Source organism: Platichthys flesus, chromosome 2 (assembly GCF_949316205.1).
Source record: "Platichthys flesus chromosome 2, fPlaFle2.1, whole genome shotgun sequence".
In the NCBI taxonomy this organism is placed as follows: Eukaryota; Metazoa; Chordata; class Actinopteri; order Pleuronectiformes; family Pleuronectidae; genus Platichthys; species Platichthys flesus.
Window position 1 is genome coordinate 6,334,844 of NC_084946.1, and position 271,766 is coordinate 6,606,609.

A 271,766-nucleotide genomic window follows, 5' to 3' on the forward strand; every position below is an offset into this window, starting at 1 on the left:
AATATATTCAGTCTGTCCAGAAACAAAAATGTTATCCCCTCAATTTTGAAAAAGGGAAAACAGAATCATTTCAGAAGCGAGTGGATATGAACTTTTCCATTTGTTCATTTGCACCAGGAGGTGGATTTATACCGAGCCAACATTCAAGACAAGCTTGGCCTGACCATCTGTTACAGGACTGATGACGAGGACGAGGCTGGGATCTACATCAGTGAGGTACGTGATGCACCATAACTCCCAAATGAAGATGTTAACAGTGAAGCTCAAATAAAGCTATTATCCCCAAAAGGTCTGAGTGGACAGATAGATGGAGATTAATCTTGTTCTCTTATCACTTCATTCTCTGTTTTCTAGATTGATCCAAACAGCATTGCTGCAAAGGATGGCAGAATAAGAGAAGGGGACAAAATCATCCAGGTGAGATTTTTGTAATCCTGTTTTTTAAATGACCAACCTGCCAATTACTATTCCACTTCGATTTCTAATTACTGTTTTTGCATTTATCAAGTTTAAGCCGATTAGAGTATAATTCAATGATAATGTTATCTCACTCTTGTGGAGGGTTGATGGCAGGGATGTCGCACCTTGTTGCACTCTCTGAGGCAAACTGTGATTTGTGAATATGGTTTATTTCTGTACCGATGAATGCACAACCAGCCAGGTTTAAAATTAAATAAAGAAAGGCTTTTAAATCATTCTGTATGTGTCCATCAAGATCAATGGAATTGAGATCCAGAACCGGGAGGATGCTGTAGTTCTGCTGACCAGTGAGGGGAACCAGAACATCTCCCTGCTAGTGGCCAGACCAGAGCTGCAGGTAATTAGGATCTCATCACGGGTTTAATCTCTGAATTATTTGCTTTGTTAATAATTAAAGAGATTTGAGATTTTATGTTTGCATTTCAATTGTTTTGTTTGGTCTTTAAATACATAAACTTATATATAGAGGTCAGTAAAGGTTAATGATAACAAGGCAATACATGCCTCACATGCTGGATTTCTGAAGAAAACTGGTGAGTGGTATGTTTTGATGGGAACAAACAGGAGTAGGACTGTTCCACTGTTTGAGCACAACTCTGCATTTGAATGTTTGCACCTAATGAGGCTCCTCTTCTTCATGCTGTGTCACAGCTGGATGAGGGCTGGATGGATGATGACAGGAACGACTTCCTGGATGACCTCCACATGGACATGCTGGAGCAGCAGCACCATCAGGCCATGCAGTTCACAGCAAGCATGCTTCAGCAGGTAAACTCACTTTCTCTCTGTCACACTAGCACACTTTCGGGAAGCAAACTCGCATAATCAATCTGCATTACTACATAGGCATCAGTATGTTGATCTAGAGATTATTTTGGCAGAGGCGGATCTGTAGAACAGCTGCTCAGTTGCTATTAGCAAAAAATGTCTTATTTACACAAAATAGAGCCTGTGACATTTTGATATAATTTCGCAGATAAACTCAGCAGGAAGCCTGTTCCTCTGATCATTTGTCAAAAAAGGAAAAAAAGTCTTCCTTTTTAACAAGAAAAAGAACACAGCAGGAGATTCTCCAGTCAGACACATTGACAACAACACCGAAATCTCTGGAGATTCGAGGCGATGGTTTGCTCAGCAGTCAGAGGCAGGACGTAGTGTATAAATATTGCCGTTGGCCCAGATCACCAAAAGCTTTCAAATATTTTTGTCTTTCCAAATTAACATCTTCATCTGTGCGTTCTACATGTGTGGCTCTTCATTTTGAGATATTTGTATTCTTTTTGGGTGGGGGGGGGGGGGGTTCCGTTTTGTTTCTGGTGAATATAACAAAACGGCATCAATGCACCTGGGAATCGTCTGGGAAATCTCTTACCATTTTCTCACGTTAACATATCTTTTTTTAACAAGGGGGTGGCAGAAGAATGTTCACAGAATTTCGGCTGTGACTGACTCAGACATTTGCATTCTCACATACAGCCCCTCCAAATAAGTTCAGTGCATGTCTGAAAGCTGCTTTCGATGCACCACTGTCTTTGAGCTATATGTGTTCTGTGTTTCTAGAAGAAGCTCGAGGAGGACGGAGGCACCACCGACACAGCCACGCTGCTGTCCAACCACCATGAGAAGGACAGTGGGGTTGGGCGCACAGATGAGAGCACGCGGAATGACGAGAGCTCAGAGCAGGAAAACCTAGGCGACGACCAGACCACGGCCTCCAACACGCTGGGCAGCTGCAGAAAGCTGACCTACAGCCAGGACACGCTGGGCAGCACCGACCTGCCCTTCAGCAGCGAGTCGTTCATCTCCACTGACTACACCGACACCGACTTCCTGGGCATCCCGGCTGACGAGTGCGAGCGCTTCAGGGAACTCCTGGAGCTGAAGTGCCAGATGAGGAGCAGCGGAGCTCAGGGCCTGTACTGCCAGGGCGGCGGGGCAGGAGGTCAAGACCCCGAGTGTGTGGACAAGGAGCTGGAGCTACTCAATGAGGAGCTGCGCACCATCGAGCTGGAGTGCCTGAACATCGTCCGTGCGCACAAGATGCAGCAACTGAAGGAGCAGTGCCGTGAGTCCTGGATACTGCACGACAGTGGTTTCCGCAACTACAATACTAGCATAGATGCTGGTCGCCATGAGCTCTCAGACATCACAGAGCTGCCAGAGAAATCAGACAAGGACAGCTCCAGTGCCTACAACACTGGGGAGAGCTGCCGCAGCACGCCTCTCACACTGGAGCTGTCTCCAGATAACTCACTCCGCAGAGGAGAAGATAATCCGGCCGGGGCATCTGGCTCTACCAGTAGGTTGCTCAAACCAGTCCTGTCTCCCGTCCAGGAAGTTTCTGGCCCAAGCCACAGCAGAGGGTCCTCCAAAGATCAAGACGGAGCCCTGCAGGCGGAGGGCAAGGAGAGGAAGCTAGGAGAGTCCAGCAAGTCTGGACGGAGCTTTCCACATTCGCCTTACAAGCACGCTCACATCCCCGCCCATGCCCAGCACTACCAGAGCTACATGCAGCTGATCCAGCAGAAATCGGCTGTGGAGTACGCCCAGAGCCAGATGAGTCTTGTCAGTTTGTGCCGAGACCCAATCACAACTAGTGACATGGATCGTAAGATGGAGTGGAAGGTGAAGATCCGCAGCGATGGCACGCGTTACATCACCAAGCGCCCCATCCGGGATAAGCTGCTGAGGGAGCGTGCCCTCCGCATTCACGAGGAACGCAGCGGCATGACCACAGACGACGACGCCATAAGCGAGCTGAAGATGGGCCGCTACTGGAGCAAGGAGGAGAGGAAGCAGCACGCCAGTCGGGCCAAGGAGCAGAGGCAGCGCCGAGAGTTTATGAAGCAGAGCCGAGTTGATAGCCTGAAGGAGCAGACCTACCTGGAGGACAAAAAGGAGCCCAACATCATCGAACTCAGCCACAAAAAGATGATGAAAAAGAGGAGTAAGAAAATATTCGACAACTGGATGACGATCCAGGAAATGCTGACTCATGGTACCAAGTCACCAGACGGCACCAGGGTTTATAACTCACTCCTGTCTGTGACCACAGTCTAAGTCCTGCTTTGAGTCCAGTGTCAGGCCAGCTAGAGGAGGACGGACTGGAGTGTATTGGACTGTACATAGAACACTACCAGTTAGGGTAGAGATTCCTGCCTCGTTCAATGTGGCAACATTTTGTAAATAGGAAATAAGGAAAGCCTTTTCTGGACAGACATTTTCCACCCATGCGGTGAAGAGGAGCTCCTGTAGATGAGGGTTGGACTTGGACATGAACTCGACATGGCTATGAAGATGATTTTGGAAACATTTTTCAGATTCTTTCAATAACATTTTCTACCTTATTTCTTGCTCTTTTGAATAATTTTGGAAACGAAAAAAAGATATTTTACTTTTTGGAAGGTTTTCAGAAATGTGTAAAGACCGTGTGCCATACAGAAAACAGCCAGCATTTACACTATTATACATTATTTTGTTTGTACTATATATCTCTTATCAGTATTTGACTGTTATGAATACTTAATGCTTTTATGGAAACAATGCTTTTTCCCTGCAAGGTAGAACACATAATCCTTTTCAAAAGGACTTTTGTAAATTAAAAAATAAAATTTTTTAACAAATCCACTTTTTTTAGTTTTAATTTCTTTCTATGGGTGCTGATCTACCAAAGTTGATACCACCAGCTATATATATCATCTGTTACATAATGCAGAGAAAAACATAACATGATATCATTGTGTCTGTACGTATGTTTAGAAGAAAGAAAGATGTTTCTCACATTGTTGATACTGAGATGTCTGTTTGTTGAAACACACATTGTAGTCGCTTTTGCTTTCTTAGGGTTTACATGTATTGAGCAGAATAACAGCATTACAAATCCTTAGTTAGCCACACAATTTGATGTCTTGTAAAATGAGAGAAATAATAAATTATTGTTTTATATATGATGAGCTTTGAAACATTGTTGGGATTTGTCATTTTTAAAAGGATGAGTGGAATGGTTGGATGGAGGGATGTTTAATGGATCACAGAGTCAGAATCATGTACATTTGCCAACTTGTAGTGATGGAAGTAGCAGGAGTCAGCTTACTGTGATTCAAGTTAGATCAAGAGCAAGGTATCAGTCAGTCAGTCTGGCTGGCGTCAACATAAAACAGTCCAATCAGCAGAGAATCCTGCTGTCCACACATAGAAGGCTGACAACAAAGCTGTATCTTTTCTTTCCTCCTGTCGACATGGCTGCTATCCCTTCACATGGATAGAACAGTGGTGGCTTGGGCTCATCATGGCCTACTGTTCTTCTCAGCAAGAAAAGAGGCCCATCAGTGTTAAACCAAGATCTGACAGCACACTGTGTGGTATATGTTAATGAAAGTTATTAGTGAACATGGCATGAGGCCCCCATTCACATGGCAACGTCTCCTTGCTGAGCTAACGGTTTTGTTTATCTGACTCCAGTCTCCGACCATCTGTTAGAGGGACCTCATACCCTCAGTCCCATATGATCCTCCAATTATCAGTTTAGTGCATCGTTACTGAGGACAAAGGCAGCTCCATGTCTCTTGTGATCTAAACAACTTCAGTCATCAAACATCTTTTGTATCTAATGAGGCAACTTTAATTAGGGCAGCATTCAAAGATATTTGGGGTATTGTATTCATACTCAAGTACTACTACAAACTCAGGAACATGACATGCGTAGTAAAACAACTATTCTACGGATAATTTTAACATCTTTCATGGCCCACAACTTCTGTTTAGGGTTTCTCTATTCACTGCAAACTGTCTGTAGCAAAACACAGCACAAAGAAAAACATAGCATGAGAATATAGCATTTAGCTGCTTACAATAAATCTCTCTCAGGAGTTTGAAGAGACTATATATAATATATAAGGATGGACATGTGTGTTCTAAAATGAGGCCCAAGCGTTTCAAGTGGCACTTGGTGGCTGGCTGCTGTTGCCCCTCCATGTTGATGGAGGGAGCATAGATACAATAAAAAAGTACAAATCAAAAATATTTTTCTCAAAGAAGGTTTCTGTCATTTATGGTTGTTCTTGTCACATTAATGCAGTGTATGTCCAAGTACTCTTTTGTTCTTATACGTTTGCTTTAAGTAGCTATTTGATGCTATACAAACGGGGGGGAAATTTCATGGTTGACACCTGAGACTGACTCATGATTGGTCGAGCACTGAGTCAGTTGGGCCTCGCTACTGCATAGACTGGCTCCACATGTACAAGATGCAGCGTTGGTATCCTAAGTGTTTTGGTCAAATTTTGGGAGAGAGGAAGGAAGTGTAGACGTGTCATCCATCTTTAAATACAGTTTCTGTTAGAGACCAAAACAGAGCAAAAAGAGATTGAATAAAGGACTAACCTACAAACCTAACACCTCCAAATACATGCTAATTTTACTCTACCACTGCTAGATGTGTAAGTATGCTGTTCTTAGCTAGCATGTTGGCCACTATCAGCTTCTTACATCACTGTTGAGTTTGCTGCTTGTTCTGTTTTTCCCCCAATGACCCGAAAATAAAATTTGTATAGTTTTCTGGGGACAATATTTACCTGGACACTTTTGATTAGATGAGCTGCAAGTCATAGAGAAATAAAAGAATAGTAAAAACTAAAGCAGTTTAGGCCAAGTTTTATATTCCTTTTATCTGTTTAATGCCAAAGGCCTGTAATTGTTTAATATATACCAACATACATTCAGCTTGTTTTAGTTTTTCAGGTAGTTCATGATTTCATCCCTTGTCACATAAAGTTTGCATCAGTTAAGGGGGATGATTATGGTAATGAAAGCAGCTTGGAGTGCAAATTCAGCTTTTTCCTCCATGTCTTGTCAGATTTTAATTGATTACTCCTCCTTTAGTTTGACTGAACCCCAGCCCCATGATTAATGTCTGGCTACTCTATACATAGTCTTTTAATGGGAGATAACAATATGGCATGCAATGCAAACAAAAGGCTCCCATAATCAACACTGGGACGTCCACTTGTCACCACAGACCGCCAGGAGATTAGTCTATCACATATTTGGCTTTGCTATCCTCATGTATTTTTATTATCTTTGGGATAAAGGTGGACCTCCCCCCACTGGTCTGGCTGTCCTGTGTTTGAGCCGGAGAGCAGAACTCATCGGTTTAAATGTCAGAGCGTGGAACAGGCCGACATTCCTGTGTACTCATCCATTAACTGATAAGGAGGCGTCTCTGCTGCCTGCGAGTACTGCTGATTCTGATGCTGTTTCACAACGGAGACTAGATGCACAAAAGGTCTCGTAACTGCTTAACAAGCCTGGACAACATTTACTGCATTGCTTTATTTACCATCATAATCACGACTCATTTTGACAGGTGACATCGGGAAATATTTGTGGCCCAGGTTGTTGTGCCTGACTTTTTGCATGACCTACATCAAAATAAGAGAAAACCTTGGAGGCACCACAATGCTCCAGCAAGTTCAGCAGGTGTGAAGACTGTGTTAGCATATCTCACATCTCAGAGAGAGAACAAGCTGCTGGATACACAGAAAGAAGTGCTGAACCACATATTCATGTTCTCTGATCAGTCAAAGAGGTTACTCTTAGATGTGGAGGCATGTCCTCAGAGCATTTACGTCTATGAACTTGACAATAACCTCAGAGCTGCATCTAAAGAAATACTGCTGATGGGAAAAATGGAAAATTAAAATGTTGCAAAATGTTACTTTACATGAGACAATGCATTTCTAGCACTCATTACTAAACCTCATTCATAAGCTGATATTTGTTTCAGAACAGTCATTCTGACCTTGATTAGCATGACTATTCCATGTTTAAATCTAATAGTATTAAGATTACTGTGATAACCCTGATATTTAAAACAATGGATTTATTGGCTGGTGAAGGAAAATGAAGACAATAATAAACTGTTCTTTAAATTATCATAAATTCAATTATGGTTCAAAGACCTCCCTACAATTATGTGAGATGAAAACTTAAAAAAGATTATACTGAATGAGCTTCCGACTGTGAAATTGCAAAGCCCATGTGCTTATGAACAGCTCTTTGAAAACTGTAAAAAAAAAAATACACACGTCTGATCAGCTGACAGGTTTTAAGTGACAATTGCGTTTCTATTTTTGCAGCGTTTTATCACTCTGATTTCAATCCAGAACAATGGTTTTGCGAGTAACTCGTACGCAATGGCCAAGATAAATGAGTCTCCAGAGGTAACTAAATATATCTTGTATGTAAAATGCATAATAAAACCCATGAGCTTTTCTGATTTATCACAAGTACAAGATGGAACAACACAGATACATTACCGTGATTGATGGCAGGATAGGAACTTTTTTTTTTACCTACGAAAGACGTAATAAAAATGTGCAAAGGCCTGCACAACATGCACAAATCCATTCTAACAGTAATTTATATATATAGATTTATCAGAGGTAAAGAATTGATTATTTCCATTAACATATATTCTGCCTCTTGTCAAGCCAAACCATCATATTTTACATGTGAACTGATTCATCTGTCTGTGAAAATATGATAGGGTAAGTTTCAGTATATGTATGTGTGTGCCATGTGTGTGATAACTGAGTCTTGTCAATCTTCGACCATTCGGAATACAAAGTATTTCATAAAGAAGTACTAGTTGTAGGTTATTGTTTCAGCAAAGCGAGGTTAGTGATATTAATGATTGAAACTAAGGAAAAGACAAGGCATAGTTCTATTGTCTTTGGATTATTTGTCATTTGAATGGAACTAAAATACAAGAAAATGTGTCTTCAACTATGCTAGGATGTTGGTGCTTTGAAATAGTGCAATTTCAAAACGCTAACAAGCTTACAGGGCTAACATGTGGATGTTTAGCTATAATATATTCGCCATCTTTGTCTATTGTGATAACAAGAACTAAACACAAATACAAATCTCATCAAGTTTGTGAGTTTTTGGTCATAAGATAAAATATAAAAACTCTAAACAGAGCCCGAGCCAGGTCTGTAGATGAAACAGAAAGTGATGATTGAAAGAGAGAGATGAAAAACAGAGTCCGACGTGAAGGCAAGAAAGAAAGTATGACTTGAAAGTTCAAAATCCCCATTAACGTTAAGAGACCTTCTGTTACAAGCATACGGTGGCACCATGATTATCTGTAGCCAGGCCTGTATGTAAGCTGTCAATGCTTCTGTCTTTGAGGCATCTCGCTGCACTTTGAGTTAAAGGTCAGCACAGGCAATAAGACAGCACGTATCCTGTCAGCTAGAGCAGCGGGTACGTCACCTTCAACATAACCACACAGGGATAACCATAAAAAATGAAATGACATAAAACTGTGGTCACGAAGGAAGCCAGAAATTGAATTCCTCTCTCAACAAAAAGTAAGCAGGATATATGTTTGTAATAAACACTGTATTCATGCCATATTTAAAAAATATAATTTTGTTGGTTGACTTTAGCTTTTTCTGAATTTCTCTCACACGTTTTTGTCTCAGCTGCTTACATTTTTTCCATCGGATGTAAAATGCAAGCCAAACTCTTTGAATGCCAAAGACATAAATGTCTCTAACTACGTATTTGACCCTTGCGTGGTCTTGTTAGCTTCAAAGGCCCCATTGCTTGTGTTTTGTTTATGGCTCATCGGAGCCATAACTCACAGCGGTCCGTCCTCCCACAGCTCGTTCCTCCCTGCTCAACTTTTCTCACAGCGCAGTTTCCTGGGTCAAATCGCATAAACCTCGGTGGCTCCCTTTCTGCAGATTTATTGGTTGACAGCTAATTTATCCATTATATACATTCCGATTTAAAAGCTTCGGTCAGCAGGGTGGGGGCAACAGAACGTGCAAAAGGAGAAAAGGAGAAAAGGAGAATGAGAGTGGAAAACATGCCGTTCTTCCTCTTTACCCCCGCATCTCCCACTAGATCCAAAGAATTTATCTCGCCCCTTTGCCAACTGCATGAGCGCTCATGTTCAAAGAGTGAGAGTGAGGATAACACCTCCATCCTGAAGTGTTAGGTAAAGCACTGTCACAACAGTCTGACTGCATGAGTTCAGAAAAAAATGAAGGCAGACTGGAGTTTCAGACACAGACACACGGTGCGAGCCTAAAATACACCTTGGAGCCAGCGGGGGTGTACATTTTGGATCATCGCAAAATACTTGATTACCTCTGTTCAAATGTTGAAGCAACTTTTTGGTACATACTGCGCCAAATGCGCAAAAAGCTTATTAGCGTAGGCCACCAAGACATGGTAACAACATGTAACTAAGTGTAGACATGTAGAAATCACAACTTGTTATGTCAGAGGTCTCTTTATGGATGAGGTAAATAAAAGGAGATACAGCATGTTAGTTATTCCAAATAATACATTGGCATTCAACTGCGAGTCTGCGTATCTGAAAGTCCTACAAGCAACAATGTAATGTGGCGCATTAAATGCATGTGGAATGGTCCTTATTTTCAAAGAATCCCCCCACTGGAGAGAGGAATTAGAATCTCAGCACGACAAGCTGTAATTGAAAGACTTCACAGGCATCACTTTCAGAGGCAGAAAGAAAAACATGCTCAAACTACCGTCTAATTATAATAAAGGTCTTTCACTGGTATAAAATGAACACAATATTCATTTAGTATATCAGCACTATCTCCCTCTTACAGGACAGAAATGTGCTCATGTACGGCATACGGCTACATCCACGTTTTTGTCCGAAAAGATATCAACTCTGCCTCAGATACAACTCGAATACATGCTACGGTACAGAAAGTTCGGAAACTGCTGACCCTGCTTCAGTTTGAAAACTCTGGGGCTGCATTTTAGTCTGGATGGACTGAACCCGACACGTTTGGAAACAATGACTCAGACACTGGCAGCTGCTTCCTGATTGGGTCTTTTTGGTCATGGTGTAGCCTTCGCTGATTCATGAGGTCCCTATCACATGAGGACCAATTGACATTAGCCTCAAATAGCAGTGTGGAACGTAACATTTTGCTGACGCTTGCAGACACATACACACACACACACACACACACACACACACACACACAGGGGGGCTGAAGAGCCGAATTCGTTGTCGTTTCTTCTCTATTTGCTGCGCGTTTCTGTAATGTATTGTGTTGCGTTGTGAACTTGATGAAGATGTTTTGTTACTTTGCCTGTGTTTTGTCAACTTGCATGTGTTTTCTTAACTTGCATATGTTTTCTTAAGTTGCTGTTGGTTGAGCTCTTGCTGTAATGAACAATAGCAGATGGTTGCATAGATTTAATATGATAAATCAATCAATCAAATGTTATTTCCATAGCCCATTGTCACAAATCGGGTTGTCTCATGGATCTTAACAAGGTGCTTGTCATGATTCTGTCAGGCTCTATACTCTTGGCTAAGGTGTTTTCTGGGTTTTGTTGGACTGTTCTAAGTATGGACTCCTCTGGTTATTTGACTTTTACCTGTGTTTTCTTGTTTTCAGATTTTCTTTCATTCTATGTTTCATTCCGGGCTAAGATTTGTGTATCATTCTTTGTTTCCTGTTTTATTTTGAATAATCATTTACTTTCTGCCGTTGTGCTTTCCCTCCAGATTTATTTCCCCAATTTGTTTGTCCTCGGCCACCTGCCTCTATTTTGTCATCACTTCAGTTTGTATTTAAGTCAAGTCTTCAGTCCTGTCTGTGTCCAGTCTGTTTAGTTATGATCTTAGTCGCTGCCAGGTTTGTCTCCAGTGTTCACAGGTTGTTTCTTTCCTGCCTAGTTTTCTTTTCTTGGACAGTTGGAGTTTTTGCCCGTTGGTACTGCTTCCTGTTTTGTGCTTATTTTGAATAAATTGAATTGGATCTGCTTACTGCCTTGCTCCTACATTTTGGGTCCACCTTGCTCTCCACACAAACCTTGCCAGTGCTCCACCTTAACCCTCATAAAGAGTCAGAGAAAACATGTGTAAACCTCAGAGAGAGACACATGTTAGGGATCCCTCTCGCAGGACAGACCGAAGTACAATAGATGCCACTGCTACTCTAGACTGTCTCGGATGCTTGTTTGCATATTTCATATTTGTTCAACAGTATTTCTATGTCCCTGAGCAGGTGTGTTTCAATGGACATAGGGGGCCCCGGGCAAAATGGATCTGGGGCCCGACGTTGAACCATGCAGAACCCCCCTGACCACCGCCATCACCACCAACCAAAGAAACACGATACCGAACATCATAAATTCAATCCTCAACCATTATTTTATCATCAAAATTATACATACTGTGTAAAGAACAGACCCCTCTCCCTGGCATTTTTGACTTTTTAGAATTCACTACCTCTAAAATTGCCTTGTTATCGATGGTTTCAACCACAGTGTCGTTGCAGTCTCCTGTAAATAACAAATCATTGAGTTTAAGGAGGTTTCAATAAATTGTAATTGCTGTAAACAGCTGTACCCCCTCCCAGCTCAGGGCCCCAGGAAATTGCTTACCCTGCCTCCTTCCACACTGCTGTCATCCCCCCTGGCAGAGCTACAACCAGCATTTTATTGCCAAGCATAAATGTCACCACTTTATTTCATGTATGCTGTCTGGAATGAACTTCCTCTACGATGATGCCATTCTGTTTCTGCAATTCAATAGCGTCCACGTCCCGCTGAGAGTTCCGCCCCCTCACTGAGCTCCTCAAACATCAGAATAATCCAATATTTCTTCACTGACCATTTCAGAGCCTTACATAGTATTTCTCACTGTACCCACTTTGCTGAGCGGTTCTTGTGAAGCCTGTCTGGAGGCCTCCTGCGGTGGAGCCTCCCTGCATCCTCCGTTTTTAGGTGTGCTTGATGTTCTTGAAGTGGAGATAAATAAATGTCCCACCCTCCCAGACTTTTCTGGCTCAGAATGCTTCACCCTGCTGTGCCAGAAAAATGTAACTTGACATTGGCACCAGGCCCACACCTGATCCAGGACCTGGACATCAGTTTCTGACCTTGTTTATTTTCTTAACACAAATTTATTGCCTTAAAATCGCCATATTCTAGATCATTCCAATAAAAGACTTTATTTCTCCTGTGAGTTATGAGACACATGGGACTTGATCTGATGTCTGCGGTTTCTCAAGAGGTGTGTTGAATGTCTCACAGGTTAACTCCAGCAGCAGCATCAGACGCTAACATTCCCCCTGGCTTTTGGAGAGTAAAGAAAAAGATGGCTATGTCATCTTCAGGTCATTCCCTAGCGTTCACAGGCAGCGAGCTCTGACGTCCCCTCACACTAAGACAGGGAGACAATATAAGACAGGCATGGGTTCATCCTGCGGACAGAGCTGCACAGGGATGAAGGAGGACGGAGTGTCTGTGTGACTTTTTCAAGACAGCACATAAGGAGGCCCATGCGTGCGTCACAGCCTGCATGCATTCACTTGCAGGAGCATGATGACTCGGCCTGCAATCTGATTTCAGGGGCCACGTTTGGTCTGGCTTGGAAACTAAACAGTACCCTCTATTGGATGACAGGAAGACTGCGCATGGCCTTGCTTGACCCAATCAGAGAGGACATGACTGGGAGCTCTCAGTCCTGCTCAACCACATAATATTTTCAAATCCCAACTAAGAGAGAAACTTCTGTGTTATAATCACTTTCTTTAAGATTTCATGTATTCCGTCTTTTAATCCTGTCAAAGTCATCAAGGGGAGTGCTTCCACTTAACTTGATGACTCAAGACTATTAGTGTGATTTGTTATGCGCTGCATGCTGACCACACTTCCATTAAAAAGTTCTTCTCTGGAGGCGGCTGCTGATGCATGAAACCCGAGTGTAACGCCTCACAGCGGCCAAGAGGGATTTGAGGGGGGCCCAGAGAGCCCCAGGGGTCCGCTGTCGGGGGGCTCTGGGAGAGAGTTTAATTTCATAGTTATTTTACTGACTGGTCTGATCAAAGACTTCAGCTCACTCACTGCAGGTTTCACTCCAGCTGCTATAGAGACATTTATAATATCATACCTTCTGTTGTGATATGAAATTAATTCTATGAACTGTGGTTCTGTACTTTTAAGGCACTTTAAAAAAAATCATTGCAGATATAACAGGTGGCTGCTATGTTTGCCTCCAAAATGGTATCCCCTGCTAATACAGTCCTGATCCTCGGTGCTACATACAAAGAAGACATTTGATATTAGGACACAGGCAAATTCTTTAATTGCAGCAATGAGAAATGAAGTAAGAAGTTACTGTGATACTGTGTGAATTGCTTTTATAACAAGTTTGAGGAGTCAAGAGGACATCTCTGGTCACCTGATGCCTCTAACAAAAGTGTGTGAATCCTTTAAGTTCATGAAGCTGGGGTCAGATTAAAAAGAATTTGGTGTCGTGCAGCTTTTTAATATCCCTCCTGACCTGGCATTTGTTTCCCCAGAGACAAGTCTTCAAAGGCCACCATTTTAAAGCAGCGCTGCATGGATTAATGCAGCCAATCTCTTATTTCCTCTGAGAGCCTGGGCAAATTTCAGCAGTCAAACGATAGCAGGGGCCAATGCTTTTGTAAACTGACCAACAGGATCACGATTTTGAGCAGAGCTGTTCAAGGGGAGAGGAAAAGGCATTTTTATTTAAATGGACAATGGTTCGCCCCTTTAACTGTGACCAAAACCATGTAGCAGTCGCTGAGCTTTTACAAAAGCTGCCTTCTGAAAAATCTCCAAGTCAAATTGGCTGCCTTCATTAATTTTCATACATGGTTCCTCTGTCCTCTGTGTGTGACACATGGGAGGGATTTGACAACAGTCGTGCTGATGGGTTCTTTACTTCCATTAATAAGGAGCAACTACCCAGAGACGCTGAGAGAAAAGCCTTAAACAAACCTTTATTCTTTCAAATGCAAATAATATCTGTGAGTGCATGTAATTGTACTGCATATTATGTATGTAGGGAAGATCTGCTGGAGATCAAAGCTGATCCAGACAAATTATTCCAGGAGGTTTAATGTGGGAAATAACTTGTCAAAACAAGTGTAGTCTTGTCCCTTATTTTTGAATGCGTTAATAGAAGCTTTAATCACTTCCAGGTGAAGGTCAAACAGCTTATATATTTCCTAGTGTTAATATTGCATGTATACTTTTACTGATGTATTTTGATATCTCTGTCCCATATCATATATATATATATAGAGAGAGAGAGAGAGAGAAAGAAAGAGAGAGAAATTAATTCTGAGCAGCATGGTGGTGCTGGATGGTCCTTAATTGTTGACCCTAAATTAACCATAGGTCTGAGTGTGAATGTTTGTTAATGTATATTTTGGCCATGTGATGTGCTGGTGACTTGTTCAGGGTGTTCCCTGCCTCCAGCCCAATGTCAGCTGGGATTGGCTCCAGCTCCACACACAAAAGGATGAATGGTATAGAATCTAGATAAAGGATACATTTGTTAAGGGGTAGTGGTCCAGTTGGACATCCTCTGATTTACTTGTAGCATCATTATCTGGTACAGTAGTATGTTGTTGCAAAACAAAAATTGTTGGATGAAAAAAGACGTAAGAAATTCTGAAAATGTCTTTTCATGGCAGATATTCTGAAGCACAGGCTGTTCGAATGACCAATGAATCTGCTTTGTTATGAGTCCCAGCTGCTGTTCCAGTGAAACTGTATAAAGCATCAGTTCTCTGGAGCTTAGTTCCTCTATTACAATCACAATTTCAGTCATTAGTTACACATTTTTCGGCTAGGAGTCCAAATGTGTTTGACAACTGCTGAGACAGCTAGAGTATCCAGCTGTGTCAAGAATAATAAACAAAATAACACTAATACTGCACATAAATGAGATGCTGTGTGTAAGTAAGCAAGACCACCAGGCATAAAAATGTTAACATTTATTGCTGATTCTGAATACCGCATTGAAAGCAAAAGCATTCAGAGTATACACAGAAATTATACAATTATATATGGTTTCACAAAGGCAGTGAACACATACTGTATTACAATCTACAAAAATCTACTTTACAGAAATTTAAAATCCTAAATATCAAAAAGTACAGCTGCAGAAAACAGGTGTAGAACTGGAACCAGAAACTGCTCTGGATATCTGTCGGTGAAACAACATGGTGACATCACGATACAAAGAAAGCAGAGGTCATCTTTGTACTTACAGCTGGTTTTGGAAACTACAACTGGCAGACAGAAAAAAAGAAAAAAAAAAACATACTCCAAAAGAACTCATTGAATTGAAATGATTTTTTATAAATTATGGTGGTTTTATGCATCCAAAATATATAATTTTACAGAGGACATCTCTACAAGGTAGAATGTCATACTATTGTTCAGAGGGATTGGTAGTGTATCTTTGCAAAAATGTGGTTAAAATAATATAAGGACACAATGGAAAAAAAGGTCTCGCATCTCACATTGATGGAGGTAAATTTTAAAACAATCAACAGCCTGGTGGAGGCTTGGTGGAGTAACAACATAGTCGTGGTGGGTTGGGTGGGGGGTTAGGTTAAGGTCATTGCGTGACTAAAGAATATTTTACATGTGCTTCAGTCAGGAATTGAAATGGTGGCTGTAGCTCATAAGTGAATAATTTCATAAATAGTGAGGGCTGGTATGGCTCTGTTCTGATCCTGGTAGTGTGGTACACCGGGCTTAAAGGGTACAAGACCTACACCACCAATCGTGTCACAATATCCCAAATGGCTGGAGAGAGTGGCTTCAGAACCAGACCACCACAGCACTCAAACAAACCCATAGAGCGCAAGAAAGAACAAAGGAAAATCCAGCCGACTAACTCGAGGCTGCCGAAACAAACCCCTTTTAAGGGTAAATTAAAAATACAAGATAAGAAGATCAATAAAATATTCCAGTAAAAAAAAAACCTTCAAATGAAAATTTATTTCTATGCCCACATCAAATGCCAGGTAGCCATTTTGGAGGAGTGTCCAAAAGAGGGACGAGGCGTTCGTATTGTGTACGAGGTGCAGTTATCCTCAATTCCAGTGAGAGTCAAACTGGATTCAAGAACAAGCTGGTTTATGGTCAAACACGGCTGCAGGGGGGACTTGCAGTCTAGTCCTGCTCCATAGGCTCCTCGGTGGTCCCAGTGTTCAAGATGGCACTTTCCATGGCGCCCTCTGTGGGAGGTTCAGTTGTACTGCTGGAGGGAGCAAGAGCAACGTCTTCCCTGGTCGCTTCGGCACTATCCTCTATGCTACAGCTGCTACCACTGCTGCTACTGCTGCTGCTCACTGGGTCACTGTTGCTCTCCTCGCTGTCCCTGCTGGTCTCGGGGCTCTCCAGGACGCCTGCAGGTGCCTGCTGCTCTGTCTGATCCATGTCGCTGGCCTCGTCCTGGGAGCCACACGGTACCTCCCTCTCGGCCTGCCCCCCACCCTCAGCCGAGCCTGCACAAACCTCGGCATGCGTGCTGCTGGTAGGTTCTGTGTAGGAAAAGTGGAAAATCACAGTTGAGTATGGATAGTTTTAAGGCTATTTGTAATTTCTATCAACCTCAGAATAATTAACGGACTGGTTTGGTTGCCTTCTTATCAGGCAATAAAGTGAGAAGAAATTATAGATTATATCATTATATTCACGATTTACACACATTTCCCTTTATTACTGCACAGATGCCAGATTTAATAAAAAAAGTAATTAGGTCCAGAATATGACAAGGAAAATATTGAGTATTATGCCTCCTCATCTATGCCTCAGTACGAAGACAGCTATTCAACTGCAACCACATTAATGTAAATGCATCATGTTTAGTCCTAGAATCTACCGTCAGTCTGTGCATCTGACATAGATACTAAAATGAAGACAGTGGGGATTTAAAACATCTGTGCTGATCTTTAGGGTCTGAAGGACATTTTCCCACAACAGCAAGAAAGAAAAAACAGTCACAGTTGAACTTGTGCTTGTTTTTACAGCACATATAACACTGAACTACAACATACAGCTGCCTTTTATAACACTGATATCACTGGTTAGAGCGAGTCTTAACTATACTGCACATCAGAGACGAATTGTGACAGGTACATGTGAGACATGAACATCAGTCTAAAAATGTCATTAAGTCCAAACTTATCCCTGACTTTAGATCAAGGAGACTTGCCTGAAAACCCTAAAGTCCTAAAGTTTTCTTTTAGAGAGCATCTTTATTCTGCACCCAAGGTCTTAATGGGTTAAGCCAGTGGTTCCCAAATGGTGTGCCGTGGGATTTTGAGAGAAATGTAAAGTGCGAATCAAAATGTTCCTTTGTTGCACAATTGTGTATTCCTGTCCTACCTGTGGTTTATATTTATGCCAACATTCAAGCCAGTGCATTTGTTGCATTTCTGTTTTTCATTGAAGCCTCACATACCATTAACCGACAACCGGTAAAAGACATGTACGTAAGGGGGGGAAAACCTGCCTTGGTCTTCAGTAGCAGCGGCACTGCTAGAAGCTTCATTGTCCTTGCTGTACCCGACCTTCTCCTCCTCTTCCTCCTCCTCTTCCTCTTGGACCATGGCTTCTGCCTCTTTTGACAGGCAGGAGGCATGAGAAGGCCTCAGTGTGTCCACGTCCTGCTCTTCCTCTTCATCCTCCTCATCATCCTCATCATCATCATCCTTGCTGAACTTCAGTCTCTTCACCTCCTGCTGCTCAGCTTCCATGTCCTCCTCTGTGTCTGGGTGTTTGTTCTTCACCGAGCTCCCGGGGGAGGATTCAGATGCCGAAACCTCACTGACAAAAGAGAGGAGAAGCATGTGAAACACAGGTGATTTCAATGAGTTTATTTATGTTGAAGATGAATAATTCATTTTCTAGTTGTGTTTCGGCTCCTGACATACCTGGAGTCTTTGTCGTCTTCTGGCTCTGTGTCGAGGTCTTTGTTGTCTGTGCTGTCTGGCAGACCATTAGCTGCTAGTGAGTGTGCCAGAGACACCTTCGGTCGATTCAGCGGCCGGGGAGTTCCTGGACCGTTGACTTTCCTAATACACAGCAGACAGCGATTTGTTTTTATAAGAGTGGGAAAAGGCAATATAAATATCACGATTATCATCTAATAATACTTAAAAAGTACAAATGTTAAAATCAAGGACAAAATCTGTCAAACCTCTCTGTAAAAGCAGATGTGTTCCCAGGGAGCATCACACCATTCATTCTATTGATGGTACTGCATCCATTTTTTCTGCACGTTGGTAAACAAAACAGAATTCTCAACCCATCATTCCCAAACTACTACATTATAAGTTATTATTACATTTTACATTATCATGTCACTTACTCTGAGGTTGGATGTACACAGCTTACCACCATTACATTCTAGAGCAAAACAAGAACAGCCAAATGAGTGGCAGAAGGTGTCAGTGTTAATAATATGAGAATAAATTGTATTAACCACTGTTTAGACATACCTTCTCCACCCCCCGAAGAAACTTATCTATTCCTATGTAGTTCCTCTTGGGTTCTGTAAGCAGCTCACACAAGCGCTGGATCGTAAACGGGATTCTAAAAATAAAGTGCAAAGAATCAATACACAGCAAATACAAAATGTATCGTTCAGGTCGACATGTGAGGGATCCCTCACATGTGGCTCTCTCTGAGGTTTCTACATATTTTTACCCTGTTAAAAGGGTTTTTTGTAGTTTTTCCTTACTCTTGCTGAGGGTTAAGGACAGAGGATGTCACACTCTGTTAAAGCCCTATGAGATGAATTGTAATTTGTGAATATGGGCTATACAAATAAAATTTGATTGATTGATTGATTTCTACTCCCCCAATGTGTATGAAGGAGAGCTATCACAGGTCCATTATATCTGCTGCCATCAAGACTCAACAATCTACACCCCTGCAATACATTTCATTTTGTATTATTGTAGACAGATGGTGTAAGCCTCAGCAGTCGTAAACCAGAATATCCCCTTCCAGGATCAATAAAGTGTTACCTTATCTCACTGATCTTAGGCTGCTTTCAGACATGCACTGAACTCCAACACGGAGTTTCTGCAGACTTGTATAAAGTCAGCAGAAGCTGATGTGAGAACACAGCAGGAGATCCCCCGCTGGATTCACCACAAGCTAGTGGGGCAGGGGGGTGTTAAGTTATAAGTGACTGTAAAGTAGTGCGGCAAGATATTAGGGAATCATGCGATAATGTTGTTGATAATTGCGATGACTATATGACCGATAAATAAACGGTGTTAAAGGGATAGTTCAAAGAAATTAAAATTCACTCAACTAGGGTTGGCTGAATTGAGTCCACAAAACACTTATGCAGTTAAACTTCAGGGGTCTACTTTGTTGCAGCAGAATCCAATACAATTGTAGTCAGTGGAGTCCTCTTCTTCAACACTGGAAGTGGACTTTTAGGATTAAAATAGAGTGTAAAGTACCTTGTTTCAAGACGAATATGAATGTTGGGGCTTGCGGCCACTTTGATGACACCACACGAGCAGTATGGAAGCACATTATATTTTTTCCTGTTGTTTTATTACCTCTGAAAAAGAGGACACCATTCACTTCAATTTTATTGGATTCTGTTTTAACAAAGTTTACCCTTTAAAGTATTTTTCTTCTTTGGTTTCAATGCTAACGTAGACCCCATACAGTAAGTAGTCTATGCTGAAACAGGTGTGTTTCTATTTAATATTGTCATGTTTTATAATTCTATTATCTTTCCTGAGGTTCTGGGACTATCACAAATAAACTATATGCAATTCTTTTATATAATCAACTGCTCATAGTGATTCATTTAACCCTGGATAAACTTGATGACTAGAAGTTTCCCTTAAAGAATTAAATCAGGAGGAGGCGGCAGTGGCATGTGATTTGACAGAGCTGCCTGACAATTCTCTATTTTCTGTCTACTCTCCTTACGACAATGATTCATTAAAGAAAAAACCTGTCAATGATCTGTATATCTTTAATTTATTATCTAGGGCAGCAGGGCTCCATCTGATTGGCCAAATATATTGACAAGCAGAGTGTGAATGCATGGCACATGGAACACTACTTATCACAGTTCAAGCTGTCTTTTTTGTGATACGTACATGTCTTTATTGTGCGCGTAGGGCTGGGCGATGTAGAAAAAAAAAATTTGTATCACGATCATTTCTCATTCAATATAAATATATATCACAATATTTAATCGAATCACTATTTCTGTCATTTCAGCTTCCGATGGTAAAAAAGTGCAGTATTACCTGCTTTCGACACAATTTGCAGTGCACATTACTAAGCTTCTGTTGGACTTTAACTAGCCAAACTATCTCCACACAACCGAATTCCTCAGACCCTTCTTTTCAACAATGTCCTTGTCTTTTGAGGCTGTGTCTGTTGGTCTGTCTTCTAAGTAATGATGTCGCTCGAGCTTTTGTTAGCATTTTCTTTCTTCTTTTTTTATCTTGCTCGCACTCCTGAAGTACTGGTGCGAACGGCTGCAGTAGCTCAAACATTAGCACGTGTGTTGCTACTAGCTTCTACTCCTACGCTGAGTGCTGTGTGCATCAACATAAGCTGTCGTGTGGCATGTGGCTGTAACTTTTTACAGCCACATGATTGGTTCTGTGCGGCGCTATTTTCATTAGCTTTTTGTGTTGTCTGTAAAAACATGGATGGAATGAGTTCTATCAAAGTATTGACCATGTCTGATATTTCTATCATTATAATTATCTTTATCGTTTTATTGCCCTACGCTCATATTAATCTTGGCTGTAATAAAGAGTAGAAGCAGAGGTTGTGAACCCAGAAACAAAACAAGTTTATGGAAAACCAACAACAACAACAAAAAGGGAAGCAAAACTGGTAACCTTGGCCATACAAGGGAGAAACATAGAGAGAGGACTTCAAGTTATTCCTGTATTGGCCAAATTGTGACGGTTCCTACATGTGACATTGTTCCAGCCCATTTACTCAGAGCGAGAAAAGCAGCAGTCATAACACACAATTAACACTCTATATTGTAGACTACATATATGTGTAGCAAACAGGAAAGCTATACATGGAGTGTCTTTATCATGGGGAACCAAACGCATTAAGTGTGACTGCTCAATTCTTCAAGTTAGCTTAGTAAAAACTCTGTTATATTGAAATGCACTAATTTAACTCGGCACCTACCCATTATATCCCGTCACTATCTTCAGAATTCTCTCCTTCATATCTTCAAATGGAATTGACTCCACGTTCGGATTTGCAGGACCTCTTTGCTCAGGTGCTGAGGCTCTGAAGTCATCCATCACATTCTCCAATTTAAACAGGAAGTAGTTCTTGAATTGAGACCATTGCACCCTAAAGGACATGTGTAAACACAATGGGGCTTAACGCGTATGAAATACAAGAGTAGAAGACAGGACAAATTATAGAGCTAAAAAAACATGATAAATATCATCAAGAAATGACACTTGCATCATGACAGTCCACCACATTTAGAAATAATTAAGTTCTGTTAAGGAAATATGAAATTACTCCTGAACTGCTCATCTAAATAAGCTATACTTAAATTTATAATCAAATACAAAATCCTACCATATCTAAATAAACGTGTATTTGCGGGTGTGTGGCAGATATAGGGGTAGCAGATGTAGTAGTAAGGTTGGACAATTGCATCAGGCCTTCAATGTTCACTTACATGGTCTCTCCAGTCTTTGCTACATGACATAGAAACTGTTCCAGAAGAGGACATGCCTCCTTCTTTGCTTTCTTCTCGAAATCTGCTCAGAAAGAGAGGACCACAAACATACATGCACATAATGTTACAGTCAGACCAGAGGATAACAGATCATTTGACTTAGCTTATGCCCCAGTTTGGAGAAGTGTGCTGTAAAGCCCTGATGCCCTGAACACCTGCAGTGGTTTACTGCTGAAGCTAAACACTCGCGGCTCGTCCGCACGTCTATGGACACATTTGGGTTCAAGGCTATCATAATGTCTCGTTAGTTATTTACATAACGTAGTGGGCTACAGTTGCTAACAATCTTGCTAGGTCGCTTGCTAGCTAGCTAGAACTAGCCTCAGATTAGCACACTGGCTAGCACATTAAGTTAGCCGCAACAGCGTAGCCGGCAAACGGTCTCAGTAGCCGGTGACAGTGAGCAGCTACTTCCTCCCAGCCACCGCTATCAGCGAGAAAAATGTGGCAAATACAGAATAAATACACAATCGTTAGGTGGATGTAATAAAGAGAAGAGCTGCATATTTAGTGAGCTTTCATGGTTGGCCAACGTTACTAACAGACCGCTAACCGCTTCCGCCAAACCGCCTGTAATGTTAGCATAAGCTAAAGCTAGTTCTGAGAAGAAGCTAGCGACGTTAGCCTGCGAGCTCCATTCCGTTTATTTTTTCACTGTACAACATCTACGGAAGAACACGTGAGACACATGGTCGCGACGAACAGAAAACCTGTCGAAACAAAGTGAAGTGACCTCTGAGCGCCTCTTGAAGCGAGTCAATTTCCATCACGTCGTCGCCCTCTGTCAGTCTTGTGGATGTGAAAAGCAGACTGGCGGCTAGCTGCGGCTGCTAAGCTACGATCTCACAGGCGGAGAGGAGGGAGTATTTTAATATGGCGCCGTGAGGTCACTGCCTGTTCAGCTGCACACACAAGACACAGCAGCGCCAGCAGCACTCATCTCAGGACTCCGTGCAGCTGACGGGGGATACACACTAAATAATGGCAACAGCGCAAAGGGAGAAATACAACTACGAACTCACAAGTTTAAAAATGACACACTATAGAATATATAGAAACACACTTTTCCTTGTTTAACACATATAGTACAGATTACCCACATATCACATATACATATCAACATATCACACTCAATTTATCTGTCTTTATTTATAAATATGTGTGTGTATATATATATATATATACACACAATATATACATATATATTGTAGATATACATATATATAAATAAAGACAGATAAATTGAGTGTGATATGTTGATATGTATATGTGATGTGTATATGTTGTATATACTGTATATTGCATGGTATATATATGCAACAGTCTCTTCAGCTCTGGTCCGCTGATTTTATCTTACTGAGCACCGAACTGACTGCACTCTTCTGCACTGAGGCTTCAGATGTTGTACCTGGATGCTGCTGGAGCCCCTCTCCCACTTGGGGGCCACAGCCTCTAATGCTCCTGCAACTAAAGAGACCACTTAGGATTTCACACTCCACATCTGTTCCAGTTGTTCTTCTCAGTCTTCTTGTACTCCTACTTCCTGGTGCTGCTGTGAGCTGGGAATGCCACATTTATCCCCACAGCCCTCTTCTGCTCCTGGTTAACACCACTGTCTCTGGGTGGTTAGCCTGCAGCCGTTTGTTAGTCTGGAAGTTGAGGTCCCAGAGGATCTTATCTCTGTTCTTCTCAACTACTTTGGGCGGTATGTCTCGGCAGAGATGTCCCAGCCACTTGGTTATGTACCTCAGAGTTCACTGTCTCAGCCTGCATCTTACGTCCTGCCACTATCTGCTGGAGGGGCTTCTCTGCTCAGCCTGAACCTTGAGTCTTGTCTGCTCTGGAACCTGGGACTATGTTCACAGTCTCTGTGCTGTCCTTCAGGCTGGCTTTTTTTTAGATTAAGATTAAGATTAAGATGCATTTATTAGTCCCAAACACATGCACAGACATGCAAAGGCACAGTCATGCAGGTAGGGAAATTTAACCTCTGCTTTTGACCCAACTGGTGCAGGACACACAGAGCAGTGAGCGACCATGTACGGCGCTCAGGGAGCAGATGTTGGTGGAGTTAGGTGCCTTACTCAGGGGCATTAGACAGGGTAGGGAGACTCTTGGATTTTTGGACAGATCAATCCAGGTTCGTCTTTTGTTGTCTCTCCGTGGAGTCGAACCAGGCACGAACCAGAGACCTTCTCTGCCCATGGTCCAAGTTTCTGCCACTAGAACAGTAGCAGGATTTCTCCATGTCAGCCACTTCCTCTATCTGTCAGTGATACATCCCATGCATGAAGTTTTTCAATCTGATTTCGTAATCATCAATCATTTACTATGTTACTGTGCATTTCCAAAGGTCTTGATGGACCCAGGAACTGAAACTAGGCTTAAAGGACTAGATTTGTTTAATAAACCTGAAAGGACAGAATTGAGGGACTTTGTATATAGTGGTCAATTCAGTTTATAGCCAGTTTTAAAGCATTGGTAAAAAACTTGTCACACAAGCGTATGATACCGCATTTGATAAAAATGCAATGATTATCTTCATATTCAGTTTTTCCTAAAATACAGTTTTGAATTGCATTCCTATAAATTTGATATTTGTCTTAAAGAGGCAGAGGCAGACTCCGGACATTGCATTGTTTTATTTCAGAAACACACATAATGACTGTTCAGCCATTTTCAGTTTCCAGTTTGAATCATTTGATACCTATAGACAATTCAGCCACATTTAAAGTAATGCTGCTAAAACATATGACCCATGTGTTCACAACACAATATACTTTATTTGACAAATTAAGATACCCACTCAAACACACACGTGTATACCACTCATTGTCATATTATAGCAAACATGGCAGACATGAATATATAACACATAATCTGCTGTAGTATGTCACCTCCCAAACGATAGCACTTTTGGTATTAATTAACTCTGACAGTGCGTTTTGTACACACACGACATATGAGACGTCCTAATAGTCCTAATATCATTCTTGAAAGTGCATTTCAACATTTATTTGAGTAACATGAAAGTCCATTCTTGCTCTGTTGACCTGTATTCAATACTGTCAGTGGCATTTTGCTCCTGCAGAACCGAGCAGTAACACACAGCTCCTCTCATTCACTCAGGCTCATGGTTCAAGTTATTAGCTGGTAAAACATTCACAATTTTTTGAAGGAGTGGTTTATGAATTGACTACTCTTGGTAGTAAAGCGTTCCAAAGCCCAAAAGTTGACCTTGTTTTGGTGGATACTATGTTCATGAGGAAAAATAAGGAAGGCAGATATTTTTGTCAAACACTGGATTGACAAAAATATACTTTCATTTTCGCTTTGACACTTGAGATGATGACCTGATGCTCATAATAATAATTCTTGAAAAATAATCCATTGTCTTTTACGCAACTTTAACTTTCCAACATTCTCATTCACTTCATCACCACTCATATAAGTGGGATGTGAACATCATAAGACGGCAGTATGTGAAACTTATTCTACAGCATCACTGACCAGCACTGTATGCTTCTGTGTGCACAATAGGCTTATTCCCCACGCCATCACTAGAGGGTCATATTGCTCATAAGACCATTTTACCATGAAGTGTCATGTGTTGAACACACTGTAAACACTGAGATGCCAGTCCTGTTTGGGAGATGCTGGTTTGACACATAATGGACAGCAGGACGGTCCTTGGCATTGTCTGAAAAAAGGAGGAGTCCTCTCTCCTCATCGGTTATTTGTGCGGTCTGATGTGTTTGACCACTTTCTCCTCAAACATCTTCCTCATGGTCTTCTCTATCTGCTTAAGGAAAACTTGAGGGATTCTGCCGCACAGGGTGTTGACCGTGTCCAGGAACTTGCTCTGGATGGGGTAGAAGAGTGACTGAAACATGTTGTCCTCAAAGGGAAACTGTGAAAACAGAGACATCAAAGTTCTGTGTCAGTTCTGCCCCCAGCTACTTCATTTCATGATTGGTTTTAATTGAACATAACACATAGTTTATACAAATTACTTCAACAGGGATGGGGTAGGGTGGTTTCTCTAATAATCATAAATTACGACACAGCTCATCTATAAGAGGCTTATCTCCGCAGAGCAGGGGGGGAAATGACTCTACTCAAAGAGCAAACAAATTCTAAATTTAAAAACTGACCCAGATTGTTAAACGAAAGAAAGAGAGAAAATTCTCAAAGCTGTTCTTTTACTGAGCTCATGTCTTTAAAGGAGCCGATCAACATTAGCACATTTTTGGAAAATTTGCTTCTTGGCCTGACAAAAAATAACAGACAAATTCAAAGCCATTGGTATATGTGTCTTACTAAAATAACAATTTATTGTATATTCATGATAATCAGTTATATTAATCCTCCAATACATAACTTCATTACTCTTTAATACCTTATAGGGCCTAAATGTAGCCATCTTTTAATGGCTACCTCCAGCATGATGATGAACCAGGTTACAAAACAAAGGTTTCTTGGTTTTAATGAATATAAACATGACGTGAATCCAGTAGAACAGCATTGGGATGTGGTAGAACAGGAGCTAGGCAGCTTGAATGGGCATCTGATGAATCTGCAGAAGTGATGTGATGTTTTTGCAGTCTTTACATTCTTGTTTTTCACATTCTCACATCAATGTCGCAATAAAATCGTATTCTTCATTTCTGTGATTTCTGTGTGTGCCTACGGCTCTTGCAGTTTCAAACCCTTATATGGGCAGTGGACGGATGTTGACAAATGCTAATCAGGAATAACTGGGACTTGCTTTCAATTTACAAAGACACGCGTGTCTGCATTTTAAGAACACGTCATTTATGTGACGTAGAGTTTTTTTCAGAACAAATTAGAGAAAAAGTCATTAGAAGATACTGGTAAATGAGGTTCAGTGTTAGTTTGGTGTTCCTAATAAAGTGCTCAGTACACAACTACATCCACTTTGCACTGGGTTTGGGGTTTCAACAGAGGGCGCTATGCATCAGTACCACTTTGTGCCAGTGAAAACTGTCTATCTTCCTGGAATACTTACATCATGTATTGCATCATAGACTACTTTAAAGGCCGGCTGCTTGTCGTCATGGTAGACTCCGCGGTTGCCATGGAGGATGGACACACCCTCCTCTTCAGCCCCTTTACAGTTACTGCCGTACATACAGTGATCAGGCCTGTAGTTCCACTGGCAGGGGAAGATGAAGAGACACTCTGGAAGAAAAGAACACAACACACAAAAACACACAGTTACAGATCTGTTGAAACTTTCATTATAACTCAAGAAAATTCCCATGAGATTGCCAGGACGGCAAAGTGACTACACTGGCTTAGAAAGTTTAATTAAAGTGATTCCTCAGTTCACAAAGAATAATCTGTGTTGAAAGTTTGAACAACAGCAGACCACATATCTGTCCTCAGTAAACAGGGGTGACATTCAAAACGTTATATTTATACGTAACATAACCCTTTTCCTCATTTCACAAAGTACCAACATCAACCCGACTGCATTTGAATGAGTATAAGCCATTAAAACTGACTCAGGTGAAAGGTTCAAATGTCATCTCTGAGGAGCAGGAGCCATCCACAATTTTCCCACTGACATAATGTTACTCCCGAGGTCAAGATCTTTATGATGATGTCTTTACTTTTGTCCTACGACAAAGTTAAATTTGATCTTGCTCCAAGCACAGGCCATCTCAGGTGTACTTTCTCAGAGCCCTTTGAGGTCCAAACTGGATCAAATTGGTCTGTTGTAAGTGGTATTTAATGGTCAGATATGTTAAAAATATGTATGTTTGCTATATACACAATAATATGTTTGACTTTGGACCAAGTAAGAGACACCTCTGTTCATTAACAACCCAATTTAGCTAATGGAAATTACCTACACCATATTTTTTCTGTATTTAGTTTGACTTTTAGGAAAACAGACAATGCAGAAACAATGATACTGTGATGATGGTAGTTTTCTTGAAGCTGGTGTAAGGAGAACTCAGGCAGCAGCTGATGTCATATGCAGGAGATCTGAATTAAGACTTGATTCTAGAAATGTCTAAATCTTCTAGAGATGACCGCTCCCTCTGGGTCCAGAGGGAGCGGTCAGCTATGGAGACAGTTCTGGAACCCCAGGTTTGATGCTTGGTCTGATGAAGACAGGAGGTTCAGCGTCACGAGTGGAGGCTGCGGGAAGGAACCAGTGTGTGGATTCTCAGAGGACACCTCAGTTTACAGGATCATTCACCGGTGTGTCGGATAGTCTTGTTTTCTGATTGTCATTATAATAATATCTGTCCTTCAACCAGTGTGGCAAAGCTATGTGAGAAAGACCATCCACCCGTCTGTCTGTCTGTCTGTCGATCAGTTGCCCTATGCATCTTAAAAGTGCTTGTGTGTATTGATTGGTCTATCGATATATCAATCAATCATATCTCAGTAAGTAGTTTCAATGTTCCAACAGATTCATCTTTCAATCAGTCATTGGGAGAAGTTGGATTGAGCTCATCTGAACTTGAGACTTGAAGATATTTCACGTCGCTGTGTTATTCTAAATCTCCGCTGGTTATGTGTCACTAGGCTGAGACTCTTGTCTTTCATGTCTAGTTTGGACTTGATTGGACCAAATATGTCATAGATACAGAACCTCACGTTTTGATGGCATGTAATCAAACTTACAAGCCACAGTCACACGGTGTGACGAAAAGGTAGTTTTAAAGGTAGGTATATTCAAGGTAGTTTAGATCCCGATCTTGTTGTGATGACACTCACCTCAATTTGAAGTTGATCTGATGAAAGCTCCACGACAAGTTTGTCACAGTAAAAATGTGAAATATGGTCAAAAAGGCCACTAAATCCAACATGGCGGGCTTCCTGCTGCGGTTTTGGTGAAGATCGGTCGAGGGGAAGCCTAGGGGCTGTGTTCCAGGTGGCGCTGTTGAGCCATTTATTCACGCCCATTTCCAAATACTCCAGTATACTTAATTTTTCGTCACTTTCTAATTTACGGCTAAGTTTAGAATATTTGTGAGCATGTTGAAGCCCTCAAAAAGCCAAATCTCCAGTGAGATCCAGATCTCCAAGGAGATCCAAATCTCCAATTAGATCCAATCCCCAATTAGATCAGGGTCTCCAAGGAGATCCAAATCTCAATGAGATCCAGATCTCCAAGGAGATCCAAGTCTCCAATTAGATCCAATCCCCAATTAGATTAGGGTCTCCAAGGAGATACAAATCTCAATGAGATCCAGATCTCCAAGGAGATCCAAATCTCCAATTAGATCCAATCCCCAATTAGATCAGGGTCTCCAAGGAGATCCAAATCTCCAACGAGATCAGGGTCTCCAAGGAGATACAAATCTCCAACGAGATCAGGGTCTCCAAGGAGATACAAATCTCCAAGGAGATCCATTCAGCACCAGTGAGTTAAAGAGTAAAATCGAAAATTAGATAAGAGATAAGTTTTTGCTATCTGGCTCGTTGGTCATGACAGCAGACTCTGTTTTGCATGTTATAGCTTAGAACAATATTTTCTTGATTGACTTTTTCCGCGCAGGATATTTTGCAACAATGATGTTCTCATTTACACGTGGCATCTATTGCACTTCTGTCCATCCTGGGAGAGGGATCCCTCACATGTGGCTCTCTCTGAGGTTTCTACATATTTTGACCCTGTTAAAGGGGTTTTATCAGTTTTTCCTTACTCTTGCTGAGGGTTAAGTACAGAGGATGTCACACCAATGTTAAAGTCCTAATGGACGAATTGTGAATTGTGAATATGGGACATAACTTAATAAGAAAGACAAATAAGTACCTCTGGGTTATCAGTGTAATTCCTGGTACAATGCCAGCAGGGACTCAGATGACCATAACAAGGACCTAGCAACATAATAATTATAATGCTTGATCTCAGTCACACCAAGCTGAAATGTTAGCAACCAATATATACTCTGCTCCATTATTTGTTAATTATTAAAACAACGAATACAGCATATTAAGATATTATTCAATGCTTAAATCCTAATATTCATCATTGCTCGTTCGTTACCTGTCCGGGTGCATCAACTACTGAGGAGAGTCAGGTTACCCGCGATGACGACAATGCCCACCCCCTTCTCTGGTTCGGATTGGCCTGACCTAAAATCTGACCGATCACACTCCTTGTTCCTAATTGGTAGACAACTAGCCAATCAGGGGGAGAGAAGGGCGGATGCGGAAGTTGCGGGTGATGACTTCTTCATCCCGCACATTTCCCTCCTCCACCACCACCACCAGCGCCCCCTCCAGGAACCCCCCCACCCACTGTTATACATACTCTCTGGACTACTAATTCATTTTCTTACAACAATATTTATACTTGTGTCCACATATTATGTCCATATACCCGTATTGAGCATTAGATATTCTTAAAAATTCGAAACATTGTTAATGTTCTCATAATGTATGTAACATAGTGTATTCATTTCCTACTTTCACACCGGTATCAAGTGCGCCTGCGTAGACCTCTGCAGCGCTCTGATCAAGCAAGAGGGCGGAGATTCTGGTATTCTTGGTGCTAAACGCTATATTTTAGCAATGTTTCTTAATAAAAATAAATATTTTCATTCATGGTTAAAAAACCAACCGCTAATATGTTTTCTAAAACCTATTTTTCCAGACCTAATCTCAACCCGGAAGAACGATCCTGTACGTGTCTGTGTGTAGTTCTCATGTGTTTTCACTATTATGTGAGATTGCCACCGGGAACCATGCATTATTTTTTATGTTTATTGTGTGTGAGAAAAACACCTGTTTAGTCTGATTTAGTTTTTCTTAGTAATAAAACAGTAAAAAAAAAAATTTTCAAGGTTTTGGCTCTACTCAGTGGCGCCCCCCATAGGTTTGCATTGGGCTATGGTAGTGGAGATCAAGACCTTTCCAAAACAATTCATACCATGTCTGTTGCTTATTTAGTTTCCACCCTTTACTAGAGAATATAGGATTTGTAAAACAAACACAACTGTGTTGATTGTGAGGAGGAAACTAAATATGCAGCCGGAAAATAGTAGAATAAGTATACACTGCACAGCCAAGAGCATATGCTGTCCCTCAGTGGATCTATCAATATGGAAACACTGTTCCAGAGGATCATCCCATTCATTCTAATGAGAGTTTCTCTCACAGTGTGAAACACTTTTTCAGGTTTCTGCACCTTCTCTGGCTTCACCTGTCTGACTGGTCACACACATGTATAACACTAAAAACTATGTAATATGCTGAGTATAGCATCCTATTGGTTCAGTAGATACATTTACATGGACACCAATATTCTTATATTAACCTGATAAAGACATTATTCTGGATAAGACACGCCATGTAAAAAAAACTTTGATTATTATGTCGTAGTGGACCTAATAATGACATGAGTCATAATCAGACTATGCTCTGTGACATGTAAAGAAAATCTATTGGCAAACAACATATCATAATCAAAATGTCTATACAGCCCAGTGCAGTTACATGAGTCTTTGTCCATCACATCAACAGGGAAATCAATATAAATAAAACAGAACAGAGAACGGAATATGGACTGTTAGGAAAAACGGCATCATTCTCTTATTTATGGTCTCTCAGTCTGAATGTTTTCCCTCTAATCTCATTTAGTATTTACACTAAACAAAGATGGCAAAAAAGGCGGTGAAAACCTACTAATCTGTTTACACTGTGAGGTGCCTATAAGCAAGGTAATCAACTACCAACTGTTCCAGTGCAGCAGCTCATTGACTTAGGGTGATTACACTGCACCTGCTCAGAGGGAATGTGTATTTACTGTAAGTATGAACATAAAATCGGACTGACAGTATAGATGCTCATATGAAGTTACTCATTTGAGCCCATTATATTGATAAATCCTGATCAAATATGGGAGAAATTACCTGACCAGAAGTGTCAAAATCAACTTAATAAATATACAGTTGTTCTGTCTTACATTTAAAAAACGTCAAAAATAAAAATGCCAGCTCAATCTTATTCCCCCTTAATTCTGAGGAGGCTTTCATATGTTTCCCTGATGGTTGAACAAGCCAAAAACGGTTCAGGACATTGTTTATGAACTGATGTGTCTTCCTCTAGAGACAGCATTGAGCTCAGAGCTATACCATGTAAGACAAACACACTGTTGTTGAGCAAACACCAGCGATGCCAGCTCTGCCGATGGCTCTGATCACTTAATGCCCACATCTGGCTGCTGCAGCTGGAACTTGTTTTGCCACTGAAGCGTGCTGCCGCTTATGGCCACTGTTTACTGATCAGCATTCATAGTGTAGACTGGTATATTAAGAGTAAATAAGACTTAACTTATGTGAACACATTGACCTTTTGTGACACAAAGGTGTGTAGACTGGAATTTAACATATACAGCTTGATGTTTAGTTTGACTATAAATAGCATTCATTACGCTTTTGCATAAAGTGTTTCCAGTGTGCTCACAGTATATAACATGAACACACCTGGGTTGTCGTGGAAGATAATGTTGAGCAGGTCCTGGTCTCCCCACGTGATGTGGTTCTTGTACTTCTGGTAGAGTGGATGTAGAAGATCCTCCCACGACAGGCCACTGGGGATCATGCTGTTCTGAAAAACCAACAACAGTGTTCGCTTGAAAAACAGCTCGAGAGCAGCCTTCTCCTTTTTTTCTTCTTCAAAAAACACATCATCAAAGGAGGAGCACATTTATATTCCAGCTTCCATTTGCAATCTGCTGGCAGCAGTCGAAAACTGGAAAGCTGCTAAACTGAGTTCCGAGGGCACAAGTCTGCGATGGTAGCGTGGTAATCAGAAAGCTTCAATCACAGCCCACTCGGAGCACTCAGCCTGTGTGAGTTCACCTCAAAGACAAAAAAAAACCTCAGGATGTAAAAGAGACATCAAAGCTCACTTCAGCTACGAACCGATCACAGGGAGGAGAAATGCGACTTCTTACCTTGAACAGTGTGCTGCGGATCCTGGTGAGATTCATCAGCATGACACCGGAGTTCACCCCCGTGACGCCGTAGAAAGGGTGGCGTGCGAAGCGGCTGTACCAGCCAATCTTGGGGACCTCGTGCTCTGGAGCCATTGCTGCGAGCTGGCTGCTGTTAAAGGACTCCAGGAGGCTCCAGACGTCATCCATGGGCCGCAGGAAGAGGACATCTGTGTCCACATAGAGCAACGAGTCCACGTCCTTCAGGATGACCTACGAGCACAAGGACAGGCATCAGCTGAATATTTATGACAAGTCTCCCATCTAAAATAACCAGGATAGACAAGATTACATGATGTAACACCTGAAAATTAAGTTACATGAATAAAACTGCTGTTGGTACACACTCCCCGTCTGCACACAGCTTGCCAACAGCTTGCTTTCCCAGACAGTGACTCACATATTAATAAAGCATAACTATAAAATATGCAAAAGCATCATGAGGTTCAGTTTACCTCAGATCATCTAAATGTTTAAGTGCAGATGAAGTTAAAAAACCCAGCTTCAGTATTTCGGCAGAATTAAGAGTGGACAGCGCAGCTAGCATCTCTGTGAGCCTTGTCCTCAAAAGTTAACCAAACTCATCCTGAGGAGACCATGCATGTCTTTACACTACAAATGGTGGACAGTTATCAAGACCAAGCTGAAATGTCAGCCTCACGGTGACCTTAGATCAAGACAGAGGTGGTCTGTGGAAGACCAAAAAACCTTTAAGTTGTTGAGATAATAACTTCCATTATCAACTAATGAATTGAGCTATGACTTAAAGGCAGACAAAAAAAGTCTGGACGAGATACATTTTTATTTACTCCAACACTGCCAGGAAGCCAGTTTTCAGCGTGAAGACACTTTAAGAGTATAAAACAAGCAAAATAACTACCACTTTGGTATAATGACAGAGTGTTTTATGTTTATCTTCCTAGTTTAAGCACATACTGTCACACAGTGTTCCACTCACAATGTACCATTAAGAAAACGCAGCACAGACAGAGCTTCAGGCAGCCTCTGTGGCCGAGTTGGTACAATTGTAGCTCGGTCGATAAAGTCTGGTGTGCACAGTTCATACAGACAGAGCCACTGGGAGCCCTGAACTCAGAGATAGTATTTGTGCTCTAGCTGCTCACTGATGCTAAACGACACCATGTGGCTATGCTGTCGGCGGCTTGACCTTGTATTATGTTGCTTAAAGCAGCTATGAGCTGCTGCTACTAATCCCAACAAGTCCAAACACAGCAGCAGACCAATGTTTCAACAACCTAAATGTATGCCTGCATGTCCCCAGCTGTGTAATAACAGGTAATGAGGACTCTGTGTGAAGGAACACAGATTTCTCTCTCAGTATAAATTGTGCTTGGCAAATGGTGTGGTTGTACTAATGGATTGTGAAACCACAAAACAGACCGACATCCACATAATTAGCATCAAAGTTCCCTCTTAAAGCTCTTAACCTTTACACTAACTGTGGTGAAACGGACCACAGATAGAGCATGATCTTTATGGAATCAATCCCCACGGTTCAGAACATGTGTGTGCTGTGGATTAATTGCAAAGTTTACATACTATCGCCGTTTGCTGCGTAACATGAGTTAACCGTTAATACATCAATTCATTCTTAAACATGATTTGAGTCACATTAAGTAAACAAAATTTGACAATGAGGGTGAAAAAAACAGCTCCCATGATCCCACACTGCTTCACCATATCATATCCAGTCCACTCTTTACATAATCTAATATAGAGATAAAAAGACTAGATGTTTTTAATTAAGTGAATGGAGAATGTCCATATATCGCCTTGCAGCAAGGGGAAAAAACTATGGATTTGACCTGCAATATGTTCATTAAATGCATAGGAAGCTAAGTGCTATTTCAATGACCCTAGAAAATAAAAAGAAAATCAATAGCCAGGCACAACCTCCACTTGATGAAATTACTGGAATTCGGCCCTGGAGACGGCTTATTTGTCTCAAGTAAATGAAAAGGTGTGAAATTACCTCTCAACACACTGGTACTTAATTAGAACCATACGCCAGTAAAATAAAGGGTAGGAAAATGCTGTTTGAGTAGAAATGAAATAGATTAATGACTATTTTTTTCTGAACCCAAGCTAATCACGTTATGCATGGTGACAGAGGATGTGAGAGGAGATAAAAGCTGCAGCCTTACGGGGAGGAAGAGTCTCTGAGCAGCGCAGGGCTTAAAGAGCTTCTTCCACTCGTCGGCGTTCCCCACGGAGAAGGTGATTGGGTAGATGGTGTACTGGAACCTGGCTGAGATGGAGCGGGGCCACTGGTTCAGCTGGAAGATAAGCAGCATATCACACTTTATAAAGAGTCTAATGGAATTCTTACCACTGTAAACAATCATTATTCTGAAAGCTAAATCTCTCTCCTTTAACAGAACTATCAACATAAACTAGAGCATAAATCCGGCCATTTAAAAAAAATGAAGCCATGTCTCGTGGTGATTGGCTGTGTTGAGCCTGTGCAGCTGCCAGCTGTTGTTTTATTTAAAAACCACCAGTCTAAACAGGGGGAGACACCCTCTTAGGCTACATCCAAACTTAACTCCATTTGCCTCTGAAAATTCAACATCTCTGCTATGGATATGTCTGGTGTCCAAACTTCCTAAGAGTTTGAATAAAATGCTGGCTACATTTTAGTTTGAAACTCTAAAGCTGCGTTTTGGTTTGGATGGGCAGGAAATGAGATGCAGATGCGCACAACCACTTGCTGATTGGCTCTTTTGGGTCAGGACGTAGCTTTTGCTGATTCTTCAGGCTCCTATCACATGAGCCCCTTCCAGAAGACAACAACCAGCATTAGTTAAGTGTTGAAGGCATCGATAATCAATTACAAGCATTGCTGACCCTGTTGTCTTTACCAACAGCTGTTCTGCAATAAAACTCTAGCAATATGTGTAGATGGTGTAAGGACGGAGATTAAAACTGATTTGGAGCCAAATCACTCGTGTGGACAGAGATCATTTTAGCGTGAAAATGCTGCTTTCAAATGAGAAACAATGGTAGTATGGATGTATTCCTAATGTCAGCAGAGTATCACTAATAGATGCTGAATCCCTGTGAAATCAGCAGTTCACCCGTTTGGCCCTGAAAAGAGTGAGAGTGATGCGAGAGGTTGGTGAGGTTACTGCTGAAAAGGACGAGAGATCAAAAGAGATTGCGACCAACCTTTTCTAAAACACACATCACGTCTCTTCACACTGCCTCTCTACATTAGCTCCCTGCTGCACGTGCTCTGTGTCATCTGGGCCTTGACTACCACAAGTCCCGTTTTCCGTGGGGGGAGGATTTTTCCACACATGGAAATAATTCATGTGCGCTTGACAGTAAGTTCACAGGTTCAGGGTTTGGATTCAAAGCAGTTTAAGGTGCCGTTTGAGGTCCATTAATTGGAGTCACTTTAACACACTGTTAGTTACCGTATCAGTTGAACTAATCAAAAACATGCCAGGCACCTCTGTAAAGGTGACTTTGAAGTGCACAGAGAAATTGCGGGGTGTCTTGGTGATATATTACGCCCCAGCCTTGAGCTAAAAACATGATGTGGCTGTACTGGGAGGATTCGCGGAGGCAGAGTTAAAAGCGCTCTGATCCTGATGTCATGTATTGCAATGAGAGCGGAAGCGTTTTACATGTGCTGCTTTAAATCAAAAAACCAGAGCGTCCTCTACAGATGTGCACACTGGGAAGAAAGCCAGTGCTGCATTTAATCAAGGACTCTCGTTGATTTCGTTTTTTGTGAACATTTACACAAAATTGATTCAGGCTTTGGTCTCCTGAAGCCTTCTCACCCTTTCTTCAAACTGTGGGGCCAAGGGGTCCTCTGCAAAAATGTGAAACTTGATCTTCTTGAGGCTGAACAGGAGGGCTGATTTGACCATGGTCAGGGTCTCATCCAGACGATTCCCACAAGCCACCACAGCCAAGTGCATGAACTCCTCAGCCCGAGTGCGCCTCATCACAGGTCGGGCCACGGCACTCCGTTGCTTACTAGAAGAGACATAAGCAAATAGAGATGTAAAGTGCAGTTAAGTACAAAGGAAAGAAGGAAATGTACAGTGAGGTAATAAACTGTACACTTTTACATTGGTATGTCTTCTTTTCAACTCTTTGTAACGACAAGGGCAAAGGGATACAAAATAGGCTTCATTCATCGATGTGCAGGATGTGCAGTTTTCTCCACCCAAAAGTGCTGTCTGTTGTAAATGGGCCATGGCCATGTGTGTGGGGAGGCGGGGGCGGGGGAGGGGGGGGTTGGGGGTATGGCGGGGGATCGGATCTGCTGACAATCACTTATTCCACAAACCTTGTTTCCATCACTCATCGCTTGTAAATTGGCTGCGCAGCTTGTTAAGAGTAATTTGTACTTGGCACAGCGGATGTACTGGACTTTACAGGAGTCAAAACATACAGAATGAAAGTACTGAAAGATGAATGTAATCTGAAACCTACATGGATTTGTATGGGATTTATAATTTCATGTTAAGGCTTTGATATTTCTTGTTTGATTAAGACAGCAAATTCTGATATTTTATAGCAATATAAAACGCATTGCTTGTACTTTTTTATACAATATACCTAAAGCTGCACAGCAAGTCAGCATGTTCAATCCTAAACTGTCCTGACACAGTGGTGAAAAAGCCTATAAAACAGCACTTGAACACGATGGGATACTAAAACCCTTCATTGAAACTGCAGAAGGTTATTAACATCTTGCATGTCTTCGCTTTGAATCTTTAAACTTACAAAAACCTTTCATTTGTCTGCCTCATTGCAAAGATGTGTCATGCTTGTCACATTCAAACCCAAGAGACCATTTGTTCTGGATGCATGATTCAAGTGGAAAATAATTTGTCGTGCACCATTCATACTTAAACGACAATAATAATAATAATGATAAACTCTATTTGTATAGCACCTTTCATACAAGAAATGCAGCTCAAAGTGCTTAACATACAATACAGATATAAATACAAGTTTAGCCTACTAACAAGCTGACTACTGACTACTGACAATTTCAATAAAGTGTTTCAACAAAGAAAATCTGCTCCCCAACATGCATTTCCGTGGTAGAATTAGGAGTAGGCCTGAGCTATCCGGGCAATATTAACAATTTCTCATTTAAATTGATTTTACTCTTTTTTTCTTTTCTTTTTTTTAATACCTCAAATTATACAGTTGCTTTTTACCTCCAAATTAAACAATTTCAAGTTAAATGCGTGTTAATAGTTAGTAAAATCGAAAAAAGTACTACATGTAATATTCAATGAATGTCGGTTAAATAATGCAAGTGAGCAACAGCTCACTAGACACTTGTAAGTTGATAAAACTGAAGAAATCCCCACTTTTAACTCATCAAAAATGTTTTCAATACTGTAAGATAGCCTCTGCTGCTTGCACAATATATTCATAGCAGTCGTAATAAATATACAACAATAATGTAGCACTGATATGATGCCCGCTTAAGTTGGCTCTCCATAGATGCATCATTGAATGTATAAAAAGAAACCCTGTATTCATCCAAACTGAACACAGATTGGGGGATATAGCAAAATATACTTCCATCCATTGGCATCCAGTATCAGAGCATAGCAGCACACCTGCCAACATGTCACTGTTGTAGAGTAATGGCATGTCACTTCATGAGCATTTCAGCAGTGAAGACATTCATTTTGGACTTTATGAGACAAGGGACACATTCATGAACATAGCCCATTCCCACATTCATCCTGCTGTTAGATACTAGATCAGGTGCAAAGTCAAGGACCTCTCAGAAAGACCTGACAACTGAGCCTTTGCACATTGTTCAACACTATACATCCAAACTGCCACACACACAGAACCAATTCTTCTTCTATTCTACGTCACATCAGACTTTGCTCTTCCATGCTCAAAGGCAGAGCGGCCATTAATGTGATGTGAAAATGTGCTCTCTGTGCAGCGATAGTGCTGCTGTTGAGTTAAAATACACTCAGTGGTGCAGAATATCTCCCGCTAAGATAACACACATACAATAGTAGAGCCTTGAGCTAGGGCCAATATTATCTTATTGTCCTCCACACACGTACACACGCTACTTGAAGCTGGCTGTGAAAACATGTTCAACATAAATATTTTCATAGTCCTAGGGAGAGAAGACAAAAAAGAACAGAGAACCTTTTGTTTCAGCGTGTAACTTTTCTGGGAGAACAGCGGGAAGGCAAATGGTTTCACGTCTAAAGACCGGCCATTCCTAAAGAAAATTTCCTCTGAGCCTGGAGGAAGCAAGGAGTCAACCATAAAATGGATGGGAAGAAAGAAAAGTGAAATTTGACAGGTGGGTTGCAGGGCAGTCTCCAAGCATGACACTTCGTTTTCTGCTTGGCTAAGGGACAATGATGGACCGCAGATTAGGATGAATGAGAAGGTGCTGAGAAATCTGTCCGCCATGCTTCAAAGGCTGATGCGCTGTCAAGGTTTTTGAACGCACATTCCTTTTTTCCCCTTCACAGAAAATCCAATCCATATCTCCCACACAAATGTAATTATATTGCATTTAGTCATGCAAAATAAATCCCCTGGAAAAAATTTCGCCATAAAATTGGATGACAAAACAAAGAAAAGGGAGAAATTCCTTTGTTGCAAGAAGCATGGGCTGCACACATGATGTTCTGTGTCATGGCAGCGCTCCCCACATCTGGAAGCAGTCAGAAAAAGCAGTGTAAGCAAAAGAGAGGCCCACAAAGCACCAAGGGCGAGCCTTTCAAACGATAGCAGGGAAGAAAAAAGTACATGTACACGAGAAAAGAGCAAAAGAGTACATTGGAGGTTTCATATAACAGGTAACATATTAGTCATTTGGGGGACTTGTATCAAACTTGTACTGGTTGTAAAAAAAAAGGGATATCAAATAATAAGCTGCCATCGTGCCCTTCTTCTTTGGGTGAAGATTCTCTATTTCCTAACAAGCTGACAAACCTTCAGATATTTCTCCAGACTGATCCCAGATCTCACGTGATTGGTCATGAGCATTTGATGACGTGGCCACAACCAGATGAGAAACTGCAGACAATCTGTTTTTCATTTATGTTACCCTGCTCGTTGATTTGCAATCATCAGGATGTCCAGCTGAATCACCTCAACCAAAAATGCCCTATCAGTCCAATTCATAATTGGCCAAGACGGGCGGACGAAACCTGTTGAAATGTTGTTGGCAAGTTTTAAAAGAGTTACTTTGATTTGCCTGAAATGTAATCCAAATAAATCTGATCTAAGGTTCAATATCCAATTTCCTTTGGCTGATTACACCCCGTGAACCAAATAATTACAGTTAAATTAGGAAAATAAACTCAGACGGCCAATGCTGCATGGTTCTTGCACTTGCTCTTTACAAACGCGTGCAAACCTGCGCAGCTGTGTAGCATGTGGACACGGCACAAGCCTCCCAAATTCAAATCATGCGATCTGCCAAAACTGGCTGATCATTGTAAAAGATTGATTCATTGGTCAATTGTCAATTACTGATCAATTACTTCCTCTTCTTTGTCCTTCACAAACACAGATTATTAGACAACCAACATATTTATTCATACAAGACGAACAAGGACACAAGCAGAAAAAGTAAAAGTCTGAACCAAAATGGTCACGTTCTGCTTTTCCTGCTTTATTCTTCTACAGCAGCCTTCCCTTTCATGCAGTAAATCTATAAGTCAAATCCATAAGGGAAAGCTTTTGCAGTGGCACAGTTGTTTTCTGTTAGCTACACTCTGCTAGACGGCCCCTAGACGTATGGCTTATAGAATGAGTATTGTCAGTGTGGCAGCAGCAAATAAGAGTTTTCAAAGGACAAAACACACTGGTGTTGTCTCGACACCATCAAAGTGTAAATACACACCACCGTCACGTTTACTAGAGTCCACAGAAGTCAACAGGACACTAAAGATTTTTTCAAATTTGCTCAGAGTGGAAAATCCCAGCTACTGTATCATAAGTGACTCATTGTCTTTAGGGCAACTAAGGTGTAAGCTATGGTTGTCAAAACATACACTGAATGTTATGTGAAATAAATGTGTTACACTTAAGATCTATCATTTAGAAACTTTGTTTCTTTCCCAAATAAGATACTCATCAATAAACTAGCAGTGGAGTATCAGATGAAAACTGTGTTTCTACACCGTATAACCGAGTAGGATATGTCCCAAGAAACATGACCAATCGAGTGTGCTAGACCATTTGCAAGGTCGTCAACGAAACACATCCTCTACAAGGCCTGAGCCTCCCTTTAGTGTCCTTAATGCTTGAATTTGTGAGTCAGCTCAGAATAAACAAGAATAAGCTCCAAATGTCCAAACACTGACAACAGACTAAACTGCGAACTACAAAGCAACAGCACCACCACTTCTATGGTCTGTGACTTCTTAATAGCAATTAATCGCCTTTCAATGAATTTCTTTCATCTATACATGTCACAGATTGGTTACAAATCATCATCACTATCAATTGACTTTTCCTTGTTTTGTTCCAAACCCCAAAATAGGAAGTTTCCAAAATATCTTAACAGATAAACGCAAATACAAAGGCTAATGTTGGGCATTTTGCTAGTTAAATTAATAAGTGATCATACAAGTTGTAACTGAATTAGTTTCAGTGGATCAGCTCATCAAGCATTTGCTGGATATCTTACTGTTAACAGAAACTGTTATGTCCGTCCTTCCAGGGAAACACTTTGGCATGATTGGTCACTTTCTAAGCTTTGGCCTTCAAATCCTGCTTTACAGCCATGTTGGCTTTTACCCAAAGCAGACTCTCGGTCTTTCTAGACTCTCCTTCCACATTATTCATGACTCATCCACCACTAACTTAAAAATGAGTTAGCCAAGATAAGACATACAAGTGCTGCTGATTAGGCTCACACAAGCAGCCTCTCTGGCCAGGTTACACCGGCGAGCAGGGAGATTTCACGCAGCGCGCCAAGAGAGTGTTCAGTCATGTGCGATGACATTTTTACAGGTATGCATAATGCCACTGTGAGACACAGACTCTTTTACCGAGAGGAATAACTATATACGAAGTGACAGGCCCGGGGATTTGTTTCAACACAAAGTATCAACAGTCATCTAATCCTGCAGATGCATACTGTAATTCCAGGCAACAAAGCAGACAGAGGGCTTACGTCTGTATTACTCTGCATCTGATACATGCTGACTGTAATGAAGGGATCACAGTGAAGGAATGTGTATCCTGCACGCAAAGACTGCCGGATTGTAAACCACGGTTTTATATCACTTTCCACTGTATTTATCAGCAGTCAATATTACTAACATTTGACCAACATTGTCATTTAATATTTTGTTATTTTTGACCACAACTGATTCTTCGTTCAGGACAGGGCCTCGATTTATCTGTTGGCAGATACAAATTAGCTGATAAGAGCATTTCCTCTTCATGTTTGCTGATATGACAACAATGATAACAATGCAGAAAGGATAAGATAATATTTTATATTTAAAATTTGTTAATTCACGTTCTTTCAGGATTCGTAATTCCAAATCATGGTTTTAAAACATTTAAATTCTATCAGTAGTATTTAAAATCTGACAAATCTCACAATTTAGATTCTGAAACCTGAAAAGGTTGTGGCACAGTACTTGATAAATTACAATTAATAATATTAATAATACTTTAAATTGTTTCAGATGATTTGTGTTTGATTTGTTATTGATTAGTAGACTAATCCATTGTCTGGTAGCCGGAGCTCTTCCTTCTATTTTTGGACACAGGAAGTAGTGTGAAGTGTCAAGAGGAAATGATATGATTAGGAAAAGCAGGGATGTTTGTCCATTAAGCACGCCACACAGGAAATCTGTCCGGTGCCCTGATTTGCAGATGTCCACAGTGTGTGTCAACAGATATGAGAGACATAATTAAAATGCTTTCCCCAAAGTCACAGTTTAGCTCCCTATTCATATCCATTCCTGTGATGAATATTAGTATCAACCACTTTGCCAAGGCTTATACGTTTTCAACCTGAAAACAACATCCTATTGTTCAGATTCCTCTGTTTTTTATTCTCAGAAAATACAAAAAATTATCAGATTATCTCGGGCAGAAAGTTCTTGGAGGCTCTAGCCACATGCGTGCTTCCACTAATTGCAGCAGTCCGTCATGAGCGTTTTCCAAAGCGGTGAAGTGTTTTCTTTCTTTCCTTTTTTTTTATAGCTACAGCCACTGGTGACCCCTTCCACCCCATTCCTCTTATCAGCGCTTAGCACACACGGGGGATTGTGGTTTCTGAGAGGACGTAAAGGTCCTTCCTCAATGTAACGCCTTGATGGCCGTTATCTACCGAACAGTGTCTCCATCCTCCCCAGCCGGGCTCTGGAGCAGAATACATATTACCAGCTGCCGGCGGAGAAGGTATCTCCGGCAACCACACTGTGGCTGCTGTGGCATGGCTGGCATTCGACCCAGGAGGAAACGCAGAAGGGATGTGTGAGGCTGAAATTAGAAAAGCGGCGAGACACAACAGAATGCTTCCATCATTGGACAGAAATAGCACCTGACAGACTCTTGCCTTTGCTCGAACATTTGAGGAGCCTGTGACAAAACTGTGTCTTCATCAGATCATTCGTCACAGAGCAGCTTCACTTTTCAACCAAGGAAGGAGAATCACACCTGACACACTCCTCACTCCACCACAGACATGATTGGCAGACGTTGACGAGAGAGCAGTCAACAGGATGGGTTTCCTTTTTGTGTCACTTCCAATACATCACAGTTGCTAGAGTGAAACTATTCAGTGCATATTTGCATCTACTTTAAACATCCATTTACGTCTTTCAAGGTGACCTTTGCCCCTTTAGAAGACAAAGGGGGGGTCAGAAAATAAAATCCCTGAAACACCAAGGGCCAAATGATCCAGTTTTAGAGGTCAGGTGATGATTTATCGTTCTGCTGTGCTGCTGTGAGAATGGTGCCAACATTTCCACCTAATCACATTAGTCATGCTCCCTACTCACATCTCTGCCACATATTTAAGCAGCCCCCTGATTATAATGATTCACGGGGCATTAAACCAGAGGAGAGACAGTGGGTATAAAACGCAGTCGAGCAGATGCACGTATGCAGGATGTGAAGTCTATCTGTTGACAGGCGAGGCGTTTGTGTGGCCCGTGCACGGATGTGTGCAGTTTGATGGAGGGAGCATGAAACACTGACACTGACTAGAGGAAAGAAGCAAAGAGGGGAAGTAGATGTGTTGTGTTATTTGGCAGCGGCGTGTAGGAAAAGATCACGACAGACAGAGAGAGAGAAACTAACTCCGCTCACCTTTTCACATGCACGCTGCCGCCTCCGACCAGCGCCTTCGCCTCCTTCCGTAACCCGGGAGGATCCTCCGAGCGCACGGCGACTCCCGCGGCCGCTTTCCGGGCAAACTTCACGGAGACATCGCGTCGGAGCTGAGCGGGCGACGGGGAAGTCCTGCGGTCCTCCTCCTTCTCCTGCACAACTTCTTTCAGCAGCGGATCGACCGCGGCGTTGCCCCCCAAAAAGTACAAAAGTAAGAAAACTCCGAAGCACACGGCGATCACAACTACTTTGCAGTGGATACGCATGGTGAGAGCGACTTGTTGCGGGCCGAGGAGCCAGACGGGGGCCCGCTCATGTCTGCGGGAGAGGGGGAGCAGCCCGGGTTGACATTCTCTTCCCGTCCATCGCTCGCATTTTCCCGCAGATGATGGAGAGGAGCTGCTCACCGTCCATGGAGGATTACACAGGGGAGGCGTGGCCTATGCTGCTTCACCGTAATGACGGGACTGTTAACGCACGACCATATTGTAATAACTACAGGGATAGATTTTCTGCTCAATTACATTTTCCTTATATATTTTTACCTAATTCATTTTGGTCTATATCATACCTATACAATTAAAAGGACTGCCGTGATGTCTTCATTAAAATGATATCTTTATATAATACTTTACTCATCAGTTTCTCACAAGGAATCGTATTTATTCTGCCCTCAAGGCCATCATAAGTATATTATAGGCTGCTTTCAGACAAGCACAGAACTCCGGAGAATGTCTGGAGATTCTCTGGAGGTTCTGTAAGTGAGAACACAAATGTCCGAGTGAGAGGCTCCGCACTTTCTATGGAGTTTCTCCTGCCAGCTGCCTAGTAATAACTCCTGCTGCATGTGGGAATAGCAATCTCCGCAAAAAAAGTCTGTATAGAATTATGCGGACATCCTCCACAGGTCGCGTCTGAAAATGGAGATTATGTTCTAGCAAACAAATGGCATAGTGCATAGGAATGTTTGATGCAGCCAGTAGCTGGGTGTCAGCAGATATTAGTTATGAGTTCAAAGTAGTGAACAACAACCTCCAACTAGCCAGATACCTACTTGAACTAATTCCCTGAAAATGGTGATAAATTCGTAAATACTTCAACACATGATTTTGTCTACGGAGGGCTAAATCTGTTCACTGTTAACAGGTAATCTAGCGTTGTTGCATTATTTCTATGCACTGACTTTTGAGAAAGTTATTAACATAGTGACTTCTTTCAGTTGACCATTTATGGAGGACCATACATGACTTAAGTAAAAATAAATAAATACAGAAATAAATAAATAAATACAGAAATAAATAAATAAATACGTTAATACCAAAAGAAATGTCAAAAGAAATGTCTTAAAAATATTTGCACATTTATTTATTCCCTGATACATTTCCTTTTCATTTGCTACTGAGAAAGGCGGGCCTAACCTCAGTCTCGAGCAGGATTGGTCAACTGAGCTACACAGACACACAGCCCATAAGACATTTATTTTGACATTTCTTTTGGTATTAACATATTTATTTATTTATTTCAGTATTCATTTATTTATTTCCTTTTTTATTTTTTTATTTATTTATTTATTGCTGAATTTATTTATACATTTATTTATTTATTTATTTTTACTTATGTCATGTATGGTCCTCCATAACCATTCACTTAGCTTGAGTCGGTGTGAGCCTACTACATTCTTCTTCATGATGACTGATTTATTGCTTAATTGTACAATCTTATCTGTATGACACGTATCGACCTGGAAAACCATCATGTAGGAGAGGAGGATGTTTATGACATCGACTTTCAGGAGGTTCAATGAACTGTCATTTTCTCTCTCCATTCAGCTCACAAACCAATTCACCCCAACTTCTGTGGAGCTAATTTCTCATACAAAAGCAGGATGGATCTATGACTTACCGGAATCATCAGCGGTTCACACCTTTAATCAGGACCTGTCTACTTAACATATGTAGCCAGTTGTAATCAAATTCAATAGATTAGTTCCCTGATCTGGAATCGAACCCGGGCCACAGTGGTGAGAGCGCCGGATCCTAACCACTAGACCATCAGGGACATCTGTTTGAGCTCTTGAAGGCAGCTCTTCAAGAATTTCTGGCCTTTAAAAGGAGCAGGACTTGAAGTACCTCCAACTACTTCTAGCGGTGGTGGCAGTATGCAGAAACATTGCTTGTGTTTCTGTGAAACTATGAATGGAAGATCGGATGGGCTGTGTATGAGAACACAAGTATTCGAGGGAGAGGCTCAGTAATTTCCCTGGAGCTTCTCCTGCCAGCCCCAAGTAAAAACTTATGATAATGTCCGAATGAGCCAAGGTGAGAAAAAAGATATTCGCACCTTGACTCAGATGACTCCAACGACCTGCCCATTTAACATCAGTGACATGGATTGGGCATATTCTGCACTGCTTCATTTCACTTTCAAGATTCAAGATTCAAGATTTTTTTATTGCCAAATGCACAACAATAACATTAAGCAGTCGCTGGCAGTGAAATGCTTGAGTCTCAGGCTCTCTTCTAGCAATGCTCAAGTAATTACAACCTATGAAATAAAATAAAATATAAATAGTATAAAATGAAATAGAATATCAAAATTTAAAATAGAAAAAAATGTATATATATATATATATATATAAATATATATATAAATAGCTGAAGAGAAAATAAAACAACAATAGTGCAAATATGTAAGACCGGATGGGCTGTGACTGAGAACACAAGTATTCGAGGGAGAGGCTCAGGAATTTCCCTGGAGCTTCTCCTGCCAGCCCCAAGTAAAAACTTATGATAATATCCGAATGAGCCAAGGCGAGAAAAAAGCAATTCACACCTTGACTCAGGTGACTCCAACGACCTGCCCATTTAACATCACTGACATGATTGGGCATATTGTGCACTGAGACATTTCACTTTGTACAACGAGTTGTGTAAACATTGATGTTTTTGTGGTAGTAGTACATTCTGTAATCCCTTAGTGTTCACCTACTAAGGGACAGTCATCAGAACATTCTGTAATTCACTTACTACTTCCTACTCATCAGTCATTCACACCTTGACTCAGGACCTGTCAATTTAACATATGTAAGCAATTGTACTCAAGTATTCAATAGATTAGTTCCCTGACCGGGAATCGAACCCGGGCCACGGCGGTGAGAGCGCCGGATCCTAACCACTAGACCATCAGGGACATCTGTCGTGCTCTTGAAGGCAGCTGCACAAGAATTTCTGGCCTTTAAAATGAGCAGGACTTGAAGTACCTCCAACCACTTCTAGCGGTGGTGGCAGTATGCAGAAACATTGTTTGTGTTTCTGTGAAACTATGAATGGAAGATCGGATGGGCTGTGTATGAGAACACAAGTATTCGAGGGAGAGGCTCAGTAATTTCCCTGGAGCTTCTCCTGCCAGCCCCAAGTAAAAACTTATGATAATGTCCGAATGAGCCAAGGTGAGAAAAAGGCAATTCGCACCTTGACTCAGATGACTCCAACGACCTGCCCATTTAACATCAGTGACATGGATTGGGCATATTCTGCACTGCTTCATTTCACTTTCAAGATTCAAGATTCAAGATTTTTTTATTGCCAAATGCACAACAATAACATTAAGCAGTCGCTGGCAGTGAAATGCTTGAGTCTCAGGCTCTCTTCTAGCAATGCTCAAGTAATTACAACCTATGAAATAAAATAAATTATAAATAGTATAAAATGAAATAGAATATCAAAATTTAAAATAGAAAAAAATGTATATATATATATATATAAATAGCTGAAGAGAAAATAAAACAACAATAGTGCAAATATGTAAGACCGGATGGGCTTTGACTGAGAACACAAGTATTCGAGGGAGAGGCTCAGGAATTTCCCTGGAGCTTCTCCTGCCAGCCCCAAGTAAAAACTTATGATAATATCCGAATGAGCCAAGGTGAGAAAAAAGCAATTCACACCTTGACTCAGGTGACTCCAACGACCTGCCCATTTAACATCACTGACATTATTGGGCATATTGTGCACTGAGACATTTCACTTTGTACTACGAGTTGTGTAAACATTGATGTTTCTGTGGTAGTAGTACATTCTGTAATCCCTTAGTGTTCACCTACTAAGGGACAGTCATCAGAACATTCTGTAATTCACTTACTACTTCCTACTCATCAGTCATTCACACCTTGACTCAGGACCTGTCAATTTAACATATGTAAGCAATTGTACTCAAAGTATTCAATAGATTAGTTCCCTGACCGGGAATCAAACCCGGGCCACGGCGGTGAGAGCGCCGGATCCTAACCACTAGACCATCAGGGACATCTGTCGTGCTCTTGAAGGCAGCTGCTCAAGAATTTCTGGCCTTTAAAATGAGCAGGACTTGAAGTACCTCCAACCACTTCTAGCGGTGGTTGCAGTATGCAGAAACATTGTTTGTGTTTCTGTGAAACTATGAATGGAAGATCGGATGGGCTGTGTATGAGAACACAAGTATTCAAGGGAGAGGCTCAGGAATTTCCCTGGAGCTTCTCCTGCCAGCCCCAAGTAAAAACTTATGATAATGTCCGAATGAGCCAAGGTGAGAAAAAAGCAATTCGCACCTTGACTCAGATGACTCCAACGACCTGCCCATTTAACATCAGTGACATGGATTGGGCATATTCTGCACTGCTTCATTTCACTTTCAAGATTCAAGATTCAAGATTTTTTTATTGCCAAATGCACAACAATAACATTAAGCAGTCGCTGGCAGTGAAATGCTTGAGTCTCAGGCTCTCTTCTAGCAATGCTCAAGTAATTACAACCTATGAAATAAAATAAAATATAAATAGCATAAAATGAAATAGAATATCAAAATTTAAAATAGAAAAAAATGTATATATATATATATATATATATAAATAGCTGAAGAGAAAATAAAACAACAATAGTGCAAATATGTAAGACCGGATGGGCTGTGACTGAGAACACAAGTATTCGAGGGAGAGGCTCAGGAATTTCCCTGGAGCTTCTCCTGCCAGCCCCAAGTAAAAACTTATGATAATATCCGAATGAGCCAAGGTGAGAAAAAAGCAATTCACACCTTGACTCAGGTGACTCCAACGACCTGCCCATTTAACATCACTGACATGATTGGGCATATTGTGCACTGAGACATTTCACTTTGTACTACGAGTTGTGTAAACATTGATGTTTTTGTGGTAGTAGTACATTCTGTAATCCCTTAGTGTTCACCTACTAAGGGACAGTCATCAGAACATTCTGTAATTCACTTACTACTTCCTACTCATCAGTCATTCACACCTTGACTCAGGACCTGTCAATTTAACATATGTAAGCAATTGTACTCAAAGTATTCAATAGATTAGTTCCCTGACCGGGAATCGAACCCGGGCCCAACGGTGAGAGCGCCGGATCCTAACCACTAGACCATCAGGGACATCTGTCGTGCTCTTGAAGGCAGCTGCTCAAGAATTTCTGGCCTTTAAAATGAGCAGGACTTGAAGTACCTCCAACCACTTCTAGCGGTGGTGGCAGTATACAGAAACATTGCTTGTGTTTCTGTGAAACTATGAATGGAAGATCGGATGGGCTGTGTATGAGAACACAAGTATTCGAGGGAGAGGCTCAGGAATTTCCCTGGAGCTTCTCCTGCCAGCCCCAAGTAAAAACTTATGATAATGTCCGAATGAGCCAAGGTGAGAAAAAAGCAATTCGCACCTTGACTCAGATGACTCCAACGACCTGCCCATTTAACATCAGTGACATGGATTGGGCATATTCTGCACTGCTTCATTTCACTTTCAAGATTCAAGATTCAAGATTTTTTTATTGCCAAATGCACAACAATAACATTAAGCAGTCGCTGGCAGTGAAATGCTTGAGTCTCAGGCTCTCTTCTAGCAATGCTCAAGTAATTACAACCTATGAAATAAAATAAATTATAAATAGTATAAAATAAAATGAAATAGAATATCAAAATTTAAAATACATATATTTTAAATATATCTAGCCCCAGCCCCAAGTAAAAACTTATGATAATATCCGAATGAGCCAAGGTGAGAAAAAAGCAATTCACACCTTGACTCAGGTGACTCCAACGACCTGCCCATTTAACATCACTGACATGATTGGGCATATTGTGCACTGAGACATTTCACTTTGTACTACGAGTTGTGTAAACACTGATGTTTTTGTGGTAGTAGTACATTCTGTAATCCCTTAGTGTTCACCTACTAAGGGACAGTCATCAGAACATTCTGTAATTCACTTACTACTTCCTACTCATCAGTCATTCACACCTTGACTCAGGACCTGTCAATTTAACATATGTAAGCAATTGTACTCAAAGTATTCAATAGATTAGTTCCCTGACCGGGAATCGAACCCGGGCCACGGCGGTGAGAGCGCCGGATCCTAACCACTAGACCAGCTGGCCAAGAATTTCTGGCCTTTAAAAGGAGCAGGACTTGAAGTACCTCCAACTACTTCTAGCGGTGGTGGCAGTATGCAGAAACATTGCTTGTGTTTCTGTGAAACTATGAATGGAAGATCGGATGGGCTGTGTATGAGAACACAAGTATTCGAGGGAGAGGCTCAGTAATTTCCCTGGAGCTTCTCCTGCCAGCCCCAAGTAAAAACTTATGATAATGTCCGAATGAGCCAAGGTGAGAAAAAGGCAATTCGCACCTTGACTCAGATGACTCCAACGACCTGCCCATTTAACATCAGTGACATGGATTGGGCATATTCTGCACTGCTTCATTTCACTTTCAAGATTCAAGATTCAAGATTTTTTTATTGCCAAATGCACAACAATAACATTAAGCAGTCGCTGGCAGTGAAATGCTTGAGTCTCAGGCTCTCTTCTAGCAATGCTCAAGTAATTACAACCTATGAAATAAAATAAATTATAAATAGTATAAAATGAAATAGAATATCAAAATTTAAAATAGAAAAAAATGTATATATATATATATAAATAGCTGAAGAGAAAATAAAACAACAATAGTGCAAATATGTAAGACCGGATGGGCTGTGACTGAGAACACAAGTATTCGAGGGAGAGGCTCAGGAATTTCCCTGGAGCTTCTCCTGCCAGCCCCAAGTAAAAACTTATGATAATATCCGAATGAGCCAAGGTGAGAAAAAAGCAATTCACACCTTGACTCAGGTGACTCCAACGACCTGCCCATTTAACATCACTGACATGATTGGGCATATTGTGCACTGAGACATTTCACTTTGTACTACGAGTTGTGTAAACATTGATGTTTTTGTGGTAGTAGTACATTGTGTAATCCCTTAGTGTTCACCTACTAAGGGACAGTCATCAGAACATTCTGTAATTCACTTACTACTTCCTACTCATCGGTCATTCACACCTTGACTCAGGACCTGTCAATTTAACATATGTAAGCAATTGTACTCAAAGTATTCAATAGATTAGTTCCCTGACCGGGAATCGAACCCGGGCCACGGCGGTGAGAGCGCCGGATCCTAACCACTAGAACATCAGGGACATCTGTCGTGCTCTTGAAGGCAGCTGCTCAAGAATTTCTGGCCTTTAAAATGAGCAGGACTTGAAGTACCTCCAACCACTTGTAGTGGTGGTGGCAGTATGCAGAAACATTGCTTGTGTTTCTGTGAAACTATGAATGGAAGATCGGATGGGCTGTGTATGAGAACACAAGTATTCGAGGGAGAGGCTCAGGAATTTCCCTGGAGCTTCTCCTGCCAGCCCCAAGTAAAAACTTATGATAATGTCCGAATGAGCCAAGGTGAGAAAAAAGCAACTCGCACCTTGACTCAGATGACTCCAACGACCTGCCCATTTAACATCAGTGACATGGATTGGGCATATTCTGCACTGCTTCATTTCACTTTCAAGATTCAAGATTCAAGATTTTTTTATTGCCAAATGCACAACAATAACATTAAGCAGTCGCTGGCAGTGAAATGCTTGAGTCTCAGGCTCTCTTCTAGCAATGCTCAAGTAATTACAACCTATGAAATAAAATAAATTATAAACAGTATAAAATAAAATGAAATAGAATATCAAAATTTAAAATAGAAAAAAATGTATATATATATATATATATAAATATATATATAAATAGCTGAAGAGAAAATAAAACAACAATAGTGCAAATATGTAAGACCGGATGGGCTGTGACTGAGAACACAAGTATTCGAAGGAGAGGCTCAGGAATTTCCCTGGAGCTTCTCCTGCCAGCCCCAAGTAAAAACTTATGATAATATCCGAATGAGCCAAGGTGAGAAAAAAGCAATTCACACCCTGACTCAGGTGACTCCAACGATCTGCCCATTTAACATCACTGACGTGATTGGGCATATTGTGCACTGAGACATTTCACTTTGTACAACGAGTTGTGTAAACATTGATGTTTTTGTGGTAGTAGTACATTCTGTAATCCCTTAGTGTTCACCTACTAAGGGACAGTCATCAGAACATTCTGTAATTCACTTACTACTTCCTCAGTCATTCACACCTTGACTCAGGACCTGTCAATTTAACATATGTAAGCAATTGTACTCAAAGTATTCAATAGATTAGTTCCCTGACCGGGAATCGAACCCGGGCCACGGCGGTGAGAGCGCCGGATCCTAACCACTAGACCATCAGGGACATCTGTCGAGCTCTTGAAGGCAGCTGGCCAAGAATTTCTGGCCTTTAAAAGGAGCAGGACTTGAAGTACCTCCAACTACTTCTAGCGGTGGTGGCAGTATGCAGAAACATTGCTTGTGTTTTTGTGAAACTATGAATGGAAGATCGGATGGGCTGTGTTTGAGAACACAAGTATTCGAGGGAGAGGCTCAGTAATTTCCCTGGAGCTTCTCCTGCCAGCCCCAAGTAAAAACTTATGATAATGTCCGAATGAGCCAAGGTGAGAAAAAGGCAATTCGCACCTTGACTCAGATGACTCCAACGACCTGCCCATTTAACATCAGTGACATGGATTGGGCATATTCTGCACTGCTTCATTTCACTTTCAAGATTCAAGATTCAAGATTTTTTTATTGCCAAATGCACAACAATAACATTAAGCAGTCGCTGGCAGTGAAATGCTTGAGTCTCAGGCTCTCTTCTAGCAATGCTCAAGTAATTACAACCTATGAAATAAAATAAATTATAAATAGTATAAAATGAAATAGAATATCAAAATTTAAAATAGAAAAAAATGTATATATATATATATATAAATAGCTGAAGAGAAAATAAAACAACAATAGTGCAAATATGTAAGACCGGATGGGCTGTGACTGAGAACACAAGTATTCGAGGGAGAGGCTCAGGAATTTCCCTGGAGCTTCTCCTGCCAGCCCCAAGTAAAAACTTATGATAATATCCGAATGAGCCAAGGTGAGAAAAAAGCAATTCACACCTTGACTCAGGTGACTCCAACGACCTGCCCATTTAACATCACTGACATGATTGGGCATATTGTGCACTGAGACATTTCACTTTGTACTACGAGTTGTGTAAACATTGATGTTTTTGTGGTAGTAGTACATTCTGTAATCCCTTAGTGTTCACCTACTAAGGGACAGTCATCAGAACATTCTGTAATTCACTTACTACTTCCTTCTCATCAGTCATTCACACCTTGACTCAGGACCTGTCAATTTAACATATGTAAGCAATTGTACTCAAGTATTCAATAGATTAGTTCCCTGACCGGGAATCGAACCCGGGCCACGGCGGTGAGAGCGCCGGATCCTAACCACTAGACCATCAGGGACATCTGTCGTGCTCTTGAAGGCAGCTGCACAAGAATTTCTGGCCTTTAAAATGAGCAGGACTTGAAGTACCTCCAACCACTTCTAGCGGTGGTGGCAGTATGCAGAAACATTGTTTGTGTTTCTGTGAAACTATGAATGGAAGATCGGATGGGCTGTGTATGAGAACACAAGTATTCGAGGGAGAGGCTCAGTAATTTCCCTGGAGCTTCTCCTGCCAGCCCCAAGTAAAAACTTATGATAATGTCCGAATGAGCCAAGGTGAGAAAAAGGCAATTCGCACCTTGACTCAGATGACTCCAACGACCTGCCCATTTAACATCAGTGACATGGATTGGGCATATTCTGCACTGCTTCATTTCACTTTCAAGATTCAAGATTCAAGATTTTTTTATTGCCAAATGCACAACAATAACATTAAGCAGTCGCTGGCAGTGAAATGCTTGAGTCTCAGGCTCTCTTCTAGCAATGCTCAAGTAATTACAACCTATGAAATAAAATAAATCATAAATAGTATAAAATGAAATAGAATATCAAAATTTAAAATAGAAAAAAATGTATATATATATATATATAAATAGCTGAAGAGAAAATAAAACAACAATAGTGCAAATATGTAAGACCGGATGGGCTTTGACTGAGAACACAAGTATTCGAGGGAGAGGCTCAGGAATTTCCCTGGAGCTTCTCCTGCCAGCCCCAAGTAAAAACTTATGATAATATCCGAATGAGCCAAGGTGAGAAAAAAGCAATTCACACCTTGACTCAGGTGACTCCAACGACCTGCCCATTTAACATCACTGACATTATTGGGCATATTGTGCACTGAGACATTTCACTTTGTACTACGAGTTGTGTAAACATTGATGTTTCTGTGGTAGTAGTACATTCTGTAATCCCTTAGTGTTCACCTACTAAGGGACAGTCATCAGAACATTCTGTAATTCACTTACTACTTCCTACTCATCAGTCATTCACACCTTGACTCAGGACCTGTCAATTTAACATATGTAAGCAATTGTACTCAAAGTATTCAATAGATTAGTTCCCTGACCGGGAATCAAACCCGGGCCACGGCGGTGAGAGCGCCGGATCCTAACCACTAGACCATCAGGGACATCTGTCGTGCTCTTGAAGGCAGCTGCTCAAGAATTTCTGGCCTTTAAAATGAGCAGGACTTGAAGTACCTCCAACCACTTCTAGCGGTGGTTGCAGTATGCAGAAACATTGTTTGTGTTTCTGTGAAACTATGAATGGAAGATCGGATGGGCTGTGTATGAGAACACAAGTATTCAAGGGAGAGGCTCAGGAATTTCCCTGGAGCTTCTCCTGCCAGCCCCAAGTAAAAACTTATGATAATGTCCGAATGAGCCAAGGTGAGAAAAAAGCAATTCGCACCTTGACTCAGATGACTCCAACGACCTGCCCATTTAACATCAGTGACATGGATTGGGCATATTCTGCACTGCTTCATTTCACTTTCAAGATTCAAGATTCAAGATTTTTTTATTGCCAAATGCACAACAATAACATTAAGCAGTCGCTGGCAGTGAAATGCTTGAGTCTCAGGCTCTCTTCTAGCAATGCTCAAGTAATTACAACCTATGAAATAAAATAAAATATAAATAGCATAAAATGAAATAGAATATCAAAATTTAAAATAGAAAAAAATGTATATATATATATATATATATATAAATAGCTGAAGAGAAAATAAAACAACAATAGTGCAAATATGTAAGACCGGATGGGCTGTGACTGAGAACACAAGTATTCGAGGGAGAGGCTCAGGAATTTCCCTGGAGCTTCTCCTGCCAGCCCCAAGTAAAAACTTATGATAATATCCGAATGAGCCAAGGTGAGAAAAAAGCAATTCACACCTTGACTCAGGTGACTCCAACGACCTGCCCATTTAACATCACTGACATGATTGGGCATATTGTGCACTGAGACATTTCACTTTGTACTACGAGTTGTGTAAACATTGATGTTTTTGTGGTAGTAGTACATTCTGTAATCCCTTAGTGTTCACCTACTAAGGGACAGTCATCAGAACATTCTGTAATTCACTTACTACTTCCTACTCATCAGTCATTCACACCTTGACTCAGGACCTGTCAATTTAACATATGTAAGCAATTGTACTCAAAGTATTCAATAGATTAGTTCCCTGACCGGGAATCGAACCCGGGCCCAACGGTGAGAGCGCCGGATCCTAACCACTAGACCATCAGGGACATCTGTCGTGCTCTTGAAGGCAGCTGCTCAAGAATTTCTGGCCTTTAAAATGAGCAGGACTTGAAGTACCTCCAACCACTTCTAGCGGTGGTGGCAGTATACAGAAACATTGCTTGTGTTTCTGTGAAACTATGAATGGAAGATCGGATGGGCTGTGTATGAGAACACAAGTATTCGAGGGAGAGGCTCAGGAATTTCCCTGGAGCTTCTCCTGCCAGCCCCAAGTAAAAACTTATGATAATGTCCGAATGAGCCAAGGTGAGAAAAAAGCAATTCGCACCTTGACTCAGATGACTCCAACGACCTGCCCATTTAACATCAGTGACATGGATTGGGCATATTCTGCACTGCTTCATTTCACTTTCAAGATTCAAGATTCAAGATTTTTTTATTGCCAAATGCACAACAATAACATTAAGCAGTCGCTGGCAGTGAAATGCTTGAGTCTCAGGCTCTCTTCTAGCAATGCTCAAGTAATTACAACCTATGAAATAAAATAAATTATAAATAGTATAAAATAAAATGAAATAGAATATCAAAATTTAAAATACATATATTTTAAATATATCTAGCCCCAGCCCCAAGTAAAAACTTATGATAATATCCGAATGAGCCAAGGTGAGAAAAAAGCAATTCACACCTTGACTCAGGTGACTCCAACGACCTGCCCATTTAACATCACTGACATGATTGGGCATATTGTGCACTGAGACATTTCACTTTGTACTACGAGTTGTGTAAACACTGATGTTTTTGTGGTAGTAGTACATTCTGTAATCCCTTAGTGTTCACCTACTAAGGGACAGTCATCAGAACATTCTGTAATTCACTTACTACTTCCTACTCATCAGTCATTCACACCTTGACTCAGGACCTGTCAATTTAACATATGTAAGCAATTGTACTCAAAGTATTCAATAGATTAGTTCCCTGACCGGGAATCGAACCCGGGCCACGGCGGTGAGAGCGCCGGATCCTAACCACTAGACCAGCTGGCCAAGAATTTCTGGCCTTTAAAAGGAGCAGGACTTGAAGTACCTCCAACTACTTCTAGCGGTGGTGGCAGTATGCAGAAACATTGCTTGTGTTTCTGTGAAACTATGAATGGAAGATCGGATGGGCTGTGTATGAGAACACAAGTATTCGAGGGAGAGGCTCAGTAATTTCCCTGGAGCTTCTCCTGCCAGCCCCAAGTAAAAACTTATGATAATGTCCGAATGAGCCAAGGTGAGAAAAAGGCAATTCGCACCTTGACTCAGATGACTCCAACGACCTGCCCATTTAACATCAGTGACATGGATTGGGCATATTCTGCACTGCTTCATTTCACTTTCAAGATTCAAGATTCAAGATTTTTTTATTGCCAAATGCACAACAATAACATTAAGCAGTCGCTGGCAGTGAAATGCTTGAGTCTCAGGCTCTCTTCTAGCAATGCTCAAGTAATTACAACCTATGAAATAAAATAAATTATAAATAGTATAAAATGAAATAGAATATCAAAATTTAAAATAGAAAAAAATGTATATATATATATATAAATAGCTGAAGAGAAAATAAAACAACAATAGTGCAAATATGTAAGACCGGATGGGCTGTGACTGAGAACACAAGTATTCGAGGGAGAGGCTCAGGAATTTCCCTGGAGCTTCTCCTGCCAGCCCCAAGAAAAAACTTATGATAATATCCGAATGAGCCAAGGTGAGAAAAAAGCAATTCACACCTTGACTCAGGTGACTCCAACGACCTGCCCATTTAACATCACTGACATGATTGGGCATATTGTGCACTGAGACATTTCACTTTGTACTACGAGTTGTGTAAACATTGATGTTTTTGTGGTAGTAGTACATTGTGTAATCCCTTAGTGTTCACCTACTAAGGGACAGTCATCAGAACATTCTGTAATTCACTTACTACTTCCTACTCATCGGTCATTCACACCTTGACTCAGGACCTGTCAATTTAACATATGTAAGCAATTGTACTCAAAGTATTCAATAGATTAGTTCCCTGACCGGGAATCGAACCCGGGCCACGGCGGTGAGAGCGCCGGATCCTAACCACTAGAACATCAGGGACATCTGTCGTGCTCTTGAAGGCAGCTGCTCAAGAATTTCTGGCCTTTAAAATGAGCAGGACTTGAAGTACCTCCAACCACTTGTAGTGGTGGTGGCAGTATGCAGAAACATTGCTTGTGTTTCTGTGAAACTATGAATGGAAGATCGGATGGGCTGTGTATGAGAACACAAGTATTCGAGGGAGAGGCTCAGGAATTTCCCTGGAGCTTCTCCTGCCAGCCCCAAGTAAAAACTTATGATAATGTCCGAATGAGCCAAGGTGAGAAAAAAGCAACTCGCACCTTGACTCAGATGACTCCAACGACCTGCCCATTTAACATCAGTGACATGGATTGGGCATATTCTGCACTGCTTCATTTCACTTTCAAGATTCAAGATTCAAGATTTTTTTATTGCCAAATGCACAACAATAACATTAAGCAGTCGCTGGCAGTGAAATGCTTGAGTCTCAGGCTCTCTTCTAGCAATGCTCAAGTAATTACAACCTATGAAATAAAATAAATTATAAACAGTATAAAATAAAATGAAATAGAATATCAAAATTTAAAATAGAAAAAAATGTATATATATATATATATATAAATATATATATAAATAGCTGAAGAGAAAATAAAACAACAATAGTGCAAATATGTAAGACCGGATGGGCTGTGACTGAGAACACAAGTATTCGAAGGAGAGGCTCAGGAATTTCCCTGGAGCTTCTCCTGCCAGCCCCAAGTAAAAACTTATGATAATATCCGAATGAGCCAAGGTGAGAAAAAAGCAATTCACACCCTGACTCAGGTGACTCCAACGATCTGCCCATTTAACATCACTGACGTGATTGGGCATATTGTGCACTGAGACATTTCACTTTGTACAACGAGTTGTGTAAACATTGATGTTTTTGTGGTAGTAGTACATTCTGTAATCCCTTAGTGTTCACCTACTAAGGGACAGTCATCAGAACATTCTGTAATTCACTTACTACTTCCTCAGTCATTCACACCTTGACTCAGGACCTGTCAATTTAACATATGTAAGCAATTGTACTCAAAGTATTCAATAGATTAGTTCCCTGACCGGGAATCGAACCCGGGCCACGGCGGTGAGAGCGCCGGATCCTAACCACTAGACCAGCTGGCCAAGAATTTCTGGCCTTTAAAAGGAGCAGGACTTGAAGTACCTCCAACTACTTCTAGCGGTGGTGGCAGTATGCAGAAACATTGCTTGTGTTTCTGTGAAACTATGAATGGAAGATCGGATGGGCTGTGTATGAGAACACAAGTATTCGAGGGAGAGGCTCAGTAATTTCCCTGGAGCTTCTCCTGCCAGCCCCAAGTAAAAACTTATGATAATGTCCGAATGAGCCAAGGTGAGAAAAAGGCAATTCGCACCTTGACTCAGATGACTCCAACGACCTGCCCATTTAACATCAGTGACATGGATTGGGCATATTCTGCACTGCTTCATTTCACTTTCAAGATTCAAGATTCAAGATTTTTTTATTGCCAAATGCACAACAATAACATTAAGCAGTCGCTGGCAGTGAAATGCTTGAGTCTCAGGCTCTCTTCTAGCAATGCTCAAGTAATTACAACCTATGAAATAAAATAAATTATAAATAGTATAAAATGAAATAGAATATCAAAATTTAAAATAGAAAAAAATGTATATATATATATATATAAATAGCTGAAGAGAAAATAAAACAACAATAGTGCAAATATGTAAGACCGGATGGGCTGTGACTGAGAACACAAGTATTCGAGGGAGAGGCTCAGGAATTTCCCTGGAGCTTCTCCTGCCAGCCCCAAGTAAAAACTTATGATAATATCCGAATGAGCCAAGGTGAGAAAAAAGCAATTCACACCTTGACTCAGGTGACTCCAACGACCTGCCCATTTAACATCACTGACATGATTGGGCATATTGTGCACTGAGACATTTCACTTTGTACTACGAGTTGTGTAAACATTGATGTTTTTGTGGTAGTAGTACATTCTGTAATCCCTTAGTGTTCACCTACTAAGGGACAGTCATCAGAACATTCTGTAATTCACTTACTACTTCCTACTCATCGGTCATTCACACCTTGACTCAGGACCTGTCAATTTAACATATGTAAGCAATTGTACTCAAAGTATTCAATAGATTAGTTCCCTGACCGGGAATCGAACCCGGGCCACGGCGGTGAGAGCGCCGGATCCTAACCACTAGACCATCAGGGACATCTGTCGTGCTCTTGAAGGCAGCTGCTCAAGAATTTCTGGCCTTTAAAATGAGCAGGACTTGAAGTACCTCCAACTACTTCTAGCGGTGGTGGCAGTATGCAGAAACATTGCTTGTGTTTCTGTGAAACTATGAATGGAAGATCGGATGGGCTGTGTATGAGAACACAAGTATTCGAGGGAGAGGCTCAGGAATTTCCCTGGAGCTTCTCCTGCCAGCCCCAAGTAAAAACTTATGATAATGTCCGAATGAGCCAAGGTGAGAAAAAAGCAACTCGCACCTTGACTCAGATGACTCCAACGACCTGCCCATTTAACATCAGTGACATGGATTGGGCATATTCTGCACTGCTTCATTTCACTTTCAAGATTCAAGATTCAAGATTTTTTTATTGCCAAATGCACAACAATAACATTAAGCAGTCGCTGGCAGTGAAATGCTTGAGTCTCAGGCTCTCTTCTAGCAATGCTCAAGTAATTACAACCTATGAAATAAAATAAATTATAAATAGTATAAAATAAAATGAAATAGAATATCAAAATTTAAAATAGAAAAAAATGTATATATATATATATATATAAATATATATATAAATAGCTGAAGAGAAAATAAAACAACAATAGTGCAAATATGTAAGACCGGATGGGCTGTGACTGAGAACACAAGTATTCGAAGGAGAGGCTCAGGAATTTCCCTGGAGCTTCTCCTGCCAGCCCCAAGTAAAAACTTATGATAATATCCGAATGAGCCAAGGTGAGAAAAAAGCAATTCACACCCTGACTCAGGTGACTCCAACGATCTGCCCATTTAACATCACTGACGTGATTGGGCATATTGTGCACTGAGACATTTCACTTTGTACTACGAGTTGTGTAAACATTGATGTTTTTGTGGTAGTAGTACATTCTGTAATCCCTTAGTGTTCACCTACTAAGGGACAGTCATCAGAACATTCTGTAATTCACTTACTACTTCCTCAGTCATTCACACCTTGACTCAGGACCTGTCAATTTAACATATGTAAGCAATTGTACTCAAAGTATTCAATAGATTAGTTCCCTGACCGGGAATCGAACCCGGGCCACGGCGGTGAGAGCGCCGGATCCTAACCACTAGACCATCAGGGACATCTGTCGAGCTCTTGAAGGCAGCTGGCCAAGAATTTCTGGCCTTTAAAAGGAGCAGGACTTGAAGTACCTCCAACTACTTCTAGCGGTGGTGGCAGTATGCAGAAACATTGCTTGTGTTTTTGTGAAACTATGAATGGAAGATCGGATGGGCTGTGTTTGAGAACACAAGTATTCGAGGGAGAGGCTCAGTAATTTCCCTGGAGCTTCTCCTGCCAGCCCCAAGTAAAAACTTATGATAATGTCCGAATGAGCCAAGGTGAGAAAAAGGCAATTCGCACCTTGACTCAGATGACTCCAACGACCTGCCCATTTAACATCAGTGACATGGATTGGGCATATTCTGCACTGCTTCATTTCACTTTCAAGATTCAAGATTCAAGATTTTTTTATTGCCAAATGCACAACAATAACATTAAGCAGTCGCTGGCAGTGAAATGCTTGAGTCTCAGGCTCTCTTCTAGCAATGCTCAAGTAATTACAACCTATGAAATAAAATAAATTATAAATAGTATAAAATGAAATAGAATATCAAAATTTAAAATAGAAAAAAATGTATATATATATATATATAAATAGCTGAAGAGAAAATAAAACAACAATAGTGCAAATATGTAAGACCGGATGGGCTGTGACTGAGAACACAAGTATTCGAGGGAGAGGCTCAGGAATTTCCCTGGAGCTTCTCCTGCCAGCCCCAAGTAAAAACTTATGATAATATCCGAATGAGCCAAGGTGAGAAAAAAGCAATTCACACCTTGACTCAGGTGACTCCAACGACCTGCCCATTTAACATCACTGACATGATTGGGCATATTGTGCACTGAGACATTTCACTTTGTACTACGAGTTGTGTAAACATTGATGTTTTTGTGGTAGTAGTACATTCTGTAATCCCTTAGTGTTCACCTACTAAGGGACAGTCATCAGAACATTCTGTAATTCACTTACTACTTCCTTCTCATCAGTCATTCACACCTTGACTCAGGACGTGTCAATTTAACATATGTAAGCAATTGTACTCAAGTATTCAATAGATTAGTTCCCTGACCGGGAATCGAACCCGGGCCACGGCGGTGAGAGCGCCGGATCCTAACCACTAGACCATCAGGGACATCTGTGGTGCTCTTGAAGGCAGCTGCACAAGAATTTCTGGCCTTTAAAATGAGCAGGACTTGAAGTACCTCCAACCACTTCTAGCGGTGGTGGCAGTATGCAGAAACATTGTTTGTGTTTCTGTGAAACTATGAATGGAAGATCGGATGGGCTGTGTATGAGAACACAAGTATTCGAGGGAGAGGCTCAGGAATTTCCCTGGAGCTTCTCCTGCCAGCCCCAAGTAAAAACTTATGATAATGTCCGAATGAGCCAAGGTGAGAAAAAAGCAACTCGCACCTTGACTCAGATGACTCCAACGACCTGCCCATTTAACATCAGTGACATGGATTGGGCATATTCTGCACTGCTTCATTTCACTTTCAAGATTCAAGATTCAAGATTTTTTTATTGCCAAATGCACAACAATAACATTAAGCAGTCGCTGGCAGTGAAATGCTTGAGTCTCAGGCTCTCTTCTAGCAATGCTCAAGTAATTACAACCTATGAAATAAAATAAAATATAAATAGCATAAAATGAAATAGAATATCAAAATTTAAAATAGAAAAAAATGTATATATATATATATAAATAGCTGAAGAGAAAATAAAACAACAATAGTGCAAATATGTAAGACCGGATGGGCTGTGACTAAGAACACAAGTATTCGAGGGAGAGGCTCAGGAATTTCCCTGGAGCTTCTCCTGCCAGCCCCAAGTAAAAACTTATGATAATATCCGAATGAGCCAATGTGAGAAAAAAGCAATTCACACCTTGACTCAGGTGACTCCAACGACCTGCCCATTTAACATCACTGACATGATTGGGCATATTGTGCACTGAGACATTTCACTTTGTACTACGAGTTGTGTAAACATTGATGTTTTTGTGGTAGTAGTACATTCTGTAATCCCTTAGTGTTCACCTACTAAGGGACAGTCATCAGAACATTCTGTAATTCACTTACTACTTCCTACTCATCAGTCATTCACACCTTGACTCAGGACCTGTCAATTTAACATATGTAAGCAATTGTACTCAAAGTATTCAATAGATTAGTTCCCTGACCGTAATCGAACCCGGGCCACGGCGGTGAGAGCGCCGGATCCTAACAAACTAGACCATCAGGGACATCTGTCGTGCTCTTGAAGGCAGCTGCTCAAGAATTTCTGGCCTTTAAAATGAGCAGGACTTGAAGTACCTCCAACCACTTCTAGCGGTGGTGGCAGTATGCAGAAACATTGTTTGTGTTTCTGTGAAACTATGAATGGAAGATCGGATGGGCTGTGTATGAGAACACAAGTATTCGAGGGAGAGGCTCAGGAATTTCCCTGGAGCTTCTCCTGCCAGCCCCAAGTAAAAACTTATGATAATGTCCGAATGAGCCAAGGTGAGAAAAAAGCAATTCGCACCTTGACTCAGATGACTCCAACGACCTGCCCATTTAACATCAGTGACATGGATTGGGCATATTCTGCACTGCTTCATTTCACTTTCAAGATTCAAGATTCAAGATTTTTTTATTGCCAAATGCACAACAATAACATTAAGCAGTCGCTGGCAGTGAAATGCTTGAGTCTCAGGCTCTCTTCTAGCAATGCTCAAGTAATTACAACCTATGAAATAAAATAAATTATAAATAGTATAAAATAAAATGAAATAGAATATCAAAATTTAAAATAGAAAAAAATGTATATATATATATATAAATATATATATAAAAAGCTGAAGAGAAAATAAAACAACAATAGTGCAAATATGTAAGACCGGATGGGCTGTGACTGAGAACACAAGTATTCGAGGGAGAGGCTCAGGAATTTCCCTGGAGCTTCTCCTGCCAGCCCCAAGTAAAAACTTATGATAATATCCGAATGAGCCAAGGTGAGAAAAAAGCAATTCACCCCTTGACTCAGGTGACTCCAACGATCTGCCCATTTAACATCACTGACATGATTGGGCATATTGTGCACTGAGACATTTCACTTTGTACTACGAGTTGTGTAAACATTGATGTTTTTGTGGTAGTAGTACATTCTGTAATCCCTTAGTGTTCACCTACTAAGGGACAGTCATCAGAACATTCTGTAATTCACTTACTACTTCCTACTCATCAGTCATTCACACCTTGACTCAGGACCTGTCAATTTAACATATGTAAGCAATTGTACTCAAAGTATTCAATAGATTAGTTCCCTGACCTGGAATCGAACCCGGGCCACGGCGGTGAGAGCATCGATCCTAACCACTAGACCATCAGGGACATCTGTCAAGCTCTTGAAGGCAGCTGCTCAAGAATTTCTGGCCTTTAAAAGGAGCAGGACTTGAAGTACCTCCAACTACTTCTAGCGGTGGTGGCAGTATGCAGAAACATTGCTTGTGTTTCTGTGAAACTATGAATGGAAGATCGGATGGGCTGTGTATGAGAACACAAGTATTCGAGGGAGAGGCTCAGGAATTTCCCTGGAGCATCTCCTGCCAGCCCCAAGTAAAAACTTATGATAATGTCCGAATGAGCCAAGGTGAGAAAAAAGCAACTCGCACCTTGACTCAGATGACTCCAACGACCTGCCCATTTAACATCAGTGACATGGATTGGGCATATTCTGCACTGCTTCATTTCACTTTCAAGATTCAAGATTCAAGATTTTTTATTGCCAAATGCACAACAATAACATTAAGCAGTCGCTGGCAGTGAAATGCTTGAGTCTCAGGCTCTCTTCTAGCAATGCTCAAGTAATTACAACCTATGAAATAAAATAAAATATAAATAGCATAAAATGAAATAGAATATCAAAATTTAAAATAGAAAAAAATGTATATATATATATATATATATAAATAGCTGAAGAGAAAATAAAACAACAATAGTGCAAATATGTAAGACCGGATGGGCTGTGACTGAGAACACAAGTATTCGAGGGAGAGGCTCAGGAATTTCCCTGGAGCTTCTCCTGCCAGCCCCAAGTAAAAACTTATGATAATATCCGAATGAGCCAAGGTGAGAAAAAAGCAATTCACACCTTGACTCAGGTGACTCCAACGACCTGCCCATTTAACATCACTGACATGATTGGGCATATTGTGCACTGAGACATTTCACTTTGTACTACGAGTTGTGTAAACATTGATGTTTTTGTGGTAGTAGTACATTCTGTAATCCCTTAGTGTTCACCTACTAAGGGACAGTCATCAGAACATTCTGTAATTCACTTACTACTTCCTACTCATCAGTCATTCACACCTTGACTCAGGACCTGTCAATTTAACATATGTAAGCAATTGTACTCAAAGTATTCAATAGATTAGTTCCCTGACCGGGAATCGAACCCGGGCCACGGCGGTGAGAGCGCCGGATCCTAACCACTAGACCATCAGGGACATCTGTCGTGCTCTTGAAGGCAGCTGCTCAAGAATTTCTGGCCTTTAAAATGAGCAGGACTTGAAGTACCTCCAACCACTTCTAGCGGTGGTGGCAGTATACAGAAACATTGCTTGTGTTTCTGTGAAACTATGAATGGAAGATCGGATGGGCTGTGTATGAGAACACAAGTATTCGAGGGAGAGGCTCAGGAATTTCCCTGGAGCTTCTCCTGCCAGCCCCAAGTAAAAACTTATGATAATGTCCGAATGAGCCAAGGTGAGAAAAAAGCAATTCGCACCTTGACTCAGATGACTCCAACGACCTGCCCATTTAACATCAGTGACATGGATTGGGCATATTCTGCACTGCTTCATTTCACTTTCAAGATTCAAGATTCAAGATTTTTTTATTGCCAAATGCACAACAATAACATTAAGCAGTCGCTGGCAGTGAAATGCTTGAGTCTCAGGCTCTCTTCTAGCAATGCTCAAGTAATTACAACCTATGAAATAAAATAAATTATAAATAGTATAAAATAAAATGAAATAGAATATCAAAATTTAAAATACATATATTTTAAATATATCTAGCCCCAGCCCCAAGTAAAAACTTATGATAATATCCGAATGAGCCAATGTGAGAAAAAAGCAATTCACACCTTGACTCAGGTGACTCCAACGACCTGCCCATTTAACATCACTGACATGATTGGGCATATTGTGCACTGAGACATTTCACTTTGTACTACGAGTTGTGTAAACATTGATGTTTTTGTGGTAGTAGTACATTCTGTAATCCCTTAGTGTTCACCTACTAAGGGACAGTCATCAGAACATTCTGTAATTCACTTACTACTTCCTACTCATCAGTCATTCACACCTTGACTCAGGACCTGTCAATTTAACATATGTAAGCAATTGTACTCAAAGTATTCAATAGATTAGTTCCCTGACCGTAATCGAACCCGGGCCACGGCGGTGAGAGCGCCGGATCCTAACAAACTAGACCATCAGGGACATCTGTCGTGCTCTTGAAGGCAGCTGCTCAAGAATTTCTGGCCTTTAAAATGAGCAGGACTTGAAGTACCTCCAACCACTTCTAGCGGTGGTGGCAGTATGCAGAAACATTGTTTGTGTTTCTGTGAAACTATGAATGGAAGATCGGATGGGCTGTGTATGAGAACACAAGTATTCGAGGGAGAGGCTCAGGAATTTCCCTGGAGCTTCTCCTGCCAGCCCCAAGTAAAAACTTATGATAATGTCCGAATGAGCCAAGGTGAGAAAAAAGCAATTCGCACCTTGACTCAGATGACTCCAACGACCTGCCCATTTAACATCAGTGACATGGATTGGGCATATTCTGCACTGCTTCATTTCACTTTCAAGATTCAAGATTCAAGATTTTTTTATTGCCAAATGCACAACAATAACATTAAGCAGTCGCTGGCAGTGAAATGCTTGAGTCTCAGGCTCTCTTCTAGCAATGCTCAAGTAATTACAACCTATGAAATAAAATAAATTATAAATAGTATAAAATAAAATGAAATAGAATATCAAAATTTAAAATAGAAAAAAATGTATATATATATATATAAATATATATATAAAAAGCTGAAGAGAAAATAAAACAACAATAGTGCAAATATGTAAGACCGGATGGGCTGTGACTGAGAACACAAGTATTCGAGGGAGAGGCTCAGGAATTTCCCTGGAGCTTCTCCTGCCAGCCCCAAGTAAAAACTTATGATAATATCCGAATGAGCCAAGGTGAGAAAAAAGCAATTCACCCCTTGACTCAGGTGACTCCAACGATCTGCCCATTTAACATCACTGACATGATTGGGCATATTGTGCACTGAGACATTTCACTTTGTACTACGAGTTGTGTAAACATTGATGTTTTTGTGGTAGTAGTACATTCTGTAATCCCTTAGTGTTCACCTACTAAGGGACAGTCATCAGAACATTCTGTAATTCACTTACTACTTCCTACTCATCAGTCATTCACACCTTGACTCAGGACCTGTCAATTTAACATATGTAAGCAATTGTACTCAAAGTATTCAATAGATTAGTTCCCTGACCTGGAATCGAACCCGGGCCACGGCGGTGAGAGCATCGATCCTAACCACTAGACCATCAGGGACATCTGTCAAGCTCTTGAAGGCAGCTGCTCAAGAATTTCTGGCCTTTAAAAGGAGCAGGACTTGAAGTACCTCCAACTACTTCTAGCGGTGGTGGCAGTATGCAGAAACATTGCTTGTGTTTCTGTGAAACTATGAATGGAAGATCGGATGGGCTGTGTATGAGAACACAAGTATTCGAGGGAGAGGCTCAGGAATTTCCCTGGAGCATCTCCTGCCAGCCCCAAGTAAAAACTTATGATAATGTCCGAATGAGCCAAGGTGAGAAAAAAGCAACTCGCACCTTGACTCAGATGACTCCAACGACCTGCCCATTTAACATCAGTGACATGGATTGGGCATATTCTGCACTGCTTCATTTCACTTTCAAGATTCAAGATTCAAGATTTTTTATTGCCAAATGCACAACAATAACATTAAGCAGTCGCTGGCAGTGAAATGCTTGAGTCTCAGGCTCTCTTCTAGCAATGCTCAAGTAATTACAACCTATGAAATAAAATAAAATATAAATAGCATAAAATGAAATAGAATATCAAAATTTAAAATAGAAAAAAATGTATATATATATATATATATATAAATAGCTGAAGAGAAAATAAAACAACAATAGTGCAAATATGTAAGACCGGATGGGCTGTGACTGAGAACACAAGTATTCGAGGGAGAGGCTCAGGAATTTCCCTGGAGCTTCTCCTGCCAGCCCCAAGTAAAAACTTATGATAATATCCGAATGAGCCAAGGTGAGAAAAAAGCAATTCACACCTTGACTCAGGTGACTCCAACGACCTGCCCATTTAACATCACTGACATGATTGGGCATATTGTGCACTGAGACATTTCACTTTGTACTACGAGTTGTGTAAACATTGATGTTTTTGTGGTAGTAGTACATTCTGTAATCCCTTAGTGTTCACCTACTAAGGGACAGTCATCAGAACATTCTGTAATTCACTTACTACTTCCTACTCATCAGTCATTCACACCTTGACTCAGGACCTGTCAATTTAACATATGTAAGCAATTGTACTCAAAGTATTCAATAGATTAGTTCCCTGACCGGGAATCGAACCCGGGCCACGACGGTGAGAGCGCCGGATCCTAACCACTAGACCATCAGGGACATCTGTCGTGCTCTTGAAGGCAGCTGCTCAAGAATTTCTGGCCTTTAAAATGAGCAGGACTTGAAGTACCTCCAACCACTTCTAGCGGTGGTGGCAGTATACAGAAACATTGCTTGTGTTTCTGTGAAACTATGAATGGAAGATCGGATGGGCTGTGTATGAGAACACAAGTATTCGAGGGAGAGGCTCAGGAATTTCCCTGGAGCTTCTCCTGCCAGCCCCAAGTAAAAACTTATGATAATGTCCGAATGAGCCAAGGTGAGAAAAAAGCAATTCGCACCTTGACTCAGATGACTCCAACGACCTGCCCATTTAACATCAGTGACATGGATTGGGCATATTCTGCACTGCTTCATTTCACTTTCAAGATTCAAGATTCAAGATTTTTTTATTGCCAAATGCACAACAATAACATTAAGCAGTCGCTGGCAGTGAAATGCTTGAGTCTCAGGCTCTCTTCTAGCAATGCTCAAGTAATTACAACCTATGAAATAAAATAAATTATAAATAGTATAAAATAAAATGAAATAGAATATCAAAATTTAAAATACATATATTTTAAATATATCTAGCCCCAGCCCCAAGTAAAAACTTATGATAATATCCGAATGAGCCAAGGTGAGAAAAAAGCAATTCACACCTTGACTCAGGTGACTCCAACGACCTGCCCATTTAACATCACTGACATGATTGGGCATATTGTGCACTGAGACATTTCACTTTGTACTACGAGTTGTGTAAACACTGATGTTTTTGTGGTAGTAGTACATTCTGTAATCCCTTAGTGTTCACCTACTAAGGGACAGTCATCAGAACATTCTGTAATTCACTTACTACTTCCTACTCATCAGTCATTCACACCTTGACTCAGGACCTGTCAATTTAACATATGTAAGCAATTGTACTCAAAGTATTCAATAGATTAGTTCCCTGACCGGGAATCGAACCCGGGCCACGGCGGTGAGAGCGCCGGATCCTAACCACTAGACCAGCTGGCCAAGAATTTCTGGCCTTTAAAAGGAGCAGGACTTGAAGTACCTCCAACTACTTCTAGCGGTGGTGGCAGTATGCAGAAACATTGCTTGTGTTTCTGTGAAACTATGAATGGAAGATCGGATGGGCTGTGTATGAGAACACAAGTATTCGAGGGAGAGGCTCAGTAATTTCCCTGGAGCTTCTCCTGCCAGCCCCAAGTAAAAACTTATGATAATGTCCGAATGAGCCAAGGTGAGAAAAAGGCAATTCGCACCTTGACTCAGATGACTCCAACGACCTGCCCATTTAACATCAGTGACATGGATTGGGCATATTCTGCACTGCTTCATTTCACTTTCAAGATTCAAGATTCAAGATTTTTTTATTGCCAAATGCACAACAATAACATTAAGCAGTCGCTGGCAGTGAAATGCTTGAGTCTCAGGCTCTCTTCTAGCAATGCTCAAGTAATTACAACCTATGAAATAAAATAAATTATAAATAGTATAAAATAAAATGAAATAGAATATCAAAATTTAAAATAGAAAAAAATGTATATATATATATATATATATAAATATATATATAAATAGCTGAAGAGAAAATAAAACAACAATAGTGCAAATATGTAAGACCGGATGGGCTGTGACTGAGAACACAAGTATTCGAAGGAGAGGCTCAGGAATTTCCCTGGAGCTTCTCCTGCCAGCCCCAAGTAAAAACTTATGATAATATCCGAATGAGCCAAGGTGAGAAAAAAGCAATTCACACCCTGACTCAGGTGACTCCAACGATCTGCCCATTTAACATCACTGACGTGATTGGGCATATTGTGCACTGAGACATTTCACTTTGTACTACGAGTTGTGTAAACATTGATGTTTTTGTGGTAGTAGTACATTCTGTAATCCCTTAGTGTTCACCTACTAAGGGACAGTCATCAGAACATTCTGTAATTCATTTACTACTTCCTCAGTCATTCACACCTTGACTCAGGACCTGTCAATTTAACATATGTAAGCAATTGTACTCAAAGTATTCAATAGATTAGTTCCCTGACCGGGAATCGAACCCGGGCCACGGCGGTGAGAGCGCCGGATCCTAACCACTAGACCATCAGGGACATCTGTCAAGCTCTTGAAGGCAGCTGCTGAAGAATTTCTGGCCTTTAAAAGGAGCAGGACTTGAAGTACCTCCAACTACTTCTAGCGGTGGTGGCAGTATGCAGAAACATTGCTTGTGTTTCTGTGAAACTATGAATGGAAGATCGGATGGGCTGTGTATGAGAACACAAGTATTCGAGGGAGAGGCTCAGGAATTTCCCTGGAGCTTCTCCTGCCAGCCCCAAGTAAAAACTTATGATAATGTCCGAATGAGCCAAGGTGAGAAAAAAGCAACTCGCACCTTGACTCAGATGACTCCAACGACCTGCCCATTTAACATCAGTGACATGGATTGGGCATATTCTGCACTGCTTCATTTCACTTTCAAGATTCAAGATTCAAGATTTTTTTATTGCCAAATGCACAACAATAACATTAAGCAGTCGCTGGCAGTGAAATGCTTGAGTCTCAGGCTCTCTTCTAGCAATGCTCAAGTAATTACAACCTATGAAATAAAATAAATTATAAATAGTATAAAATAAAATGAAATAGAATATCAAAATTTAAAATAGAAAAAAATGTATATATATATATATATATAAATATATATATAAATAGCTGAAGAGAAAATAAAACAACAATAGTGCAAATATGTAAGACCGGATGGGCTGTGACTGAGAACACAAGTATTCGAAGGAGAGGCTCAGGAATTTCCCTGGAGCTTCTCCTGCCAGCCCCAAGTAAAAACTTATGATAATATCCGAATGAGCCAAGGTGAGAAAAAAGCAATTCACACCCTGACTCAGGTGACTCCAACGATCTGCCCATTTAACATCACTGACGTGATTGGGCATATTGTGCACTGAGACATTTCACTTTGTACTACGAGTTGTGTAAACATTGATGTTTTTGTGGTAGTAGTACATTCTGTAATCCCTTAGTGTTCACCTACTAAGGGACAGTCATCAGAACATTCTGTAATTCACTTACTACTTCCTCAGTCATTCACACCTTGACTCAGGACCTGTCAATTTAACATATGTAAGCAATTGTACTCAAAGTATTCAATAGATTAGTTCCCTGACCGGGAATCGAACCCAGGCCACGGCGGTGAGAGCGCCGGATCCTAACCACTAGACCATCAGGGACATCTGTCAAGCTCTTGAAGGCAGCTGCTAAAGAATTTCTGGCCTTTAAAAGGAGCAGGACTTGAAGTACCTCCAACTACTTCTAGCGGTGGTGGCAGTATGCAGAAACATTGCTTGTGTTTCTGTGAAACTATGAATGGAAGATCGGATGGGCTGTGTATGAGAACACAAGTATTCGAGGGAGAGGCTCAGGAATTTCCCTGGAGCTTCTCCTGCCAGCCCCAAGTAAAAACTTATGATAATATCCGAATGAGCCAAGGTGAGAAAAAAGCAACTCGCACCTTGACTCAGATGACTCCAACGACCTGCCCATTTAACATCAGTGACATGGATTGGGCATATTCTGCACTGCTTCATTTCACTTTCAAGATTCAAGATTCAAGATTTTTTTATTGCCAAATGCACAACAATAACATTAAGCAGTCGCTGGCAGTGAAATGCTTGAGTCTCAGGCTCTCTTCTAGCAATGCTCAAGTAATTACAACCTATGAAATAAAATAAATTATAAATAGTATAAAATGAAATAGAATATCAAAATTTAAAATAGAAAAAAATGTATATATATATATATAAATAGCTGAAGAGAAAATAAAACAACAATAGTGCAAATATGTAAGACCGGATGGGCTGTGACTGAGAACACAAGTATTCGAGTGAGAGGCTCAGGAATTTCCCTGGAGCTTCTCCTGCCAGCCCCAAGTAAAAACTTATGATAATATCCGAATGAGCCAAGGTGAGAAAAAAGCAATTCACACCTTGACTCAGGTGACTCCAACAACCTGCCCATTTAACATCACTGACATGATTGGGCATATTGTGCACTGAGACATTTCACTTTGTACTACGAGTTGTGTAAACATTGATGTTTTTGTGGTAGTAGTACATTCTGTAATCCCTTAGTGTTCACCTACTAAGGGACAGTCATCAGAACATTCTGTAATTCACTTACTACTTCCTACTCATCGGTCATTCACACCTTGACTCAGGACCTGTCAATTTAACATATGTAAGCAATTGTACTCAAAGTATTCAATAGATTAGTTCCCTGACCGGGAATCGAACCCGGGCCACGGCGGTGAGAGCGCCGGATCCTAACCACTAGACCATCAGGGACATCTGTCGTGCTCTTGAAGGCAGCTGCTCAAGAATTTCTGGCCTTTAAAATGAGCAGGACTTGAAGTACCTCCAACCACTTCTAGTGGTGGAGGCAGTATGCAGAAACATTGCTTGTGTTTCTGTGAAACTATGAATGGAAGATCGGATGGGCTGTGTATGAGAACACAAGTATTCGAGGGAGAGGCTCAGGAATTTCCCTGGAGCTTCTCCTGCCAGCCCCAAGTAAAAACTTATGATAATGTCCGAATGAGCCAAGGTGAGAAAAAAGCAACTCGCACCTTGACTCAGATGACTCCAATGACCTGCCCATTTAACATCAGTGACATGGATTGGGCATATTCTGCACTGCTTCATTTCACTTTCAAGATTCAAGATTCAAGATTTTTTTATTGCCAAATGCACAACAATAACATTAAGCAGTCGCTGGCAGTGAAATGCTTGAGTCTCAGGCTCTCTTCTAGCAATGCTCAAGTAATTACAACCTATGAAATAAAATAAATTATAAATAGTATAAAATAAAATGAAATAGAATATCAAAATTTAAAATAGAAAAAAATGTATATATATATATATATATAAATATATATATAAATAGCTGAAGAGAAAATAAAACAACAATAGTGCAAATATGTAAGACCGGATGGGCTGTGACTGAGAACACAAGTATTCGAAGGAGAGGCTCAGGAATTTCCCTGGAGCTTCTCCTGCCAGCCCCAAGTAAAAACTTATGATAATATCCGAATGAGCCAAGGTGAGAAAAAAGCAATTCACACCCTGACTCAGGTGACTCCAACGATCTGCCCATTTAACATCACTGACGTGATTGGGCATATTGTGCACTGAGACATTTCACTTTGTACTACGAGTTGTGTAAACATTGATGTTTTTGTGGTAGTAGTACATTCTGTAATCCCTTAGTGTTCACCTACTAAGGGACAGTCATCAGAACATTCTGTAATTCACTTACTACTTCCTCAGTCATTCACACCTTGACTCAGGACCTGTCAATTTAACATATGTAAGCAATTGTACTCAAAGTATTCAATAGATTAGTTCCCTGACCGAAATCGAACCCGGGCCACGGCGGTGAGAGCGCTGGATCCTAACCACTAGACCATCAGGGACATCTGTCAAGCTCTTGAAGGCAGCTGCTGAACAATTTCTGGCCTTTAAAAGGAGCAGGACTTGAAGTACCTCCAACTACTTCTAGCGGTGGTGGCAGTATGCAGAAACATTGCTTGTGTTTCTGTGAAACTATGAATGGAAGATCGGATGGGCTGTGTATGAGAACACAAGTATTCGAGGGAGAGGCTCAGGAATTTCCCTGGAGCTTCTCCTGCCAGCCCCAAGTAAAAACTTATGATAATATCCGAATGAGCCAAGGTGAGAAAAAAGCAACTCGCACCTTGACTCAGATGACTCCAACGACCTGCCCATTTAACATCAGTGACATGGATTGGGCATATTCTGCACTGCTTCATTTCACTTTCAAGATTCAAGATTCAAGATTTTTTTATTGCCAAATGCACAACAATAACATTAAGCAGTCGCTGGCAGTGAAATGCTTGAGTCTCAGGCTCTCTTCTAGCAATGCTCAAGTAATTACAACCTATGAAATAAAATAAAATATAAATAGCATAAAATGAAATAGAATATCAAAATTTAAAATAGAAAAAAATGTATATATATATATATAAATAGCTGAAGAGAAAATAAAACAACAATAGTGCAAATATGTAAGACCGGATGGGCTGTGACTGAGAACACAAGTATTCGAGGGAGAGGCTCAGGAATTTCCCTGGAGCTTCTCCTGCCAGCCCCAAGTAAAAACTTATGATAATATCCGAATGAGCCAAGGTGAGAAAAAAGCAATTCACACCTTGACTCAGGTGACTCCAACGACCTGCCCATTTAACATCACTGACATGATTGGGCATATTGTGCACTGAGACATTTCACTTTGTACTACGAGTTGTGTAAACATTGATGTTTTTGTGGTAGTAGTACATTCTGTAATCCCTTAGTGTTCACCTACTAAGGGACAGTCATCAGAACATTCTGTAATTCACTTACTACTTCCTACTCATCGGTCATTCACACCTTGACTCAGGACCTGTCAATTTAACATATGTAAGCAATTGTACTCAAAGTATTCAATAGATTAGTTCCCTGACCGGGAATCGAACCCGGGCCACGGCGGTGAGAGCGCCGGATCCTAACCACTAGACCATCAGGGACATCTGTCGTGCTCTTGAAGGCAGCTGCTCAAGAATTTCTGGCCTTTAAAATGAGCAGGACTTGAAGTACCTCCAACCACTTCTAGCGGTGGTGGCAGTATGCAGAAACATTGCTTGTGTTTCTGTGAAACTATGAATGGAAGATCGGATGGGCTGTGTATGAGAACACAAGTATTCGAGGGAGAGGCTCAGGAATTTCCCTGGAGCTTCTCCTGCCAGCCCCAAGTAAAAACTTATGATAATGTCCGAATGAGCCAAGGTGAGAAAAAAGCAACTCGCACCTTGACTCAGATGACTCCAACGACCTGCCCATTTAACATCAGTGACATGGATTGGGCATATTCTGCACTGCTTCATTTCACTTTCAAGATTCAAGATTTTTTTATTGCCAAATGCACAACAATAACATTAAGCAGTCGCTGGCAGTGAAATGCTTGAGTCTCAGGCTCTCTTCTAGCAATGCTCAAGTAATTACAACCTATGAAATAAAATAAATTATAAATAGTATAAAATAAAATGAAATAGAATATCAAAATTTAAAATAGAAAAAAATGTATATATATATATATATATAAATATATATATAAATAGCTGAAGAGAAAATAAAACAACAATAGTGCAAATATGTAAGACCGGATGGGCTGTGACTGAGAACACAAGTATTCGAAGGAGAGGCTCAGGAATTTCCCTGGAGCTTCTCCTGCCAGCCCCAAGTAAAAACTTATGATAATATCCGAATGAGCCAAGTGAGAAAAAAGCAATTCACACCTTGACTCAGGTGACTCCAACGATCTGCCCATTTAACATCACTGACGTGATTGGGCATATTGTGCACTGAGACATTTCACTTTGTACTACGAGTTGTGTAAACATTGATGTTTTGGTGGTAGTAGTACATTCTGTAATCCCTTAGTGTTCACCTACTAAGGGACAGTCATCAGAACATTCTGTAATTCACTTACTACTTCCTCAGTCATTCACACCTTGACTCAGGACCTGTCAATTTAACATATGTAAGCAATTGTACTCAAAGTATTCAATAGATTAGTTCCCTGACCTGGAATCGAACCCGGGCCACGGAGGTGAGAGCATCGATCCTAACCACTAGACCCTCAGGGACATCTGTCAAGCTCTTGAAGGCAGCTTCTCAAGAATTTCTGGCCTTTAAAAGGAGCAGGACTTGAAGTACCTCCAACTACTTCTAGCGGTGGTGGCAGTATGCAGAAACATTGCTTGTGTTTCTGTGAAACTATGAATGGAAGATCGGATGGGCTGTGTATGAGAACACAAGTATTCGAGGGAGAGGCTCAGGAATTTCCCTGGAGCTTCTCCTGCCAGCCCCAAGTAAAAACTTATGATAATATCCGAATGAGCCAAGGTGAGAAAAAAGCAACTCGCACCTTGACTCAGATGACTCCAACGACCTGCCCATTTAACATCAGTGACATGGATTGGGCATATTCTGCACTGCTTCATTTCACTTTCAAGATTCAAGATTCAAGATTTTTTTATTGCCAAATGCACAACAATAACATTAAGCAGTCGCTGGCAGTGAAATGCTTGAGTCTCAGGCTCTCTTCTAGCAATGCTCAAGTAATTACAACCTATGAAATAAAATAAAATATAAATAGCATAAAATGAAATAGAATATCAAAATTTAAAATAGAAAAAAATGTATATATATATATATAAATAGCTGAAGAGAAAATAAAACAACAATAGTGCAAATATGTAAGACCGGATGGGCTGTGACTGAGAACACAAGTATTCGAGGGAGAGGCTCAGGAATTTCCCTGGAGCTTCTCCTGCCAGCCCCAAGTAAAAACTTATGATAATATCCGAATGAGCCAAGGTGAGAAAAAAGCAATTCACACCTTGACTCAGGTGACTCCAACGACCTGCCCATTTAACATCACTGACATGATTGGGCATATTGTGCACTGAGACATTTCACTTTGTACTACGAGTTGTGTAAACATTGATGTTTTTGTGGTAGTAGTACATTCTGTAATCCCTTAGTGTTCACCCACTAAGGGACAGTCATCAGAACATTCTGTAATTCACTTACTACTTCCTACTCATCCTCTCCTTGAACCGTCACCTTATCGTGGTGGAGAGGTTTGCGTGTCCCTGTGAACCTGAGGGCTGTGTTGTCTGGAGCCTTGTGCTCCTGGTAGGGTCTCCCATGGCAGAGTGGTCTCAGGTGAGGGGCCAGACTAAGAATGGTTCAAAAACCCTCAATGAACATCGATAAAAGAGGAGATGGGACCCAGCCCGGAGGAAGCCCGGGGCCCCCGTCTGGAGCTAGGCCCAGACGGAGGGCTCGATGGCGAGCGTCTGGTGGCCGGGTTTGCCACGGAGCCCGGTCGGGCATAGCCCGAACAAACTACGTGGCACCCCCCCTCTCTTCATCTCATGGGCCCACCACCTGTGGGAAGACCCGTTGGGGTCGGGTGCGCAGCCACATGGGTGGCAGCGAAGGTAAGGGGTCTCGACGGACCAGACCCGGGCGGCAGAAGCTGGCTCTGGGGACGTGGAACGTCACCTCGCTGTGGGGAAAGGAACCGGAGCTTGTGAGGGAGGTGGAGCGCTATCAGTTAGATCTGGTGGGGCTTACCTCCACGCACAGTCTCAGCTCTGGTACCGTACTCCTGGATAAGGGTTGGACTTTATTCTTCTCCGGAGTTGCCAAGGGCGTGAGGCGTCGGGCGGGTGTGGGGATACTCATAAATCCCCGGCTGAGCGCCGCGGTGTTGGAGTTTACCCCGGTAGACGAGAGGGTCGCCTCCCTGCGCCTAAGGGTTGTAGGGGGGAAAACTCTGACTGTTGTTTGTGCGTATGCACCAAACAGCAGTTCAGAGTACTCGGCCTTCTTGGAGACCCTGAATGGAGTCCTGTATGGGGCTCCAGTAGGGGACTCCGTACTTCTGCTGGGTGACTTCAACGCCCACGTGGGCAACGATGGAGACACCTGGAGAGGCGTGGTGGGGAGGAACGGCCTCCCTGATCTGAACCCGAGCGGTCGTTTGTTATTGGACTTCTGTGCTAGCCATGGATTATCCATAACAAACACCATGTTCGAATATAAGGGTGTTCATAAGTGTACCTGGTACCAGAGTACCCTAGGCCGAAGATCAATGATCGATTTTGTGATCGTGTCATCTGATCTGAGGCCGCATGTTTTGGACACTCGGGTAAAGAGAGGGGCGGAACTGTCAACCGACCACCATCTGGTTGTGAGTTGGATCAGGGAGTGGGGGAAATTTCCGGATAGACCTGGTAAGCCCAAACGAGTAGTGCGGGTGAACTGGGAACGCCTGGAGGAGGCCCCCGTCCTAGGTATCTTCAACTCACACCTCCGGCGGAGTTTTTCTGGCATCCCTGTGGAGGTTGGGGGCATTGAGCCGGAGTGGGCGGTGTTCAAAGCCTCCATTGCTGAAGCTGCGGCGGCTAGCTGTGGCCTCAGGGCCTTAGGCTCCTCAAGGGGCGGTAACCCTCGGACACCGTGGTGGACACCGGTGGTCAGGGAAGCCGTCCGATTGAAGAAGGAGGCCTTCTGGGATATGATATCCTGGAGGACTCCTGACTCGGTTGCAGGGTACCGACAGGCCCGAAGGGCTGCAGCTGCTGCCGTGTCGGAGGCTAAGCAGCGGGTGTGGGAGAAGTTCGGAGAGGCCATGGAGAAGGACTTTCGGTCGGCACCAAAGTGTTTCTGGAAGACTATCCGGCACCTCAGGAGGGGGAAACGGGGAACCATCCAAGCTGTGTACAGTAAGGATGGGACTCTGTTGACCTCAACTGAGGAGGTTGTCGGACGTTGGAAGGAACACTTTGAGGAACTCCTGAATCCGAATAACACGCCCTCTATGTTGGAGGCAGAGCTCGAGGTTGATGGTGTTTCATCGTCAATTTCCCTGGTGGAGGTCACTGAGGTGGTCAAACATCTCCGCAGTGGCAAGGCCCCAGGGATTGATGAGATCCGGCCAGAAATGCTAAAGGCTCTGGGTGTTGAGGGGCTGTCATGGTTGACACGCCTATTCAACATCGCGTGGGAGTCGGGTACAGTACCAAAGGAGTGGCAAACTGGGGTGGTGGTTCCCCTGTTCAAAAAGGGGGACCAGAGAGTGTGTGCCAATTACCGGGGCATCACACTTCTCAGCCTCCCTGGTAAAGTCTACTCCAAGGTGCTGGAAAGGAGGGTTCGGCCGATCGTCGAACCTCAGATTGAAGAGGAACAATGCGGTTTTCGCCCCGGACGTGGAACTACGGACCAGCTCTTCACTCTCGCAAGGATCCTGGAGGGGGCCTGGGAGTATGCCCATCCGGTCTACATGTGTTTTGTGGATCTGGAGAAGGCGTATGACCGGGTCCCCCGGGAGAAACTGTGGGAGGTGCTGCGGGAGTATGGGGTAAGGGGGTCTATCCTCAGGGCCATCCAATCCCTGTACTCCCAAAGCGAGAGTTGTGTTCGCGTCCTCGGCAGCCAGTCAGTTTCGTTCTCAGTGGATGCTGGTCTCCGCCAGGGCTGCGCCTTGTCACCAATCCTGTTTGTGATATACATGGACAGGATATCGAGGCGTAGTCGGGGTGGGGAGGGGTTGCAGTTCGGTGGTCTGAGGATCTCGTCACTGCTTTTTGCAGATGACGTGGTCCTCATTGGATCATCGGCCTGTGACCTTCAGCACTCACTGGATCGGCTGGCGGCTGAGTATGAAGCGGCTGGGATGAGGATCAGCACCGCTAAATCTGAGGCCATGACTCTTAGCAGGAAACCGATGGATTGCTTACTCCGGGTAGGAAATGAGTCCTTAGCCCAAGTGAAGGAGTTCAAGTACCTTGGGGTCTTGTTCGCGAGTGAGGGTACTATGGAGCGTGAGATTGGCCGGAGAATCGGAGCAGCGGGGCGGTATTGCGTTCGCTTTACCGCACCGTTGTAACGAAAAGAGAGCTGAGCCGCAAGGCAAAGCTCTCGATCTACCGGTCGATCTTCGTTCCTATCCTCACCTATGGTCATGAGGGCTGGGTGATGACCGAAAGGACGAGATCACGGGTACAAGCGGCCGAGATGAGTTTTCTCAGAAGGGTGGCTGGCGTCTCCCTTAGGGATAGGGTGAGAAGCTCAGCCATCCGTGAGGAACTCGGATTAGAGCCGCTGCTCCTTTACTTAGAAAGGAGTCAGCTGAGGTGGTTCGGGCATCTGGTAAGGATGCCCACTGGGCGCCTTCCTTGGGAGGTGTTTCAGGCACGTCCAGTGGGGAGGAGACCTCGGGGAAGACCCAGGACTAGGTGGAGAGATTATATCTCAACACTGGCCTGGGAACGCCTCGGGATCCCCCCGTCAGAGTTGGTCAATGTGGCCCGGGAAAGGGACGTCTGGGGCCCCCTGCTTGAGCTGCTCCCCCCGCGACCCGACCCCGGATAAGCGGATGAAAATGAGATGATGAGATGAGACTTCCTACTCATCAGTCATTCACACCTTGACTCAGGACCTGTCAATTTAACATATGTAAGCAATTGTACTCAAAGTATTCAATAGATTATTTCCCTCACCGGGAATCGAACCCGGGCCACGGCGGTGAGAGCGCCGGATCCTAACCACTAGACCATCAGGGACATCTGTCGTGCTCTTGAAGGCAGCTGTTCAAGAATTTCTGGCCTTTAAAATGAGCAGGACTTGAAGTACCTCCAACCACTTCTAGCGGTGGTGGCAGTATGCAGAAACATTGTTTGTGTTTCTGTGAAACTATGAATGGAAGATCGGATGGGCTGTGTATGAGAACACAAGTATTCGAGGGAGAGGCTCAGGAATTTCCCTGGAGCTTCTCCTGCCAGCCCCAAGTAAAAACTTATGATAATGTCCGAATGAGCCAAGGTGAGAAAAAAGCAATTCGCACCTTGACTCAGATGACTCCAACGACCTGCCCATTTAACATCACTGACATGATTGGGCATATTGTGCACTGAGACATTTCACTTTGTACTACGAGTTGTGTAAACATTGATGTTTTTGTGGTAGTAGTACATTCTGTAATCCCTTAGTGTTCACCTACTAAGGGACAGTCATCAGAACATTCTGTAATTCACTTACTACTTCCTTCTCATCAGTCATTCACACCTTGACTCAGGACCTGTCAATTTAACATATGTAAGCAATTGTACTCAAGTATTCAATAGATTAGTTCCCTGACCGGGAATCGAACCCGGGCCACGGCGCTGAGACATTGTGCACTGAGACATTTCACTTTGTACTACGAGTTGTGTAAACACTGATGTTTTTGTGGTAGTAGTACATTCTGTAATCCCTTAGTGTTCACCTACTAAGGGACAGTCATCAGAACATTCTGTAATTCACTTACTACTTCCTACTCATCAGTCATTCACACCTTGACTCAGGACCTGTCAATTTAACATATGTAAGCAATTGTACTCAAAGTATTCAATAGATTAGTTCCCTGACCGGGAATCGAACCCTCAACTATGAATGGAAGATCGGATGGGCTGTGTTTGAGAACACAAGTATTCGAGGGAGAGGCTCAGTAATTTCCCTGGAGCTTCTCCTGCCAGCCCCAAGTAAAAACTTATGATAATGTCCGAATGAGCCAAGGTGAGAAAAAGGCAATTCGCACCTTGACTCAGATGACTCCAACGATCTGCCCATTTAACATCAGTGACATGGATTGGGCATATTCTGCACTGCTTCATTTCACTTTCAAGATTCAAGATTCAAGATTTTTTTATTGCCAAATGCACAACAATAACATTAAGCAGTCGCTGGCAGTGAAATGCTTGAGTCTCAGGCTCTCTTCTAGCAATGCTCAAGTAATTACAACCTATGAAATAAAATAAATTATAAATAGTATAAAATGAAATAGAATATCAAAATTTAAAATAGAAAAAAATGTATATATATATATATATAAATAGCTGAAGAGAAAATAAAACAACAATAGTGCAAATATGTAAGACCGGATGGGCTGTGACTGAGAACACAAGTATTCGAGGGAGAGGCTCAGGAATTTCCCTGGAGCTTCTCCTGCCAGCCCCAAGTAAAAACTTATGATAATATCCGAATGAGCCAAGGTGAGAAAAAAGCAATTCACACCTTGACTCAGGTGACTCCAACGACCTGCCCATTTAACATCACTGACATGATTGGGCATATTGTGCACTGAGACATTTCACTTTGTACTACGAGTTGTGTAAACATTGATGTTTTTGTGGTAGTAGTACATTCTGTAATCCCTTAGTGTTCACCTACTAAGGGACAGTCATCAGAACATTCTGTAATTCACTTACTACTTCCTTCTCATCAGTCATTCACACCTTGACTCAGGACCTGTCAATTTAACATATGTAAGCAATTGTACTCAAGTATTCAATAGATTAGTTCCCTGACCGGGAATCGAACCCAGGCCACGGCGGTGAGAGCGCCGGATCCTAACCACTAGACCATCAGGGACATCTGTCGTGCTCTTGAAGGCAGCTGCTCAAGAATTTCTGGCCTTTAAAATGAGCAGGACTTGAAGTACCTCCAACCACTTCTAGCGGTGGTGGCAGTATGCAGAAACATTGTTTGTGTTTCTGTGAAACTATGAATGGAAGATCGGATGGGCTGTGTATGAGAACACAAGTATTCGAGGGAGAGGCTCAGGAATTTCCCTGGAGCTTCTCCTGCCAGCCCCAAGTAAAAACTTATGATAATGTCCGAATGAGCCAAGGTGAGAAAAAAGCAATTCGCACCTTGACTCAGATGACTCCAACGACCTGCCCATTTAACATCAGTGACATGGATTGGGCATATTCTGCACTGCTTCATTTCACTTTCAAGATTCAAGATTCAAGATTTTTTTATTGCCAAATGCACAACAATAACATTAAGCAGTCGCTGGCAGTGAAATGCTTGAGTCTCAGGCTCTCTTCTAGCAATGCTCAAGTAATTACAACCTATGAAATAAAATAAATTATAAATAGTATAAAATAAAATGAAATAGAATATCAAAATTTAAAATAGATATATTTTAAATATATCTAGCCCCAGCCCCAAGTAAAAACTTATGATAATATCCGAATGAGCCAAGGTGAGAAAAAAGCAATTCACACCTTGACTCAGGTGACTCCAACGACCTGCCCATTTAACATCACTGACATGATTGGGCATATTGTGCACTGAGACATTTCACTTTGTACTACGAGTTGTGTAAACACTGATGTTTTTGTGGTAGTAGTACATTCTGTAATCCCTTAGTGTTCACCTACTAAGGGACAGTCATCAGAACATTCTGTAATTCACTTACTACTTCCTACTCATCAGTCATTCACACCTTGACTCAGGACCTGTCAATTTAACATATGTAAGCAATTGTACTCAAAGTATTCAATAGATTAGTTCCCTGACCGGGAATCGAACCCGGGCCACGGCGGTGAGAGCGCCGGATCCTAACCACTAGACCATCAGGGACATCTGTCGAGCTCTTGAAGGCAGCTGGCCAAGAATTTCTGGCCTTTAAAAGGAGCAGGACTTGAAGTACCTCCAACTACTTCTAGCGGTGGTGGCAGTATGCAGAAACATTGCTTGTGTTTTTGTGAAACTATGAATGGAAGATCGGATGGGCTGTGTTTGAGAACACAAGTATTCGAGGGAGAGGCTCAGTAATTTCCCTGGAGCTTCTCCTGCCAGCCCCAAGTAAAAACTTATGATAATGTCCGAATGAGCCAAGGTGAGAAAAAGGCAATTCGCACCTTGACTCAGATGACTCCAACGACCTGCCCATTTAACATCAGTGACATGGATTGGGCATATTCTGCACTGCTTCATTTCACTTTCAAGATTCAAGATTCAAGATTTTTTTATTGCCAAATGCACAACAATAACATTAAGCAGTCGCTGGCAGTGAAATGCTTGAGTCTCAGGCTCTCTTCTAGCAATGCTCAAGTAATTACAACCTATGAAATAAAATAAATTATAAATAGTATAAAATGAAATAGAATATCAAAATTTAAAATAGAAAAAAATGTATATATATATATATATATAAATAGCTGAAGAGAAAATAAAACAACAATAGTGCAAATATGTAAGACCGGATGGGCTGTGACTGAGAACACAAGTATTCGAGGGAGAGGCTCAGGAATTTCCCTGGAGCTTCTCCTGCCAGCCCCAAGTAAAAACTTATGATAATATCCGAATGAGCCAAGGTGAGAAAAAAGCAATTCACACCTTGACTCAGGTGACTCCAACGACCTGCCCATTTAACATCACTGACATGATTGGGCATATTGTGCACTGAGACATTTCACTTTGTACTACGAGTTGTGTAAACATTGATGTTTTTGTGGTAGTAGTACATTCTGTAATCCCTTAGTGTTCACCTACTAAGGGACAGTCATCAGAACATTCTGTAATTCACTTACTACTTCCTTCTCATCAGTCATTCACACCTTGACTCAGGACGTGTCAATTTAACATATGTAAGCAATTGTACTCAAGTATTCAATAGATTAGTTCCCTGACCGGGAATCGAACCCGGGCCACGGCGGTGAGAGCGCCGGATCCTAACCACTAGACCATCAGGGACATCTGTGGTGCTCTTGAAGGCAGCTGCACAAGAATTTCTGGCCTTTAAAATGAGCAGGACTTGAAGTACCTCCAACCACTTCTAGCGGTGGTGGCAGTATGCAGAAACATTGTTTGTGTTTCTGTGAAACTATGAATGGAAGATCGGATGGGCTGTGTATGAGAACACAAGTATTCGAGGGAGAGGCTCAGGAATTTCCCTGGAGCTTCTCCTGCCAGCCCCAAGTAAAAACTTATGATAATGTCCGAATGAGCCAAGGTGAGAAAAAAGCAACTCGCACCTTGACTCAGATGACTCCAACGACCTGCCCATTTAACATCAGTGACATGGATTGGGCATATTCTGCACTGCTTCATTTCACTTTCAAGATTCAAGATTCAAGATTTTTTTATTGCCAAATGCACAACAATAACATTAAGCAGTCGCTGGCAGTGAAATGCTTGAGTCTCAGGCTCTCTTCTAGCAATGCTCAAGTAATTACAACCTATGAAATAAAATAAAATATAAATAGCATAAAATGAAATAGAATATCAAAATTTAAAATAGAAAAAAATGTATATATATATATATAAATAGCTGAAGAGAAAATAAAACAACAATAGTGCAAATATGTAAGACCGGATGGGCTGTGACTGAGAACACAAGTATTCGAGGGAGAGGCTCAGGAATTTCCCTGGAGCTTCTCCTGCCAGCCCCAAGTAAAAACTTATGATAATATCCGAATGAGCCAATGTGAGAAAAAAGCAATTCACACCTTGACTCAGGTGACTCCAACGACCTGCCCATTTAACATCACTGACATGATTGGGCATATTGTGCACTGAGACATTTCACTTTGTACTACGAGTTGTGTAAACATTGATGTTTTTGTGGTAGTAGTACATTCTGTAATCCCTTAGTGTTCACCTACTAAGGGACAGTCATCAGAACATTCTGTAATTCACTTACTACTTCCTACTCATCAGTCATTCACACCTTGACTCAGGACCTGTCAATTTAACATATGTAAGCAATTGTACTCAAAGTATTCAATAGATTAGTTCCCTGACCGTAATCGAACCCGGGCCACGGCGGTGAGAGCGCCGGATCCTAACAAACTAGACCATCAGGGACATCTGTCGTGCTCTTGAAGGCAGCTGCTCAAGAATTTCTGGCCTTTAAAATGAGCAGGACTTGAAGTACCTCCAACCACTTCTAGCGGTGGTGGCAGTATGCAGAAACATTGTTTGTGTTTCTGTGAAACTATGAATGGAAGATCGGATGGGCTGTGTATGAGAACACAAGTATTCGAGGGAGAGGCTCAGGAATTTCCCTGGAGCTTCTCCTGCCAGCCCCAAGTAAAAACTTATGATAATGTCCGAATGAGCCAAGGTGAGAAAAAAGCAATTCGCACCTTGACTCAGATGACTCCAACGACCTGCCCATTTAACATCAGTGACATGGATTGGGCATATTCTGCACTGCTTCATTTCACTTTCAAGATTCAAGATTCAAGATTTTTTTATTGCCAAATGCACAACAATAACATTAAGCAGTCGCTGGCAGTGAAATGCTTGAGTCTCAGGCTCTCTTCTAGCAATGCTCAAGTAATTACAACCTATGAAATAAAATAAATTATAAATAGTATAAAATAAAATGAAATAGAATATCAAAATTTAAAATAGAAAAAAATGTATATATATATATATAAATATATATATAAAAAGCTGAAGAGAAAATAAAACAACAATAGTGCAAATATGTAAGACCGGATGGGCTGTGACTGAGAACACAAGTATTCGAGGGAGAGGCTCAGGAATTTCCCTGGAGCTTCTCCTGCCAGCCCCAAGTAAAAACTTATGATAATATCCGAATGAGCCAAGGTGAGAAAAAAGCAATTCACCCCTTGACTCAGGTGACTCCAAAGATCTGCCCATTTAACATCACTAACATGATTGGGCATATTGTGCACTGAGACATTTCACTTTGTACTACGAGTTGTGTAAACATTGATGTTTTTGTGGTAGTAGTACATTCTGTAATCCCTTAGTGTTCACCTACTAAGGGACAGTCATCAGAACATTCTGTAATTCACTTACTACTTCCTACTCATCAGTCATTCACACCTTGACTCAGGACCTGTCAATTTAACATATGTAAGCAATTGTACTCAAAGTATTCAATAGATTAGTTCCCTGACCTGGAATCGAACCCGGGCCACGGCGGTGAGAGCATCGATCCTAACCACTAGACCATCAGGGACATCTGTCAAGCTCTTGAAGGCAGCTGCTCAAGAATTTCTGGCCTTTAAAAGGAGCAGGACTTGAAGTACCTCCAACTACTTCTAGCGGTGGTGGCAGTATGCAGAAACATTGCTTGTGTTTCTGTGAAACTATGAATGGAAGATCGGATGGGCTGTGTATGAGAACACAAGTATTCGAGGGAGAGGCTCAGGAATTTCCCTGGAGCTTCTCCTGCCAGCCCCAAGTAAAAACTTATGATAATATCCGAATGAGCCAAGGTGAGAAAAAAGCAACTCGCACCTTGACTCAGATGACTCCAACGACCTGCCCATTTAACATCAGTGACATGGATTGGGCATATTCTGCACTGCTTCATTTCACTTTCAAGATTCAAGATTCAAGATTTTTTTTTTGCCAAATGCACAACAATAACATTAATCAGTCGCTGGCAGTGAAATGCTTGAGTCTCAGGCTCTCTTCTAGCAATGCTCAAGTAATTACAACCTATGAAATAAAATAAAATATAAATAGCATAAAATGAAATAGAATATCAAAATTTAAAATAGAAAAAAATGTATATATATATATATATAAATAGCTGAAGAGAAAATAAAACAACAATAGTGCAAATATGTAAGACCGGATGGGCTGTGACTGAGAACACAAGTATTCGAGGGAGAGGCTCAGGAATTTCCCTGGAGCTTCTCCTGCCAGCCCCAAGTAAAAACTTATGATAATATCCGAATGAGCCAAGGTGAGAAAAAAGCAATTCACACCTTGACTCAGGTGACTCCAACGACCTGCCCATTTAACATCACTGACATGATTGGGCATATTGTGCACTGAGACATTTCACTTTGTACTACGAGTTGTGTAAACATTGATGTTTTTGTGGTAGTAGTACATTCTGTAATCCCTTAGTGTTCACCTACTAAGGGACAGTCATCAGAACATTCTGTAATTCACTTACTACTTCCTACTCATCAGTCATTCACACCTTGACTCAGGACCTGTCAATTTAACATATGTAAGCAATTGTACTCAAAGTATTCAATAGATTAGTTCCCTGACCGGGAATCGAACCCGGGCCACGGCGGTGAGAGCGCCGGATCCTAACCACTAGACCATCAGGGACATCTGTCGTGCTCTTGAAGGCAGCTGCTCAAGAATTTCTGGCCTTTAAAATGAGCAGGACTTGAAGTACCTCCAACCACTTCTAGCGGTGGTGGCAGTATGCAGAAACATTGTTTGTGTTTCTGTGAAACTATGAATGGAAGATCGGATGGGCTGTGTATGAGAACACAAGTATTCGAGGGAGAGGCTCAGGAATTTCCCTGGAGCTTCTCCTGCCAGCCCCAAGTAAAAACTTATGATAATGTCCGAATGAGCCAAGGTGAGAAAAAAGCAATTCGCACCTTGACTCAGATGACTCCAACGACCTGCCCATTTAACATCAGTGACATGGATTGGGCATATTCTGCACTGCTTCATTTCACTTTCAAGATTCAAGATTCAAGATTTTTTTATTGCCAAATGCACAACAATAACATTAAGCAGTCGCTGGCAGTGAAATGCTTGAGTCTCAGGCTCTCTTCTAGCAATGCTCAAGTAATTACAACCTATGAAATAAAATAAATTATAAATAGTATAAAATAAAATGAAATAGAATATCAAAATTTAAAATAGAAAAAAATGTATATATATATATATAAATATATATATAAAAAGCTGAAGAGAAAATAAAACAACAATAGTGCAAATATGTAAGACCGGATGGGCTGTGACTGAGAACACAAGTATTCGAGGGAGAGGCTCAGGAATTTCCCTGGAGCTTCTCCTGCCAGCCCCAAGTAAAAACTTATGATAATATCCGAATGAGCCAAGGTGAGAAAAAAGCAATTCACCCCTTGACTCAGGTGACTCCAACGATCTGCCCATTTAACATCACTGACATGATTGGGCATATTGTGCACTGAGACATTTCACTTTGTACTACGAGTTGTGTAAACATTGATGTTTTTGTGGTAGTAGTACATTCTGTAATCCCTTAGTGTTCAACTACTAAGGGACAGTCATCAGAACATTCTGTAATTCACTTACTACTTCCTACTCATCAGTCATTCACACCTTGACTCAGGACCTGTCAATTTAACATATGTAAGCAATTGTACTCAAAGTATTCAATAGATTAGTTCCCTGACCTGGAATCGAACCCGGGCCACGGCGGTGAGAGCATCGATCCTAACCACTAGACCATCAGGGACATCTGTCAAGCTCTTGAAGGCAGCTGCTCAAGAATTTCTGGCCTTTAAAAGGAGCAGGACTTGAAGTACCTCCAACTACTTCTAGCGGTGGTGGCAGTATGCAGAAACATTGCTTGTGTTTCTGTGAAACTATGAATGGAAGATCGGATGGGCTGTGTATGAGAACACAAGTATTCGAGGGAGAGGCTCAGGAATTTCCCTGGAGCTTCTCCTGCCAGCCCCAAGTAAAAACTTATGATAATATCCGAATGAGCCAAGGTGAGAAAAAAGCAACTCGCACCTTGACTCAGATGACTCCAACGACCTGCCCATTTAACATCAGTGACATGGATTGGGCATATTCTGCACTGCTTCATTTCACTTTCAAGATTCAAGATTCAAGATTTTTTTTTTGCCAAATGCACAACAATAACATTAATCAGTCGCTGGCAGTGAAATGCTTGAGTCTCAGGCTCTCTTCTAGCAATGCTCAAGTAATTACAACCTATGAAATAAAATAAAATATAAATAGCATAAAATGAAATAGAATATCAAAATTTAAAATAGAAAAAAATGTATATATATATATATATAAATAGCTGAAGAGAAAATAAAACAACAATAGTGCAAATATGTAAGACCGGATGGGCTGTGACTGAGAACACAAGTATTCGAGGGAGAGGCTCAGGAATTTCCCTGGAGCTTCTCCTGCCAGCCCCAAGTAAAAACTTATGATAATATCCGAATGAGCCAAGGTGAGAAAAAAGCAATTCACACCTTGACTCAGGTGACTCCAACGACCTGCCCATTTAACATCACTGACATGATTGGGCATATTGTGCACTGAGACATTTCACTTTGTACTACGAGTTGTGTAAACATTGATGTTTTTGTGGTAGTAGTACATTCTGTAATCCCTTAGTGTTCACCTACTAAGGGACAGTCATCAGAACATTCTGTAATTCACTTACTACTTCCTACTCATCAGTCATTCACACCTTGACTCAGGACCTGTCAATTTAACATATGTAAGCAATTGTACTCAAAGTATTCAATAGATTAGTTCCCTGACCGGGAATCGAACCCGGGCCACGGCGGTGAGAGCGCCGGATCCTAACCACTAGACCATCAGGGACATCTGTCGTGCTCTTGAAGGCAGCTGCTCAAGAATTTCTGGCCTTTAAAATGAGCAGGACTTGAAGTACCTCCAACCACTTCTAGCGGTGGTGGCAGTATGCAGAAACATTGTTTGTGTTTCTGTGAAACTATGAATGGAAGATCGGATGGGCTGTGTATGAGAACACAAGTATTCGAGGGAGAGGCTCAGGAATTTCCCTGGAGCTTCTCCTGCCAGCCCCAAGTAAAAACTTATGATAATGTCCGAATGAGCCAAGGTGAGAAAAAAGCAATTCGCACCTTGACTCAGATGACTCCAACGACCTGCCCATTTAACATCAGTGACATGGATTGGGCATATTCTGCACTGCTTCATTTCACTTTCAAGATTCAAGATTCAAGATTTTTTTATTGCCAAATGCACAACAATAACATTAAGCAGTCGCTGGCAGTGAAATGCTTGAGTCTCAGGCTCTCTTCTAGCAATGCTCAAGTAATTACAACCTATGAAATAAAATAAAATATAAATAGCATAAAATTAAATAGAATATCAAAATTTAAAATAGAAAAAAATGTATATATATATATATAAATAGCTGAAGAGAAAATAAAACAACAATAGTGCAAATATGTAAGACCGGATGGGCTGTGACTGAGAACACAAGTATTCGAGGGAGAGGCTCAGGAATTTCCCTGGAGCTTCTCCTGCCAGCCCCAAGTAAAAACTTATGATAATATCCGAATGAGCCAAGGTGAGAAAAAAGCAATTCACCCCTTGACTCAGGTGACTCCAACGATCTGCCCATTTAACATCACTGACATGATTGGGCATATTGTGCACTGAGACATTTCACTTTGTACTACGAGTTGTGTAAACATTGATGTTTTTGTGGTAGTAGTACATTCTGTAATCCCTTAGTGTTCACCTACTAAGGGACAGTCATCAGAACATTCTGTAATTCACTTACTACTTCCTACTCATCAGTCATTCACACCTTGACTCAGGACCTGTCAATTTAACATATGTAAGCAATTGTACTCAAAGTATTCAATAGATTAGTTCCCTGACCTGGAATCGAACCCGGGCCACGGCGGTGAGAGCATCGATCCTAACCACTAGACCATCAGGGACATCTGTCAAGCTCTTGAAGGCAGCTGCTCAAGAATTTCTGGCCTTTAAAAGGAGCAGGACTTGAAGTACCTCCAACTACTTCTAGCGGTGGTGGCAGTATGCAGAAACATTGCTTGTGTTTCTGTGAAACTATGAATGGAAGATCGGATGGGCTGTGTATGAGAACACAAGTATTCGAGGGAGAGGCTCAGGAATTTCCCTGGAGCTTCTCCTGCCAGCCCCAAGTAAAAACTTATGATAATATCCGAATGAGCCAAGGTGAGAAAAAAGCAACTCGCACCTTGACTCAGATGACTCCAACGACCTGCCCATTTAACATCAGTGACATGGATTGGGCATATTCTGCACTGCTTCATTTCACTTTCAAGATTCAAGATTCAAGATTTTTTTTTTGCCAAATGCACAACAATAACATTAATCAGTCGCTGGCAGTGAAATGCTTGAGTCTCAGGCTCTCTTCTAGCAATGCTCAAGTAATTACAACCTATGAAATAAAATAAAATATAAATAGCATAAAATGAAATAGAATATCAAAATTTAAAATAGAAAAAAATGTATATATATATATATATAAATAGCTGAAGAGAAAATAAAACAACAATAGTGCAAATATGTAAGACCGGATGGGCTGTGACTGAGAACACAAGTATTCGAGGGAGAGGCTCAGGAATTTCCCTGGAGCTTCTCCTGCCAGCCCCAAGTAAAAACTTATGATAATATCCGAATGAGCCAATGTGAGAAAAAAGCAATTCACACCTTGACTCAGGTGACTCCAACGACCTGCCCATTTAACATCACTGACATGATTGGGCATATTGTGCACTGAGACATTTCACTTTGTACTACGAGTTGTGTAAACATTGATGTTTTTGTGGTAGTAGTACATTCTGTAATCCCTTAGTGTTCACCTACTAAGGGACAGTCATCAGAACATTCTGTAATTCACTTACTACTTCCTACTCATCAGTCATTCACACCTTGACTCAGGACCTGTCAATTTAACATATGTAAGCAATTGTACTCAAAGTATTCAATAGATTAGTTCCCTGACCGGGAATCGAACCCGGGCCACGGCGGTGAGAGCGCCGGATCCTAACCACTAGACCATCAGGGACATCTGTCGTGCTCTTGAAGGCAGCTGCTCAAGAATTTCTGGCCTTTAAAATGAGCAGGACTTGAAGTACCTCCAACCACTTCTAGCGGTGGTGGCAGTATGCAGAAACATTGTTTGTGTTTCTGTGAAACTATGAATGGAAGATCGGATGGGCTGTGTATGAGAACACAAGTATTCGAGGGAGAGGCTCAGGAATTTCCCTGGAGCTTCTCCTGCCAGCCCCAAGTAAAAACTTATGATAATATCCGAATGAGCCAAGGTGAGAAAAAAGCAACTCGCACCTTGACTCAGATGACTCCAACGACCTGCCCATTTAACATCAGTGACATGGATTGGGCATATTCTGCACTGCTTCATTTCACTTTCAAGATTCAAGATTCAAGATTTTTTTTTTGCCAAATGCACAACAATAACATTAATCAGTCGCTGGCAGTGAAATGCTTGAGTCTCAGGCTCTCTTCTAGCAATGCTCAAGTAATTACAACCTATGAAATAAAATAAAATATAAATAGCATAAAATGAAATAGAATATCAAAATTTAAAATAGAAAAAAATGTATATATATATATATATAAATAGCTGAAGAGAAAATAAAACAACAATAGTGCAAATATGTAAGACCGGATGGGCTGTGACTGAGAACACAAGTATTCGAGGGAGAGGCTCAGGAATTTCCCTGGAGCTTCTCCTGCCAGCCCCAAGTAAAAACTTATGATAATATCCGAATGAGCCAATGTGAGAAAAAAGCAATTCACACCTTGACTCAGGTGACTCCAACGACCTGCCCATTTAACATCACTGACATGATTGGGCATATTGTGCACTGAGACATTTCACTTTGTACTACGAGTTGTGTAAACATTGATGTTTTTGTGGTAGTAGTACATTCTGTAATCCCTTAGTGTTCACCTACTAAGGGACAGTCATCAGAACATTCTGTAATTCACTTACTACTTCCTACTCATCAGTCATTCACACCTTGACTCAGGACCTGTCAATTTAACATATGTAAGCAATTGTACTCAAAGTATTCAATAGATTAGTTCCCTGACCGGGAATCGAACCCGGGCCACGGCGGTGAGAGCGCCGGATCCTAACCACTAGACCATCAGGGACATCTGTCGTGCTCTTGAAGGCAGCTGCTCAAGAATTTCTGGCCTTTAAAATGAGCAGGACTTGAAGTACCTCCAACCACTTCTAGCGGTGGTGGCAGTATGCAGAAACATTGTTTGTGTTTCTGTGAAACTATGAATGGAAGATCGGATGGGCTGTGTATGAGAACACAAGTATTCGAGGGAGAGGCTCAGGAATTTCCCTGGAGCTTCTCCTGCCAGCCCCAAGTAAAAACTTATGATAATGTCCGAATGAGCCAAGGGGAGAAAAAAGCAATTCGCACCTTGACTCAGATGACTCCAACGACCTGCCCATTTAACATCAGTGACATGGATTGGGCATATTCTGCACTGCTTCATTTCACTTTCAAGATTCAAGATTCAAGATTTTTTTATTGCCAAATGCACAACAATAACATTAAGCAGTCGCTGGCAGTGAAATGCTTGAGTCTCAGGCTCTCTTCTAGCAATGCTCAAGTAATTACAACCTATGAAATAAAATAAAATATAAATAGCATAAAATGAAATAGAATATCAAAATTTAAAATAGAAAAAAATGTATATATATATATATAAATAGCTGAAGAGAAAATAAAACAACAATAGTGCAAATATGTAAGACCGGATGGGCTGTGACTGAGAACACAAGTATTCGAGGGAGAGGCTCAGGAATTTCCCTGGAGCTTCTCCTGCCAGCCCCAAGTAAAAACTTATGATAATATCCGAATGAGCCAAGGTGAGAAAAAAGCAATTCACCCCTTGACTCAGGTGACTCCAACGATCTGCCCATTTAACATCACTGACATGATTGGGCATATTGTGCACTGAGACATTTCACTTTGTACTACGAGTTGTGTAAACATTGATGTTTTTGTGGTAGTAGTACATTCTGTAATCCCTTAGTGTTCACCTACTAAGGGACAGTCATCAGAACATTCTGTAATTCACTTACTACTTCCTACTCATCAGTCATTCACACCTTGACTCAGGACCTGTCAATTTAACATATGTAAGCAATTGTACTCAAAGTATTCAATAGATTAGTTCCCTGACCTGGAATCGAACCCGGGCCACGGCGGTGAGAGCATCGATCCTAACCACTAGACCATCAGGGACATCTGTCAAGCTCTTGAAGGCAGCTGCTCAAGAATTTCTGGCCTTTAAAAGGAGCAGGACTTGAAGTACCTCCAACTACTTCTAGTGGTGGTGGCAGTATGCAGAAACATTGCTTGTGTTTCTGTGAAACTATGAATGGAAGATCGGATGGGCTGTGTATGAGAACACAAGTATTCGAGGGAGAGGCTCAGGAATTTCCCTGGAGCTTCTCCTGCCAGCCCCAAGTAAAAACTTATGATAATATCCGAATGAGCCAAGGTGAGAAAAAAGCAACTCGCACCTTGACTCAGATGACTCCAACGACCTGCCCATTTAACATCAGTGACATGGATTGGGCATATTCTGCACTGCTTCATTTCACTTTCAAGATTCAAGATTCAAGATTTTTTTTGCCAAATGCACAACAATAACATTAATCAGTCGCTGGCAGTGAAATGCTTGAGTCTCACGCTCTCTTCTAGCAATGCTCAAGTAATTACAACCTATGAAATAAAATAAATTATAAATAGTATAAAATGATATAGAATATCAAAATTTAAAATAGAAAAAAATGTATATATATATATATATATAAATAGCTGAAGAGAAAATAAAACAACAATAGTGCAAATATGTAAGACCGGATGGGCTGTGACTGAGAACACAAGTATTCGAGGGAGAGGCTCAGGAATTTCCCTGGAGCTTCTCCTGCCAGCCCCAAGTAAAAACTTATGATAATATCCGAATGAGCCAAGGTGAGAAAAAAGCAATTCACACCTTGACTCAGGTGACTCCAACGACCTGCCCATTTAACATCACTGACATGATTGGGCATATTGTGCACTGAGACATTTCACTTTGTACTACAAGTTGTGTAAACATTGATGTTTTTGTGGTAGTAGTACATTCTGTAATCCCTTAGTGTTCACCTACTAAGGGACAGTCATCAGAACATTCTGTAATTCACTTACTACTTCCTACTCATCAGTCATTCACACCTTGACTCAGGACCTGTCAATTTAACATATGTAAGCAATTGTACTCAAAGTATTCAATAGATTAGTTCCCTGACCGGGAATCGAACCCGGGCCACGCGAGTGAGAGCGCCGGATCCTAACCACTAGACCATCAGGGACATCTGTCGTGCTCTTGAAGGCAGCTGCTCAAGAATTTCTGGCCTTTAAAATGAGCAGGACTTGAAGTACCTCCAACCACTTCTAGCGGTGGTGGCAGTATACAGAAACATTGCTTGTGTTTCTGTGAAACTATGAATGGAAGATCGGATGGGCTGTGTATGAGAACACAAGTATTCGAGGGAGAGGCTCAGGAATTTCACTGGAGCTTCTCCTGCCAGCCCCAAGTAAAAACTTATGATAATGTCCGAATGAGCCAAGGTGAGAAAAAAGCAACTCGCACCTTGACTCAGATGACTCCAACGACCTGCCCATTTAACATCAGTGACATGGATTGGGCATATTCTGCACTGCTTCATTTCACTTTCAAGATTCAAGATTCAAGATTTTTTTATTGCCAAATGCACAACAATAACATTAAGCAGTCGCTGGCAGTGAAATGCTTGAGTCTCAGGCTCTCTTCTAGCAATGCTCAAGTAATTACAACCTATGAAATAAAATAAAATATAAATAGCATAAAATGAAATAGAATATCAAAATTTAAAATAGAAAAAAATGTATATATATATATATAAATAGCTGAAGAGAAAATAAAACAACAATAGTGCAAATATGTAAGACCGGATGGGCTGTGACTGAGAACACAAGTATTCGAGGGAGAGGCTCAGGAATTTCCCTGGAGCTTCTCCTGCCAGCCCCAAGTAAAAACTTATGATAATATCCGAATGAGCCAAGGTGAGAAAAAAGCAATTCACACCTTGACTCAGGTGACTCCAACGACCTGCCCATTTAACATCACTGACATGATTGGGCATATTGTGCACTGAGACATTTCACTTTGTACTACGAGTTGTGTAAACATTGATGTTTTTGTGGTAGTAGTACATTCTGTAATCCCTTAGTGTTCACCTACTAAGGGACAGTCATCAGAACATTCTGTAATTCACTTACTACTTCCTACTCATCAGTCATTCACACCTTGACTCAGGACCTGTCAATTTAACATATGTAAGCAATTGTACTCAAAGTATTCAATAGATTAGTTCCCTGACCGGGAATCGAACCCGGGCCACGGCGGTGAGAGCGCCGGATCCTAACCACTAGACCATCAGGGACATCTGTCGTGCTCTTGAAGGCAGCTGCTCAAGAATTTCTGGCCTTTAAAATGAGCAGGACTTGAAGTACCTCCAACCACTTCTAGCGGTGGTGGCAGTATACAGAAACATTGCTTGTGTTTCTGTGAAACTATGAATGGAAGATCGGATGGGCTGTGTATGAGAACACAAGTATTCGAGGGAGAGGCTCAGGAATTTCCCTGGAGCTTCTCCTGCCAGCCCCAAGTAAAAACTTATGATAATGTCCGAATGAGCCAAGGTGAGAAAAAAGCAATTCGCACCTTGACTCAGATGACTCCAACGACCTGCCCATTTAACATCAGTGACATGGATTGGGCATATTCTGCACTGCTTCATTTCACTTTCAAGATTCAAGATTCAAGATTTTTTTATTGCCAAATGCACAACAATAACATTAAGCAGTCGCTGGCAGTGAAATGCTTGAGTCTCAGGCTCTCTTCTAGCAATGCTCAAGTAATTACAACCTATGAAATAAAATAAAATATAAATAGCATAAAATGAAATAGAATATCAAAATTTAAAATAGAAAAAAATGTATATATATATATATAAATAGCTGAAGAGAAAATAAAACAACAATAGTGCAAATATGTAAGACCGGATGGGCTGTGACTGAGAACACAAGTATTCGAGGGAGAGGCTCAGGAATTTCCCTGGAGCTTCTCCTGCCAGCCTCAAGTAAAAACTTATGATAATATCCGAATGAGCCAAGGTGAGAAAAAAGCAACTCGCACCTTGACTCAGATGACTCCAACGACCTGCCCATTTAACATCAGTGACATGGATTGGGCATATTCTGCACTGCTTCATTTCACTTTCAAGATTCAAGATTCAAGATTTTTTTTTTGCCAAATGCACAACAATAACATTAATCAGTCGCTGGCAGTGAAATGCTTGAGTCTCAGGCTCTCTTCTAGCAATGCTCAAGTAATTACAACCTATGAAATAAAATAAATTATAAATAGTATAAAATGAAATAGAATATCAAAATTTAAAATAGAAAAAAATGTATATATATATATATATAAATAGCTGAAGAGAAAATAAAACAACAATAGTGCAAATATGTAAGACCGGATGGGCTGTGACTGAGAACACAAGTATTCGAGGGAGAGGCTCAGGAATTTCCCTGGAGCTTCTCCTGCCAGCCCCAAGTAAAAACTTATGATAATATCCGAATGAGCCAAGGTGAGAAAAAAGCAATTCACCCCTTGACTCAGGTGACTCCAACGATCTGCCCATTTAACATCACTGACATGATTGGGCATATTGTGCACTGAGACATTTCACTTTGTACTACGAGTTGTGTAAACATTGATGTTTTTGTGGTAGTAGTACATTCTGTAATCCCTTAGTGTTCACCTACTAAGGGACAGTCATCAGAACATTCTGTAATTCACTTACTACTTCCTACTCATCAGTCATTCACACCTTGACTCAGGACCTGTCAATTTAACATATGTAAGCAATTGTACTCAAAGTATTCAATAGATTAGTTCCCTGACCTGGAATCGAACCCGGGCCACGGCGGTAAGCATCGATCCTAACCACTAGACCATCAGGGACATCTGTCAAGCTCTTGAAGGCAGCTGCTCAAGAATTTCTGGCCTTTAAAAGGAGCAGGACTTGAAGTACCTCCAACTACTTCTAGCGGTGGTGGCAGTATGCAGAAACATTGATTGTGTTTCTGTGAAACTATGAATGGAAGATCGGATGGGCTGTGTATGAGAACACAAGTATTCGAGGGAGAGGCTCAGGAATTTCCCTGGAGCTTCTCCTGCCAGCCCCAAGTAAAAACTTATGATAATATCCGAATGAGCCAAGGTGAGAAAAAAGCAACTCGCACCTTGACTCAGATGACTCCAACGACCTGCCCATTTAACATCAGTGACATGGATTGGGCATATTCTGCACTGCTTCATTTCACTTTCAAGATTCAAGATTCAAGATTTTTTTTTTGCCAAATGCACAACAATAGCATTAATCAGTCGCTGGCAGTGAAATGCTTGAGTCTCAGGCTCTCTTCTAGCAATGCTCAAGTAATTACAACCTATGAAATAAAATAAATTATAAATAGTATAAAATGAAATAGAATATCAAAATTTAAAATAGAAAAAAATGTATATATATATATATATATATAAATATATATATAAATAGCTGAAGAGAAAATAAAACAACAATAGTGCAAATATGTAAGACCGGATGGGCTGTGACTGAGAACACAAGTATTCGAAGGAGAGGCTCAGGAATTTCCCTGGAGCTTCTCCTGCCAGCCCCAAGTAAAAACTTATGATAATATCCGAATGAGCCAAGGTGAGAAAAAAGCAATTCACACCTTGACTCAGGTGACTCCAACGACCTGCCCATTTAACATCACTGACATGATTGGGCATATTGTGCACCGAGACATTTCACTTTGTACTACGAGTTGTGTAAACATTGATGTTTTTGTGGTAGTAGTACATTCTGTAATCCCTTAGTGTTCACCTACTAAGGGACAGTCATCAGAACATTCTGTAATTCACTTACTACTTCCTACTCATCAGTCATTCACACCTTGACTCAGGACCTGTCAATTTAACATATGTAAGCAATTGTACTCAAAGTATTCAATAGATTAGTTCCCTGACCGGGAATCGAACCCGGGCCACGGCGGTGAGAGCGCCGGATCCTAACCACTAGACCATCAGGGACATCTGTCGTGCTCTTGAAGGCAGCTGCTCAAGAATTTCTGGCCTTTAAAATGAGCAGGACTTGAAGTACCTCCAACCACTTCTAGCGGTGGTGGCAGTATGCAGAAACATTGCTTGTGTTTCTGTGAAACTATGAATGGAAGATCGGATGGGCTGTGTATGAGAACACAAGTATTCGAGGGAGAGGCTCAGGAATTTCCCTGGAGCTTCTCCTGCCAGCCCCAAGTAAAAACTTATGATAATGTCCGAATGAGCCAAGGTGAGAAAAAAGCAACTCGCACCTTGACTCAGATGACTCCAACGACCTGCCCATTTAACATCAGTGACATGGATTGGGCATATTCTGCACTGCTTCATTTCACTTTCAAGATTCAAGATTCAAGATTTTTTTATTGCCAAACGCACAACAATAACATTAAGCAGTCGCTGGCAGTGAAATGCTTGAGTCTCAGGCTCTCTTCTAGCAATGCTCAAGTAATTACAACCTATGAAATAAAATAAATTATAAATAGTATAAAATAAAATGAAATAGAATATCAAAATTTAAAATAGATATATTTTAAATATATCTAGCCCAAGCCCCAAGTAAAAACTTATGATAATATCCGAATGAGCCAAGGTGAGAAAAAAGCAATTCACACCTTGACTCGGGTGACTCCAACGACCTGCCCATTTAACATCACTGACATGATTGGGCATATTGTGCACTGAGACATTTCACTTTGTACTACGAGTTGTGTAAACACTGATGTTTTTGTGGTAGTAGTACATTCTGTAATCCCTTAGTGTTCACCTACTAAGGGACAGTCATCAGAACATTCTGTAATTGACTTACTACTTCCTACTCATCAGTCATTCACACCTTGACTCAGGACCTGTCAATTTAACATATGTAAGCAATTGTACTCAAAGTATTCAATAGATTAGTTCCCTGACCGGGAATCGAACCCGGGCCACGGCGGTGAGAGCGCCGGATCCTAACCACTAGACCATCAGGGACATCTGTCGAGCTCTTGAAGGCAGCTGGACAAGAATTTCTGGCCTTTAAAAGGAGCAGGACTTGAAGTACCTCCAACCACTTCTAGCGGTGGTGGCAGTATGCAGAAACATTGCTTGTGTTTCTGTGAAACTATGAATGGAAGATCGGATGGGCTGTGTATGAGAACACAAGTATTCGAGGGAGAGGCTCAGGAATTTCCCTGGAGCTTCTCCTGCCAGCCCCAAGTAAAAACTTATGATAATGTCCGAATGAGCCAAGGTGAGAAAAAGGCAATTCGCACCTTGACTCAGATGACTCCAACGACCTGCCCATTTAACATCAGTGACATGGATTGGGCATATTCTGCACTGCTTCATTTCACTTTCAAGATTCAAGATTCAAGATTTTTTTATTGCCAAATGCACAACAATAACATTAAGCAGTCGCTGGCAGTGAAATGCTTGAGTCTCAGGCTCTCTTCTAGCAATGCTCAAGTAATTACAACCTATGAAATAAAATAAATTATAAATAGTATAAAATGAAATAGAATATCAAAATTTAAAATAGAAAAAAATGTATATATATATATATAAATAGCTGAAGAGAAAATAAAACAACAATAGTGCAAATATGTAAGACCGGATGGGCTGTGACTGAGAACACAAGTATTCGAGGGAGAGGCTCAGGAATTTCCCTGGAGCTTCTCCTGCCAGCCCCAAGTAAAAACTTATGATAATATCCGAATGAGCCAAGGTGAGAAAAAAGCAATTCACACCTTGACTCAGGTGACTCCAACGACCTGCCCATTTAACATCACTGACATGATTGGGCATATTGTGCACTGAGACATTTCACTTTGTACTACGAGTTGTGTAAACATTGATGTTTTTGTGGTAGTAGTACATTCTGTAATCCCTTAGTGTTCACCTACTAAGGGACAGTCATCAGAACATTCTGTAATTCACTTACTACTTCCTACTCATCGGTCATTCACACCTTGACTCAGGACCTGTCAATTTAACATATGTAAGCAATTGTACTCAAAGTATTCAATAGATTAGTTCCCTGACCGGGAATCGAACCCGGGCCACGGCGGTGAGAGCGCCGGATCCTAACCACTAGACCATCAGGGACATCTGTCGTGCTCTTGAAGGCAGCTGCTCAAGAATTTCTGGCCTTTAAAATGAGCAGGACTTGAAGTACCTCCAACCACTTCTAGCGGTGGTGGCAGTATGCAGAAACATTGCTTGTGTTTCTGTGAAACTATGAATGGAAGATCGGATGGGCTGTGTATGAGAACACAAGTATTCGAGGGAGAGGCTCAGGAATTTCCCTGGAGCTTCTCCTGCCAGCCCCAAGTAAAAACTTATGATAATGTCCGAATGAGCCAAGGTGAGAAAAAAGCAACTCGCACCTTGACTCAGATGACTCCAACGACCTGCCCATTTAACATCAGTGACATGGATTGGGCATATTCTGCACTGCTTCATTTCACTTTCAAGATTCAAGATTCAAGATTTTTTTATTTCAAAATGCACAACAATAACATTAAGCAGTCGCTGGCAGTGAAATGCTTGAGTCTCAGGCTCTCTTCTAGCAATGCTCAAGTAATTACAACCTATGAAATAAAATAAATTATAAATAGTATAAAATAAAATGAAATAGAATATCAAAATTTAAAATAGAAAAAAATGTATATATATATATATATATATAAATATATATATAAATAGCTGAAGAGAAAATAAAACAACAATAGTGCAAATATGTAAGACCGGATGGGCTGTGACTGAGAACACAAGTATTCGAAGGAGAGGCTCAGGAATTTCCCTGGAGCTTCTCCTGCCAGCCCCAAGTAAAAACTTATGATAATATCCGAATGAGCCAAGGTGAGAAAAAAGCAATTCACACCTTGACTCAGGTGACTCCAACGATCTGCCCATTTAACATCACTGACATGATTGGGCATATTGTGCACTGAGACATTTCACTTTGTACTACGAGTTGTGTAAACATTGATGTTTTTGTGGTAGTAGTACATTCTGTAATCCCTTAGTGTTCACCTACTAAGGGACAGTCATCAGAACATTCTGTAATTCACTTACTACTTCCTACTCATCAGTCATTCACACCTTGACTCAGGACCTGTCAATTTAACATATGTAAGCAATTGTACTCAAAGTATTCAATAGATTAGTTCCCTGACCTGGAATCGAACCCGGGCCACGGCGGTGAGAGCATCGATCCTAACCACTAGACCATCAGGGACATCTGTCAAGCTCTTGAAGGCAGCTGCTCAAGAATTTCTGGCCTTTAAAAGGAGCAGGACTTGAAGTACCTCCAACTACTTCTAGCGGTGGTGGCAGTATGCAGAAACATTGCTTGTGTTTCTGTGAAACTATGAATGGAAGATCGGATGGGCTGTGTATGAGAACACAAGTATTCGAGGGAGAGGCTCAGGAATTTCCCTGGAGCTTCTCCTGCCAGCCCCAAGTAAAAACTTATGATAATATCCGAATGAGCCAAGGTGAGAAAAAAGCAATTCACACCTTGACTCAGGTGACTCCAACGACCTGCCCATTTAACATCACTGACATGATTGGGCATATTGTGCACCGAGACATTTCACTTTGTACTACGAGTTGTGTAAACATTGATGTTTTTGTGGTAGTAGTACATTCTGTAATCCCTTAGTGTTCACCTACTAAGGGACAGTCATCAGAACATTCTGTAATTCACTTACTACTTCCTACTCATCAGTCATTCACACCTTGACTCAGGACCTGTCAATTTAACATATGTAAGCAATTGTACTCAAAGTATTCAATAGATTAGTTCCCTGACCGGGAATCGAACCCGGGCCACGGCGGTGAGAGCGCCGGATCCTAACCACTAGACCATCAGGGACATCTGTCGTGCTCTTGAAGGCAGCTGCTCAAGAATTTCTGGCCTTTAAAATGAGCAGGACTTGAAGTACCTCCAACCACTTCTAGCGGTGGTGGCAGTATGCAGAAACATTGCTTGTGTTTCTGTGAAACTATGAATGGAAGATCGGATGGGCTGTGTATGAGAACACAAGTATTCGAGGGAGAGGCTCAGGAATTTCCCTGGAGCTTCTCCTGCCAGCCCCAAGTAAAAACTTATGATAATGTCCGAATGAGCCAAGGTGAGAAAAAAGCAACTCGCACCTTGACTCAGATGACTCCAACGACCTGCCCATTTAACATCAGTGACATGGATTGGGCATATTCTGCACTGCTTCATTTCACTTTCAAGATTCAAGATTCAAGATTTTTTTATTGCCAAATGCACAACAATAACATTAAGCAGTCGCTGGCAGTGAAATGCTTGAGTCTCAGGCTCTCTTCTAGCAATGCTCAAGTAATTACAACCTATGAAATAAAATAAATTATAAATAGTATAAAATAAAATGAAATAGAATATCAAAATTTAAAATAGAAAAAAATGTATATATATATATATATATATAAATATATATATAAATAGCTGAAGAGAAAATAAAACAACAATAGTGCAAATATGTAAGACCGGATGGGCTGTGACTGAGAACACAAGTATTCGAAGGAGAGGCTCAGGAATTTCCCTGGAGCTTCTCCTGCCAGCCCCAAGTAAAAACTTATGATAATATCCGAATGAGCCAAGGTGAGAAAAAAGCAATTCACACCTTGACTCAGGTGACTCCAACGACCTGCCCATTTAACATCACTGACATGATTGGGCATATTGTGCACCGAGACATTTTACTTTGTACTACGAGTTGTGTAAACATTGATGTTTTTGTGGTAGTAGTACATTCTGTAATCCCTTAGTGTTCACCTACTAAGGGACAGTCATCAGAACATTCTGTAATTCACTTACTACTTCCTACTCATCAGTCATTCACACCTTGACTCAGGACCTGTCAATTTAACATATGTAAGCAATTGTACTCAAAGTATTCAATAGATTAGTTCCCTGACCGGGAATCGAACCCGGGCCACGGCGGTGAGAGCGCTGGATCCTAACCACTAGACCATCAGGGACATCTGTCGTGCTCTTGAAGGCAGCTGCTCAAGAATTTCTGGCCTTTAAAATGAGCAGGACTTGAAGTACCTCCAACCACTTCTAGCGGTGGTGGCAGTATGCAGAAACATTGCTTGTGTTTCTGTGAAACTATGAATGGAAGATCGGATGGGCTGTGTATGAGAACACAAGTATTCGAGGGAGAGGCTCAGGAATTTCCCTGGAGCTTCTCCTGCCAGCCCCAAGTAAAAACTTATGATAATGTCCGAATGAGCCAAGGTGAGAAAAAAGCAACTCGCACCTTGACTCAGATGACTCCAACGACCTGCCCATTTAACATCAGTGACATGGATTGGGCATATTCTGCACTGCTTCATTTCACTTTCAAGATTCAAGATTCAAGATTTTTTTATTGCCAAATGCACAACAATAACATTAAGCAGTCGCTGGCAGTGAAATGCTTGAGTCTCAGGCTCTCTTCTAGCAATGCTCAAGTAATTACAACCTATGAAATAAAATAAATTATAAATAGTATAAAATAAAATGAAATAGAATATCAAAATTTAAAATAGATATATTTTAAATATATCTAGCCCAAGCCCCAAGTAAAAACTTATGATAATATCCGAATGAGCCAAGGTGAGAAAAAAGCAATTCACACCTTGACTCGGGTGACTCCAACGACCTGCCCATTTAACATCACTGACATGATTGGGCATATTGTGCACTGAGACATTTCACTTTGTACTACGAGTTGTGTAAACACTGATGTTTTTGTGGTAGTAGTACATTCTGTAATCCCTTAGTGTTCACCTACTAAGGGACAGTCATCAGAACATTCTGTAATTGACTTACTACTTCCTACTCATCAGTCATTCACACCTTGACTCAGGACCTGTCAATTTAACATATGTAAGCAATTGTACTCAAAGTATTCAATAGATTAGTTCCCTGACGGGGAATCGAACCCGGGCCACGGCGGTGAGAGCGCCGGATCCTAACCACTAGACCATCAGGGACATCTCTCGAGCTCTCGAAGGCAGCTGGCCAAGAATTTCTGGCCTTTAAAAGGAGCAGGACTTGAAGTACCTCCAACCACTTCTAGCGGTGGTGGCAGTATGCAGAAACATTGCTTGTGTTTCTGTGAAACTATGAATGGAAGATCGGATGGGCTGTGTATGAGAACACAAGTATTCGAGGGAGAGGCTCAGGAATTTCCCTGGAGCTTCTCCTGCCAGCCCCAAGTAAAAACTTATGATAATGTCCGAATGAGCCAAGGTGAGAAAAAGGCAATTCGCACCTTGACTCAGATGACTCCAACGACCTGCCCATTTAACATCAGTGACATGGATTGGGCATATTCTGCACTGCTTCATTTCACTTTCAAGATTCAAGATTCAAGATTTTTTTATTGCCAAATGCACAACAATAACATTAAGCAGTCGCTGGCAGTGAAATGCTTGAGTCTCAGGCTCTCTTCTAGCAATGCTCAAGTAATTACAACCTATGAAATAAAATAAATTATAAATAGTATAAAATAAAATGAAATAGAATATCAAAATTTAAAATAGAAAAAAATGTATATATATATATATATATATAAATATATATATAAATAGCTGAAGAGAAAATAAAACAACAATAGTGCAAATATGTAAGACCGGATGGGCTGTGACTGAGAACACAAGTATTCGAAGGAGAGGCTCAGGAATTTCCCTGGAGCTTCTCCTGCCAGCCCCAAGTAAAAACTTATGATAATATCCGAATGAGCCAAGGTGAGAAAAAAGCAATTCACACCTTGACTCAGGTGACTCCAACGACCTGCCCATTTAACATCACTGACATGATTGGGCATATTGTGCACCGAGACATTTCACTTTGTACTACGAGTTGTGTAAACATTGATGTTTTTGTGGTAGTAGTACATTCTGTAATCCCTTAGTGTTCACCTACTAAGGGACAGTCATCAGAACATTCTGTAATTCACTTACTACTTCCTACTCATCAGTCATTCACACCTTGACTCAGGACCTGTCAATTTAACATATGTAAGCAATTGTACTCAAAGTATTCAATAGATTAGTTCCCTGACCGGGAATCGAACCCGGGCCACGGCGGTGAGAGCGCCGGATCCTAACCACTAGACCATCAGGGACATCTGTCGTGCTCTTGAAGGCAGCTGCTCAAGAATTTCTGGCCTTTAAAATGAGCAGGACTTGAAGTACCTCCAACCACTTCTAGCGGTGGTGGCAGTATGCAGAAACATTGCTTGTGTTTCTGTGAAACTATGAATGGAAGATCGGATGGGCTGTGTATGAGAACACAAGTATTCGAAGGAGAGGCTCAGGAATTTCCCTGGAGCTTCTCCTGCCAGCCCCAAGTAAAAACTTATGATAATATCCGAATGAGCCAAGGTGAGAAAAAAGCAATTCACACCTTGACTCAGGTGACTCCAACGACCTGCCCATTTAACATCACTGACATGATTGGGCATATTGTGCACCGAGACATTTCACTTTGTACTACGAGTTGTGTAAACATTGATGTTTTTGTGGTAGTAGTACATTCTGTAATCCCTTAGTGTTCACCTACTAAGGGACAGTCATCAGAACATTCTGTAATTCACTTACTACTTCCTACTCATCAGTCATTCACACCTTGACTCAGGACCTGTCAATTTAACATATGTAAGCAATTGTACTCAAAGTATTCAATAGATTAGTTCCCTGACCGGGAATCGAACCCGGGCCACGGCGGTGAGAGCGCCGGATCCTAACCACTAGACCATCAGGGACATCTGTCGTGCTCTTGAAGGCAGCTGCTCAAGAATTTCTGGCCTTTAAAATGAGCAGGACTTGAAGTACCTCCAACCACTTCTAGCGGTGGTGGCAGTATGCAGAAACATTGCTTGTGTTTCTGTGAAACTATGAATGGAAGATCGGATGGGCTGTGTATGAGAACACAAGTATTCGAGGGAGAGGCTCAGGAATTTCCCTGGAGCTTCTCCTGCCAGCCCCAAGTAAAAACTTATGATAATGACCGAATGAGCCAAGGTGAGAAAAAAGCAACTCGCACCTTGACTCAGATGACTCCAACGACCTGCCCATTTAACATCAGTGACATGGATTGGGCATATTCTGCACTGCTTCATTTCACTTTCAAGATTCAAGATTCAAGATTTTTTTATTGCCAAATGCACAACAATAACATTAAGCAGTCGCTGGCAGTGAAATGCTTGAGTCTCAGGCTCTCTTCTAGCAATGCTCAAGTAATTACAACCTATGAAATAAAATAAATTATAAATAGTATAAAATAAAATGAAATAGAATATCAAAATTTAAAATAGATATATTTTAAATATATCTAGCCCAAGCCCCAAGTAAAAACTTATGATAATATCCGAATGAGCCAAGGTGAGAAAAAAGCAATTCACACCTTGACTCGGGTGACTCCAACGACCTGCCCATTTAACATCACTGACATGATTGGGCATATTGTGCACTGAGACATTTCACTTTGTACTACGAGTTGTGTAAACACTGATGTTTTTGTGGTAGTAGTACATTCTGTAATCCCTTAGTGTTCACCTACTAAGGGACAGTCATCAGAACATTCTGTAATTGACTTACTACTTCCTACTCATCAGTCATTCACACCTTGACTCAGGACCTGTCAATTTAACATATGTAAGCAATTGTACTCAAAGTATTCAATAGATTAGTTCCCTGACCGGGAATCGAACCCGGGCCACGGCGGTGAGAGCGCCGGATCCTAACCACTAGACCATCAGGGACATCTGTCGAGCTCTTGAAGGCAGCTGGCCAAGAATTTCTGGCCTTTAAAAGGAGCAGGACTTGAAGTACCTCCAACCACTTCTAGCGGTGGTGGCAGTATGCAGAAACATTGCTTGTGTTTCTGTGAAACTATGAATGGAAGATCGGATGGGCTGTGTATGAGAACACAAGTATTCGAGGGAGAGGCTCAGGAATTTCCCTGGAGCTTCTCCTGCCAGCCCCAAGTAAAAACTTATGATAATGTCCGAATGAGCCAAGGTGAGAAAAAGGCAATTCGCACCTTGACTCAGATGACTCCAACGACCTGCCCATTTAACATCAGTGACATGGATTGGGCATATTCTGCACTGCTTCATTTCACTTTCAAGATTCAAGATTCAAGATTTTTTTATTGCCAAATGCACAACAATAACATTAAGCAGTCGCTGGCAGTGAAATGCTTGAGTCTCAGGCTCTCTTCTAGCAATGCTCAAGTAATTACAACCTATGAAATAAAATAAATTATAAATAGTATAAAATGAAATAGAATATCAAAATTTAAAATAGAAAAAAATGTATATATATATATATAAATAGCTGAAGAGAAAATAAAACAACAATAGTGCAAATATGTAAGACCGGATGGGCTGTGACTGAGAACACAAGTATTCGAGGGAGAGGCTCAGGAATTTCCCTGGAGCTTCTCCTGCCAGCCCCAAGTAAAAACTTATGATAATATCCGAATGAGCCAAGGTGAGAAAAAAGCAATTCACACCTTGACTCAGGTGACTCCAACGACCTGCCCATTTAACATCACTGACATGATTGGGCATATTGTGCACTGAGACATTTCACTTTGTACTACGAGTTGTGTAAACATTGATGTTTTTGTGGTAGTAGTACATTCTGTAATCCCTTAGTGTTCACCTACTAAGGGACAGTCATCAGAACATTCTGTAATTCACTTACTACTTCCTACTCATCGGTCATTCACACCTTGACTCAGGACCTGTCAATTTAACATATGTAAGCAATTGTACTCAAAGTATTCAATAGATTAGTTCCCTGACCGGGAATCGAACCCGGGCCACGGCGGTGAGAGCGCCGGATCCTAACCACTAGACCATCAGGGACATCTGTCGTGCTCTTGAAGGCAGCTGCTCAAGAATTTCTGGCCTTTAAAATGAGCAGGACTTGAAGTACCTCCAACCACTTCTAGCGGTGGTGGCAGTATGCAGAAACATTGCTTGTGTTTCTGTGAAACTATGAATGGAAGATCGGATGGGCTGTGTATGAGAACACAAGTATTCGAGGGAGAGGCTCAGGAATTTCCCTGGAGCTTCTCCTGCCAGCCCCAAGTAAAAACTTATGATAATGTCCGAATGAGCCAAGGTGAGAAAAAAGCAACTCGCACCTTGACTCAGATGACTCCAACGACCTGCCCATTTAACATCAGTGACATGGATTGGGCATATTCTGCACTGCTTCATTTCACTTTCAAGATTCAAGATTCAAGATTTTTTTATTTCCAAATGCACAACAATAACATTAAGCAGTCGCTGGCAGTGAAATGCTTGAGTCTCAGGCTCTCTTCTAGCAATGCTCAAGTAATTACAACCTATGAAATAAAATAAATTATAAATAGTATAAAATAAAATGAAATAGAATATCAAAATTTAAAATAGAAAAAAATGTATATATATATATATATATATAAATATATATATAAATAGCTGAAGAGAAAATAAAACAACAATAGTGCAAATATGTAAGACCGGATGGGCTGTGACTGAGAACACAAGTATTCGAAGGAGAGGCTCAGGAATTTCCCTGGAGCTTCTCCTGCCAGCCCCAAGTAAAAACTTATGATAATATCCGAATGAGCCAAGGTGAGAAAAAAGCAATTCACACCTTGACTCAGGTGACTCCAACGATCTGCCCATTTAACATCACTGACATGATTGGGCATATTGTGCACTGAGACATTTCACTTTGTACTACGAGTTGTGTAAACATTGATGTTTTTGTGGTAGTAGTACATTCTGTAATCCCTTAGTGTTCACCTACTAAGGGACAGTCATCAGAACATTCTGTAATTCACTTACTACTTCCTACTCATCAGTCATTCACACCTTGACTCAGGACCTGTCAATTTAACATATGTAAGCAATTGTACTCAAAGTATTCAATAGATTAGTTCCCTGACCTGGAATCGAACCCGGGCCACGGCGGTGAGAGCATCGAACCTAACCACTAGACCATCAGGGACATCTGTCAAGCTCTTGAAGGCAGCTGCTCAAGAATTTCTGGCCTTTAAAAGGAGCAGGACTTGAAGTACCTCCAACTACTTCTAGCGGTGGTGGCAGTATGCAGAAACATTGCTTGTGTTTCTGTGAAACTATGAATGGAAGATCGGATGGGCTGTGTATGAGAACACAAGTATTCGAGGGAGAGGCTCAGGAATTTCCCTGGAGCTTCTCCTGCCAGCCCCAAGTAAAAACTTATGATAATATCCGAATGAGCCAAGGTGAGAAAAAAGCAACTCGCACCTTGACTCAGATGACTCCAACGACCTGCCCATTTAACATCAGTGACATGGATTGGGCATATTCTGCACTGCTTCATTTCACTTTCAAGATTCAAGATTCAAGATTTTTTTATTGCCAAATGCACAACAATAACATTAAGCAGTCGCTGGCAGTGAAATGCTTGAGTCTCAGGCTCTCTTCTAGCAATGCTCAAGTAATTACAACCTATGAAATAAAATAAAATATAAATAGCATAAAATGAAATAGAATATCAAAATTTAAAATAGAAAAAAATGTATATATATATATATATAAATAGCTGAAGAGAAAATAAAACAACAATAGTGCAAATATGTAAGACCGGATGGGCTGTGACTGAGAACACAAGTATTCGAGGGAGAGGCTCAGGAATTTCCCTGGAGCTTCTCCTGCCAGCCCCAAGTAAAAACTTATGATAATATCCGAATGAGCCAAGGTGAGAAAAAAGCAATTCACACCTTGACTCAGGTGACTCCAACGACCTGCCCATTTAACATCACTGACATGATTGGGCATATTGTGCACTGAGACATTTCACTTTGTACTACGAGTTGTGTAAACATTGATGTTTTTGTGGTAGTAGTACATTCTGTAATCCCTTAGTGTTCACCTACTAAGGGACAGTCATCAGAACATTCTGTAATTCACTTACTACTTCCTACTCATCCTCTCCTTGAACCGTCACCTTATCGTGGTGGAGAGGTTTGCGTGTCCCTGTGAACCTGAGGGCTGTGTTGTCTGGAGCCTTGTGCTCCTGGTAGGGTCTCCCATGGCAGAGTGGTCTCAGGTGAGGGGCCAGACTAAGAATGGTTCAAAAACCCTCAATGAACATCGATAAAAGAGGAGATGGGACCCAGCCCGGAGGAAGCCCGGGGCCCCCGTCTGGAGCTAGGCCCAGACGGAGGGCTCGATGGCGAGCGTCTGGTGGCCGGGTTTGCCACGGAGCCCGGTCGGGCATAGCCCGAACAAACTACGTGGCACCCCCCCTCTCTTCATCTCATGGGCCCACCACCTGTGGGAAGACCCGTTGGGGTCGGGTGCGCAGCCACATGGGTGGCAGCGAAGGTAAGGGGTCTCGACGGACCAGACCAGGGCGGCAGAAGCTGGCTCTGGGGACGTGGAACGTCACCTCGCTGTGGGGAAAGGAACCGGAGCTTGTGAGGGAGGTGGAGCGCTATCAGTTAGATCTGGTGGGGCTTACCTCCACGCACAGTCTCAGCTCTGGTACCGTACTCCTGGATAAGGGTTGGACTTTATTCTTCTCCGGAGTTGCCAAGGGCGTGAGGCGTCGGGCGGGTGTGGGGATACTCATAAATCCCCGGCTGAGCGCCGCGGTGTTGGAGTTTACCCCGGTAGACGAGAGGGTCGCCTCCCTGCGCCTAAGGGTTGTAGGGGGGAAAACTCTGACTGTTGTTTGTGCGTATGCACCAAACAGCAGTTCAGAGTACTCGGCCTTCTTGGAGACCCTGAATGGAGTCCTGTATGGGGCTCCAGTAGGGGACTCCGTACTTCTGCTGGGTGACTTCAACGCCCACGTGGGCAACGATGGAGACACCTGGAGAGGCGTGGTGGGGAGGAACGGCCTCCCTGATCTGAACCCGAGCGGTCGTTTGTTATTGGACTTCTGTGCTAGCCATGGATTATCCATAACAAACACCATGTTCGAATATAAGGTTGTTCATAAGTGTACCTGGTACCAGAGTACCCTAGGCCGAAGATCAATGATCGATTTTGTGATCGTGTCATCTGATCTGAGGCCGCATGTTTTGGACACTCGGGTAAAGAGAGGGGCGGAACTGTCAACCGACCACCATCTGGTTGTGAGTTGGATCAGGGAGTGGGGGAAATTTCCGGATAGACCTGGTAAGCCCAAACGAGTAGTGCGGGTGAACTGGGAACGCCTGGAGGAGGCCCCCGTCCTAGGTATCTTCAACTCACACCTCCGGCGGAGTTTTTCTGGCATCCCTGTGGAGGTTGGGGGCATTGAGCCGGAGTGGGCGGTGTTCAAAGCCTCCATTGCTGAAGCTGCGGCGGCTAGCTGTGGCCTCAGGGTCTTAGGCTCCTCAAGGGGCGGTAACCCTCGGACACCGTGGTGGACACCGGTGGTCAGGGAAGCCGTCCGATTGAAGAAGGAGGCCTTCTGGGATATGATATCCTGGAGGACTCCTGACTCGGTTGCAGGGTACCGACAGGCCCGAAGGGCTGCAGCTGCTGCCGTGTCGGAGGCTAAGCAGCGGGTGTGGGAGAAGTTCGGAGAGGCCATGGAGAAGGACTTTCGGTCGGCACCAAAGTGTTTCTGGAAGACTATCCGGCACCTCAGGAGGGGGAAACGGGGAACCATCCAAGCTGTGTACAGTAAGGATGGGACTCTGTTGACCTCAACTGAGGAGGTTGTCGGACGTTGGAAGGAACACTTTGAGGAACTCCTGAATCCGAATAACACGCCCTCTATGTTGGAGGCAGAGCTCGAGGTTGATGGTGTTTCATCGTCAATTTCCCTGGTGGAGGTCACTGAGGTGGTCAAACATCTCCGCAGTGGCAAGGCCCCAGGGATTGATGAGATCCGGCCAGAAATGCTAAAGGCTCTGGGTGTTGAGGGGCTGTCATGGTTGACACGCCTATTCAACATCGCGTGGGAGTCGGGTACAGTACCAAAGGAGTGGCAAACTGGGGTGGTGGTTCCCCTGTTCAAAAAGGGGGACCAGAGAGTGTGTGCCAATTACCGGGGCATCACACTTCTCAGCCTCCCTGGTAAAGTCTACTCCAAGGTGCTGGAAAGGAGGGTTCGGCCGATCGTCGAACCTCAGATTGAAGAGGAACAATGCGGTTTTCGCCCCGGACGTGGAACTACGGACCAGCTCTTCACTCTCGCAAGGATCCTGGAGGGGGCCTGGGAGTATGCCCATCCGGTCTACATGTGTTTTGTGGATCTGGAGAAGGCGTATGACCGGGTCCCCCGGGAGAAACTGTGGGAGGTGCTGCGGGAGTATGGGGTAAGGGGGTCTATCCTCAGGGCCATCCAATCCCTGTACTCCCAAAGCGAGAGTTGTGTTCGCGTCCTCGGCAGCCAGTCAGTTTCGTTCTCAGTGGATGCTGGTCTCCGCCAGGGCTGCGCCTTGTCACCAATCCTGTTTGTGATATACATGGACAGGATATCGAGGCGTAGTCGGGGTGGGGAGGGGTTGCAGTTCGGTGGTCTGAGGATCTCGTCACTGCTTTTTGCAGATGACGTGGTCCTCATTGGATCATCGGCCTGTGACCTTCAGCACTCACTGGATCGGCTGGCGGCTGAGTGTGAAGCGGCTGGGATGAGGATCAGCACCGCTAAATCTGAGGCCATGACTCTTAGCAGGAAACCGATGGATTGCTTACTCCGGGTAGGAAATGAGTCCTTAGCCCAAGTGAAGGAGTTCAAGTACCTTGGGGTCTTGTTCGCGAGTGAGGGTACTATGGAGCGTGAGATTGGCCGGAGAATCGGAGCAGCGGGGGCGGTATTGCGTTCGCTTTACCGCACCGTTGTAACGAAAAGAGAGATGAGCCGCAAGGCAAAGCTCTCGATCTACCGGTCGATCTTCGTTCCTATCCTCACCTATGGTCATGAGGGCTGGGTGATGACCGAAAGGACGAGATCACAGGTACAAGCGGCCGAGATGAGTTTTCTCAGAAGGGTGGCTGGCGTCTCCCTTAGGGATAGGGTGAGAAGCTCAGCCATCCGTGAGGAACTCGGATTAGAGCCGCTGCTCCTTTACTTAGAAAGGAGTCAGCTGAGGTGGTTCGGGCATCTGGTAAGGATGCCCACTGGGCGCCTTCCTTGGGAGGTGTTTCAGGCACGTCCAGTGGGGAGGAGACCTCGGGGAAGACCCAGGACTAGGTGGAGAGATTATATCTCAACACTGGCCTGGGAACGCCTCGGGATCCCCCCGTCAGAGTTGGTCAATGTGGCCCGGGAAAGGGAAGTCTGGGGCCCCCTGCTTGAGCTGCTCCCCCCGCGACCCGACCCCGGATAAGCGGATGAAAATGAGATGATGAGATGAGACTTCCTACTCATCAGTCATTCACACCTTGACTCAGGACCTGTCAATTTAACATATGTAAGCAATTGTACTCAAAGTATTCAATAGATTAGTTCCCTGACCGGGAATCGAACCCGGGCCACGGCGGTGAGAGCGCCGGATCCTAACCACTAGACCATCAGGGACATCTGTCATGCTCTTGAAGGCAGCTGCTCAAGAATTTCTGGCCTTTAAAATGAGCAGGATTTGAAGTACCTCCAACCACTTCTATCGGTGGTGGCAGTATGCAGAAACATTGTTTGTGTTTCTGTGAAACTATGAATGGAAGATCGGATGGGCTGTGTATGAGAACACAAGTATTCGAGGGAGAGGCTCAGGAATTTCCCTGGAGCTTCTCCTGCCAGCCCCAAGTAAAAACTTATGATAATGTCCGAATGAGCCAAGGTGAGAAAAAAGCAATTCGCACCTTGACTCAGATGTCTCCAACGACCTGCCCATTTAACATCAGTGACATGGATTGGGCATATTCTGCACTGCTTCATTTCACTTTCAAGATTCAAGATTCAAGATTTTTTTATTGCCAAATGCACAACAATAACATTAAGCAGTCGCTGGCAGTGAAATGCTTGAGTCTCAGGCTCTCTTCTAGCAATGCTCAAGTAATTACAACCTATGAAATAAAATAAAATATAAATAGCATAAAATGAAATAGAATATCAAAATTTAAAATAGAAAAAAATGTATATATATATATATATAAATAGCTGAAGAGAAAATAAAACAACAATAGTGCAAATATGTAAGACCGGATGGGCTGTGACTGAGAACACAAGTATTCGAGGGAGAGGCTCAGGAATTTCCCTGGAGCTTCTCCTGCCAGCCCTAAGTAAAAACTTATGATAATATCCGAATGAGCCAAGGTGAGAAAAAAGCAATTCACACCTTGACTTAGGTGACTCCAACGACCTGCCCATTTAACATCACTGACATGATTGGGCATATTGTGCACTGAGACATTACACTTTGTACTACGAGTTGTGTAAACATTGATGTTTTTGTGGTAGTAGTACATTCTGTAATCCCTTAGTGTTCACCTACTAAGGGACAGTCATCAGAACATTCTTACTACTTCCTACTCATAAATCATTCACACCTTGACTCAGGACCTGTCAATTTAACATACGTAAGCAATTGCACTCAAAGTATTCAATAGATTAATTCCCTGACCGGGAATCGAACCCGGGCCACGGCGGTGAGAGCGCCGGATCCTAACCACTAGACCATCAGGGACATCTGTCGTGCTCTTGAAGGCAGCTGCTCAAGAATTTCTGGCCTTTAAAATGAGCAGGACTTGAAGTACCTCCAACCACTTCTAGCGGTGGTGGCAGTATGCAGAAACATTGCTTGTGTTTCTGTGAAACTATGAATGGAAGATCGGATGGGCTGTGTATGAGAACACAAGTATTCGAGGGAGAGGCTCAGGAATTTCCCTGGAGCTTCTCCTGCCAGCCCCAAGTAAAAACTTATGATAATGTCCGAATGAGCCAAGGTGAGAAAAAAGCAGGAAATCCTACACAGAATTCAACACAACATGCGACAGATGCAAAACTCATACACAATGTCCTGACTCCTGTTTGCTGCGCACCCGTCACCTGAACGCTCCTAAGATTTCTATGTGGGTCTGAATGCATCTGAGTTGAGAATCTCCTGCTGTGTAATTCATACGTGAGGGGCAAACTCCGAAAAGAGTTCAAGTCTCAAAGCAGCTTTAGAAGATAAACTGGCTTTAAAAGCACCATAATGGCCTCTCTTTTATATTTCCTATGTGACTTTTAGGCCTCTCTTTAGTTTTTTTTTACAGTTTCCTCGTACACTTTTTGCACCTAGAAATAATAACACATACGTCTCTTTCTGGATCTTGCTTCATCACCTTATTTTGCCCTTCTCTCTTTAATGTATTTAATTTTCAGTGCTCACAGGATGGACACTCTTTGCTGGGGTCAATATGGCTCAGAATAGGTACATTTTTCCCATATTTGTGGCATATAAGCTTAGAAGCAGAATTTTTTTTTAGTTAAATTGATTTAAATTCGATGCATTTAGGATCAGTTCAACTCCTTTATTGCAGCTGAAGAGAGTACAACAAATTAGTTGTTGCAGTGTTACAAAGCTGGTTGAGCTTCTCTATATAGAACAGTTAGAGTCACTTCTTATTTAGTTAAAATTTATTTCATGTCTTATCTACTAATAGAGCTGAAACCAGGTCTTTGATTAATTATTCTTCTCAGTGGAGATAAAAACACTGTAATTAATTGATTTCTTGATTGATCAATTAAGTCATTAGACAATTGGAGGAATCATATCAAATAATTCCATGTCATATGTCATGTCATATATCACATCATATATTTCATGTATCACATATCATATCATGTGATATAATATATCACACCATATCACATCACATTTGATATCGTGTCATGTTGTATATCTCAAATCATTTCATGCCCTTTCATATATAACCTATCAAATCATATATCACACATCAGAACATTAAAGTGCCTGTTTTCACTGTGTAGTCCGGTAAAACATGGCCGCCGCCACCACACTGTGGATCTGACTGTGGTTAGTGAGAAGAAATCTGTGTTATTTGAGGTGAGCGACTGTTTATGCCTGTGAACTGTGTTAACCCGTATTGGGCTGTTTTGTGCTGATTCCGCCGATGTGATTCAGACAGACAGGTTCTTCCGCCTGTGGAGAAGAGAGGATTGCTTCAGTAGCGCTATGTTAGCATCACTTAGCTAACACTGCTGCTGTGCTGCTAGCTGACACACACGAGGAGACCTGTCATGTGTTAGCTTAGGAGGCTAGTTTCGTGCTAGCCCTGAAACTTTATGGCTCCGTTAAGTTTGTGTGTGTTTTATCCTCAAGTGGGCACGGCTCACAGATCGCCTAATCATGTCGTGTGATTGTGAGTCTGTGGTTTAAACCTGGATCATTGTAAGACAATACACAAACCGGATTTCCACTGAATGTATCATTTGAGAGGTTATATATTCGCTAAGTCCCTACATGCATGGAAATAATCATACAAGCTTGCAGGAGATTGATGCTGCTTGAAGGAATTCATTTTCTCTTAAGATTCTGATTATGCCGAAGATAACTACAGGTCTTTATAATTATTAAAACGAGCTCCGTGAGGTATTGAGGGTTACACATTTTGTCAATGTGTGATAGCTTTGTAAATACCTCAGATTCCCACTTAAGTGTGGTATGAAACAATAAAGAAAGGCAGGACTGTTCCCAGCTGATTGAAACCTAAAATAAATACACACTTAGTAACTTGCTACAGTGGGAAACCTGTTGTTACGTGTGACACAGGGTTTGTTTACAGTTGTCACCATCTGTGTGGCACATGTCGGCTGCTGCTGCTTCTGGACACGTGATCACCTACAACAACATCTAATAGTCAGCCACCAGGTGGCGTGCTGTAGCCAGGTGGGTCATGATTCATGATCCAGCCTGGCTAACTGCTGTGAAATGTGATTCCAATTCAGACCAAGTGGATTTAAACATGATCCCCCTCATTGACTCCACAGGTCTGTTTGACATCCGCATTCACAATGATTACTCCTGCGTTTGACCTGAGCCAAGACCCTGAGTACTTGATCCTCAGCATCCGTGTGCCCTACACTAGAACATCGGAGTTTGACCTTTACATCGACGGATCAGACTTCAAGTTCTATGCCAAGCCTTACTTTCTAAGGTGAGTTACCCAATAAGCATACATTGATGTAGCTTTAGATCCGTCTTGAAGCTTAGGTTGGATGAAAGAGGAGCAGCACCAGCTGACTTTAATATACAGGCATTTACTCAATATCTGTAGTAAAATATAAAAGTGAATAGGAGGTTTGTCTTCGCTTTTATAAGTTATTCCCATATATGTATATATATTTTCTTTCCAGATTAACACTTCCTGGAAGAATTGTGGAGGATGGGAGAGAAAAGGCCAAGTTTGACATTGATAAAGGTAGGTCATGTTATTATATGATGACAATATGCACAATGGCTATAAAACCGCATGACTCATCACAGTAGTTTCAGGGGGATATTACAAAGCAAAATGTCAGTTGACATATTTCACTAAAGGTACTAAAAGCGGCTGGAGTAAAGGGAGACAGATGCTTGCAGTCTTGCAGCTCTCGTTTAACAATCGGAACATGTTCACAGTTTGGAAGGGCCAACGTTTACTTTTTACCCACAAATAAATGACATGATTTACCAGAGATTCTCTGAGGAGGAAAGTAAACAAATTAAGAGTTTTGTTGGAGGATGTAATACCTTCCAGCAGTTTGCTTATTTTGTATTAAACTATATAGTGACTAAGTGGTTTCCCGGTTAGACCTGTTCCTTCCCAAATCCTTTGACAGAATGTGCTGCGCTGTCCTTCAGCTGGGAAAAAAGTTCAGATTTTTAAGTTCTTTAGAAATGAAATGTCAATTTGAAAAGACGGTTACTCAGTGTGGATGGGGGAACCAGATATACCATATTTTACCAGTGTGTAATATTGAAGGTAAATTAAGGTTCAGATTTGTAAATCTACTCCATGTAGTTTAAACCATCAAGTGGAATTTTACTGAGACTCTTGACTCACATAGCAGGCTTAACGTTAGCCCTATTTGAAGACACTTCATTGAGGTAGTGGCTTGTTTGCCTAATACTAGCTGCACTTTACAAAATATAATTGAAATCTGACAACACTGACATGATTATACACTTGCAGGCTCTTTGCTGTGTGAAGGTTTGCTGTTGTTTTTTTTTTTTATCTGCTATCAAATTTATTTTCAGCAAGACAACACATCAACTAATGCTGAGTCTTCACAGTTGACAGGCTACTCATAAATAATTGATCACAGGTTCCAGTGTGTCTTTGCTCAACACTGATTTTTATGGCCAGAGGCATTATGTTTTCGGTTTATCTGTCTGTCTGTCACATTCCAGTGAACACAATATCTCAAGAATGCCTTGAGAGAATTGTACCAATTTTTGTACAAACATTCACTTGGATTCAAGGATGACCTGAATATAATTTTGTGGTCAAAGGTCATGGTCACAGTGGCCTCACAAAGCAGATTTTTGCGTTCTAAGGCTGATCTCTCCGGAACACCTTGAGGGAATTCTTTGACATTTGACACAAACATTCACTTGAACTTGGATTTCCTTCTGGTAGCCCAATGTCAAAGGTCAAGGTCACGTTGGCCTCATGAAGTATCTTTATGTATTTCTTGAACATGATATCTTGAGATCAGCTTGAGGAAATGTTTTCAAATTTGAAAAACCTCTTGAACACCTTGTGAATGTGATATCTCAGGAAAATCTCGAGGGAATTTTTTCAAAGTGCGCACACATGTTCTCTTGGACTCACTGATAAGATTTGAGTGTTTAAAGGTTGAGGTCATGATGGCCTCAAAAAAATGTTTGGCCTCTTGAATGTGATGTATAACACAGACTTAAGGGAATTTCTTCAATTTTCGATCAGTTGTCACTTGGACTCAAAGATGATGGGATTACATAGCAGTGGTCAAAGGTAACAGTAACCTTATATGAATCAAGAAACATGCACATGCAAACTGCACTGGTTGGTCGAGGCATAAAACTGTAGTGCGGTTATTCTAGTTCTGTTTCAGTTACTCAGTAACTGTGTTGGCACTGCTTGCTACTATCAACTTGTACTGTAGCTGATTACTTAGTTATATCGAGTGCTGTGAGTTTTTTAACAGGCACAATCTCAATAAAAGACTAAATAAGTCATGATGTTTCATAGTGTAAAGTTTTAGTCAAACAACACAGACAGCAGTTGGTACTGGCTACGTTTCATTAGCTGTGACTTCATCAAATAATTGAGCTGTTTGATTCTTCCTCAACACACTGTTTGGATGTGTTTGATCTATTGTTCCCATCCTTGCCAAATTAGTGAAAAGCTTCACTATTTAAGATGTCATTTGCATCAGGAAAGGATGGATAATAACAATGAGAACAACTTCAACTGTGTTATCATGATAACAATTATGACATCCCTTAAATGTACTGTATACTCCTCTTTTGTTATGTACAATATCAAAATTATCATCTGAAAAACTATTAGGAAAATATACAAGGGGCCTGTAAAACTCATCACACCATATCATTGTCAAGTAGGCCACTTAGGAAAAAAGGTTACGCTGGACAGGAATCTGCACTCAGGTTTCCCAAACTGGTGTCACCTGGCTGGGATTCCTGCATTATTCTATAAACGTTCAAAAGATGTGTAGACATTTTCAGTACATATTTTTTAAAGATGAACAGTGGTGAACAGCATCATAAACATGACGTTTCTTCTTGAGAGCTAGCAGCACAGACGTGATGAGGAGGTGCAGTGTTTCCCATTAAGGTCATTACACAAGCCGCCTGCACAGCTCTCCTGCTGAGGTGCGGGGGGGGGGGGGGGGGGGGGGCTCACACAGCCGGGGCAGGGACCCAGGGTACCTGGCCCAGCTACAGTGTGCACAGCCTGGCCACAGCACCAGCCAGACTGCCAGAAAGCACCCAGCTCTCCTGGCTCAGAGCGCAAGGGGCCACGGGCAGTGTTGGTTTCTAAGCAATATTCTGACGCCCAGGCCTCAACGCAGTGTCTCTGAGGCTTCTCAATCACCAATTCATCATTATGAATGATTATGACGATAATTGTAATTGTGGGCCCCCTCAGGCACTTGGTGCCCCACATACAGTGCATGATGCACGTGGTGGGAGCGGCGGCCCTGGGTATGAGTGAATTTGACCTGCCACTGGTATGTGTCAGACAGAGAGCAGGTGTGTGAGTTGCATGTGATATGTTACAAGTTGGTTAAAAAGCAATATCAGTTTAAAGCATTTAAAAACCAACCAACAGATTTGAAGTAGCCTGTACAGATATATTTGATGGAAATTATAATCCATACACATTGACGCAACACACCCCGTTTTAAAACCATGGCTGCTTTTGCTTTGCATGTTAATAGTGACCAGTCAAACAGTTCTGCAGGACCCAGAAGCATGGCTGTAATAGCTGTCAGTGATTGATCCCCGGGGAGTCTTTAGTTTGTACTTGAGTCAATCAGCCCGAGTAAATGAACCCACTGATCATGTTATTTCATCCCATTTAAGGAACTGCTGGAACCATCTGTAATGTCATAATGATTACCGCCTGCAGGCTGTCGCTACTATCTCTCTCTTCACTGTGACAATGACGGGCAGCTCACACAGAATTTTCTTCAAATATATAACAAGCAAATGAAACATGATAATGACTATGGGCACGATGTTTGCCATTGTCTTTACATTACTCTCTGTCACTTTGATCTGCCTTCGTCTTAATCAGTTGTAATGAAGTTGTCTTTATGGAGACGTCTGCCTTATGCTCTCTGACACCTCGTCGCCCGTCTGTCAGCATGGCCCCAGTTAACACGCTGTGTCTAAATAAGCCTTTAACATCTGCTAATAAAGCGCCGCTAATGAGTGTCCTTGTTTAGACTTATAATGAGCCATCATTAAGATCTGTCTTCCAGGCGCTCCATTCTGCAAGACCTGCAACTCAAGCACTTAGTCAGCTTCTATCGTAAAGTGCTTGTAAGCTTTAACACTTGGGTGCATTGAAATTTTATGAGGTCTTTAGGCGACTATCAGATTATCGCTGTGGCGCAGGCAAATCATTTTTATTTATCTCGTCAGTTTTAATAGGAAGGGCTTAATTTTTGTAGTATTGCACGTGCAGGTGGCTGATTTATCTGCTGCTGCTTGTAATAAAGAGCTTTATTTTCAAATTCAAATATGGGATACGTCAGAAAGTCCTCAATCAAATGCTTTCTTTATAGATTCAATAAGGAGTTTTGTAAAGTCGGTGATCAGTCAATGGCTTAATAGTCGGGTACTTAAATTCTCAAGTTCTCTTGTCTCACGTGAAAATCTTTGACAATTTCTTATCACACATCAGTTCATGAGTATTTAGTCTTTTTCTTTTGATTCAAACAATCTCAGTTTTGTGAAAATAAAAATCAGAAAGATTTGCAGGGTTTAAACCAGTACCTTTTTGGGCATATAATTATCTCTTTATTACAAATAGTATAAAACTAGATATCTAATCTTATCTTTCTTTGTTATCCTTTGTTTGCCTATTTTCTCATTGCCACTAAAAAAAGTACTATCATTTAATTTCACTTAAAAATTAATTTGAGAAAGTGCAAAGCATAAAAAAATGATGAATCGATTATCAAACAGGCTGACAGTCTAACATTTATTTGTTCCAACGCAATACGTGTATTATGAACATTGTATTTGCAGGTTTAAGGTCAAAGTTCAAAAAAATTAATAAAATAACAGTTTTTAAAATTGATTAAAAAGCATTTAATTTACTTAAATTATTTTCTCATCTCTGTTATGAAGTTGTGGTCTGTAGGGAGATGACACACTGCTATAAACGGATCATTGTACGTAGAGATTCAGTCAGCACCATCACATCTGTAGTAAACTCTGTCACCACTACAAGCTACAGTAACTTCACAGATCATTGTCTCTTACTGGCCAAATTTGTATTTTAGCTAAATCCTTATTTCATTCATCATTTTAATATTTTAATGTATCCATTTCATTGTTCACGTCCCATCTTTCTGCAGGTCTTGTCACTCTTCGGGTCCCGAAGGAAACATCCGGGGAGAACTTTGAAGGACTTCAGATGCTGACGAGTCTCCTCGCACCAAAGGGCTCCCGTTCAGCAAAACCGTTGGTGGAGGATTTAAGCTTAGGTAAGTCAATTTTATATACTGGTTTAACTTGTTCATTTACTGAAAATCATTCATTGCAATACATACACAAGGAAAAATATTAAGAACGAAGCAGTATTAATCTAGAGCCAACAATACCTTCTGAACATTTTTAAAGGATGCAGTGAAAGTGTCGGAGATGTTGAGGAGGAGGAGGATGATGAAGAGGAAGAATTTGACTGGCAGGTTGAGCAGGAGGCGTACACAGAGAGCTCTGAGGAGGAACTGAGAGCCCAGCAGAAATATGGCTTTGCCAACCAGAGGTCTGGAGTGTTTGCCAGATTACAGGTAACATCTATTTCTGAATGAGATTAGACAAACTAATAATGTTAACATGACACCACAAGGCCATTAATGCTGTGAACGTTCTGACAGGAGGAACTCAGCGATTTGATCGATATCAAGAACCCAGAGGGAACAACCGCAGCAGAGAGGAGGCAGGCGAGGCTGGAGGCAGAAGCATCTGCCTTTTCACCTGACCACTACCTGTGAGTTTATCCAAGAAAAAAAAGAAGCTTTGACTGCTGAAGATATGGAGCTGTGTTTTCTAAGATATTTTTACCGTCATCTATATGACTTGCAGTGCTGATTTATTTGAGGACGATGAAATAAAGGGCCTGCTGAAGTTCAAACCATGGTGGACAAAGCTGAGTCCTTCTACAGTGCAGGATGGAGAAGCTGGTGAGTGCAACTTATCCTATTTAATGTTTAAAAATGTAGTTAGTCCATTGTTTCATCTGAATTGTGCTGCTAGAATCAATCTCTGGGTTGGCTCCTTAACAAAGGTTACACAACTATGTATTTTATTAAATGTTTCCAGTGCACAGATATAAAATGAGCACAGAAAACAGGAGAAGGAAATTTGTAAAATTGCTAATTTATCAAAAACTAATAAATTTTGCAGTTAAGAATCAATATAATATAACTAAAAGTAAAAGTCCTGCTTTTGAAAATGTGCGGAAGTTTTGTCACCAAAATGTGCTCAAGGAGGCAGGGTAAGTTTTCCTTTAAGCAGAAAAATAGTCCCTGTGGCAATTATAATTTAATTTATAAATTATAACTAGGTTGTTATTACTGATGCATTCATTTAAAAGGGGCAGAATAATGTTGTAGTTGGTAGAGTAGCTATAACTTTAACAACTTCATATGAAGCTTAATAATTTTACTTCTTTTCCTCAAAGCCCCTCCAAAGAGTCGTTGGAGTAATCTGAGCAGTCACGACATAATTTATTTGATAGAATTATAGTTAAAAATATTGGATCTGCTAACAACTCAGACATCTGTGACACAGTGCCTCAACTGGACACTAACTTCTGTAATTTATCACAGAAACAACTAGTTTAATCTTTTACCATGAAATTATATTTCATGGTATTTTATGAATGAATATTATCCTTTGATGTGAAATCATGTGAAAGCAACAACTTAGTATGGCTATCATATAAATGTAGTAGAGTGAAAAGTATAATATATACGCCTGAGACCGATTGGAGCTGAATTTTAAAGTAGCATTGAATAGAAATATTCTAGTGAAATACTGAAGTCCACAGATCTAGAAAGACCTGAGCAATATAATCATTGGAGCAGAGTAAACATAGGTAGAACACATGGGAATATTCACTTTTAACCCTTATGCCCAATGATTTAAAAAATGGATCATTGGATTTTTTCAAGCAATTAAGTAAGCAGTGACTAAAGGCAGCCAGAAGGGGGCAGGAAGTTGCAAAAAATTTGAGCGCAGTCATGCATTGATTGTTTTTGATCAAATTGAAATACTGCTTGTTAAACATTTTATTATCTCCTTGTATACCATTTCAAATTTCCCAAACTCTTATGAATAGCAAAAAAACTGTATAATGAGAGATTTAAATGGTAACGTGTTGGCTAAGCTTGTTGTGTGTCAGGCCCTGACATTGTTCTCTGACAATCTATTAATCCCCAAAGGGCACATGAGTCTTTTTACTGCCCCGTAGCAGAGGAAGGTCAGAGCTCAGCTCGTCGGCTAAAGCTGCACGCCCCAGCAACCAGCCTCAGGACTCTCCCACCAGCAAAGACACTCCCATTATGAGAGATTGAACTTTGACCTTCCCTAATAGCTGCCTTTCTCTGGTGCTGTTTGACCAATTTAAAAAACCACAACTGATGAGTCAGAGGCAAATCAAAAGCATTTTGTATTTCTACCTTCTTGTACTTAGTATAATTTCCTTCAAAATTCTTGTTTTCTTCTTGCGAGTCATTTCCTGTCTATTTCAAACCCATGGCTCATTTACTTCGATTGAAATACGTTGCTTGTTGGCTTGAGCCTCCCAGTTTCATTTCTCCTTACAGCTTCTTGTCCGCGCTGCAAGAGTCTATTTAATTGTGCCATCCCGCTCTTCGAACAGCCCGCTGATTCCAGCACTTCCACTGTTTAAGCGAGCACAGGGCTCACAGCCACAGCTTATGTGCAGTGCATGGGTGCCGTACACTTGAGAGAGGATTTAGATTAAACAGATAGCATTATCGCAGAAGGGAGTGAAACCGGTTGCATTTCCACCGGCACCAGAGCCCTACCACTGAGGAGCAGCCATCATTCAGCAAAGCAAAGGCCATTAGCTGCACTCTTGGGTTTAGCCTCCAAAGAACATTGCGCTTCCCAGTAGCCCCGGCGGCTCCCTCGCCTCATTCCGCATTCTAAGACTGAGTGGCTCAGTCGGGAACCCGGGCGTAGATAAATGGGCCAAATTAAACTTAATGGCTTGATTGACAAGTGGAATAGCATTAGCCACAGATGAGTTTGAAGAATGGCTTCGGTCAGGAGATTTAAGCGGCTTCCCATCAAATCTTAAAGGCTGGCTTGTGAGTTTAACTATTTGTCATATATTTAAAATGGAGGACTAAAACTCCCCTCCTCCCATGTGGGTTTTTAGGCTTTTTCCCTGCCGTCCTTCGCTTCTGCTAAGTCTGATATATATGTCACCTGACAGATGGATGTGGTCACAAGTGCTAATGAAGTAGAAAGTGGCCCCTTTGTGCACTCCAGTGTACGGGGCCAGCACATTGACAGGCCACAGCTGCCCAGTGGAGGCCTGTGTTCACACACTGGTTCAGGCTAAATGCTCCTGACAGCTCCGTCTCTCTATCTGCTCCACTTTGTTTTGGCTGAGTTTTAGAAATCTGACCTTTGACCAAGATCGTCTTCTGTGAACATTCTACGCTACTACCACTTCACCCAAGTTTACACATTGAACAGATTGTATCATTAGTTGCTTTCATACATGCACTGGAATCTGCAGCTCCTCAGTATTTTCACCAGATGAAGTGCATGTGTGAAAGCAAATGTCAGAGTAAGACACTCCACATTTCCCAGGAGAAGTCGATGTGTGAACACATAAGGGGATTCACCATGAGCGATTGGTGGGGGGGCGTTGTAGACGCTTTTAACACACGACACGTAAAAATGAAAATGTGATACACGAATATATGACACCAATGAAGATGTTAAGAGAGTTTGTGGGGATAAGAACTGACGAAGGTGTCGGGGTGCTGTAAACAAAATCCTGTGATCTATGCAGCGGAGTTAAGCGTCCCTTCCTGCCTCTGTCTGCTGCTCTCACCTGAATACTGCAGAGGATTTGTTGCTGTTGTGAACGCGTCTGTGCAGAAAAACTCCTGCAAGTGTTAAAGGAAAACTCTGGGTAAACTATATAGCTTATTCTCTAGATTTCACCCGCAGGTGAAATGATCACAGCGTGTGCGTGCGCAAAATTAACCGTATCCGCCATCCAAGGTCATACGTTGCATTTGTGGAATTCTGGGAGCGTTTTCCAACCCTCAGCACTATTGTGAAGAATCATATTTGCTCCATGCTTTCAGGCCATCTGGACCTGTAGAGAGCATTGACAAGCCAGACTGCCCTGACTGGAGGAATTAGGTCAGAAATTAATTTGCAAGCAGGAGAAGTGCACATCCACTGTGCTAATGTCTGCTAGAATTGATTGGCTGCACAGAGGAAATGAATGAACGTGTTGTTGGGCACATCTGTCAGCTCTGCTCACCTCACCTCACCTCACTGCATTGGCTCTAGAGTTAATAGAAAATATATCAGCATCGCGTGGCTGCTGTGTCCAACTCGCAAGAGGGTGGGTACTCTGTTTCAATTTCGATTTTCCCTGTAGTTGTTGTTTTTAATTACTGAATCTGAGTGTGTTGTGCAACATAATTTCTCCAGCACAGATGGCACTTGTCCCGCTGAAATCTCTACTATCCTTTTAATGTGAACAAGGAGCCGTTTATACATTTTCTTTGTCAATATTTGTATTGTACATGAATCTTTTCTCCAATATTTTTTATCTTAAAGCACTTCGGCATCCTTGCATTTCTGTGTGTGTGATCCGGGTATCACTCATGTTGTGTTGACCTAAAACTGTTTACATTGCAGCTGTGTGTGTGTGTGTGCATATGTGTTTATGTGTGTGTGTGTGCCTGCGTGTGCCTGCGTGTGCGCTGAGAGACATCTGTGCACATTTTCTTGCTTATCTGAGGCTTGTGACTCTGCAAGTTCACGCATTACATCAGTGGATTTTTATGTTACGTTTTCATCCGCTCTCTCAATCTATGTGTTTTTGCATTGGTTTAAAGAACAATGGGTGCCGATGTGGGGATGTGTGCGTTTGTCTGTGTGTCAAACCGTGCTCTCCCGCTGCAGCGTTGAGAGACTCGGGAGGCACATGCAGGGAGCTAGCAACTGACGTAATGCAGTGGGAATCTCCTTCCCAACAGAGACAAGTTGCCGCTGCAGCCAGAGAGAGATCGTTTAAAGTGCTGTGTGTGGGATTGTGAGCCTGTGTATTTGTGTAACTGCTCCAGCCAACACACGTGTGTCTTGCTCACCGGGGTTTCAGTGCAGAGTCTCCTCTCCTCATGCAGGGAGACCAAATGCTTTCATTAGGTGCTGGGTGAAAGGATGAGAACAGCTGAGTTAAAGCATGTTCCTGCAGACATTCAGTGCACCTTTCAGCACTGAACGCTGCAGATAGCTTAAATGGGATTGAAGTCTGTTTGTGTTGCTCCATTAGGCTTGCCACAAATCCCCATTAAGCAGATGTCTCTTTCAAAAGGCAACAGTTAGTGACTTTGCAGTGAGCAGGAAAGCAGAGGTTTTGAGATATTTCATTTGATGGATGGACCTGTGTTTTCTTAACGCAGAGCTGTTCAGCTGTCAAACACGTAGATTGGATTGAATCTACTAATTTTGTGAATTTCATGTAGAACTATTTGGCATAAATTGCTTCTGCTTCTTATCAGGCTCAGTCAGGTGCCCTTTATCAAGGCTCTTTGCCCCCAATTGCTCCAGAATAACAGCTCATCAGCCAACAGCGGAAACAGCTTAACTATAGGAAAATGGCCATGTCTCCTTTCCTTTTCCTTTTATTCTGCCACACACACACACACAGTCACACACAAACACACACAGTCACACACACACACAGAGTCACACACACAGAAGTGTCTACATGACTTCAGAGGACAATTCATTGACTTGCATTAGCTGATTATAGACCTGCTCTGAAGAATCTCCATAAATTCTCCGGAGGGGCTGTATGTGAGAACACAAATTTCAGATTGAGAGGTTCTGCTGCGTTGTTTATATGTGAAAGGCAAACTCTTGATTTCTCTAGGAAATGTGGAAACAATTGTGTGGGGACACACACATACACACAACTGTACATCAGGGGAAACATCTGGTAAGGTCAAAAGCTCTATACTGGGACTCATAGATTCCTGCTGTGATTTTAAAACGAGGATGATGCACACTCACTCAGTGTGGCTGTAATTTTTAAGTAGGCCCTATATTAAGCTTCTTTTATTCTATCAGTATTATAATGCAACACTGCGCTGTTAATCTTCATACATGTTGGTTTCAGTCCTTAGTTTGTCTTTCTACCTCGTGAAGGAAATTTGAGTTTAAAGGATGAAGTGAAGTGATGGAGAAGGTCAGACAGTCCCTCTTTGCATTCTCACATACAGCTCCTCTTGTTTTTGAAAACGTCAAAGTCAGTTGCAGCAGAAATTCTCAGGCGTTTCCCTACCAGCACCTTGTGAAAGGTCCAAATAATGTCCAAGTGAGCCCTTTGAGAATACACAGGAGATTATACAGAGAATTCACAGTGCGCTTTTGGGCGCAAAACTGAAATAAACAAATAGAATACAATAATCTGAGGCTGAGGAAGTGGAGCCATAGAAATGCATGACACTGATCAACTTGGAAAGAAAACAAGATTCCAGAGTTCTTGTGCTGAAAAAGAAAAACGTGATCTCCTCAGCAGAATGAACACGTTATGTCCTGCTTCCTGTGCTCTACTCAGGCGCCACCCCTCATCTGATAGGAGAATCTCCTCCTGCTGCGTCATTCATGTCTGATAGACATCCAGATATTCTCTCTAGTTCATGTCTGAAAATGGCTTATGTGTTCAAACGAGTGTATGCGTTCCTTCCTTTGCAAACCACAGGCCAGTTCTGTGCTCTTTCAGAATATACCAGTAATACTTATGGTGACTTTAAACACCACATCTAACTGTAAAATCCTTGTCCTCATGCAGCTGTATCATTCACTGATGACGAGAAGGAGCAGCTGAGAAAGTTCACAAACCGCTCGTTCCTGCTGGACAAGACATCCCGTCACCAAGCGTGGCTCGGCCTCGCCGACGTCCTGCTGGCTTATTGCTATGACGTGCGCTGTACAGAGGGAGAGCACAATGTGAGTGTGTGTGGGTGTGTGTGTATGTGTGAAGAGGCAGCTCCTCATGAGCGGCACTTAGCCTTGGTTGACAAAGCCCTCAATCCTCAAATCCTTTAGACCCCCTTCCATTTCATTCAGAGCCTTAAGAGATTACCAGCAGATCCGAGGGCTCAGTTCAGACCTCATTGTGTCATTCCTCTGAGGTAGCTGACTCGGTAGGTGCAGAAAGACAAGGTGAGAGAGGCTGACTTCTTCGATAGAGATGCCTCGTAGCATGTGTGATTCATCTAGAGATATTTGATACAACATTGTCGAATTAAAGCCCAGCTGTGACAACAAAATCTATCAAGGGTGATCTTTTAAATTTCCATTTGGGATCTTATAATCTGGAGAGAGGCCAAAACAAGTCCCTCTTCTTATTTCAACTTGTATTCTGTTTTAGGTTTTGAACAGGCATCTGAGCAGCTGCTCTTCACACAGGATTTATTGTGCTGTATTTTCCATCTCTTGTTTCCTGTATGTTATTGTTGTAAAGACGAGTGGTTACCTCCTCCCTGCAGGTGGAGTCACCGTGGACAATCAGAAAACTCAGCGGAACTCTCTGCTGGCTGGAGGTGAGTTAGTTATTGCATGAGGAAATATGATGTGCTGCGGTAAATGATTCACTCTGTGTGTCAGGTTTCTTGTCATCTGCAGCTCCGGGTTGGTGAGATTGTTCTTTAAAACCTCTCACACATAACCATCAAGAGCAGAAAGTTCTCTCAGAGGATTTAGATTGAAACTGCAGATATAAACAAACTCAGCTGCAGTTTATCTGAACTGTATAAATAAGATCTGATGCCGAGCCATTTTGAGAATTGTCCGGTGATTAATAGACTGTCGATGAAAGAGTGAACCGATCCAAGAGAAGATACTTCTGAAACCGCATGTGTCAATTAATCTCATGAGAACAAGACTTCGTCTGAGGAAATCTGTATTAGCCGGATGTTGTCAGTTCAATTAAAAATACATTTAAAAATACAATTATCATAAACTTTGTCATTCTGTTGCCCCTCAGAACAATTTTTATATATATATATTTTGAATGCTCTTCATATGAATGCACTAAGGCTTATATTGTGAAAAAAACTAAGTATGTTCTTTGCTGCTTTTTGTTCCGATAAAGTTGTTTCACAATGCATCTTTTGATTTGCGTCCTCTCACTGTCTCTCCTGGTGAAACTCCCACTGCTGCAGATTTAAAACCTCCTTTAAACAGATGGAAAAGTTTTGGTGGTATATCAGCAGTAGTCAGAAGTAGTATTAGCGATAAATCAGGTGCTCCGGGTGTGCGTCTTAAATTTCTATTTTCTCCACCCATATTTTGGATGCTTTAAAATACATATTGCATCAGACCAAACTGTAGTTTCACCAGTGCTGGTTTTCTTCCAGACTCCAAACCTTGGTGCAGTAAAAATACTAACAAACTCAGTTTTACCATTAAGTAACTACAAAAATTCTCAAGTCAGTTCTTAACATTAAGTCATGCCTCCTTCTGGTTTGTAATGCAAGTGAATAGCAGACTTCAGTACTGTTGCTTTTTTCCGGACAGCCGCCCATTACCGGATGGGACTGGTTTCCATCAAGTAACAGAATTTAGAAAAGGCGCAGGTCTTCACACCACCCCGGTGAGATGCGCTGTTATTCCTGAGTACAAACTTAACTGCGATCGTCAATCATTTTGTGGTGGTCAGTTCATATTGTAGTGGTGGCAACAAACAAATCAACGAATGGGCACTGAAGTGGAAAAATATGTTTAAACTGTAGAAGGGTCCGAAGACGTCAGCTGAACAGCTGGTCCTTCATACTGGATGTGGCCTGGGACACATTTGCATTCAAAGCAAAAAGAATGTGGTCACGTGCGCTACAGACGCCTAAACATGTGGTTTGAGTGATCAGGTCTCAGGATGCATTTGAGTGTGTTCAGACCAGAACGTGGTGCTGTCCACTTGTGATCGGATCCCTCGGGACAAATGTTAATACCAGGTCTGAGCGCTGTCATAGAGACAGGTTATTAGAATTACACTAGGATACAGTATCTTGTGTTATGTATCTCCCATATGCCCTTTTGTAGAAGCAGCTATGAGATGTTTGGAGTCTTCTTGCAGTATAGTTTATACTAAAACTCTTGCTAGAGCTTTTAACTCTGAAGACTTTCCTCTTGACACCTTGACATTCTCACTGAGTCTTTTCGCTCTTGGACTAAGGTTTGTGTTGGCAAAGAAATGCTTGAGAAAAAAAGTTAATGTAACTATAGCTTTTGTTCTTTAACCAGAACTACAGGTATCATGTTGACAAACTTAGTAATAAATCAGAGTGCATTGAGGTGTGAGCCTTTTTAAAATGCCTGCAATGTGAACATGACAAACAATATCATAAGATGTAGTAGCTCAGCTCCTCTTTTATTATCCTCTTGTAAGTATATGACTTGTGAATGAGCAGCTGCCACCGTACACACTTGCTTTGACTGGCTCCTGTGATTGATGTGTTATAGTTTGGATGTGTTCTGAGAGGATTTAGCGAGGTGCTTGAAGAGAACTTCAGTTTCACACATGTAAATATGTTGACAGTTGTCGTAATGTTTTAAGACACATCAGAGACTGCTCTGAAATAAACAGCCCAGGTCTGTGCGCTGAGACGAGCCTGTAATGCGACCTGCGGGGGAGTTGTCAGTTGTTGGACTTGGCACGTAACCTGTATAATAGCACTAACAGGTGTTCCCAATTCAAAGAGTAAATGAGAGGTGCTGTGTGCAGCCCGTCTGCTCACAAACTGCCATATCACAATAGTGTGATTTTGTGGGTGTCTGCATGTACATGTGTGTTTGTGAGGATAAGCCACACGCTAATCTTTACACTTAAGATTAGTTAATTGGGGGAGAAGCTAATGCCTCTTTTTACATCAAAATTATGTATATGCTTTTTTTTAATGCTAAAAAACACAATTGACCCTTTTCCCTGGGCCATTAGTCTACCTTTCTGTTTTTACACGCCAATGCCTGGAACCTCAAAGTGCATCATATTGTTGTGTATATATATTGTCGTATAGATTGCTTAATAAAGATAAAGAAGAAGAAATTAGCCTGTTCACCCAGGTGTCATGTTTCGATCACTGCTGATCAAAGGCAGAGCTGCTAAAAACCTGTGTCATTTGACCTGGGAGTGATTAATTCCCATTGCAGATATAAAACAGATGTTAACAGGTGTTGATGGAAAAGGGGGTTAAGTGTGATGGTACTAGAAATATTCTCCATCCAACATGAGGTGAAAATTAAATAAATGTGAGAAGTAATGGATGATTTTCTCTCTCTCTCACACTGTCTAGCCGAAACTGCAGGACGTAGTTCGGTCACCATGACAGTTACTCTATGTGCTCTCAGCTCATTACATCTTTGTCCTGCTGCCTCCTGCTCTCTATGATCCCCTCTTTTAGTTTTTCTGTAAAGTCAAACAGACTTCCGGACTCAGTTTTTCCCTATTTGATTTTGACTGATCAAATATTAAACAATGGTTCAATTTATAACCATTTCCAGTCTAAAATCATGAACATGAGTACAGATCAACTATGACTCTTGGGGTCTATTGACAGAAGACAGTTTACTGAGTACTTTGGATAATGTCACTGAGGCCCTGAGGAGGTTTTGTGGTTTACTGGGTAAACTTATCTAGATGCTCTGTAAAATTGGTTATTGAAATACCTTTAGAACAATGTGGAATTTGGCTTCTTAACATTTCTTTTATATTGTACTTTTTGCAGTTTGAGTTTTGTAAAATCAGTGTAGGTTTTATATCTCACTTGTAAATCATGTTGCTACAAACTGCATTTTGTGCCTGGCATCTGAATGAATGTTAATCCTAATGCAACAAGTTAAATGGGGAACCACCTCCCCTTTATGTTTTGATTTATAGTTTAACGTGATGATTTCAAGGTTGATAACACAACAAAAGTACTAGGTAGAGAGTTAGAGAGATGGTTGGTTGAATGTGCTTATCCCATTCTTTATTTCAATTTTCAGTATTTTATGTTGCTTAACATTGATCATTGAACATTGTATCTCTGGAAAAAAAACTACCCAAAATGGTTCCTTCCACTTTTTATCTATAGCCAAGGTCTGTCTCAAGTATAGTGTGTATGATCACATCACTAACACATAAGCCCTTATGTACAACCTTAAATAATGGTGAAATCTCAACTGACAGTTAATAGAGGCTACACCACATCTTGTTCAGTTGACCAAGCATGGTGTTCATGACATCCATCAATCCATCCATCCATTCATCCATCCACTCATTCATATTCATTCTCTAAAACGCTTATTCTATGATGGTCTCGGGGGGCCTAGAGCAATTCCCAGCTGACATTGGGCGAGTAGTGATGTACATCCCGGACAGGTCATCAAACTGACCTCCATCATAATTAATTCTATTATTTAGTGGCCGTTGCCAGTGTTTTCATGCTTTAGGCAACAACAGGGCACCTCTAAATATTTTCCGACTGATTGTGTCCCAGAGCGTCCTCGTTAGGTGCTGGGACGTGAACACAAGATCCTCTCCTGAAATCAAATCATCTACGACACATTTTGTTGCTAATTACAGCAAAGCCAGTGAAGCAGTGAAGTGTCTGCTTCATCATTGGACGATTTTGTTCTCTGAGACCTTGACCCCAATTTGAGAGCTAGAGTAAAAAATAGTCTCCACCTGCCTGGCAGCCTTTTACTGCTCGTCACTCAGTCAGCAGTGCTGTCAGCTCCTATTGACACACCACCTCGCTCAATGCTCTGCTCCCCGCCTCCCACTCCTCCTCCTCCTCCTCCTCCTCTTTTATCCTTTACTTTCTGCTCTACAATGGCTTCCGCTCTGTCTTTGACTGCCTGTCTGTCTGTGTTTCACTGCCGGTATCAGCTCTGCTTCCTCTCTCCATTCTCCCTCCGTGCTATCTCTTCCTCACTCTCCCACTGTCTGTCGCTCTTGCGTCGCTTATGCCCAACATTCTCCATCCCCCCTCTCTTTTCCATCTGCTGTATGTTTACTTGTCCTCAGTTGACTGCACTGGTGTGACTGCGATCCCCTCCCCCCACCCCCACCCAGAAGCAGCAGACCTTATTTACACTCGTACTAAACAAGCCCAAGGGAGAGAGTGATCCCCAATGACACACACACACACACACACACACACACACACACACACACACACACTATCTCCCAGCACATCCCTAACAAGCCACAAAGAAAAGAAGAAACAAGGGATGAAAATCTCTGTTTCTGTCTGCAGGCTGTGTGTCCATTAGTGTAGAGAAAATCTGAGAGTGAAGGCAGTGATTAAAGAGAAGCAGCAATTAATTGGCCAGGGCTGCAGAGGTGTTTAAGAGTTGTGAGCCCCTGTTTTGCCAGCTCTATAATTGAGGAGTTGTTAGGAGTAATTAGAGCACCAACCACTGTAATGCACTCCAATGGGAGCCAGACTTTAAACTCAGTAAAAGAGGAGAACTATACCATGACTGCCAGTTTTTTTTTCAGGGGTCGACAGATAGTGGATTTCCAATATCTGATGGATTAACCACAGTTTTTCTTATTTTTATATTTTGTATAACTTCACCACTTTATGTCACTAAATTCTACACACTGCAACTTTAAGTATCCATTAAAATACACGGAATTACTTGTTTAACCTACCTTTACCCATTGAAAATTGGTATTGCATGTCCATATTGATAAAACTTTATTTCCTATCTGTTAATTCATCGTGCCTCGTCAGTGGGTTTAATGTTCCTGTGTGGATGCTGGTGTGTCTCATGGTTTTGTGAGGTTTTAACAATTCATCTTTGTGTATATTCCCAGTGAGAGGACAATCCTAACATGTTTTATTTAACTAATGCAAAGTTAAGTGGTCGAATTATTTGCAATTTTTCTTCCGAGTCTGCCTGTATTATATCACAAACCAAGAAATGATGGTAGAAATAAAAGCTTGTAAAAGTGAAAAATGAAAACGGGTGGGTTAAGATATGATCCCCACTGGTCAGTCTTGCTATAAAATCAGCTGTTCCAATGTGCACCCTGGGCCTGCAGAGGTTTATTCCACATTTTCCAACCTAAATGACAAAATCACATGTTGAAGGCTTTTTCATAGATGGGATATTTGCTTTCAGCAGATACTATCTCTAAAGTAGTCTACATATAAAACGCAATTTATCTATCACTGATTTATGGCAGGTCGCTGAGTGAGTGGAGCTAATAAATGATGTACATCTAAGCATAACTAAGGAAGCAGCAGAGTCTTTCTCTAAAACCGATTAATCAGCCAAACCCATTCATTGTTCAAACCTCAAGTTTAATTTTCAAGGGTTTCGTCATCCATTTAGTTTCTTTCTTACTTGTCACCTTGAACAAAACCATGGTGTGATTTTATGCTGGATAGTTGTCTGACTGAATGTTTTCTCCTTTCCAGACATACGGTTCCTTCCAAGAGGTCCTGGTGTCGTTTGGACGGAGGGCTTTGAGCTACCCACTCCACAGACACTTTGCATTGGTCTCTGCAGCACTGCGTGACATAACTAAGATTTTTCAGTCAGGTGAGGGTTTGCTCCAGCAACACACATTAGCACAGTGACCTTTGACATCTGCAGACTGGTTGTAACCCTGCAGCGTTTGCCACATGTCCGTTAGTTTGGAGTCTCTGTGATCTTTGTGTTTTTGCACTAAAGCCATCAGCTTCAGCTAAATCAAACCTCTTAATGTGGAATAATTTCACTCCACTGTGAACACATGATCTTTGCTAATTAGTGTGAATTGATTTTGTCCACCCTGTGGTTTCGTCTGAGCAGTGTTTATACATGTAAATAAGGCTCAGAGTCTGCCGCCTGCCTGGAGGCAGTGGGATGCAGGTCGATGTGAGACAGCCTGAGAGTCAGCATGCTTTTGTGGTACATTGCCTAGTAGAAAAACAGCCTTCTTACACACGGTTTTGGAGTTAAACATAATTAATGAGAATCAAATTAATATTGCTCCATCTAAGTGAGAGAGTGGCCCGTTTCGCACCTCCTCGAGGGAGCAAAATGTGGATTAGTTGAGGACGGCCAGTTGACTTTGATATCTTGAAGCCAAGAGTAATCTTTGAATCAAGAGTCCCCACGGACAGATGAAACTCTGCAGTGTAAACACACTCAGGATGCGTGAGGGCTGAGATTATCCAGCTTTTGATGAATTTAATGCTGGTAAATGACAGCAAATTAAAGGCCTTTTAAGCTCCGGATTAGCATTTCCTCGTATGATTAAGTAGGAAGATGAGCTGATCAGGAGAGGCAGTGAAACAGCAGTCTGACATGCTCCTCTCCCTTACCTTCTATCTTGTGCATAAGAAACACTGAGACAATGGTTGTCTGATTGTTCCAGTTTCCCGACAGGTCATATAACGTCATACTCAGTCTCTTGTCTGCCCAGCTGATAAGATATGACTGTTTATATATGTCAGTGCATTAAGGTGGAAAAATATGATTTCTCTATTATTTTTCTTAATGTCAATACCAGACTAATTAACGTTATTACTTACAAGTGTATGAGTAACAAGGCTTTCACTTAATGAACTGAAACCCCAAACAGACTTGGCCTGGCAAGGGCGGGGGGTTCCGCACAGCATTTCACACACTAATTAAATTTGTCAGGATAAGGCGTGAAGGTTAAGACCTCGGAGGAAATGTTTTCCGTGGGTTAATATTTGCACAAGCCTCTGGCTGCGTGGCGAGGATTCTCCAGGAGCTCCTTCACCTGCCGCCTAAGTGACTGTAACTACAGAACCAGCGGGTAGGTGCAGCGGAGCAGAGGGGCGGGCAGGGAGGACCTCAGGGTCATGCTGCTATCATCATCACACTGACATGACGAGATGAGAATTGTCAGCAGAGATGCATGGTGGATGGATCTGTAACAGAGGACCACATCTGTCAGTCATTCAGAGAATATATGCACCAGTAATGGAATATCTTCTGGGAGAGCAGGGAATGTTTAGTGCAGTTAAATGAGTGGAATTCAAATTTTAGGTCAAATAAGCTCTGTGACCTAGATATGGAAAATCAAGGGAGAATGATGGAGATCTTTAATTGGATGAGATGCATGGATTTTGTGTGTGTGCGTGTGACAGGGAAAAATGACGAATGAGAGGAACAATATTTAAAAAAAAGTGCTGATATTGAATACAGTTATTTGAACTAGATGTACTGAAGTAGACAATTGAATAGCAGTGATCGAGACAGTGATGTCTGTTGGCAGAGCTGCAATGGCTGAACTTCCACCGACACATTAGATCTGACACTGGATGAAGATGTTTCTCTCTTACCTTTCAAGCATACTATCATTAGTGGCAAAATCAGATGAATGCAGAACTCCTCCTGCTGCTATTTCTGTTCTCTCAAAGACGCCTATGCTCTTGCTCTCAGAAACTGGAAAGTGAACAGTCAGAATATGCCTTCAAATTCAGAAAAGTATATTTTTGATCCCTAAGGTTATTTATTTTATCAATATAACCAACAGTTAATACACTAGGGCTGTGTTCAGTCATTAAACCAATGAGTGTATCAAATTGTTTGCAGATGATGTGCTTTTATTCATGTCCAAAATGCTGATGGGATGACTAATTAGAAATCATTAGAAAACAAATATTAAGCACTAGAAGGTATGACACATCCAGTTAGCCTGGATTTCAGAAATTGAAATGAATTGTCTACCCAGAAGAAAATTCAAATTTCTATGTTATTTTTATCCCCACCTCCAAGTACTTCAACTAATACAATCTTTCAGTTCACATTTCCAAATGGACTAAGAGAACCAAACCTATTCACATTATTCAAAGTATTTGATTATTAATAAAAACTCCAGTGTGGTCAAATTACATTTGGATATTTTACGTAAGATTAAAAAAATATATAATATGTATACAGGCTATGATACAGATGCCAAGCTGGTTACACCTCTTCTCATATTTTATGTGTTGGTCCCACTCACTAAGTGTTCCATATATTAATATAAATAGAATATATCAATATATTAAACATATAATCTTAAACCACATAATCCTTTACAGATGTTTTGGAAATAAAGCTCGGAATAAGAGAAAAATTACAATTTCAGTAAAAGCAATTTTCGCTTTGCTGCGTCTGCAGTTTTTGGAATCGCTACAGTTTTGTCCAGAAGACACAGCAACCTTTGTTTTAAGGTCCACCCTACACTGCGTCTGTTGCAGCCTGCTCTTTCAGCACTTTTGGACTGCACGTGCTCCTCCTCTCCCCCCCCGCTCATTAGATAATCTGTTTTTGCCTAATTAACACACCTTCCCCACTTGACATGGGCATTTCACCAAGAACCACAATGGTGAACTGGTGCAGAGAGCAACCTTTCCTCTAATTTTCTACCAACAACTTCAGCGTTAAAAATAAGTCAAATCTTGGAAGCGAGTGTGTTTTCTCCCCACATAATCCAAGTCCTCAAGTTGAGAGCAGATCTCCCTGCATATGATCCCACACTTAAATGAGAACCAAATGTTTGCTTAAGCTTTTCCTCGCTGCAAGTGTGCTGTTTATTTTGATTGGACTGGAATGTCTCTGGACAATGCCAACCATCTCTGCGGAGGTGGAGAGGGGCATTTTCTCTTGCCCTCAGTGGATTGTTGGCCACATCATAATACTATTTATATGCCTGATTGGAGGGAGAAGTACTCTGGGAGTTTGTTTTGTTTTATACTTTAGGAAAAAGTAATTTGTCAGAGTTACAAAGATTTTGTTCAGTTCTGCATGTGTGATGCATTTGTGGTGTTGAATGCTTGCTAAAACAATTTTAAACACATTGCCGAAGTGCAGCTGACAGCATGTGAATCATAGCTAAAAGCCCCCCATCATTGAAGACATAAACATATTGGATAGTTACATGGCTGGCAGATTATTTCAATCAAGCCTTTATGTAATAATTTTAATTTAATTAATTACATTGTAAATCTCATGCTGAATACAAGTATCACATGGAATATCCATTAACTTAAGACACAGCTTTTAACAACAAGATTTTAACAAACAACTAAATATTTGTCAGTGTAAGCAGTGTCCATACTCTCTATTAAATCCTGAAGAGTGCCTGAATATCTAGAAGAAAGCATGATCAATGTGTTCAATTTGTTTAACACATGTTCCCAATGTTCCCAGCAGCTTTTGTGCAAATCCTAAGCCACAATCAAACATGAACTCCAGAGAATGTGGGCACAAAGACTCTTTGGAGTTTGTCTTTCATGTATGAATAATGCAGCGAGAGATTCTCGGCTCAGGCAACAACACAGAAATCTCAGGGCAGTGATGTGAGGGTTCGCGTTTTTATTTACAGCACATTGACACAGGTGTCAGCCCGAATAACCAGAAGGTCTGACAGCAGCTTTAATGTAAGGTTGTTAATTTAGTTGATTATTTTTTAAAGAGTAGGTTCACCCTAGTCTCTGAAAAGCATATGCTTCCTTCCTCCTCTAACTCTACATAGTCGCGGTTTATGTGCAGAGGTTTTTGAGATATTCATCACAATTTCCGTTGCCTCCACCCAAAATTCCACGGAGGTGAAGGGAATTTTGTTTATGGTGAAACACACAAACACATGTTGTTTGGCATAAGACATTTGCATTCAACCAGAGGGTGTGGCAACAAAGTAATCCGTTTAATCTGTTTGTTTTCTGGACAATATTTTTTGGCGTCATGGCATCTCGGGTCATTGGTGCAGCCGTAGCCTTATTTTGTCTCGTAAATTTTCTAAATCAAAATAAAGCATAAACTGAATATCACATTTCAAAAATATTTCAAAAGCTGTCTCGGAGTGCAGGCTTTTAGGCAGTGGCTGTGTAAATATTTCATACTACATACTAATGCTGTGCAGCTGTAATGTCTTCACACTAGAAAAGTGGCAAAACACTCAAGTAATTAAAAGGCTTAAGCTGTAAAACAGATGTGGCAAATCTACACTAAACGTTCAAGCTTGAGCGCTTGTAACAGAGAGACACACATAAGATTCACAAACTGCTAATGAATAGTAAAACAAGACTCCTCATTTGGGGCCACACATTAGTTTTGACTTGATTTTCTTGAGTGGCAGACAAAAATACAGATGATTTTTACAGATGAACTGTGTGGATAAGTGACCTGGTGCCGTTCACAGTTGAAATATCATTCATCACCCTGCTGGATTGAATTATTGACGTCTTTGAAATGTGAGAATCAGGCTCTCGTGATTGTCAGATCACAGGAAAAGTGGATTCGGATTAGAACGATTATGATGTTGCACAATGGCTGAATTGATGGACTAGAATAGATGTCAAGTGGAAAATCATCAGAAAACATTCAGTGCTATTTTTGACAGATGAAAGCAAACGCGCGTTTGAAAGAGTCTGAACAGAACCATCATTAAATTGACAGAACTGATGCCAAAAATATAGTTGTCTCTTCTTTGGCTTCTTTGTCTCAGATGAACCATTTCTTAACCAGGAACTCCTCTTAAAGCGTATGGATCAAATTACTGTGCAGCTCACTGGGGTTTTCCTCTGATCCTGTACCTTTTTATGTATGGAACAATGACTAAAAGCTTTTAGATTCATGCTGTGTCTGCCAGCAGCTGGAGTACATTGTCATCCTTAATACTGAGCGAGAATAACACTGTTACACTGTTTTTCCATTTGCCTGCCACGGTGTGTTCCTGTGCCCAGGGAGAGCTGGTGTCCTCAAATGCCTGCTGGATATTCACAAAGTCTTCAGAGAGAACGAGCCGGCCTACATACTGAACGATCTGTACATCACAGACTACTGCATCTGGATCCAGAGGGTCAAGTAAGTTCACCAGCGCACACTTGAATCAATGCGCACACACACACCCCCCCACCTCGGAGACCTTCACCTAGAAAATAACTGCAGAGTCAGAGTCAAGGGAAGTGCCGCTCAGCCCCCATGATGCATCAGTGCCTTAGAGGAGAGGATTAGACAAGTCATTCGTCATAGCAGGGACAATTGAGTGACCAAGCCAGGGATAGATGCAAACGCCATCGTCTCCATTATCTTGTGTCAAAAGTGCTATCAGTGAATCTCAAAGAGCCAGCCGCACGCTGCAGATTCTCGTGTGTGTGTGTGTGTGTGTGTGTGTGTGTGTGTGTGTGTGTGTGTGTGTGTGTGTGTGTGTGTGTGTGTGTGTGTGTGTGTGTGTGTGTGTGTGTGTGTGTGTGTGTGTGTGTGTGTGTGTGTGTGTGTGTGTGTGTGTGTGTGTGTGTGTGTGTGTGTGTGTGTACGTGTGTGTGTGTGTGTACGTGTGTGTGTGTGTGTGTACGTGCGTGTGTACGTGTGTGTGTACGTGTGTACGTGTGTACTGGGGCCTCTCAAATTCTCCCTTCTTGTAATCCTCCACTTGCATTTCAAGCCAATCTTGCAAAATCTGCACTTTTTCCTCCGATGATATAGGTTTGATGGCTCTCTCCTCCTCCCTGCACATATTTTACAATTACTTACACATTTCAAATCTGAGCCTTCGGGTGCATTACTCAGTAATGAGCTCTGTTTTACTCTTGGCAAGGGTTCAGCCAAGTGGTGTGCTCGTCTGGAAAAAGCCCAGTTGAAAAATGTGTGCCTGATGTTGTAGGCCCGGCGCCCAGATGCAGACACGATAAAAGGGCCACTGGGAGTTAGTGCCGTTTTTCTCTCTCTCTCTCCTCAAATTCTTATTTCTACATTCTTCCAGCAGAAGTTTTGAATTCTGCTCTTGATGGATGGATGGATAGAAACTATGGGTGCCAGTGGTCATAATGTGTGGGAGAAATCAGAAGCTCTATTTAGGGTTGTTTGATCTCTTTCTCTTTAGGACAGGCACCATGGAGAAGACACACCCTTAATCTTCGTCCGTAGCTAACCAGAGCTGCTGAGGCTCACTCGCTCACGGAAATTCTCAATCAGTCTCTTCCGAGCTGAGGGGCATTGGACCATTGCCTGTCCTCCCGCTGTCCCTTCTCTTTTCCATTGCAGTGCATTGGAACTAAATGTCAGCTTGACCTAATGTGCTGACATCCTACTCACCCCCACATCGATCCTTAAATGGATTAGCCCTCTGTGGTAGCACTGACCTGTGATTGAATTGTTACATTTCCATCTTTCATGTGTCGTTTCTTCCTTTCAATAATGAAAGCGAAGTAACGTTTCTTTGTAGGCAGTCATGTTAACTGTCATTTTGTGAAAAAAGACCTTGAGATCAGTAAAACCACTTCTATCACCTCCCACCACTCGAGAGAGAGCCACCAAAGCTTGTATTGATTTCTGTTGTATGAGTGTTCTGGTTCCATAGACATTCCACACAGTCTCCAGTTGTGGTTTGTGAAAGTATGTTCCCGTGTTTGTTATAGCAGTGGCCATTGTAAACCTGCCTGTTTGGAGTTGACTGATCTATTGTCCTGTGTTGATGCTCTGGAGCTACTTCAGAATAAGTCCTTGTCATTAGAGAGTCCTCCTTCTACACTTCTACAATTTACTGTCACGTTTTATAGTTTGTTTACTTTGGTGCAGACTGAAGTTTCAATCAAACTTTCATCCTACCTGGTTTTTCTGCAGTGAAGATTTTATAGTCAATGTTTTTTATATAATGAAACTCAATTACTTCTGCAAAAACTTTATTTCTGTTCATGTGTGGTTTATAAATATGTTGAATGATTTACCGAACGGAACAAATAAAAATGACAAAATCATTGAAATTATCTGCCTGGGAATTGACCAAGTTGCAGAGCGCTTCTGTAGATTATCTGAGTTCACAGAAGAAAAGTTGAAATATAACAAATCTCACCAAATTCAACACTTTCCTTCCCCCGGCCATTAAGAGTACACGTGCTGATGAAGTGGATAAGAATGGTTCACGAAATATGTGTTACAAAGACAGACAGTCATTTTTTGGAATTGGTAAATTGATAATGTAAAAAAATGTATAAAAACAACGCAACACAAGAGAACCAGGCCCGTTCTCTGATGTTTGGAACGACAGGTTCACTCAGACAATCTTCGCCTATCACACATGCGGTTTGTTGTGACAGCGCCTTTGTGTCGTCTGACAGGTTTGATGACAGATTGTGTAGCCATTGTTTCCTTCAGTGTGACATACTCCCCTGTGCAGGATTTGTCATACTCGTCTAACTGATTTGTATCTGTAAGAGGGGCGGTAAAATGAGATGTAATCTATACCCCCCCCCCCCCCCCCCCGGATGCAATCCCTGTATCTTGTCACTCCCCGCCAACAGTGAGACAGACGTGATCAGCTGTGCATGATGGACACAGCGATTAATGGGTGTTTGTTGGCTCAGGGATTGATTTATTTAGTCTCCTCGCTGTCCCACATGCATTTCAACTCCTAAAGTTCCTCTGACTGCCGAGACATCGGTCTCAAATTTACAACCTCATAAAGGCTTCAGCGTGATTTAAGCGCCGAGGCCGGCGCCCTCCTTTACTCTCCCACACAGTCAGAGGAGAACCCTGCGCACAGGAATCAGAGTGCAAACTCAAACCAACTGCTCTTGCATTGTCTCAGTCATGTGGAACTCGAGTTTTTTTTTTTCTCTGTGGTGGTGATCGTTCCAGTTTTTAACACACTCTTCCTCTGTGGAAACAGTTTTAACTTGGCCCTCGCACACCCATCCAATCCTAATTATCTCCGAATTGTTAGCAGAGATCATAATTCCAAATGGAGCAGCAGCGTCTCCAGTCCATTAGCCTTGTGTATCCTTTTGAAGGTCCTCAGATGCCAAAGCCCCTGCAGAGCTGCTGGACTGCAGACAAAAAAAAAGCGAGTCGCCTCACTTTCTCTCTTTGTCTTCGCTCCCTTTATCAAAAAGCTTGGAGCGAGGCCAACGTAGATTCATGGCAGCCAGCACAGACAAAGCTTATAAGCCTGGTGTTGTGTTACAGTACCTCGGTTAAATCAGAAGGGCTACAACTTCCTTTTTCAGTGCAGGTTCTCTTAAAATCCACCCACCCACCCTTATTAAATGGGTCAATTAGATTCTAACTGAAAAAAAGCATGGAGGCTTAGAAGTGATGTGCTCCAGGGTGAATCTGAGAGGAGGAACTTGAGGTGAGTTTCCATATGATGTCATCGTTGCATGGGGAAAACTGACTCTCTGGGTTTTTCTTTTCTCTTTTATGGAGTGAATTTGACTTTTTGAAACCTTGTCAATTTGACTTTCATACTTTGTTCTTTAGGCTTGGAAAAATTGTAGGGATGGATTTAACATTTAGTACTGAAGAAGTTGTGAATGGTAGGTGTGTAAACAGTCGTCAGAAACAATGGGTGTTGGCTGCACTGAAGAGATGGAGTACAAGGAAAAAACGAAAGAAAAATAATGTGTGTTGTACCACATGCAAACAACAAAAGAGGCTGCCAAAACGAAGATGTAGACATTCATCCTTTCCCTTCTTTTTGGAGAATGAAGCAGCCCTCAGGCTTTCTACACGCTCTCTCTCTTCCTCCCTCTTCTCATTCATCCTCAGCATTGTGTGCACGACAATGCCTTTGGTGAGGGTTGTCGGCAGATCCCCCGCAGGGAAAAGCATCTGGAGCTGTAATAACTGGGAACGTCTCGGGGCAAAAAGGTCAAACTCGGGGTCAGCGTGTCAGCTAACACCGGTGGTCAAATGCCTTGGAAGTGCACTGGTGCGTGTTGGCGTTGTGTAACACCCACCCACCCCCCACAGAGCGAGGCTGTTCAGTTCACCTCAGTACACGTCTCTGTGTGATTGTAAAACACAAGTCTCTTATTACTGCAGATTTTCCCTTTAGCTACTTATGAATAGGTGTTTTCAATTGTGCCCAAAGGGCTTTTTACTGGAGAATTAAAATTAGCCGTTTGAGGCTATTTCTGTGGTGTAATGCTCCCTGTGTGGAAGGAAGTGGGGGATTTGTGCTCTAGCCAAGCCTGGCAGCTTTTCTGATCCCCCTCCCAACCGCACAGCTGATGTGACACCCAGATGTTCCCTGGAACCAGGCATCCTCACACAGCTGTCAAACACCCGTCCTGGAGGCTTTGAAACAGATAATGGGGCTGCTCTATCTGATGTTAGCCTCAGCAATGAAGGAGAGCCTCGAGGCCCCGCTGGGGAGAACAAAGACACAAATGTCTCCCAGCTAACGGGGATAAGTAGTACAGATTTCCTCCCAGCATGATGCCTCTCCAGCTTTCTGTCTTGAGTACACAGGCTCATCTTAAACACAGACTTACACACCATGTTTGCATAATTTCCTCTATCCACATTCCGAGGGCCCACTCCACTTATTACTCAATAATCAATTATATTGTCTGGATTTTTACTCTCTTTGCAGCCTCACAAGGGCTATGCATTTAGATGAGGCTGTATTAAACACCCACCTATAACCTTCATAGAGATATAAACAGACTGAATAACTAAAAATTCAACTCTAAAGATGAGAGCAAGCCTACGATCCCAACAGTAGAGCAATTTCGACCTGAAGATTTTAACTTTGCAAGCTGAAGTGTTCGTTAAAAAACCAAGAACTTTCAGATCCAAGCCTGGGGGCTTTGACTTTTTTGTGCACAGACCAGTCCAGTGCCTGCGATAAGTGGAAATACTGTGTGTTGATGAAAGTTTCAGCCCCACTTTTAACCTAAATGATGAAGTGGTAAATGCAACAAAACCTTGTCTGTTGAGGCACATTAAAATTCTACTACATTCTGACTTTTGTTCCAACAAACAGCAAATGCCTGGAAGGAAAAGGTTGACAAACTGAGTTTCATCTTCGTAGTTTTGCCCCTTCTCTCTCTACTGCCTATGATAATATAATAATATTGTTTTCACCAGTGTTATAGCCAAGATCTGAGAGCATGGTAACATCTCTACAACAGTGATAAGACAGTCAGGTGATTTGTTTAGATGATTTGTCTAAACCAGAAGTAAAACTAAACCAGTGCACCCTAATAGTTGGTCATAGGGCCAATTAATACTATCAAAGAAGTAGTTTGTGTGACATGTTGTCCGACCTCGTCCAAATCAATTGTGTCTTTTGTTGTTCTGAATGGTCACATTGAAATTATTGAAAAAGCAGCCACTCTAGTGAGAGGAGAGACAAATTGCTGCGTCAGCAGGCAAATCTTTGCAGTATTGCTGAGGCTGATTGGAGTGTCGACGAAAATAGTTATAATTTATCCTGATGGAAAACAAGAATTGACTAAACCAAATCCTTCAGATCTAAGGGTGCTTCTCATACCTGCAGGGTGACAGCCAAAGCTACAAAAATAAGATTTTGTTTGTAAAAAAAAATAATTCTTTCAACATACAGTATGTCACATATATATTAGATAGATAGATATCTTTGTCACAAGTATAACAATTGTGTCAGTGTTTCTACAGTACAGTAACTCTTTTCTCATGCAGCACTAAGATGATCTCCAGCTCTGGCTAGCTGAGTAAATACATCTGTGTTGCTCATTTCTGGAATTGGAGTTGCATCCAGTGCCTCGGACTGTTCCAGTGTTCAGTCTCACTGACGGATCACGTCTCCCTGTGTCCGCTTTCATCCCCCTCAGCTGGTGAATGATGCCTTTTGCGAGTTACACAGGGGAAATCTGGTGCTCAAATTACACAGATTTGTTCATCAGAAGACAAGCTTTATCTGAAATGTCTTCAAGAGCGCAGACACGCAAATGACTCGCCTTATTCAATGAACACGAATCCGATGAAAGAAATGTGAGATTGTAATTTAGCTTGGCTCTTTGACACACATGCACACAGAACCTACACATACACTCGCTCTTCCCATTTCTATCTAAAGACTCTGGCAGATGGAGCGGTCTTTGTCTCGCCAGAAGTTCTCCAACCTTGAAAAAGCCACCCCTCCTCAGTTTAATGAAGGCAAGCCACAACAGCGGTGTAGTAATGACTGGATTGTGTACAACATTATCCCTCCCCCTCCTGGACAGAGCCTTTGTATTCACCGCAGGCTGAGCTTCTCCCACCACAGAGCAAGGGAGGGGAGAGAAAACAAGCGCGCCTTTCCAATGCTAACTCAATAATGACTTCCCACGGGGGAAAGAGAATACAGGGCAGTCTTTGAAGTGGCTGTGCTGCAGGAGGCTCTTCTGCCCTAGTCTCGCTATAGCGAATTCTCACAGGGATTTTATAGAGCCTGGGACCGAAACAGTCTCCATACAGCCTATAGACACTCATCCTGATCAGTCGAGGTTACATTAATGTCTTCATATCCTGTAGTCAGTGTTTTAAAAAAACTGTAACACACTGAAGCCACAAATTGCTTGATCTTATTGCCTAAAGAATGCAGTGGTTTCGGTGGTAAGTCACCTCTTCAGACTACTCAGCTCATGTTGACACATGAGCTATACATGTTGACACATGAGCTGAGTGCATGAAGATTGAACAATTTACATGAGACGAGGAACTCAGATTGATTTGGAAAGTACGTTTAATCAGAAAATTCAGTTTCTCATCAGTTCAACTCTGTAGGTTAGAAATGCTCAACAACCACTGACATCAAGTTTGGTGCAGATATTCATGGTGCTCTCTGACTTTTCATGTAGTGCCTCCACGAGGTTGGCATTGAAACTTTGCATTCATGTCCCGTTAGGATAAATAGTTTTAACAGCTGTTTATCAATTAAAGTTTCCTACCAAGCTCATCATCAGAATAAAGTCTGTATTTGTCCAGATCTAATGAGGTGTCCATCAGCCTCGGCTACACTCTGTGTTTAGTAATAACAACTATGATGGTGAATCTCACATTCTTATTTTATTCTTGCTTACTGACAGTTGTGTTTAGCTCCAAGAGCCGGGCATTCAGACCTCAATTCATCCTGCATCACAGACCTGTTGCTTCAGGGACCAGTGAGACGTTGGATACAATCCAGGAAGTCCAGTCTGAGTAACATCTGTGAATGTGAAGATGTGTCAGGCGCCAAATTAATGCACAGCCCTTTGTAATACTATTGACCAGACTTCACAACTGAAACCCTTAAGCTCATTGGTTCCTACACAATATGTACATCTTTAAAAAAAATATATATATATATAAATATATATATAATATATACTTGAAGATATATCGACAACATTCATGTTGTGAACTGTAATTTATCTCAAGGCACTTTACGTAGAAGCTCGATAAGTGGACATGTCTTATTTATTTTTTGTCCTATTGGTTTTATTTGAAAGAGTTTACAGATTTCTTGGCTTTAGTGTTTTTACATTTCACTCACAGCTCCATGATTGATACCACAGGACAGAAAAATCCCTTCCTGGTTCTGTTTGAGCTGGCAAGTTGCCCAAGCGTCTAAGCGTGATGGACTTCAGTGGATTTCAGCTACTGTTTTCAAATTCTGCTGCAATGTGACGGAGAGGAACGGCCCAAACTGCCAGAACATTTTTGGATGAAGTTGAATGTCAGAAAGAGAGAGTCTCCCCCTCCCCGCCCTCCTCCCATTCCCTCCTCATTCTCTTCTGTTTCTCAGTGCACGGAGACAAACGTGTAAGATGATACATCACATCTATGAGATCTGTTTACACAGTCCCTCCTGAGGTCTTAAATGAATACACAGCCTCTCCATGCTGCTTCCATAAACACTTATGGCTCCGGAATAGGGAGCTCATTAGGACTGCACAGTAATGAGGAGCCATCCTGGTGCTCAGCAGTGGGTTAATTGGGCCAGAGAGGGCAACAGGAGCCGAGTGTGAAAATGTGAATGGCAGCGGAAGAGTAGCCTCTCCACACATACACACACCCCCCTCTTCACATTAACACACGCACACACACACCAGTTTCGCTCACACATTTCATCCCACCCTGAATGGACAGAGTCTGAATCGCACTGACCCACAGAGGTCAGCTCGTAATCACCATGGCAATGGGGGCGGCACACAAGCCCGGACCGCGCTGAGGGACGAATAGCAACCACTTAAGTTTTTGGCAGCATGGCGGGCATTCCCAGCGTGAATAATGTGCAGACGGGGGCCTCCCAACAATCTGATGGCTTTACACAAATGGGGCCTTGTGGGAGGACATTCATCAGCAATAAAACACCTCTCTCTTCAAGGAGTCTGTTGTGTCGTCTGTGGTGACACAGCTACAAACCTGAGGCTGGCCGACAGGAACATTGTTTAATGTACTGCTTTATGAGGGCTTTCTCTTAATCTTAATCTTTCGAGACGTTTAGCTGCGAGACTGCAGTTTGGAGCCTTTCTCTCGCCAGACTTTTATTGACTGTATTGCAGTCAGACTTTGTGCACAGCTGCAGACTCTTTGGCCTTTCAGGGTTACCCTGCTTCTTTTCACCGTGTTCGTTCAGTTCGTTCCCAGTGCTGCCCGATTGTTCAGTAAAAACTGTTCAGTTTTCTTCTCTCAGGCTCAAAATATTCTCAGTCTTCGTTGGCTGCCCTTGAATTAATTAAAAAGTTTTCAAATCATCTGAGCTGTTTTCACACATGCACTTTGGAGAAGTGTACAATGGGGAGTTTGCCTTTCACACATGAACAATGTAGCAAGAGATTCTCTGCTCAGACGTGTTCACAGCAACACAGACAGTTCTTGAGCATTTAGGTGAGGGGTGGCCTGTAGAGGCAGGACACAATGTATTCAGGTTGTGTTTTGTCTTTACAGCACAACACCGTCGGCACTCCTTATCTTCGTCAGCGTCCTCTACATGTGTGGCTCTGTCACGTGTTAGAAACGTCATCAACACGCCCACTCACTGCCTGTGAATCCTCCTTCCTGTATTCTCGCATTTTCCCTCTCATTTGCTCACTTTGACATCATCTGGAGTTTTTACTAGGGGGCTGGCCTGAGAAACTCCAGAGAAAGTCTGGAGCTTGGCCTGGAGAGAGGCGGTGGACTAGTGCCAGAAACTTGGACTATGGCCAGAAAAGGTCTCTGGTTCGACTCCACGGAGAAACAACTAAAAGACAAACCTGGATTGATCTGTCCAAAAATCCAAGAGGATTCTCCCTACCCTGTCTAGTGCCCCTGAGCAAGGCACCTTACTCCCCCAACATCTGCTCCCCGGGCGCCGTACATGGACGCTCACTGCTCTGTGTGTCCTGCACCAGATGGGTCAAAAGCAGAGGTTAAATTTCCCTAGTGTGCCTGTGCATGTCTGTGCATGTGTTTGGGACTAATAAATGCATCTTAATCTTAATCTTAATCTAATCTTGGTAATTTGCATGCAGCCTCTCCAGAGAATGGCAAGAGATTGTCTGGACTTCAGTGCATGTCTGAAAGCTCTTGCCCAGTATAAAATATGCCCCTGCTCAGTTTTATCCTCCTCGAGTAAAATGTGGTTGTTACATCTCCTCTTGCACTGTGCTGCAGCCTCTATCTGTTGCCATACACTCTCAGAATGCGGCGGCGAAAGTGCGTGTGGGTGTTTGCATGTGTGGAGGGTGGTGGAGGAGGAGGGGTAAGCCTCTCTCTGTAATCCCTCTCAGTCTCTTATCACCTCTCACAGGGAGAGCAGCATGGGGGGAGGAGAAGAGCCCTGTGTATCAGCAGCGATCCTCTCCCCTACATTATTAAACATCCATATTTCCATATATCATTGAGCCCCCCGCGCCTCGGCAAAACATGGTCTACTTAGCATTCAGATGAAAATGGGATTTGTTTAATGGCTATTAGATCTGTTGATGGTTATCCTGTGGCTATGTCTTCACCACGCAGATCCAGTCGATCAGTCGTAGTGCCACTAATGAAGTTGTACTTAGATGGTTCTTTTGTTTCACTCTGCGTACTCTATTATCAGATTAATTAAGAAAACTGACGCAACTTTTTCATTTCCTAATCCCATTTCTATCTCCTTATCCTCACAGGTCGAAGAAGGTGACTGCCTTTGCTGCAATGTTACAAAAAGCCTCTCTGGGGAAAAAAGATTTGGAGCTGGAGCTGGAGGAGCTGGAGGAGGCAGCAACAATGGTGGCAGAGGAAGAAAAAGAAGAAGCCGAAGAGTTGGGAGCTCCCAAGGGCGCTTCGACATCCCGCTTTGACAGCAGCAGCGCTTCCAGTGACAGCAGCTGCAGCAGCAGTGGCTCGTCTGATGAGAGCGAGGAATCTGAGGCGGAAGGGCAGGGATGCACCGACTCCAGCAGGAGGGGAGGAGGAGGAGGAGGAGGAGGAGAGACGTCTAAGGACAACCCTCCCCTTCCCCAATCCACCTCCACTGCCTCTCCCATCCCCCAGGAGCCGATAAGCACACTCCTCTCGGTGGAGAGAAAAGTGAACGCCCTCCCCGCAGCTTCAGAAGGCACCAGACAGCTGATCGAGGAGCTGGGGCAGCGGGTGGCAGAGGAGCTGAACGTCTCTCAGGGCTCCAGCTGCAAAGCGGAGAGGAGCCGTTCACAGCTGAGCAGCACTGAAGCAAAGACTGAAGCAGCATCTGTGAGGAGCAGCGGTGGGACTTTGCTTGAACTGAGTCCTCGCAGAAACCCTCTGCTCATTGTCCAACCAGAGGACCATCCTGATGACAGCGACTTCCTCAGCTAAGAGGAACTGATGTGGAACTTGAAAGACTCTTATTAAACTTGAGCTGTTAAATCCATTCAAGTGTAAGAAAATCTGTTGGACCATTTTTCTTCTAATATTTTTCTTTCTTCTTCTGGAATTTTTTCAAACTTCTGCTTTGTGCAGCTGGGATTTTGTTCCTTAACCTTTTTCTAAAGGACTTTATTTTCCATCTTGAATTACATGTTCTTAAAAGATGAACTCTAAGCCTCATTAAATTCCTTATTACCTATTTATATGGTTGCTGAACAGGCATGTGTAGGTTTTATTTCCCCTTATTTCATTGTGGGACACCCCGCCTCTTTCTTCTGTGTCTTGTCTGGTCTTATCTTTTTTAGTTCTGGCTCCTATCTCACTCTCACGCTCTTTATCTCTCTGTCTTTATCTCTCTGTCTTTATCTCTCTCTCTCATTCTCTCTCTCTCTCTCTCTCTCTCATTTTCTCTCTATATACGCCTGCTTGCTTTACGACTATAATCTCTCAGCTATGTTTGATTTGGTATGAATTAATAGAACTCCTTTTTTGATTATTCAATGTAATTCAACAGCATCTGCCAACATCTGACAAGAGTGTCAAACTTCTAGTATTTTCCCGTGCTCATATTAACATATTTAGCCTGTTTATTCATGTTTGGCTCTCATAAACGCAACAGGAATGTCATTCCAGGAAGCTGACAAACATTTGTCATTGCTTGTCCCTGTATATCACTCAGCAGAGATGCCTGGCAGAGCTATGTTGAGGGAGCTATGCTTTTCCTAATAAATTGTAGGAAAAGCGCTAACCCCTTTTCTAAAGATTGAAGTGGAAAAGACTCTTTCGGCACTAAACAGGGCCGTGGAGCACGCGGGAGTGATTGATTCGTCTGGCATGAATGGAGGAGCGCAGTCAACGCAGCTCAATATCAGGCGTGTCTAGCAGGCGAGAGAAAACAAACAAGGAAGCACATGTCAGCCAGATAGATGAGGGCTGCGAGCGAGTCTGCGGCACGGCAGCCGTTTGTGTGAGAGATAAGTGCACCATGGGGCCCGAGGCGGCGGAGAGATAGAGGAGCACAAGTGCAGCAGAGGGAAGAAAACAGACACTCAGGCCAGCTCAGTCGTGTCCGTGGAGTGTCAGCAGCACCTCAGGGCAAAGAGGGGAATTTGAACTTCTCCTGAGTCAATGTGTGATGATTACCATAAGTGAATGGTAGAGAAGAAATACAGAAACGACCCAAATTAGCAGAGTTCCTCAGGTTGTGTGATCCTCCGGGTCATAACTAGTTGAGGGAATGACTGATCAAGCACAGCCACAGTTTTGCCTCAGGCTCTTCCATCCGCCGCTGGATGAAAGCAGCCAAGGAGACGCATGGATGATGGCTCCTTAGATGGGCAGTGTCGGCAGTATTGTGTTACAGAGATGGATGGTGTTGTTGGGCACCTCCCAAAAAGAGACATCCTTCTTTTGGGAGTGAGCGTTACCATCGCAGTGACGGAGATGAGTTACGCCGTGAGACTCAGCCCATTTAACCCCCCCTCACTCCGGGGACACGTGTGTGGGGACTGTGCATCCCCCGGCAGGCGGTTGTTGTTCCCTCTTCCCACTGCAGGTCTCGCATTGATTAAGTGACACTGGGCTCCGTTGCCGTTTTTCATCTTAAAGTGGCCTCCATATTCCGCCATTAGCACAACCGTCTTGGAGTCAGACCGAAGGCTCAGCACTTCTCCTGAGTCCTCTGCAATTAATGCTCCTCGCCAACTGACAGTTTTCATGCTACTGGGCCAAATTTTAATGAACGTAGTTGATGAATTATACAAGACAGTAATTAATGGGTTTCTGCTATATTTTGACTTGGATTTGATAAATCAGCCCCTTATCTATGTAGAGGGTGAGCCCTATGACCCCCAAGGGCCTAAGAAACAGGAGTAATGTGATCCGGTGTTCGTGTATGCCCATTAGCAACAGCACGTGCAATAATGGAGGTAGGCTCTACCACGCCTCATTATAGATTGGCTTTTCACCAACCCATCTGCAGTGTTTCCCATTTAATACCTGGAAAGCAGCAGAGCGTCATAATGAACCAATGGTCTGTTGATGTCTAATGATAATGTCATCACTGGACCGACCAGTGGGAGGACCTTACTGGGAAAGACACCTCCACATGGCTGGGCCGTCAAAAGAGCCATAATTGGAAATCATTTTCCGACCTAATAGTTCAACATTTTGCTCTGTATTTGCTTCTTGTCAAAGGTTAGATGAGAAGATGGAGAACACCCTCAGTACAAAGCTACAGCCAGTAGCAAGTGCAAAAAAGGGGAAATGAACAGTTTGATTGCTGCCAAACATAAAACCTCAAAAACTCATTTGACTCCCTGCACCCGGCTGAGAATATATAATGTTTTAAGTGATGAGCTTTTGCGGTTGTGGAAAATAGATTTGTTTTTAACTGTTGAACAGAGCCAGGCTAACTGTTCCCCCAGCTTCCAGGCTTCATATTCAATGGACAGATCAGAGTGGTATTGATCTTTCCACCTAACTCTCAGAAAGACAGAGGGTACTGAAGCTCTTTTCAGACATTAACTCTGGAAAAATGGGTCAAGACATTTTGAAGAACGCAGCAGGACCTCGCATCCGTCGACACTCTCCTGCTCACATGGGTTCACTCATGGACATTATCCGGACGGGCTGGCAGGAAAAGTTCTCGAAAAATGTCTGAAGTAACTGCCTCAGGCATTCGGGTTATCACTTACAGACCTTCTGAACATTTTCAGGAAAAATGTCCAGACTTCAGTGCATGTCTGGATGCAGTTTATCTTCCTTTCAATCAGGAGCCATTGACATGTTGCCCACTTTATTCCCAACATATGGACGTTAACATACGAAACTGTAAAAACCAAAGTTAGAGTTCAGTTTTTGCCTTGTTTCTAGTGCAGTGCTCGTTCTTAAGGAGAGCTACTTCAGAATAATTTCTTCTTAGTGATTCCTTGTTGTTCTGCCTTGTCCAGCCGCTCAACCTGTCTCCTCCACTTCCTCTCAACAATATCCAGCTTGTTCAGATGGGCGAGGTAGGATTTAGTTGAAGGTTGTCTTTTCTTGGTTTCTCTCTTTAGCAATTCCTCCTCATGTCGGACCTCCATCTCAAGTTTTATATGTTCCCTTTTCAGATTGTGAACTTGCTCCTTTGGAGCCACTTTTTCTTTTTTGATGGCCTTCACCTGAATCAACTTTTTACTTGATTCTTTTGTTTGGAGAAACCCTGACTCTCTTCTCTGTCTGTAGGTACATCTGTAACAGAGAAGACATATTTATAAAACCAGACAGATGAAACTACATGTTTGTTGAGCAGGTGTATTTATTGAAAAAACTATAACAACTTGAGGCCAACATTTTTGAATGAGCCCTTCTTTTTATTTAGTCTTCAAACTGTTATGCTTCAGCTCCATACACCACTCACAAGTCAGATTAAACCACAGACAAAGTAACACAAAAAGCATTAAGAGCAAAAAGAACAAACGGATAAAGAAAATGTAATTGTCAGTTTGAGACAAACTTCAGCAAGAGGATGATCTACACATCCTGTTCCATTATATATCTTTTCAGAGTTCCATTCAGTTTTTGTTGATATAATGTCGAACATGTTTTCTGTGACTTTATACAGTTATTCTATAAACTGAAAAATTTCACGGTGATATTTTCTGTTGGTTCTCACTAATTGTTTTTTAAATAAGTTTTCTCATCTGAAACCACTTTTGGAAACTTTTTTATTAATATAGCAGTTTCGACCTCGACCAGATCTTTGAATTATTGGGCTCTTAATTTGATGAAGAGTTGGTTCTTTGTTTCTCTATAAGAGCTTTTTTTCATTTATAATTCATAATTATCTAATTTGAAAGAAATCATTTTGTGTTTGTTTTTTAAGTATTTCCTCAGAAGTCCACAAAGTAGGTTATATATGGATAAGAATAAAGAGTGGTACAAGTTGTAAAATGATGCTCATCTTCTTTTATGAAGTGAAAATGATGTAATGAGCTCCCTGCAGTCATTTTGAATATTCAATGTGTTATTCCGCATCAATTTTATCCAGGTTTAGATCATGTCCTTTTCTCTTTATATTCAGCTCGATATAAAGCATTGTAGCAAGGAAATGAACATTGTGCGCTCACTTTGAAGGCAAACTGCCAAACAAGAGGTGATGCTATGAATGTTGTTGCCATCACAGAGATCAGCACCAGCTGCACCCATGACTGGTCAAGTCAGTGTCACTATCAGTTCAATGTGTTGAAATAAAAACAAAACTATCAAAATTATCTGGTGGCTATTTGACCCAGTTTCTGACCACTGCTGTAGTTTATCTGGGCTAGGCAAGATTCAACTGGTCCCCCCCCCCCACACACACACACACACACACATACAGACGGTTGCAGTAAGCTGATCGCCAGTTTATGGACTTTTAAATTAACATATATTGAACACATTGTGTGTCCAAATCGCATTGCAATTCTAATTCTACTGAGCACTAAGAATTCACATGCCACGTGTGAAGTCGATTAGATGCACAGTTTGCAGGATATGTGTTTACATTCAGAGCAACAGACAGACAGACGTTTGTGGAATTAGTAGGTCGATTTTGTCCAGAATCTGCTGCTGACCTTCACATCCTGAGCGCTCACTTTCACTTTCACCTTGCGGACATCTTCATTCCTGAGCACAAGTGCATGAAATACTCGAGAGGAAGCAAAGGAATACACAAGGGATCTCTTCTGCACAACCAACACAAATACACGTGCTAAGGTAAGAACAGTGAGAGGCTTTCAACTTAAAATACTATCCGTTATATGTACAGGGAAGGAGTTTGACCGTATGAACTATAACACGTGGACTCATTTGAAATCATTCAGGTTGGTGTCTGAAGATTAGGTGAACCACTTGGCTCTTTCATGTGAACTATCACCTTGCTCGTCTCACTGTGAATAGAAATTTCTGAATTATCTCACTAATGTGATAATGTCCCCTCCTTTGCTTTTGTATTGAGTGAGAAAGGCCGCAGCAAGGACGGTGTCTTCAACGCCCTCGTCTCCCAGCAGCCAGCTAGCCTCTGCTTGATTGTGAAAGAAAACTCAATCTCCTCTCTCGTTCCTGAGAGGCAAAGTGATTCTGGTGCTTGAAAAGATTAATAGCCCTCAAGACGAAATGAATCAGGTGCTCTCCAAGGCCTGACTCCTCCAATGGGTGCGCAAATAGAAATCCCTTTGTGCACCCTCTTCCTCGCGCGGCTGTGTCGCCGTTCGGCTCTCTCTCCCTTTTTGTGGCCTTCATACTGTGTCACGTTGCTCTGGGCTTGGCCGGCGCACAGACGAGGAGCGGCGCTCTGCCGCTCACGACAGGGAAGCAGGTGGCCGCTTCTCTTCAGCTCATTCTTCAGGGCTTTTGTAGTCGGCCCTCTCAAAATGACTGTCGTATGATAATGAGGGAACGAGTACATGGGATGTGTCAGTGTCTCTCAAGCTGACAGTGCTGAGGGGGGGGGGGGGGGGGTTTAATCACAAAAGAAACAGTGAATACCCCTTTTCCGCAGTGTGGGTGGCTGTGTGTTGACAGCGGCGGCCTCCACTTGTCGTCAGTTGCCTGGCTGATTCACTCTAATTGGTGTGAGCAATGTCCGTTAAATCACTTCTTAACTCTCAGTGGACATGTGCTATCAGGCAGCTTAATGCTGCAAATTGCTTCCGCTGTGGTAGAGCTTTGCATTTGTGTGTGTGTGTGTGTGTGTGTGATAGAGAGTGCCGAGCATCGTTATACCACCTGGTACAGAGCGTTGGGATTACAGGGATGTAATGATAGAAGAATCATCTGAAAGAGCAGTCACTCACGAGACTTGACTCTTTCAGACTCTGACCTGCTGATATCTGTAGGAACATTACAAACTACAATATACACTCTTCCATTTAGGTTCAACCACTTTACTACGTTTTAGTTTGAAAACCCATCAACTCTGCTACAAATACTGATATGGTCTTTTCAGAGAAACGCCATAGAATGGAAGTAGACATGGTGATTTCCCATGCTGCTCTTGAGAACATGACAGCTGAGATGCAGTACGCCTTGTCATAATTTCACACTGCTTAACAACAGTGCATTTCTAATGAGCTGTTGTTAAGCAGTGTGAAACAACACCACATTCCTAATGAGGCTGCTTCCATCCTGTTGGAGTCTTGAGCCTGTTCTAATTTTGCACACACAACAGGTGTTCTTTATCTGAGCCAGTCCGCGTCGGAGCGTATGTCTTCACACTTTCCCAAAAAGCGCCAGTCTCATGTTTGTTTTCGTATCTAAAACAGCTGTCAAACACGATTAATATTTCAGTGCAGACAGTGCCGGAGGGAACCTCTAAGTGCTAGGGGAGTTGGAAACAACCAACCAACCCTGTTGCTTTCTGCCATTCTCCCTCCTCGGCTGCTGTATGTACATATATAGTCACATATATATATATATATATATATATATATATTTTTTTTTTTCTCTCTCTTGCTCAGCTTTCAGGGAGTTAAGCAGCTCTTTTATGACTCCTGAAACGGCAGTGCAGGATGGTAATCTTAATAAACTGGGTAATACTCTTCACTGGTTGGTGTCAAAGAGCCGTCGGTGTATCGCTTCATTTTCAGGCTGCTTTAGATTGAGCAATCATCACACATGCTTTGTGGGTTTTTCAGAGGCAGGCAGAGAAGAACTTTGTGAGGAGAAAAAAACGGTGGAGCCTCGAGCAGTGGCTGTGTTTGCTCAGACTTATGTCCATGGGACAGTGCCCTTTAGCCTCCGTGTGAAGTCCACGTTTCTGCCCCTGTTTGTCTCAGAGCGGAGCAGACTGAGCCTCAGACTAATGATGCCTCACGGATGTTAGTATGTTGCAACCAGGCAGTGAACAAAGGTTTCTCAGGCTTGTTCTCCCCGAGCACTTTGCAGACAAGCTCCCCTGACATTACCTGCATCAGATCTTGACACAGATAAAAGCTTGTGCTTTTCACGTGAACACAGAAACACACTCGGTTCCTTGTCAGAATTTGCTCAGCCGTCTCTGTTCCGCTGCTTCCGTTGACACGTGCTGAGCAAACAAATGGACTTTCCACCCTGATCACAGCTGCCAAAGCAAAACACAACTCCATCCTGCCATGTTTCATCCTCACCCTCCGCAGGTTTGTTCCCAGTTAGCCCGCCGTACTTCCTCGAACCGGCTCTTTCTATTTCATGCTCTGCCTCTCACCAGCCCAGCCTCTCTCTCTTTCCAGATCTCTTTAACGTGGTGTCAGCCAACTCGTGCGCCGTCCCACCCAGTCGTGCAGCGTTCTCAGCACCTCACTGTTTCACCCCTACGCACATCGCAGCAGTTGGCCTCCTACCACATTCCTGTTCCCTGGGAGGTGTTGCGTGAAAGCAGATACCCACACATGTGTCGCTATGCCGATCCTGTCAGCATGTCACAGATCGGCTGCCTGCCGCGATTCAATCGCTGTTGTCTGGCACGGAGAGGTGTAGATTACATCTGCATGGCACTGCGCCGTGCCTCCCAGCTGACACGCTGCGTCAACAGGGAGAAAGAGGGGGGGCTTGGAGGGAGGGAATAGGAAGCTATAGGAGGGGGAGGGGGAAATCCCTGTCAGCATAGCACGCTTTTCAAAAAAGAGGGCTGTCTGAACTTTCTGTTCACACTGTGGTCTCAAGCTTCTCGGGAAGACTTGTGCTGCTTCTCATTGAAGAACCAGACTCGACAGGAAAGGAACGATGAGTAAAGAAAATGACTAAAGTGTCATTACTCTTACAGAATGCGGGGCCTCGGCTCTGCCACTGACATCTGCCGCAACGTGACTGGCAGCTCACTGGATTTTCCTGACATCAGAGCAACCTAATAAGCATGTTGTGCGTTAGCGTTGTGTCAAGCTGCGGAAACGGCATCAGATCAGATAAACTGATATAGTGGAATGAACCAGAGTGCGAGCCAGCAGCGAGCTGGAGTGAGTCTGCACTGTGAAGAAAAGGAAGCTATCGGCTTGCACTTGGATACCAGTTGATAAGGTTGCTGGATCCATTTACCAGGACAGAAGAGGCTGTTGACCTCTGAACCTGAGCAGAGTGGCTGCTGTAACTGACCTTTAGCTGGTGCAAACGGCACAGGACGATTATGGAGTGTGTGTGTGCTGAGGGAGGACTTTGATCACACTGAAGCTGTGCTGCAGGATTTAAAATCGATCATGTTTTACAGGTGCTTTCAGTTTGATACTTACAGAGGATACATGACGGAATAAAGTTGCCCTCTCCATTTGTTTTTATATATTAGACTTTTCAAAATCTGACAATCTAACAAGCAGATAAAGCATTTTCCTTTTCATGTATTGTGTCACAGCTTTTATGTGCATGTGAAAGTTAAAAAGGACAAGTCCACAGTCCTTGTCTTCCACAGTAAACTCTCCTCCTGAAGAAGCCTTGGTAACACGGCTGCCTACACACAGGTAATAGACGATTAAAAGAATGAAATATAAAAAAACAGTGTGAAAAGTCCTGTTTCTGTCTTGTTTATGAAGGTGGTTCAGATCCATCGGTTGATTCATCCTGAATTTCAAGACCCGTCTGGAGCTGGTATTGATACGGCAGAACCCACAACAGTGTTACCTTAGCGACAGGAGTATTTGCAGCTGATCAAGAAGCCTCCGGATAAGGGCTCGGACATTTCCATCACTACTTTAAGCAGCTTACCAATCAGAGCCGACTGGGCTTTTTGCATATTTAGAAAATAACATTATGGAAAACTTTTATTTTAGACCCCCAAATTAAATGGTGGACCTTGTAAAATGTTACATTATTCATTCTTGATGATGTCTGTCACCCTTTGTATGCATTGTATGTACAATATATTGTAACACCATAAATGCCCATGAGGAAGGACTAAGTGTTCATCAGCATCCCTTATTGTACTCCCAAATCAGGATTCAACATCTTGAACCGAAGCTTAATGAAGAACATAATTTATCTGAAAGGTTTATGCTTGATTCAAGAAATGATGACACTGCAAAGGTATGAATGCAAGAACCCCGGTATAAAGACAGAATGACAAAACAGGCAACATGAACCATCAGTGATCATCAGACCAAAACTGGTCCCAGCATTGAATAGAGGTCAATATCACTGACCAGAAGAAAGATCAAGACATTCCGGGGAGGGGGACTCCAAAGTTTCTCACTTGGATCATGTGGTGCTAACTGAACCAGCTCCACTTGCTGAATAAAGGCGCCCAGATGAAAGCCCCATGTGAGCTTAGAGTATTTTGTTACATATGCTGTTCCCAAAGGTCAAGAATGAAGCTCCATCCTCAAATAAATCTCTTGATTTAAATTAGAAACACATGCACATCTTTCATTTCACATTTCCTCACTCAAATTACATTATTATTCACTTTTGCATCAAAAGACTTGCAATGTGTATTTTCGGTAATACATCTGTTGGCCGCCTGGTGATCTGATATCAACGAAAAGAGAGGGAGATCGTTGGACGCGCAGGCTAAAAGTGTACGTTTCTCTTTAACATATCCCAGCCCTAATGTGCACTAATCTCTGCAACACGAAAAGCAATGCCCTACCGCACAACATTCATCGTTGTGGTTGAGTCAGGAGACTCCAGTCTTCAGACATCTGTGAGACGTTAGCATCACTCATGGATTTACTATTGCGTCGATAAACCATTCACACACCTTACCTCAGTCCAGGGGTAGCGTCGGGACACACTGCATGTCCTGTTAGGAATCTTATCAGGAGCAATTACACAGAAACATGAGATAATGTGCCTCTTTCTCTCATAGCATCATTTAGAACTTACTACATTGGCATTATTGTATTATACAAAGTAAACCACACTTTTTATGTGGGTTGTATTTAGGCAGTGGAATAATTTCTACTGATGACGAGATGTTACAAAACATAAAACAACCAGTTAAGCAATTCATTTATTATCTACAGTCCTGGTCAATTCCAAGAATTTCCAGTTCAAAATTTTTAAATATCTTGACAGATAAATGCAGATAGCATCTAACAGCTATTAGTGCAGACAACAGGGTCAGACACACTTGTAATTAATTATTGGTGTTGCGTTCTACACTGGCTGATTTTGTGGTACATTTTAGGTACGCAGTGCCAACTCGAGCGAGTGCACAGGCTGAGTTGTGAGTGAGAGCGCGGGTCCCTGCCATCGCACAGAGCAGAGAGTGAGCGAGGCAGAGTTGAGCATGCTCATATTTTTTTGCTCAGATTCATATTTTCAGTTTAAAACATCAAGTATAGGCTTGCAAGAGTCCGAATCCACGTTCAACAATGTCCCACTGTGCGCTCACTAATGTGGCACAAAAATAACACCATGGGTAGTTTTCTTCAAGAAGAAGGTTGTGCGATAGGAGCCTGAAGAATAAGCGTAGGCCACATCGTGACTGAAAAGACCCAATAAGCGGTTGTGTTTACATCATGGTTTACAATGTCTGTTTCTGACCGTCCAGACGAAAGCACAGCCACAGAGTTTTCAAACTAAAACAGGATCAGGACAGTTTCTAAACGTCTCAGTTTTAACAGCTCCAAGACTCTGGAGTAGTGTGGACATTAGGCGTATCTAAAGCAGGATGGATGCATGTTCAAATGAAAACGTAATAATCAGGATGTATCTTACATTTTCTGTGTCTCGAATCACACTTGCTATTTACATATCTGTATTTACGCCGACAAGTATGGCTACATACGGTGTACTATTAAGAACCTGGATTGTGCACTCAAATTGATCAAAAGTTAAATATAAAATGACGGACACTTCTTGGCCTCAACAGTCGCCATGATGGCTAGCAGAGGCAGAAGGGTTGGGAACACCAGCCAAAATTAGCACCCGAAGAAAGGAGGAAATGTTTGTCGTCCCAAAGATCTCCATGTTACACGATAGAGGGGAGACAAAAGAAAGTGAAAATGTCACGTGAGCAAAGCAGTCAGGCAGCCATCACATGTTCAGACATTTCCTGTGAGTTCACAACTGACGGGTTTGGATTGACTCAACGCTACCCTGCTGGAATTCATGCACTACACAAGTGAGAATACAGTGTACAAAGGGAACTACGTGTAAGTGCACTGATTTAAGTGTTCGATTCGAGCCTCAGCAATTGTGTTCATGTCAAGCAGCCCGACAAGTGCTTAGCGTTTAACACTGGCAACAACATTACCCCTCTCATGGGGGGTGGGGGACAGAGAGGCAATAGTGAATCAAACCAAGAGTGGATCATTCTCAGAGAGGGGGGGCAGAGAGAGAGAGCGATGCAAAACAACATATAGAAGAGTCAAGTGCCCAAAAGTCTCATTCCTGGAAATGTACAGTCTGGCAGTCTCAGCCATGCAGCTTGTTGGAGGATGCAAGAATGTGATCAAATGTGACAGCAGGCGTTTTGACAGGCTCTAATCATGAACAGACCTCGATTGTGGACACAAGTTTCCCAGAGAAAACAAACGTCTTGTCATCCTCCAAACTGAAACTATTAGGAGAAGTATGATGTCAACTTCTTAACAATTGTTTTGTCTGTTTGGCATCAGTGGCATCAGTGTTTCTTTGTGTTTTGTGGTCTTTCAAACGGTTGTGCGATGTCTGTCCAATGTGTACTTTCTCTTGTTTCCTTTGTCCTCTGCCCAACTGAATCCCATTCACTGTATTCATAAAAACAAAATATTACAGTTTCTCTCCTTATTCCCAAAAACACAATTCCTACTAAGCTGTACGTTGGTAATGAAAATGATTATTCCACTAATATTCCCATGCAGCCGTTCATACATAGAAGAACAGACACATATTATGCTCATAGTCAGATTCATCATTTTACTTGGGTCATTACTTGAAAAGGTTTATAGGCTCTGATGTTCAGTAAAAACATAACTTTCCTGCTCATACTGTCCATTGCTGCAGCTCCTCTTTTCAGCCTCTGTCTGACACACTTGGTTTTAGCTCCCGTCTCTTTATGGTACCCATCCCAATAACACCCAGTCTGCCCTGATTGGCCAGTTGGCCCACTATATTTTATTGGTCAACTGTTTCCAGCATGTGAAGGAAATGTTGGCCTTCGCTTTCACCTAACCTGGTTTTGTTTGAAGGCGAGCCAGGCTAGTCTCCAGGTGTGCATTATGCAAAGTGTTGTACTGTGAAGCTGTGTGACATTGCAATATGTGGAAGTATCGGACTGCCAACAAATTGTCAGCAGTTTCAGGAGCAGTGTTTTGTGTGGAGGTGCTGCCTTCATCTCTGACCTTGGACCTTTTAACTTTGCAAAGGTTTTAGGTTCTCAAAAAATATGTATAACACACTGGAGGAAAGAAAAATAGAAAAAGCATCTCCTGTAAGATAAAACCCCCATATCACTACTCCCTCTCAAACTTAATTGCACTCTGGAGGATGTTCCCCTCTTGTCAAACTGCTGGCATGTTGCTCATTGGTTGAACCATTGTTGCAACTCAGCACTTTGTTCTTCAACTTAGTTGGTTTGTTCACAGCTGACTGTAAACAGACAGGAGGCCGTGTGAGGCAAAATCCATTAATAACCCCAATATAGACACATATTCAGGATGGGACATATAGATCTGGGCGGACTGGCGCAGTATGCGTTGAGGCCAACTAGAGGAGTGTGTGTGACTGCAGAGTCTGATCCCCCTCAGGGACATCAGGGAGGTGGGAGTCTGGACAGCTGGGACGAGCATGGAATATGGCAAGTGGATTACCAGGAAAAGGAGAAGGAGCAGTTAACCTTTCTGTCACCACCAGACAGGATGTATATTTGAATGGGATTGATTGAGATGGCAGTGATGTTGAAATGTATGGGACCAGCGGTGGTGTGACATAAGCTTAAAGGGAATTTACGGCAGAAATATGCTAGCCTGCATCGCAGCTGCAAAGACAAACCCATGAAGCAGCTTATCTTCTTGAGCTCCAACTTCAGGCAGTGGATGTCACACCTTAACTGTGAGTAAGCAAGTTTGCTGCAGCTGGTTTTTAGTCCAACTGTAATTCAAGAAACAATACGATTGATGAAAGAAAAAAATAAAAGTGATACAACAATGCATAGAAGAGCAGGACTAGGATTAAAAACTGAAACCAACCGAGTCTGTAGTGGAGATTAAATAACAATATGGGGGATGTCAGGTAAACACTTCAATCCTTCAAGATTGGCTGGTGGAGGGCATGGTTATGGTAATGTCAGGAGAATGTTTGAAATGCAGTTCGGTCTGAAAGTAGTTTTTGTGACATCAAAAGTTCCAGAAGTCCGTACAGCCCGTTTTAAGCCACTGTTTCTAAAGAAAACCGCCTGTGTGCGTGTCTCTGTGGCTTGATAACTTTGATTATCTCATTCTATTTACAGAACACCCATTTCTGAAAAAGAAATTGAAAACTGACTTTCTATAAAAGGGGACCTTTAATCAGAAATGGCTACATTTATTATAAAGCTAAATTCTGAATATTGAAATGGAATAAGCTGTTGTCATAACTGGTTGAGTCAGAAACACAACAACACAGCAGCAAGGTTCGCCAAGTGGCTGGTTCTTCATACAAATCTATATCTACCTCTAAAGGAATTTAAAGTGATATAACACAATTCTTACAGTGTCCGAGTGCCATTGCTCCTGACAGCAACGATTAGCATCAATACCAATTAAAACTCTTATTGATCATTACATAAGAATGCATTGATGACATTCAGCGTGTAAGTCATTAATCAATAATCCATGTTCCAATGAGAATCCCTAGTATTTTGTGTTATTCATTTAATTATCCTAAATCTTTCAGGGAAAGTGGAAATATATCTCAAATCAATCCGAAAAAGATGAAAGACTAGAAAACATGATTCTTTCTGAAGGATAATATGCTTTTCAACCCTCACAATTATTTTATGTATGAGATAGATGAGAAAGGGCAGTAACAGACCACGAAGAGAAAACTATTGCTAATGAATAAAGAAAGGATCTAGTTTTTACATTTATAGTTTTATATGGTTCTTATTTTAATTAGACCTACAGATTCATAATTTTTTTAATTTGATCATGAACAGGAGAATTGTATAAAACTTCCAGGTCAACTCGAAAATACTGTATTAGTGACGCTCTTTGCTTCACCTGCTCCCAGATGAGCCCCCATATTTTCCTTGTATTGATTATGACATGTTCTAATTAGGCAGTTTTATCTCCCTCGCGACAGTTTCCTCTCTTGTCTTCTGCAGGTCTTCATGTTTCTTGCATCCAACAAAAGCTTCGTCAGAGCGACACGCAGCACTACTGCGTCTGTCCTGGTTCCGCTGCGTTACCGTGATTACATCTCAGCCTCATGAGCCTCGAACATGTTACGTTTAACACCTCAAGGCAGAAAAGTAGGAGCACTGTGTAGTATTTTATATGTTGCAGTTACATGGATGAGCGCAGCACGGATAACCTGCCTGGGGCCGGTTTCCACCGTGCAAACACTCGCTTCAGTGGACAAGGACAAGCTGCAACCTTCTCTGACATGACAAAGCAGCGGGCTGTGTAAAAGTCTGATCCGACACAGCTGCTTGACTCTTAATGGTGTGTTTCTCCTCACATGACAGCGCTTCTCACAATGTTATGACGGCAAATTGTTCATGTTATGTGGGACCATTAGAGAGATGCACATATAAGATTCATATCTGGAAGTGCTTCTTTGGCCTGTCTGGTGATATGCTGAATGTGGGTGATATGAAGGCAAGATGGCTTAATGGGGTGTTTATCTTGCATTGAATCAGCATTAAATCAGTAATTTGATGTTCTTTACACAAAAACACTTGATCTCTTTAGTGGAACATAAAATACATAAAATCAACCTGCTTGTCTGTTTGAATTTTCTCTCTGTGTTGATGGACATTCAGATTCCCCTGATATTTCTTGAAACGGGAAAGGGGTTAGTTTGACAATTCCCATCAGTTTCTATTGTGCCAACGTGCATAGTCTCATAAAGTGCTGGTGCGACTTTATACCTTTAGCTTTTTCTAGTAAGACTTGATAATAAAATCACTGCACAACTGCAGCTTGAGCCTTGTTTGTGCCTAAAGAGGAAGCATTCAGGCACATTATTTAGTATAGGTCACCTGCATTTGGTCAATGGCCAGTGCATAATCCCTGTAGCATTGCACTCTTCAGGTCACAGATACACAGGTAAAATGTAAGCAGTCTGAATGTCAGTGTCAATGCTCCCCTGGGTAGACAAGGGGTTTCGACAGTCCTGTCCAGTTCTCTGAGGCTGGCTCAAAGTTTTTGTGGCTCTAACAAGCAAAATCAAATCTGTGGCTTTTTCCCAGTTAGCTGGATCATTGCTTTTCAGGGTGAAACCACATGAAGCCATTTCCAGATATGAATAAGCCATTGAATATGGTCACTGTCGAGTGTGAGACCTCACAAACAGTTGTTTGTCTTTCAATTCACTACCTCACTACAGAGGAACTCCAGTCAAGGCACAGAAATATCTAAATGATGATCAGGAGAGGTGGCCCCTGAGCCACAAGGGTTCTGGATATTTAAATCAATGTGATTCAGCAGAGTTTCTTTTTTAACAAATTTGCATTAACATTTTTTAGTTTTATTTAAACTATTAACTAAGGTTTTTTTTTCTATTTCAACATAACAAAATGAGAGGAAAGCCAAAGTGACTGAATATTTTCTGATTGAACTATAAAAGGTCCAAATGATTTAGCTTCAATCTATCTTTTGGTTTAGAACACAAAATCACCCAAATAATTGCGCTGTGTTAATTTAACATAAACCACAGAGCAAATATTATCTCATATCCAAAGCATATCCACTCGATTCCTGAAAGACACATGTGAACACACAGCCCCAGACGAGGATTACAGCTTCACAGTCCAGTGTACACACTGGATAACACGTATTGATTCGTTTTGCCACTTGGTTCGTTAATGATGTTGATTTAATTTGCATGCTCGTGTAACTCAAGTGTAAAGTGTTATCAGCAGCCTCTCAGTTAAATCAAATGCACAGCGCCCACGTGGTGCACTCCCGTCTTACTCTGCCCCTGGCAGACAGCAAAGGGCAAACTGTCGCCAAGGGCAAGGAAATCAGGTGTATAAACAAGTCATTGAGAAATTCATGTGTGTATAATTTCACAGTGAGCACATCTGACCTTTGTTAATGATGCCACTCAAACCTGTAGGTGGTGTTTCTCAAATAAACTCCCGTGGGAGCTGCGTGCGTTCCTGCTGCTGCTGCTGCCTCCGCGGTAGCAGCTCTCCCCTCCAGACGAGAGGAAGGAAGAACACACACTCAATTAAAGGGAAAAAAGTGAAACTGAATAGGAATCCATTGTATAAACCACTTTACATCAAAACTCAACGGGGGCTCGCTGTCTTCTGTTTTTTTCTTCTTCATTCTGAGTCATTTTTTTGTGGCACTGTCAGAAAAGATATGTCTTGGCATCAAAGTGTTGTTGGTATGCAAACACTCTTTCGTTTTTTTCTCCCACCAGAGTTGAGATGAGGGGGGGAGGGGGAGGATAAGTGCTGGTTCCTAAACCGTTCTTTTTCAGCAGCTCTGGTGCAGTGAAGAGCCGAGAGTAGAAGGGGTGGTTAGAAAGTCCTTGAAAAGCAATTTATCCTCTTCCATCTACAGCCACCTTCTACCTGCTGGCTCTTCCAACTGGTGTCCACCATCTCCTCTTCTCATCTCCCGGAGCCCTCTTACTCCATCTTAATTTTGCGCTGTGCTTTCATCCCCTGCTGACTCACGCTCTCCATCAGCTGTGGTCCCCCGCCCCCCCCCCCCCCCCCCCCCTTACCCTTAGCTGTATCTTCCGTATTTGAATCTCTTTCTCTGAGCCGGATCACACACTTATCACATCTAGTATCATCAGAATCAAATGTGAAGGCTGGCCACTGTCTTGATGCTTAAATCTTCTCATAATGGAGCCCAAGGGTATCTGAAATTGAGTGTGAAGACGGCATCAAGGTCATTTACTCCACCCCACAGGATAGTGATGGATGTGTTGTCTGATTGCTCAATTTGGCTGCCCTACTTCAGGGGGGGGGGGGCATATCTCATTGCACTTTGCGAGCAAGGGAGTGTTCCTTTTCGCACGGACGGCCAGAGAGTCCTTCCAGGCAGAGAAGGAAAAAGATGGAGGGGTGGGAGGTGGGTGTAATAGGAGAGTGGAGACTGTACAATAGCCACTGCCGCCTGGGAAGAAACGGGTTCTGTGTCTCTGTACTCGAGTAAACATTTGAAGGAATAAAATAAAACATTGATCGCTGGATGGATGGAGCGCCATCTGTCAATACGCTAATCTTCCAAATTGACTGCACCTTGCGGAGTGTTGTGCAGCTCCGAACAGCTGGATTCAGTCATTGAGAACCATAAACACCAGCCGGAGACAGCGGAACCATTTCCCAAGTGCCTGTGATTTATAATCCCTTGGATTGTGTGTGCGTGCACTTGTGGGAATTACTAGACTGTGGATGGACATGTGGGGCCCAGCCCATGCAGTACTATTAAAGGGCGTAAAAAGGATCATTCCCGTAGAGAAGCAGGACATGAACTACGTTGTGCTGCTCTGCCAGTTTTGTTCGTCCGACCACCTTCTTAAAAGCAGCATTGTGAAGTGGAAACTGTGGCCCTGGTATTCCAATGTTTATCCTCCAGTTTAAAGGTTTGATATCTTGAAAGTTCTCTGATTAGCTAAAACCAAGGGCTGTTCTTGTCTACAAATTTGAGTTACTGCAGTTTTACTTGAGTAGTTCCATTTTAGGATTGATTTTCGTTTTCTGTTGATCATCTTATAACGTACCCGTACAACATAATAAACATAATAAACACTATGTGGAGAATTGGTTCCAACCACGACACTGAGGTATCACTCACAATGAAACTAGAATGTCACTCAGTAGAGCTCATACCTTCACCAAGACCCATAATTATCCTTGAGAAATCACATTTAAATTGGCTGGATCCACATTTTTATTTCATTTAAACTTTCACAGAGTTATCATTTTATTCACCAGGATCCATGAATTATTCTCTGAGAAATCCTCACACAAATTTGACCCGTCCAGGGGCTTTTGTGTATTCTTGGTTACAGACACACATCTCTGATTAAAACATCCTTGGCAGAGGTAATGATGCAATGATATAGTATGACGGACTAGGATAAATCGCCATGGTATTATGCATACTTTTACTTTTGACTTATAAGTAAACTTTGAATTGCAAGACTTTTATTTAAGGATATATTTCAAAAACCTGGCTGTGTTATGTCAGAGAGCACACTGTGGCACTGAAATATCTTACTGAAGGTTATTATTGTGCAATTACCTGCATAAACACCAAAAATGCTGATCATTTTAGTGAGCAGAGAATTGTCTTTTGGTGGCTCCTTATCATCAATTCTTTACCTGATCACAATTTCTCTGCTAAATATAACTTTTCCGGGTGAACAAAATTTGCCGAAAACAACCTGTGGCGTTTTCAGAATTGAGTCATGGAATAGCAGGAGTCAAACATGAAACATGAATCCCAGTGCATGAGTCGGAGGCATGTGCCGTAAGGCTTATAATCAGCAGGCACACACGTGATAGACAAGTGAGGCGTGATTGTCTTAGATTTAATGCAGTGTTATGTTTGAGGGTTAACAAAGCAGAAGATTGGGCCATGCCTCCGTGCTGCACATTCTCAGCTTGCAGGCCTTTTGTTCAGCAGCTCTTTGTGGACTCTGTCCCGGATTCATTGAAACTCTCCACTGCTGAGTGAGCTGGAAGAGCTGCTTTTTTTATTGTCACACACCCTTATTCTCTCCTCAACACACGCAGGCATGCACACAATACGTGCACATACACACACAGGAATGCAAACACACAAACACACACATGCACATACACACACAGGCATGCACAAAGGCTGAAGCCCTGCCAGCATTTCGTGGGATAATCTACCTTCCTGGAGGTTCGCTATAAAGCACCCTTCCCTTCCTCCCTTCCAACCGCACAACCCCACTTCTTCTCTTCCCCTCCCACCCCTCCTCCCCTCCCAGCCCCTTCTCCGTCTTATCGGCCCCAGTGTTAGAAGCATGTGGTTTCCTGCCAATTTCTGGGAGCCGTGAGCAGCCTCTCCAAACAGGAACACGCATGAAGACATTCCACTGTTGAAGGAAACAGTGTCCTCAACCGCCCTCCCCTCTTTTTCAAATCCCCACTGGACGCTTGTACACATCCCGGGGTAGCACGCACAAACATACACAGACGAACAAGAGCGGGCACAGGATATAAAGCCATTCATTACAGCCATGGACATGGCAATGAAGATGGCTGTGTGACCGTGTGTGTGACAGAAGCAAACCAAAATAGTGTGAGAAAGAGCGTATGACAAGAACAGAGGAACAGTGTGCATGGGTTTAACTGCATGAAAATGAGAAGGGGACGTTTCAGTCAACAAAAAGAACTGAAATTAAGTTTTTTTATGTATTATCATAATCACATCATAATTTATCATCATGTCAGAACTTTGGCTTTGGAATGGGAGTCCGACTGCTGAACAGAAAACTCTTTAACGTGCTTGCTCACCACACTCAACCATAAGTTGTTTGAGAGGTGCTTGTGCTGCTTGTTTTTTTATTGGAAATCTATAAAAGCTTCAGTTGAAAAGCAAACATCAGTGTGAAGAGCACTGAGCGAGCTGCTGGAGGGCTGTTATGTGCCTGGTAGAAGAGTTGTTTAACATCGCAGGGAGCGCTCTTTGAAAGGCAGACGGCAGGTCATGTGGCGAGATGCGGAGCAAAAAGAACAATAGGCACAGACTCATATCGGCATCAGCTGCATGTGGAAGGTCAAGTAGTTCTAATCGCGGTAATACAGTGGAACTGGAGCCGACGCAACAGCAGCCTCTGTGTCATCATGACACCACTGAGAAATGAGTCTCGATGACAAAGGCAGCCTTACTGGGAAGAAAGACTAAAGTGTGTAATTAGGAGGTTTGGAAGGAAGCAACCTCAAGGGACTGATTCTCTACAAAAGTCAGACAAAAACTGGGATTCAAGCAAGTAAACGAAGTACAATTGTAGGCTTTAAATCATTCAAGATCTTATTTATAAGCTCCGTGCTCTCTCCCCTGGCATGCGCGGCGTATCGATCGGGGAATTTTATTGGAGAATTCTGCAAGAGATGATTAATCATAAGTCACTTTTCTCCCCTGTGTGTATTGGATCAGTGCCAGGGAGAGAGAGGCAGAGAGGGTATGTCCTCAATCTGCTGTGCCGTCGCCTTTTTAGCAGCCAATTCTCCCACTTGACATCTTATCTGCACTCCTCCGTTTCTGAAGGTTTTGGAAGGTAGAGTACACAGAGCGAAATGCCCCAGACAGACGTTTCTCTTCTCCCTTCCCTTTCCAAGGTGGTTGTGCTCACCAGGCATGTACGTGGCGTGGCTTATTTTTTGTGCTCCCACATAAATGATTCAGTGCCATATTGAAATAACACAGTGAGCTCCTCCGGTGAGGCTGCAGAGTTGTTTTGAGATTCAGGCCAACTGTAGGATGCTCAATACAAACCAAGGTACTTGAAGCAAGTACAGATTAACATGATCTTTAGTTGCCATATACCTGTTTTTTCTTGTCTCCTACCGAATTAAATAAGGTATTTGAGTAAATGTAATTTGTTTTTGTGTCATGACAATTAAGTCTCCAAGAGAGTCATCCACAACGACCGTTGGATGCTGCTTGATTAAACTGACCATCAATTTAAATACACTCAATCAGTATACAGAAAGTGGTTGGATTTTATGAATTTGTCTCAATTTCTGATAGCATATTACATTTTACAAGTCAAAAGATTAAATCAAGTTTAATCTTGTATGGTCTGAATTTGTTGAAACCCCTGTGAGGTAGTGGATTGTCTGGTTGATTCAGACTAGATACAGCCCCCCACCCACCAACCCTCACATCATGGGAGACATTTCTTGTCACGCACATGGCCACGGTTGAGGGTCTGCGTCAGTCTGTGGTTACACTCATGAGACCCTGCCCATACATCCCATTCCAATATTTTACCTGGAGCATGCGCAGTGGATGCATATATTTAAGACGGTCAAAACTTGTGATTGGAAGACGACATTTGAATGATGAAGACCATACTGAACCCCTGCACACTGGCAGAAGTGGAAACCAGGAATTTGCCTCAACCCTTCACCCTACCTAGTCTGTAAAGCCCTGCAAAGGTACATGAATTACTCAACATTGCTTTCCAAAATATCTGGCCAAAGCCAATTTTGCCAAGTCTGCGCTGCTACCCCCAGTTGTACAAATACCATGTGTCACCTGTTGCTATGATGGTCAGCTTTAAGGGGGCTCTTCGGAACAGTTAAAAATACTTTTCCCCCCAGTCATGTTGAGACAACAATGAAGTTTTGCCAAAAAAATTGTTATGGCAAATGAATTATGGTTAAGGTGTGGTGAGGGTTAGGCAACACAACAGGTTTGAGATTGTGGTTACGGTTAATCAAAAGTGAAAAGTGAAATCCCGACATTCACAACCAGTTCAACGCCATGATTGAGCAGCTGTGCCGAGGTGAGAAAAGAGTCATTATTTTTCAACTGACTCTGACACTTTTCATGTGAACAACCAAGTGCAACAGTATGACGGTTTTCCAGGAATGACTGTCAGAAAACATACGCTACATATTTTTAAGTAACTGCAACCCCCCTCTCTATCGGCTTTTCAATAGAAAAAACTACATCGAATGATTTCTGATGTGGTTTGACAACATGTTTTACCATCTGGGTCTCATAGAGTTATTGTCCGGCCCTGAAACAGCCAGTGTGCTTCATCAGAACTGGTTCTCAGATGGTTGGCTTCAGAAACCCCCCTCCTCCTTTTTTGATATTCACATGGGTTTAACTTGTAGATCATTTTACAGAGTCTGTTCAAGTCGAGAGTGTTATGCATACCATTCTGTATAAAGGGTACAAAAGCAGAATAATAGGCTTGGTAGGCTGTTGTGGTTCCGTCATTATGCCAGCAGAAGAGATGGTCACATAGCCTGATCGACAAGACAGACACCAACGCTATTGTGTTAAAGCCATGCCCCTGATTCTGGTGCATTGGCTTGATGTGTTAGGTCACTCACCAGGCTTTGTGTTTCAGTGAAAAATATATATATATTAAGGGGTCTTCTCAACTGCAATATTGCAAGATCTCTGTATCAGGCCACATCCAATTGTTTAATTTGGAAACGTATCAACTCCACTGCAGATATGCCTGGCGTCCACACTACACCAGAGTTTTAGAGCTACTACAATAGAAATGTTTGGAAATGCTTCCCCCCCTATTTTTGTCTAAAATCTTCCTGGCTGCATTTATGTCTTGAAGGGCAAAGACGGATATGTTTTGAAACAATGACCTAGACACCCACAACCACTTGCTGATGGAGTCTTTTCAGTCACGACATAGACTTTTTGCAGAAAACAACCTCAGCTACCAGTGCAGAACACAAAATGGATTATCAATTACAAGCATTGCTGACCCTGTTGTCTTCACTAAGTTAAACTTGTGTGCAGTTAAACTCTAGATTTCCCTCCCTGCCATCGCTGCTTCTTGTATGTTGCCTAGCTCTTTCTGCAACAAACATCCAAGTGCTTCCTGTGTAGATCCGCACAAGCAAAGAAAGCTGGGGAATTATGGTTCCACCTTTGTGCTGCCTGTTGATGTAGTCACCGAGCCGAATCGATGTCTGTGTACAAGGGAGATTTAGAACCCCGGGGACAAACACCGACACTGTTGTGCCACAGGTCACGCCGCTGATTTCGGAACGCTGGTATGATACAGTTTGTCAAATCACACACAGGAATAGCAACATGCCGACCTGTTGGGTTCCTTGTAAAAAAAAGGCAAAGGAGGAGCAACAAAAGCTCTTATTAACGGCAATGCAGCTGGATCTCTGTGTGAAAGAGGCTAGTGTAACACAACATCCCCCCTTCTTTACACAAAGAGCACACTGCTTCCTGTAGTGAAACTAGACGTACATAATTCACACATGGACATGATTCCTATACTGGAATGTGTATATCCTGCCACACTGCGATGATGATGTTTGATGGGAATATTGGCTACTGTTTGATGGGAATATTGGCTACTATTTGATGGGAATATTGGCTACTGTTTGATGGGAATATTGGCTACTGCTGTGGTCGTGATATTTCTACACACCGAACATTACTCAGTTTTTACACATTCATGACCAGAAGCAGTACAACCTCAATCTTCTACTGTCAGAGGCCGAGCAGCCCTCTGGAGTTATTGCAAGTCAAGGCTGCTACGTGCTTCAGACGAACTGCTGCTGACTGACGAAGGATGCAGTCAGATTGAGTCTGAACAGTTTTTATGTTGTGGGTTAACAACAACCTGACAATGACTCACTTTCCTTGAGTCCACTGGAGAGATTTTTTTTCCCGCACAAACATGATTGGCACGACTGTCATCCTCCTTTGCATCATAAAGTCCTGAAAGTTGTTTCAGCACATCTCGCCCCTGATACGCTTCTCCATCTCAATGTCATGCTTTTCAAACTCAGCTGCTCACCTCTCATACATAATGAATGAGGGCGAACTGTTTGTCTTGTGAAGTCGTCTGCGAGTAACGCAAGCTCCTTGCTCAAGGGTGCAGTTGATGAGGGGAGAATCCACTCCACAAGTGCACATCTCTCACCTCAGTGAAATGCCTCTTTTAATATGATCTTCATCCCTGTGGTATCAATAAATTAACCAGTCTGCAGATATTGTGGTCTCTCTGAAAAAAAAGAAAAATAGATGTAGCTCCAAGGACACATCCCACATATGAATATAAATTAACTCTATGTCATAACTCGCAAGTTAAAACAAAAAAAATCACAGTTTTCCCAGGAACTCATTACAGAAGCAGTGAGGCAGGGCTTAATGTTGTTTTGACTGAATTGTAGTTATCAGTAGGCCACCGTGATGAGGCTCAATTAGAGCAGCATGCTATGAGCTAAGCAGAGGTAATCACTGGGCGGAGGGCAGACTTATGTGGAGGCACGGATATTCACTCTGAACAGAAAAAAGCCAGGGATTCACAATAGGACCTGGAGCCGTGGAGAGCAGCTAATGAGCCTACATGATTCACGCTTGGTCTCCCCCACAGAGAGCCTTGTCCTGGGCAGAGCGGAGGCGCACAAGAGGTGCAGTTTTTGCTCCAACACATTCCACGACGCAGCCTGTCAGAGCCAGGAGGGTAAAGGGGAGATTAAAAGTTTCTCTTGCAAATGCTGAGATGAATGAAAGCTTTTTTTCCTGCATCTTATTAGAATCTTGAATTGATCTGGACATTGTGGACATGTTTATTTCATTAAACAGAGCAGGACAATGTGTCCTAATACTAAGACTCCATCTTCCCCCATTCAACCTGATGTTGCAGAGAGCTCACAAGAAAACCTGCTCGTTGTTTTAAAGGGGTAATTTTGTTGAGAATAACTATTTACACTGCATACAAGTGATGATCTGAGCAGATATACCTAATCCTCCATGCAGGAAAATTGCTTTAAGATTTAAATGGGACAAATTAAAAAAACGGTTGTTTGGTTTTCTTTGTAATATGGTTAGGTCTCGACCTTACCATATTAAGTGCCTTAAGATAATGTATGTTGTGGTTTTAAAATTCAAATTAATTAGTTAAGGTGTGAGAGGCATTGCCTAACTGATCTGCACTATCAGATCATTTAGTCGGTCCTGAGGTAGAACAGGTCGTTCACTAACGAGAAGGTCAGGGCTTCGATCCCAGTCTCCCCCTTTCCACATGCTGAAGGCAAGATGCAGAACCCCAAATGCACTGTATGTATGTGTTTGTATGAAGGGGACTGTTAAAGTGCTTCAAGGTGTCATCAGGTTTAACAAGTAGAAGATGGTGCAGAAATGTAAGTGGTCCATCATGGATAACTGTATAACACAATAATAATTAAAAAAGGTGGTATTATTATCCATAGATTAACAATAATAATAATGATGTCATTGTGATTTCACTGCGTCTTTCTAGGCATCCATTGGAACATCACAATATATCATATATAGACAAATAAACAAACATGCAGCTTGTATGACACAAGAAAGAGAGAAGAGCCCCTGAGGAAGAGTGCTCTGGAAGATGAAGAAGGTCCAACAGGTATGTGGGAGCCAGGTTATTGAGGGCTGTATTTATATAGTGATTTTCAAGATTTGATGAAAGTGCTTTACAGTGCTTCACCCATTAACACACATTCATACAGCACATCTATGAGCAGCACCTTCTTAATCACATACACACAATTTAGGGCTACCATGGACACTTCGGCATGCAGAATGGGGGAGCAACCCAGTAGAACCTTGTGATGTATTGCTTGTTGGGAGACTGGGATCGAATCGCTGAAACTTTGGTTAAAGGACGATCCTCTTTACCCCCTGAGCCACAGAAGCATCTTGAAGAAGACGAACGAGGAGTGGGGTGAGGTATTGATTTAAATGAGCTTGAATAGTGATCTTGTGTTTCTTCCAGATAGAGTTGAGAATCCAAAAGAGATGTCCACCTGCCTCAAGAGCTGAAATTATTGTTTTAAATGTCATAAATATGAGCCACTTGTTGCCTGTGGGTGGGTGTGTGTGGGTCGAGGTGATGTCTATGAAGAACCTCTGGTTTTACTCATTAAAAAAAAGTCACTAAATAAGTGTCCGGACTTTTAAACCGAGGCGCGCTGTGATTGGGCGGCAGCGGGCCACGTGGGGCGGTGCAGTCAGTCGCTGTGCGGTGCCTGGAGCCAGCGCTGAGTGGAGCCTGTCTGCCAACAGCCTCAGCAGCGGCTCGATCTGGATCCTACTACACTCACTGACAATTAAACAGGAGGCCGCTTTTTCTTCTTATTCCCGAGGACCACTCTCCACCATGGGCGACAAGAAGAGCCCTACCAGGTAATGCGACCGCCGGCTGTCGATTTCGAGCCGTTCCGTGCGTCCTCGCGGCTCGACATTCGGATGCGTTTCTCCGCTTCACGGGGATCGTTTCTCCCTTTTTCAGTTGGTATGCCACAGCTAGCTAGAATAGTGCAGTCACTATGGCGGCTTCTCTCGCAACCCAGTCACTTAACAGACAAAGGGATTTTTTTCGGCGGAGACGCCTGACATTCCCCGGAACGCTCTTCCGTCTCCGAGAAGCCTTTCGGAGGGTCACTGTCGAAATGGACACGGTGTGATATCCGTTTCGTTAGCCGACATGCTAAGCGTCGATGCCGAAATTTTTAGCAGCGCTCGCCTGCCTGCTAGCTCGTAGCCTGGCGATACAGTCGGACGGTGTGGATGGTCGTCCGCTCCTCCGCTGAGGAAGGGGGACACATCAGAACCAAGGAGCTCCACTAACCGGGACTCGAACCCAATATTAATGACAACTCCAGCATGCTTTGTGCTGGAGAGTGGCTTGTATGTCGCACAACAGGTTATGTTTGTCACCACCACCTTTCTTGTAAATTCGCGGAGAGAAACGTTCTTGACATTTTGTTAAACTAACTTGACCTTAACGCCTGTCATTTATTTTATGATTTTTTTTTTGCAAAGGCCAAAAAGACAAGCCAAACAGACCGCAGACGATGGATACTGGGACTGTAGCGTGTGCACCTTCAGGAACACTGCCGAGGCTTTTAAATGCAGCATCTGCGATGTGAGGAAGGGCACATCCACAAGGTAACGTAGCTCTCTCTCCAGCTCTCTCTCTCTCTCTCAATCTCCCTCTCTCTCCTCCAGTCTGAGCCCCCCCCCCCCCCCACCCTAACCCCCCCCCGCTTGGCTGACTGCAGCAGCGTTGCATCGCAATTTATGGGAATGACAACTTTGATCGACAGTTTATTTGTCTGCGAGCTAACAGGGACTTGTTGATTGACAAAAAAACACATCTCCCTAAACCGCTGGCTGGATTAATCCACAGATATTTTTTTTAAAGCACTGCGTTGCCTCTGTGCATTGGTCTAGGTAGGCTAGCTGCTTCACTAGCCAGAGAGGGGGAGGTGAGTTGGGCTGGGATGGGGAAGTGAAGAGGGACCGTACTTCATGATGTCTGTACAGCTACAGTGCATCAACAAGAGCAGCAGCAGCGAGAGCGACTGGCTGCCTTCCTCCTTCTTTTCGTCCATGGTGTGAAATGAGGTAAATGTATGCATGGGCATTTGAGTTACCTGTAGGAGTGTGCAGGATTTTTTCCTACATAGATTGGGCTGACAAGTAAGATGTATTGTGCCTGGAGCTGCTGCACAGCGAAGGAATGATTGTGTTTCTTAGGGCAGGGAAAGTGGCTGTAGGCTGGATCAGAGACACCAACTCCACACGCTGTCATTTTCTATTTCTCCTGTGCTGTGTATTTTAAGCCGGTGTCATTTTGTACCCAACCTGATGTGACTGTGTTTAGAGGAGGTTCACTAGATTGTTTTCAAATGTAAAAAATAAATAAATGTTTTTGTTAATTCCTATTTTTAATATATATTAGGCGATTATTAATAACTTCATAATTAAAATCTGCTACAAATCTGCTTTGTTCCTTGAAGTGAATTTTATGACATTAATAGTAACAGGTGGCTCGTGTGTTCCAGACAATTCCCCTGAGCTCAACTCTCACAAAATTGTGATGTCACTCAAAGACAGCGTCTTATGGGAAACTGAGATGAAATCAGCATGAAACCTGAATATCATGACGGGATTCCCTTTCGGTTTTAGTGTATACTGACGCCTCCTCCTTCTGTTCTGGGGAAGGTGTTTGATGATAAGTTGTGTGTGTCACGGTGTGTGTTTGTTTTCTCACATCATCCGTTGTATGAAGAAGTGGAGACATAGATTAGTCATCTGTGGGTTTGCTGACAAGTCCCCTACACTCTAACCTTTCCAGCTGTGGTTTTACAATGAGTGGCTCGACTGACACCCATGGTGCACTGCAAAAACGGGGAAGAGCATACTTGGCGCTGCTGTACAGAGAATCCTAAAGATCCAGCTCAATCCTAATTGTGTGGCTCCCCTCCCCCTATGAGCTTTTCCCAGCAGCGTGTAGCTTAAAACCACAGCTGATGATGCAGGCTGAGCTCGCTGCGCGAAAGCAGGAAGCAGAGACAAGTGCGTCGTAGCCATCCTGCCACTGTGCTTTTGGCAACAGCCCAGGTGCCTGTATGTTGTAAATGTGAGCACATGACATCACTGGAGTGTTTGTTGCAAGTCACTATTTGATCTGAATTGTTAACCTTTGATTAATGGAATTTTATAGTTGTGGGGCTGCCTCTTATTCTAATGACTACTTATTAGCTGTCGTTTCTTCACTGTGTGATGTGTTCCAGCAAAGCATGGGACAAAGCAACGTGCTCTTAGCCAAAGGATTCACACTCTAGGCGATGCCAAGAAGGCGTTTTTACTTTGAGTTGCGTTTTTAAGACTTTGATTTTAATTATGTACTTGTGGCACTCTGAGATTCTCGGATGAAGAGTGCCTTACAAATAAAATGTATTATTATTATTATTATGTTTGCCTCACTGCTTTTTTCCGATGCTTTGCTTTAAATTAGCTTTTATGCACGAGGACATGTGTGTTTACTCATTAGAGTTCCTCACTGCCAATCAGAGTTGAAACACCTATTTTCAATATTGTAGCCATGATTTGGTGCTAGAGGAGAGATTGGTTTAGGTATTGGCTTGTGCAGACACTGGCATGATTATATTGAAGGCATATTTGAAATTGCTTATTTTGGATGGTGTAAATGTGTGGGAGCCAGTTCCACACACCTCCCTCCGTTGTAAAATGTAGCTGTTTATCTCCCGTGTCCTGGAACAAAGGTCAGCTAGTATTGGCTGTAGCAGCTGACTGTAGTAAGAAGAATGTTGATGTAGCAGAAGTTTAGGGCAAAAACATGATCAGTCACATATTCATATATTGTGGAAAAGCTGTTGGTACAACAAGTTGCAGTAGTGATGACCTACATTAGTTGTCCCAGCCAGCCCCTTGGCCATTCTGGGAACGATGGGGTTGTGTGCATTCATGAATATCAATAGATAATAGAATATATATTTAACATAATGTTTAACATTGAGGTGAGTTAGTTAAATTACCTTTCCCTTGCTTCTATTTTTCTCTCCCTCTGGCAGGCTGCTGCTGCAAATTGTATGTAGCAGAAATACTGGGTTGCAGCCAGCAGACAGTAGCGCATTGATGTGGTTTCTAGCTGCACTTTTGAGTCATACAGGGTTATAACCTGCCTCACTTAAGTGAAATCTAAATCAGATGAATATTTCCATCCCCTTACGATCGATACATCCATTATTTATGTCTGCTCGGGGTAATTGATCCTGCTCTTACCTGGTATTAGTCTGGTCACAAGTGGCTCACCTCAGATCACTCAGGCCACTTTCTGCAGTGGCCTGGGTTGCATATGTCCACAATCTTGTGGATGCAAATGTGTCCTGGGCCAAAGTGAAAGACCACCTACTCACCTGATGCCCTCTGCACAAGCTGAAGTATTTTCAAAAACCCCTGCTCGGATTCTATTTGTTATGAGCGTGGACCATATTTTGGGCGATGTGGTCTGCCTGAGAAAGCAATAGACCAGGTCTTCATTGTTTCTACTTCTTATAATTTCTGGCATACAGGCACAGGAAGTGCAGTGCTGCCACCTACTTTTTTTAAACAAAATTGTTTTTGCAAACAGAACAGCACATGGTAACACATACTAATACCAGGTGTGAACTGACATACTAAGAGCTCTTCACTTGTGATTGGATTATCCAAGGCCCTTATGAATGCCAGGTAGTAACAGGACAGCTTAGATACTAGCTGTTGCCACCAGTGTTGTTTGAGAATATACAGTTAACACAAACAATTGTCATTACAGATAACTGTTTACACTTGACAAGACTTGAATCACACCTGGTCCCCTACTAGCGGTAGGTAAGCTAGATAACCGGGGGTCATGCCGTTTTGATTTGTGCTACTGGAGGCAAGAATATGTTAACGAGAGCTGTGGCATCAGCATGCAGAGAGAGGCCCAACTCTCCCCAGCCGAGTGCAGCCTAATGGACCTGTTGACCCAGTCCAGCTCAGTGATGTAACATGATACCCAAGTAGGCTAATTCTAGCTTCTGCTACTCTTGACTCTTAAACAATAAAGCACATTGCTTTTTGCCCCTGAACCTCGCAGTTATTCTACAAGTCCAAGTAGCCATGCTATCATATTTAAATGTTTCTGGCATCTGAACCTGATCAGTGTGTGAACGTGACACCTTGTTGCTGTACATCAGTTTGCTTTGTGGTGGTGTTTGGTATGCACCCCTGGCAGCCCGGGGCCCAGGGAGAAACCATTAGGAGCCCTTTAAAGTTGATTGATGGTTGCGATCACAGGAAGTCTTGAGGTACCTCAGTCTTTGACTGCTGTGTGGTTATCTGTTCACTGTTGCTCTGTTGTCAACCATTTCAAGTAGCTTCAATCTGTGCCCTATATAAAACAGAATAAATGGGTGTCTTTCACTTGTTCGCAAGATCCAGCACTCTGACTTGAATGAATAAATGTATATAGTCTAGACTGCTACCGGCATACACACAACCAAAACAACTGGTATGCTGTGTCTATAGCAGTATGATATACAAGGGGTATTTTTTATAGGTTTTGAGAATAAGACAAGTAGAAAATGTTGTTAAAAGGTTTAAATGGGTTTAAAAATGTGAGGAGTAGAGAGGACACTCATTCCTCTAGAAATAAACAACATTTCCCATGGATGCTTCATATTCCCATAAATTCTCACGCCTGTGAGTAAAGCATGTGAATGTAACACTTTGCACCGCGTTAAGAACAAGCATCGTCAGATGTCAACAATGAAGTGAGCAATGCTCATAACAGATTTAGAAAACAATACTGCAAACTAGGCGTATCGCTCAGTAGAGTTAGAGCAAACACACTCACTTGATAGGAGCACACAATGATTTATGCACTTAATCTCTGACATAAACAAATTTGAAAGATCCAGCTTGATACAAAGACACAAGGTATTCCTTGTGAGGGTCTTACGCCTGGTTCACACCGGACGCGGAAGCGTGGAGTAAGCGCAGCGCCAAGCCTTAAAAAACAGCTGGCTCCCATCCACTCCCATGTTAAACCTTTGTGCTGGTCACACCGGATGCTGAAGCACCGCACCGGGCCGCAGCTGCCTAGCGCCATGAAGTGATCATTTCGGCGTCGAGACTATTTTCTCCGCTTGATGCGAGCTAGTGTATCGCGACAGTAAACACACTGAAAAATGATTTTTAACGATATTGATGACATATTTTATATGATATAAATTATCAAATATGCATCCCATACTTTGTATTCACTTTCTTTTGTCCTGGAGTTTTGATGTTACCACTTTAACCAACCACATTATTACATGTCCCCCTCTGCCCATCCACTACAGCCACACAAGCAGTCACAAAGATAAAAAGAGAGAGGGGGGGGCTACGTATTCTCCACATAGGCTTGAGTGGAGAATACTTAACTTACCCTCGACACCCGACATTTAACGGAGCAAACAGCGGAGAAGTTCTTCAACATGGTTGACATTTAATTAATAATTGAAGTGGAGAAGTACAGTGAGTTGTATGATCCTTGGAACATGTTGTATAAAGACAATGCAAAAAAAAGACAAATGTTGGGACGCTGTTGCTTAATGTTGGAGAAACAAGTAAGTATATGCTTGAATACTACTGGATCAACGGGTGATATTATTAGCGCTGCCTGGCGGTTCAGCTTGGCTTGCGTCCAGTTTGAACAGCCAAGCGCCGGCGCGCTAGGGATTAGCGCTTACGCCACGCTTTGGCATCGCTTCCGCGTCCGGTGTGAACCCGGCGTTACTTTGTGCGAGGGCCACTGAAATATGCAAATGCGAACACAATATACAGATTCCCTCCCAGAGTTTTCTTGTCATTACTTAATATTTGCTATGAAACGTTGTCGGTGTATTCTAGCATTACATTTAAGTAAATTAGCCCTTAAATGTTAACATAACGGTGTGGTAATGCAAGTGAATTCTGGATAAAAGAACAGCTAACAATGAGTAATTGGAAGAATGAATGCCTGTTAGCTAGCTAGACACACATTTCCTCTTTTCATTACTGTTCACAAAGGTTCTGTATGTAGTCAGGCCTAAAGAGCCCTTCTGGTGCGGGCAGATGCAAAGAAACCCCCCAGCAGGGTGTGCTTTGCAAGCACACTAAAGAATTTTCGCATACATGCACTTCATCTCCACTGCTACAACTCCTTCCCAGGAGAAACGCTATGATCACTGTGGCAAACCTAAATAAGTCAACCATAGGAAGTTACTGTAACTTGTCCATGACTCAGTGGATATTTACAGATGTTAATGTGCTTAAGTAAATGTGTCTTGCATTTAGTCTGTGGCTTTATAGTGAGACCATATGGGCAACTCATCAATCCCCAGATTGTGAATGGTTGAAGCAGGATTGATAAGTAGAGTCAGACTGGATAGAATCTAAGGGTCACTTAGCCAAAAAAAAAAAGTTAAAGTGCACCTCTCTCATTCTGTGACTACACAATTATTGGAAAGGTGCGTGCGTGCGTGCATGCCTGTGTGCGTGCCTGTGTGCGTGCGTGCGTGCAATGATGGAATAGTCATTATAATCAGTGGATTCTCCCACTGTCACATTAAGGCAAATTGTCTGATAATGGAATTACATAAGAGGGACATGCTGGCGCTCAATTTTTATCTGCAGTTCCTCGCCCACCCCTTGCCCCTACAGCATCCCCTGCTCAGAGGAAACTGCTTTTGCTTATCCAGCATTATCAGCATCTGCACTAAAACCCTAAGCACGAGCGGTTAGCCCTAATCTTTACGTTAATTGTTGGATTTAAAAGTTCTTAATTACTTCATGGGATTTGGCAGAGTGTGAGTGATTAAATACAATAGCCAATTTGTCAATCTGACAAAACAAGAGAAATGTTTAGAGAGTTGTTGAATTGGGCTCCTCCCATTCAGGAAGAAGATGAGGCAAGCAAATGAGTGTGACAGAGAGGGAGAGAGGCGTCTCTGAAAACTACAGGGGAAGAAAGCATAGGGGAAGAAAGCATATGAGGACAAGGAGGAAGGGAACGAGGGAGTTGTTAAGCATGCAGTCTCAGCGAGCTGAGGAGTCAGAAGAGGAAGAGGGCAAAAGAGGACAAGGAAAGAAACAGAGTGGTGAAGCGACGGAGAGGAGTGTAGCGTGTGTACATTTATTTGTGTGTGTTGCAGGAAGGGGGGCTATGGATGGCTGTAAGGGGGATGTGCTCACTCAGCCAAGAGTCTCCAGGGGCTAAAGCAGAGCGAAGCACATCATTACTCAGGGAGGGGGTGACTGGACAGCCTCGTCTGTTTCTACCAGCACCACCATCCATGCATGGCAAAAGAACAGAAGCATTCAACGTGCCATTTGCTACAAATGAGAACAAGACTTTTCCTTGTAATTTCAAGCGTTTTCATGCTATTGATCCTCAGTACAGTTTTAAATCTAGTTGGCCAGGGAATTTCTAAATGTTACTGAGAAGTTAACGTCCAGAAAAACTTGGTTTGGTAAATTTGAATCTTGGCTACTGTTTTAGCTCTCAGGTTTCCCACTTGCTTTTTGATGGCTTTATGTTGCGCCCCTTGTGTAGAACATTGACTATATATAAGGTTTATGATGCATCACCACTTTCCCTCACTGTACAAAATGGACCCAAAATAGTCTTGATGCATATGCTGCCATATTGTTATAGTGACGTCTAGAGCTGCTCGATTAATCGAAATTTAATCGTGATTTTGATTATTGGGTCAAACGATCTCCAAACTACTATAATCGAGTTGAAACGATTATTTGGCATTTTTTTCGAAAGAGACGCACATTCGCAATTCAGTCCTTCCCCCAAAGCATTTAGCGGCCCAGCTGACTGGCACTCATTCTCAAGCACCTGTAAAGGGAAGGAGGCGAGTTGTGTGTGTGGTGACTAGGAGGGGAGCCCCGTCTGACCGACAAAAAGGGTCGAAAAAGTTCGAGCAGCAGCAGACCATGTAGCGGCCACGCCGCACACTGCTATTCTCAAGCGCGCTCCCGCCTGGCTGTTCAAACCGGTCAGACCGGACCCGCATATCTCCGCGCCGGTCAGCCGGTCAGAGAGTGTTAGGGTTGACCATCATTAAGAGTTTGAATAACCGGGCACCGATATCCTGGTTTCACGGAGGAATAAGACACGCAACCGTCACCGGTGTTTACCTGAACCGGAAGTGATTCACTGTATTTCGCACACTCCAGTCATTTAAAGAATAAAGCATAGACTTCAGACTAAGGGCACATATTAATAATCGTTTGAATAATCGTGATTTCGATATTGTAAATAATAATCGTGATTATGATTTTTTTTTTCCATAATCAAGCAGCCCAAGTGACGTCATAGTGATCAGGAGGTAGAGCTTTGGTATTGAGGTGCGGTCCATAGGACCAACAAGTTACATAGTAAGGCTGTGCCATATAACCAATATCCCATATCCTGGTATCACCTTATTATTTCCAGATAATGGTGCATATCACTATATAGTTAATTTATTCTAATGTCAGTTAATAGTTATATATTGTTAAAAAATGACCACATGGAATGACCCCCCTTCTCATTCCATTTTCAATTTTTTTTTCAACAAATGAAGGACTTTTACACGTGGTTATTTTTCCCCTTTTAAAAACTTTGTGAAATTTTTGCAATTAAGCATATAACAATATGAAAGAATGGATTATGTTAATATAAGAATTATAAATGTACACACTTTTTGGCTATAGTTGCAAAATAAATATAGGCCTAAAATGTAATGCTGTAACAGTAGGACTCTGCCCCTTTTACAAGCTCATAATATAAATGATTGATTTCAATAGATGTTTTTGTGCAACAAACAGTGCTGCTGGATAAATTAAAACCTGGCCAAGTTAACAAAGTTAATCAAATGGGCAGGAAAAATGAGTGGACAGCAGCACGACAGAGCGACTGTCTGCTTGACAGATAACTCATGCCCACCAGAGGCAAGCAGCAGGGAAGAGGGTGAAGAGAGATGAAGAACAGACCTACTTAAAGACGGCAGGATTTACGAAAGGGCGATGGTGGGACAGGGGTAATGTGCAGTTATAAAGTGAAGACCTGAAGAATGATGGAAAGGCAATATAGAGGAGGAAAACAAATGAGTGATAATGAGCAATGTCACACATTGCTGCTGATGGAAGTAACGTGCTTCGTGCCTTTGCAGTGACTTCACTGTCAGTCTACCCGATGCCAGGCAGTTCATAGCGTGAAAGCTCTGGCATGGAATGGGATGAGTTGGGAGTGTGGATATGAAATGTCTTTTACACATTTTCTCTATAAATTCCCCAATTTCTTCTTGCTCTGTCCCTCACAAATACTACTACGTTTTTTGTTTGAAAATGATGATTAAAAAAGTGCAACATTTTTGTATAGTTCACTCAACAAGAGACAAAGACAGGGCATCAGGCTTAAAGTGACTGGACAGATCCAGATTCATGATCCAACAATTATCGATCGATTAATAACAAAGTACATGTGATTGTTTTTGTTAGCAACAGAAACGAGCAGACACTTACTCCTGCAGACAGGAGAGAAGTTCTTCCACAGATTATGACACAATGTAGTGTATTAACTTCAATGTGGCAGGAAAACGAATCCTCTTTTATTCATGAACATCAAAATGAATACAGCAGGTTTTTCTAATGATGGGCTCTACGTTTGAGTGATTAGAAAAGAGCAGAGGCGCAGAATCCCTTGTTGGCTGACACTGAGTATTGCACATCGATGCAGTGGCACTGCCAGAAGGGCCACCTGGACACTGATGGCTATAATCAGAGTTTTTTTACCACACATCCTTAGTGTATTGGGGCCAGACTGCCGCTGCTGCTAAAAAATCCTAGGGAAACGCTGCCTACCTATAGAAATTTGATGGATACATTGTAGGAGATCCAAAGACCCCCACAAGGGGAATAAGGAGAGGTGGTTAAAGGGGGGGGAGAAGTGACAGTAACATTAAGCCCTCAAAATCCTGACTGGAAGGGAAGGATGAAAGAATGAATGCTTAATGCCTCTGGTGGGCAGTGGGAATGAATTGAGGAGCACTATAGCCCCAGGCGGCTCTTCGGGTGTTATCCTCATTCAACCTCCCTAAGACACTCACTCACACAGATTGCTTTACCGATGGATGGCTAGAGGTGATAACACCACTTCAGTCACGCCAGACTCACATGATCAAGAATGTTCCCACAGGAAATCTGCAGTCACTCCTCAGTTTATTAGGAACACCTTTATTACACTAATCCAGTCTAATACAACAGACCTCCAAATATGTGAACAGCCATGTTAAAGATGTTGAAGTGGATTGCATTCTACTAAGAGGTGTGACATTAATTACCCTAGTAAAGAGTAGACATGTCAACATAACAGAATACAGTTCAACAGGATCGAAACGGCATACTCCATAATGATGATTCAAATGGTAAATGGTATATATTTGTATATATATTTACCTTGTCATATACAGACATATATAAACATTTAGTTTTGTCATAGGCTGTCATAGGCTAATATATTTCCCCCAGTAATATCATCAAAACTTACCTGACTACTCTTGCACACTACAGCAGGCCTCAATAGCCCTGCTGTAGTTTGCAGGATGATGGGAATTATCTGCACATGTGATGGAGAAGTGCACAGTGGAGGGTTGAAAATTCAACGTGCAGTGTGTGCTGCATTCCATACATCTTCAAAAAATAGAGTTTTGAATGATGTTTTAATTGCTCAGGGTTTAAGTTGTGTATTTTTTTTCTTCAAAATTCCCGAGCGTAACTTCCCATGAAAAGTTTCCGAACATTTTTCGCCCCTTTGCAACCCTATTCACAGCACGGACATTACTATGGGGGGCAGGAAAAGTTATGGAAAATATCTTGCATATCTGACTGTAACATTTACATTCTCACATTACAATTTCACAGCACCTCTGGAAATTTCCAAAATTCATTGCATATCTGAAAGAAGCTTTATGGATGGTATGGTGTTGAAATTCACCCACTATGTAATAAAATACTGACAACATGGTATTACTAGCATTTGACAAGAAAAGATCATGTTACCACAGAATCTTGCGTTGAAACAATGCTGCAATCTTCAACGATAGATTTTGCTGTCTGCAGCCTTGCTCTTCTGCTGTGTGAGCCTGAACACCTTGTATCACCGGTAACACGGACTACCATGGCAACTTAATATTCTATGAGTTGTTAAATATGCCAACTAGGGATGCACAACATATATCGGTACGATATATTATCGGCTCGATAATGGGAATTTTTTATTATTATTCATTTATTTACCCGTAGGTGTGCATAAACTTAAGGCTATGAACCTCTTTTTAAGAAACGTGAAAGTATCGGCCATCTGAAGCATTTTTATTTTTTTTTTTATTATCGGTTATTAGTATTGGCCAGAATTATCCATATCCTGCATCCCTATTGCCACCTGTTAATTTTCACATCCCAATGAAAAACTGTGTCAGGCAGTGGCTGTGTGGTGCTCTTCTCAGACATGCTTTGTCATTCAGCATTTAACAAAACAACAATAGATCATACATTTGTATGTATGAATGCCCCTGACTGGTCAACAAACCAGAGGCAGCCCATGAAGGCAGCTCTGGCCTCTGCTACATCAACCCCCATACTTGTTGTGAGGGAGGGGTGGCAGATATCACATGTTTCTACATAATAATAAGGGTGTAAATTGTAAAACAAGGGTGCACATAGATCATCAGTTACATGGTTGACAGCGTTTCATCGAGGGGCGTCATGATCAAACATTAGCCCTGTGGCATTCTCACATGTTGAATCTGTCAAAGCAGAGGTTGTGATGGAGGTCACAGCACGTCACTGGCGAAGCACGTGAATAGCGGATTCATGTTTCCCAACAGCGCTTTATGTTTACTGAGCACAAGGAGCCCACGTTCATACTGTGTTATATATAGAGTCTAAATGAGCGAGTGGGTGATGGTAATAGCTGGAGCTCTTCAGTTGCTGTCTCACCCTCGCTGTCATTCTCTCTCTCTCTCCTCTCCCCTCAGCTGTTTGTCATTGCATTCCCTCAGCCTGGCAGGAAATAATTGCTTGTCCTCCACACAGTGCTTCACATAAAAGAGCTGTGTTAATGAGGGCTTTCCTGCACCCCCCCCCTCTCTCTCTCTTTCTCTCACTCACTCACTCACTACCACACCCTCCATCACTCACTCATTGTCTTTATTGCTCCGTATCTCCATGACGTGTTCAACCTCATTGGTTTTGGTTGTCTGTAGACATGGTTCAGTCTGAAGCAGCAGCTTCTTGGTGATAGCGGCATCAACAAGTTTTCCAAGCTAGAGAAGCAGAGCACCAGCTGGGCGGAGGTGTGTCTGTTGCTGTGATGGTTCAGGCAGAGCAGTCTAACTATGGGTGTCAGTCTGACTGAATTAGGAGCTTTTAAGCATGATGATAGTTATTTCTGGGCATCCTGTTGAGGTAGTCTCCTAACCCCTCCTTCCTCTAGAAGGTGGAATTGAGGGGCAAGCATAGGGGGAGCTGTCAATCACGGCCTATTGTTGCGCACAGAGGAGGTAATATGCTGTAAGCCCTCACAGTAGGAAATGATTCAACAGAAGGCTTTATACACTTGAAACACACACATGCACACACACACAGACACACACACATACCCCGGTAATATATTGGCAGCAGTTAGAGGTTGGAGCAGCTTTTCACAATTGGACCCAAGGGTTCTGTCCTGGTCCTGTTCCAAGTGTCATTTCCATTACCTGTTTGTAAATACACTAGATTGCTGTTTGATTTTGGTGTTTGCAGACTATTATTAATTTATAGTCAATTTAAACAATGTTGTAGTAATTGGTATATTGTATGCTTAACAATGTGCAGTAGGGCTGAAACGCCCTACTGCACAACACAACGTGCGAAAACGAGTATGGCACTGGGCTACTTTCCTCACCCGCAGCCAGAATGCGGCGGGACAACAAAACTCCTCTGATCCAGAAGATAGCGAAGCAGGCCCGCCTCACCTACAGGGACCTCAAGTCATCGGCCGACGTGGCGGACACGCTGGTGAAATATTTTACACTATCTAATATTGTGTTATCATATTTAAAATCGCAATTAGATTATTTTCCCAAATCGTTCAGCCCTAATGTGCAGCTTATTTTAATATGATCTATAAGACATTTTATATATTAGGTTTATTATTTTCATGGCTGGGGAGACTTTGCCAGCTGTTTAGGGCCACAACAGATTAATCAGTGGGGGCGTGTGCGCACACACATACACTCATGCATTGTCATGTCTCCATGCGTGTTAATGGGCCTTAGAGCAGTGCCATGTAAAGCCATGATGTTTGGGCAGTAAATTAATAATTGGGCAAAGACAGTATTGGGACTATCATGCCAGCAGCACCTCATGGCTGACTTACTGCTGGCACTGAATCTTAGTTAAACTACCAGGGCTTCTTCTGACGCCATGCCCACCTCCTCTGCTGTCGCTGACACAAATCTCAGTCCCTGACCAGGGCCCCAGCTCCAGAGCAGGCAGAGGAGGTGTGGATCTTTTCCATCAGTCAATCATTTTTTCTGCTTCCTTGGCTAATAGCTATCACTGCCAAAAAAAAGATTTCTGGTCTCTCTGAATGCCGTATGTGTTCAGAATCTGTTTGCTCATGACTGTGGGTCAGAGAAACCAATATTTTTTCTTGATGGGTGTGTTTGGGTGAGCACATGTCATTATTGTAGTTTTGATCACTGGTAGATTTCTCATGTAGATCAAACTGCTCACCCAAAACTTGAATTCTTTGTCACAGTGCTTCAGTTGCATGTTAACACGGATTCCCATAGAATAAAACATTTTAATAGAAAATGCAGAGTATGAACATAATATACACCTCTCACTGTAGTGGCTTCTATAGAAATGTTCTGAAGTAAAGTGCAGCCTATTGAGATCTGGAGATGACACAAATTTGCAAAAAGTTATATCCGTTAGAAATAGTGGAAGTAGTATGAGTAGAGTGACATGTGGAAAAAAAACTAGTGCAGTATTTTATTTTTCATTTTGAATGGGGTTGTAGAGAGTGACAACAGTGGGAATAAAGGACCTTCGGAACAGTCCTTCTTGCACCATTGGTGGAGTGGTCTGCTGGTGAAAGCTCTTATAAGGGCCCCCTCAGTGTCATATGTAGGGGGTGAGAGGTCTTGTCCATGATGGACTTCAGCTTGAACCAGTTTTACTATTTTCCTCTCCCTCTCAGTGTGTCTGCACCCCCAGCAGACGTTAGCGTAGAACACTGCAGAAGCCACCGCAGTGTCATAAAAAGTCCTTAATAATGTCCTGCACACTCTGAAGGACCTCAGTCTCCGCAACAGATCGAGATGACCCCTTGTACAGGAAGTCTGTGTTGGTGGACCTGTCCAGTTTGTTGTTGAGGTCAGCACCCAGGTATTTGCAACCCCACTCAATCTCCACGTCCACATCCTGGATGTTCACTGGAGTCTGTGCGACTTCCTGCCAAAGTCTATTACTATCTTATTTGTCTTGGTGGTGTTGATGTGCAGGTGATTCAGTTCACATTAATGGACAAAGTCAGTGACGAACCCACTTTGTTACCCTCCGATACATGACCAACGATGGCAGTGTCATCAGAGAACTTCTGGAGATGACAGTTGTCTGTGTTGGGTCTGAGGACCGATGTCTATATGGTGCAAAGCAAAGGAGAGAGCACTGTTGTTCCCTGTGGAACTCAGCCGGGGAACTACTTATTCTAGATTGAAATGGAATTGGGATCAAATTGATGGGAACGGGCAATTATGTGGCTAAGTTTGGATGGGAGGAAAATTTCGCTACGACATCACCCACTTAATTCTCACTATCTCCGATGTCCCAGAAGGTGCCAAACACAAGGGCAGCAGGTAGAAATATCCAAGGCTCCGGAGAACCATGACCGCTAATGGATACAGCATCAACAGTCCGGGGCTCATTGCATTTGCCACAGCTGTGGCTATTGATTGGAATGTAGTGCAAGCATTACGACATGACGCTCTATTATGACCCGATTGAGTGCTCTCTGATCGGCTGTGCGACCCAACCCCCTTCTCAAGGACAGCTTCTCTCAGTCTGTAATAGGCTGCTGCAGGAGGACACTGAATGAGTAATGGAGCAGCATAGAATGTTGTAGAATAATTATTCTGAAACTGGAGAGAAAATGTTAGTTTTAAATAGGGGAGCAACGATTAGTCGGCGTTGTTGACAAAAATCGATGACAAAAATTGTCACCGACGAGTAAATGTATTCGTCGGCGAGTCATTGATTATGTCACAGCGCGTGTTTTTCGTGCCGTGCAGCTGAACTAAATGCTGATTTACCATAGGTGCTAATGGAAGAAGCTGAGGAGTGAGCCAATCTCCATAGCAAGTCACTGATATCTACATGTATCAGTCTGACACAGCTTTGAGCCTCGACAGTGTTTGCCACACACATTTGATTTTAAACTCTACTCTATAGTGGCCCATTCCTACGTCAAGCCAAAAACATTAGTTTTCTCTTGTAGAGCTTCATTTATCAGCATTTAACACTTGTTTATCTGGCCTGAAGCTCAGACTGCCAGAGTTTCTATAAGTTTCATAACTCTCACTTGACCACAGGCCTCATAGAGCAGTCCTCGGGATCAAGAGCCCACTACTTCACTGATGGGATATCACTAAATATCCTCCTGCTAAAACTGGAATTGTTTTTTGCAAGGATTGAGTTATGCTCAGCTAGCCAGTATAACTTGTTGTGTTCCTGTTGAAAGGCCTCCTGAGTGGCCATCGAGCCATGCCAGGCTGTGTGCTTGCACACTAATCTTTTCAAGTGTGTGTGTGTGAGCACACTTGTGGTGTAGTCCTCAACATGCCTGCCCAGCAATGGCCTGTGATCATCCATGTTGATGGCTACAGTTAGGTCTCGTCTGAGTCTGTGGAAGACTGCAGTCATCCTTCTCTCTCTCCCCAAGGTCCTCGGTTTCCCTCCTGGATGCTGCCAGCTGGTTTTCCTTATACTGTAGGTGTGTGTGTACGTGCGTGTGTGTGTTTATGCTCAGGTGGTTGGACTTTGATTTAGCATTTTGTCTTGAAACTTCAGGCTCTGTTCATCTGCACAGCTGAGAGAGAGCAAGATCCTGTTCTTGCTTGCATGTCTGCCTCAGTTCAGGGGTGACAGACCATATAAAACGATAGATTTATGTGAACTGCCAGTTTTAGGAAATCCGTCGGATTCTTTTAAAACTTTCATTTGACATTAATCTTCCTGGCATTTATTGTCATTGCTGAGTAAGACGGATCAAACTCAAAAGAGGTTATGGTTTGTTTTTGTTGGTGTATGTGTTTGAACAGGGAAGACAGGATGGATCTGTGGTTTCTGGTGAGCTCAGTGTGTAGAGCAGCTTCACCATGTCAACCTGAATCTCAGTCTGTGACGAATGGGGCCAACCCTGCAGTAATCAGATTAGAGGACCTAAATGACGTGCTGCAAATGTCCCACCTTGTGATCCTGTGCATTCATTTTATTACAGCAGTGAACTAATGAGATTATCCTCAAAACAGAGCTGCTCCATCAGGAAGCGGCCGCATAAAGCTACCCCAGCAGCAGCTGGGCGCAGCCCTCTTCTAGGTTCAGTCGTCTCTTTGTCAGCCGTCATTTAACTATGTCACTGCGTCACCACTGGCACCTTGCAGCTCAGCTATGAGGCTAATCAATGTTTGTGCCTTGGATTCCCTCCACAGGAAACCCCGGATCAACTCTCAGTTGGTTGCCCAGCAGGTGGCTCAGCAATACCCGATGCCTCCCCCACCCAAGAAGGAACGGAGGGAGAGAAGTGAGCGCACAGAGAAGGAGCATCCAGACGGAGAAGGCGAACGTGCCAATGGCGAGGGGCGTCCTGAGGGTGAGCGTCCTGAGGGTGAGCGTCCGGAGGGCGATCATGCCATTGGCGAAGGGCATCCGGAGTGTGAGCATCCAGATGGCGAGCGTCGCGAGGGTGAGCGTGCCAATGGCGAGGGCCGTGCGGAGAGAGAGCGTCCAGGGAATGAGCGTCCAGAGAGCGTGAGACCAGAGGGAGACACCCTTGAGAAGGACAAGAGCGACATGGAACAGCCAATCAAAGACAAACCCGACAGGGAGAAGGACATCATCCCGGCAATCACGAAGAAGCCCAGCAGCAAAAAGACCAGGTCAGCGAAAAAGTCCAACTTTCATTTATCTGGATCTTGTCCCTTGTGTTGGTTTTGTCCTTACCTGTTGTGTATGTTGTTTTCTTCCAGACCAAAATCAGATAACCACCAGAGCCCACCCAGTGACAAACACAGCATACAGTCTGGAAAATCAGCAACCAAGACCAACAAGAACTCTCACATTTCCAGGTGTGTAGCAACATTTCTCACAGAACATATATACTTTCACATCTATGGCTTCTCAGCACCTCTGTATAGAGACACTCATATAACACTAGGCTGGTGGGAAACCTCAAATGATTCACAAATTATCTTTTACACTAAACACCCACTCTAACTTTATATACACTTGTTCTGACTGTTCATGTGTCACACAATGAATTTAGCAATTTAGTGTAACCACCTCCACAGTGCTGGCAGCCTCTTTCTTGTTGCTGAAACACACACATATTGTGGTTGGCCTTTTTGGTCATTCATTTTTGTTTTCTTGTTTTTCTCTCCTTGTCTGTGCCGCTCAGACCCAAACTGAAGAACATCGACCGGAGCACCGCCCAGCAGTTGGCCATTACCGTAGGGAATGTGACGGTTATTATTACAGACTTTAAGGAGAAGACCCGCTCCTCCTCCACGTCCTCATCCACCATCACGTCCAGCGCAGGCTCTGAACAGCAGCACCAGAGCTCCGGCTCCGAGAGCATGGACAAGAGCTCGTCACGCGCCTCTACGCCTAAAGGGGATCTCTCTGTGGGGCATGACGAGTCATTCTGAGGGTACCGCCTCATTCCTTCCCCACAGTCTTCACCCTGCGCCACTACCCCTTTTTCCCCCCACGTTTTGGACACTATGGATCCCATAGGGGGAGATTTCACCTTTTACCATTGCTGCCCTGCCTCCATCTCATGAGCCACCCCTGGATGCAGAGAGGATCTGGTTGCCTGAGAGGAACAGTGCGATGCTTCTGTCAGGGAAAACAAACGCTCTTCTTGGAGGACTTCCCTCGTGGTTACAACCTTGGCACAGGCAAGGAGAGTTGCTCTACAAAGAGTAATGCCCCCATCCCAAACGCCCCCCCTGCGGTAGCATCCTGACACTTGTATGTATTGTTTTATATTTGTATGTGGATGTGAGGCCAAGTCGACTTTTTTGTTGTTTTTGTAAAGAAGAATTCTTCGCTGGGCACAATAACCACCATCATTTTAATAACTTTAAACTATTATTACCCTTATTTATTACCTGTTGCACCTGTATACTTTGATATTCTCCTTTTTATGTTGATGCTTTGCTGTGTAGCTCTGCCGATCGATCGTTCCTCTGGTGTTTTTCTTACAGTTTGAAAATGATAGGACATGACTCGAGTCACAGACAGACACACATACACACACAAACACACACACACTGGTGCTAGATACACTGTGAAGCGGTTTTGCAGATCTGGGACTGCCCATTCACTCAATGTGACAAAGTGCTGATGAATCAAATTCTCATTCACTTTTCTCTACAACACTGTCTCACTCTGAACACTGTCTGGACCTCCATCAGGTCCGTCTGCTTGTTCTGTACAGGTCAATGTGAGTCAGAAGAAAACCACCTGACATTTTCAACTAGACTGTCTATGATTTAGTATGCTATAGCAGATCTCTTATACAGTATCTTATGTCCTTAACTGTACAGTGTAGGCTGTTGTGTAAAACACTAAAAGCTGTTGATATTTTTCTGCATCCCATACTTACATATTGAGTTTCCTGGCAGCAGGTAGAGCTATTCTCTCATCTCTGGAGCCAGACGGTTTTATTCAGTTGTGACTGAAGGAGGGTTCTGCGTTATTCCACTTGGTCAAACCATATTGAACTGTAAAAAAAGATCTGTTGTGTCAAGCTGTTGTGAATCAAGTTCATTTAAAAAAAAATTGGTGGTTCTGAAGATGACTTTGAATCTTCAATTTTTCAACCTGATAAATCCCTCAAAACAAGTACAAAGCCACAAACAAGTTACAAAGATTGACAATTCAATTGACTTGTGTTTATTTTTGTATTAATTTAAAACTCCTCTCGTTGAAGGCAAAAAAATAATGTTGCAGTAGTTAATACAACTTAATTGCTCTTTTCAATTTTTAGAACAGCAAGGCTTATTTAAGGGTTTTAATTCACTTCCACATTAGCTGATACTAGACCAACATAATTTTCTTTTATTGTATGAAATTGTATAAAGAATAAATGTGTATATGATATCTTAGTTTTATTTATTGAAGGACCAAAGGAATTTCATAATGACATGATACATAGACAGATGAATAACAATTTGAAATGCAATTATCTAATGTGTGAGATGAATAACAGTTTAAATAAAGACTAATATAATCCATGTAAATGGTGTTCTTATTGTCCTCTTGTCTCTGTGCGAGGCTAAATCTGGACAGAGAAGGGTCAGAGCAGAGTTAAGAAAACTCTGGGCTCTGCTCTCAGTGGTGGCCGTGGCCTCGTGGCGCAGGTGATGTGGAGCAGACTGAGAGTGTGTGTGAGTGGGTTGGAAGATGAGGAGCGGTCTGGTGCCGCTGAGTTGAAGCCTCAGCAAATCTCTTCACTCTGCTGGACCACCACAGCACATGTCGCCGCCCCTGAGTAACACAGGCTCCCAGAGCATCAAAAACCAGGTTAGTTGAGGAAAACGCATCCCAGAAAACTCCGGAGTGACAGGATTTGATCTGTGTTGATATTAGAAATACAGCCCTGCAGTTTCACACGTATGGATGATAATCACCTGTGTTGTAAGGAATGTCCAGGAGATGTCTGTTCATAACTTTTGTTCTGCTCTTATACTGATGGTTATCTTTGTAATTATGTACTTTATTGCATAGAAATATGGAAACAGTGTTCAAAGTGAGGAAAAGCAATGTGAATACAAGTAAAAAAAATGCAATCTGTTTAGAATTGGGCCTGAGAAGCCATCTCTTCACCTGCCTGAACGGCAACCGTTCACTTGACTGAGTACTCGAACAGGAAGGATTCATTGTTAAATTATTGATAAATTGCCATTTGCTGAGTATATGAATTATTGCTTGTAAATAGAATCCTAAAAAGGTGCAAAAGCAAACACTATGAATAATGGCATCAGAGCTGAAGTCTTTTGTTCCTGTTTCCTTTCCGCGCAAGCAGTTCTGTTCTTGTGTGCGACCAGTAACCTTAATTTACTGTGTAAAGATGGTTACATTTTTTAGCTTTGTTTGTCAGAAACCCAAATATAGAATGCTTGTTTTAATGACTGTATAACCTTAACCGTGAATTTCCAATTAAGTGTATTATACAAACTCATTTCTTCCTATAACAATGTCTTGTACAATGCTTTTAAAGTTATTGCTCGGTTTAAAAATAAAAATGGGGAAAAAAATGTAGGGACAGTACAATAATCCATTCTGTTTCATCCAGTTTTACTTTTTGTTTACTTATAGCTGATATGTCATTGTTTCCCCTTGTGAAATGGTCACATTATGTTCCTGGTGTGGAAATGTATGCAGCATTTTCAGCAGATCACAGCTCCTTGTCTAGCTTAAAATGTTAAAATACTACATGTTTCTGGCATGTGCACGACTTTTCGCTTATAGGCTACCCTGATCATTTTCCTCTGCTTCAAATAGAAATGTCTATTTATGAATTTTGCTTGTAGTTTTTCACAAATAAAATTGTTAAAGTTACCTATTTCCTGGCTGCTCTGTGTCCTTCATTGATGCCGTACTGTACTTTGCAAACAGGAAGTGTGCATGTAACTGGGGATGGCAGAGTATTGATTGAGATGTCCCAGGGAGAGGAAGCCTCCACAGTGCAGCGACACACAACATGAGGGAGCCCTCACATTGACAACAGCTCTCAATCATGTCTCCCTCCAGGGGTTGGTTAGCAGCCTACTAATGCGCTGCCTAGAAGCTCCGACGGATGACTGCAGTCTTCATTGTCACTAATATTCCATGCTTATATGAAAGTAAGCAAAAGAGAATAGTTAATGTTTTAAGTGCAGAGTCACTGCGGTCTTGATGTTATCCCCCAAGTCAGCATGGCTGATCGTGTTTCTCTCCGGTTGATGCATTTATGCGCTCCATCCTCTTGTACCGAAGAACCGCTCTGTGGCTTCATCTTTTATTGGCTGTCATTGAAAAATGTAGTTTGAATATCAATAGTTGAATATCATCAATGAATATCAATAATGAATATTTCAAAATAAGTCAGGTGGATTTGGACTGTCACAGTATAGGACTTGGTCCCGTGTACATTCCCTGCACTACAAACTTGTTGTGTGGGGTTTGACTGATGTGGGTTTTTAGAAGATGGCAAAAGTTTATTGATAGAAGTGAAGCATCCAATGTTTTCAACATATGAGGTGCATTTCAGTCTTTTCTCAAATATTGTGAGAGCACATCTGAACAGAGCAGGTGGGTGAGTAATAAATCTATTGTGGATTATTTGGAAAGCTATGAATGAGTCCGGCCCCAGGGGTGACTTTAGGAACTTTTTAGGGTGCTCGGGCAGGCACCCTTTAATGTGATCCAAGCACAATACCAGGGACCTGCAGTGTCCAAAAGCCCCTGCCCTAAAAATCAAATGACTTACAGTCTTATATTATATCAATAGGTGGCGCTAAGGCATCATAATCACCAGGCTTTTAGCACCATGTAGTAGAAGAAACTTGATCTCACAGCGGTGTGAACCAATGTAAGTTGAAAATTTAACTGCTGAATGTTCCGACAGAGAAAACTGTTGCTTATTTTAAAGTCAGAAAATGTTTTGTTACAGCTCCACAGTGTGTCAAACGCTATAGTTCATTCAACATTATCAGCTAATATGAGCTTTCTGAGATTGTCTGCTTGCACTGGCAACCAACAAGCTAACTTAATACTTAATTATTCTAGCTAGAGAGTATTCCCAATATGTCTTAATCTTTATGCTATTAATTTATAACATTAATAGACAATATACTGAAACATTCCAACAAACCGTCACTCACTGGAAATGTCTCAGGATTGCCCACAGAAACCCAGTATTCCATTAGAATAATGTTAGAAATCGATGTGGATCCATTTATACTATTATACTATTATTAGATTATAAATTCTCTGTTTGGTCAACAGTGCTAAGAGGGAGGAAGAAGCAGGAAGAAGCAGGTGAGAAACAAGTGAAGACAACATTCACTGCAGATTCCATACAGTGGCCCGAACAGCGATTTTACTACTTAGCAAGGAGTGAATTTATATACTGCTCTGAAGTGTTGATTTTGACAATCCTCTGACATCTATTTACGGAATATATGTAATATATGTAATGTAAAACTGTACTGTAAAGTGCTTTGAGTGGTCATAAGGACTAGAAAAGCTCTATACAAATACAGACCATTTACTATTTATCAGATCATGGCAGAGGTGCACATATTATTCAGTTCCTACCTACTATATAACAATGTAAGGTACTACACTAAAAAATACAAACTAAACTCCCTGCTTTAACAATTTCACTGGGTTCTTGGCAAAGGGGCAACAAGGGATAATGAAAGAAATTTAATTTTTACACACTCACAGCTCTCTAAAAGCCTCTGAGGTTACATTATTTCAGATCTGCATGCATTCTTGATCAATCATAACCAGCGCAGTCAAAACTGTAGTGTACAGGTTGCAGTTGGGAAAAATCCATTGTGTCGAAGCAGCTCAACATGTTGTCGGGATGACACTCACCTTGGTCGTCTTCTGACCCTTCGCTCACAGTGAATCGAGTCCTAATAGGAGCTTTCATGCATCTAATTATAATTTCTCCAAGGATCAAATTTACTTTTTAATTGATAATACATCAGCTCACAAAACATCTACACCTCAACTTCCAGGGACCTAATTTCTCATACAACAGCAGGATGGGTCTATGACTTACAGTAATCATCAGTCCTTCAAAGGATGACTAAGGACCAGCCTGTTTAACCGAACTGATAAGGATTGTGTAACATTCTCCACCTGATTCATTATCAACATGATGCTCTCTTAAGTACCCAAATTTGATTCCAATTGACAGTTTTCAATAGTTTACTTCCCTGACCAGGAATCGAACCCGGGCCGCGGCGGTGAAAACGCCGAATCCTAGCCACTAGACAATCAGGGACATTTTTCCTGGTTTGGAAGGCACCTTTTCAGGAATTTATGGCCATAAAAAGGAACAGGAGTTAAAGTAACACAATCAAATGACTTAAAGAAGTACTAACGAGAAGACATATTGTTTGATGCAAGGGGTGAAAGTGGCCATCTTTGTCGAACTGATATAACCATCATGTAAAAGAGGAGCCTGTTTAAGACATGGACTTTCATCAAGCTTCAATGCACTGTCGTGTTCTCTCCCCATTCAGCTCACAAAACTCCTACACCTCAACTTCGAGGGACCTAATTTCTCATACAACAGCAGGATAGGTCTATGACTTGCAGTAATCATCAGTCCTTCACAGGATGACTAAGGACCAGCCTGTTTAACTGAACTGGTAAGTGTTGTGTAACATTCTCCACCTGATTCATTATCAACATGATGCTCTCCTATGTACCCAAATCTGGTTCCATTTGACAGTTCTCAACAGTTTAGTTCCCTGACCGGGAATCGAACCCGGGCTGCACTGTCGTGTTCTCTCCCCATTCAGCTCACAAAACTTCTACACCTCAACTTCCAGGGACCTAATTTCTCATACAACAGCAGGATAGGTCTATGACTTACAGCAATCATCAGTCCTTCACAGGATGACTAAGGACCAGCCTGTTTAACTTAACTGATAAGGATTGTGTAACATTCTCCACCTGATTCATTATCAACATGATGCTCTCCTATGTACCCAAATTTGATTCCAATTGAGTTTTCAATAGCTTAATTCCCTGACCGGGAATCGAACCCGGGCCGCGGCGGTGAGAGCGCCGAATCCTAGCCACTAGACAATCAGGGACATTTTTCCTGTTTTGGAAGGCACCTTTTCAGGAATTTATGGTCATAAAAAGGAACAGGAGTTAAAGTAACACAATCAAATGACTTAAAGAAGTACTAACGAGAAGACATATTGTTTGATGCAAGGAGTGAAAGTGGCCATCTTTGTCGAACTGATATAACCATCATGTAAAAGAGGAGCCTGTTTAAGACATGGACTTTCATCAAGCTTCAATGCACCGTCGTGTTCTCTCCCCATTCAGCTCACAAAACTTCTACACCTCAAATTCCAGGGACTTAATTTCTCATACAACAGCAGGAAAGGTCTGTGACTTACAGCAATCATCAGTCCTTCACAGGATAACTAAGGACCAGCCTGTTTAACTGAACTGATAAGGATTGTGTAACATTCTCCACCTGATTCATTATTAACATGATGCTCTCCTATGTACCCAAATTTGATTCCAATAGCTTAATTCCCTGACCGGGAATCGAACCCGGGCCGCAGCAGTGAGAGCGCCGAAACCTAGCCACTAGACCATCAGGGACATGTTCGATATGTACCTGGTCAGGACTCTCACGGCTTTAAAATAACCAGGAGTTGAAGTACCACCATCTAATGACTTAAAGAAGTACTAACGAGAAGACAGATTGTTTGAAGCAGGGAGTGAAAGACACCATCTTTGTCGACCTGATATACACACCATGTAAAAGAGGAGCCTGTTTAAGACATGGACCTGCATCAAGCTAAAATACACTGTCGTGTTCTCTCCCCATTCAGCTCACAAAAGATCTACAACTGAACTTCCAGGGACCCAATTTATCTTACATCAGCAGGATTGGCAAGTCTATGAACACAAATTTGGCACTTATTGAGAGTTTAATAGTTTAGTTCCATGACCGGGAATCGAACCCGGGCCGCGGCGGTGAAAACGCCGAATCCTAGCCACTAGACCATCAGGGACATTTTTCCTGTTTTGGAAGGCACCTTTTCAGGAATTTATAGTCATAAAAAGGAACAGGAGTTAAAGTAACACAATCAAATGACTTAAAGAAGTACTAACGAGAAGACATATTGTTTGATGCAAGGAGTGAAAGTGGCCATCTTTGTCGAACTGATATAACCATCATGTAAAAGAGGAGCCTGTTTAAGACATGGACTTTCATCAAGCTTCAATGCACCGTCGTGTTCTCTCCCCATTCAGCTCACAAAACTTCTACACCTCAAATTCCAGGGACTTAATTTCTCATACAACAGCAGGAAAGGTCTGTGACTTACAGCAATCATCAGTCCTTCACAGGATAACTAAGGACCAGCCTGTTTAACTGAACTGATAAGGATTGTGTAACATTCTCCACCTGATTCATTATTAACATGATGCTCTCCTATGTACCCAAATTTGATTCCAATTGAGTTTTCAATAGCTTAATTCCCTGACCGGGAATCGAACCCGGGCCGCGGCGGTGAGAGCGCCGAATCCTAGCCACTAGACCATCAGGGACATGTTCGGAATGTACCTGGTCAGGACTCTCACGTCTTTAAAATAACCAGGAGTTGAAGTACCACCATCTAATGACTTAAAGAAGTACTAACGAGAAGACAGATTGTTTGAAGCAGGGAGTGAAAGACACCATCTTTGTCGACCTGATATACACAACATGTAAAAGAGGAGCCTGTTTAAGACAGGGACCTGCATCAAGCTAAAATACACTGTTGTGTTCTCTCCCCATTCAGCTTACAAAACATCTACACCTGAACTTCCAGGGACCCAATTTGTCTTACATCAGCAGGATTTGGCACTTATTGAGAGTTTAATAGTTTAGTTCCCTGACCGGGAATCGAACCAGGGCCGCGGCGGTGAAAACGCCGAATCCTAGCCACTAGACCATCAGGGACATTTTTCCTGTTTTGGAAGGCACCTTTTCAGGAATTTGTGGTCATAAAAAGGAACAGGAGTTAAAGTAACACAATCAAATGACTTAAAGAAGTACTAACGAGAAGACATATTGTTTGATGCAAGGGGTGAAAGTGGCCATCTTTGTCGAACTGATATAACCATCATTTAAAAGAGGAGCCTGTTTAAGACATGGACTTTAATCAAGCTTCAATGCACTGTCGTGTTCTCTCCCCATTCAGCTCACGAAACTTCTACACCTCAACTTCCAGGGACCTAATTTCTCATACAACAGCAGGATAGGTCTATGACTTACAGCAATCATCAGTCCTTCACAGGATGACTAAGGACCAGCCTGTTTAACTGAACTGATAAGGATTGTGTAACATTCTCCACCTGATTCATTATCAACATGATGCTCTCCTATGTACCCAAATTTGATTCCAATAGCTTAACTCCCTGACCGGGAATCGAACCCGGGCCGCGGCGGTGAGAGCGCCGAATCCTAGCCACTAGACCATCAGGGACATGTTCAATATGTACCTGGTCAGGACTCTCACAGCTTTAAAATAACCAGGAGTTGAAGTACCACCATCTAATGACTTAAAGAAGTACTAACGAGAAGACAGATTGTTTGAAGCAGGGAGTGAAAGACACCATCTTTGTCGACCTGATATACACACCATGTAAAAGAGGAGCCTGTTTAAGACATGGACCTGCATCAAGCTAAAATACACTGTCGTGTTCTCTCCCCATTCAGCTCACAAAAGATCTACAACTGAACTTCCAGGGACCCAATTTATCTTACATCAGCAGGATTGGCAAGTCTATGAACACAAATTTGGCACTTATTGAGAGTTTAATAGTTTAGTTCCATGACCGGGAATCGAACCCGGGCCGCGGCGGTGAAAACGCCGAATCCCAGCCACTAGACCATCAGGGACATTTTTCCTGTTTTGGAAGGCACCTTTTCAGGAATTTATAGTCATAAAAAGGAACAGGAGTTAAAGTAACACAATCAAATGACTTAAAGAAGTACTAACGAGAAGACATATTGTTTGATGCAAGGAGTGAAAGTGGCCATCTTTGTCGAACTGATATAACCATCATGTAAAAGAGGAGCCTGTTTAAGACATGGACTTTCATCAAGCTTCAATGCACCGTCGTGTTCTCTCCCCATTCAGCTCACAAAACTTCTACACCTCAAATTCCAGGGACTTAATTTCTCATACAACAGCAGGAAAGGTCTGTGACTTACAGCAATCATCAGTCCTTCACAGGATAACTAAGGACCAGCCTGTTTAACTGAACTGATAAGGATTGTGTAACATTCTCCACCTGATTCATTATTAACATGATGCTCTCCTATGTACCCAAATTTGATTCCAATAGCTTAATTCCCTGACCGGGAATCGAACCCGGGCCGCAGCAGTGAGAGCGCCGAATCCTAGCCACTAGACCATCAGGGACATGTTCGATATGTACCTGGTCAGGACTCTCACGGCTTTAAAATAACCAGGAGTTGAAGTACCACCATCTAATGACTTAAAGAAGTACTAACGAGAAGACAGATTGTTTGAAGCAGGGAGTGAAAGACACCATCTTTGTCGACCTGATATACACACCATGTAAAAGAGGAGCCTGTTTAAGACATGGACCTGCATCAAGCTAAAATACACTGTCGTGTTCTCTCCCCATTCAGCTCACAAAAGATCTACAACTGAACTTCCAGGGACCCAATTTGTCTTACATCAGCAGGATTTGGCACTTATTGAGAGTTTAATAGTTTAGTTCCCTGACCGGGAATCGAACCAGGGCCGCGGCGGTGAAAACGCCGAATCCTAGCCACTAGACCATCAGGGACATTTTTCCTGTTTTGGAAGGCACCTTTTCAGGAATTTGTGGTCATAAAAAGGAACAGGAGTTAAAGTAACACAATCAAATGACTTAAAGAAGTACTAACGAGAAGACATATTGTTTGATGCAAGGGGTGAAAGTGGCCATCTTTGTCGAACTGATATAACCATCATTTAAAAGAGGAGCCTGTTTAAGACATGGACTTTAATCAAGCTTCAATGCACTGTCGTGTTCTCTCCCCATTCAGCTCACGAAACTTCTACACCTCAACTTCCAGGGACCTAATTTCTCATACAACAGCAGGATAGGTCTATGACTTACAGCAATCATCAGTCCTTCACAGGATGACTAAGGACCAGCCTGTTTAACTGAACTGATAAGGATTGTGTAACATTCTCCACCTGATTCATTATCAACATGATGCTCTCCTATGTACCCAAATTTGATTCCAATAGCTTAACTCCCTGACCGGGAATCGAACCCGGGCCGCGGCTGTGAGAGCGCCGAATCCTAGCCACTAGACCATCAGGGACATGTTCAATATGTACCTGGTCAGGACTCTCACAGCTTTAAAATAACCAGGAGTTGAAGTACCACCATCTAATGACTTAAAGAAGTACTAACGAGAAGACAGATTGTTTGAAGCAGGGAGTGAAAGACACCATCTTTGTCGACCTGATATACACACCATGTAAAAGAGGAGCCTGTTTAAGACATGGACCTGCATCAAGCTAAAATACACTGTCGTGTTCTCTCCCCATTCAGCTAACAAAAGATCTACAACTGAACTTCCAGGGACCCAATTTATCTTACATCAGCAGGATTGGCAAGTCTATGAACACAAATTTGGCACTTATTGAGAGTTTAATAGTTTAGTTCCATGACCGGGAATCGAACCCGGGCCGCGGCGGTGAAAACGCCGAATCCTAGCCACTAGACCATCAGGGACATTTTTCCTGTTTTGGAAGGCACCTTTTCAGGAATTTATAGTCATAAAAAGGAACAGGAGTTAAAGTAACACAATCAAATGACTTAAAGAAGTACTAACGAGAAGACATATTGTTTGATGCAAGGAGTGAAAGTGGCCATCTTTGTCGAACTGATATAACCATCATGTAAAAGAGGAGCCTGTTTAAGACATGGACTTTCATCAAGCTTCAATGCACCGTCGTGTTCTCTCCCCATTCAGCTCACAAAACTTCTACACCTCAAATTCCAGGGACTTAATTTCTCATAAAACAGCAGGAAAGGTCTGTGACTTACAGCAATCATCAGTCCTTCACAGGATAACTAAGGACCAGCCTGTTTAACTGAACTGATAAGGATTGTGTAACATTCTCCACCTGATTCATTATTAACATGATGCTCTCCTATGTACCCAAATTTGATTCCAATAGCTTAATTCCCTGACCGGGAATCGAACCCGGGCCGCAGCAGTGAGAGCGCCGAATCCTAGCCACTAGACCATCAGGGACATGTTCGATATGTACCTGGTCAGGACTCTCACGGCTTTAAAATAACCAGGAGTTGAAGTACCACCATCTAATGACTTAAAGAAGTACTAACGAGAAGACAGATTGTTTGAAGCAGGGAGTGAAAGACACCATCTTTGTCGACCTGATATACACACCATGTAAAAGAGGAGCCTGTTTAAGACATGGACCTGCATCAAGCTAAAATACACTGTCGTGTTCTCTCCCCATTCAGCTCACAAAAGATCTACAACTGAACTTCCAGGGACCCAATTTATCTTACATCAGCAGGATTGGCAAGTCTATGAACACAAATTTGGCACTTATTGAGAGTTTAATAGTTTAGTTCCATGACCGGGAATCGAACCCAGGCCGCGGCGGTGAAAACGCCGAATCCTAGCCACTAGACCATCAGGGACATTTTTCCTGTTTTGGAAGGCACCTTTTCAGGAATTTATGGTCATAAAAAGGAACAGGAGTTAAAGTAACACAATCAAATGACTTAAAGAAGTACTAACGAGAAGACATATTGTTTGATACAAGGAGTGAAAGTGGCCATCTTTGTCGAACTGATATAACCATCATGTAAAAGAGGAGCCTGTTTAAGACATGGACTTTCATCAAGCTTCAATGCACTGTCGTGTTCTCTCCCCATTCAGCTCACAAAACTTCTACACCTCAACTTCCAGGGACTTAATTTCTCATACAACAGCAGGAAAGGTCTGTGACTTACAGCAATCATCAGTCCTTCACAGGATAACTAAGGACCAGCCTGTTTAACTGAACTGATAAGGATTGTGTAACATTCTCCACCTGATTCATTATCAACATGATGCTCTCCTATGTACCCAAATTTGATTCCAATTGAGTTTTCAATAGCTTAATTCCCTGACCGGGAATCGAACCCGGGCCGCGGCGGTGAGAGCGCCGAATCCTAGCCACTAGACCATCAGGGACATGTTCGGAATGTACCTGGTCAGGACTCTCACGTCTTTAAAATAACCAGGAGTTGAAGTACCACCATCTAATGACTTAAAGAAGTACTAACGAGAAGACAGATTGTTTGAAGCAGGGAGTGAAAGACACCATCTTTGTCGACCTGATATACACAACATGTAAAAGAGGAGCCTGTTTAAGACAGGGACCTGCATCAAGCTAAAATACACTGTTGTGTTCTCTCCCCATTCAGCTTACAAAACATCTACACCTGAACTTCCAGGGACCCAATTTGTCTTACATCAGCAGGATTGGCAAGTCTATGAACACAAATTTGGCACTTATTGAGAGTTTAATAGTTTAGTTCCCTGACCGGGAATCGAACCCGGGCCGCGGCGGTGAAAACGCCGAATCCTAGCCACTAGACCATCAGGGACATTTTTCCTGTTTTGGAAGGCACCTTTTCAGGAATTTATGGTCATAAAAAGGAACAGGAGTTAAAGTAACACAATCAAATGACTTAAAGAAGAACTAACGAGAAGACATATTGTTTGATGCAAGGGGTGAAAGTGGCCATCTTTGTCGAACTGATATAACCATCATTTAAAAGAGGAGCCTGTTTAAGACATGGACTTTAATCAAGCTTCAATGCACTGTCGTGTTCTCTCCCCATTCAGCTCACGAAACTTCTACACCTCAACTTCCAGGGACCTAATTTCTCATACAACAGCAGGATAGGTCTATGACTTACAGCAATCATCAGTCCTTCACAGGATGACTAAGGACCAGCCTGTTTAACTGAACTGATAAGGATTGTGTAACATTCTCCACCTGATTCATTATCAACATGATGCTCTCCTATGTACCCAAATTTGATTCCAATAGCTTAATTCCCTGACCGGGAATCGAACCCGGGCCGCGGCGGTGAGAGCGCCGAATCCTAGCGACTAGACCATCAGGGACATGTTCGATATGTACCTGGTCAGGACTCTCACGGCTTTAAAATAACCAGGAGTTGAAGTACCACCATCTAATGACTTAAAGAAGTACTAACGAGAAGACAGATTGTTTGAAGCAGGGAGTGAAAGACACCATCTTTGTCGACCTGATATACACACCATGTAAAAGAGGAGCCTGTTTAAGACATGGACCTGCATCAAGCTAAAATACACTGTCGTGTTCTCTCCCCATTCGGCTCACAAAAGATCTACAACTGAACTTCCAGGGACCCAATTTATCTTACATCAGCAGGATTGGCAAGTCTATGAACACAAATGTGGCACTTATTGAGAGTTTAATAGTTTAGTTCCCTGACCGGGAATCGAACCAGGGCCGCGGCGGTGAAAACGCCGAATCCTAGCCACTAGACCATCAGGGACATTTTTCCTGTTTTGGAAGGCACCTTTTCAGGAATTTATGGTCATAAAAAGGAACAGGAGTTAAAGTAACACAATCAAATGACTTAAAGAAGTACTAACGAGAAGACATATTGTTTGATGCAGGGAGTGAAAGTGGCCATCTTTGTCGACCTGATATAACCATCATGTAAAAGAGCAGCCTGTTTAAGACATGGACTTTCATCAAGCTTCAATTTACTGTCGTGTTCTCTCCCCATTCAGCTCACAAAACTTCTACACCTCAACTTCCAGGGACTTAATTTCTCATACAACAGCAGGAAAGGTCTGTGACTTACAGCAATCATCAGTCCTTCACAGGATGACTAAGGACCAGCCTGTTTAACTGAACTGATAAGGATTGTGTAACATTCTCCACCTGATTCATTATCAACATGATGCTCTACTATGTACCCAAATTTGATTCCAATTGAGTTTTCAATAGCTTAATTCCCTGACCGGGAATCTAACCCGGGCCGCGGTGGTGAGAGCGCCGAATCCTAGCCACTAGACCATCAGGGACATGTTCGAAATGTACCTGGTCAGGACTCTAACAGCTTTAAAATAACCAGGAGTTGAAGTACCACCATCTAATGACTTAAAGAAGTACTAACGAGAAGACAGATTGTTTGAAGCAGGGAGTGAAAAACAACCTTTTCGACCTGATATACACACCATGTAAAAGAGGAGCCTGTTTAAGACATGGACCTGCATCAAGCTAAAATACACTGTTGTTGTTCTCTCCCCATTCAGCTTACAAAACATCTACACCTTAACTTCCAGGGACCCAATTTATCTTACATCAGCAGGATTGGCAAGTCTATGAACACAAATTTGGCACTTATTGAGAGTTTAATAGTTTAGTTTCCTGACCGGGAATCGAACCCGTGCCGCGGCTATGAAAACACCAAATCCTATCCGCTAGACCATCAGGGACATTTTTCCTGTTTTGGAAGGCACCTTTTCAGGAATTTATGGTCATAAAAAGGAACAGGAGTTAAAGTAACACAATCAAATGACTTAAAGAAGTACTAACGAGAAGACATATTGTTTGATGCAAGGAGTGAAAGTGGCCATCTTTGTCGAACTGATATAACCATCATGTAAAAGAGGAGCCTGTTTAAGACATGGACTTTCATCAAGCTTCAATGCACTGTCGTGTTCTCTCCCCATTCAGCTCACAAAACTTCTACACCTCAACTTCCAGGGACTTAATTTCTCATACAACAGCAGGAAAGGTCTGTGACTTACAGCAATCATCAGTCCTTCACAGGATAACTAAGGACCAGCCTGTTTAACTGAACTGATAAGGATTGTGTAACATTCTCCACCTGATTCATTATCAACATGATGCTCTCCTATGTACCCAAATTTGATTCAAATTGAGTTTTCAATAAATTCCCTGACCGGGAATCTAACCCGGGCCGCGGCGGTGAGAGCGCCGAATCCTAGCCACTAGACCATCAGGGACATGTTCGAAATGTACCTGGTCAGGACTCTCACGTCTTTAAAATAACCAGGAGTTGAAGTACCACCATCTAATGACTTAAAGAAGTACTAACGAGAAGACAGATTGTTTGAAGCAGGGAGTGAAAGACACCATCTTTGTCGACCTGATATACACAACATGTAAAAGAGGAGCCTGTTTAAGACAGGGACCTGCATCAAGCTAAAATACACTGTTGTGTTCTCTCCCCATTCAGCTTACAAAACATCTACACCTGAACTTCCAGGGACCCAATTTGTCTTACATCAGCAGGATTGGCAAGTCTATGAACACAAATTTGGCACTTATTGAGAGTTTAATAGTTTAGTTCCCTGACCTGGAATCGAACCCGGGCCGCGGCGGTGAAAACGCCGAATCCTAGCCACTAGACCATCAGGGACATTTTTCCTGTTTTGGAAGGCACCTTTTCAGGAATTTATGGTCATAAAAAGGAACAGGAGTTAAAGTAACACAATCAAATGACTTAAAGAAGAACTAACGAGAAGACATATTGTTTGATGCAAGGGGTGAAAGTGGCCATCTTTGTCGAACTGATATAACCATCATTTAAAAGAGGAGCCTGTTTAAGACATGGACTTTAATCAAGCTTCAATGCACTGTCGTGTTCTCTCCCCATTCAGCTCACGAAACTTCTACACCTCAACTTCCAGGGACCTAATTTCTCATACAACAGCAGGAAAGGTCTGTGACTTACAGCAATCATCAGTCCTTCACAGGATGACTAAGGACCAGCCTGTTTAACTGAACTGATAAGGATTGTGTAACATTCTCCACCTGATTCATTATCAACATGATGCTCTCCTATGTACCCAAATTTGATTCCAATTGAGTTTTCAATAGCTTAATTCCCTGACCGGGAATCTAACCCGGGCCGCGGCGGTGAGAGCGCCGAATCCTAGCCACTAGACCATCAGGGACATGTTCGAAATGTACCTGGTCAGGACTCTAACAGCTTTAAAATAACCAGGAGTTGAAGTACCACCATCTAATGACTTAAAGAAGTACTAACGAGAAGACAGATTGTTTGAAGCAGGGAGTGAAAAACAACCTTTTCGACCTGATATACACACCATGTAAAAGAGGAGCCTGTTTAAGACATGGACCTGCATCAAGCTAAAATACACTGTTGTTGTTCTCTCCCCATTCAGCTTACAAAACATCTACACCTTAACTTCCAGGGACCCAATTTATCTTACATCAGCAGGATTGGCAAGTCTATGAACACAAATTTGGCACTTATTGAGAGTTTAATAGTTTAGTTCCCTGACCGGGAATCGAACCCGTGCCGCGGCTATGAAAACACCAAATCCTATCCACTAGACCATCAGGGATATTTTTCCTGTTTTGGAAGGCACCTTTTCAGGAATTTATGGTCATAAAAAGGAACAGGAGTTAAAGTAACACAATCAAATGACTTAAAGAAGTACTAACGAGAAGACATATTGTTTGATGCAAGGAGTGAAAGTGGCAATCTTTGTCGAACTGATATAACCATCATGTAAAAGAGGAGCCTGTTTAAGACATGGACTTTCATCAAGCTTCAATGCACTGTCGTGTTCTCTCCCCATTCAGCTCACAAAACTTCTACACCTCAAGTTCCAGGGACTTAATTTCTCATACAACAGCAGGAAAGGTCTGTGACTTACAGCAATCATCAGTCCTTCACAGGATAACTAAGGACCAGCCTGTTTAACTGAACTGATAAGGATTGTGTAACATTCTCCACCTGATTCCTTATCAACATGATGCTCTCCTATGTACCCAAATTTGATTCCAATTGAGTTTTCAATAGCTTAATTCCCTGACCGGGAATCGAACCCGGGCCGCGGCGGTGAGAGCGCCGAATCCTAGCCACTAGACCATCAGGGACATGTTCGAAATGTACCTGGTCAGGACTCTCACGTCTTTAAAATAACCAGGAGTTGAAGTACCACCATCTAATGACTTAAAGAAGTACTAACGAGAAGACAGATTGTTTGAAGCAGGGAGTGAAAGACACCATCTTTGTCGACCTGATATACACAACATGTAAAAGAGGAGCCTGTTTAAGACAGGGACCTGCATCAAGCTAAAATACACTGTTGTGTTCTCTCCCCATTCAGCTTACAAAACATCTACACCTGAACTTCCAGGGACCCAATTTGTCTTACATCAGCAGGATTGGCAAGTCTATGAACACAAATTTGGCACTTATTGAGAGTTTAATAGTTTAGTTCCCTGACCTGGAATCGAACCCGGGCCGCGGCGGTGAAAACGCCGAATCCTAGCCACTAGACCATCAGGGACATTTTTCCTGTTTTGGAAGGCACCTTTTCAGGAATTTATGGTCATAAAAAGGAACAGGAGTTAAAGTAACACAATCAAATGACTTAAAGAAGAACTAACGAGAAGACATATTGTTTGATGCAAGGGGTGAAAGTGGCCATCTTTGTCGAACTGATATAACCATCATTTAAAAGAGGAGCCTGTTTAAGACATGGACTTTAATCAAGCTTCAATGCACTGTCGTGTTCTCTCCCCATTCAGCTCACGAAACTTCTACACCTCAACTTCCAGGGACCTAATTTCTCATACAACAGCAGGATAGGTCTATGACTTACAGCAATCATCAGTCCTTCACAGGATGACTAAGGACCAGCCTGTTTAACTGAACTGATAAGGATTGTGTAACATTCTCCACCTGATTCATTATCAACATGATGCTCTCCTATGTACCCAAATTTGATTCCAATAGCTTAATTCCCTGACCGGGAATCGAACCCGGGCCGCGGCGGTGAGAGCGCCGAATCCTAGCGACTAGACCATCAGGGACATGTTCGATATGTACCTGGTCAGGACTCTCACGGCTTTAAAATAACCAGGAGTTGAAGTACCACCATCTAATGACTTAAAGAAGTACTAACGAGAAGACAGATTGTTTGAAGCAGGGAGTGAAAGACACCATCTTTGTCGACCTGATATACACACCATGTAAAAGAGGAGCCTGTTTAAGACATGGACCTGCATCAAGCTAAAATACACTGTCGTGTTCTCTCCCCATTCGGCTCACAAAAGATCTACAACTGAACTTCCAGGGACCCAATTTATCTTACATCAGCAGGATTGGCAAGTCTATGAACACAAATTTGGCACTTATTGAGAGTTTAATAGTTTAGTTCCCTGACCGGGAATCGAACCAGGGCCGCGGCGGTGAAAACGCCGAATCCTAGCCACTAGACCATCAGGGACATTTTTCCTGTTTTGGAAGGCACCTTTTCAGGAATTTATGGTCATAAAAAGGAACAGGAGTTAAAGTAACACAATCAAATGACTTAAAGAAGTACTAACGAGAAGACATATTGTTTGATGCAAGGAGTGAAAGTGGCCATCTTTGTCGACCTGATATAACCATCATGTAAAAGAGCAGCCTGTTTAAGACATGGACTTTCATCAAGCTTCAATTTACTGTCGTGTTCTCTCCCCATTCAGCTCACAAAACTTCTACACCTCAACTTCCAGGGACTTAATTTCTCATACAACAGCAGGAAAGGTCTGTGACTTACAGCAATCATCAGTCCTTCACAGGATGACTAAGGACCAGCCTGTTTAACTGAACTGATAAGGATTGTGTAACATTCTCCACCTGATTCATTATCAACATGATGCTCTCCTATGTACCCAAATTTGATTCCAATTGAGTTTTCAATAGCTTAATTCCCTGACCGGGAATCTAACCCGGGCCGCGGCGGTGAGAGCGCCGAATCCTAGCCACTAGACCATCAGGGACATGTTCGAAATGTACCTGGTCAGGACTCTAACAGCTTTAAAATAACCAGGAGTTGAAGTACCACCATCTAATGACTTAAAGAAGTACTAACGAGAAGACAGATTGTTTGAAGCAGGGAGTGAAAAACAACCTTTTCAACCTGATATACACACCATGTAAAAGAGGAGCCTGTTTAAGACATGGACCTGCATCAAGCTAAAATACACTGTTGTTGTTCTCTCCCCATTCAGCTTACAAAACATCTACACCTTAACTTCCAGGGACCCAATTTATCTTACATCAGCAGGATTGGCAAGTCTATGAACACAAATTTGGCACTTATTGAGAGTTTAATAGTTTAGTTCCCTGACCGGGAATCGAACCCGTGCCGCGGCTATGAAAACACCAAATCCTATCCACTAGACCATCAGGGATAATTTTCCTGTTTTGGAAGGCACCTTTTCAGGAATTTATGGTCATAAAAAGGAACAGGAGTTAAAGTAACACAATCAAATGACTTAAAGAAGTACTAACGAGAAGACATATTGTTTGATGCAAGGAGTGAAAGTGGCAATCTTTGTCGAACTGATATAACCATCATGTAAAAGAGGAGCCTGTTTAAGACATGGACTTTCATCAAGCTTCAATGCACTGTCGTGTTCTCTCCCCATTCAGCTCACAAAACTTCTACACCTCAACTTCCAGGGACTTAATTTCTCATACAACAGCAGGAAAGGTCTGTGACTTACAGCAATCATCAGTCCTTCACAGGATAACTAAGGACCAGCCTGTTTAACTGAACTGATAAGGATTGTGTAACATTCTCCACCTGATTCCTTATCAACATGATGCTCTCCTATGTACCCAAATTTGATTCCAATTGAGTTTTCAATAGCTTAATTCCCTGACCGGGAATCGAACCCGGGCCGCGGCGGTGAGAGCGCCGAATCCTAGCCACTAGACCATCAGGGACATGTTCGAAATGTACCTGGTCAGGACTCTCACGTCTTTAAAATAACCAGGAGTTGAAGTACCACCATCTAATGACTTAAAGAAGTACTAACGAGAAGACAGATTGTTTGAAGCAGGGAGTGAAAGACACCATCTTTGTCGACCTGATATACACACCATGTAAAAGAGGAGCCTGTTTAAGACATGGACCTGCATCAAGCTAAAATACACTGTCGTGTTCTCTCCCCATTCAGCTCACAAAAGATCTACAACTGAACTTCCAGGGACCCAATTTATCTTACATCAGCAGGATTGGCAAGTCTATGAACACAAATTTGGCACTTATTGAGAGTTTAATAGTTTAGTTCCATGACCGGGAATCGAACCCAGGCCGCGGCGGTGAAAACGCCGAATCCTAGCCACTAGACCATCAGGGACATTTTTCCTGTTTTGGAAGGCACCTTTTCAGGAATTTATGGTCATAAAAAGGAACAGGAGTTAAAGTAACACAATCAAATGACTTAAAGAAGTACTAACGAGAAGACATATTGTTTGATGCAAGGAGTGAAAGTGGCCATCTTTGTCGAACTGATATAACCATCATGTAAAAGAGGAGCCTGTTTAAGACATGGACTTTCATCAAGCTTCAATGCACCGTCGTGTTCTCTCCCCATTCAGCTCACAAAACTTCTACACCTCAACTTCCAGGGACTTAATTTCTCATACAACAGCAGGAAAGGTCTGTGACTTACAGCAATCATCAGTCCTTCACAGGATAACTAAGGACCAGCCTGTTTAACTGAACTGATAAGGATTGTGTAACATTCTCCACCTGATTCATTTTTAACATGATGCTCTCCTATGTACCCAAATTTGATTCCAATAGATTAATTCCCTGACCGGGAATCGAACCCGGGCCGCGGCGGTGAGAGCGCCGAATCCTAGCCACTAGACCATCAGGGACATGTTTGATATGTACCTGGTCAGGACTCTCACGGCTTTAAAATAACCAGGAGTTGAAGTACCACCATCTAATGACTTAAAGAAGTACTAACGAGAAGACAGATTGTTTGAAGCAGGGAGTGAAAGACACCATCTTTGTCGACCTGATATACACACCATGTAAAAGAGGAGCCTGTTTAAGACATGGACCTGCATCAAGCTAAAATACACTGTCGTGTTCTCTCCCCATTCAGCTCACAAAAGATCTACAACTGAACTTCCAGGGACCCAATTTATCTTACATCAGCAGGATTGGCAAGTCTATGAACACAAATTTGGCACTTATTGAGAGTTTAATAGTTTAGTTCCATGACCGGGAATCGAACCCAGGCCGCGGCGGTGAAAACGCCGAATCCTAGCCACTAGACCATCAGGGACATTTTTCCTGTTTTGGAAGGCACCTTTTCAGGAATTTATGGTCATAAAAAGGAACAGGAGTTAAAGTAACACAATCAAATGAATTAAAGAAGTACTAACGAGAAGACATATTGTTTGATGCAAGGAGTGAAAGTGGCCATCTTTATCGAACTGATATAACCATCATGTAAAAGAGGAGCCTGTTTAAGACATGGACTTTCATCAAGCTTCAATGCACTGTCGTGTTCTCTCCCCATTCAGCTCAAAAAACTTCTACACCTCAACTTCCAGGGACTTAATTTCTCATACAACAGCAGGAAAGGTCTATGACTTACAGTAATCATCAGTCCTTCACAGGATAACTAAGGACCAGCCTGTTTAACTGAACTGATAAGGATTGTGTAACATTCTCCACCTGATTCATTATCAACATGATGCTCTCCTATGTACCCAAATTTGATTCCAATTGAGTTTTCAATAGCTTAATTCCCTGACCGGGAATCGAACCCGGGGCGCGGCGGTGAGAGCGCCGAATCCTAGCCACTAGACCATCAGGGACATGTTCGAAATGTACCTGGTCAGGACTCTCACGTCTTTAAAATAACCAGGAGTTGAAGTACCACCATCTAATGACTTAAAGAAGTACTAACGAGAAGACAGATTGTTTGAAGCAGGGAGTGAAAGACACCATCTTTGTCGACCTGATATACACAACATGTAAAAGAGGAGCCTGTTTAAGACAGGGACCTGCATCAAGCTAAAATACACTGTTGTGTTCTCTCCCCATTCAGCTTACAAAACATCTACACCTGAACTTCCAGGGACCCAATTTGTCTTACATCAGCAGGATTGGCAAGTCTATGAACACAAATTTGGCACTTATTGAGAGTTTAATAGTTTAGTTCCCTGACCGGGAATCGAACCCGGGCCGCGGCGGTGAAAACGCCGAATCCTAACCACTAGACCATCAGGGACATTTTTCCTGTTTTGGAAGGCACCTTTTCAGGAATTTATGGTCATAAAAAGGAACAGGAGTTAAAGTAACACAATCAAATGACTTAAAGAAGTACTAACGAGAAGACATATTGTTTGATGCAAGGGGTGAAAGTGGCCATCTTTGTCGAACTGATATAACCATCATTTAAAAGAGGAGCCTGTTTAAGACATGGACTTTAATCAAGCTTCAATGCACTGTCGTGTTCTCTCCCCATTCAGCTCACGAAACTTCTACACCTCAACTTCCAGGGACCTAATTTCTCATACAACAGCAGGATAGGTCTATGACTTACAGCAATCATCAGTCCTTCACAGGATGACTAAGGACCAGCCTGTTTAACTGAACTGATAAGGATTGTGTAACATTCTCCACCTGATTCATTATCAACATGATGCTCTCCTATGTACCCAAATTTGATTCCAATAGCTTAATTCCCTGACCGGGAATCGAACCCGGGCCGCGGCGGTGAGAGCGCCGAATCCTAGCCACTAGACCATCAGGGACATGTTCGAAATGTACCTGGTCAGGACTCTCACGTTTTTAAAATAACCAGGAGTTGAAGTACCACCATCTAATGACTTAAAGAAGTACTAACGAGAAGACAGATTGTTTGAAGCAGGGAGTGAAAGACACCATCTTTTTTCGACCTGATATACACACCATGTAAAAGAGGAGCCTGTTTAAGACATGGACCTGCATCAAGCTAAAATACACTGTCGTGTTCTCTCCCCATTCAGCTCACAAAAGATCTACACCTTAACTTCCAGGGACCCAATTTATCTTACATCAGCAGGATTGGCAAGTCTATGAACACAAATTTGGCACTTATTGAGAGTTTAATAGTTTACTTCCCTGACCGGGAATCGAACCCGGGCCGCGGCGGTGAAAACGCCGAATCCTAGCCACTAGACCATCAGGGACATTTTTCCTGTTTTGGAAGGCACCTTTTCAGGAATTTATGGTCATAAAAAGGAACAGGAGTTAAAGTAACACAATCAAATGACTTAAAGAAGTACTAACGAGAAGACATATTGTTTGATGCAAGGAGTGAAATTGGCCATCTTGGTCGAACTGATATAACCATCATGTAAAAGAGGAGCCTGTTTAAGACATGGACTTTCATCAAGCTTCAATGCACTGTCGTGTTCTCTCCCCATTCAGCTCACAAAACTTCTACACCTCAACTTCCAGGGACCTAATTTCTCATACAACAGCAGGATAGGTCTATGACTTACAGCAATCATCAGTCCTTCACAGGATGACTAAGGACCAGCCTGTTTAACTGAACTGATAAGGATTGTGTAACATTCTCCACCTGATTCATTATCAACATGATGCTCTCCTATGTACCCAAATTTGATTCCAATAGCTTAACTCCCTGACTGGGAATCGAACCCGGGCCGCGGCGGTGAGAGCGCCGAATCCTAGCCACTAGACCATCGGGGACATTTTTCCTGTTTTGGAAGGCACCTTTTCAGGAATTTATGGTCATAAAAAGGAACAGGAGTTAAAGTAACACAATCAAATGACTTAAAGAAGTACTAACGAGAAGACAGATTGTTTGAAGCAGGGAGTGAAAGACACCATCTTTGTCGACCTGATATACACAACATGTAAAAGAGGAGCCTGTTTAAGACATGGACCTGCATCAAGCTGAAATACACTGTCGTGTTCTCTCCCCATTCAGCTCACAAAAGATCTACACCTTAACTTCCAGGGACCCAATTTATCTTACATCAGCAGGATTGGCAAGTCTATGAACACAAATTTGGCACTTATTGAGAGTTTAATAGTTTACTTCCCTGACCGGGAATCGAACACGGGCCGCGGCGGTGAAAAGGCCGAATCCTAGCCACTAGACCATCAGGGACATTTTTCCTGTTTTGGAAGGCATCTTTTCAGGAATTTATGGTCATAAAAAGGAACAGGAGTTAAAGTAACACAATCAAATGACTTAAAGAAGTACTTACGAGAAGACATATTGTTTGATGCAAGGAGTGAAATTGGCCATCTTGGTCGAACTGATATAACCATCATGTAAAAGAGGAGCCTGTTTAAGACATGGACTTTCATCAAGCTTCAATGCACTGTCGTGTTCTCTCCCCATTCAGCTCACAAAACTTCTACACCTCAACTTCCAGGGACCTAATTTCTCATACAACAGCAAGATAGTTCTATGACTTACAGCAATCATCAGTCCTTCACAGGATGACTAAGGACCAGCCTGTTTAACTGAACTGATAAGGATTGTGTAACATTCTCCACCTGATTCATTATCAACATGATGCTCTCCTATGTACCCAAATTTGATTCCAATTGAGTTTTCAATAGCTTAATTCCCTGACCGGGAATCGAACCCGGGCCGCGGCGGTGAGAGCGCCGAATCCTAGCCACTAGACCATCAGGGACATGTTCGAAATGTACCTGGTCAGGACTCTAACGGCTTTAAAATAACCAGGAGTTGAAGTACCACCATCTAATGACTTAAAGAAGTACTAACGAGAAGACAGATTGTTTGAAGCAGGGAGTGAAAAACAACCTTTTCGACCTGATATACACACCATGTAAAAGAGGAGCCTGTTTAAGACATGGACCTGCATCAAGCTAAAATACACTGTTGTTGTTCTCTCCCCATTCAGCTTACAAAACATCTACACCTTAACTTCCAGGGACCCAATTTATCTTACATCAGCAGGATTGGCAAGTCTATGAACACAAATTTGGCACTTATTGAGAGTTTAATAGTTTAGTTCCCTGACCGGGAATCGAACCCGGGCCGCGGCGGTGAAAACGCCGAATCCTAGCCACTAGACCATCAGGGACATTTTTCCTGTTTTGGAAGGCACCTTTTCAGGAATTTATGGTCATACAAAGGAACAGGAGTTAAAGTAACACAATCAAATGACTTAAAGAAGTACTAACGAGAAGACATCTTGTTTGATGCAAGGGGTGAAAGTGGCCATCTTTGTCGAACTGATATAACCATCATGTAAAAGAGGAGCCTGTTTAAGACATGGACTTTAATCAAGCTTCAATGCACTGTCGTGTTCTCTCCCCATTCAGCTCACAAAACTTCTACACCTCAACTTCCAGGGACCTAATTTCTCATACAACAGCAGGATAGGTCTATGACTTACAGCAATCATCAGTCCTTCACAGGATGACTAAGGACCAGCCTGTTTAACTGAACTGATAAGGATTGTGTAACATTCTCCACCTGATTCATTATCAACATGATGCTCTCCTATGTACCCAAATTTGATTCCAATTGAGTTTTCAATAGCTTAATTCCCTGACCGGGAATCGAACCCGGGCCGCGGCGGTGAGAGCGCCGAATCCTAGCCACTAGACCATCGGGGACATTTTTCCTGTTTTGGAAGGCACCTTTTCAGGAATTTATGGTCATAAAAAGGAACAGGAGTTAAAGTAACACAATCAAATGACTTAAAGAAGTACTAACGAGAAGACAGATTGTTTGAAGCAGGGAGTGAAAGACACCATCTTTGTCGACCTGATATACACAACATGTAAAAGAGGAGCCTGTTTAAGACATGGACCTGCATCAAGCTGAAATACACTGTCGTGTTCTCTCCCCATTCAGCTCACAAAAGATCTACACCTTAACTTCCAGGGACCCAATTTATCTTACATCAGCAGGATTGGCAAGTCTATGAACACAAATTTGGCACTTATTGAGAGTTTAATAGTTTACTTCCCTGACCGGGAATCGAACACGGGCCGCGGCGGTGAAAAGGCCGAATCCTAGCCACTAGACCATCAGGGACATTTTTCCTGTTTTGGAAGGCATCTTTTCAGGAATTTATGGTCATAAAAAGGAACAGGAGTTAAAGTAACACAATCAAATGACTTAAAGAAGTACTTACGAGAAGACATATTGTTTGATGCAAGGAGTGAAATTGGCCATCTTGGTCGAACTGATATAACCATCATGTAAAAGAGGAGCCTGTTTAAGACATGGACTTTCATCAAGCTTCAATGCACTGTCGTGTTCTCTCCCCATTCAGCTCACAAAACTTCTACACCTCAACTTCCAGGGACCTAATTTCTCATACAACAGCAAGATAGTTCTATGACTTACAGCAATCATCAGTCCTTCACAGGATGACTAAGGACCAGCCTGTTTAACTGAACTGATAAGGATTGTGTAACATTCTCCACCTGATTCATTATCAACATGATGCTCTCCTATGTACCCAAATTTGATTCCAATTGAGTTTTCAATAGCTTAATTCCCTGACCGGGAATCGAACCCGGGCCGCGGCGGTGAGAGCGCCGAATCCTAGCCACTAGACCATCAGGGACATGTTCGAAATGTACCTGGTCAGGACTCTAACGGCTTTAAAATAACCAGGAGTTGAAGTACCACCATCTAATGACTTAAAGAAGTACTAACGAGAAGACAGATTGTTTGAAGCAGGGAGTGAAAAACAACCTTTTCGACCTGATATACACACCATGTAAAAGAGGAGCCTGTTTAAGACATGGACCTGCATCAAGCTAAAATACACTGTTGTTGTTCTCTCCCCATTCAGCTTACAAAACATCTACACCTTAACTTCCAGGGACCCAATTTATCTTACATCAGCAGGATTGGCAAGTCTATGAACACAAATTTGGCACTTATTGAGAGTTTAATAGTTTAGTTCCCTGACCGGGAATCGAACCCGGGCCGCGGCGGTGAAAACGCCGAATCCTAGCCACTAGACCATCAGGGACATTTTTCCTGTTTTGGAAGGCACCTTTTCAGGAATTTATGGTCATACAAAGGAACAGGAGTTAAAGTAACACAATCAAATGACTTAAAGAAGTACTAACGAGAAGACATCTTGTTTGATGCAAGGGGTGAAAGTGGCCATCTTTGTCGAACTGATATAACCATCATGTAAAAGAGGAGCCTGTTTAAGACATGGACTTTAATCAAGCTTCAATGCACTGTCGTGTTCTCTCCCCATTCAGCTCACAAAACTTCTACACCTCAACTTCCAGGGACCTAATTTCTCATACAACAGCAGGATAGGTCTATGACTTACAGCAATCATCAGTCCTTCACAGGATGACTAAGGACCAGCCTGTTTAACTGAACTGATAAGGATTGTGTAACATTCTCCACCTGATTCATTATCAACATGATGCTCTCCTATGTACCCAAATTTGATTCCAATTGAGTTTTCAATAGCTTAATTCCCTGACCGGGAATCGAACCCGGGCCGCGGCGGTGAGAGCGCCGAATCCTAGCCACTAGACCATCAGGGACATGTTCGAAATGTACCTAGTCAGGACTCTCACGGCTTTAAAATAACCAGGAGTTGAAGTACCAACATCTAATGACTCAAAGAAGTACTAACGAGAAGAAAGATTGTTTGAAGCAGGGAGTGAAAGACACCATCTTTGTCGACCTGATATACACACCATGTAAAAGAGGAGCCTGTTTAAGACATGGACCTGCATCAAGCTGAAATACACTGTCGTGTTCTCTCCCCATTCAGCTCACAAAAGATCTACACCTTAACTTCCAGGGACCCAATTTATCTTACATCAGCAGGATTGGCAAGTCTATGAACACAAATTTGGCACTTATTGAGAGTTTAATAGTTTAGTTCCCTGACCGGGAATCGAACCCGGGCCGCGGCGGTGAAAACGCCGAATCCTAGCCACTAGACCATCAGGGACATTTTTCCTGTTTTGGAAGGCACCTTTTCAGGAATTTGTGGTCATAAAAAGGAACAGGAGTTAAAGTAACACAATCAAATGACTTAAAGAAGTACTAACGAGAAGACATATTGTTTGATGCAAGGGGTGAAAGTGGCCATCTTTGTCGAACTGATATAACCATCATTTAAAAGAGGAGCCTGTTTAAGACATGGACTTTAATCAAGCTTCAATGCACTGTCGTGTTCTCTCCCCATTCAGCTCACGAAACTTATACACCTCAACTTTTAGGGACCTAATTTCTCATACAACAGCAGGATAGGTCTATGACTTACAGCAATCATCAGTCCTTCACAGGATGACTAAGGACCAGCCTGTTTAACTGAACTGATAAGGATTGTGTAACATTCTCCACCTGATTCATAATCAACATGATGCTCTCCTATGTACCCAAATTTGATTCCAATAGCTTAATTCCCTGACCGGGAATCGAACCCGGGCCGCGGCGGTGAGAGCGCCGAATCCTAGTCACTAGACCATCAGGGACATGTTCGATATGTACCTGGTCAGGACTCTCACAGCTTTAAAATAACCAGGAGTTGAAGTACCACCATCTAATGACTTAAAGAAGTACTAACGAGAAGACAGATTGTTTGAAGCAGGGAGTGAAAGACACCATCTTTGTCGACCTGATATACACACCATGTAAAAGAGGAGCCTGTTTAAGACATGGACCTGCATCAAGCTAAAATACACTGTCGTGTTCTCTCCCCATTCAGCTCACAAAAGATCTACAACTGAACTTCCAGGGACCCAATTTATCTTACATCAGCAGGATTGGCAAGTCTATGAACACAAATTTGGCACTTATTGAGAGTTTAATAGTTTAGTTCCCTGACCAGGAATCGAACCCGGGCCGCGGCGGTGAAAACGCCGAATCCTAGCCACTAGACCATCAGGGACATTTTTCCTGTTTTGGAAGGCACCTTTTCAGGAATTTGTGGTCATAAAAAGGAACAGGAGTTAAAGTAACACAATCAAATGACTTAAAGAAGTACTAACGAGAAGACATTTTGTTTGATGCAAGGGGTGAAAGTGGCCATCTTTGTCGAACTGATATAACCATCATTTAAAAGAGGAGCCTGTTTAAGACATGGACTTTAATCAAGCTTCAATGCACTGTCGTGTTCTCTCCCCATTCAGCTCACGAAACTTCTACACCTCAACTTCCAGGGACCTAATTTCTCATACAACAGCAGGATAGGTCTATGACTTACAGCAATCATCAGTCCTTCACAGGATGACTAAGGACCAGCCTGTTTAACTGAACTGATAAGGATTGTGTAACATTCTCCACCTGATTCATTATCAACATGATGCTCTCCTATGTACCCAAATTTGATTCCAATAGCTTAATTCCCTGACCGGGAATCGAACCCGGGCCGCGGCGGTGAGAGCGCCGAATCCTAGTCACTAGACCATCAGGGACATGTTCGATATGTACCTGGTCAGGACTCTCACAGCTTTAAAATAACCAGGAGTTGAAGTACCACCATCTAATGACTTAAAGAAGTACTAACGAGAAGACAGATTGTTTGAAGCAGGGAGTGAAAGACACCATCTTTGTCGACCTGATATACACACCATGTAAAAGAGGAGCCTGTTTAAGACATGGACCTGCATCAAGCTAAAATACACTGTCGTGTTCTCTCCCCATTCAGCTCACAAAAGATCTACAACTGAACTTCCAGGGACCCAATTTATCTTACATCAGCAGGATTGGCAAGTCTATGAACACAAATTTGGCACTTATTGAGAGTTTAATAGTTTAGTTCCATGACCGGGAATCGAACCCGGGCCGCGGCGGTGAAAACGCCGAATCCTAGCCACTAGACCATAAGGGACATTTTTCCTGTTTTGGAAGGCACCTTTTCAGGAATTTATGGTCATAAAAAGGAACAGGAGTTAAAGTAACACAATCAAATGACTTAAAGAAGTACTAACGAGAAGACATATTGTTTGATGCAGGGAGTGAAAGTGGCCATCTTTGTCGAACTGATATAACCATCATGTAAAAGAGGAGCCTGTTTAAGACATGGACTTTCATCAAGCTTCAATGCACCGTCGTGTTCTCTCCCCATTCAGCTCACAAACCTTCTACACCTCAACTTCCAGGGACTTAATTTCTCATACAACAGCAGGAAAGGTCTGTGACTTACAGCAATCATCACTCCTTCACAGGATAACTAAGGACCAGCCTGTTCAACTGAACTGATAAGGATTGTGTAACATTCTCCACCTGATTCATTATTAACATGATGCTCTCCTATGTACCCAAATTTGATTCCAATAGCTTAATTCCCTGACCGGGAATCGAACCCGGGCCGCGGCGGTGAGAGCGCCGAATCCTAGCCACTAGACCATCAGGGACATGTTCGATATGTACCTGGTCAGGACTCTGACGGCTTTAAAATAACCAGGAGTTGAAGTACCACCATCTAATGACTTAAAGAAGTACTAACGAGAAGACAGATTGTTTGAAGCAGGGAGTGAAAGACACCATCTTTGTTGACCTGATATACACACCATGTAAAAGAGGAGCCTGTTTAAGACATGGACCTGCATCAAGCTAAAATACACTGTCGTGTTCTCTCCCCATTCAGCTCACAAAAGATCTACAACTGAACTTCCAGGGACCCAATTTATCTTACATCAGCAGGATTGGCAAGTCTATGAACACAAATTTGGCACTTATTGAGAGTTTAATAGTTTAGTTCCATGACCGGGAATCGAACCCAGGCCGCGGCGGTGAAAACGCCGAATCCTAGCCACTAGACCATGAGGGACATTTTTCCTGTTTTGGAAGGCACCTTTTCAGGAATTTATGGTCATAAAAAGGAACAGGAGTTAAAGTAACACAATCAAATGACTTAAAGAAGTACTAACGAGAAGACATATTGTTTGATGCAAGGAGTGAAAGTGGCCATCTTTGTCGAACTGATATAACCATCATGTAAAAGAGGAGCCTGTTTAAGACATGGACTTTCATCAAGCTTCAATGCACTGTCGTGTTCTCTCCCCATTCAGCTCACAAAACTTCTACACCTCAACTTCGAGGGACTTAATTTCTCATACAACAGCAGGAAAGGTCTATGACTTACAGTAATCATCAGTCCTTCACAGGATAACTAAGGACCAGCCTGTTTAACTGAACTGATAAGGATTGTGTAACATTCTCCACCTGATTCATTATCAACATGATGCTCTCCTATGTACCCAAATTTGATTCCAATTGAGTTTTCAATAGCTTAATTCCCTGACCGGGAATCGAACCCGGGCCGCGGCGGTGAGAGCGCCGAATCCTAGCCACTAGACCATCAGGGACATGTTCGAAATGTACCTGGTCAGGACTCTCACGTCTTTAAAATAACCAGGAGTTGAAGTACCACCATCTAATGACTTAAAGAAGTACTAACGAGAAGACAGATTGTTTGAAGCAGGGAGTGAAAGACACCATCTTTGTCGACCTGATATACACAACATGTAAAAGAGGAGCCTGCTTAAGAAAGGACCTGCATCAAGCTAAAATACACTGTTGTGTTCTCTCCCCATTCAGCTTACAAAACATCTACACCTGAACTTCCAGGGACCCAATTTGTCTTACATCAGCAGGATTGGCAAGTCTATGAACACAAATTTGGCACTTATTGAGAGTTTAATAGTTTAGTTCCCTGACCGGGAATCGAACCCGGGCCGCGGCGGTGAAAACGCCGAATCCTAGCCACTAGACCATCAGGGACATTTTTCCTGTTTTGCAAGGCACCCTTTTCAGGAATTTATGGTCATAAAAAGGAACAGGAGTTAAAGTAACACAATCAAATGACTTAAAGAAGTACTAACGAGAAGACATATTGTTTGATGCAAGGGGTGAAAGTGGCCATCTTTGTCGAACTGATATAACCATCATTTAAAAGAGGAGCCTGTTTAAGACATGGACTTTAATCAAGCTTCAATGCACTGTCGTGTTCTCTCCCCATTCAGCTCACGAAACTTCTACACCTCAACTTCCAGGGACCTAATTTCTCATACAACAGCAGGATAGGTCTATGACTTACAGCAATCATCAGTCCTTCACAGGATGACTAAGGACCAGCCTGTTTAACTGAACTGATAAGGATTGTGTAACATTCTCCACCTGATTCATTATCAACATGATGCTCTCCTATGTACCCAAATTTGATTCCAATAGCTTAATTCCCTGACCGGGAATCGAACCCGGGCCGCGGCGGTGAGAGCGCCGAATCCTAGCGACTAGACCATCAGGGACATGTTCGATATGTACCTGGTCAGGACTCTCACGGCTTTAAAATAACCAGGAGTTGAAGTACCACCATCTAATGACTTAAAGAAGTACTAACGAGAAGACAGATTGTTTGAAGCAGGGAGTGAAAGACACCATCTTTGTCGACCTGATATACACACCATGTAAAAGAGGAGCCTGTTTAAGACATGGACCTGCATCAAGCTAAAATACACTGTCGTGTTCTCTCCCCATTCGGCTCACAAAAGATCTACAACTGAACTTCCAGGGACCCAATTTATCTTACATCAGCAGGATTGGCAAGTCTATGAACACAAATTTGGCACTTATTGAGAGTTTAATAGTTTAGTTCCCTGACCGGGAATCGAACCAGGGCCGCGGCGGTGAAAACGCCGAATCCTAGCCACTAGACCATCAGGGACATTTTTCCTGTTTTGGAAGGCACCTTTTCAGGAATTTATGGTCATAAAAAGGAACAGGAGTTAAAGTAACACAATCAAATGACTTAAAGAAGTACTAACGAGAAGACATATTGTTTGATGCAGGGAGTGAAAGTGGCCACCTTTGTCGACCTGATATAACCATCATGTAAAAGAGCAGCCTGTTTAAGACATGGACTTTCATCAAGCTTCAATGCACTGTAGTGTTCTCTCCCCATTCAGCTCACAAAACTTCTACACCTCAACTTCCAGGGACTTAATTTCTCATACAACAGCAGGAAAGGTCTGTGACTTACAGCAATCATCAGTCCTTCACAGGATGACTAAGGACCAGCCTGTTTAACTGAACTGATAAGGATTGTGTAACATTCTCCACCTGATTCATTATCAACATGATGCTCTCCTATGTACCCAAATTTGATTCCAATTGAGTTTTCAATAGCTTAATTCCCTGACCGGGAATCGAACCCGGGCCGCGGCGGTGAGAGCGCCGAATCCTAGCCACTAGACCATCAGGGACATGTTCGAAATGTACCTGGTCAGGACTCTCACGTCTTTAAAATAACCAGGAGTTGAAGTACCACCATCTAATGACTTAAAGAAGTACTAACGAGAAGACAGATTGTTTGAAGCAGGGAGTGAAAGACACCATCTTTGTCGACCTGATATACACACCATGTAAAAGAGGAGCCTGTTTAAGACATGGACCTGCATCAAGCTAAAATACACTGTCGTGTTCTCTCCCCATTCAGCTCACAAAAGATCTACACCTTAACTTCCAGGGACCCAATTTATCTTACATCAGCAGGATTGGCAAGTCTATGAACACAAATTTGGCACTTATTGAGAGTTTAATAGTGTACTTCCCTGACCGGGAATCGAACCCGGGCCGCGGCGGTGAAAACGCCGAATCCTAGCCACTAGACCATCGGGGACATTTTTCCTGTTTTGGAAGGCACCTTTTCAGGAATTTATGGTCATAAAAAGGAACAGGAGTTAAAGTAACACAATCAAATGACTTAAAGAAGTACTAACGAGAAGACATATTGTTTGATGCAAGGAGTGAAAGGGGCCATCTTGGTCGAACTGATATAACCATAATGTAAAAGAGGAGCCTGTTTAAGACAGGGACCTGCATCAAGCTAAAATACACTGTTGTGTTCTCTCCCCATTCAGCTTACAAAACATCTACACCTGAACTTCCAGGGACCCAATTTGTCTTACATCAGCAGGATTGGCAAGTCTATGAACACAAATTTGGCACTTATTGAGAGTTTAAAAGTTTAGTTCCCTGACCGGGAATCGAACCCGGGCCGCGGCGGTGAAAACGCCGAATCCTAGCCACTAGACCATCAGGGACATTTTACCTATTTTGGAAGGCACCTTTTCAGGACTTTATGGTCATAAAAAGGAACAGGAGTTAAAGTAACACAATCAAATGACTTAAAGAAGTACTAACGAGAAGACATATTGTTTGATGCAAGGGGTGAAAGTGGCCATCTTTGTCGAACTGATATAACCATCATTTAAAAGAGGAGCCTGTTTAAGACATGGACTTTAATCAAGCTTCAATGCACTGTCGTGTTCTCTCCCCATTCAGCTCATGAAACTTCTACACCTCAACTTCCAGGGACCTAATTTCTCATACAACAGCAGGATAGGTCTATGACTTACAGCAATCATCAGTCCTTCACAGGATGATTAAGGACCAGCCTGTTTAACTGAACTGATAAGGATTGTGTAACATTCTCCACCTGATTCATTATCAACATGATGCTCTCCTATGTACCCAAATTTGATTCCAATAGCTTAATTCCCTGACCGGGAATCGAACCCGGGCCGCGGCGGTGAGAGCGCCGAATCCTAGCCACTAGACCATCAGGGACATGTTCGATATGTACCTGGTCAGGACTCTCACGGCTTTAAAATAACCAGGAGTTGAAGTACCACCATCTAATGACTTAAAGAAGTACTAACGAGAAGACAGATTGTTTGAAGCAGGGAGTGAAAGACACCATCTTTGTCGACCTGATATACACACCATGTAAAAGAGGAGCCTGTTTAAGACATGGACCTGCATCAAGCTAAAATACACTGTCGTGTTCTCTCCCCATTCAGCTCACAAAAGATCTACAACTGAACTTCCAGGGACCCAATTTGTCTTACATCAGCAGGATTGGCAAGTCTATGAACACAAATTTGGCACTTATTGAGAGTTTAATAGTTTAGTTCCCTGACCGGGAATCGAACCCGGGCCGCGGCGGTGAAAACGCCGAATCCTAGCCACTAGACCATCAGGGACATTTTTCCTGTTTTGGAAGGCACCTTTTCAGGAATTTATGGTCATAAAAAGGAACAGGAGTTAAAGTAACACAATCAAATGACTTAAAGAAGTACTAACGAGAAGACATATTGTTTGATGCAAGGGGTGAAAGTGGCCTTCTTTGTCATTTAAAAGAGGAGCCTGTTTAAGACATGGAATTTCATCAAGCTTCAATTTACTGTCGTGTTCTCTCCCCATTCAGCTCACGAAACTTCTACACCTCAACTTCCAGGGACCTAATTTCTCATACAACAGTAGGATAGGTCTATGACTTACAGCAATCATCAGTCCTTCACAGGATGACTAAGGACCAGCCTGTTTAACTGAACTGATAAGGATTGTGTAACATTCTCCACCTGATTCATTATCAACATGATGCTCTCCTATGTACCCAAATTTGATTCCAATTGAGATATCAATAGCTTAATTCCCTGACCGGGAATCGAACCCGGGCCGCGGCGGTGAGAGCGCCAAATCCTAGCCACTACACCATCAGGGACATGTTCGATATGTACCTGGTCAGGACTCTCACGGCTTTAAAATAACCAGGAGTTGAAGTACCACCATCTAATGACTTAAAGAAGTACTAACGAGAAGACAGATTGTTTGAAGCAGGGAGTGAAAGACACCATCTTTGTCGACCTGATATACACACCATGTAAAAGAGGAGCCTGTTTAAGACATGGACCTGCATCAAGCTAAAATACACTGTCGTGTTCTCTCCCCATTCAGCTCACAAAAGATCTACAACTGAACTTCCAGGGACCCAATTTATCTTACATCAGCAGGATTGGCAAGTCTATGAACACAAATTTGGCACTTATTGAGAGTTTAATAGTTTAGTTCCATGACCGGGAATCGAACCCGGGCCGCGGCGGTGAGAGCGCCGAATCCTAGCCACTAGACCATCAGGGACATGTTCGATATGTACCTGGTCAGGACTCTCACGGCTTTAAAATAAACAAGAGTTGAAGTATCACCATCTAATGACTTAAAGAAGTACTAACGAGAAGACAGATTGTTTGAAGCAGGGAGTGAAAGACACCATCTTTGTCGACCTGATATACACACCATGTAAAAGAGGAGCCTGTTTAAGACAGGGACCTGCATCAAGCTAAAATACACTGTCGTGTTCTCTCCCCATTCAGCTCACAAAAGATCCACAACTGAACTTCCAGGGACCCAATTTATCTTACATCAGCAGGATTGGCAAGTCTATGAACACAAATTTGGCACTTATTGAGAGTTTAATAGTTTAGTTCCCTGACGGGAATCGAACCCGGGCCACGGCGGTGAAAACGCCGAATCCTAGCCACTAGACCATCAGGGACATTTTTCCTGTTTTGGAAGGCACCTTTTCAGGAATTTATGGTCATAAAAAGGAACAGGAGTTAAAGTAACACAATCAAATGACTTAAAGAAGTACTAACGAGAAGACATATTGTTTGATGCAGGGAGTGAAAGTGGCCATCTTTGTCTACCTGATATAACCATCATGTAAAAGTGGAGCCTGTTTAAGACATGGACTTTCATCAAGCTTCAATTTACTGTCGTGTTCTCTCCCCATTCAGCTCACAAAACTTCTACACCTGAACTTCCAGGGACCTAATTTCTCATACAACAGCAGGATAGGTCTATGACTTACAGTAATCATCAGTCCTTCACAGGATGACTAAGGACCAGCCTGTTTAACTGAACTGATAAGGATTGTGTAACATTCTCCACCTGATTCATTATCAACATGATGCTCTCCTATGTACCCAAATATGATTCCAATTGAGTTTTCAATAGCTTAATTCCCTGACCGGGAATCGAACCCGGGCCGCGGCGGTGAGAGCGCCGAATCCTAGCCACTAGACCATCAGGGACATGTTCGAAATGTACCTGGTCAGGACTCTAACGGCTTTAAAATAACCAGGAGTTGAAGTACCACCATCTAATGACTTAAAGAAGTACTAACGAGAAGACAGATTGTTTGAAGCAGGGAGTGAAAAACAACCTTTTCGACCTGATATACACACCATGTAAAAGAGGAGCCTGTTTAAGACATGGACCTGCATCAAGCTAAAATACACTGTTGTTGTTCTCTCCCCATTCAGCTTCCAAACATCTACACCTTAACTTCCAGGGACCCAATTTATCTTACATCAGCAGGTTTGGCAAGTCTATGAACACAAATTTGGCACTTATTGAGAGTTTAATAGTTTAGTTCCCTGACCGGGAATCGAACCCGGGCCGCGGCGGTGAAAACGCCGAATCCTAGCCACTAGACCATCAGGGACATTTTACCTGTTTTGGAAGGCACCTTTTCAGGACTTTATGGTCATGAAAAGGAACAGGAGTTAAAGTAACACAATCAAATGACTTAAAGAAGTACTAACGAGAAGACATATTGTTTGATGCAAGGGGTGAAAGTGGCCATCTTTGTCGAACTGATATAACCATCATTTAAAAGAGGAGCCTGTTTAAGACATGGACTTTAATCAAGCTTCAATGCACTGTCGTGTTCTCTCCCCATTCAGCTCACGAAACTTCTACACCTCAACTTCCAGGGACCTAATTTCTCATACAACAGCAGGATAGGTCTATGACTTACAGCAATCATCAGTCCTTCACAGGATGACTAAGGACCAGCCTGTTTAACTGAACTGATAAGGATTGTGTAACATTCTCCACCTGATTCATTATCAACATGATGCTCTCCTATGTACCCAAATTTGATTCCAATAGCTTAATTCCCTGACCGGGAATCGAACCCGGGCCGCGGCGGTGAGAGCGCCGAATCCTAGCCACTAGACCATCAGGGACATGTTCGATATGTACCTGGTCAGGACTCTCACGGCTTTAAAATAACCAGGAGTTGAAGTACCACCATCTAATGACTTAAAGAAGTACTAACGAGAAGACAGATTGTTTGAAGCAGGGAGTGAAAGACACCATCTTTGTCGACCTGATATACACACCATGTAAAAGAGGAGCCTGTTTAAGACATGGACCTGCATCAAGCTAAAATACACTGTCGTGTTCTCTCCCCATTCAGCTCACAAAAGATCTACAACTGAACTTCCAGGGACCCAATTTGTCTTACATCAGCAGGATTGGCAAGTCTATGAACACAAATTTGGCACTTATTGAGAGTTTAATAGTTTAGTTCCCTGACCGGGAATCGAACCCGGGCCGCGGCGGTGAAAACGCCGAATCCTAGCCACTAGACCATCAGGGACATTTTTCCTGTTTTGGAAGGCACCTTTTCAGGAATTTATGGTCATAAAAAGGAACAGGAGTTAAAGTAACACAATCAAATGACTTAAAGAAGTACTAACGAGAAGACATATTGTTTGATGCAAGGGGTGAAAGTGGCCTTCTTTGTCGAACTGATATAACCATCATTTAAAAGAGGAGCCTGTTTAAGACATGGAATTTCATCAAGCTTCAATTTACTGTCGTGTTCTCTCCCCATTCAGCTCACGAAACTTCTACACCTCAACTTCCAGGGACCTAATTTCTCATACAACAGTAGGATAGGTCTATGACTTACAGCAATCATCAGTCCTTCACAGGATGACTAAGGACCAGCCTGTTTAACTGAACTGATAAGGATTGTGTAACATTCTCCACCTGATTCATTATCAACATGATGCTCTCCTATGTACCCAAATTTGATTCCAATTGAGATATCAATAGCTTAATTCCCTGACCGGGAATCAAACCCGGGCCGCGGCGGTGAGAGCGCCAAATCCTAGCCACTACACCATCAGGGACATGTTCGATATGTACCTGGTCAGGACTCTCACGGCTTTAAAATAACCAGGAGTTGAAGTACCACCATCTAATGACTTAAAGAAGTACTAACGAGAAGACAGATTGTTTGAAGCAGGGAGTGAAAGACACCATCTTTGTCGACCTGATATACACACCATGTAAAAGAGGAGCCTGTTTAAGACAGGGACCTGCATCAAGCTAAAACACACTGTCGTGTTCTCTCCCCATTCAGCTCACAAAAGATCTACAACTGAACTTCCAGGGACCCAATTTATCTTACATCAGCAGGATTGGCAAGTCTATGAACACAAATTTGGCACTTATTGAGAGTTTAATAGTTTAGTTCCCTGACGGGAATCGAACCCGGGCCACGGCGGTGAAAACGCCGAATCCTAGCCACTAGACCATCAGGGACATTTTTCCTGTTTTGGAAGGCACCTTTTCAGGAATTTATGGTCATAAAAAGGAACAGGAGTTAAAGTAACACAATCAAATGACTTAAAGAAGTACTAACGAGAAGACATATTGTTTGATGCAGGGAGTGAAAGTGGCCATCTTTGTCTACCTGATATAACCATCATGTAAAAGTGGAGCCTGTTTAAGACATGGACTTTCATCAAGCTTCAATTTACTGTCGTGTTCTCTCCCCATTCAGCTCACAAAACTTCTACACCTGAACTTCCAGGGACCTAATTTCTCATACAACAGCAGGATAGGTCTATGACTTAGAGTAATCATCAGTCCTTCACAGGATGACTAAGGACCAGCCTGTTTAACTGAACTGATAAGGATTGTGTAACATTCTCCACCTGATTCATTATCAACATGATGCTCTCCTATGTACCCAAATTTGATTCCAATTGAGTTTTCAATAGCTTAATTCCCTGACCGGGAATCGAACCTGGGCCGCGGCGGTGAGAGCGCCGAATCCTAGCCACTAGACCATCAGGGACATGTTCGAAATGTACCTGGTCAGGACTCTAACGGCTTTAAAATAACCAGGAGTTGAAGTACCACCATCTAATGACTTAAAGAAGTACTAACGAGAAGACAGATTGTTTGAAGCAGGGAGTGAAAAACAACCTTTTCGACCTGATATACACAACATGTAAAAGAGGAGCCTGTTTAAGACATGGACCTGCATCAAGCTAAAATACACTGTTGTTGTTCTCTCCCCATTCAGCTTCCAAACATCTACACCTTAACTTCCAGGGACCCAATTTATCTTACATCAGCAGGATTGGCAAGTCTATGAACACAAATTTGGCACTTATTGAGAGTTTAATAGTTTAGTTCCCTGACCGGGAATCGAACCCGGGCCGCGGCGGTGAAAACGCCGAATCCTAGCCACTAGACCATCAGGGACATTTTTCCTGTTTTGGAAGGCACCTTTTCAGGAATTTATGGTCATAAAAAGGAACAGGAGTTAAAGTAACACAATCAAATGACTTAAAGAAGTACTAACGAGAAGACATATTGTTTGATGCAAGGGGTGAAAGTGGCCATCTTTGTTGAACTGATATAACCATCATGTAAAAGAGGAGCCTGTTTAAGACATGGACCTTCATCAAGCTTCAATGCATTGTCGTGTTCTCTCCCCATTCAGCTCACAAAACTTCTACACCTCAACTTCCAGGGACCTAATTTCTCATACAACAGCAGGATAGGTCTATTACTTACAGCAATCATCAGTCCTTCACAGGATGACTAAGGACCAGCCTGTTTAACTGAACTGATAAGGATTGTGTAACATTCTCCACCTGATTCATTATCAACATGATGCTCTCCTATGTACCCAAATTTGATTCCAATTGAGATTTCAATAGCTTAATTCCCTGACCGGGAATCGAACCCGGTCCGCGGCGGTGAGAGCGCCGAATCCTAGCCACTAGACCATCAGGGACATGTTCGATATGTACCTTGTCAGGACTCTCACGGCTTTAAAATAACCAGGAGTTGAAGTACCACCATCTAATGACTTAATGAAGTACTAACGAGAAGACAGATTGTTTGAAGCAGGGAGTGAAAGACACCATCTTTGTCGACCTGATATACACACCATGTAAAAGAGGAGCCTGTTTAAGACATGGACCTGCATCAAGCTAAAATACACTGTCGTGTTCTCTCCCCATTCAGCTCACAAAAGATCTACAACTGAACTTCCAGGGACCCAATTTATCTTACATCAGCAGGATTGGCAAGTCTATGCACATAAATTTGGCACTTATTGAGAGTTTAATAGTTTAGTTCCCTGACCGGGAATTGAACCCGGGCCGCGGCGGTGAAAACGCCGAATCCTAGCCACTAGACCATCAGGGACATTTTTCCTGTTTTGGAAGGCACCTTTTCAGGACTTTATGGTCATAAAAAGGAACAGGCGTTAAAGTAACACAATCAAATGACTTAAAGAAGTACTAACGAGAAGACATATTGTTTGATGCAGTGAGTGAAAGTGGCCATCTTTGTCTAACTGATATAACCATCATGTAAAAGAGGAGCCTGTTTAAGACATGGACTTTAATCAAGCTTCAATGCACTGTCGTGTTCTCTCCCCATTCAGCTCACAAAACTTCTACATCTCAACTTCCAGGGACCTAATTTCTCATACAACAGCAGGATAGGTCTATGACTTACAGCAATCATCAGTCCTTCACAGGATGACTAAGGACCAGCCTGTTTAACTGAACTGATAAGGATTGTGTAACATTCTCCACCTGATTCATTATCAACATGATGCTCTCCTATGTACCCAAATTTGATTCCAATTGAGTTTTCAATAGCTTAATTCCCTGACCGGGAATCGAACCCGGGCCGCGGCGGTGAGAGCGCCGAATCCTAGCCACTAGACCATCAGGGACATGTTCGAAATGTACCTGGTCAGGACTCTAACGGCTTTAAAATAACCAGGAGTTGAAGTACCACCATCTAATGACTTAAAGAAGTACTAACGAGAAAACAGATTGTTTGAAGCAGGGAGTGAAAAACAACCTTTTCGACCTGATATACACACCATGTAAAAGAGGAGCCTGTTTAAGACAGGGACCTGCATCAAGCTAAAATACACTGTTGTGTTCTCTCCCCATTCAGCTTACAAAACATCTACACCTGAACTTCCAGGGACCCAATTTGTCTTACATCAGCAGGATTGGCAAGTCTATGAACACAAATTTGGCACTTATTGAGAGTTTAATAGTTTACTTCCCTGACCGGGAATCGAACCCGGGCCGCGGCGGTGAAAACGCCGAATCCTAGCCACTAGAACATCAGGGACATTTTTCATGTTTTGGAAGGCACCTTTTCAGGAATTTATGGTCATAAAAAGGAACAGGAGTTAAAGTAACACAATCAAATGACTTAAAGAAGTACTAACGAGAAGACATATTGTTTGATGCAAGGAGTGAAATTGGCCATCTTTGTCGAACTGATATAACCATCATGTAAAAGAGGAGCCTGTTTAAGACATGGACTTTCATCAAGCTTCAATTAACTGTCGTGTTCTCTCCCCATTCAGCTCACAAAACTTCTACACCTGAACTTCCAGGGACCTAATTTCTCATACAACAGCAGGATAGGTCTATGACTTACAGTTATCATCAGTCCTTCACAGGATGACTAAGGACCAGTCTGTTTAACTGAACTGATAAGGATTGTGTAACATTCTCCACCTGATTCATTATCAGCATGATGCTCTCCTATGTACCCAAATTTGATTCCAATTGAGTTTTCAATAGCTTAATTCCCTGACCGGGAATCGAACCCGGGCCGCGGCGGTGAGAGCGCCGAATCCTAGCCACTAGACCATCAGGGACATGTTCGAAATGTACCTGGTCAGGACTCTCACGTCTTTAAAATAACCAGGAGTTGAAGTACCACCATCTAATGACTTAAAGAAGTACTAACGAGAAGACAGATTGTTTGAAGCAGGGAGTGAAAGACACCATCTTTGTCGACCTGATATACACAACATGTAAAAGAGGAGCCTGCTTAAGACAGGGACCTGCATCAAGCTAAAATACACTGTTGTGTTCTCTCCCCATTCAGCTTACAAAACATCTACACCTGAACTTCCAGGGACCCAATTTGTCTTACATCAGCAGGATTGGCAAGTCTATGAACACAAATTTGGCACTTATTGAGAGTTTAATAGTTTAGTTCCCTGACCGGGAATCGAACCTAGGCCGCGGCGGTGAAAACGCCGAATCCTAGCCACTAGACCATCAGGGACATTTTTCCTGTTTTGCAAGGCACCCTTTTCAGGAATTTATGGTCATAAAAAGGAACAGGAGTTAAAGTAACACAATCAAATGACTTAAAGAAGTACTAACGAGAAGACATATTGTTTGATGCAAGGGGTGAAAGTGGCCATCTTTGTCGAACTGATATAACCATCATTTAAAAGAGGAGCCTGTTTAAGATATGGACTTTAATCAAGCTTCAATGCACTGTCGTGTTCTCTCCCCATTCAGCTCACGAAACTTCTACACCTCAACTTCCAGGGACCTAATTTCTCATACAACAGCAGGATAGGTCTATGACTTACAGCAATCATCAGTCCTTCACAGGATGACTAAGGACCAGCCTGTTTAACTGAACTGATAAGGATTGTGTAACATTCTCCACCTGATTCATTATCAACATGATGCTCTCCTATGTACCCAAATTTGATTCCAATAGCTTAATTCCCTGACCGGGAATCGAACCCGGGCCGCGGCGGTGAGAGCGCCGAATCCTAGCGACTAGACCATCAGGGACATGTTCGATATGTACCTGGTCAGGACTCTCACGGCTTTAAAATAACCAGGAGTTGAAGTACCACCATCTAATGACTTAAAGAAGTACTAACGAGAAGACAGATTGTTTGAAGCAGGGAGTGAAAGACACCATCTTTGTCGACCTGATATACACACCATGTAAAAGAGGAGCCTGTTTAAGACATGGACCTGCATCAAGCTAAAATACACTGTCGTGTTCTCTCCCCATTCGGCTCACAAAAGATCTACAACTGAACTTCCAGGGACCCAATTTATCTTACATCAGCAGGATTGGCAAGTCTATGAACACAAATTTGGCACTTATTGAGAGTTTAATAGTTTAGTTCCCTGACCGGGAATCGAACCAGGGCCGCGGCGGTGAAAACGCCGAATCCTAGCCACTAGACCATCAGGGACATTTTTCCTGTTTTGGAAGGCACCTTTTCAGGAATTTATGGTCATAAAAAGGAACAGGAGTTAAAGTAACACAATCAAATGACTTAAAGAAGTACTAACGAGAAGACATATTGTTTGATGCAGGGAGTGAAAGTGGCCACCTTTGTCGACCTGATATAACCATCATGTAAAAGAGCAGCCTGTTTAAGACATGGACTTTCATCAAGCTTCAATGCACTGTAGTGTTCTCTCCCCATTCAGCTCACAAAACTTCTAAACCTCAACTTCCAGGGACTTAATTTCTCATACAACAGCAGGGAAGGTCTGTGACTTACAGCAATCATCAGTCCTTCACAGGATGACTAAGGACCAGCCTGTTTAACTGAACTGATAAGGATTGTGTAACATTCTCCACCTGATTCATTATCAACATGATGCTCTCCTATGTACCCAAATTTGATTCCAATTGAGTTTTCAATAGCTTAATTCCCTGACCAGGATCGAACCCGGGCCGCGGCGGTGAGAGCGCCGAATCCTAGCCACTAGACCATCAGGGACATGTTCGAAATGTACCTGGTCAGGACTCTCACGTCTTTAAAATAACCAGGAGTTGAAGTACCACCATCTAATGACTTAAAGAAGTACTAACGAGAAGACAGATTGTTTGAAGCAGGGAGTGAAAAACAACCTTTTCGACCTGATATACACACCATGTAAAAGAGGAGCCTGTTTAAGACATGGACCTGCATCAAGCTAAAATACACTGTTGTTGTTCTCTCCCCATTCAGCTTACAAAACATCTACACCTTAACTTCCAGGGACCCAATTTATCTTACATCAGCAGGATTGGCAAGTCTATGAACACAAATTTGGCACTTATTGAGAGTTTAATAGTTTAGTTCCCTGACCGGGAATCGAACCCGTGCCGCGGCTATGAAAACACCAAATCCTATCCACTAGACCATCAGGGATATTTTTCCTGTTTTGGAAGGCACCTTTTCAGGAATTTATGGTCATAAAAAGGAACAGGAGTTAAAGTAACACAATCAAATGACTTAAAGAAGTACTAACGAGAAGACATATTGTTTGATGCAAGGAGTGAAAGTGGCAATCTTTGTCGAACTGATATAACCATCATGTAAAAGAGGAGCCTGTTTAAGACATGGACTTTCATCAAGCTTCAATGCACTGTCGTGTTCTCTCCCCATTCAGCTCACAAAACTTCTACACCTCAACTTCCAGGGACTTAATTTCTCATACAACAGCAGGAAAGGTCTGTGACTTACAGCAATCATCAGTCCTTCACAGGATAACTAAGGACCAGCCTGTTTAACTGAACTGATAAGGATTGTGTAACATTCTCCACCTGATTCATTATCAACATGATGCTCTCCTATGTACCCAAATTTGATTCCAATTGAGTTTTCAATAGCTTAATTCCCTGACCGGGAATCGAACCCGGGCCGCGGCGGTGAGAGCGCCGAATCCTAGCCACTAGACCATCAGGGACATGTTCGAAATGTACCTGGTCAGGACTCTCACGTCTTTAAAATAACCAGGAGTTGAAGTACCACCATCTAATGACTTAAAGAAGTACTAACGAGAAGACAGATTGTTTGAAGCAGGGAGTGAAAGACACCATCTTTGTCGACCTGATATACACACCATGTAAAAGAGGAGCCTGTTTAAGACATGGACCTGCATCAAGCTAAAATACACTGTCGTGTTCTCTCCCCATTCAGCTCACAAAAGATCTACAACTGAACTTCCAGGGACCCAATTTATCTTACATCAGCAGGATTGGCAAGTCTATGAACACAAATTTGGCACTTATTGAGAGTTTAATAGTTTAGTTCCATGACCGGGAATCGAACCCGGGCCGCGGCGGTGAAAACGCCGAATCCTAGCCACTAGACCATCAGGGACATTTTTCCTGTTTTGGAAGGCACCTTTTCAGGAATTTATGGTCATAAAAAGGAACAGGAGTTAAAGTAACACAATCAAATGACTTAAAGAAGTACTAACGAGAAGACATATTGTTTGATGCAAGGAGTGAAAGTGGCCATCTTTGTCGAACTGATATAACCATCATGTAAAACAGGAGCCTGTTTAAGACATGGACTTTCATCAAGCTTCAATGCACCGTCGTGTTCTCTCCCCATTCAGCTCACAAAACTTCTACACCTCAACTTCCAGGGACTTAATTTCTCATACAACAGCAGGAAAGGTCTGTGACTTACAGCAATCATCAGTCCTTCACAGGATAACTAAGGACCAGCCTGTTTAACTGAACTGATAAGGATCGTGTAACATTCTCCACCTGATTCATTTTTAACATGATGCTCTCCTATGTACCCAAATTTGATTCCAATAGCTTAATTCCCTGACCGGGAATCGAACCCGGGCCGCGGCGGTGAGAGCGCCGAATCCTAGCCACTAGACCATCAGGGACATGTTTGATATATACCTGGTCAGGACTCTCATGGCTTTAAAATTACCAGGAGTTGAAGTACCACCATCTAATGACTTAAAGAAGTACTAACGAGAAGACAGATTGTTTGAAGCAGGGAGTGAAAGACACCATCTTTGTCGACCTGATATACACACCATGTAAAAGAGGAGCCTGTTTAAGACATGGACCTGCATCAAGCTAAAATACACTGTCGTGTTCTCTCCCCATTCAGCTCACAAAAGATCTACAACTGAACTTCCAGGGACCCAATTTATCTTACATCAGCAGGATTGGCAAGTCTATGAACACAAATTTGGCACTTATTGAGAGTTTAATAGTTTAGTTCCCTGACCAGGAATCGAACCCGGGCCGCGGCGGTGAAAACGCCGAATCCTAGCCACTAGACCATCAGGGACATTTTTCCTGTTTTGGAAGGCACCTTTTCAGGAATTTATGGTCATAAAAAGGAACAGGAGTTAAAGTAACACAATCAAATGACTTAAAGAAGTACTAACGAGAAGACATATTGTTTGATGCAAGGGGTGAAAGTGGCCATCTTTGTCGAACTGATATAACCATCATTTAAAAGAGGAGCCTGTTTAAGACATGGACTTTAATCAAGCTTCAATGCACTGTCGTGTTCTCTCCCCATTCAGCTCACGAAACTTCTACACCTCAACTTCCAGGGACCTAATTTCTCATACAACAGCAGGATAGGTCTATGACTTACAGCAATCATCAGTCCTTCACAGGATGACTAAGGACCAGCCTGTTTAACTGAACTGATAAGGATTGTGTAACATTCTCCACCTGATTCATTATCAACATGATGCTCTCCTATGTACCCAAATTTGATTCCAATAGCTTAATTCCCTGACCGGGAATCGAACCCGGGCCGCGGCGGTGAGAGCGCCGAATCCTAGCCACTAGACCATCAGGGACATGTTCGAAATTTACCTGGTCAGGACTCTCACGTTTTTAAAATAACCAGGAGTTGAAGTACCACCATCTAATGACTTAAAGAAGTACTAACGAGAAGACAGATTGTTTGAAGCAGGGAGTGAAAGACACCATCTTTGTCGACCTGATATACACACCATGTAAAAGAGGAGCCTGTTTAAGACATGGACCTGCATCAAGCTAAAATACACTGTCGTGTTCTCTCCCCATTCAGCTCACAAAAGATCTACACCTTAACTTCCAGGGACCCAATTTATCTTACATCAGCAGGATTGGCAAGTCTATGAACACAAATTTGGCACTTATTGAGAGTTTAATAGTTTACTTCCCTGACCGGGAATCGAACCCGGGCCGCGGCGGTGAAAACGCCGAATCCTAGCCACTAGACCATCAGGGACATTTTTCCTGTTTTGGAAGGCACCTTTTCAGGAATTTATGGTCATAAAAAGGAACAGGAGTTAAAGTAACACAATCAAATGACTTAAAGAAGTACTAACGAGAAGACATATTGTTTGATGCAAGGAGTGAAATTGGCCATCTTGGTCGAACTGATATAACCATCATGTAAAAGAGGAGCCTGTTTAAGACATGGACTTTCATCAAGCTTCAATGCACTGTCGTGTTCTCTCCCCATTCAGCTCACAAAACTTCTACACCTCAACTTCCAGGGACCTAATTTCTCATACAACAGCAGGATAGGTCTATGACTTACAGCAATCATCAGTCCTTCACAGGATGACTAAGGACCAGCCTGTTTAACTGAACTGATAAGGATTGTGTAACATTCTCCACCTGATTCATTATCAACATGATGCTCTCTTATGTACCCAAATTTGATTCCAATTGAGTTTTCAATAGCTTAATTCCCTGACCGGGAATCGAACCCGGGCCGCGGCGGTGAGAGCGCCGAATCCTAGCCACTAGACCATCGGGGACATTTTTCCTGTTTTGGAAGGCACCTTTTCAGGAATTTATGGTCATAAAAAGGAACAGGAGTTAAAGTAACACAATCAAATGACTTAAAGAAGTACTAACGAGAAGACATATTGTTTGATGCAAGGAGTGAAATTGGCCATCTTGGTCGAACTGATATAACCATCATGTAAAAGAGGAGCCTGTTTAAGACAGGGACCTGCATCAAGCTAAAATACACTGTTGTGTTCTCTCCCCATTCAGCTTACAAAACATCTACACCTGAACTTCCAGGGACCCAATTTGTCTTACATCAGCAGGATTGGCAAGTCTATGAACACAAATTTGGCACTTATTGAGAGTTTAATAGTTTAGTTCCCTGACCGGGAATCGAACCCGGGCCGCGGCGGTGAAAACGCCGAATCCTAGCCACTAGACCATCAGGGACATTTTACCTGTTTTGGAAGGCACCTTTTCAGGAATTTATGGTCATAAAAAGGAACAGGAGTTAAAGTAACACAATCAAATGACTTAAAGAAGTACTAACGAGAAGACATATTGTTTGATGCAAGGGGTGAAAGTGGCCATCTTTGTCGAACTGATATAACCATCATTTAAAAGAGGAGCCTGTTTAAGACATGGACTTTAATCAAGCTTCAATGCACTGTCGTGTTCTCTCCCCATTCAGCTCACGAAACTTCTACACCTCAACTTCCAGGGACCTAATTTCTCATACAACAGCAGGATAGGTCTATGACTTACAGCAATCATCAGTCCTTCACAGGATGACTAAGGACCAGCCTGTTTAACTGAACTGATAAGGATTGTGTAACATTCTCCACCTGATTCATTATCAACATGATGCTCTCCTATGTACCCAAATTTGATTCCAATAGCTTAATTCCCTGACCGGGAATCGAACCCGGGCCGCGGCGGTGAGAGCGCCGAATCCTAGCCACTAGACCATCAGGGACATGTTCGAAATGTACCTAGTCAGGACTCTCACGGCTTTAAAATAACCAGGAGTTGAAGTACCAACATCTAATGACTCAAAGAAGTACTAACGAGAAGAAAGATTGTTTGAAGCAGGGAGTGAAAGACACCATCTTTGTCGACCTGATATACACACCATGTAAAAGAGGAGCCTGTTTAAGACATGGACCTGCATCAAGCTAAAATACACTGTCGTGTTCTCTCCCCATTCAGCTCACAAAAGATCTACAACTGGACTTCCAGGGACCCAATTTATCTTACATCAGCAGGATTGGCAAGTCTATGAACACAAATTTGGCACTTATTGAGAGTTTAATAGTTTAGTTCCCTGACCGGGAATCGGACCCGGGCCGCGGCGGTGAAAACGCCGAATCCTAGCCACTAGACCATCAGGGACATTTTTCCTGTTTTGGAAGGCACCTTTTCAGGAATTTATGGTCATAAAAAGGAACAGGAGTTAAAGTAACACAATCAAATGACTTAAAGAAGTACTAACGAGAAGACATATTGTTTGATGCAGGGAGTGAAAGTGGCCATCTTTGTCGAACTGATATAACCATCATGTAAAAGAGGAGCCTGTTTAAGACATGGACTTTAATCAAGCTTCAATGCACTGTCGTGTTCTCTCCCCATTCAGCTCACAAAACTTCTACAACCTCAACTTCCAGGGACCTAATTTCTCATACAACAGCAGGATAGGTCTATGACTTACAGCAATCATCAGTCCTTCACAGGATGACTAAGGACCAGCCTGTTTAACTGAACTGATAAGGATTGTGTAACATTCTCCACCTGATTCATTATCAACATGATGCTCTCCTATGTACCCAAGTTTGATTCCAATTGAGTTTTCAATAGCTTAATTCCCTGACCGGGAATCGAACCCGGGCCGCGGCGGTGAGAGCGCCGAATCCTAGCCACTAGACCATCAGGGACATGTTCGAAATGTACCTAGTCAGGACTCTCACGGCTTTAAAATAACCAGCAGTTGAAGTACCACCATCTAATGACTTAAAGAAGTACTAACGAGAAGACAGATTGTTTGAAGCAGGGAGTGAAAGACACCATCTTTGTCGACCTGATATACACACCATGTAAAAGAGGAGCCTGTTTAAGACATGGACCTGCATCAAGCTGAAATACACTGTCGTGTTCTCTCCCCATTCAGCTCACAAAAGATCTACACCTTAACTTCCAGGGACCCAATTTATCTTACATCAGCAGGATTGGCAAGTCTATGAACACAAATTTGGCACTTATTGAGAGTTTAATAGTTTACTTCCCTGACCGGGAATCGAACACGGGCCGCGGCGGTGAAAAGGCCGAATCCTAGCCACTAGACCATCAGGGACATTTTTCCTGTTTTGGAAGGCACCTTTTCAGGAATTTATGGTCATAAAAAGGAACAGGAGTTAAAGTAACACAATCAAATGACTTAAAGAAGTACTTACGAGAAGACATATTGTTTGATGCAAGGAGTGAAATTGGCCATCTTGGTCGAACTGATATAACCATCATGTAAAAGAGGAGCCTGTTTAAGACATGGACTTTCATCAAGCTTCAATGCACTGTCGTGTTCTCTCCCCATTCAGCTCACAAAACTTCTACACCTCAACTTCCAGGGACCTAATTTCTCATACAACAGCAAGATAGTTCTATGACTTACAGCAATCATCAGTCCTTCACAGGATGACTAAGGACCAGCCTGTTTAACTGAACTGATAAGGATTGTGTAACATTCTCCACCTGATTCATTATCAACATGATGCTCTCCTATGTACCCAAATTTGATTCCAATTGAGTTTTCAATAGCTTAATTCCCTGACCGGGAATCGAACCCGGGCCGCGGCGGTGAGAGCGCCGAATCCTAGCCACTAGACCATCAGGGACATGTTCGAAATGTACCTGGTCAGGACTCTAACGGCTTTAAAATAACCAGGAGTTGAAGTACCACGATCTAATGACTTAAAGAAGTACTAACGAGAAGACAGATTGTTTGAAGCAGGGAGTGAAAAACAACCTTTTCGACCTGATATACACACCATGTAAAAGAGGAGCCTGTTTAAGACATGGACCTGCATCAAGCTAAAATACACTGTTGTTGTTCTCTCCCCATTCAGCTTACAAAACATCTACACCTTAACTTCCAGGGACCCAATTTATCTTACATCAGCAGGATTTGCAAGTCTATGAACACAAATTTGGCACTTATTGAGAGTTTAATAGTTTAGTTCCCTGACCGGGAATCGAACCCGGGCCGCGGCGGTGAAAACGCCGAATCCTAGCCACTAGACCATCAGGGACATTTTTCCTGTTTTGGAAGGCACCTTTTCAGGAATTTATGGTCATACAAAGGAACAGGAGTTAAAGTAACACAATCAAATGACTTAAAGAAGTACTAACGAGAAGACATCTTGTTTGATGCAAGGGGTGAAAGTGGCCATCTTTGTCGAACTGATATAACCATCATGTAAAAGAGGAGCCTGTTTAAGACATGGACTTTAATCAAGCTTCAATGCACTGTCGTGTTCTCTCCCCATTCAGCTCACGAAACTTCTACACCTCAACTTTTAGGGACCTAATTTCTCATACAACAGCAGGATAGGTCTATGACTTACAGCAATCATCAGTCCTTCACAGGATGACTAAGGACCAGCCTGTTTAACTGAACTGATAAGGATTGTGTAACATTCTCCACCTGATTCATTATCAACATGATGCTCTCCTATGTACCCAAATTTGATTCCAATAGCTTAATTCCCTGACCGGGAATCGAACCCGGGCCGCGGCGGTGAGAGCGCCGAATCCTAGTCACTAGACCATCAGGGACATGTTCGATATGTACCTGGTCAGGACTCTCACAGCTTTAAAATAACCAGGAGTTGAAGTACCACCATCTAATGACTTAAAGAAGTACTAACGAGAAGACAGATTGTTTGAAGCAGGGAGTGAAAGACACCATCTTTGTCGACCTGATATACACACCATGTAAAAGAGGAGCCTGTTTAAGACATGGACCTGCATCAAGCTAAAATACACTGTCGTGTTCTCTCCCCATTCAGCTCACAAAAGATCTACAACTGAACTTCCAGGGACCCAATATATCTTACATCAGCAGGATTGGCAAGTCTATGAACACAAATTTGGCACTTATTGAGAGTTTAATAGTTTAGTTCCCTGACCAGGAATCGAACCCGGGCCGCGGCGGTGAAAACGCCGAATCCTAGCCACTAGACCATCAGGGACATTTTTCCTGTTTTGGAAGGCACCTTTTCAGGAATTTGTGGTCATAAAAAGGAACAGGAGTTAAAGTAACACAATCAAATGACTTAAAGAAGTACTAACGAGAAGACATATTGTTTGATGCAAGGGGTGAAAGTGGCCATCTTTGTCGAACTGATATAACCATCATTTAAAAGAGGAGCCTGTTTAAGACATGGACTTTAATCAAGCTTCAATGCACTGTCGTGTTCTCTCCCCATTCAGCTCACGAAACTTCTACACCTCAACTTCCAGGGACCTAATTTCTCATACAACAGCAGGATAGGTCTATGACTTACAGCAATCATCAGTCCTTCACAGGATGACTAAGGACCAGCCTGTTTAACTGAACTGATAAGGATTGTGTAACATTCTCCACCTGATTCATTATCAACATGATGCTCTCCTATGTACCCAAATTTGATTCCAATTGAGTTTTCAATAGCTTAATTCCCTGACCGGGAATCGAACCCGGGCCGCGGCAGTGAGAGCGCCGAATCCTAGCCACTAGACCATCAGGGACATGTTCGAAATGTACCTGGTCAGGACTCTAACGGCTTTAAAATAACCAGGAGTTGAAGTACCACCATCTAATGACTTAAAGAAGTACTAACGAGAAGACAGATTGTTTGAAGCAGGGAGTGAAAAACAACCTTTTCGACCTGATATACACACCATGTAAAAGAGGAGCCTGTTTAAGACATGGACCTGCATCAAGCTAAAATACACTGTTGTTGTTCTCTCCCCATTCAGCTTCCAAACATCTACACCTTAACTTCCAGGGACCCAATTTATCTTACATCAGCAGGATTGGCAAGTCTATGAACACAAATTTGGCACTTATTGAGAGTTTAATAGTTTAGTTCCCTGACCGGGAATCGAACCCGGGCCGCGGCGGTGAAAACGCAGAATCCTAGCCACTAGATCATCAGGGACATTTTTCCTGTTTTGGAAGGCACCTTTTCAGGAATTTATGGTCATAAAAAGGAACAGGAGTTAAAGTAACACAATCAAATGACTTAAAGAAGTACTAACGAGAAGACATATTGTTTGATGCAAGGAGTGAAATTGGCCATCTTTGTCGAACTGATATAACCATCATGTAAAAGAGGAGCCTGTTTAAGACATGGACTTTCATCAAGCTTCAATGCACTGTCGTGTTCTCTCCCCATTCAGCTCACAAAACTTCTACACCTCAACTTCCAGGGACCTAATTTCTCATACAACAGCAGGATAGGTCTATGACTTACAGCAATCATCAGTCCTTCACAGGATGACTAAGGACCAGCCTGTTTAACTGAACTGATAAGGATTGTGTAACATTCTCCACCTGATTCATTATCAACATGATGCTCTCCTATGTACCCAAATTTGATTCCAATTGAGTTTAATAGCTTAATTCCCTGACCGGGAATCGAACCCGAGCCGCGGCGGTGAGAGCGCCGAATCCTAGCCACTAGACCATCAGGGACATGTTCGAAATGTACCTGGTCAGGACTCTAACGGCTTTAAAATAACCAGGAGTTGAAGTACCACCATCTAATGACTTAAAGAAGTACTAACGAGAAAACAGATTGTTTGAAGCAGGGAGTGAAAAACAACCTTTTCGACCTGATATACACAACATGTAAAAGAGGAGCCTGTTTAAGACAGGGACCTGCATCAAGCTAAAATACACTGTTGTGTTCTCTCCCCATTCAGCTTACAAAACATCTACACCTGAACTTCCAGGGACCCAATTTGTCTTACATCAGCAGGATTGGCAAGTCTATGAACACAAATTTGGCACTTATTGAGAGTTTAATAGTTTAGTTCCCTGACCGGGAATCGAACCCGGGCCGCGGCTGTGAAAACGCCGAATCCTAGCCACTAGACCATCAGGGACATTTTTCCTGTTTTGGAAGGCACCTTTTCAGGAATTTATGGTCATAAAAAGGAACAGGAGTTAAAGTAACACAATCAAATGACTTAAAGAAGTACTAACGAGAAGACATATTGTTTGATGCAAGGGGTGAAAGTGGCCATCTTTGTCGAACTGATATAACCATCATGTAAAAGAGGAGCCTGTTTAAGACATGGACCTTCATCAAGCTTCAATGCATTGTCGTGTTCTCTCCCCATTCAGCTCACAAAACTTCTACACCTCAACTTCCAGGGACCTAATTTCTCATACAACAGCAGGATAGGTCTATTACTTACAGCAATCATCAGTCCTTCACAGGATGACCAAGGACCAGCCTGTTTAACTGAACTGATAAGGATTGTGTAACATTCTCCACCTGATTCATTATCAACATGATGCTCTCCTATGTACCCAAATTTGATTCCAATTGAGATTTCAATAGCTTAATTCCCTGACCGGGAATCGAACGCGGTCCGCGGCGGTGAGAGCGCCGAATCCTAGCCACTAAACCATAAGGGACATGTTCGATATGTACCTTGTCAGGACTCTCACGGCTTTAAAATAACCAGGAGTTGAAGTACCACCATCTAATGACTTAATGAAGTACTAACGAGAAGACAGATTGTTTGAAGCAGGGAGTGAAAGACACCATCTTTGTCGACCTGATATACACACCATGTAAAAGAGGAGCCTGTTTAAGACATGGACCTGCATCAAGCTAAAATACACTGTCGTGTTCTCTCCCCATTCAGCTCACAAAAGATCTACAACTGAACTTCCAGGGACCCAATTTATCTTACATCAGCAGGATTGGCAAGTCTATGCACATAAATTTGGCACTTATTGAGAGTTTAATAGTTTAGTTCCCTGACCGGGAATCGAACCCGGGCCGCGGCGGTGAAAACGCCGAATCCTAGCCACTAGACCATCAGGGACATTTTTCCTGTTTTGGAAGGCACCTTTTCAGGACTTTATGGTCATAAAAAGGAACAGGAGTTAAAGTAACACAATCAAATGACTTAAAGAAGTACTAACGAGAAGACATATTGTTTGATGCAGTGAGTGAAAGTGGCCATCTTTGTCTAACTGATATAACCATCATGTAAAAGAGGAGCCTGTTTAAGACATGGACTTTAATCAAGCTTCAATGCACTGTCGTGTTCTCTCCCCATTCAGCTCACAAAACTTCTACACCTCAACTTCCAGGGACCTAATTTCTCATACAACAGCAGGATAGGTCTATGACTTACAGCAATCATCAGTCCTTCACAGGATGACTAAGGACCAGCCTGTTTAACTGAACTGATAAGGATTGTGTAACATTCTCCACCTGATTCATTATCAACATGATGCTCTCCTATGTACCCAAATTTGATTCCAATTGAGTTTTCAATAGCTTAATTCCCTGACCGGGAATCGAACCCGGGCCGCGGCGGTGAGAGCGCCGAATCCTAGCCACTAGACCATCAGGGACATGTTCGAAATGTACCTGGTCAGGACTCTAACGGCTTTAAAATAACCAGGAGTTGAAGTACCACCATCTAATGACTTAAAGAAGTACTAACGAGAAAACAGATTGTTTGAAGCAGGGAGTGAAAAACAACCTTTTCGACCTGATATACACACCATGTAAAAGAGGAGCCTGTTTAAGACAGGGACCTGCATCAAGCTAAAATACACTGTTGTGTTCTCTCCCCATTCAGCTTACAAAACATCTACACCTGAACTTCCAGGGACCCAATTTGTCTTACATCAGCAGGATTGTCAAGTCTATGAACACAAATTTGGCAATTATTGAGAGTTTAATAGTTTACTTCCCTGACCGGGAATCGAACACGGGCCGCGGCGGTGAAAACGCCGAATCCTAGCCACTAGACCATCAGGGACATTTTTCCTGTTTTGGAAGGCACCTTTTCAGGAATTTATGGTCATAAAAAGGAACAGGAGTTAAAGTAACACAATCAAATGACTTAAAGAAGTACTAACGAGAAGACATATTGTTTGATGCAAGGAGTGAAATTGGCCATCTTTGTCGAACTGATATAACCATCATGTAAAAGAGGAGCCTGTTTAAGACATGGACTTTCATCAAGCTTCAATTAACTGTCGTGTTCTCTCCCCATTCAGCTCACAAAACTTCTACACCTGAACTTCCAGGGACCTAATTTCTCATACAACAGCAGGATAGGTCTATGACTTACAGTTATCATCAGTCCTTCACAGGATGACTAAGGACCAGTCTGTTTAACTGAACTGATAAGGATTGTGTAACATTCTCCACCTGATTCATTATCAACATGATGCTCTCCTATGTACCCAAATTTGATTCCAATTGAGTTTTCAATAGCTTAATTCCCTGACCGAGATCGAACCCGGGCCGCGGCGGTGAGAGCGCCGAATCCTAGCCACTAGACCATCAGGGACATGTTGGAAATGTACCTGGTCAGGACTCTCACGTCTTTAAAATAACCAGGAGTTGAAGTACCACCATCTAATGACTTAAAGAAGTACTAACGAGAAGACAGATTGTTTGAAGCAGGGAGTGAAAGACACCATCTTTGTCGACCTGATATACACAACATGTAAAAGAGGAGCCTGCTTAAGACAGGGACCTGCATCAAGCTAAAATACACTGTTGTGTTCTCTCCCCATTCAGCTTACAAAACATCTACACCTGAACTTCCAGGGACCCAATTTGTCTTACATCAGCAGGATTGGCAAGTCTATGAACACAAATTTGGCACTTATTGAGAGTTTAATAGTTTAGTTCCCTGACCGGGAATCGAACCCGGGCCGCGGCGGTGAAAACGCCGAATCCTAGCCACTAGACCATCAGGGACATTTTTCCTGTTTTGCAAGGCACCCTTTTCAGGAATTTATGGTCATAAAAAGGAACAGGAGTTAAAGTAACACAATCAAATGACTTAAAGAAGTACTAACGAGAAGACATATTGTTTGATGCAAGGGGTGAAAGTGGCCATCTTTGTCGAACTGATATAACCATCATTTAAAAGAGGAGCCTGTTTAAGACATGGACTTTAATCAAGCTTCAATGCACTGTCGTGTTCTCTCCCCATTCAGCTCACGAAACTTCTACACCTCAACTTCCAGGGACCTAATTTCTCATACAACAGCAGGATAGGTCTATGACTTACAGCAATCATCAGTCCTTCACAGGATGACTAAGGACCAGCCTGTTTAACTGAACTGATAAGGATTGTGTAACATTCTCCACCTGATTCATTATCAACATGATGCTCTCCTATGTACCCAAATTTGATTCCAATAGCTTAATTCCCTGACCGGGAATCGAACCCGGGCCGCGGCGGTGAGAGCGCCGAATCCTAGCGACTAGACCATCAGGGACATGTTCGATATGTACCTGGTCAGGACTCTCACGGCTTTAAAATAACCAGGAGTTGAAGTACCACCATCTAATGACTTAAAGAAGTACTAACGAGAAGACAGATTGTTTGAAGCAGGGAGTGAAAGACACCATCTTTGTCGACCTGATATACACACCATGTAAAAGAGGAGCCTGTTTAAGACATGGACCTGCATCAAGCTAAAATACACTGTCGTGTTCTCTCCCCATTCGGCTCACAAAAGATCTACAACTGAACTTCCAGGGACCCAATTTATCTTACATCAGCAGGATTGGCAAGTCTATGAACACAAATTTGGCACTTATTGAGAGTTTAATAGTTTAGTTCCCTGACCGGGAATCGAACCAGGGCCGCAGCGGTGAAAACGCCGAATCCTAGCCACTAGACCATCAGGGACATTTTTCCTGTTTTGGAAGGCACCTTTTCAGGAATTTATGGTCATAAAAAGGAACAGGAGTTAAAGTAACACAATCAAATGACTTAAAGAAGTACTAACGAGAAGACATATTGTTTGATGCAGGGAGTGAAAGTGGCCACCTTTGTCGACCTGATATAACCATCATGTAAAAGAGCAGCCTGTTTAAGACATGGACTTTCATCAAGCTTCAATGCACTGTAGTGTTCTCTCCCCATTCAGCTAACAAAACTTCTACACCTCAACTTCCAAGGACTTAATTTCTCATACAACAGCAGGAAAGGTCTGTGACTTACAGCAATCATCAGTCCTTCACAGGATGACTAAGGACCAGCCTGTTTAACTGAACTGATAAGGATTGTGTAACATTCTCCACCTGATTCATTATCAACATGATGCTCTCCTATGTACCCAAATTTGATTCCAATTGAGTTTTCAATAGCTTAATTCCCTGACCAGGAATCGAACACGGGCCGCGGCGGTGAGAGCGCCGAATCCTAGCCACTAGACCATCAGGGACATGTTCGAAATGTACCTGGTCAGGACTCTCACGTCTTTAAAATAACCAGGAGTTGAAGTACCACCATCTAATGACTTAAAGAAGTACTAACGAGAAGACAGATTGTTTGAAGCAGGGAGTGAAAGACACCATCTTTGTCGACCTGATATACACACCATGTAAAAGAGGAGCCTGTTTAAGACATGGACCTGCATCAAGCTAAAATACACTGTCGTGTTCTCTCCCCATTCAGCTCACAAAAGATCTACACCTTAACTTCCAGGGACCCAATTTATCTTACATCAGCAGGATTGGCAAGTCTATGAACACAAATTTGGCACTTATTGAGAGTTTAATAGTTTACTTCCCTGACCGGGAATCGAACCCGGGCCGCGGCTGTGAAAACGCCGAATCCTAGCCACTAGACCATCGGGGACATTTTTCCTGTTTTGGAAGGCACCTTTTCAGGAATTTATGGTCATAAAAAGGAACAGGAGTTAAAGTAACACAATGAAATGACTTAAAGAAGTACTAACGAGAAGACATATTGTTTGATGCAAGGAGTGAAATTGGCCATCTTGGTCGAACTGATATAACCATCATGTAAATGAGGAGCCTGTTTAAGACAGGGACCTGCATCAAGCTAAAATACACTGTTGTGTTCTCTCCCCATTCAGCTTACAAAACATCTACACCTGAACTTCCAGGGACCCAATTTGTCTTACATCAGCAGGATTGGCAAGTCTATGAACACAAATTTGGCACTTATTGAGAGTTTAAAAGTTTAGTGCCCTGACCGGGAATCGAACCCGGGCCGCGGCGGTGAAAACGCCGAATCCTAGCCACTAGACCATCAGGGACATTTTACCTATTTTGGAAGGCACCTTTTCAGGACTTTATGGTCATAAAAAGGAACAGGAGTTAAAGTAACACAATCAAATGACTTAAAGAAGTACTAACGAGAAGACATATTGTTTGATGCAAGGGGTGAAAGTGGCCATCTTTGTCGAACTGATATAACCATCATTTAAAAGAGGAGCCTGTTTAAGACATGGACTTTAATCAAGTGTCGTGTTCTCTCCCCATTCAGCTCATGAAACTTCTACACCTCAACTTCCAGGGACCTAATTTCTCATACAACAGCAGGATAGGTCTATGACTTACAGCAATCATCAGTCCTTCACAGGATGACTAAGGACCAGCCTGTTTAACTGAACTGATAAGGATTGTGTAACATTCTCCACCTGATTCATTATCAACATGATGCTCTCCTATGTACCCAAATTTGATTCCAATAGCTTAATTCCCTGACCGGGAATCGAACCCGGGCCGCGGCGGTGAGAGCGCCGAATCCTAGCGACTAGACCATCAGGGACATGTTCGATATGTACCTGGTCAGGACTCTCACGGCTTTAAAATAACCAGGAGTTGAAGTACCACCATCTAATGACTTAAAGAAGTACTAACGAGAAGACAGATTGTTTGAAGCAGGGAGTGAAAGACACCATCTTTGTCGACCTGATATACACACCATGTAAAAGAGGAGCCTGTTTAAGACATGGACCTGCATCAAGCTAAAATACACTGTCGTGTTCTCTCCCCATTCAGCTCACAAAAGATCTACACCTTAACTTCCAGGGACCCAATTTATCTTACATCAGCAGGATTGGCAAGTCTATGAACACAAATTTGGCACTTATTGAGAGTTTAATAGTTTAGTTCCCTGACCGGGAATCGAACCCGGGCCGCGGCGGTGAAAACGCCGAATCCTAGCCACTAGACCATCGGGGACATTTTTCCTGTTTTGGAAGGCACCTTTTCAGGAATTTATGGTCATAAAAAGGAACAGGAGTTAAAGTAACACAATCAAATGACTTAAAGAAGTACTAACGAGAAGACATATTGTTTGATGCAAGGGGTGAAATTGGCCATCTTGGTCGAACTGATATAACCATCATGTAAATGAGGAGCCTGTTTAAGACAGGGACCTGCATCAAGCTAAAATACACTGTTGTGTTCTCTCCCCATTCAGCTTACAAAACATCTACACCTGAACTTCCAGGGACCCAATTTGTCTTACATCAGCAGGATTGGCAAGTCTATGAACACAAATTTGGCACTTATTGAGAGTTTAAAAGTTTAGTTCCCTGACCGGGAATCGAACCCGGGCCGCGGCGGTGAAAACGCCGAATCCTAGCCACTAGACCATCAGGGACATTTTACCTATTTTGGAAGGCACCTTTTCAGGACTTTATGGTCATAAAAAGGAACAGGAGTTAAAGTAACACAATCAAATGACTTAAAGAAGTACTAACGAGAAGACATATTGTTTGATGCAAGGGGTGAAAGTGGCCATCTTTGTCGAACTGATATAACCATCATTTAAAAGAGGAGCCTGTTTAAGACATGGACTTTAATCAAGTGTCGTGTTCTCTCCCCATTCAGCTCATGAAACTTCTACACCTCAACTTCCAGGGACCTAATTTCTCATACAACAGCAGGATAGGTCTATGACTTACAGCAATCATCAGTCCTTCACAGGATGACTAAGGACCAGCCTGTTTAACTGAACTGATAAGGATTGTGTAACATTCTCCACCTGATTCATTATCAACATGATGCTCTCCTATGTACCCAAATTTGATTCCAATAGCTTAATTCCCTGACCGGGAATCGAACCCGGGCCGCGGCGGTGAGAGCGCCGAATCCTAGCCACTAGACCATCAGGGACATGTTCGATATGTACCTGGTCAGGACTCTCACGGCTTTAAAATAACCAGGAGTTGAAGTACCACCATCTAATGACTTAAAGAAGTACTAACGAGAAGACAGATTGTTTGAAGCAGGGAGTGAAAGACACCATCTTTGTCGACCTGATATACACACCATGTAAAAGAGGAGCCTGTTTAAGACATGGACCTGCATCAAGCTAAAATACACTGTCGTGTTCTCTCCCCATTCAGCTCACAAAAGATCTACAACTGAACTTCCAGGGACCCAATTTGTCTTACATCAGCAGGATTGGCAAGTCTATGAACACAAATTTGGCACTTATTGAGAGTTTAATAGTTTAGTTCCCTGACCGGGAATCGAACCCGGGCCGCGGCGGTGAAAACGCCGAATCCTAGCCACTAGACCATCAGGGACATTTTTCCTGTTTTGGAAGGCACCTTTTCAGGAATTTATGGTCATAAAAAGGAACAGGAGTTAAAGTAACACAATCAAATGACTTAAAGAAGTACTAACGAGAAGACATATTGTTTGATGCAAGGGGTGAAAGTGGCCTTCTTTGTCGAACTGATATAACCATCATTTAAAAGAGGAGCCTGTTTAAGACATGGAATTTCATCAAGCTTCAATTTACTGTCGTGTTCTCTCCCCATTCAGCTCACGAAACTTCTACACCTCAACTTCCAGGGACCTAATTTCTCATACAACAGCAGGATAGGTCTATGACTTACAGTAATCATCAGTCCTTCACAGGATGACTAAGGACCAGTCTGTTTAACTGAACTGATAAGGATTGTGTAACATTCTCCACCTGATTCATTATCAACATGATGCTCTCCTATGTACCCAAATTTGATTCCAATTGAGTTTTCAATAGCTTAATTCCCTGACCAGGAATCGAACACGGGCCGCGGCGGTGAGAGCGCCGAATCCTAGCCACTAGACCATCAGGGACATGTTCGAAATGTACCTGGTCAGGACTCTCACGTCTTTAAAATAACCAGGAGTTGAAGTACCACCATCTAATGACTTAAAGAAGTACTAACGAGAAGACAGATTGTTTGAAGCAGGGAGTGAAAGACACCATCTTTGTCGACCTGATATACACACCATGTAAAAGAGGAGCCTGTTTAAGACATGGACCTGCATCAAGCTAAAATACACTGTCGTGTTCTCTCCCCATTCAGCTCACAAAAGATCTACACCTTAACTTCCAGGGACCCAATTTATCTTACATCAGCAGGATTGGCAAGTCTATGAACACAAATTTGGCACTTATTGAGAGTTTAATAGTTTACTTCCCTGACCGGGAATCGAACCCGGGCCGCGGCTGTGAAAACGCCGAATCCTAGCCACTAGACCATCGGGGACATTTTTCCTGTTTTGGAAGGCACCTTTTCAGGAATTTATGGTCATAAAAAGGAACAGGAGTTAAAGTAACACAATCAAATGACTTAAAGAAGTACTAACGAGAAGACATATTGTTTGATGCAAGGAGTGAAATTGGCCATCTTGGTCGAACTGATATAACCATCATGTAAATGAGGAGCCTGTTTAAGACAGGGACCTGCATCAAGCTAAAATACACTGTTGTGTTCTCTCCCCATTCAGCTTACAAAACATCTACACCTGAACTTCCAGGGACCCAATTTGTCTTACATCAGCAGGATTGGCAAGTCTATGAACACAAATTTGGCACTTATTGAGAGTTTAAAAGTTTAGTGCCCTGACCGGGAATCGAACCCGGGCCGCGGCGGTGAAAACGCCGAATCCTAGCCACTAGACCATCAGGGACATTTTACCTATTTTGGAAGGCACCTTTTCAGGACTTTATGGTCATAAAAAGGAACAGGAGTTAAAGTAACACAATCAAATGACTTAAAGAAGTACTAACGAGAAGACATATTGTTTGATGCAAGGGGTGAAAGTGGCCATCTTTGTCGAACTGATATAACCATCATTTAAAAGAGGAGCCTGTTTAAGACATGGACTTTAATCAAGTGTCGTGTTCTCTCCCCATTCAGCTCATGAAACTTCTACACCTCAACTTCCAGGGACCTAATTTCTCATACAACAGCAGGATAGGTCTATGACTTACAGCAATCATCAGTCCTTCACAGGATGACTAAGGACCAGCCTGTTTAACTGAACTGATAAGGATTGTGTAACATTCTCCACCTGATTCATTATCAACATGATGCTCTCCTATGTACCCAAATTTGATTCCAATAGCTTAATTCCCTGACCGGGAATCGAACCCGGGCCGCGGCGGTGAGAGCGCCGAATCCTAGCGACTAGACCATCAGGGACATGTTCGATATGTACCTGGTCAGGACTCTCACGGCTTTAAAATAACCAGGAGTTGAAGTACCACCATCTAATGACTTAAAGAAGTACTAACGAGAAGACAGATTGTTTGAAGCAGGGAGTGAAAGACACCATCTTTGTCGACCTGATATACACACCATGTAAAAGAGGAGCCTGTTTAAGACATGGACCTGCATCAAGCTAAAATACACTGTCGTGTTCTCTCCCCATTCAGCTCACAAAAGATCTACACCTTAACTTCCAGGGACCCAATTTATCTTACATCAGCAGGATTGGCAAGTCTATGAACACAAATTTGGCACTTATTGAGAGTTTAATAGTTTAGTTCCCTGACCGGGAATCGAACCCGGGCCGCGGCGGTGAAAACGCCGAATCCTAGCCACTAGACCATCGGGGACATTTTTCCTGTTTTGGAAGGCACCTTTTCAGGAATTTATGGTCATAAAAAGGAACAGGAGTTAAAGTAACACAATCAAATGACTTAAAGAAGTACTAACGAGAAGACATATTGTTTGATGCAAGGGGTGAAATTGGCCATCTTGGTCGAACTGATATAACCATCATGTAAATGAGGAGCCTGTTTAAGACAGGGACCTGCATCAAGCTAAAATACACTGTTGTGTTCTCTCCCCATTCAGCTTACAAAACATCTACACCTGAACTTCCAGGGACCCAATTTGTCTTACATCAGCAGGATTGGCAAGTCTATGAACACAAATTTGGCACTTATTGAGAGTTTAAAAGTTTAGTTCCCTGACCGGGAATCGAACCCGGGCCGCGGCGGTGAAAACGCCGAATCCTAGCCACTAGACCATCAGGGACATTTTACCTATTTTGGAAGGCACCTTTTCAGGACTTTATGGTCATAAAAAGGAACAGGAGTTAAAGTAACACAATCAAATGACTTAAAGAAGTACTAACGAGAAGACATATTGTTTGATGCAAGGGGTGAAAGTGGCCATCTTTGTCGAACTGATATAACCATCATTTAAAAGAGGAGCCTGTTTAAGACATGGACTTTAATCAAGTGTCGTGTTCTCTCCCCATTCAGCTCATGAAACTTCTACACCTCAACTTCCAGGGACCTAATTTCTCATACAACAGCAGGATAGGTCTATGACTTACAGCAATCATCAGTCCTTCACAGGATGACTAAGGACCAGCCTGTTTAACTGAACTGATAAGGATTGTGTAACATTCTCCACCTGATTCATTATCAACATGATGCTCTCCTATGTACCCAAATTTGATTCCAATAGCTTAATTCCCTGACCGGGAATCGAACCCGGGCCGCGGCGGTGAGAGCGCCGAATCCTAGCCACTAGACCATCAGGGACATGTTCGATATGTACCTGGTCAGGACTCTCACGGCTTTAAAATAACCAGGAGTTGAAGTACCACCATCTAATGACTTAAAGAAGTACTAACGAGAAGACAGATTGTTTGAAGCAGGGAGTGAAAGACACCATCTTTGTCGACCTGATATACACACCATGTAAAAGAGGAGCCTGTTTAAGACATGGACCTGCATCAAGCTAAAATACACTGTCGTGTTCTCTCCCCATTCAGCTCACAAAAGATCTACAACTGAACTTCCAGGGACCCAATTTGTCTTACATCAGCAGGATTGGCAAGTCTATGAACACAAATTTGGCACTTATTGAGAGTTTAATAGTTTAGTTCCCTGACCGGGAATCGAACCCGGGCCGCGGCGGTGAAAACGCCGAATCCTAGCCACTAGACCATCAGGGACATTTTTCCTGTTTTGGAAGGCACCTTTTCAGGAATTTATGGTCATAAAAAGGAACAGGAGTTAAAGTAACACAATCAAATGACTTAAAGAAGTACTAACGAGAAGACATATTGTTTGATGCAAGGGGTGAAAGTGGCCTTCTTTGTCGAACTGATATAACCATCATTTAAAAGAGGAGCCTGTTTAAGACATGGAATTTCATCAAGCTTCAATTTACTGTCGTGTTCTCTCCCCATTCAGCTCACGAAACTTCTACACCTCAACTTCCAGGGACCTAATTTCTCATACAACAGTAGGATAGGTCTATGACTTACAGCAATCATCAGTCCTTCACAGGATGACTAAGGACCAGCCTGTTTAACTGAACTGATAAGGATTGTGTAACATTCTCCACCTGATTCATTATCAACATGATGCTCTCCTATGTACCCAAATTTGATTCCAATTGAGATATCAATAGCTTAATTCCCTGACCGGGAATCGAACCCGGGCCGCGGCGGTGAGAGCGCCAAATCCAAGCCACTACACCATCAGGGACATGTTCGATATGTACCTGGTCAGGACTCTCATGGCTTTAAAATAACCAGGAGTTGAAGTACCACCATCTAATGACTTAAAGAAGTACTAACGAGAAGACAGATTGTTTGAAGCAGGGAGTGAAAGACACCATCTTTGTCGACCTGATATACACACCATGTAAAAGAGGAGCCTGTTTAAGACATGGACCTGCATCAAGCTAAAATACACTGTCGTGTTCTCTCCCCATTCAGCTCACAAAAGATCTACAACTGAACTTCCAGGGACCCAATTTATCTTACATCAGCAGGATTGGCAAGTCTATGAACACAAATTTGGCACTTATTGAGAGTTTAATAGTTTACTTCCCTGACCGGGAATCGAACCCGGGCCGCGGCGGTGAAAACGCCGAATCCTAGCCACTAGACCATCGGGGACATTTTTCCTGTTTTGGAAGGCACCTTTTCAGGAATTTATGGTCATAAAAAGGAACAGGAGTTAAAGTAACACAATCAAATGACTTAAAGAAGTACTAACGAGAAGACATATTGTTTGATGCAAGGAGTGAAATTGGCCATCTTGGTCGAACTGATATAACCATCATGTAAAAGAGGAGCCTGTTTAAGACAGGGACCTGCATCAAGCTAAAATACACTGTTGTGTTCTCTCCCCATTCAGCTTACAAAACATCTACACCTGAACTTCCAGGGACCCAATTTGTCTTACATCAGCAGGATTGGCAAGTCTATGAACACAAATTTGGCACTTATTGAGAGTTTAAAAGTTTAGTTCCCTGACCGGGAATCGAACCCGGGCCGCGGCGGTGAAAACACCAAATCCTAGCCACTAGACCATCAGGGACATTTTACCTATTTTGGAAGGCACCTTTTCAGGACTTTATGGTCATAAAAAGGAACAGGAGTTAAAGTAACACAATCAAATGACTTAAAGAAGTACTAACGAGAAGACATATTGTTTGATGCAAGGGGTGAAAGTGGCCATCTTTGTCGAACTGATATAACCATCATTTAAAAGAGGAGCCTGTTTAAGACATGGACTTTAATCAAGCTTCAATGCACTGTCGTGTTCTCTCCCCATTCAGCTCATGAAACTTCTACACCTCAACTTCCAGGGACCTAATTTCTCATACAACAGCAGGATAGGTCTATGACTTACAGCAATCATCAGTCCTTCACAGGATGACTAAGGACCAGCCTGTTTAACTGAACTGATAAGGATTGTGTAACATTCTCCACCTGATTCATTATCAACATGATGCTCTCCTATGTACCCAAATTTGATTCCAATAGCTTAATTCCCTGACCGGGAATCGAACCCGGGCCGCGGCGGTGAGAGCGCCGAATCCTAGCCACTAGACCATCAGGGACATGTTCGATATGTACCTGGTCAGGACTCTCACGGCTTTAAAATAACCAGGAGTTGAAGTACCACCATCTAATTACTTAATGAAGTACTAACGAGAAGACAGATTGTTTGAAGCAGGGAGTGAAAGACACCATCTTTGTCGACCTGATATACACACCATGTAAGAGAGGAGCCTGTTTAAGACATGGACCTGCATCAAGCTAAAATACACTGTCGTGTTCTCTCCCCATTCAGCTCACAAAAGATCTACAACTGAACTTCCAGGGACCCAATTTATCTTACATCAGCAGGATTGGCAAGTCTATGCACATAAATTTGGCACTTATTGAGAGTTTAATAGTTTAGTTCCCTGACCGGGAATCGAACCCGGGCCGCGGCGGTGAAAACGCCGAATCCTAGCCACTAGACCATCAGGGACATTTTTCCTGTTTTGGAAGGCACCTTTTCAGGAATTTATGGTCATAAAAAGGAACAGGAGTTAAAGTAACACAATCAAATGACTTAAAGAAGTACTAACGAGAAGACATATTGTTTGATGCAGGGAGTGAAAGTGGCCATCTTTGTCGACCTGATATAGCCATCATGTAAAAGAGGAGCCTGTTTAAGACATGGACTTTCATCAAGCTTCAATTTACTGTCGTGTTCTCTCCCCATTCAGCTCACAAAACTTCTACACATGAACTTCCAGGGACCTAATTTCTCATACAACAGCAGGATAGGTCTATGACTTACAGTAATCATCAGTCCTTCACAGGATGACTAAGGACCAGCCTGTTTAACTGAACTGATAAGGATTGTGTAACATTCTCCACCTGATTCATTATCAACATGATGCTCTCCTATGTACCCAAATTTGATTCCAATTGAGTTTTCAATAGCTTAATTCCCTGACCGGGAATCGAACCCGGGCCGCGGCGGTGAGAGCGCCGAATCCTAGCCACTAGAACATCAGGGACATGTTCGAAATGTACCTGGTCAGGACTCTAACGGCTTTAAAATAACCAGGAGTTGAAGTATCACCATCTAATGACTTAAAGAAGTACTAACGAGAAGACAGATTGTTTGAAGCAGGGAGTGAAAAACAACCTTTTCGACCTGATATAACCATCATGTAAAAGAGGAGCCTGTTTAAGACAGGGACCTGCATCAAGCTAAAATACACTGTTGTGTTCTCTCCCCATTCAGCTTACAAAACATCTACACCTGAACTTCCAGGGACCCAATTTATCTTACATCAGCAGGATTGGCAAGTCTATGAACACAAATTTGGCACTTATTGAGAGTTTAATAGTTTACTTCCCTGACCGGGAATCGAACCCGGGCCGCGGCGGTGAAAACGCCGAATCCTAGCCAGTAGACCATCAGGGACATTGTTCCTGTTTTGGAAGGCACCTTTTCAAGAATTTATGGTCATAAAAAGGAACAGGAGTTAAAGTAACACAATCAAATGACTTAAAGAAGTACTAACGAGAAGACATATTGTTTGATGCAAGGGGTGAAAGTGGCCATCTTGGTCGAACTGATATAACCATCATGTAAAAGAGGAGCCTGTTTAAGACATGGACCTTCATCAAGCTTCAATGCATTGTCGTGTTCTCTCCCCATTCAGCTCACAAAACTTCTACAACTGAACTTCCAGGGACCTAATTTCTCATACAACAGCAGGATAGGTCTATGACTTACAGTAATCATCAGTCCTTCACAGGATGACTAAGGACCAGTCTGTTTAACTGAACTGATAAGGATTGTGTAACATTCTCCACCTGATTCATTATCAACATGATGCTCTCCTATGTACCCAAATTTGATTCCAATTGAGTTTTCAATAGCTTAATTCCCTGACCGGGAATCGAACCCGGGCCGCGGCGGTGAGAGCGCCGAATCCTAGCCACTAGACCATCAGGGACATGTTCGAAATGTACCTGGTCAGGACTCTCACGGCTTTAAAATGAACAGGAGTTGAAGTATCACCATCTAATGACTTAAAGAAGTACTAACGAAAAGACAGATTGTTTGAAGCAGGGAGTGAAAGACACCATCTTTGTCGACCTGATATACACAACATGTAAAAGAGGAGCCTGTTTAAGACAGGGACCTGCATCAAGCTAAAATACACTGTTGTGTTCTCTCCCCATTCAGCTTATAAAACATCTACACCTGAACTTCCAGGGACCCAATTTATCTTACATCAGCAGGATTGGCAAGTCTATGAACACAAATTGGGCACTTATTGAGAGTTTAATAGTTTAGTTCCCTGACCAGGAATCGAACCCGGGCCGCGGCGGTGAAAACGCTGAATCCTAGCCACTAGACCATCAGGGACATTTTTCCTGTTTTGGAAGGCACCTTTTCAGGAATTTATGGTCATAAAAAGGAACAGGAGTTTAAGTAACACAATCAAATGACTTAAAGAAGTACTAACGAGAAGACATATTGTTTGATGCAAGGGGTGAAAGTGGCCATCTTTGTCTAACTGATATAACCATCATGTAAAAGAGGAGCCTGTTTAAGACATGGACTTTAATCAAGCTTCAATGCACTGTCGTGTTCTCTCCCCATTCAGCTCACAAAACTTCTACACCTCAACTTCCAGGGACCTAATTTCTCATACAACAGCAGGATAGGTCTATGACTTACAGCAATCATCAGTCCTTCACAGGATGACTAAGGACCAGCCTGTTTAACTGAACTGATAAGGATTGTGTAACATTCTCCACCTGATTCATTATCAACATGATGCTCTCCTATGTACCCAAATTTGATTCCAATTGAGTTTTCAATAGCTTAATTCCCTGACCGGGAATCGAACCCGGGCCGCGGCGGTGAGAGCGCCGAATCCTAGCCACTAGACCATCAGGGACATGTTCGAAATGTACCTGGTCAGGACTCTAACGGCTTTAAAATAACCAGGAGTTGAAGTACCACCATCTAATGACTTAAAGAAGTACTAACGAGAAAACAGATTGTTTGAAGCAGGGAGTGAAAAACAACCTTTTCGACCTGATATACACACCATGTAAAAGAGGAGCCTGTTTAAGACAGGGACCTGCATCAAGCTAAAATACACTGTTGTGTTCTCTCCCCATTCAGCTTACAAAACATCTACACCTGAACTTCCAGGGACCCAATTTGTCTTACATCAGCAGGATTGGCAAGTCTATGAACACAAATTTGGCACTTATTGAGAGTTTAATAGTTTACTTCCCTGACCGGGAATCGAACCCGGGCCGCGGCGGTGAAAACGCCGAATCCTAGCCACTAGACCATCAGGGACATTTTTCCTGTTTTGGAAGGCACCTTTTCAGGAATTTATGGTCATAAAAAGGAACAGGAGTTAAAGTAACACAATCAAATGACTTAAAGAAGTACTAACGAGAAGACATATTGTTTGATGCAAGGAGTGAAATTGGCCATCTTTGTCGAACTGATATAACCATCATGTAAAAGTGGAGCCTGTTTAAGACATGGACTTTCATCAAGCTTCAATTAACTGTCGTGTTCTCTCCCCATTCAGCTCACAAAACTTCTACACCTGAACTTCCAGGGACCTAATTTCTCATACAACAGCAGGATAGGTCTATGACTTACAGTAATCATCAGTCCTTCACAGGATGACTAAGGACCAGTCTGTTTAACTGAACTGATAAGGATTGTGTAACATTCTCCACCTGATTCATTATCAACATGATGCTCTCCTATGTACCCAAAATTGATTACAATTGAGTTTTCAATAGCTTAATTCCCTGACCGGGAATCAACCCAGGCCGCGGCGGTGAGAGCGCCGAATCCTAGCCACTAGACCATCAGGGACATGTTCGAAATGTACCTGGTCAGGACTCTAACGGCTTTAAAATAACCAGGAGTTGAAGTACCACCATCTAATGACTTAAAGATGTACTAACGAGAAAACAGATTGTTTGAAGCAGGGAGTGAAAAACAACCTTTTCGACCTGATATACACACCATGTAAAAGAGGAGCCTGTTTAAGACAGGGACCTGCATCAAGCTAAAATACACTGTTGTGTTCTCTCCCCATTCAGCTTACAAAACATCTACACCTGAACTTCCAGGGACCCAATTTGTCTTACATCAGCAGGATTGGCAAGTCTATGAACACAAATTTGGCACTTATTGAGAGTTTAATAGTTTAGTTCCCTGACCGGGAATCGAACCCGGGCCGCGGCGGTGAAAACTCCGAATCCTAGCCACTAGACCATCAGGGACATTTTTCCTGTTTTGGAAGGCACCTTTTCAGGAATTTATGGTCATAAAAAGGAACAGGAGTTAAAGTAACACAATCAAATGACTTAAAGAAGTACTAACGAGAAGACATATTGTTTGATGCAAGGAGTGAAATTGGCCATCTTTGTCGAACTGATATAACCATCATGTAAAAGAGGAGCCTGTTTAAGACATGGACTTTCATCAAGCTTCAATTAACTGTCGTGTTCTCTCCCCATTCAGCTCACAAAACTTCTACACCTGAACTTCCAGGGACCTAATTTCTCATACAACAGCAGGATAGGTCTATGACTTACAGTAATCATCAGTCCTTCACAGGATGACTAAGGACCAGCCTGTTTAACTGAACTGATAAGGATTGTGTAACATTCTCCACCTGATTCATTATCAACATGATGCTCTCCTATGTACCCAAATTTGATTCCAATTGAGTTTTCAATAGCTTAATTCCCTGACCGGGAATCGAACCCGGGCCGCGGCGGTGAGAGCGCCGAATCCTAGCCACTAGACCATCAGGGACATGTTCGAAATGTACCTGGTCAGGACTCTCACGGCTTTAAAATGAACAGGAGTTGAAGTATCACCATCTAATGACTTAAAGAAGTACTAACGAAAAGACAGATTGTTTGAAGCAGGGAGTGAAAGACACCATCTTTGTCGACCTGATATACACAACATGTAAAAGAGGAGCCTGTTTAAGACAGGGACCTGCATCAAGCTAAAATACACTGTTGTGTTCTCTCCCCATTCAGCTTACAAAACATCTACACCTGAAATTCCAGGGACCCAATTTATCTTACATCAGCAGGATTGGCAAGTCTATGAACACAAATTTGGCACTTATTGAGAGTTTAATAGTTTAGTTCCCTGACCGGGAATCGAACCCGGGCCGCGGCGGTGAAAACGCTGAATCCTAGCCACTAGACCATCAGGGACATTTTTCCTGTTTTGGAAGGCACCTTTTCAGGAATTTATGGTCATAAAAAGGAACAGGAGTTTAAGTAACACAATCAAATGACTTAAAGAAGTACTAACGAGAAGACATATTGTTTGATGCAAGGGGTGAAAGTGGCCATCTTTGTCTAACTGATATAACCATCATGTAAAAGAGGAGCCTGTTTAAGACATGGACTTTAATCAAGCTTCAATGCACTGTCGTGTTCTGTCCCCATTCAGCTCACAAAACTTCTACACCTCAACTTCCAGGGACCTAATTTCTCATACAACAGCAGGATAGGTCTATGACTTACAGCAATCATCAGTCCTTCACAGGATGACTAAGGACCAGCCTGTTTAACTGAACTGATAAGGATTGTGTAACATTCTCCACCTGATTCATTATCAACATGATGCTCTCCTATGTACCCAAATTTGATTCCAATTGAGTTTTCAATAGCTTAATTCCCTGACCGGGAATCGAACCCGGGCCGCGGCGGTGAGAGCGCCGAATCCTAGCCACTAGACCATCAGGGACATGTTCGAAATGTACCTGGTCAGGACTCTCACGGCTTTAAACTGAACAGGAGTTGAAGTATCACCATCTAATGACTTAAAGAAGTACTAACGAAAAGACAGATTGTTTGAAGCAGGGAGTGAAAGACACCATCTTTGTCGACCTGATATACACAACATGTAAAAGAGGAGCCTGTTTAAGACAGGGACCTGCATCAAGCTAAAATACACTGTCGTGTTCTCTCCCCATTCAGCTCACAAAAGATCTACAACTGAACTTCCAGGGACCCAATTTATCTTACATCAGCAGGATTGGCAAGTCTATGCACAT

The 271,766-nt window shown here is 42.3% G+C and overlaps 5 protein-coding genes and 164 non-coding genes across 172 annotated transcripts in view; 3 read left to right on the plus strand and 166 right to left on the minus strand.

Annotated features, from left to right (window-relative positions):
• Positions 1-4,429, plus strand: part of pdzrn3b (PDZ domain containing RING finger 3b) — a 94,541-nt gene extending 90,112 nt beyond the window's left edge. For all 3 annotated transcript variants that reach the window (XM_062395037.1, XM_062395046.1, XM_062395056.1), the window contains 5 exons: positions 118-216; positions 355-417; positions 716-817; positions 1,132-1,248; positions 2,041-4,429. In XM_062395037.1, the coding sequence (XP_062251021.1) occupies positions 118-216; positions 355-417; positions 716-817; positions 1,132-1,248; positions 2,041-3,540 (1,881 nt within the window). In that variant the 3' untranslated portion in view covers positions 3,541-4,429. The remainder of the gene's footprint in view (positions 1-117; positions 217-354; positions 418-715; positions 818-1,131; positions 1,249-2,040) is intronic.
• Positions 4,430-15,289: 10,860 nt separating this feature from the next.
• Positions 15,290-22,968, minus strand: ppp4r2b (protein phosphatase 4, regulatory subunit 2b). Its single transcript, XM_062395068.1, has 9 exons — positions 22,830-22,968; positions 22,037-22,118; positions 21,526-21,696; positions 18,825-18,918; positions 18,695-18,732; positions 18,524-18,598; positions 18,258-18,398; positions 17,837-18,150; positions 15,290-16,862 (listed from the first exon to the last, which is right to left on the minus strand). Exons 1-9 carry the CDS (start codon positions 22,861-22,863, stop codon positions 16,492-16,494), a joined length of 1,320 nt encoding a protein of 439 aa, XP_062251052.1. The 5' UTR covers positions 22,864-22,968; the 3' UTR covers positions 15,290-16,491.
• A 1,755-nt stretch (positions 22,969-24,723) lies between these two features.
• gxylt2 (glucoside xylosyltransferase 2) lies at positions 24,724-44,898 on the minus strand. The gene is made up of 7 exons (XM_062395093.1): positions 44,409-44,898; positions 36,893-37,091; positions 35,246-35,377; positions 33,042-33,293; positions 32,569-32,692; positions 27,126-27,298; positions 24,724-26,006 (listed from the first exon to the last, which is right to left on the minus strand). The coding sequence occupies exons 1-7, from the start codon at positions 44,693-44,695 to the stop codon at positions 25,830-25,832; spliced, it is 1,344 nt and encodes a 447-aa protein (XP_062251077.1). The 5' UTR covers positions 44,696-44,898; the 3' UTR covers positions 24,724-25,829.
• A 2,648-nt stretch (positions 44,899-47,546) lies between these two features.
• Positions 47,547-47,618, minus strand: trnae-cuc (transfer RNA glutamic acid (anticodon CUC)). Its single transcript has one exon. It is a non-coding gene; the product is annotated as a tRNA-Glu (tRNA).
• A 1,043-nt stretch (positions 47,619-48,661) lies between these two features.
• On the minus strand, positions 48,662-48,733 carry trnae-cuc (transfer RNA glutamic acid (anticodon CUC)). Its single transcript has one exon. It is a non-coding gene; the product is annotated as a tRNA-Glu (tRNA).
• Positions 48,734-49,782: 1,049 nt separating this feature from the next.
• Positions 49,783-49,853, minus strand: trnae-cuc (transfer RNA glutamic acid (anticodon CUC)). The gene has a single exon. It is a non-coding gene; the product is annotated as a tRNA-Glu (tRNA).
• A 2,010-nt stretch (positions 49,854-51,863) lies between these two features.
• trnae-cuc (transfer RNA glutamic acid (anticodon CUC)) lies at positions 51,864-51,935 on the minus strand. The gene has a single exon. It is a non-coding gene; the product is annotated as a tRNA-Glu (tRNA).
• A 1,056-nt stretch (positions 51,936-52,991) lies between these two features.
• On the minus strand, positions 52,992-53,063 carry trnae-cuc (transfer RNA glutamic acid (anticodon CUC)). Its single transcript has one exon. It is a non-coding gene; the product is annotated as a tRNA-Glu (tRNA).
• A 1,042-nt stretch (positions 53,064-54,105) lies between these two features.
• Positions 54,106-54,177, minus strand: trnae-cuc (transfer RNA glutamic acid (anticodon CUC)). Its single transcript has one exon. It is a non-coding gene; the product is annotated as a tRNA-Glu (tRNA).
• Positions 54,178-55,220: 1,043 nt separating this feature from the next.
• Positions 55,221-55,292, minus strand: trnae-cuc (transfer RNA glutamic acid (anticodon CUC)). The gene has a single exon. It is a non-coding gene; the product is annotated as a tRNA-Glu (tRNA).
• Positions 55,293-56,341: 1,049 nt separating this feature from the next.
• On the minus strand, positions 56,342-56,412 carry trnae-cuc (transfer RNA glutamic acid (anticodon CUC)). The gene has a single exon. It is a non-coding gene; the product is annotated as a tRNA-Glu (tRNA).
• A 2,010-nt stretch (positions 56,413-58,422) lies between these two features.
• trnae-cuc (transfer RNA glutamic acid (anticodon CUC)) lies at positions 58,423-58,494 on the minus strand. The gene has a single exon. It is a non-coding gene; the product is annotated as a tRNA-Glu (tRNA).
• Positions 58,495-60,635: 2,141 nt separating this feature from the next.
• On the minus strand, positions 60,636-60,707 carry trnae-cuc (transfer RNA glutamic acid (anticodon CUC)). Its single transcript has one exon. It is a non-coding gene; the product is annotated as a tRNA-Glu (tRNA).
• A 1,056-nt stretch (positions 60,708-61,763) lies between these two features.
• On the minus strand, positions 61,764-61,835 carry trnae-cuc (transfer RNA glutamic acid (anticodon CUC)). The gene has a single exon. It is a non-coding gene; the product is annotated as a tRNA-Glu (tRNA).
• A 1,042-nt stretch (positions 61,836-62,877) lies between these two features.
• Positions 62,878-62,949, minus strand: trnae-cuc (transfer RNA glutamic acid (anticodon CUC)). The gene has a single exon. It is a non-coding gene; the product is annotated as a tRNA-Glu (tRNA).
• Positions 62,950-66,237: 3,288 nt separating this feature from the next.
• Positions 66,238-66,309, minus strand: trnae-cuc (transfer RNA glutamic acid (anticodon CUC)). Its single transcript has one exon. It is a non-coding gene; the product is annotated as a tRNA-Glu (tRNA).
• Positions 66,310-69,483: 3,174 nt separating this feature from the next.
• trnae-cuc (transfer RNA glutamic acid (anticodon CUC)) lies at positions 69,484-69,555 on the minus strand. Its single transcript has one exon. It is a non-coding gene; the product is annotated as a tRNA-Glu (tRNA).
• A 2,027-nt stretch (positions 69,556-71,582) lies between these two features.
• On the minus strand, positions 71,583-71,654 carry trnae-cuc (transfer RNA glutamic acid (anticodon CUC)). The gene has a single exon. It is a non-coding gene; the product is annotated as a tRNA-Glu (tRNA).
• Positions 71,655-72,710: 1,056 nt separating this feature from the next.
• Positions 72,711-72,782, minus strand: trnae-cuc (transfer RNA glutamic acid (anticodon CUC)). Its single transcript has one exon. It is a non-coding gene; the product is annotated as a tRNA-Glu (tRNA).
• Positions 72,783-73,823: 1,041 nt separating this feature from the next.
• Positions 73,824-73,895, minus strand: trnae-cuc (transfer RNA glutamic acid (anticodon CUC)). The gene has a single exon. It is a non-coding gene; the product is annotated as a tRNA-Glu (tRNA).
• A 2,168-nt stretch (positions 73,896-76,063) lies between these two features.
• Positions 76,064-76,135, minus strand: trnae-cuc (transfer RNA glutamic acid (anticodon CUC)). Its single transcript has one exon. It is a non-coding gene; the product is annotated as a tRNA-Glu (tRNA).
• Positions 76,136-81,676: 5,541 nt separating this feature from the next.
• trnae-cuc (transfer RNA glutamic acid (anticodon CUC)) lies at positions 81,677-81,748 on the minus strand. Its single transcript has one exon. It is a non-coding gene; the product is annotated as a tRNA-Glu (tRNA).
• Positions 81,749-83,522: 1,774 nt separating this feature from the next.
• Positions 83,523-83,594, minus strand: trnae-cuc (transfer RNA glutamic acid (anticodon CUC)). Its single transcript has one exon. It is a non-coding gene; the product is annotated as a tRNA-Glu (tRNA).
• Positions 83,595-84,521: 927 nt separating this feature from the next.
• trnae-cuc (transfer RNA glutamic acid (anticodon CUC)) lies at positions 84,522-84,593 on the minus strand. Its single transcript has one exon. It is a non-coding gene; the product is annotated as a tRNA-Glu (tRNA).
• A 1,044-nt stretch (positions 84,594-85,637) lies between these two features.
• Positions 85,638-85,709, minus strand: trnae-cuc (transfer RNA glutamic acid (anticodon CUC)). The gene has a single exon. It is a non-coding gene; the product is annotated as a tRNA-Glu (tRNA).
• Positions 85,710-88,994: 3,285 nt separating this feature from the next.
• Positions 88,995-89,066, minus strand: trnae-cuc (transfer RNA glutamic acid (anticodon CUC)). Its single transcript has one exon. It is a non-coding gene; the product is annotated as a tRNA-Glu (tRNA).
• A 2,172-nt stretch (positions 89,067-91,238) lies between these two features.
• On the minus strand, positions 91,239-91,310 carry trnae-cuc (transfer RNA glutamic acid (anticodon CUC)). The gene has a single exon. It is a non-coding gene; the product is annotated as a tRNA-Glu (tRNA).
• A 2,155-nt stretch (positions 91,311-93,465) lies between these two features.
• trnae-cuc (transfer RNA glutamic acid (anticodon CUC)) lies at positions 93,466-93,537 on the minus strand. The gene has a single exon. It is a non-coding gene; the product is annotated as a tRNA-Glu (tRNA).
• Positions 93,538-94,580: 1,043 nt separating this feature from the next.
• trnae-cuc (transfer RNA glutamic acid (anticodon CUC)) lies at positions 94,581-94,652 on the minus strand. Its single transcript has one exon. It is a non-coding gene; the product is annotated as a tRNA-Glu (tRNA).
• Positions 94,653-96,807: 2,155 nt separating this feature from the next.
• Positions 96,808-96,879, minus strand: trnae-cuc (transfer RNA glutamic acid (anticodon CUC)). The gene has a single exon. It is a non-coding gene; the product is annotated as a tRNA-Glu (tRNA).
• A 1,041-nt stretch (positions 96,880-97,920) lies between these two features.
• trnae-cuc (transfer RNA glutamic acid (anticodon CUC)) lies at positions 97,921-97,992 on the minus strand. Its single transcript has one exon. It is a non-coding gene; the product is annotated as a tRNA-Glu (tRNA).
• Positions 97,993-100,637: 2,645 nt separating this feature from the next.
• trnae-cuc (transfer RNA glutamic acid (anticodon CUC)) lies at positions 100,638-100,709 on the minus strand. Its single transcript has one exon. It is a non-coding gene; the product is annotated as a tRNA-Glu (tRNA).
• A 927-nt stretch (positions 100,710-101,636) lies between these two features.
• trnae-cuc (transfer RNA glutamic acid (anticodon CUC)) lies at positions 101,637-101,708 on the minus strand. Its single transcript has one exon. It is a non-coding gene; the product is annotated as a tRNA-Glu (tRNA).
• Positions 101,709-102,749: 1,041 nt separating this feature from the next.
• trnae-cuc (transfer RNA glutamic acid (anticodon CUC)) lies at positions 102,750-102,821 on the minus strand. The gene has a single exon. It is a non-coding gene; the product is annotated as a tRNA-Glu (tRNA).
• Positions 102,822-104,523: 1,702 nt separating this feature from the next.
• On the minus strand, positions 104,524-104,595 carry trnae-cuc (transfer RNA glutamic acid (anticodon CUC)). Its single transcript has one exon. It is a non-coding gene; the product is annotated as a tRNA-Glu (tRNA).
• Positions 104,596-105,659: 1,064 nt separating this feature from the next.
• trnae-cuc (transfer RNA glutamic acid (anticodon CUC)) lies at positions 105,660-105,731 on the minus strand. Its single transcript has one exon. It is a non-coding gene; the product is annotated as a tRNA-Glu (tRNA).
• Positions 105,732-106,658: 927 nt separating this feature from the next.
• On the minus strand, positions 106,659-106,730 carry trnae-cuc (transfer RNA glutamic acid (anticodon CUC)). The gene has a single exon. It is a non-coding gene; the product is annotated as a tRNA-Glu (tRNA).
• A 1,064-nt stretch (positions 106,731-107,794) lies between these two features.
• Positions 107,795-107,866, minus strand: trnae-cuc (transfer RNA glutamic acid (anticodon CUC)). Its single transcript has one exon. It is a non-coding gene; the product is annotated as a tRNA-Glu (tRNA).
• Positions 107,867-108,433: 567 nt separating this feature from the next.
• Positions 108,434-108,505, minus strand: trnae-cuc (transfer RNA glutamic acid (anticodon CUC)). Its single transcript has one exon. It is a non-coding gene; the product is annotated as a tRNA-Glu (tRNA).
• Positions 108,506-109,432: 927 nt separating this feature from the next.
• On the minus strand, positions 109,433-109,504 carry trnae-cuc (transfer RNA glutamic acid (anticodon CUC)). Its single transcript has one exon. It is a non-coding gene; the product is annotated as a tRNA-Glu (tRNA).
• Positions 109,505-110,545: 1,041 nt separating this feature from the next.
• trnae-cuc (transfer RNA glutamic acid (anticodon CUC)) lies at positions 110,546-110,617 on the minus strand. Its single transcript has one exon. It is a non-coding gene; the product is annotated as a tRNA-Glu (tRNA).
• Positions 110,618-116,177: 5,560 nt separating this feature from the next.
• On the minus strand, positions 116,178-116,249 carry trnae-cuc (transfer RNA glutamic acid (anticodon CUC)). The gene has a single exon. It is a non-coding gene; the product is annotated as a tRNA-Glu (tRNA).
• Positions 116,250-117,282: 1,033 nt separating this feature from the next.
• Positions 117,283-117,354, minus strand: trnae-cuc (transfer RNA glutamic acid (anticodon CUC)). Its single transcript has one exon. It is a non-coding gene; the product is annotated as a tRNA-Glu (tRNA).
• Positions 117,355-118,648: 1,294 nt separating this feature from the next.
• Positions 118,649-158,480, plus strand: shq1 (SHQ1, H/ACA ribonucleoprotein assembly factor). 2 transcript variants are annotated; one of them, XM_062395114.1, is made up of 12 exons: positions 118,649-118,719; positions 119,664-119,830; positions 120,030-120,094; positions 124,752-124,880; positions 125,017-125,186; positions 125,274-125,386; positions 125,482-125,579; positions 131,480-131,637; positions 132,180-132,233; positions 138,102-138,225; positions 143,373-143,493; positions 153,507-158,480. In XM_062395114.1, the coding sequence occupies exons 2-12, from the start codon at positions 119,688-119,690 to the stop codon at positions 154,174-154,176; spliced, it is 1,845 nt and encodes a 614-aa protein (XP_062251098.1). In that variant the 5' UTR covers positions 118,649-118,719; positions 119,664-119,687; the 3' UTR covers positions 154,177-158,480. The 2 variants fall into 2 exon arrangements, with proteins under 2 accessions (XP_062251098.1, XP_062251089.1); XM_062395105.1 differs by lacking the exon at positions 118,649-118,719 and adding an exon at positions 119,408-119,562.
• A 21,514-nt stretch (positions 158,481-179,994) lies between these two features.
• On the plus strand, positions 179,995-199,906 carry rybpb (RING1 and YY1 binding protein b). The gene is made up of 5 exons (XM_062395127.1): positions 179,995-180,170; positions 180,810-180,935; positions 197,099-197,545; positions 197,636-197,734; positions 198,064-199,906. The coding sequence occupies exons 1-5, from the start codon at positions 180,145-180,147 to the stop codon at positions 198,311-198,313; spliced, it is 948 nt and encodes a 315-aa protein (XP_062251111.1). The 5' UTR covers positions 179,995-180,144; the 3' UTR covers positions 198,314-199,906.
• Positions 199,907-203,601: 3,695 nt separating this feature from the next.
• On the minus strand, positions 203,602-203,673 carry trnae-uuc (transfer RNA glutamic acid (anticodon UUC)). Its single transcript has one exon. It is a non-coding gene; the product is annotated as a tRNA-Glu (tRNA).
• A 748-nt stretch (positions 203,674-204,421) lies between these two features.
• Positions 204,422-204,493, minus strand: trnae-cuc (transfer RNA glutamic acid (anticodon CUC)). Its single transcript has one exon. It is a non-coding gene; the product is annotated as a tRNA-Glu (tRNA).
• Positions 204,494-205,363: 870 nt separating this feature from the next.
• trnae-uuc (transfer RNA glutamic acid (anticodon UUC)) lies at positions 205,364-205,435 on the minus strand. Its single transcript has one exon. It is a non-coding gene; the product is annotated as a tRNA-Glu (tRNA).
• Positions 205,436-205,901: 466 nt separating this feature from the next.
• On the minus strand, positions 205,902-205,973 carry trnae-cuc (transfer RNA glutamic acid (anticodon CUC)). The gene has a single exon. It is a non-coding gene; the product is annotated as a tRNA-Glu (tRNA).
• Positions 205,974-206,295: 322 nt separating this feature from the next.
• On the minus strand, positions 206,296-206,367 carry trnae-uuc (transfer RNA glutamic acid (anticodon UUC)). Its single transcript has one exon. It is a non-coding gene; the product is annotated as a tRNA-Glu (tRNA).
• A 454-nt stretch (positions 206,368-206,821) lies between these two features.
• On the minus strand, positions 206,822-206,893 carry trnae-cuc (transfer RNA glutamic acid (anticodon CUC)). The gene has a single exon. It is a non-coding gene; the product is annotated as a tRNA-Glu (tRNA).
• Positions 206,894-207,763: 870 nt separating this feature from the next.
• trnae-cuc (transfer RNA glutamic acid (anticodon CUC)) lies at positions 207,764-207,835 on the minus strand. Its single transcript has one exon. It is a non-coding gene; the product is annotated as a tRNA-Glu (tRNA).
• A 322-nt stretch (positions 207,836-208,157) lies between these two features.
• On the minus strand, positions 208,158-208,229 carry trnae-uuc (transfer RNA glutamic acid (anticodon UUC)). Its single transcript has one exon. It is a non-coding gene; the product is annotated as a tRNA-Glu (tRNA).
• Positions 208,230-208,683: 454 nt separating this feature from the next.
• On the minus strand, positions 208,684-208,755 carry trnae-cuc (transfer RNA glutamic acid (anticodon CUC)). Its single transcript has one exon. It is a non-coding gene; the product is annotated as a tRNA-Glu (tRNA).
• Positions 208,756-209,099: 344 nt separating this feature from the next.
• trnae-uuc (transfer RNA glutamic acid (anticodon UUC)) lies at positions 209,100-209,171 on the minus strand. The gene has a single exon. It is a non-coding gene; the product is annotated as a tRNA-Glu (tRNA).
• A 454-nt stretch (positions 209,172-209,625) lies between these two features.
• trnae-cuc (transfer RNA glutamic acid (anticodon CUC)) lies at positions 209,626-209,697 on the minus strand. The gene has a single exon. It is a non-coding gene; the product is annotated as a tRNA-Glu (tRNA).
• Positions 209,698-210,041: 344 nt separating this feature from the next.
• trnae-uuc (transfer RNA glutamic acid (anticodon UUC)) lies at positions 210,042-210,113 on the minus strand. The gene has a single exon. It is a non-coding gene; the product is annotated as a tRNA-Glu (tRNA).
• Positions 210,114-210,579: 466 nt separating this feature from the next.
• trnae-cuc (transfer RNA glutamic acid (anticodon CUC)) lies at positions 210,580-210,651 on the minus strand. Its single transcript has one exon. It is a non-coding gene; the product is annotated as a tRNA-Glu (tRNA).
• Positions 210,652-210,995: 344 nt separating this feature from the next.
• On the minus strand, positions 210,996-211,067 carry trnae-uuc (transfer RNA glutamic acid (anticodon UUC)). The gene has a single exon. It is a non-coding gene; the product is annotated as a tRNA-Glu (tRNA).
• Positions 211,068-211,521: 454 nt separating this feature from the next.
• On the minus strand, positions 211,522-211,593 carry trnae-cuc (transfer RNA glutamic acid (anticodon CUC)). Its single transcript has one exon. It is a non-coding gene; the product is annotated as a tRNA-Glu (tRNA).
• Positions 211,594-211,937: 344 nt separating this feature from the next.
• Positions 211,938-212,009, minus strand: trnae-uuc (transfer RNA glutamic acid (anticodon UUC)). Its single transcript has one exon. It is a non-coding gene; the product is annotated as a tRNA-Glu (tRNA).
• A 466-nt stretch (positions 212,010-212,475) lies between these two features.
• On the minus strand, positions 212,476-212,547 carry trnae-cuc (transfer RNA glutamic acid (anticodon CUC)). Its single transcript has one exon. It is a non-coding gene; the product is annotated as a tRNA-Glu (tRNA).
• Positions 212,548-213,423: 876 nt separating this feature from the next.
• On the minus strand, positions 213,424-213,495 carry trnae-cuc (transfer RNA glutamic acid (anticodon CUC)). Its single transcript has one exon. It is a non-coding gene; the product is annotated as a tRNA-Glu (tRNA).
• Positions 213,496-213,839: 344 nt separating this feature from the next.
• Positions 213,840-213,911, minus strand: trnae-uuc (transfer RNA glutamic acid (anticodon UUC)). The gene has a single exon. It is a non-coding gene; the product is annotated as a tRNA-Glu (tRNA).
• A 466-nt stretch (positions 213,912-214,377) lies between these two features.
• Positions 214,378-214,449, minus strand: trnae-cuc (transfer RNA glutamic acid (anticodon CUC)). Its single transcript has one exon. It is a non-coding gene; the product is annotated as a tRNA-Glu (tRNA).
• An 880-nt stretch (positions 214,450-215,329) lies between these two features.
• Positions 215,330-215,401, minus strand: trnae-cuc (transfer RNA glutamic acid (anticodon CUC)). The gene has a single exon. It is a non-coding gene; the product is annotated as a tRNA-Glu (tRNA).
• Positions 215,402-215,745: 344 nt separating this feature from the next.
• On the minus strand, positions 215,746-215,817 carry trnae-uuc (transfer RNA glutamic acid (anticodon UUC)). The gene has a single exon. It is a non-coding gene; the product is annotated as a tRNA-Glu (tRNA).
• Positions 215,818-216,271: 454 nt separating this feature from the next.
• On the minus strand, positions 216,272-216,343 carry trnae-cuc (transfer RNA glutamic acid (anticodon CUC)). Its single transcript has one exon. It is a non-coding gene; the product is annotated as a tRNA-Glu (tRNA).
• Positions 216,344-216,687: 344 nt separating this feature from the next.
• Positions 216,688-216,759, minus strand: trnae-uuc (transfer RNA glutamic acid (anticodon UUC)). The gene has a single exon. It is a non-coding gene; the product is annotated as a tRNA-Glu (tRNA).
• A 466-nt stretch (positions 216,760-217,225) lies between these two features.
• Positions 217,226-217,297, minus strand: trnae-cuc (transfer RNA glutamic acid (anticodon CUC)). The gene has a single exon. It is a non-coding gene; the product is annotated as a tRNA-Glu (tRNA).
• An 880-nt stretch (positions 217,298-218,177) lies between these two features.
• On the minus strand, positions 218,178-218,249 carry trnae-cuc (transfer RNA glutamic acid (anticodon CUC)). The gene has a single exon. It is a non-coding gene; the product is annotated as a tRNA-Glu (tRNA).
• A 344-nt stretch (positions 218,250-218,593) lies between these two features.
• trnae-uuc (transfer RNA glutamic acid (anticodon UUC)) lies at positions 218,594-218,665 on the minus strand. The gene has a single exon. It is a non-coding gene; the product is annotated as a tRNA-Glu (tRNA).
• A 454-nt stretch (positions 218,666-219,119) lies between these two features.
• Positions 219,120-219,191, minus strand: trnae-cuc (transfer RNA glutamic acid (anticodon CUC)). Its single transcript has one exon. It is a non-coding gene; the product is annotated as a tRNA-Glu (tRNA).
• Positions 219,192-219,535: 344 nt separating this feature from the next.
• Positions 219,536-219,607, minus strand: trnae-uuc (transfer RNA glutamic acid (anticodon UUC)). Its single transcript has one exon. It is a non-coding gene; the product is annotated as a tRNA-Glu (tRNA).
• Positions 219,608-220,073: 466 nt separating this feature from the next.
• On the minus strand, positions 220,074-220,145 carry trnae-cuc (transfer RNA glutamic acid (anticodon CUC)). Its single transcript has one exon. It is a non-coding gene; the product is annotated as a tRNA-Glu (tRNA).
• A 344-nt stretch (positions 220,146-220,489) lies between these two features.
• Positions 220,490-220,561, minus strand: trnae-uuc (transfer RNA glutamic acid (anticodon UUC)). The gene has a single exon. It is a non-coding gene; the product is annotated as a tRNA-Glu (tRNA).
• A 454-nt stretch (positions 220,562-221,015) lies between these two features.
• trnae-cuc (transfer RNA glutamic acid (anticodon CUC)) lies at positions 221,016-221,087 on the minus strand. The gene has a single exon. It is a non-coding gene; the product is annotated as a tRNA-Glu (tRNA).
• Positions 221,088-221,432: 345 nt separating this feature from the next.
• trnae-uuc (transfer RNA glutamic acid (anticodon UUC)) lies at positions 221,433-221,504 on the minus strand. Its single transcript has one exon. It is a non-coding gene; the product is annotated as a tRNA-Glu (tRNA).
• A 454-nt stretch (positions 221,505-221,958) lies between these two features.
• On the minus strand, positions 221,959-222,030 carry trnae-cuc (transfer RNA glutamic acid (anticodon CUC)). Its single transcript has one exon. It is a non-coding gene; the product is annotated as a tRNA-Glu (tRNA).
• Positions 222,031-222,920: 890 nt separating this feature from the next.
• trnae-cuc (transfer RNA glutamic acid (anticodon CUC)) lies at positions 222,921-222,992 on the minus strand. Its single transcript has one exon. It is a non-coding gene; the product is annotated as a tRNA-Glu (tRNA).
• Positions 222,993-223,334: 342 nt separating this feature from the next.
• On the minus strand, positions 223,335-223,406 carry trnae-uuc (transfer RNA glutamic acid (anticodon UUC)). Its single transcript has one exon. It is a non-coding gene; the product is annotated as a tRNA-Glu (tRNA).
• A 466-nt stretch (positions 223,407-223,872) lies between these two features.
• On the minus strand, positions 223,873-223,944 carry trnae-cuc (transfer RNA glutamic acid (anticodon CUC)). The gene has a single exon. It is a non-coding gene; the product is annotated as a tRNA-Glu (tRNA).
• Positions 223,945-224,834: 890 nt separating this feature from the next.
• On the minus strand, positions 224,835-224,906 carry trnae-cuc (transfer RNA glutamic acid (anticodon CUC)). Its single transcript has one exon. It is a non-coding gene; the product is annotated as a tRNA-Glu (tRNA).
• Positions 224,907-225,248: 342 nt separating this feature from the next.
• On the minus strand, positions 225,249-225,320 carry trnae-uuc (transfer RNA glutamic acid (anticodon UUC)). The gene has a single exon. It is a non-coding gene; the product is annotated as a tRNA-Glu (tRNA).
• A 466-nt stretch (positions 225,321-225,786) lies between these two features.
• trnae-cuc (transfer RNA glutamic acid (anticodon CUC)) lies at positions 225,787-225,858 on the minus strand. Its single transcript has one exon. It is a non-coding gene; the product is annotated as a tRNA-Glu (tRNA).
• A 344-nt stretch (positions 225,859-226,202) lies between these two features.
• Positions 226,203-226,274, minus strand: trnae-uuc (transfer RNA glutamic acid (anticodon UUC)). The gene has a single exon. It is a non-coding gene; the product is annotated as a tRNA-Glu (tRNA).
• A 454-nt stretch (positions 226,275-226,728) lies between these two features.
• On the minus strand, positions 226,729-226,800 carry trnae-cuc (transfer RNA glutamic acid (anticodon CUC)). Its single transcript has one exon. It is a non-coding gene; the product is annotated as a tRNA-Glu (tRNA).
• Positions 226,801-227,144: 344 nt separating this feature from the next.
• On the minus strand, positions 227,145-227,216 carry trnae-uuc (transfer RNA glutamic acid (anticodon UUC)). Its single transcript has one exon. It is a non-coding gene; the product is annotated as a tRNA-Glu (tRNA).
• Positions 227,217-227,670: 454 nt separating this feature from the next.
• trnae-cuc (transfer RNA glutamic acid (anticodon CUC)) lies at positions 227,671-227,742 on the minus strand. The gene has a single exon. It is a non-coding gene; the product is annotated as a tRNA-Glu (tRNA).
• Positions 227,743-228,612: 870 nt separating this feature from the next.
• Positions 228,613-228,684, minus strand: trnae-cuc (transfer RNA glutamic acid (anticodon CUC)). Its single transcript has one exon. It is a non-coding gene; the product is annotated as a tRNA-Glu (tRNA).
• Positions 228,685-229,566: 882 nt separating this feature from the next.
• Positions 229,567-229,638, minus strand: trnae-cuc (transfer RNA glutamic acid (anticodon CUC)). The gene has a single exon. It is a non-coding gene; the product is annotated as a tRNA-Glu (tRNA).
• Positions 229,639-229,981: 343 nt separating this feature from the next.
• On the minus strand, positions 229,982-230,053 carry trnae-uuc (transfer RNA glutamic acid (anticodon UUC)). The gene has a single exon. It is a non-coding gene; the product is annotated as a tRNA-Glu (tRNA).
• Positions 230,054-230,508: 455 nt separating this feature from the next.
• On the minus strand, positions 230,509-230,580 carry trnae-cuc (transfer RNA glutamic acid (anticodon CUC)). Its single transcript has one exon. It is a non-coding gene; the product is annotated as a tRNA-Glu (tRNA).
• A 344-nt stretch (positions 230,581-230,924) lies between these two features.
• trnae-uuc (transfer RNA glutamic acid (anticodon UUC)) lies at positions 230,925-230,996 on the minus strand. Its single transcript has one exon. It is a non-coding gene; the product is annotated as a tRNA-Glu (tRNA).
• Positions 230,997-231,462: 466 nt separating this feature from the next.
• trnae-cuc (transfer RNA glutamic acid (anticodon CUC)) lies at positions 231,463-231,534 on the minus strand. The gene has a single exon. It is a non-coding gene; the product is annotated as a tRNA-Glu (tRNA).
• Positions 231,535-231,878: 344 nt separating this feature from the next.
• trnae-uuc (transfer RNA glutamic acid (anticodon UUC)) lies at positions 231,879-231,950 on the minus strand. The gene has a single exon. It is a non-coding gene; the product is annotated as a tRNA-Glu (tRNA).
• Positions 231,951-232,302: 352 nt separating this feature from the next.
• On the minus strand, positions 232,303-232,374 carry trnae-uuc (transfer RNA glutamic acid (anticodon UUC)). Its single transcript has one exon. It is a non-coding gene; the product is annotated as a tRNA-Glu (tRNA).
• Positions 232,375-232,828: 454 nt separating this feature from the next.
• Positions 232,829-232,900, minus strand: trnae-cuc (transfer RNA glutamic acid (anticodon CUC)). Its single transcript has one exon. It is a non-coding gene; the product is annotated as a tRNA-Glu (tRNA).
• Positions 232,901-233,244: 344 nt separating this feature from the next.
• On the minus strand, positions 233,245-233,316 carry trnae-uuc (transfer RNA glutamic acid (anticodon UUC)). Its single transcript has one exon. It is a non-coding gene; the product is annotated as a tRNA-Glu (tRNA).
• A 449-nt stretch (positions 233,317-233,765) lies between these two features.
• On the minus strand, positions 233,766-233,837 carry trnae-cuc (transfer RNA glutamic acid (anticodon CUC)). The gene has a single exon. It is a non-coding gene; the product is annotated as a tRNA-Glu (tRNA).
• A 344-nt stretch (positions 233,838-234,181) lies between these two features.
• Positions 234,182-234,253, minus strand: trnae-cuc (transfer RNA glutamic acid (anticodon CUC)). Its single transcript has one exon. It is a non-coding gene; the product is annotated as a tRNA-Glu (tRNA).
• Positions 234,254-235,134: 881 nt separating this feature from the next.
• On the minus strand, positions 235,135-235,206 carry trnae-cuc (transfer RNA glutamic acid (anticodon CUC)). The gene has a single exon. It is a non-coding gene; the product is annotated as a tRNA-Glu (tRNA).
• A 341-nt stretch (positions 235,207-235,547) lies between these two features.
• Positions 235,548-235,619, minus strand: trnae-uuc (transfer RNA glutamic acid (anticodon UUC)). The gene has a single exon. It is a non-coding gene; the product is annotated as a tRNA-Glu (tRNA).
• A 454-nt stretch (positions 235,620-236,073) lies between these two features.
• Positions 236,074-236,145, minus strand: trnae-cuc (transfer RNA glutamic acid (anticodon CUC)). Its single transcript has one exon. It is a non-coding gene; the product is annotated as a tRNA-Glu (tRNA).
• Positions 236,146-236,489: 344 nt separating this feature from the next.
• trnae-uuc (transfer RNA glutamic acid (anticodon UUC)) lies at positions 236,490-236,561 on the minus strand. The gene has a single exon. It is a non-coding gene; the product is annotated as a tRNA-Glu (tRNA).
• Positions 236,562-237,980: 1,419 nt separating this feature from the next.
• On the minus strand, positions 237,981-238,052 carry trnae-cuc (transfer RNA glutamic acid (anticodon CUC)). The gene has a single exon. It is a non-coding gene; the product is annotated as a tRNA-Glu (tRNA).
• A 341-nt stretch (positions 238,053-238,393) lies between these two features.
• Positions 238,394-238,465, minus strand: trnae-uuc (transfer RNA glutamic acid (anticodon UUC)). Its single transcript has one exon. It is a non-coding gene; the product is annotated as a tRNA-Glu (tRNA).
• Positions 238,466-238,931: 466 nt separating this feature from the next.
• trnae-cuc (transfer RNA glutamic acid (anticodon CUC)) lies at positions 238,932-239,003 on the minus strand. Its single transcript has one exon. It is a non-coding gene; the product is annotated as a tRNA-Glu (tRNA).
• A 344-nt stretch (positions 239,004-239,347) lies between these two features.
• On the minus strand, positions 239,348-239,419 carry trnae-uuc (transfer RNA glutamic acid (anticodon UUC)). The gene has a single exon. It is a non-coding gene; the product is annotated as a tRNA-Glu (tRNA).
• Positions 239,420-239,885: 466 nt separating this feature from the next.
• trnae-cuc (transfer RNA glutamic acid (anticodon CUC)) lies at positions 239,886-239,957 on the minus strand. The gene has a single exon. It is a non-coding gene; the product is annotated as a tRNA-Glu (tRNA).
• Positions 239,958-240,298: 341 nt separating this feature from the next.
• On the minus strand, positions 240,299-240,370 carry trnae-uuc (transfer RNA glutamic acid (anticodon UUC)). Its single transcript has one exon. It is a non-coding gene; the product is annotated as a tRNA-Glu (tRNA).
• A 466-nt stretch (positions 240,371-240,836) lies between these two features.
• On the minus strand, positions 240,837-240,908 carry trnae-cuc (transfer RNA glutamic acid (anticodon CUC)). The gene has a single exon. It is a non-coding gene; the product is annotated as a tRNA-Glu (tRNA).
• Positions 240,909-241,252: 344 nt separating this feature from the next.
• Positions 241,253-241,324, minus strand: trnae-uuc (transfer RNA glutamic acid (anticodon UUC)). The gene has a single exon. It is a non-coding gene; the product is annotated as a tRNA-Glu (tRNA).
• Positions 241,325-241,779: 455 nt separating this feature from the next.
• trnae-cuc (transfer RNA glutamic acid (anticodon CUC)) lies at positions 241,780-241,851 on the minus strand. The gene has a single exon. It is a non-coding gene; the product is annotated as a tRNA-Glu (tRNA).
• Positions 241,852-242,195: 344 nt separating this feature from the next.
• On the minus strand, positions 242,196-242,267 carry trnae-uuc (transfer RNA glutamic acid (anticodon UUC)). The gene has a single exon. It is a non-coding gene; the product is annotated as a tRNA-Glu (tRNA).
• A 1,417-nt stretch (positions 242,268-243,684) lies between these two features.
• Positions 243,685-243,756, minus strand: trnae-cuc (transfer RNA glutamic acid (anticodon CUC)). Its single transcript has one exon. It is a non-coding gene; the product is annotated as a tRNA-Glu (tRNA).
• A 344-nt stretch (positions 243,757-244,100) lies between these two features.
• On the minus strand, positions 244,101-244,172 carry trnae-uuc (transfer RNA glutamic acid (anticodon UUC)). The gene has a single exon. It is a non-coding gene; the product is annotated as a tRNA-Glu (tRNA).
• A 454-nt stretch (positions 244,173-244,626) lies between these two features.
• On the minus strand, positions 244,627-244,698 carry trnae-cuc (transfer RNA glutamic acid (anticodon CUC)). Its single transcript has one exon. It is a non-coding gene; the product is annotated as a tRNA-Glu (tRNA).
• Positions 244,699-245,042: 344 nt separating this feature from the next.
• trnae-uuc (transfer RNA glutamic acid (anticodon UUC)) lies at positions 245,043-245,114 on the minus strand. Its single transcript has one exon. It is a non-coding gene; the product is annotated as a tRNA-Glu (tRNA).
• A 454-nt stretch (positions 245,115-245,568) lies between these two features.
• On the minus strand, positions 245,569-245,640 carry trnae-cuc (transfer RNA glutamic acid (anticodon CUC)). Its single transcript has one exon. It is a non-coding gene; the product is annotated as a tRNA-Glu (tRNA).
• Positions 245,641-245,984: 344 nt separating this feature from the next.
• Positions 245,985-246,056, minus strand: trnae-uuc (transfer RNA glutamic acid (anticodon UUC)). The gene has a single exon. It is a non-coding gene; the product is annotated as a tRNA-Glu (tRNA).
• Positions 246,057-246,522: 466 nt separating this feature from the next.
• On the minus strand, positions 246,523-246,594 carry trnae-cuc (transfer RNA glutamic acid (anticodon CUC)). The gene has a single exon. It is a non-coding gene; the product is annotated as a tRNA-Glu (tRNA).
• Positions 246,595-246,946: 352 nt separating this feature from the next.
• trnae-uuc (transfer RNA glutamic acid (anticodon UUC)) lies at positions 246,947-247,018 on the minus strand. Its single transcript has one exon. It is a non-coding gene; the product is annotated as a tRNA-Glu (tRNA).
• A 454-nt stretch (positions 247,019-247,472) lies between these two features.
• trnae-cuc (transfer RNA glutamic acid (anticodon CUC)) lies at positions 247,473-247,544 on the minus strand. Its single transcript has one exon. It is a non-coding gene; the product is annotated as a tRNA-Glu (tRNA).
• A 344-nt stretch (positions 247,545-247,888) lies between these two features.
• trnae-uuc (transfer RNA glutamic acid (anticodon UUC)) lies at positions 247,889-247,960 on the minus strand. The gene has a single exon. It is a non-coding gene; the product is annotated as a tRNA-Glu (tRNA).
• A 467-nt stretch (positions 247,961-248,427) lies between these two features.
• Positions 248,428-248,499, minus strand: trnae-cuc (transfer RNA glutamic acid (anticodon CUC)). The gene has a single exon. It is a non-coding gene; the product is annotated as a tRNA-Glu (tRNA).
• An 882-nt stretch (positions 248,500-249,381) lies between these two features.
• On the minus strand, positions 249,382-249,453 carry trnae-cuc (transfer RNA glutamic acid (anticodon CUC)). The gene has a single exon. It is a non-coding gene; the product is annotated as a tRNA-Glu (tRNA).
• Positions 249,454-249,795: 342 nt separating this feature from the next.
• Positions 249,796-249,867, minus strand: trnae-uuc (transfer RNA glutamic acid (anticodon UUC)). The gene has a single exon. It is a non-coding gene; the product is annotated as a tRNA-Glu (tRNA).
• A 454-nt stretch (positions 249,868-250,321) lies between these two features.
• Positions 250,322-250,393, minus strand: trnae-cuc (transfer RNA glutamic acid (anticodon CUC)). The gene has a single exon. It is a non-coding gene; the product is annotated as a tRNA-Glu (tRNA).
• A 344-nt stretch (positions 250,394-250,737) lies between these two features.
• trnae-uuc (transfer RNA glutamic acid (anticodon UUC)) lies at positions 250,738-250,809 on the minus strand. The gene has a single exon. It is a non-coding gene; the product is annotated as a tRNA-Glu (tRNA).
• Positions 250,810-251,275: 466 nt separating this feature from the next.
• On the minus strand, positions 251,276-251,347 carry trnae-cuc (transfer RNA glutamic acid (anticodon CUC)). Its single transcript has one exon. It is a non-coding gene; the product is annotated as a tRNA-Glu (tRNA).
• A 341-nt stretch (positions 251,348-251,688) lies between these two features.
• trnae-uuc (transfer RNA glutamic acid (anticodon UUC)) lies at positions 251,689-251,760 on the minus strand. The gene has a single exon. It is a non-coding gene; the product is annotated as a tRNA-Glu (tRNA).
• A 464-nt stretch (positions 251,761-252,224) lies between these two features.
• trnae-cuc (transfer RNA glutamic acid (anticodon CUC)) lies at positions 252,225-252,296 on the minus strand. Its single transcript has one exon. It is a non-coding gene; the product is annotated as a tRNA-Glu (tRNA).
• Positions 252,297-252,637: 341 nt separating this feature from the next.
• On the minus strand, positions 252,638-252,709 carry trnae-uuc (transfer RNA glutamic acid (anticodon UUC)). Its single transcript has one exon. It is a non-coding gene; the product is annotated as a tRNA-Glu (tRNA).
• An 882-nt stretch (positions 252,710-253,591) lies between these two features.
• On the minus strand, positions 253,592-253,663 carry trnae-uuc (transfer RNA glutamic acid (anticodon UUC)). Its single transcript has one exon. It is a non-coding gene; the product is annotated as a tRNA-Glu (tRNA).
• A 466-nt stretch (positions 253,664-254,129) lies between these two features.
• trnae-cuc (transfer RNA glutamic acid (anticodon CUC)) lies at positions 254,130-254,201 on the minus strand. Its single transcript has one exon. It is a non-coding gene; the product is annotated as a tRNA-Glu (tRNA).
• Positions 254,202-254,542: 341 nt separating this feature from the next.
• Positions 254,543-254,614, minus strand: trnae-uuc (transfer RNA glutamic acid (anticodon UUC)). The gene has a single exon. It is a non-coding gene; the product is annotated as a tRNA-Glu (tRNA).
• Positions 254,615-255,495: 881 nt separating this feature from the next.
• On the minus strand, positions 255,496-255,567 carry trnae-uuc (transfer RNA glutamic acid (anticodon UUC)). The gene has a single exon. It is a non-coding gene; the product is annotated as a tRNA-Glu (tRNA).
• A 455-nt stretch (positions 255,568-256,022) lies between these two features.
• On the minus strand, positions 256,023-256,094 carry trnae-cuc (transfer RNA glutamic acid (anticodon CUC)). The gene has a single exon. It is a non-coding gene; the product is annotated as a tRNA-Glu (tRNA).
• A 344-nt stretch (positions 256,095-256,438) lies between these two features.
• On the minus strand, positions 256,439-256,510 carry trnae-uuc (transfer RNA glutamic acid (anticodon UUC)). The gene has a single exon. It is a non-coding gene; the product is annotated as a tRNA-Glu (tRNA).
• Positions 256,511-256,976: 466 nt separating this feature from the next.
• trnae-cuc (transfer RNA glutamic acid (anticodon CUC)) lies at positions 256,977-257,048 on the minus strand. The gene has a single exon. It is a non-coding gene; the product is annotated as a tRNA-Glu (tRNA).
• A 768-nt stretch (positions 257,049-257,816) lies between these two features.
• On the minus strand, positions 257,817-257,888 carry trnae-uuc (transfer RNA glutamic acid (anticodon UUC)). Its single transcript has one exon. It is a non-coding gene; the product is annotated as a tRNA-Glu (tRNA).
• A 443-nt stretch (positions 257,889-258,331) lies between these two features.
• On the minus strand, positions 258,332-258,403 carry trnae-cuc (transfer RNA glutamic acid (anticodon CUC)). The gene has a single exon. It is a non-coding gene; the product is annotated as a tRNA-Glu (tRNA).
• A 344-nt stretch (positions 258,404-258,747) lies between these two features.
• trnae-uuc (transfer RNA glutamic acid (anticodon UUC)) lies at positions 258,748-258,819 on the minus strand. The gene has a single exon. It is a non-coding gene; the product is annotated as a tRNA-Glu (tRNA).
• Positions 258,820-259,171: 352 nt separating this feature from the next.
• trnae-uuc (transfer RNA glutamic acid (anticodon UUC)) lies at positions 259,172-259,243 on the minus strand. Its single transcript has one exon. It is a non-coding gene; the product is annotated as a tRNA-Glu (tRNA).
• A 443-nt stretch (positions 259,244-259,686) lies between these two features.
• trnae-cuc (transfer RNA glutamic acid (anticodon CUC)) lies at positions 259,687-259,758 on the minus strand. Its single transcript has one exon. It is a non-coding gene; the product is annotated as a tRNA-Glu (tRNA).
• A 344-nt stretch (positions 259,759-260,102) lies between these two features.
• trnae-uuc (transfer RNA glutamic acid (anticodon UUC)) lies at positions 260,103-260,174 on the minus strand. Its single transcript has one exon. It is a non-coding gene; the product is annotated as a tRNA-Glu (tRNA).
• Positions 260,175-260,640: 466 nt separating this feature from the next.
• Positions 260,641-260,712, minus strand: trnae-cuc (transfer RNA glutamic acid (anticodon CUC)). The gene has a single exon. It is a non-coding gene; the product is annotated as a tRNA-Glu (tRNA).
• Positions 260,713-261,480: 768 nt separating this feature from the next.
• Positions 261,481-261,552, minus strand: trnae-uuc (transfer RNA glutamic acid (anticodon UUC)). Its single transcript has one exon. It is a non-coding gene; the product is annotated as a tRNA-Glu (tRNA).
• A 443-nt stretch (positions 261,553-261,995) lies between these two features.
• Positions 261,996-262,067, minus strand: trnae-cuc (transfer RNA glutamic acid (anticodon CUC)). The gene has a single exon. It is a non-coding gene; the product is annotated as a tRNA-Glu (tRNA).
• A 344-nt stretch (positions 262,068-262,411) lies between these two features.
• On the minus strand, positions 262,412-262,483 carry trnae-uuc (transfer RNA glutamic acid (anticodon UUC)). The gene has a single exon. It is a non-coding gene; the product is annotated as a tRNA-Glu (tRNA).
• Positions 262,484-262,835: 352 nt separating this feature from the next.
• Positions 262,836-262,907, minus strand: trnae-uuc (transfer RNA glutamic acid (anticodon UUC)). Its single transcript has one exon. It is a non-coding gene; the product is annotated as a tRNA-Glu (tRNA).
• A 443-nt stretch (positions 262,908-263,350) lies between these two features.
• On the minus strand, positions 263,351-263,422 carry trnae-cuc (transfer RNA glutamic acid (anticodon CUC)). Its single transcript has one exon. It is a non-coding gene; the product is annotated as a tRNA-Glu (tRNA).
• A 344-nt stretch (positions 263,423-263,766) lies between these two features.
• Positions 263,767-263,838, minus strand: trnae-uuc (transfer RNA glutamic acid (anticodon UUC)). The gene has a single exon. It is a non-coding gene; the product is annotated as a tRNA-Glu (tRNA).
• Positions 263,839-264,304: 466 nt separating this feature from the next.
• trnae-cuc (transfer RNA glutamic acid (anticodon CUC)) lies at positions 264,305-264,376 on the minus strand. Its single transcript has one exon. It is a non-coding gene; the product is annotated as a tRNA-Glu (tRNA).
• A 344-nt stretch (positions 264,377-264,720) lies between these two features.
• On the minus strand, positions 264,721-264,792 carry trnae-uuc (transfer RNA glutamic acid (anticodon UUC)). Its single transcript has one exon. It is a non-coding gene; the product is annotated as a tRNA-Glu (tRNA).
• A 352-nt stretch (positions 264,793-265,144) lies between these two features.
• trnae-uuc (transfer RNA glutamic acid (anticodon UUC)) lies at positions 265,145-265,216 on the minus strand. Its single transcript has one exon. It is a non-coding gene; the product is annotated as a tRNA-Glu (tRNA).
• Positions 265,217-265,670: 454 nt separating this feature from the next.
• On the minus strand, positions 265,671-265,742 carry trnae-cuc (transfer RNA glutamic acid (anticodon CUC)). The gene has a single exon. It is a non-coding gene; the product is annotated as a tRNA-Glu (tRNA).
• Positions 265,743-266,086: 344 nt separating this feature from the next.
• On the minus strand, positions 266,087-266,158 carry trnae-uuc (transfer RNA glutamic acid (anticodon UUC)). The gene has a single exon. It is a non-coding gene; the product is annotated as a tRNA-Glu (tRNA).
• Positions 266,159-266,624: 466 nt separating this feature from the next.
• trnae-cuc (transfer RNA glutamic acid (anticodon CUC)) lies at positions 266,625-266,696 on the minus strand. The gene has a single exon. It is a non-coding gene; the product is annotated as a tRNA-Glu (tRNA).
• A 341-nt stretch (positions 266,697-267,037) lies between these two features.
• On the minus strand, positions 267,038-267,109 carry trnae-uuc (transfer RNA glutamic acid (anticodon UUC)). The gene has a single exon. It is a non-coding gene; the product is annotated as a tRNA-Glu (tRNA).
• A 466-nt stretch (positions 267,110-267,575) lies between these two features.
• On the minus strand, positions 267,576-267,647 carry trnae-cuc (transfer RNA glutamic acid (anticodon CUC)). Its single transcript has one exon. It is a non-coding gene; the product is annotated as a tRNA-Glu (tRNA).
• A 344-nt stretch (positions 267,648-267,991) lies between these two features.
• On the minus strand, positions 267,992-268,063 carry trnae-uuc (transfer RNA glutamic acid (anticodon UUC)). Its single transcript has one exon. It is a non-coding gene; the product is annotated as a tRNA-Glu (tRNA).
• A 466-nt stretch (positions 268,064-268,529) lies between these two features.
• trnae-cuc (transfer RNA glutamic acid (anticodon CUC)) lies at positions 268,530-268,601 on the minus strand. The gene has a single exon. It is a non-coding gene; the product is annotated as a tRNA-Glu (tRNA).
• A 341-nt stretch (positions 268,602-268,942) lies between these two features.
• trnae-uuc (transfer RNA glutamic acid (anticodon UUC)) lies at positions 268,943-269,014 on the minus strand. The gene has a single exon. It is a non-coding gene; the product is annotated as a tRNA-Glu (tRNA).
• An 878-nt stretch (positions 269,015-269,892) lies between these two features.
• On the minus strand, positions 269,893-269,964 carry trnae-uuc (transfer RNA glutamic acid (anticodon UUC)). The gene has a single exon. It is a non-coding gene; the product is annotated as a tRNA-Glu (tRNA).
• Positions 269,965-270,430: 466 nt separating this feature from the next.
• trnae-cuc (transfer RNA glutamic acid (anticodon CUC)) lies at positions 270,431-270,502 on the minus strand. The gene has a single exon. It is a non-coding gene; the product is annotated as a tRNA-Glu (tRNA).
• Positions 270,503-270,846: 344 nt separating this feature from the next.
• On the minus strand, positions 270,847-270,918 carry trnae-uuc (transfer RNA glutamic acid (anticodon UUC)). Its single transcript has one exon. It is a non-coding gene; the product is annotated as a tRNA-Glu (tRNA).
• Positions 270,919-271,384: 466 nt separating this feature from the next.
• trnae-cuc (transfer RNA glutamic acid (anticodon CUC)) lies at positions 271,385-271,456 on the minus strand. The gene has a single exon. It is a non-coding gene; the product is annotated as a tRNA-Glu (tRNA).
• Between the last annotated feature and the right edge of the window lie 310 nt (positions 271,457-271,766).

What these genes read in the sequence shown, in the direction of transcription:
- ppp4r2b (XM_062395068.1), bottom strand. Translation starts at nt 22,863, where the DNA reads ATGGAAATTGACTCGCTTCAAGAGGCGCTCAGAG. An exon ending in ATAGTGACGGGATATAATGG is followed by an intron (nt 18,919 to 21,525) that starts GTAGGTGCCGAG and finishes CTTTATTTTTAG; the next exon opens with AATCCCGTTTACGATCCAGC. An exon ending in GAAGACGACAAAGACTCCAG is followed by an intron (nt 18,151 to 18,257) that starts GTATGTCAGGAG and finishes CTCTTTTGTCAG; the next exon opens with TGAGGTTTCGGCATCTGAAT.
- gxylt2 (XM_062395093.1), bottom strand. Translation starts at nt 44,695, where the DNA reads ATGCGTATCCACTGCAAAGTAGTTGTGATCGCCGTGTGCTTCGGAGTT. An exon ending in CTCAGAGACTCTTCCTCCCC is followed by an intron (nt 33,294 to 35,245) that starts GTAAGGCTGCAG and finishes TTGTGCTCGTAG; the next exon opens with GTCATCCTGAAGGACGTGGA. An exon ending in TATCTTCCACGACAACCCAG is followed by an intron (nt 27,299 to 32,568) that starts GTGTGTTCATGT and finishes CTTTTCTTCCAG; the next exon opens with AGTGTCTCTTCATCTTCCCC.
- shq1 (XM_062395114.1), top strand. Translation starts at nt 119,688, where the DNA reads ATGATTACTCCTGCGTTTGACCTGAGCCAAGACCCTGAGTACTTGATC. An exon ending in AACTAAGATTTTTCAGTCAG is followed by an intron (nt 138,226 to 143,372) that starts GTGAGGGTTTGC and finishes TCCTGTGCCCAG; the next exon opens with GGAGAGCTGGTGTCCTCAAA. An exon ending in ATCTGGATCCAGAGGGTCAA is followed by an intron (nt 143,494 to 153,506) that starts GTAAGTTCACCA and finishes TTATCCTCACAG; the next exon opens with GTCGAAGAAGGTGACTGCCT.
- rybpb (XM_062395127.1), top strand. Translation starts at nt 180,145, where the DNA reads ATGGGCGACAAGAAGAGCCCTACCAG. An exon ending in CCCAGCAGCAAAAAGACCAG is followed by an intron (nt 197,546 to 197,635) that starts GTCAGCGAAAAA and finishes GTTTTCTTCCAG; the next exon opens with ACCAAAATCAGATAACCACC. An exon ending in AAGAACTCTCACATTTCCAG is followed by an intron (nt 197,735 to 198,063) that starts GTGTGTAGCAAC and finishes TGTGCCGCTCAG; the next exon opens with ACCCAAACTGAAGAACATCG.